The sequence below is a fragment of the Rhipicephalus sanguineus genome, chromosome 9 (genome assembly GCF_013339695.2).
Source record: "Rhipicephalus sanguineus isolate Rsan-2018 chromosome 9, BIME_Rsan_1.4, whole genome shotgun sequence".
Taxonomy (NCBI): Eukaryota; Metazoa; Arthropoda; class Arachnida; order Ixodida; family Ixodidae; genus Rhipicephalus; species Rhipicephalus sanguineus.
This window is the reverse complement of record NC_051184.2, coordinates 5,762,584-6,050,941: the sequence shown is the minus strand read 5'-3', so window position 1 is coordinate 6,050,941 and position 288,358 is coordinate 5,762,584. Positions and strand designations below refer to the sequence as shown.

Below are 288,358 nucleotides of genomic sequence, written 5' to 3'. Positions count from 1 at the left end.
AACAGTACAGAGACCTAGGTAATGCATGGGATGCAAAATTACAGCTAAGAAAGCACTTGTGCTAATAATCAAATTATGATTTCATACATTTTGTTAATAAATGTAACAGGAATTGAAAAATACGATACGCCAAGATATTTTCTGTTAGGTAAACGCTTGCTCTATTAGATCTAGTATCAGTACCAGTGGTTCTAAAGTTGTTAGAATCTTATTTGCATATAATTAAATTCATTGCATGCAGTCAAACTTACATCCACGGGATTCTTCAAATCGCTGATACGTAAAATCCACGAAACGCAAAGCAACCCCATTCTCACACGCGTCACATTTCGTTGCGAATAAAGACGCAAGGGAATCTTCAATAACGACACTGTAGCAACATCAGAATTTGCGCGATAGACGACGCACGCTGTGGAGTACGCGGCGCAGGACAGTGACTGAGAGCAAGTGTCGCGGCATCGGCGCAACCAAAAAGAAAAAAAAATCGAGAAAACAAAAGGTACGTGGGCTCGGCGTACACGTCCGCGCGCTTGTCTTCCTCATATTCTGCCCTGACTGGATGACTCTGGCGTAAAGATAAAATAACGTCACTGCACTTAGACTTATTCAGATGGCTTAGTGGCACCAGTTCCAGCTTGAGAAGCGGAGCTTGGCCAGCGATTATTGTTTCGCACGGTTGTGTTGCAATAGAAGTATCTTGTATCTTAAGATACACGATACATTGTCGAATGTATCGGAAATACAGATACAGATACTCGTTTTTCGAGACGTATCGCGATACAGATACAAGATACCCATAGAGTATCTAAGATAGTATCTAAGATACATGTATCTTCGATACTGCCCAGCACTGACTCAGATGAAAAAGAGAAGAAGATGACTTTCGCCTTCCAGTCGTCTTAGGCAAATGCATAATGGACCATGTGACTTTTGAGTACGGTGATCGGGAATGTACAGAAAACTTGTGGGGCAGCAACATTCATAAGGGGCCAGACTTTGCCAGCAAACATTCGCATTTCTGCTGTAGACGCCTACGGACGGTGACGTTCTTCCACGGCATGGTGTAAGAAATTATTTTTCTTACACCGTGTTCCACGGATTGGTGGCTTTTTCTTATTTTTTTCCTTCTCGACGCATTCTGCGCCTTTGCTGGGTCTCGCTTTCTTTGTTTGTATTCGCGTTGCTGCAGCATGCTGTCGACGCCTTTCCACTTCTTTAAAATGTTTTTTCTGCAGCGTCAACGCGCTGCGCCGTCTCATCGTCTTTGTCCACATTTTTGTTTTGTCAGCATGACCACGCTCCGCCAGCTGCGCTGTCTCCATGTTTTTGCCTGTATATATTTTAGTCCATTTTGTCTGCATTGGGTCGCGATCGGGTTAAGATCCCGCTCCTGGGAAAGCATGGCTAAGGCCTAGAAATACCTAGATAAGCTAAGGCCTAGAACCGACCCATAGAAGCAACCAGATTAGTCTTCAGAATCGTCCAGTTTCGCTGTTTCAAGCCTTGTACGGCTTAGTGCAAGCTTCGCCATTTTTTTCTTTTTTTTTTTCTGAATGAGTACGCTCTGCCATCAACGCACTCTCCATTTTCTGCCTATATTTTTCAACAGCGCGATCGGTGCTAGTCGCATCTGCGAACGAGATTTTACTTTTTGGTCGAACGCGCCTCGCCAACCTAGGATAACTACTTGCTGAGAAGATCGCCCAGCTCCAGATCCCCCAAAACCCCAACGATCATCATCAATCAGCCTTACGTGCCCCACCGGCTTCGTATGTGCACACATAATGTCGCTGGGAATATCCAGGATGACCCAGGAAAACGTCCTTCTGTTTATGTATAGGTAGGTTGGTCATTTGAGGCGTTGACCATTACGGCTGGCGTTAGCCCGGCAATATGAGTCGGCTATTGTTCGACCTGTGTGTCCCTTTCACGGTGAACGAATCTTCTGCGAAATGTGTCCATAATTTCAGGGTCGCGGGTATATTCGAGTGTAAGGCGTGAGACCTGCCTGCTAACTATTCCCGCCTCTCTCGGGGACATTATCTGTTGCCATATGTAGGCAAAAAATGGGGGACTCACTCCTCTCACTCATAAAATATATTTCGCCCTTTGGGCTCACTCGGACTCAGGCTCACTGAATTTTTTTTTCAACCGGAAGCGAAGGAGAAGAGGGCGAAGAGAGCACGTGATGGTTCATGATAACGATAATTTTCTACCTACGACACACGGCAAACCTCGAGCATAACAGCTGTGCTGTAAAAGCAAAAAACAAAAAAGAAAACAGAAACACCCACGTAAACACAGGATTAAAAAAACGCCAGGCCTGCGCGGAAAGCGTAGCACAGTCACAGCGAAAGCTGGAAGAGCGGCCTTTCTAGAGCCCGTTCTAAACTTTCTTGCGGCTACTAATACAAGTACACTAGCAAGGTACCCACTACGCCATAAATCACAATTGGGAAGCACCTACAACGCTATTATTCGTCATTCTGCGCAGAAGTGAGGTACCAGCTACACATCTCTAAGGCATTATGTGCACTTTGTTGACGTCACGACTGATGACGATGAAGAATTGCGGCTCAGCCCTTTGTAATGGGTTGGAAGCTTTAAACGGCTTTCCAGTTACGTAATTCGCATTGTGTGACGTCCGGTCGCTATTTCACTCTCCCACCATGCAATATAACATACGTTGACGTGAGAAAGAGAGAGAGAGGGGGGAAGAACTCTATTGAGACCCTGAGGAAATGGATCATGGGCTTATGGGCTTCCTTGGCAACCAATACAAGTGCACTTGCGAGGAACCCACTACACTATATATCATCATTTCTGTGAAGTAGGGAAGCAGCCACTATGCCATTTTTTGTCATTCGACGGAGAGCCGTGGTACCCGCTAAAAAAAAATCACAGCATATCCACGGAGTGAATGATGATGAGTGGGCGAAGCTGCGGAGGTTCATCGGTAAACCGTGAATCTTCCGTGAATTCTGCCCAGTACATCATCACCGACGTGAGATCGGGCGCGTTTATACTAAAGGTTCGATGAGTTATGACGACTTGCAGCTCACTTTAATTTTACATGTACGCTGTGAATTTTCATTGTTTAGAAAACCATTCCTTTAGAAAACATCTGGCGTCTTTCGTTAAGCAGCTGGCGTCTTTTCGTTTTGCTTTAGAAACATCTGGCGTTCTTTCGTTTTGCTTTTACAAAACATCTGGCGTCTTTCGTTGGTTTATTTCATCAATCAACGTCGTTTTGAACAAAATTTTTATTGTTTAATCACGCAGAGGAGAAATCTCACCAGGCACTACCTTGGAGGTAAACAATGGCTGCTAATGGGAATGAGAGACAGAAGAAGTCGGCTTTTAGCTAACACTTACACTTCTACTAACGTTTCCTACTGGAACATGCCAATGGCTGCTAATGGGGAATGAGAGACAGAAGAATTCGGCTTTTAGTTAACGCGCACGCTGCGAATTTTTTATTGTTCAACAACGCACAGGAAAAATCTCCCACCGGCACCACCTTGGAGGTCAAAGCGTAAGACTGGTTACGCACTACGACTACTACGACTACGACTACGAGGGACGAACGGGTGCCGCCTTAAGGAGCTTCGCCCCTAAAAGCGTTCTGATCACAGTCGTTCAGAAAGGCCTGTCGATCTCAAGAACCGCAGTAGCACTTGCAGGGTTTTTCTTCTGGTACGTTGCGTCCAGTCGATGGCTGATAATTCTTGCTTTCGACCACGGTGTAAGAAAAATAATTTTTCTTACACCGTGCTTTCGACAGAGGTCAGTCGTCCAGCTTGTTGAGCGCGTTGCAAAGGGTTAGTCGCTGTGCACTGTACCGTGGGCAGTCGCAAAATATATGTCCAGTTGTTTCTTCATTGCCGCAGTGGTCAAAGGCAGAAATTCCGTTTGCCTAATACTAAACATATAAGGCCAAGGCGTCGTTTCCCAAAGCACTTTGGAAGTCTTGGATACGAGGGAATTGATATTCGGTGTATACACTGTAGACTTCTCATTCGTTTTTATGGAGACATATATGTATTCCTAACGAAACATGCTACTTTGCGTATGAACATTATGGACGCCAGTTTATGGTATACTTGCCAAACGACTTTTACTACTATGCACCCTGCTATGGAAGAACAGAAAGCAGTGCCCAGACACCTTCATTAGAAAGGTAAACTATTGAGAATACTGCGTACACTATGAAATTTGTAGCGCTTAGCTCGGCTATGCCAGGATATACGTAACGTGAGCTAAGGTTCAGCTGATTATTCTTAGCTCTCCTGGTTGTGTAGGATTAGCTTGATTATCATGCTTACTGCTGCGTCAATGACACACACATGGTGTACGCATTATGGTATATTTATTTTTTGCTCAACGCCATTTCTCTATTGCCACAAAGACGGTTTGATGGTCAGTGGAGTAACACGCTGCCGTCTCTATGGCCCCAACGCATGGCGCAGCGTCGCCGTTGGGGCCATAGAGACGGCAGCGTCTCGTGTCCGGTCCCAACGCCGGCGCCAGTGTGTCTGCCACGGCCATGACGTCACTCCCCTGGAATGCGCAGATCGGCTAGGCGCGCGCGTCGCCTCCGGTGCGCCAGCTGTGCGCCGTGTGACGTGATCACTTCTCCTCGTGCATGCGCAGCACGGCTCTCGGACATGCATGCGAAACTGCTCGAGGTTGGCCAGTCTAGCTAACGCTGCAATAAGGTGGTTACGGGGACTGGTAACACTAGTGATGCGTATAGAACAAACCCTTCCGGAACAGTGAAAGATTGGCAAATCGGACATCACGAATCGCTGCCGTCAATGGAGCCGATAAATCAACGCACCGCAAAGCTATCTTATCCTGAAAAGCCGTCGTGCTTGTTCTGGTTACATCATTAACTTATCCAACATTTCTTTTTACAATGTATAGAAAACCTAAAATAAACTTCTGAAACGAAAACTCTTTAAGGTTGCTTCGTATCCTTTTGGCAAACGTCACTTGTCCTATAACATAACATTTCAAATGTTACCGTGCAGAGGGCTAAAATTTTCAAAGACTGAGCATTAGCGGTAAATGTTAACTTTATTTTAGGACGACAGACTAATACGTCTCGTGAGTCGAGAAGTTTTGGAGATTTTGCGAGACTTGACGATACTTCGCGAGACCTTGTCGGCGGTGGCGGCGTCAACACGGGTGATGCAAGAAAAAATTCGGCAGATCCCACTTGCCGTGGGAATCGATGTCATGCGAAGCATGCGCGGGATAGTGACTGTGGCGTAATTTTCCACATTGAGCGAAACGTTACGAAATGACGCTAGAGAAATGTGGAAGTGGTATACGCACACTCATATGTTGAAGAGTCGCATATGTATTATGTAACCAGTTGTTTACAGTTGCGTAACGATGCCAACAGCAACATGGGTGTTACCAACACCAGACGCGGTAAGCTGGTATGTAGTGCTGATATTCTTCAATACTGGACAGCGTGAATCCGAACAGGTCAAAGAAGGAACACAGATGCACAGGACAGACGTTGCTAGCAACTAAGCTTCATGCAGGAAAGTTTCCCTAGATATATACAGCCGAGTGGCAGGCACACTGCACGTATGCTACAGTCACAGTTGCAGTTGTTATAGTTGTTATGCTTGCACTTGTCTGTTTCGATGGAGAACGCACGCACGTTTCACGAACCCGCGCACATGTGTGGAAGGGGTTCTTGACAGTTCTTGAACAAGGTCATGGTCACCGTTATCTGTGAGCACCAGCAGCTGGACCGGACTTGTTAATCGGATCCGTTCGTGATCGCGGTTACGAGGGGTCTAAGTGTAGTGAAGTGCGAGGTATAGTGCAGCTGGTGGAAATCCTGGATGCCTCTTACGATGAAATTATCTATGATGCCTCCTGTCCTGGACGTTGTAGCGAGGTCTATTGATACCCTGTCCACATCCAAGCCGTCTTTCATGCAGTATAAGGACCAGGCGTTGTTGGGTCTTTATAAGTCAATGTTGAAGTCACCGGTTATGATGAGAGGCCTGGTACTCTCGACAGATTTATTGTAAAAAGCATTGGCCCCGGTTTTTGCGTAATCCACGTAGTCCACTTTGTGGACCACGTGGACGAGTGGATAGTAGTTGAGTGTCTTCTAGGGGTGTTCTGTCTTCAGCTTCCTCACTTTCCTTGCGTCCGCCGCGGTGGTGTAGCGGTTACGGTTCTCGGCTGCTGACTCGAAGGTCGCGGGTTCGATCCCGGCCGCGACGGTCGAATTTCGATGGAGGCAAAATGCTAGATGCCCGTGTAGTGTGCAATCTCGGTACATGTTAAAAATACCAGATGGTCAAAATTTCAGGAGCCATTCGCTACGGCGTCTCTCATAATCATATCGTGGTTTTGGGACATAAAACCCCAGCAAGTATTATTATTATCCCTTTTCTTACGTGTCAATGTGTGTGTTCGCGGTTACTGTGTTGGTTGAGACTCTGTATCACCTGTGGCACATACCCGCATAACATAGCATGCGGGTATGTGCCACACGTGACTGAGAGAAAGGGTTTCAAGATGTACGCGACATGTATTTTTCGCTACTCATGTCATCACCAGTGAATCGTGTTCGTCGTACACCGATCTCCTGCTATGCCAATATTGGTGTATTACAAGTTATGGAGACGACCAGGAGAGCGCCCAGACGTAGGCGGATAGATAGATAGATAGATAGATAGATAGATAGATTGATTGATTCATTGATTGATTCATTGATTGATTCATTGATTGATTCATTGATTGATTCATTGATTGATTCATTGATAGATTGATTGATAGATTGATTGATAGATAGATAGATTCATTGATAGATAGATAGATAGATAGATAGATAGATAGATAGATAGATAGATAGATAGATAGATAGATAGATAGATAGATAGATAGATAGAAACGCCGAAGTGCCTGAGGTTCGCTAAGAAATGCTTCGCATTTAATAACTAATAGAATTCGGTCAAAAGCTTGTGATGCTCAAGCGAAAGTGTGTGTGCAGTCGGCGCACCATTAGTCACATGACATCAATGTAACATGACGTCACAGATTGGCAGAATTAGCGACGTCATTGGGAAGTCACTATGACGTGATCGCACGACATTGTCGCTTGGTCAAGGGCGGGCCGATCACGGAGGCTGTGGAAAAGCATGTGACGTGCGGATAGACTGGAATGCCTCAGATCCCGGAGACTGTGGATAACCACGCTAGGTGCAGCAAGCTTTGAAGCGGGGCGAGGGGTGGGGACTGAAATACGATGATCAATACAATAGGCGCAGATGAAAAAGGAGATGGAGAAGACGAGGGCTTTCGCCTTCCTTAGGCAAATGCATAAATGACCGTGTGACTATTTCAGTACGGTGATCAGGAACGTACAGAAAGTTTGTGGTTCCGCAACATTCATAAGGGGACAGATTGTCAGCGAAGATTCGCGTTTCTGCTGTAGATGCCTGTCCAGTCGTTTCTCCGGCGGGAGCGACTGCAGACGGTGACCTTCTTCCTCAGACTCGTGGTCTGTCGACGCATTCTCCGCTTTTGCTCGGTCTCGCTTTCGCTGTCTGTATTCGCGTTGGTGCTGTCCAGGGGCGTAGCCAAGGGGGGGGGGGGGGTCTTTGTATGTTAAAGGAGTACTGACACGAATTTTAAATGTTTTCTGATTGTCGGTTCAAGTAGAAGTACTGGTGTCGAGAACCCTAAAAAGAGTATATTGTGGTGTCTAAGAATGCATGGAATATATTTCTGAATACCGCTGCCTTAAAAAAGCACTTTCGGTTTCGGTATCGACAGGGTGGCTTCTCTGTGACGTGTCATCGCAGTGTGACGTCACGGGGAGACAACAACTCGCAACCTACGACCGACAGATCCGTCACGTGCTCATGGTACACATAAGCAACGATTAGTGAATTGTTGTCCAATGGCCCCGACAGGGATTTTTGCGATTTAAGTTGCGTGCAGGGTGCAGAGTTCGCAAACTCAGCGGTACTGTGTTGACTCGTCGGGATAATGGGGAGTTTTCGAATAGGGGTCCCAATCACTTTGGGGCCCCAAAGAAATAACGTCGAGGTCACTGCGCATACGCGAGACCCAAACAGCGTTTGGGTTTTGCATTGGGGACGCTATTTCTCGAATTTAGCGGGAGCCCCAAAGCCTGCCCCAAAAGCTTTGCGTCCAACAAACATGACGGCACCCACTGAAGCGAAGGCTCTTGGCCAAGACTAGACTCACCTAGAACAGGGGGAGTGTCCAACGCGCCGCAGACCCTATTCGAAAACTCTTAGCTCCTGCTTGACCCAAAGGGAGCGCACACAAAGAGCTTTGGGGCCACAAAAACGCCCGCATCTTCTCACGGGGGGAACTCGAGTAAATGCGTCGCAGAGTGGTGGGGGTATCGCGTGAATGTTGCGTAATTGGATATGGTTTGGGAATGCTTAATTGTTACACGATGCGCACACCAAGTACGACTTGAACGGCTCCAGCGTGCACGAAGTTCCGGGTCCGCAGCTCGCTTCAAACGCTTGCGTTCAGCGTCGTGTGCTCGTCTCTTCGCAGCCTTGTCTTCTGCGTTGCTTGCTGTTGTTGACACCGACGACGGTGAGGGTGGGGTAACGTTGCCTTCAACGAGTGGTGGGACGCTGATTGAAGGTACTGTTGCTTCCATCGCATATACTCGAGTCAAGCAAAGCGTCAAGTCAAGCGAAAGCCAAGTAAAGACGCCCTTGACTGAATTGGAGGAAGAATAAGGCACTTATTTCTGTCTCCCAGTTGGGGACACGGCTCAGTGCCCTTGACTGAATTCCGAACGCGCGCTCCGCTGCTTATATACACACCGCGCGTGTTCGAGAGAGAGGAGGGAGGGAGAGGAGCCCGCGTTCGAGGGAGAGGAGGAGGGGGAGGGAGAGGAGAGGCTTGCTGCCGGGACGAGACGAGCCGAGCATGCGCAGTGTGGGTGTGGACGGCGCCGCCGGCGCCGCAGGCGCGACTGAGAAATGCTCCGCATTTAAAAAGTTTGGGGCCGCAAAGCTCTATGCGGGCGCTCGCTTTGGGTCAAGCAGGAGCTGAGAGTTTTCGAACGGGGTCTGCGGCGCGTTGGACACTGCAGGGTCTCCGTGCTACGACCTCAAACAACCTGCTGTTCCCTTCTTCACCTCCGAACCTCCGGGCTCTCTGCAGCCTGTTTGGAGTTTGTGGAGGCGACCGGGATCAGCGCCTGCCGCCCGCATCTTGCTGGACACTCCCTTCACCATCGGCCTCCACCATGAATGGACGAGATGCCGGCTGTTTCTCATTCTCTTCTACTGCTATCCCCTTTGATTTCCCCTTCGCCTGACGCTCCGACGTGCTTTCTGTTTATGCTTTCTGTTGATATGCAGAATTAAACATCATTTCAATACTAAACCACTATCACTGCTTCTACAATTACAACTAAAGCTGGAAACGCACGCCGCGTTTTTCGCGAGCGAAAGAACGCAAAGTGCGGGGAACGCCGGCCTTGCTGCCGATCCCGACGGTTGCTATAGCAACGGTATGTAAAAAACCTCCTCAACGTTGCGTCGTTGTCACCGGACCAACGGACGCGAACCGTTGTTAATTTATCTGGTCTAACGCGCCTCGTCAAGCCTGGATAACTGGTTGCTGATGATAATGTCGCCTTGACACCGCTAGTGACAAGCCGAGTCGCGTTTTTTTTGATACCGGAGCTGTTTGAAGCTCGAGGTTAGCTACGAGGTGTTCACAAAAGCCGTCATCATCGTGAACGGCCTTTACCTTATCTGTAAGGGCTCCGTGTTTTCGGAGTTTATTTTCTGGCTGAAATTCGCCGTTTACGAGAGTTTTTTTTTTTCGTAAACCCTCAATTGTCCAAAATTCGGAGTTATATTCCTAATTATTCTTAATACTTCAATATCTTAGATGAAATTATATCTGAGCACGAAAACATCAGGACACACGAAGCGTATTTTAGTTGTTTGGAATGTATGAACGCAGAAACACACATACACGCAAGCACAAATACTAGACTACAATACAGCTACGTTTAGGCGTATTACAGCTTTAAAGCCTTTACGCAGAATTTACGGAGGTCCGTAAGCAGACTGTATGAGGTCCTTATATTCGATGTTGTCTGGCGCGCCGCGCCAGAGGGCCACCAGGGGACCGCATATCACACGGCGTAGCCGCGGGGCACGGGGTTCAAGCCCCCCCCCTCCCACCCCCCCCCCCCCCGCCACACACACACCGCCGAAAATTTTCAATTTTGCATGTGCACGCACACATAAAAACACATTCACCAACATACATAAGGTATGGTTGAACACTCATCCCGAAAAAAGTTTCTGGCTACGCTACTGGTATATCAAGATGTCTCGCGCTCCCTGGGGTCCTACATACGATGGCCTCCCTCGCTCTGTGCGCGACAGGCTCTTTGTGAAATGTGCGATATGGGTGCGGTGTACGAGATACTGTTGACGTGAGGTAAACTTAATATCGGCCCAACCGGGCGATCTATCAGTGAGGGCTTAGAGCATGCCCTTTCGATAAATAACGGAACAGTGTCATAATGACCGTTAAAATCGGAGTTGATGGGATAAATTCTAATTGTGAAAAATTTTACCTGCGTGTGCTTATCGGATTTTTTCGAATTTATCCGAAAACATGCAACCCTATACCTATAGTGCTGGGCAACCTGGCCTACGGTGTACGACAGATGGACACTATGTGAGTGAGTGAGTGCAAGTGTGGGTGAGAGTGAGTGAGTGATTGAGTGAGTGAGTGAGTGCAAGTGTGGGTGAGAGTGAGTGAGTGATTGAGTGAGTGAGTGCAAGTGTGGGTGAGAGAGAGTGAGTGAGTGAGTGAGTGTCACAGCAAGTAAGCGACCGAGCTGTAGTGAGTGAGAGAGGAAGCGAGTGAGTGAGTGAGTGAGTGAGAGTGAGTGAGTGAGTGACAGCGACCGCACGTGTGCGCATAGCGGGGTGACGTACTCCTCTTGGTGCCGCCCTCCCCCCCCCCCCCAAACATGGCGCGCCCCTAAATGTGCAGTTTGCCGACGCACTAATTCCCAATTCGCCCATTCCTAAGTTCTCCAGTTTGCCCACCCTCAAATTAAGCCATCTTCGAAAGTTCCCGTTGCGCCACGCCCATAATTGGTACCGATCGAAACTTTCTTTTCGGCATTACCCTCCTCCTTAAAATTTGGCGCACCTCAAGGTTTACAGTTGGGCTCTATACCGCAAATATTGCTATCCACAATTTTTTTTTAATTCGCACACTACCAAGTTTTCGAGTTGGTCCACTTCGGAGAATTCGGATTGGCCTACTGCGAAATTTAGAAGGGCCCCACTTGTCCAAACACCCCCAGTTTTATTGCCCTCCCGAAAGAGAGAAATATGAAGAGGCCGGCCGGGAGGTTAACCAGGTATTAGCATCCGGTTTGCTACCCTGCGCTGAGCGGGTAAATAAAGGTCAGGAAGAGGGTGCAGAGAGAGAGAGAGGAAAAAAAGCGCAGCTTGCATTAAGTCGCGCAAAGCTGGGTCAGAGGAGAGCTTGTGGGCACCTAAATGGTCTCGGCTTGGCTATGATTTTACCCTCTTACCTGTCTCTTTCCCATACCTTGCTGTTCTGGACAGTACATGACTATGCTTGCTCTCTTTTTCTTTTCTGTTTTATGAGTCTGTTTCTTTCTATCTCTTTGTCTCTATATATATCTATCCTTTTCTCTCTTTCTTCCCTTTCTCCTCATCCTCGCTTCCATTTCCCACCCCCTTCCTATACTATACTATACTATACTATACTATACTATACTATACTATACTATACTATACTATACTATACTATACTATACTATACTATACTATACTATACTATACTATACTATACAATTGTGCTTGCATAGCCGAGTTGGTAAGACGTTCGTCTTGTGTTCGTGGGTACGCTGCTTTTAATCTCGCCTCACCGAGAAAATTTTTTTCACAAAAACTTTCTCTTTCTACCCCTTTCTTTCTATCTCTGTGTACTCGTTCTCTCGCCCGCGCCGGTCAAATCGTTTTCTTGGAGCGATGCAGAAGAGGAAGAAGAGAGCACGTGAAGGGTCATGATGATGATAATTTTCTACCTACGACACACGGCAAACCTCGAGCATAACAGCGTTGATGTAAAAAAAAAAGAAAAAGAAACGCATGTACACACAGGATAAAAAAAAACAACACACACGGGAAGAACGTTCTGATCACAATCGTTCAGAAAGGCGTGTCGATCGCAAGAACCGCAGTAGCACTTGCGGGGCTTCTCTTCTGGGACGTTGCGTCCTGTCGATGGCCTAGAATTCTTCCTTTCGACAAAAGTTGGTCGACCAGCTCGTTGAGCGCATTGCAAAAGGGGTAGTCGCTGTGCACGGTACTGTGTGTGGCAGTCGCAAAATATATGTCCAGTTGTTTCTTCATTACCGCAGTGGTAACAGGCGAAAATTCCGTTTGCCCGATACTCAACATTCTGCGCAGTAGTACGAAGTGGTTTCTTAACAGTCTAAAGAATTCTCATGTCATGAGCCTGATGCTTGAGATCGTTGTGATTAGTGATGTATATATATTTTTGCGTGTTCCAAAATAAACGTGGTTTGAAGTTAGCGCTTGTGCTGTCTACGTCTCTACCTTTTGTATGCGTGTTTTATGCGCTACCCAGTCGAAGTTATGCCGATACTCAACATAGAGGGCCAAGGCGTGGTTTCCCAACATACTTTGGAAGTCTTGGATACGATCGACTTGATATTCCGTGTATACACTGTACACTTCTCATTCGTTCTTGTGGAGACATATATGTATTCCTAAAGGAAACATGCTGCTTTGCTTATGGACATGATGGACGTCATTTTGTGGTATGCTCGCCAAACGACTTCTATTAATATGAACCCTGCTATGGAAAACAGAAAACAGTCCCCAGATGCATTCATTAGAAAGGTAAACGATTGAGAATACTGCGTACTATAGGCACCGTGCAGTCGAGTTTTCCCGTGTGACTGCAGCGCCAGAACGCACAGCCTAGCGGATAAAAAAAGCAACTTTGAGACGATGCCAGTCAAAATGGAACGCAATGCGCGCGTCTCCCTTCCTGCATTAGTGGGCGGACTGTGGCCGTGCTACACGGGGGACGCATTCGCGCGTCTGTTTTCTGCGTGCCCCTAACGGCCAATGTCAGCGAACTCGGGACATGCCAGTGGGAGCAACGCAGCTCCCTCTGGACAGTGGACGGTGCCTATACTATAATAAGGCGGTTACGGGAATAGTGATGCGGTTAGAACGAATATTGTACGGTTTACAGTATGATGTATACAACACTAATATGGGAGAACAGCAAGTTCTCCCTGGAACACGCAGCAGCCTGCGAAGCATAATCAATGGAGCCGAAACATTAACGCACCGCAAAGCTTTCTTATCTTGAATAACCACCGTGCGTGTTCTCGTTATGCCATTCACTTATCCAGCATTTCTAGTTGTAAGGTGTAGAAAACTTAAAATAAACTTCTGAAACGAAAACTCTTTGATATTGCTTCGTATCCTTTTGGCAAACGTCGCTTGTCTTGAGATAACATTTCAAATGTTAGCGTGCAGACGGCTAAAATTTGTCGAGACCTGACGATACTTCGCGAGACCTTGGCTTGGCGGCGGCGGCGGCGTCGACACGAGTGACGTAAGAAATAAAAAAGTGAACGTCAGTGTGCAGTCGGCGTACTAAAACTCGCATGACCTCAATGTAAGATGATAACACAGAACGGCAGAATTTCTGGCGTCATCGTGACGTCATGATGTCGTCATCGCACGACGTTGTCGCTTTCTCAAAGGCGGGCCGGTTACGGAGGCTGTGCAAAGCCATGCAGTGCAAAACCCCGTGAGGGGCAGCAAGCTTTCAGTGGGAAGGAGGGGAGGGGGTGCAATCAATACAATGAACTTAGATGAAAAAAGCCGGCAGATCCCACGCATTGTGGGAATCGATGTAATGCGAAGCAGCCAGCAAAGAGCTGCATACATCGTCTTGTATGTCACAAAGGAAAATGCGTGACATGGTTTTCATGTTAACACCTATTATTTATGTTCGTCACACAGTAACGTCGCGCAATACCAACTTCGGGATAGATCAAGCTAACGAAACGGCCGCCAGCGCGCCATGAGCGTGGTACGTAAGTCATGCTGTACATGACATGCGTGTCCTGATTCTCATGTTAATTCGTGTTATTTATGTTCGTCACACAGTCACGTCGCGCAATACCAATTTCGGGATAGCTCAAGCTAGCGAAACGGCCGCCAGTGCCCCATGAGCGTGGCACGTAAGTCATGCTGTACATCACATGCATGTCATGATTTTTATGTTAACTCGTGTTTTTATGTTCGTCACACAGTCACGTCGCGCAATACCAATTCCGGGGTAGATCAAGCTAGCGAAACGGCCGCCAGCGCCCCATGAGCGTGGCACGTAAGTCATGCTGTACATCACATGCGTGTCATGATTTTCATGTTAACTCGTGTTATTTATGTTCGTCACACAGTCACGTCGCAAGATACTAATTTTGGTTTATATCAAGCTAGCGAAACGGCCGCCAGCGCACCATGAGCGTGGCACGTAAGTCATGCTGTACATGACATGCGTGTCATTATTTTCATGTTAACTCATGTTATTTATATTCGCCACACAGTCACGTCGGAAGACACCAATCTTGGTGTATATCAAGCTAGCGAAACGGCCGCCAGCGCCCCATGAGCTTGGCACGAAAGTCATGCTGTACATGACATGCGTGTCATGACTTTCAGGTTAACTCGTGTTTTTATGTTCGTCATACAGTCACGTCGCGCAATACCAATTCCGGGGTAGATCAAGCTAGCGAGACGGTCGCCAGCGCCCTATGAGCGTGGCACGTAAGTCATGCTGTACATGACATGCATGTCATGATTTTCATGTTAACTCGTGTTATTTATGTTCGTTACACAGTCACGTCGCAAGATACCAATTTTTGTGTATATAAAGCTAGCGAAACGGCCACGAGTGCACCATAAGCGTGGCACGCAAGTCATGCTATACATGACATGCGTGTCATGATTTTCATGTTAACTCGTGTTTTTATGTTCCTCACACAGTCACGTCGCACAATACCAATTTCGGGATAGATCAAGCTAGCGAAAGGGGCACCAGCGCACCATGAGCGTGGCATGTAAATCATGCTGTATAGGACATGCGTGTCATGATTTTGATGTTATGACTTGTCATTTATGTTCTTCATATAGTCATGTTACGCCATACCAATTTTGGTGTACATTCGATTAACCAAGCCACCAGGAGAGCACAAAGTCGTAGGCGGCTAGATAGATAGATAGATAGATAGATAGATAGATAGATAGATAGATAGATAGATAGATAGATAGATAGATAGATAGATAGATAGATAGATAGATAGATAGATAGATAGATAGATAGATAGATAGATAGATAGATAGATAGATAGATAGATAGATAGATACGCTCAAAGTCGCAGAAGTTCGCTAAGAAATGCTTCGCATTTAAAAGAGGAAAGAGAACGAACAGAAGTTGGCTTTGGTATTCCAGTCGTTTTAGGCAAATACATAAAGGACCGTGTGACTTTTTCAGTACGGTGATCAGGACAGTATGGAAAATTTTTTCGGCGCAACATTCGTAAGGGGACGGATTGCTAGCGAACTTATTCGCGTTTCTGCCGTAGACGCCTGTCCAGTACTTTCTCCTACGTGAGTGATGGTGATGATGATAACTTTATTTTCCGCCAGATAAGGAGGCCCCCTACTGCAGACGGTGATGTTTATAGTGTACTAGAATATTCTCCTAGTGGCGCGTCCACGAGGGAGGGACAATGGGCCGGTTGAAGCAAACGCCAGTAGACACTACTGGTGGCGTTGCTGCGCCTTTTTCTAGTCGCCGAGCCGGTTCGGGCTGGTTTGGGCCGGTTCGGACGCGCTTTGCGACTGCTTACTTCGTTCGTCTGTAGTGCGACGCTATACTTTAAACGTGGTAGCACTTGTGAAAAAAAAAAACGGAGGAGTACTTGTTTTTGTTTTCTTTTTTTTCTAGGATGCTTCTATGTATACGATGCTAAAAAGAAAAAGAGAGTCTCGTTGTACGCCGTGAAATGGTGTAAGGAAACGCCGGAATAATTTTGTTTAGATGCGGTTCTGTAACCGATAACAAAGTACAAAAATTTTATCACAATCAATGAGCGTCTGTCGAGGCCTTTATTTATTTGTACGCCTTCTGGCATAGGAACGCAGCGCAGACGTTGCTGTGCACTTTTATGTAGTTTGTGACCAGCACGCGATTTAAATGTGATAGATATTGCGCCATAGAAGAAAAACAGGTCTATACATGCTGGGTTTGTGCAATGTATGATAAAAGTTGCGAATACATACTGCTGAGGCGATGTCCCGAACTGCAATGAATCCGCCGGTCTGCAGCCTTTACGCTAGCAGACGACGTTGTCGATACTAGTGTGTTGACGTGGTTTTCAGAAACTTTCTTTACACTATACTACAGTAAATACAATCTTTTTGTGCTGTAGTAAAAGAATCCGTTGCATAAGGAACGCCTACAAACTCGGACAACGTCAAACGCACAGGGAGACAGCGGCCGGTCTACTAGAAAAAGGCGCAGCGGCGGCACCTGGTGGCGTCTACACAAACGGGCACGCGCGCTCCTTCCCGGACGCGTCACTAGGAAAATATTCTAGTACACTATAGTGATGTTCTTCCACGGACTCGTGGTCTTTCGGCGCATTCTCCGCTTTTGCTCGGTCTCGCTTTCGCCGTCTGTATTCGCGTTGCTGCTGCCGACGCCTTTCCAAAATTACAGCGAAACTGTGTACCTCTACTCCGGAACGGTTTCGTCTCCGTCGACTAAAAACGGAACGCCAGGCCCCTAAACTATCAACAGACCACGGCGTCTACATAAAAAAAAAATGTGTAGTGGCCGTGAACAGACGTTCGCGCTCGCGCGCTCCTCTGCTAGTAGATGCGCGCGTTCCTTACGTTTTCGCCTCAGACGCTGAGGAAGGGCATTCGGAGAGGTGGACAGACGAGCCGACGAATGCGTTCGCTGTAACTTGTGCGCGAATGCAACGCCACTACTGAATTTCGCCTTTTGGGTGGTTTAGGAGCCCTTTAAAAATTGCAAGCAAACGGCAGATCTTTCTTTTCATTCAGGCCACGGTGTAAGAAAAATAATTTAGGTGTGGACACTCCGCCCGATGGCGCGTCCACATAATGTTCGCCTCTTTCCTCCTCTCGGCCCCCATGTCGCAGCGCCTCCCACGCAACCGCGGCCGGCGCATGTACTATAGAAGACGAGCTGCGTGCGTAGCGTCCGTAACGGCGTTGCGCACGTGAGAAGTCAGCGAGCAGAAAGACTGCTCACGCGCTCTCACCAAGACGCCGCGCTTTTACGTACGCAACGCTGTTAGGGACGCTATGTGCGTCGGGTGCGCCGTTTACACCGTGGCCGTATGAAAACTCGCCGTTCAGTTGCTCTATCCTCCTCCGCGTGCTCGGTTAAAAAAAATGCAATGAGGTGAAAAAAAATGAAGAAAAACGCGCGTTCGCCTCGTCGCAATAGGTATCTTAAGCCCCCATGTCGCAGCGCCCCCCACGAAACTGCGGCCGGCGCATGTATTAAAGGCGAACATTATCTGGACGTGCTCTCCTTCGCGGCGGGCGGAGAGTGTCCACACCTAAATTATTTTTCTTACACCGTGATTCAGGCATACAGCATAGACGCGGACGCTACATATGTAGCGGCCGCGGCATAGAGCTCAGCATTCGCTTCAACAATGAAAACCACAAAACAATCAAAACCGCATGATGGATAATAATGCGCCTCTGAACAATGGGAACATCCTCCCACACGTTTCCGCTAAAGACTAGGTTGCAGCTGCTTTGCACTTCACACGAGGGCTTCGAACGACGTCAAACGGCCCTTCCTTCTCCCCGCGTGTGTTTCCCGCTTTCATATGTAAAAGGAAGACCCGTCTAGCAACTCATTCAGTTCATTCTAAGACTGCCATGGGTAGACCACGGAAATTAGACAACAGAACAACAATGTGAATACAATGCTCGACGAAAGGAATAAATTCATCTTGCTGAAAATGGTCCCGGAACCAATCGCAGTCTACCATAGTGACCACAAAGCGATTATTACTACCATTAGTCTAAAGTAATAATAAAACATACCTCCCCCCCCCCCCTCCTTCATCAGCATGTGTGGTGTTTTATACAGTTTCACTGGACATTCACGTTCGCAGGGCCTGATGTATATAAGTTTTATTTTGTCTGAGTGAGCGCGCTCCGCCAGCTGAGCAGTCTCCATTTTCTGCCTATATTTCTTTAAGAGTGGACCTGTTTAGGCTTGGCAAAACTCTGTTGTCGTCCCTCATTAACTGGTTGAGCGAGGAGGAGCCAGGTGAAGAGAAAGAGAGCCCAGCCTAGCTATGCCAAGGCATGCAAGGATGAGAACGGAGGAGAGAATCCTAAAATAGCCACGTTAGAAGATCGCAGTAGCGAGCGCTAAAGCGGGAAACGTTTTTCGCGAGCGAGAAGCGCAATGTGCTGCGAACGGCGGCGTTACCTCCGATCAGGTCAGTTGCTATATCAACAGTATGTGAAACATCTCTACTAGCAGGGCTGGGCAAAGATACATTGAAATTTGAAAGTATTTGAGATACAGATACAAGATACTGTCGCAATAATTGTATCCCATACGATGCTTCGCAGTAGTATCTTAAGATACTTCGATGCATTCGCAAATTTGTTATTATAGATCCATATGATGTAGCAGCAAACGCCTATGCATGAAAATGTCTGCTTGAAAATTTCTTAACTGTGATGAACTTAGTTTCATTTAGTGAAATATCTGTTAGTATCTCAAATTTTGACCTTCATTCTCAAAATACATTAGTTTCCTTCCGAAACAACTTATTGGGGTTTGTTTTACCTTCTTAACAGGACAGCTCTATATACACTTCGCTGACAGCGGTTCTTCTTTGTCATTTTTGCAATTGATGGGGAGTCGCTGCTCCTCAACGAGAGAACATGTACAACCCAGAAAAGTCTCAGGCGTATTGTATAGTTGCACAAAGCGTCGCAGGATACAGCCGCTATTGGCGCTCTTGCCACGTATAGCTCCGATTACGCGGCGATTAGTAATAGTAAAAAGAATTAGGAAGGCCTAAAACAGGAAAACAAATATAAGTAAAATAGAGAGGAGGTTTCGTATCAAACATTCACATTAAATAAGTTTAGAAACCTGATACAGAGGGCGCCCTTAATAGCTATGTCAATTAAGCATGAAGTATCTTAAACTCACTTGCTAAGGTGAGACAATAGAAAATTCAATGCCTATGGAAAATTGCCTGAAACGGCTCGTTGGGACGCTCATGAGATAAACGGAGCATTCGGCATAACGTTTCTCGAATCCCCTTCCTAAAGTCTTTATCATGGCTCCTTATAAATTCTATTAATTTAACGCAAACTCAATTTCGCTATTTTACTAAGCGGTAAGCAGAATGTTTTGTACTGTATACTGAAGGCACGCCCACATAATTATATATTTGCTTTCACAATCGTCTTGGCAAAGTGCAAATGTGTAAACAGTAGTAGAAATAATGCAGACAGTTAAAAGAATAAAGCAGAGATCTTATTTTGGTAGCCCGTTAGAAAAGACATACTGCAGTGACCAGACCGGTAAAAACCTATGTACAGAGACCTATATAATGTATGGGATGCAAAAGGACAGCTAAGAAAACACTTGTGCTAACAATCAACTTAGGATTTCATCTTTGAATGAAAATAGCAGGAATAGATAGGACAGACAGCAGGACGGTAAGCCAAGATATGTTGTTAGGTAATGGCTTGCTCTATTAGATCTAGCATCAGCACCAGTGGTGCTAAAGTTAGAATATTATTTGCATTAAGTGAATTCATGTAAGTCAAACTTAAATCCACAAGATCCTTCAAATTGCTGATATGTAACAGCCACGAGACACAAAGCAACCTCATTCTTGCGCGCATCAGGTTTCGTTATGAAGCAAACGCAAGAGAATCTTCAACAACGACACTATATATAGCAGCATCAGAACTTGCGCGATAGACGCCGCACGCATTAGAGCAGGATAGTGGCTAAGAGCAAGTGTCATGGCATTCGCGCAACGAAAAAGAAAAAAAAAATTGGGGGACCCTTAAGCTTCGCCTTTAAGAGTTCAACGCGACAGCGAAATCCGGCCCCTAGTGCGCACTTCAACCACTAAGTGCATACTTATTAATGTGTATTGTTACACACACACACGCACACACGCGCGCGAATTTTAGAGGCTTTCGATCTAAAGCAAGAGTCGCATGGCCTCCAAGATATGCGCCGCGCGCCGGCCCTCTCGGATGCCATGAAAAGTCGAGACATATTTCTCACAATGCCTCACAGATGGCAGCACATTATCTAGCGTTTGCTGCGTTTGCTTGATATGTTTTCCTCTAGATGGACATAGTTGTCCATTTTTAGAGCTGTTTGAAAGTTCGTGTGTGTATTTAGCGGCGATGGCTGCACTATCCCGGCGTTTTTCGGCGTAGTTTGATGGCCTCGCGAATGCGCCTACCGTATGGGCTCGTTTTCGTCGTGACACCTGCCGAACAAAATGCGTCGAGACTCCTTTCACTACATGACATTTATGTAGTGTTTTTGTCCGAAGCAGCTGCAAGCAACATCGTGGCTTTGTGGTAAGACACCTGCTTGCCACGCGAACGGCCCGGGTTCGATCCTCATTGGGACCGAAGTTTTTATCGTTTATTTTATTTGCTACTTTCTCGATTTTTCGCTCACGGATGATTTTTCGCTCACAACCAACGGTGCCGACGCCGACAGCGGAATTTCTGCGACACGAGCTCTCTAACGCTACCGCGTTAAAAATCGAGAAAACAAAACGTGCGTGGGCTGGGCGTAGAAGTCCGCGCGCTTGTTACTGTCGAGACTGCGCGAGAGCTGGCGCGTGACTGCTCATCTTCAGCCCTCACTGAAGGGCTCTGGTGGAAAGATTTAAATTACGTCACAGCCCTTAGTTTTATTCAGATGGCTTAGTGGCGTCAGTTTGAGTGGAGTTTGGCCAGCGATTATTGTTGCGCACGGTTGTTGCGATAGCAGTATCTTGTATTTTAAGATACACGATGCATTATCGAATGTATCGGAAATACAGATACAGATACTCGTATTTCGAGAAGTATCGCGATACAGATACAAGATACCCATAGAGTATCTAAGATGGTATCTAAGATACATGTATCTTCGATACTGCCCAGCACTTTTCTCTAGTGAGGTTGCGTCGTCACTCCGATATATACTATCCACTGCCGTCACTGACCCAAACCCCCGAGCGTACGCGCGCCGAGGCTCATCCCACACCTGCGACTGGCACTGGTCGCACGACCATTTGCGACCGAGGACCAAAAAGCGACTCAAGGCGATCGATGTTCACATCAGCGCGCGACTTGTATATCCGTCGCCTCACAGAATTCACGTCTGCTCGCTTTTTGCAATTGCCCCGCAAAATAAGCGGACGTCCTGTTCCTGCGCATGTGATTGGGTCAGAGGTTTGCGACTGCAGTCGCGTAACTGAAAAATCGAGCAGCCAGCGACTGCGCTAAAGCAGCCGCTTCGCGACCAAAGTGACCGGTTGTGACCAGTCGCTTTGCGACTAACTTGGTCGCTGCGACCGGTGCTAGTCGCAGCTGTGAACGAGCTTTCATTTTTCTTATCGAACGCGCCTCGTCAAGCTGAATAAATACACTTGCTGAAAAGATCTCTCCGCTGTTTCTTCAGCCCAGGCACCTCTAATGGCTAGCTGGCCGCGTTTTCTTTTTTTTTATCTGTTGTCCATTTTGCTACACATGTTCGCGAGCCGGTTCAGATCCCCCTCGTGAGAAATCATAGGACAGAAGTAAACAGCTCCTCTTAAAAATCCACGTAGCATCTCCTTTGGGAGTTGTCAAAGTGATGCGTAAGCGTACAGCTTTATTCTGTGTTGTATCCTTCCCTAGAACTTAGCTTGCGGGCGACATCGGCATGGTGTCTGTCGTAATCATTTTAGCTTTCGTCAGCGTTTGGAACGACCCCACACTACAGGCACATTTTATGCCAGACGCGAGGGGTGCTCGAACTTTCTCACGCGTTTGTCTTATTCCTCGTGTTCAATTTAACCAGCGAGGTTGTGTAGCTCCCTCTACGTGAATCGGTTCTTGCCTGTGCTGTATAGACTGACCTATAAGCCCATCTGAACTACACGACATGAGTTGGAGAAAGAAGGATGGTTGCTTAAATGGCCAGAACTGAGCGATTACACGCGTTGCACGTCGTTGTGTGTGCGTTTTCTGTCTGCGTTAAGCCAGAGATGTTTGGGTCTTGTCGAGCAAACTGCGTCTGAGAAAGGCGAGTTGGTTATAGTGCAGAACAGCCTGGCCTACGATGTTGGCCACCCTCAAAGGCCACCACCATAATTATTACGGCTCGAACCTTGCTTTGGGCACTCTCCCCCCCCCCCCCTCCCCTCATTTGGCACACTGCCAGATTTACAGTTCGTCTCTATACCGCAGATATTGCCATCCTGAAATTTTCATACTGGCCCATTACCAAGTTTTCGAGTTGGTACACTTTGCAAATGCCGAATTGGCCCACTGCGAAATTTAGAACGGCCCCCCTTGCCCAAACATCCGCAGTTTTTTTCCGCGAAAAAGAAAGAATAGACTGTTGGGCGAGTTGGTAATTCATGATCAATAAAAATAGCGCGAAAAAACGTAGGACAAGACCAAGGAAAAGCACAGGATGCGCTTGCCCTGTAGCACTCTTCGTCTTTCCTACGTTTTTTCGCGCTATTTTTATTCATCACGAAAAATATAGAGAGATGAAGAGGAAGGCCGGAAGGTTAACCGGATATTACGGTTCCGGTTTGCTACCCTGCTCTGGGGTGGGAAAATAGGGTTCGGAAAGAGTGTAGAGAGAGAAAAAAAATTTAAAAAACGAACACACGCGCAGGATAAAAAAAGAAGAAAGAACAACACACACAGGAAGGGCGTTCATCAGTGATTGCAGTCGTTCAGAAAGGCCGCTCGATCGGAAGAATCGCAGTGGTGCTTCCAGGGCCTTCTTCTGTGACGTTGGGTCCCGTGTGGATGGCGTACAACTCTTTCTTCCAAGAGCGGTCGGTCGTCCAACTTGTGGAGCGCGTTGCAAAGGGGTAGTCGCTGTGCAATTTACTGTGTGTGGCAGTCGCAAAATATATGTCCAGTTTCTTCAGTGCTGCAGAGGTCACAGACAAAAATTCCGTTTGGGCGATACTGTGACCTCATGAAGTGAACAATATCGCCTCAAAGACAAGACCACTTCCATAAGAAACGAACGTCATGCCATTTTGTACTCTCGAATCAACGGGGTTTCTTATGCATGCAGGGTTTCATATTGAGACCGCCGTTGGCCGCCATTGATGCGTCATGCGCAAGAGAAACGCCGGGATCTTTGAATGTATGTCTCTCTTCGCTCAGTATATATGGTCAATAATGATAATATAATAAGTTCACTACAGCGATATTTACTGTATACAAAGACCCACCGTAGTCGTAGCTTCGCTCGCTTCCATATTCACGGCAGGGCTCTGCTTTTTTTTTTCTTTTCCTCTTCTTTCACACCGCATGTGCACATCTTCGTACCATTTGTAATGTTGTCGATGTGTACATGCTCGCCCAGAAATAAGTCTTGCCAGCACACGTGTTTCAAAGTCTCGAACTATCGAAATATCATCTGTCCGCTGCGGGGGATTAGTGGTTACGGCGCTCGGCTGCTGACCCGAAGGTCGCGCGTTCGATCCCGGCTGCGGCGGTCGTATTTCGGCGGAGGCTATATGGTAAAGGCCTGCGTTCCGTGCGATATAAGTGCACGTTGAAGAGCACTGGATGCTGGACGTTTCTGGATCCCTCCTCTACGGCGTGCCTCACAATCGTATCGTGGCTTTGGCGCGTGAAACCCCAGATATTCATCATAATCATCATCAGCCTCTCTACGCCCACTGCAGGGCAAAGGCCTCTCCCATGTTCCGCCAATCAACCCGGTCCTGTACTTTCTGCTGCCACGTTATACCTACAAACTTTTTAATCTCATCTACCCACCTAATTTTCTGTCTCCCCCTCACGCGCTTGCCATCTCTTGGAATCCAGTCGGTTACCCTTAATGACCACCGGTTATCCTGCCGACGTGCTACGTGCCCGGCCCATATCCATTTCTTCTTCTTGATTTCAACTATGATATCCTTAACCCCCGTTTGTTCCCTGACCCGCTCTGCTCTCTTCCTGTCTGTTAAGGTTACACCTATCATTTTCCTTTCCGTCCCAAATATTATTATTATCTGGGGTTTTTAGGGGCGAAGCTCCTTAAGGCGGCACCCGTTCGTCCCTCGTAGTCGTCGTGATCGTAGTAGTGAGTAACAAGTCTTACGCTTTGACCTCCAAGGTGGTGCCGGTGGGAGATTTCTCCTGTGCGTTGTTGAACAATAAAAAATTCGCAGCGTGCGCGTTAACTAAAAGCCGAATTCTTCTGTCTCTCATTCCCCATTAGCAGCCATTGGCATGTTCCAGTAGGAAACGTTAGTAGAAGTAGAAGTGTAAGTGTTAGCTAAAAGCCGACTTCTTCTGTCTCTCATTGCCATTAGCAGCCATTGTTTACCTCCAAGGTAGTGCCTGGTGAGATTTCTCCTGTGCGTGATTAAACAATAAAAATTTTGTTCAAAACGCCGTTGATTGATGAAATAAACCAACGAAAGACGCCAGATGTTTTGTAAAAGCAGAACGAAAGAGCGCCAGATGTTTTTCTTAAAGTGTAGTAGTAGTAGTTGTAGTTAGCCACCTCGCCCGATCGTCAACGGGCGAGGTGGACCGGCAACGGCGCGAGGACCCTGCCGTACGAGAGTTAAATCACACTAAAAGACATACTTTGCGGGCGATACACTCTAGTGAGCTTTCAACTTTTCGTCTTAATGTACATGATAAAGAAATTATTTCTACGAGAGCAACAACTCTGGGCCGTCCAGCGAGCCGAGGAAGCCGCCAAGGGCCAGCAACCCTTGGCCGAAGCCTAGGCGGGATCCAGGCCCATCCCACCAATTCGCAGGGCAATCAATAAAGTTAATTCATCATCATCATCATCAAAAACGCAAGGCACACCTTGAGCAATATGTTTGGTTTTGGGACGCTAAATGGAACCATGAGGCGATGCGAAGCCGGAGCACTTGCACGATAGCGTTCCGTTGGCTTTCGTTGGGCATGCTACCGACCTCGCGTCGTGGAACGCGCGTCCTGTCTTCCCTCTAGCCTTGCCTTTAATTCGCACAGGGCGAGCGGGGAATGCGGTCGCTCTTGGCGCTCTTTCGCTCGGGAGCGGACTTCTTCCTTGCATTTCACCGATCACAAGTGATAATGAAGGGACCACGTAAACCAACAGTACAATAAAAGTTTGATGTTTAATATACACACGATGTTTCACACTCTTTATATTATGTACTGGGCGCATTTCACGGAAGAGTTTCACGGTTTACAGATGATTCCCTCCGTAGCTTCGCCCCACTCATCATCATTCACCCCGTGGATATGCTGTGATTTTTTAGTAATAATAAACCCCAGATATTATTATTATCGAAACATCAATTTAGCGTCTCACATTTTTAAAGCACGACCACCCTTACTTGCGGTTTATTTCAGTCAGATAACGAACTTTCGACAATCCAACGTGGTGCACAGCTTTACACTCTCCGCCGCTTTCCTGCCCACCTTTTTAACGCCCGTCAGTTTTGTCTCATTTTATCTTTTACGCGGCCGAGCCACACCTGAAAAAACGTCTCGGCTGTGCTCACCTACGATTGGATAGCTCATAAATCTCGGCGTGCAGCTCTTTTTCCGGCGCCCATTTCTTCTTCCTTACCAAGTCCTTCGGATGCACGTGACGCTACCCGTGTAACGATGATTACGTCTCGATCTATCTTGCACGCCAGGTCGACAGCTGCGGAAGTCCGTCGGAAGCCGAACTACCCACGTCACGATCTGCCTGTGGCGACCCCTGTGGGATATAAACGCCGTCACCTCACCACAATGAAACCGACAGGCAACAAAGCAGAGGAAGGTTTAGGGGACGTTATTTGTAGTCCCTTTTAACGTTATTGCAGCCATTACGACGTAAATGGGACGAAATTAAAGTGAACGAAAAGACAACTTGCCACCGGTAGGGACCGAACCTGCGACCTTCGGATAACGCGTCCGATGCTGTATACCAATCGAGCTACGGCGGCGGTAGTCCTCCCGTCCACTTCATCGGGTATTTATGCGCATGTAAACGTGGGCGTGTTTGTCAGCGCCACTCATAGCCATGACGGCGAGTCCCTTGGCTTCGTTGTCTGTTTTATTAGGTTGTACATAACAAAAAAAAAAGAGCCCTTAATCAACTTCCCTTCCTTCGTTCACATAGACGTGCGCATGGGGGGGGGGGGGGGGGGGCACCAATTCTGCCCCACAGCTGTACTCAGATCTTTAAACCCATTTTTTGTTGCGCAGGTTTATCGCTACGCATGTATTTTGGCGATAATTGCGCCCAAGGACCGTTGATGTTGCATTCAAAGCACTGTTTAGCTCTTACCTTTAACCCTTGAAGTTTGGTGAACGAGCGCACACTCTTCGCAAAAAGAAGCACGCGCAACAATTTGTTGGAGGCCGAGGGAACGTTGCTTATAAGAGTTCCCTCACTTGCGGACGGTGTATCAAACCGGCCGATGTATCGATGAAAGATTGAGAACATGCGTCCCCGCTAAAAGGACCCGTGAGCAGTCATCTTGTAGATCACTGTAAGAAATGTGATTGCGAGCCAGTTTTTAAATATTGTGAAATGCAAGGTACTTATGCAAAGCAACGCCAACGTCAGACTTGGTTCGATGTCAGACAACGCTGTCAGACTTGGCTCCCCTTAACAGAGAACCCTGCGCGTGCCTATGTTCGCTTATCACCATACCATGGAACATCACCGATGGGCTGAAAAACAAAACGTGCCTGTAGCTTCATGCGCCGAATTTTCCACGTTGTACGCGTGCGCGTGTAATCTTGACTCTCTTCAGGAAGCTAACCTAGGCACGCAATTAATCACGAAGAAAGGCGGGAGGGGCGCGGGGGAGCATAAAACAAGGTTTATTTGTCTTGAGGGCACATGCAACGACGCAGCTATCCATTAATCAGCGGAGCCTTGCTCGTTATAGCGGGGAATTCGTTGTTCGGAAGTAGTATACTCCACCTGACAGGTGCGCGGGGTGACACTGGAAATAGCGTTGCCGGTTTCGGAAGCTGCAGCTGCAACGAGCGAGCCGGTGAGTAATGGTTAAGCTCGAGTGATGACGTATGCGTTTGTTAAGTGGCTTCCGTCAAGAGGAATTCGCGCTGCCTGTTGCGGCTACGTGCCGACGTTCTGCTCCATTTACCGGGAACGCCGCTGTACTCTTAACGAAAGGCTTTAATCAATCTTCCTGATCTACGGCTGTCACGCTCTGCATCCTTCGAGGAAGAACGCGAGTCATTTTAATTGTTTTTTTTTTTCTGGCGGTGACGGAGGAAGGACGGGGCGAGACACTGACATAACTTCGCCAGGCTTTGGAAGGTGGTACTGAGGTCGCAGTTGCGCACCACCCCATCCCCCAATCTTTTCTTTGTATGTTTAAGAAGGCATATTTAATTCAGGTGTAGGCAAGACATTTGGCCCAACTGAAAGTCCATACATCAAAAATTCAAAGCGCTAACACGACAGAGACATCCGCCGTGGTGTTAGCTTAGCACGTAGGGTATAGCGCTGCTTATAAGCTCGAGGACGCGGGTTCGATTCCCGGACACGGAGGCCGCATTTCGATGGATGCGAAATGCAAAGAACACCCGCGTACTCAGATGTAGGTGCACGGTAAAGAACCCCACGTGGTCGAAATTTCCGGAGCCCCCACTACGGCGTCCCTCATAATCGTCACAATATCGTGGTTTTGGGACGAAAGACCCCAGAAATTATTATTAACACGAGAGAGACAAGGAAGGGCACAACACGAGCAAAATTTTTTAATGCATCAGCTATTACAACTAGCTCGCCTTTGCGTTCTGCTTCACTTGAAAAAGTTCAGCTTGGTGGCTCACAGGTCACCGTCCCGTTATAAAGACAACGCTCATAGCTTCCATCAATCTATCCGGCTCCCGGAAGCGCCGGCGCGAATTTAAGGTGGTGAGAAATGAGATGTGACGTATTGGGAGGGCCGAAGATGTGTACGTGATAGTTGGGCGCGTTCGTAAGCGAAGGCCGACAAAAGCTCATAGTGAGTGCGCAGTGGTAATCATAAAATGTGTGATATTCATTCATCATTCATCATCAGCCTGGCTGCGCCCACTGCAGGGCAAAGGCCTCTCCCATGTTCCGCCAATCAACCCGGTCCTGCACTTGCTGCGGCCACGTTATACCCGCAAACTTCTTAATCTCATCTGCCCACCTAACTTCCTGCCTTACCTGTCGCGCGATTGCCTTCGCTTGGAATCTGGTCTGGTACTCTTAATGACCAGCGGTTATCCTGCGTACGCGCTACATGCCCTGAACATGCCCGTTTCTCCCTTCTTGATTTCGACTAAGATGTCCTTAACACCCGTTCTTTTCTTGACGCACTCTGGTCTCTTCTTGTCCCTTAAGGTTACACCTATCATTTTTCTTTCCATTGCTCGCTGCTTCGATGAGAGCCAAAGAATAGCACCGTGTTAATCCACCCGCTCACGACGTAACCAGTCGCGTTCCCGTACTCGCGCGTCATCGGTGGTCGCCTTCTCACCCGGGGAGTGATGCCTGAGTGGTCGTTGTCAGTTGGAGGCGTGGTAGCCAGTCTTCTTCAGCGTCGCGCATACCGCGTGCTTCCTTGGTCAAGGTTTCTCACCTTGAACGTGGTTGGAAGAAGGTGAAGGGGGGATTCTGGGAAGCCGAATCGCACGCGCAACGCCGTGGAGGTCATAGGCAAGGTCAAGGAAAGCGACATCGTGTCCGAAGTCCACGCCCACACCGAGCGTCCAGCTGGTTGCAACGTTCGCGCCGTGTAAGGCACGACGGTTTCTTTTTCCGGCTACGGAACTAATGACGAGCGTCATGTATACAGCTACGCCCACGTGCAATAACTTATCCGCTGCAGTTGCGGACCGAAGGCCTTGAAGTTCTACAGCCGAGAAACAAGGTCTCGGAGTTGACTCACGGCAGTATCGAGCAGACTGCAATGTAGACATAACTCTACCATATAGGCGTGCGCAGTGTTGACCATTAAGGGTAAGGGGCAGGGGGCATGTTTCACCCTCTGATAGTCGAGTCTGAATGTAAACAAGCTTCGCAATGGACGTAAAAATGAAAAAGAAACGATGAATTGCTTCTCACAACGGCCTGCCGTTGGTGCCCGGCTTTCCGAGAGTAAAAGTGGAAGTAAACAGTTCTTGGAACGCAACATCAGAGGCCCTCGGATGCCATTGTAGTAGAAAAAAAAAACCTGTGTCGCCCTGACTCTCTACATTAAACAATGACATAACAGGTCCAACTGAGTCAAGGTACTGCGCAGACTTGGCGCCCCCTTTAATATGACGGGGGGGGGGGGGGGAGGAGTACGCCTCACCCCACCACCTTTTGTGCGCACGTCTACGTAGACTACCTCTGGCACTCATGTACCGATATGTCAGCCACCGATTATTGCCAGTGTCAGTGAAGCAATGAAGTAAATCGGCTACACGTTCGAATCCGATGTCCCCTATACTCCGGTGTCCATCATGGACTGAAGTACAGCTTTCGTTTATGCTAAGCTTCCGCCCCGAAAGTAATGTTACTTCGCAATGCTTTCCAAATACGTGTGCACGCAGACCAGCCTTGCTAAAAAATGCTCTAGAGTTCAACGTCATCTATGACTATCGAGAGTAAAGGAAGATAAATTCCGTCTCACCATTCCGCATCATCTTCTAGTAACCGAGGTTATGTTTCCTGCCAGTGAATTTTAATTTTCGTTGAGTATTGCGTGCCAACTACTACTACCACCACAGATGGTAGAGTAGTAGTAGTAGGCGCCACGCAGGTCACGTGACCAGAGGGGTGCTTCAATAAATAAATAAATAAATAAATAAATAAAACAAAATGATTAGGATGATCATGATAACGATGGTTGTGACTTTCGGTACAAAATAACGGGAAAGCAATCCGCACTTTTAAATATTACATTAGTTAGAGACTTGCATGAATAGTAATAAACCACGGCAAGGCACTCGGGCGCGCACGAGGGTCATGTAGATAACAGAGGGCACACATTTTGTAGGATTCCGGCTGCCCAGCGGCAAATCACGTGACGTGAGCCGTTCGCTGAAACGCCGTTGCCTTAGCCGGCAGTTCACGTGATCTCGGTTTTCCGAATTAAGTGTAAGCGCGCGTATTTCAAATCTAGCTGCGGATTTACGACACCACGTGTCCTCGCTAGCCAATCACATACACTCGCGCGCTTACAGCTTCCTGGCCGACGGCCAGGAAGCCTCAGCAGGAAGCTTTAACAGGAAGCTCTTACAGGAAGCTGTTACAGCCAGCTTTAACAGCGAAGCCGTTAAAGCTGGCTTTAAGACGTCCTTTAACAAGCAACCCCTGCAGCGTCGTTGCCATAGCAACCACCACAGCTGCGCGCCATTTGTGCTAAAGATAGCCAAGCCGCGCCGGCGAGCCGTCGCCATAGCAACCGCCACAGTTTCTTACACCGTGACTCAGGGACAGCGATTTCAACGCATTCAGAGTTACAAGCTTTGCGCGTATTCCGGATCCACTCGTCGCCTTCTCTTGGCTGCCGCTTCTTCGGCCAAGCACGCTGGATCCAATCGCCGCCGGCGTTGTGATTCCCGTGCTGCAGCACGACGAGCTTAGCGTCAACCAGGTTCGCTGTGCCAAGCTTCGCGCAACTTAATGCAAACTTCTCGCATTTTTAAGAATAAATGGTATTTGGAAGACAGGAGAAGAGGTTGTCTCTTGTGTTCGAGACATGAGCCATCCTGGTCGGCAACACTAGTGCAGGATATACAGGTAATGAGACAAACGTATTATCGAAACGTGGAATACGGTAGCTGCCGCCACCGGAAACGGCGCACGCATTAGCTACGTCCATTAGAAACGTACGCTCAGCAGCGTCAAGGAAATGCTTGCTGTGGCTCTCCCGCGTATACGTAATTGTGAACTCACAAGGAAGGTGCTGGCGGGAGGCCTGGGCGGTGTAATAGCTCTGTCACGCTGCTGTGTTCTAGCAGGCTGCATTTAACGCAGATCAGATTCAGATCCGATTGAGCGTCGTTATTCTGCCTGCCCCATCAAGTATACTTTCCACGTATATGACTCTCTTTATAGACACACGGGAACTCTCTTTTGAGATCATTGTATACTCTCTTCGGAGAGCCGTACGTCCAAAAAGAGAGCGTGTCTCTTCAAAGAGAGTGATCTACATGTCAAGTCAGGACTCACCGAAGTGAATGACACATACGCACTGACACATACTATAGGCTGCGATCGGCGCTAACACTGCCAGGTTTAAATGCAGATATAGCCACTGAAGTGGGCGGGGTGATGACCGCCGCCGTAACTCAATTGGTAGAGCATCGGACGCGTAATTAGAAGGTTGCAGGTTCGGTCCCTGCCGACGGCAAGTTATCCTTTCGTCCACTTGACTTTCTTCAAATTTATATTATAATTACTACAAATAGCAACATCCCCTATACTTTCCTTGGCATTATCGCTTATTAGTTCTCATTAACATACGTATATTGTTTTTCTTAGAGTGTCGTGATGTAACTTCCATAACGAAGACTCGAGAGTTTTTTCGAGACTCCCTTAACCACTGCGTATCGGCATCACCCTTTGGTCAGTGTTCAGAAACTGCTATTCACTCGCTAAAGAAAAATACTCTTTGTAACTAAAGCCGGGGACGGGTTGCTCCAATTTTTAACGGGCACCCCGAAATACACGCTTCTCAACACTTCTCTTCGGTCGCGTGTGTTGCCTCTTCTTTCGCCCTGAACAAAAGAAGATGAGTCATTAATATGCTTATCAGGAGCCTGTTCGTTTCACTCCGCCGGGGTCCCGATTGTTATCTCGCGCTCGAAACGAACACCGTTAACGTCTTTTCCCCACGTATACACTTTCCTGTATAGCGTTCACACTGTCTAAGACATCTGTCCTATTGTACTGCGCGGCGGGGATGCCAGGGAACCAATCAGCGTGGGAGACGATCGAGTAACGGGAAAGTCCGCCTTCTATTCTCGCGTCACCCGCCCTGATTGCAGAATACTATCAGAAACAACTCACGCATGCGCTGTTAAGAAGCCATGCAATCTTCGTAGCACCTAAATCGAGAGGTCGAAGATGGACCGCGTGTCGTTTCCCTGTTATTGTGCGCCTCTGTATATCGATATCGAGTTCTGTGATGAGTTGTTGAAGCGTCGAATACTCGCTAATTGACTTCTGAAGAGTCGAAAGCAGCGAGGAACAAGTGCTGAATCGTAAGCCGCGTCGTTAACATGCGTCAAGGCATATCAAGATGCACTGCCGAGAGTTTGACGGAGGGCTTTGTCTGGTCAGGTTAGGTGCAGGTCTCACGAATGAAGCAGGATATTGATCGTAATCTATAAAAACTCAAACGTCATTTTCTTCTGACTGCGGTCAGTGACCTGTACAATTTATAACAATCGAAATAAACAGAAGGACTTCACTGTATTCACATTAGGGTCATTCTTCCAAAGCAACACCCGCCGCGCTGATCTAGTGGTTATGGTGCTCGTCTGCTGACCCGAATGTCGCGGGATCGAATCCAAGCCACGGCAGCCGCATTTCGATGGAGGCGAAATGCTAGAAGCCCGTGTACTATAGGTTTAGGCGCTCGTTAAAGAACTCCAGGTAGTCGAAATTTCCAGAGCCCGCCACTACGGTGTCCCTCATAATCGTATCTTGGTTTTCGGACGTCAAACCCCAACAATTACTATATTATTCCAGAGCAAAAACGGCGTCTACGAAGTTTAGTTACATATGTTTTTTGTTGTTACATGTTGTTATCGCGTATAAAGGGGCATGCCAACAAGAGTAGGCGATTTATGCGACTTCTGATTTATAGACAAACTGAAATGTTAAAAAACGCGGTATTTTAAAAACAGCTTTAATGCTGCAAGAGGTGACTGATACTTTTACAAGCTAACGAAGGAATTAAACTAAAACTGTTCTAGAAAGAAATCGGCCGTTTACTCCGCTGTCGCAGTTTCGCATTGAGAAGTAACATTTTCATTTGTCGCGGCCGGTAATCGCACCCACGACCTCGTCCTCAGCTCCGCTTGCATCAAAGCCACTAATAGATTACAGGCTCGCCTATACTGAGGCCTGTGCTCTGCGCTAGGTGTGCGCTCTTTGGGACTGCTCCTTGGAAATTTCCTGACCATGCAGTCTTATCTACGCCTGAAGGTGCTGAGCACTCAGTAGTACTTGTTGTTGGACTAGTCGGTGCATGCTATCAGGGACGTAGCCAGAAATTTTTCTGGGGGGGGGGGGGGGGGGGAGAGGGGGCACCTGCTTGATCTGAAGTAGGGGTCGGGAAGGCAGATGTGATTGAGTGTCATTTTGTGCTGTGTATGCCTTGGCAAAAAAAGTTTCGCGGGGGGGGGGACACGGGCCCGGTGTGCCACCCCCCCTGGCTACGCCTCTGTATGCTATCTTACGGACCATAAAACTGTGTCCACTTAGCTCAAAACGACAAAGGGGCGAAGGGCCAAGGTGAGCGCTGCAGGATCCAAGTCAACACGGTACCTGTACATATACTTGTCCTATAGTCTCGATAGGCGCACGCAGGTTACTCATGTGGGGGAGGGGGGGCAGAATTACCCCCCCCCCCTCGCCTCGTATTAGACGAGTCGGAAGGATAACGAGCTTCACAGCGGACGTAAAAATCAAAATGAAGCAGTGATCTACTGCTCACAAACACCTGTCTTTAGTCCTCGGCAGTGGCGTAGCCTGTTTTTTTTTTTTTTTTTTTTTTTTTGGGGGGGGGGGGTGTTCAACCACCATATATGCGTATTCGTGCGTGTGTTGGTATGTCCGCGCGTATTATACACACGCAAAATTGAAACTTTTGGGGGGAGGTTCGGGACTGGTGTGCCCTGGCTACGCCACTGGCACAGGGTCATTCAGCGTGGGAGATTCGAGACCAGTAGCGGGAAAAAGACTGCCCGTTATTCGAGCCATCGGCATTAATTAAACGCGTACTAACAGAAGCAACGCGGTCACGCCCTATCCGAAGCTCAACGCATACTGCGTGTTTTGCAAGTGTAACGAGAGACGGTCGGTGAGACTGGTTCCCTGTACGTGCTACTGCTACGCTCTTGTTTCGCTGACAGTGTAACGACGTGTTAATGGGTCAAAGAAACGTTGAACGGATAAGTGACTCCTAATTGACTCTTAATGTGCGGACTTAACGACCGAGTATCGAGATAGAGATTGCGAATAATTAAAAGAAAGTTGCTCTACTTCGAAACGTTTCGAAGCCACGCTGTCATTCTCGAAGATTTTGTTGCTTCACCATTCGTCATAGCGCTCGTAGATCGAACTGGGAGTGTGTATAGGAATGAAGGTGCACGAACTGGGTCCCACGCAGCCGATGTGTGTTTTTAACCAGTGAGAAGTGCGTAGCTCTCCATACGTGAATGTCTTCCCTATCTGTCCCGCGTAGGTTGACCGATAAGCCGATCTGAACTACGCGACGACATCGGTTGGAGAAAGAAGGAAGGTTGCCTAACTTGGCCACATCTGAGTGAGTGTATGCGTTTTGCGTCTGTGTTGAGGCAGAGATGTTAGGGCCTTGACTAGGAAACTGGGCGTGAGAATGGCGAGTAGGTTATAATGCAGGACAACCCTCCTACGGTATGCGACAGGGGGACAGTGTGTGTGAGTGAGAGAGCGAGTTATTGAGTGAGTGACTTCGTGAGTGAGTGCAAGAGTGAATTAGCGGAAGACAGAGTGAGTGAGCGAGTTATTGACTGAGTGACTCCGCGAGTGAGTGCAAGAGTGAATGAGCGGAAGACAGTGAGTGAGCGAGTGCTACAGTGAGTGAGAGAGCGAGTTATTGACTGAGTGACTCCGCGAGTGAGTGCAAGAGTGAATGAGCGGATGACAGAGTGAGTGAGCGAGTGCTAGAGTGAGTGAGAGAGCGAGTTATTGAGTGAGTGACTTCGTGAGTGAGTGCAAGAGTGAATTACCGGAAGACAGTGAGTGAGCGAGTGCTACAGTGAGTGAGAGGGCGTTATTGAGTGAGTGACTTCGAGAGTGAGTGCAAGAGTGAATTAGCGGATGACAGAGTGAGTGAGCGAGTGCTACAGTGAGTGAGAGAGCGAGTTATTGACTGAGTGACTCCGCGAGTGAGTGCAAGAGTGAATGAGCGGATGACAGAGTGAGTGAGCGAGTGCTAGAGTGAGTGAGAGAGCGAGTTATTGAGTGAGTGACTTCGTGAGTGAGTGCAAGAGTGAATGAGCGGATGACAGAGTGAGTGAGCGAGTGCTAGAGTGAGCGAGAGAGCGAGTTATTGAGTGAGTGACTTCGTGAGTGAGTGCAAGAGTGAATTAGCGGAAGACAGTGAGTGAGCGAGTGCTACAGTGAGTGAGAGGGCGTTATTGAGTGAGTGACTTCGAGAGTGAGTGCAAGAGTGAATTAGCGGATGACAGAGTGAGTGAGCGAGTGCTACAGTGAGTGAGAGAGCGAGTTATTGACTGAGTGACTCCGCGAGTGAGTGCAAGAGTGAATGAGCGGATGACAGAGTGAGTGAGCGAGTGCTAGAGTGAGTGAGAGAGCGAGTTATTGAGTGAGTGACTTCGTGAGTGAGTGCAAGAGTGAATTAGCGGAAGACAGTGAGTGAGCGAGTGCTACAGTGAGTGAGAGGGCGTTATTGAGTGAGTGACTTCGAGAGTGAGTGCAAGAGTGAATGAGCGGATGACAGAGTGAGTGAGCGAGTGCTAGAGTAAGTGAGAGAGCGAGTTATTGACTGAGTGACTCCGCGAGTGAGTGCAAGAGTGAATGAGCGGATGACAGAGTGAGTGAGCGAGTGCTAGAGTGAGTGAGAGAGCGAGTTATTGAGTGAGTGACTTCGTGAGTGAGTGCAAGAGCGAATGAGCGGATGACAGAGTGAGTGAGCGAGTGCTAGAGTGAGTGAGAGAGCGAGTTATTGAGTGAGTGACTTCGTGAGTGAGTGCAAGAGTGAATTAGCGGAAGACAGTGAGTGAGCGAGTGCTACAGTGAGTGAGAGGGCGTTATTGAGTGAGTGACTTCGAGAGTGAGTGCAAGAGTGAATTAGCGGATGACAGAGTGAGTGAGCGAGTGCTACAGTGAGTGAGAGAGCGAGTTATTGACTGAGTGACTCCGCGAGTGAGTGCAAGAGTGAATGAGCGGAAGACAGTGAGTGAGCGAGTGCTACAGTGAGTGAGAGAGCGAGTTATTGACTGAGTGACTCCGCGAGTGAGTGCAAGAGTGAATGAGCGGATGACAGAGTGAGTGAGCGAGTGCTAGAGTGAGTGAGAGAGCGAGTTATTGAGTGAGTGACTTCGTGAGTGAGTGCAAGAGTGAATTACCGGAAGACAGTGAGTGAGCGAGTGCTACAGTGAGTGAGAGGGCGTTATTGAGTGAGTGACTTCGAGAGTGAGTGCAAGAGTGAATTAGCGGATGACAGAGTGAGTGAGCGAGTGCTACAGTGAGTGAGAGAGCGAGTTATTGACTGAGTGACTCCGCGAGTGAGTGCAAGAGTGAATGAGCGGATGACAGAGTGAGTGAGCGAGTGCTAGAGTGAGTGAGAGAGCGAGTTATTGAGTGAGTGACTTCGTGAGTGAGTGCAAGAGTGAATGAGCGGATGACAGAGTGAGTGAGCGAGTGCTAGAGTGAGCGAGAGAGCGAGTTATTGAGTGAGTGACTTCGTGAGTGAGTGCAAGAGTGAATTAGCGGAAGACAGTGAGTGAGCGAGTGCTACAGTGAGTGAGAGGGCGTTATTGAGTGAGTGACTTCGAGAGTGAGTGCAAGAGTGAATTAGCGGATGACAGAGTGAGTGAGCGAGTGCTACAGTGAGTGAGAGAGCGAGTTATTGACTGAGTGACTCCGCGAGTGAGTGCAAGAGTGAATGAGCGGATGACAGAGTGAGTGAGCGAGTGCTAGAGTGAGTGAGAGAGCGAGTTATTGAGTGAGTGACTTCGTGAGTGAGTGCAAGAGTGAATTAGCGGAAGACAGTGAGTGAGCGAGTGCTACAGTGAGTGAGAGGGCGTTATTGAGTGAGTGACTTCGAGAGTGAGTGCAAGAGTGAATGAGCGGATGACAGAGTGAGTGAGCGAGTGCTAGAGTAAGTGAGAGAGCGAGTTATTGACTGAGTGACTCCGCGAGTGAGTGCAAGAGTGAATGAGCGGATGACAGAGTGAGTGAGCGAGTGCTAGAGTGAGTGAGAGAGCGAGTTATTGAGTGAGTGACTTCGTGAGTGAGTGCAAGAGCGAATGAGCGGATGACAGAGTGAGTGAGCGAGTGCTAGAGTGAGTGAGAGAGCGAGTTATTGAGTGAGTGACTTCGTGAGTGAGTGCAAGAGTGAATTAGCGGAAGACAGTGAGTGAGCGAGTGCTACAGTGAGTGAGAGGGCGTTATTGAGTGAGTGACTTCGAGAGTGAGTGCAAGAGTGAATTAGCGGATGACAGAGTGAGTGAGCGAGTGCTACAGTGAGTGAGAGAGCGAGTTATTGACTGAGTGACTCCGCGAGTGAGTGCAAGAGTGAATGAGCGGATGACAGAGTGAGTGAGCGAGTGCTAGAGTGAGTGAGAGAGCGAGTTATTGAGTGAGTGACTTCGTGAGTGAGTGCAAGAGTGAATGAGCGGATGACAGAGTGAGTGAGCGAGTGCTAGAGTGAGTGAGAGAGCGAGTTATTGAGTGAGTGACTTCGTGAGTGAGTGCAAGAGTGAATGAGCGGATGACAGAGTGAGTGAGCGAGTGCTAGAGTGAGTGAGAGAGCGAGTTATTGAGTGAGTGACTCCGCGAGTGAGTGCAAGAGTGAATGAGCGGATGACAGAGTGAGTGAGCGAGTGCTAGAGTGAGTGAGAGAGCGAGTTATTGAGTGAGTGACTTCGTGAGTGAGTGCAAGAGTGAATTAGCGGAAGACAGTGAGTGAGCGAGTGCTACAGTGAGTGAGAGGGCGTTATTGAGTGAGTGACTTCGAGAGTGAGTGCAAGAGTGAATTAGCGGATGACAGAGTGAGTGAGCGAGTGCTACAGTGAGTGAGAGAGCGAGTTATTGACTGAGTGACTCCGCGAGTGAGTGCAAGAGTGAATGAGCGGATGACAGAGTGAGTGAGCGAGTGCTAGAGTGAGTGAGAGAGCGAGTTATTGAGTGAGTGACTCCGCGGGTGAGTGCAAGAGTGAATCAGCGGATGACAGAGTGAGTGAGCGAGTGCTAGAGTGAGTGAGAGAGCGAGTTATTGAGTGAGTGACTTCGTGAGTGAGTGCAAGAGTGAATTAGCGGAAGACAGTGAGTGAGCGAGTGCTACAGTGAGTGAGAGGGCGTTATTGAGTGAGTGACTTCGAGAGTGAGTGCAAGAGTGAATTAGCGGATGACAGAGTGAGTGAGCGAGTGCTACAGTGAGTGAGAGAGCGAGTTATTGACTGAGTGACTCCGCGAGTGAGTGCAAGAGTGAATGAGCGGATGACAGAGTGAGTGAGCGAGTGCTAGAGTGAGTGAGAGAGCGAGTTATTGAGTGAGTGACTTCGTGAGTGAGTGCAAGAGTGAATGAGCGGATGACAGAGTGAGTAGCGAGTGCTAGAGTGAGTGAGAGAGCGAGTTATTGAGTGAGTGACTCCGCGAGTGAGTGCAAGAGTGAATGAGCGGATGACAGAGTGAGTGAGCGAGTGCTACAGTGAGTGAGAGAGCGAGTTATTGACTGAGTGACTCCGCGAGTGAGTGCAAGAGTGAATGAGCGGATGACAGAGTGAGTGAGCGAGTGCTAGAGTGAGTGAGAGAGCGAGTTATTGAGTGAGTGACTTCGTGAGTGAGTGCAAGAGTGAATGAGCGGATGACAGAGTGAGTAGCGAGTGCTAGAGTGAGTGAGAGAGCGAGTTATTGAGTGAGTGACTTCGTGAGTGAGTGCAAGAGTGAATGAGCGGATGACAGAGTGAGTGAGCGAGTGCTAGAGTGAGTGAGAGAGCGAGTTATTGAGTGAGTGACTTCGTGAGTGAGTGCAAGAGTGAATTAGCGGAAGACAGTGAGTGAGCGAGTGCTACAGTGAGTGAGAGGGCGTTATTGAGTGAGTGACTTCGAGAGTGAGTGCAAGAGTGAATTAGCGGATGACAGAGTGAGTGAGCGAGTGCTACAGTGAGTGAGAGAGCGAGTTATTGACTGAGTGACTCCGCGAGTGAGTGCAAGAGTGAATGAGCGGATGACAGAGTGAGTGAGCGAGTGCTAGAGTGAGTGAGAGAGCGAGTTATTGAGTGAGTGACTTCGTGAGTGAGTGCAAGAGTGAATTAGCGGAAGACAGTGAGTGAGCGAGTGCTACAGTGAGTGAGAGGGCGTTATTGAGTGAGTGACTTCGAGAGTGAGTGCAAGAGTGAATGAGCGGATGACAGAGTGAGTGAGCGAGTGCTAGAGTGAGTGAGAGAGCGAGTTATTGAGTGAGTGACTTCGTGAGTGAGTGCAAGAGTGAATTAGCGGAAGACAGTGAGTGAGCGAGTGCTACAGTGAGTGAGAGGGCGTTATTGAGTGAGTGACTTCGAGAGTGAGTGCAAGAGTGAATGAGCGGATGACAGAGTGAGTGAGCGAGTGCTAGAGTAAGTGAGAGAGCGAGTTAGTAAGTTAGTGAAGGAAAGAGTAAGTAACTTAGTGAGCGAGTTAGTGGCAGTGAATGAGAACTACAGTAAGTGAGAGAGTGAGCAAGTTAGTGAGTTAGAGACCGGATTAATGAATGAGAGAGGGATTGTGTAATCGTGAGTGAGTGAGCGACCGAGTTATTGAGTGAGGATGCGAGAGAGTGAGCATGTGAGTGAATTCTAGAGTGAGTGGAAGAGCGGGTCAGTGAGTGAGCGAGTTAGAGAAAAAGTCAGTGACAGTGAGTGAGTGAGCGTTCGCGCGTGCGTTTGTATGCTTGCGCTCGTGTGTTCAGAGAGTGAGAGAGAGAACGTGAAGAATCTCAAGAAGGGTCGTGCGGTTGGTTCGAAACTAGGCATTCGCGTTTTTACCGCCCACCAATCGGGGACACCTAAGAGCAAACAGATTTTACCAGCGCGCAAAGCAGCTCACCTGTCTGTGCACACTTTTGCCCCGGTCACTATACATATGCGGTCGCCATGGCACGGCTAGCGTCGTGTTATTTTTACATACGAGGACGCGTACAGCTTACGCGAGGACCTCTTGCTCCTCTTCTTCTTCTACAGTATCTCCTTCGTCCCATTGCTATTCTGGCCAGTGGCGGCGATCTCTCTCGATGAACTCGGCTTTCTCCTTAGCGCGGACGCAAGCATAACTCACAAACGAGTTGCCGAAAGCGGTGCTTTTATTCTTTTTTTCTTTTTTTCTGATCTACGCAGCCGCACCTTTTGACACGGCGTCTTCGCTCAAACACGAAAAGTGGGTTCTGTCAATGCATGCCGGCACATCGGCGCTGTCCGCACGTACCGCATTTTCGCGCGTGCAGCAGGCGTCCGAGATGGAAAACCCGAAACGTTCCGTGTAGGTCAGGGTGTTACGCGGACTTTGGCGCAGTAATACACCTTGAGGGGTGTCTTCACTTTGTCGATGATGGCTTGCACCCTGGCACCGTACCTGAGAATAGCTTGTTAGCAGAATTTTGTTACGCGGAATGCTAGTGCGGCGAATGAAGGCGTAAGCTCCGCAGCAAGTTTGGCTTACGATTGTGCTTCTGATATAGAGAATGGCGAGAAAATCGGAGGTGATTAATAGCACGTTAACTATTTACTGAAGACGCCAGTATTTCTTCCATCTTTTTAAAGATGTTGAGATGTTTATTAGCAGTAATCTGTGTAAGTTCCATGCAATACATTTGTAGTGTATTAGCGCAAACGACGGGACAGTGAAAAGCGAGAGAGCAAAAAAAAAAAAAAGCGCCGTTTTTGGCTTTTACCTTGTATGTCCCGTCTGATGGCTGCGATTCCTGGATGTCATTCAATCAGAAGGTGTTATAAGCGTGAAAGTCCGGCATACCCTGCTGACTTTTCAGCTGAGCTTCGCCCTGTTCAGGGTAGTTCACTGGGGATTGGGGTTACGATCGACGTTCGCTCAGGCGCATGGCATGGCTGGGTGGGGTGTGTGTATATCGGCTTTTCAAGCAAGGCGACCGCTCGGCCGGCGAGCGCTGATTTCTCGCCGCCCACAGCTGTGGAACGTTAACTCTCAATATAGACGTGACCTGTTGACCTCTCCGTGCAACGGGCGATGGTGAAAGCTGCATCGATGACCGAGATGCCAAAGTATTTCGATGACTCGTTCCTTTTTTTGTTCCTTTCTACGTGATATCGGTGCAAACCTGACCCCCGCCGGCCGGCCGATCTCCAGACGCACCTGTCTGTTTACGCTTGCGCATGCATTTCGCTTCGTTTAATTTGCTATATTCGAGTGCGACGACGAAGGCTTCCTCGTTTAATCCGTGACACTGAGTGCAGATGACGTTAAAAAAAAAAGACTAACCCAACTCGTGGGAAGCGAACGCAGAACGAGGTGAAGATGAACGCTTTTTTTTCTTTTTTGGTGTGTGTGTGTGTGTGTGTGTGTGTGTGTGTGTGTGTGTGTGTGTGTGTGTGTGTGTGTGTGTGTGTGTGTGTGTGTGTGTGTGTGTGTGTGTGTGTGTGTGTGTGTGTGTGTGTGTGTGTGTGTGTGTGTGTGTGTGTGTTTTGCTGACACAGTTCCCCGATTGAACGTTGCTTGTTCGCAGGAAGAATACAAAATTTTCCTGCGGGGGGCAAAGACTAAAGGCTAGAAATCCTGACGAGGTATTGAACCCCTGTTGACTAATACAGCCTCCATCAGTTGACATATAAATTTTATCAGGCACAAAATATTGCTTGGTTTTACATGTTATCACATGCATATTTTTTTCATACGTATACATTCAGAATTATCTGGACAGTTAAATCACGTGCTTATTTCTGAATACAATGTACAGTAAAAAAGAAACAAGACATATTGATGGAATCACACAATTTTGTTTCGTTTCGTGATTCAGCAGAACGATAAAGGGAGAGAAAAAAAAAAGCAAAACTCAACGACGTATACAACCAGTGTTAAGCACAGACATCTATGGTCTGCTATGAGGTTAGTGCACAGAAGGAATGATTGATGTTGGCGTTTAAATGGTTTAGTTTTCTAAAAAATCAATATTCGTTTCCTGTACTTTAACAATTGCACAATTTCGTATTCAATAGCCTGCGTACCATTCAATCGCTAAGCTGGGGGTAAGCATCGCAAGGCAAAATACTAACATGAAATAAGCTACTTTGTATGAGCCGACCCGTCGATGGATGCTCGCGAAGGGATGCGATCACTCCGTGGATGGCTGGAAAGTACACTGGCCTGTGTAACTATTCGACATGGCTGCGCGTGCAGTTCCATGCCTGTCCTTTCTAAGCAGAGGAGCTGTTTATACCAGGCGTTGGTTGTAATCCGTCAAAATTATCATTGTCATGAACCGGCACGCGCTATATTCGTGCACTTTTTTTTTTTTTCTGCTTCGCTCGCCTGCAGAACACGTGCGCTGGTTTGTCCGGCGAACGATTCTGATAACCCTAATGGGGGAGAGAAGGAGTACGGAGAGAGAGAAAGATGGAGAGAGCGAGAGACAGAAAGAAAGAGGAAGAGAGAAATTCTTCGTGAAAAAAAAAAAAATGTCTTGACGAGGCGGGATTCCAACCCGCGTACCCGCGATCCGAAGGCGAGCGTCCTAACCACTCGGCTATCCAGGCACGCTAGCAGAGCATCGCATAGCCTTGTATAGTCTAGTATAGCAACGTGTCGGGAAAGGGGAAGTGTTGGTTAGGAGGAGGGAAAGGAGGATGGGAGGGGGTAAAGCGTAGCGTGGGAAGAGAGAAATAGAGAGAAAGAAGGGAAAGAAATACAGAAAGCGAAAGAAAGAGGAAGCGAGAGATAGAGAGAGACAGAAAGAAATGGAATAAAGACCAAAAACATATAAAGAGCAAGAAAGGAACAGAAAGAAGGGAGAATTTTAACGGCTGGTTTCTTTGTTTTGACACAACCTTAATGAAAACCAGCAGATAATGAAACCCCCTATACCTTCCTCGGCTTCATTATCTGCTGGCTTTCATTAAAGATAGAGAAATAAAGAGATAAAGAAAGAAATATAAAGGAAGAGAGACAAAAAGGAGATAGAGAAACAAAGAGAAAGAGAAAGAACGAGAATGATAAACAGAAACGAGGAAGGCAGCCTAGTTATGCTGTTCCTTCAGGCTTGGCACCGCTAGTGCTAAGCTGTCTTATCAATTTTTTTTTCGTACTTAGCTTACATACACTGTTGATCTCGCTGTTGTCGTTAAGCTTCGGACCTGTGTCTTTCCGTCAAGGTCCCGAAAAATTTACTCGAAATATTTGTGATTTTGTTTGGACATACCGCACACATATTGACGCAGTAGATTTGGTAGGCTTTGCGACTATAGGAGCGCACGTAATCAAACAGCCCTATACACCCATTGCTACGGTTTAAATACCTTCAAGTAAGAAAAACCAGCGCGTATTTGCCTCTAGCCTTTCTAGCAAAGATGGCAGGACAAAGGCGAGGCAGGACAAGACGGAGCGGTGCATGTCAATCATATGTTTACCTTTCTGATTCCACAATATACACGAGCTGTAATCAGAGAAGGACGGAGCGGAATTTCAACGGAAATAACACATTCACCAACGAACCACAAAAAAACAATGTTGTGCTTTTTTTCCTTGTTTCATTTATATATTTACTTTTATTTTTGTGGTGGGAAAGGGGAGGGGGGGCGTAAGGTTCGGGCGTGCTCGTATGTGCACTATACGGTTGAGGCGTTTGGTAGAATTCAGAAACGTTTCCTTCTTTATCTTATTTTTTCTTAAACATTCTTTCCTTTTCTTACGACCTACACACGCTTCGAGACGCACTTGACGCTCCTCGGCTTTGAAACACGCACTTGGGAGCCTGTCAACCACTTGCACGTCCGGGAACATCTGCGGTGACTGACATGTGCCTCAGAGAGATGCGTTATTCACGGTCTGACGCTCATCTCAGATCTCCATATTCATTCACCTCCCTAGCCCACTAAAGCTTCGTACGGGTTCCTGCACACACGCACGCACAGACACACGCACACGTGATGCGTGCGGATGCTTATACGCACTGAGTATCCGTCAACCAAGCGGCGTCCGCAATTTCTGATATATGCTGCATCCGCGATATGCTCTAGAAATGGGTTCAAGCGCGGCGCCAACAGATGGCGTGGGCTGTCAGGGCATTCGTCCAGTAAGGCCTGTGGAGGGCGTGCATTTTTTAATGGATGTGGGTTTCAAGTCAGTTGGAAGTGCCAACTGGCCAGAGGTTAAACGAAAGAAGGTTTGAGTGTTGGCGACGCGAAGAAATCAAGGGAGAGATTGATGAAACGGTGGTCTTTACAGGCGTAAGTTACGGCACATCATAGAACTAGAATAAATAGAGGCTTGTACGAAGAAAAACGAAAAATAATAAAAAGATCCAGGCAGCTTCGCACTATAGTGGTGCCAAGCCTGAAAGTTGTGCGGAACTGGGCGGCCTTCTTTGTTTCTCTTTAGTTTTCTAATCACACCAACGTTTTCCACAACTTTGGTGCGATGAATGAGTATACCAAGTACCAGAGTTCGTCAACCATACCGTTCCGAAACCCGCACATTCTTACGGCCGATTTTGCGGGAGCCTGCACATTGTTGTACAAAATACTAGATCGCTGAGGAGCCACCCCCACTGGTAGGTACGCGTAATTCAAACGTTCTGCGACGCTTGCGCCGAGAGCGCCAAGAAAGCCGTTGAGTTACGGCCCTGGCGAGTGGAAGCGCTGTAATGGCGGCGATGACGCAGCTTTTACGTAACGATTGCGTTTTTACGTCGTCAGGGCAACAGTAACAACAGTCGCTCGCTTCTTCTCGCCCCCCCCCCCCCTTCCCCCTCTTTCTCCCTCGCACTGCTTGCGCCGTTTTCTTCTTTTTTTTTCTTTTTTTCGGGCGCGCTTGCTTTTTCTTCTCTCTCATGTCGGGTGCCGTTTTTTTATTGCCTTCTTTCTTGGCGGCTCCTTTTTCTTCTTTCATGCCGCGCGCCGTTTTTTTTTTTTTTTTCGTGTGCGTGGCGCGTTTTTTCTTTTTTTTCGCGTGCGCGCGTGCTGTGCTTGGTCGCGCATTTATGTTTTTCTGTCCGCTCGTGGTGCGCAGTGCGTTTGAATGCACGCAGCCTGCATGATCCAGATCATAAGGGATGACTTCCACTCACAACATATCTGTGGCTTCGTTTTATTGCTCCGTTTCCAAAACTCAAGATTTGCACATAATGGGGCACGATACAAGTTCCGGAGAAGAAGAGAATTAAAGAATGCACAGTGTGTCCATGATTAAACAGCACAAAAGTTCATTGTAAAGTTCAGAAATTGGAAATTAAAAATCGAACACACTGAAAATGCAGGCCCTTTGACGTATACACATATAAGTAACACGATGTTTGTTTAGTACAATACTGACCAAAGTGCACAAGAGCTGCTGATGTGACAGAGTCATGAAATTTAAAGAAATGTAGGTGAAATGTCAGTGCATGGCAAAAACAATAAAGATGCGCAAAATACCTAAATATAGAATAATAATGCAATGAACTACTTATTAACCACTGTACTAATACGAAACACAAAACGACTAGATATATATAAGTAGTACATCGCACTAAAAAGGGAAATACACATTATTTGGCACTTGACCACTACTTGACAGTTAGATGGCGGCAACGGCATGAAGGCGATGGTCCGTTTATGCAGCAGCACATATAACATTCGAAGAAACGCGTATTACCCAATGGCCAGGTGAAATAAGTCTACTACACAGCTTTTCTTTCACCGCGAATACAATGCATAGCTGTAAGATAACGTCACTGAAGTGAGAATGTCATGCCGTGTACACTGAGCACTTCATTGAGATAAACGCAAACAATAAAATTCTGCATATTGGACACTTGCAATACTCAAGGCTCACCAGAAAAAAACAACTCTCATGTCTACACATGAAGGTTCTTCGAACGGTTTTTCTATAGGTAAGTACAGAGGTAATACATAAACACAAAGAGTACTTTTTCAGCTGTAAGTACATATAATGAACATTCACGCACCGAAAGAAAGCACTGGGGGCAGAGTAGAAAGCTGGTGCACTTGAGGTTGCGGATCGAGACTTCGCAGAGAGCAGATTCTATAGTTATTAACCCTTCCTTGGGCAAACGCGTCACTTGTGGCCTTCTCCATAATTCAGAAAACGTTTACTTCCTGAAGAAAAGCAGTTGCAAACCGAATTCAAACGACAAAAATTACGCAGTCACATCACGCAAACGTAGTTTCGTCGTTTCGGTATAGTGCAAGTTGAGATACACAGACTCAGAAACGCGAATTTAAACGAAGGCGAGTGATAAACAGGCCAAAAAATGCAAAAAGCACTTCCAAGGAAGCAGTCATGTCAGAGACGCAGAAGTTAAACTATGACTCTAAAGTGCTTTATTTTCGTTACTTCTTGGTACAACGATGCAAAATCGTGCTCTTCACGATTCAGTCACGTTTAAAAACAACTGTTGTCCAACTGCAATGAAGCTATATATGTGTGGCTGCGAACGCAAACCGCATACTCACCTATAGTTTTTTCGATCAGGGAAGAATCTTGCGGAACTCGGTCTTGAAGTATCCGTGCACCGCTGCATGATGTACGAATGGTGTGTGCCGTTAACCATCACGGCGGCAAGAGAGCAACCCACGGAAACACCGCAAAAACTGCACACACCGGCCAACGGTCGCTTCATGTAACGAAACATCACGAAACTTCACATCAAGGCCGGCGACTACGACGGGCTCCGATGTGGCGGCGGCGGAGCACGGCTGACCATAACGACCGCTCCAATAAGTCTCAAAAGCGAACAGTGATCCGCCAACCTCAACGAGAGACTTGCAGGTGTCCCCCAAGCATAGCCTGCCTGCACGGACAGCCTGGTGCCCGCGCTCAACGCTCGCTTCATGCCTTCATGCTACAACGGAACTTTCGAGAAAATCAAAACTAGCGTTGCGGCGCGCGCGCGGCCTCGGCGGCCGGCGCGGGGCGCACGGCTTTGCCGGCACGGCGGCGGGCTGCCATTGGCTGCTTTCATTTTGACTCGCCATCGACTGGAGCGCCAATTTCGCCTTCAGTTATCGCACTTCTGGTTGGAGGCTCAGTTAGGCTCAGATTCAAGATGGTGGTGATGACGTAACGATGACGTAATTCTTTGGGACGCTTGAGCGGCAGTTTCCGACCGTTGCCACCCCTGCGTGCGCTCTTCGCAAGCTGCTCAACGCAGCACGCAGCCATGACGTCAACGCGAGCCTTTATAAGATCATTATTTGGTCAACAGATGACGCGACAATCAGCAGACCCCCGCGATTTCGGCCAGTGGCGTGTCCGGATTTTGATACATGGGGTCTATGGCGAGTTTCGCAACTGCTATGATTAAGGAACTCTGGCAAAGTACTAGACTATGCTGCCGCTCCTGATACCCTCATGTTGATAGTTTTCGTGGGACTCTTGTCTTGAGTTTGTGTATCTAGTGCGTATTGCACATTATTATTTCATTGAGCTAGCAATTATACGGAGACTCGAGGCACATTTCTGTCGTCGCCGTCATGTTCTGAATAAAGTCCAAATAAATAACATTGCCCTGCGCGTCGTATGTGCTGTGCGAGCGAACGCTCGCGAAGTCTGCAGACGGGCCCGGCTCAAGCAGAGATGAAACGCGCCGCCGGCTCCGTCGGGCGAAGGAGCATGAAACGGTGCCGGTGATGGGGCTGCGTCGCTCGGGCAGCCACTGCGAACTTTTATCAAAAGGGCGTAGTCGCGCACGATATCTTGACAGTCATCACTGTTCGGCTCTTACCCTTGTACGTCGTGTGCTCTCATCACTTCGCATTGAGGCGACAGACAGCACGAAAACCGCTTCGCTCCCTGGAACGGCTGTATCCCCTTAAGCCAGCGTTTTGTAGAGTCACACGAAACCGGATCCTAAAGGAGTTTAGCTGCTAGATTTACTTCGTATAGCATTCCAGTTTTTCGCTATCTCGTTCATTGCTTCGCCCTTGTGGCGGAATTGATTTTTTTTTTAACATTATGAGATAGGAGAGGCTGGGCATTAAGCTGGCGCAGGTTACTTCTTGTCGCTCAGCCTACCGCAAACGAAGGAAAAATAATGATTAAAAATTAAGAAAAGCATTGACGCGTCACAAGAAATAACACACAATGCAAGACCAGAATAGCACAGTACAGTCAGCACATGAACACGAATCTTTGTACGTGAGTTCAGAGAAGATAAATCAAGTACACAGGTGCATTTACAGACACAAATATTTTCAATGTCCTTTGATTCGTGGAAGACCATGTTCTTGTGGGCAAGAACGCTTGTCTGTTGCCCTATTCTTTTGTAGTTTTTCTTTATTTGTTGTCTAAATCACTGAGGGGCATATTGATGGCTCTACCGTATTTCGAAAAAAATGCCTGTTTGTGTCCGTTCGTGTTTGCGCAGATAATGAAAAACTGCGACGGTGGAACAGGAAAAACGACCGCTTTCGATGAACAGTAGCGCTTGTTCGCCAGAAACATGCAAAACATATCAAGGCGCATACATACATACATACATACATACATACATACATACATACATACATACATACATACATACATACATACATACATACATACATACATACATACATACATACATACATACATACATACAGTTACGCGAATCAGGGCGAAAACGTATCTAGACAAACTCGCTATTTCTCACAGACAGGACTTATCTACAGCTAACTTGTTCACAGGAATTACATTGTCGCGTGGTTGTGGCTGTTAAGAACGCACGACTTGAGCCGGTGAAGGTTGAATCCTTTATTCGGAGAACCCGTGCGCAGCGAAAAATCTAACACTCACAGGGCAACGATAGCGGCGATCACAACCCTTGGTCATCGATAATGTGATCAAGGTGTAAAACGTGTCGGTATTTATACACGTGGGGCCGTACATTCCAGCGTTATTGCTGTTGCTCGCTTTAAGTTCGAGAATAAACTCAACTACTCGCGTCGTGAGCCGCAATCTTATCAGAAAAGAGTCCTGGAAATTCCGATACATTCCGGCGTCGCCTGCGCCGAGCGACAGCGCCTTCAGTTTTAGCCAGTGACGTTCGGTCGTAATAAAAACAAGAACGCATGTTAATGTGACAATGAGCCCGTGGTGGTCACAGACGCCAACGACTTCATGTATATATATATATATATATATATATATATATATATATATATATATATATATATATATATATATATATATATATATCGCAATTATTGCAACACACATAAAACAGTACAATTAATGTCCCAATACTTGTCTTCATTATCTGCTGGTTTTCATTAAGGTTGTGTAAAAAGGCTCCTAATAGTTATACGTAGTCACAGCGGTTACGAACAGACACCGTGGACGTGCGGAAGCCGGCTTCGCTCGTTAGTTGAAACATTCCCTCTCTTCAGTACGGTACGAACTTGGGCATTTATCTTACTTTCTTCCAATTTTCCCTTCCCTGTGGCACTGATCCATGCTACTCCACGGGCTGTAAAGTATAGCGTCACCTGATTCCCCCCTAACAATCACATGTAAAGAAAAGGCCACAAATTATAGTTCAGTTGCAACAGCTTTTTATTATTATTTTTTTGGAAATGTACCCGTAAGTCTCACAAATGCAGGCATCTCTACAATTCTCGATAACGATCATCACTTTCTCCTTGTGGCCACCGAAGCGAAACGTATATACCGGTTAACGCCGAAGCAATGTAAAGCTTGCGATAACACCCGGCTGTATGCAGAATAGCTTGACGTTAAGTCAAGTGCGACGAACTTGCGCTTAGTGGCCTTCGCTGGCGTCGGATTAGGTCTGTACTTCAGCCGTTCCAACGCTTTCTCTCAAACATGTTTCTTCTCCTTCTTTTTTTTTTTTAGCTTCTTAGTGCGTAGTTGCAAGCATTCCACGAAGATACACAAATTTCAAGTGCAGAGAAAAGAGAAGCGAGTAACTACAAACTTCGAAGGGCGAGCGAGCTCGCCAGGCGGAAACAACGAATTTCCGCATACAGCGAAGTAAAAAAAGGAAAATGCAAACAACGTCTACGCGAAAAAGTCGAGGGAAAAAGGGGGTTTCTCCTGCCCTCCGCATTCTGTTGCCTGTCGCGCTTCACAGCTTCTTGAAATCGAATAAACTCACAGGGTACATTATGCGTCCATCTAAGACGACTCGAAGGCGAAAGCCATCTTCTTCTTTTTCTTCTCAGCCGATGCATTGATACTGCCTCGCACCCCTCCGAAAGTTTTCTGCACCTAACGTGGTTTTGTACTGCCTCCAGGATCGGAGGCATTTCAAGCTTACTGCACCTCACTTGGTTTTGCACTGCCACGGCCCACCTTAGACCAAACGATGACGTCATCACGTGACGTCACGTTAGGTGACGGCATGATGACGTCACAAATTTTGGCGACATATGACGTCAGGATGACGTCGTCATGCGATGATGGTTTTTTGTATCACTCGTGTTACGCCGACGTCGCCAGTCACCTTTAGCGTTTGATGAGTCATCTAAGGCTTTCGCCTTTTAAGAGGAACACAAAATGAAGATAAACGAACACCACGTCACGAACGCAGTTAGTCGAGAGGTCGACGGAGCGCCTGCTGGCTAGCTCGAAGAATCGCTACAAAGGAAGACACTACGGCGTCCCTCATCATCATATCGGGGTTTCGGGACGTTAAACCCCAGATATTATTACTTGTATTTTGTAGTTGAGTAGTTGAGTAGTTCGTAGTGTTCACATGATTTGGTTATCTGTGAACTCGGTATTCGTGGCTAGTTAACTGTGTTCTTTATGGATTAAATTAGTATTTGTGCAACTTTATAGGGATAACCACTACAATGACAATGATGGCGACAGCAACAAGAACGAGAACATTGACAACGACGCTAAAGGTAACAACGACATCAACATGGAGAGCAAGAACAAGACGAGAAGAATAATAGCTGTAACGATGAGAATAACAACCACGAAACGAAAGAACATCGAGAACATGAACAACACCTGCAACGAGAACAACCACGAGAGCAAGACCAACGTCGAGAACAAAAGCAAGGACGCGAGCAATAAAAACAACAACTACATCAACATCTAGAACAAGAACAAGGCGACAGCAAGAATATCTATATCAACTAGAGGAAGATGGAGAGAGAAAAATGCGTTAATGAAATGCTGGAGATTTTAGCCCGGCTATTCGCCTGACTTGGTAATCCAGGTGCTGGGCGATGATTATGGTATGTACACTGATAAACACTTGACAGCACATACACCCACACACATGTATAGATTGCGCTATTTACAAAGCTTCGATACGGCTCGTGGCCCGCAAGATCGTCAAGAGCAACAACCGCGAGACCGAAAGAACGACAACAACTACAACCACCACGAGAGAAACGTTCAGAACTAGAGCAAGTACATGAACAACAACAGCAACTACATCAACAACGACAATAAACTACACACGCATAGATTGCACTATTTACAAAGCTTCGTTAAGTCTCGTGACCCGCGAGAGCGTCAAGAACAAAAACCACGAGAACGAAAGAACATCGAGCACATGAACAACTGCAACAACTACCACGAGAGCAACGTCGGAAACAAGAGCAAGGACATCAACAACAACTACAGCAACAATGACAGCAACCCACAGCCAAATCGAGAGCTTGCGGCGCCGTTCACCGCTTACGAGAGGGCACGCTCGCATCGAAGAGGTTTGCCACCGCCTTCCAACCCTCCGTGGCATGCAGCGGCGCAGCCCGGAGGCGTACACATGCACGCATTACGAGGGCGACGCGGACCCCAGGAAAGGCCACCGCCACGACCACCGTCCTTGCCGGCCGGCTCCTGAACCGCGTGTTTTTGTTTGGGATCCGCCTCCTAGCCAAAAGCAAGCGTGGTGCAGAAACTGGTTCTGCTTGCTGCATCCGCCATGTCTCGACTGGGGGCCCCTGGCTTTCGGCGCTGGTGGCTCTCAGGAATGTGTGCCCTCCCCGCACAGAAGTTACTCCCCTCCCTCCCTATATTGCATGTCTCGCTCTGATGTTTTGGAGGAGGGGGATTCCCCGTCCTCCCCTCCTCTTGCTCTCCTTTATAGATTACATTTTTTGGCCTTTCATACGATATTTCTATCGCTTTTTTTGTTGTTGTTGTTCTACGTGTCGAAGTTCGAAGGTGCGGTTGTGTAGCAGTAAGGGCTAGGTTCCCCGTTTAGGTACGGAGCAGCCGTATGTGGTTTCTGCTGCTGCTCCGACTGCAGTGAATCCCTGTTAGATATTATATCATTTTTATCAACACGACATACATGTAGAGTACTTTACACTCGACCACATAAGCGGTACTATACATAGCATGGGTTCTATACTGTATTCTATTTTTCTCATCCTATTTCTGTCACCTTTTGTCTTTTTACTCTTACATGAACTGAAAAGCTTCATTATTGTTTACCGTGTCAGGATTCATGCAAGATTATCGGCCATATATTCATCGTATCGTTTTTATTTTATCTTTTGCACTACTTTTCGGGGTGATCACAAGGTGCACCAATGTGATTTCAATCATTCTATATATATAATTTGTATCAATTGCATTGATGTATTATAGTAGGTTAGTGACCAAATGCTGACCCAAGTCCAAGTTACAGGGGCTGAGAGCATTGTCAAGCTGCCTGAAAGCAGCTTCTTCTCTCGCTCCTCGTCATCTGTATTGCTCATGAAATAAACATCTATTCTATTCTAGCATCGAAATTCTGCCTGGGCACGTCTATGTAGCTGTGAAGTAACAAGCTTTGTACAGAGAGGGCTGGTATATAACAAGCAGGAAATGAGAAGACATTGGGATGGAAAGTGCACGCGTGGCTCTGTCGTGATTGCGCAAAGCACTCCTTCCGGCTTCCTTCAAGGATGTTTGTATCTGAGTGCGACACGCAAGGTAATAATCGGAATGGCATGAAGCGTCGTTAATAGGATAAGGCTTTTTGATAAGGAGGACTGAAGGACTTGTAGTTATGTGGTCGCTTAACTTTGCTACATAGTTCAACGTCTGTCCTGTACACGCGTATTACGTATTGCCACACACCCTAAGTCAGTAGCTATCAAGTGCACTTAAAGTGCAGTATCGTTAATTAAGGCACTAAGTTATGATTGTTACTCTCAGCACTGTGATGCAAGTACAACGCTATAAACTAGACATAATTACAATTTGGGGGATTTTGCGTGCCGTAACCACGATATGACTATTAGGCACTCCGTATAGTGGAGGGCTGCGGGAATTTCGACCATCTGGTGTTCTTTAACGTTAAATGACATCGCGCAGTACGCGGGCGCCTAGAATCTCGCCTCCATTGATATGCGACCGCCGGTGCCGTGATCGAACCCGCGACCTTAGGGTCAGTAGCCGAGCACCGTAGCCACTGTAACACCTAGGCGGACGTAGAAACTGGACATACAACGTGGTCATTCCGATCTATTTCATATGTATCTGTGACGAGAAAAAAAACACGCTCAATTTTGGCGTACGCAGAACGCTAAATTATGGACGCCCAACAAGAAAAAGCAAGACCTCCAGGCACATCAGCGCCAGCCCTGTCTTATGCGCCCGTCTTTGTAGCAATCTGTGTCAGAATGTATAGCGTGCAGTCCTACCACAACACTGAGTTAACGGGGGCTCTTTTTTTTCTTTTGCTTTTCAGGAGAACCGACCGAAAAAAAAGAAAAAAAAAACCCCGCCTCGTTGTCTCCCGTTCGCTGATGTCTTTCGGAATTTCCATTGGTTTAGAAGAGAAAGAAAAATGGTGTTATAGCTATCGCCCTGGCGACGAAAACGTTGTCTAGACAGCAATCACAAAACGAGTCACCCGCACGAAAGCGCGGCCGACAAAACAAAAGTTTGGGGACAAAACGACTGGCCTGCGCTCATTGCGCATTTACTTTTGTTTCCTTTTCGTAACTGGTATGCGTCATAGTGCGGACAAGCATTCTAGAAACTCTTATATGCGGTGGCAGGGCTTACGCTCTGCAAACGCGCGCCCGCGGCGGAGGCAGCAGCCAAAGTTACGACGACCGGATGGCGGAAGTGGTCCAGGTAGGCGCGTGTGTGCCACCCGGCTCGGCCCAAAAGCGGTGGCGGAAGTTACCAGGGAAGGAACGCGCCACAGTGGAGAGGAGGTGCTGTACTCCTCTCTTTTCTTTAGTTTCTTCCCTCTTTTAAACGACGGACACTTCTTCCGGTCTCATTACGAGTGGTCACTTCGCTCCTGCTGTTGCCACTGTTGCACTGATTTTGCACCTCCTTTGAACTTGTCTTGCAGTCCCACAGCTGCTGTATATAGTAGTAGAGAGAGAAATGGACACTCTATTATAATCACACTGCTTTAGTGGCGCTATGCTTTGCAAAGCAACCATGGTCGTGCAAAATAATATAATTTTTGGTGTGTTACGTGATATTTGGCATGCCGTAGTGGAGGGCTCCGCAATGACAAAAAGAAAAGATATAGAAAAATCTAGAAGAAGGTAAGGACCGCTCAGCGTGCAATGGAGCGCGAAAATTCGACAGATCCCACACATTCTGGGAGTCGATATCATGCGAAGCAGTAGGTGATTAGTGACCTATACCGGATTTTTTTATTGCTTTGAGTCAAGCGTTGCGAGTTGGACGGACTTTCCTGTGCATTTTTTTAGTAGTCATTCGTATATCGTGGGCAGGCCCGTAGCGAGGAATTTTTTTCGGTGTAGAGGGGTGCACTTGCTGAAGGCCTTGACTATTTGAGGAAAGCACCTACTTTGAGTAGAGTACCCATTTGAGGAAGCAACAATTCGGCTGTTGGGGGTGAAGGTTGGACATAAGATAGGCTGATGATGTCGATGATATCGGTCACACAGTGAATAAATCTCGTTAATTTGCAGTTAGACCAACTGAGAACTGGCTACAGCTTTCCTGAGCGCTGCACTCATGCGTACAGTGTGTTTTAGCTAACTTGCGCAAAGCATATTTTTTTTTAAATTTCGCACACACTAAAGAAAAGGAGGAAAAAAATTAAACGTGGCAGTTGTCTTAGCATAGATGAAATAATCAGACGTTGCTGAACAAGGTTGCAACTTTTCTGTGGAATATTTTTCGTTATAAATACTATTTTAAGGTTAATTAAGCAATCTTTGTTAATTTCCAAGCTTGGCGGATCGGCAGTTATCCTCGCGTAGATGAAATATCCCAGCGTTTCGGAGCAAGTGCTACAACTTTCTCGCTAAGGTTACTAATTTAAATGCTAATTAAGCAATCTTAATTACCCAGCTTGGCGGATTAGCAGTTATCTTAGCCTACGTGAAATATTCCGACATTTCAAAACATGTGCTACAACTCTTGTATTGAAGATCTCTCGCTAGAGTAATTAAAAAGTTCATTAAGCAACCTTTGTTAATTACCCAGCTTGGCGGAATTGGAAGAAATATCCTGACATGCTACATACGGCTCACAAAAATATTGGGCCAATTCTACAAGCGTAGCGCATATGGTTTTTTTTTCTTTTTCTTTTTTTCTATACTAGGTGCAAGTGAGCTGAAACACCCTGTATACTGGTTGAAGCCCACGCTATTACCGCAACCTTCCAAACGTTACAGGAAAGAGCCACATCAGTCGTGTGGTACATAACAATGGCCCTTGAGCACCTGTCGTGCATCTGGTCGCACTTGCTGCATATCCATCTCGGTCTCATTAAAGTTCTCTTTTCTTTTACCTTTTCTCGGAACGTCCTTGCACACCACGCGAAGCGCGGTCTTTGAGCACACAGACAGCCGCCGTCGGGCTCTCCAACTCACTTATCTCTGATTGGGTCGTTGTCTGGACGATGATCGTTAGCCGTACTTTCGGATGCTTCGTTGTTGCGGGAATTCTCTTCAAGCTTTTCTACGGGATCTGTTTGGCTGCAGATATTGCGTCTCACGTACGCCAATAAAAAGCGTGCTTTGAACGTTAATGTTGAAGGCCTCATCTTCGTTCATTGGAACTGCTCAATCATCGCGAAAGTGCATTCCTGCTGGCAGGTAACCGTGGAGGTAATACGGTAACAATGGGCAGATAGGTTCGTAGAACTGCGAGAGCTTACTTGTCTTTACCGACTTTCAAACGTTGTATACCAATAATACATCTAACAAAATTTTCGCATTCGTTTTAGTTAAATGGGCCATGGCACCCAATTTACGATCATAATCTCTCTTATGTGGGTTAATCCTTGTGGGTTCACAAGCAAACTGGCGAAATTTTAGCGCATTTAGTCGAGCGCTTAATTTATAAATGAATATTTTGTGAACAAGCGAGCGGCCTGAGAGTCGGGCAACACTGGCGCACTCGCGAGCCGTGACGTAACGAGCTGCTCGCTGTGCGAGCTTGGTGCGAGCGTCTGCATTCCGGCGAACGATTTTGTTTCGTGCTCAGCTGCGCGTGCAATCGAGCTGTTTCAGCTTTCTTCAGCTTGGCAGTGAAACTGAACGATTTGCAGTGGCTGAAACTTCGGTAGGAGACGAAGGCTCCGCTCCGTGCAGCACATGACGTCGCACATGCCATGGCAAGATGGCGGTCACCGGCGGTGGGCAAGGTTTATAGCCCGCCACTTCTAGTGTTTGTATTGCACTGAAATGTTATTTTACAGTCCATTTTTCATATGTGCGTAGGTACAATAGACCATCTGCTTCTATTTTTCGCTGAAAACTACCGTGGTAGCTCAGCACGCTGAGATTTTACGTTGCCTACACCCCCCCCCCCCCCCCCCGTATCTCTGTAATTGCATGTACGACGTAAACTGTAGGCTTGTTGATGTGCCAAGTCTTGAATACATTTGTCAAACCCTTCTCCTCCTCTTTCTTCATGTAAGTTCCACTCAGTCCATCGGGACATAGAAGTAAAATAAGATTTAAACTCCAACTTTTTTTAGCCATCGCACATATTCTCTGTGTACCTTGCTTCTGATATTATCTAGCTGCGCTCCTCTTGCTGTACTTTCAGGCTTTCCAGGAATGCTCACGTTTGAAGCACGGCCCCGTGATGTTGTGGAACTTTATAAAAGATACGGATCAAGTTAAGGGGTAAGTGACTTCACTTAATGCTCTTGGTGAGTTTTATTTAACTGCATTCGCTGCGGTGAAGTGACACATGTTTCTCAGAAAGAGTATATATTAGATATATAGATAGAAAATTTTAGACCTTCTCTGTTTATATAAACATTTCTAATTCTGAACATCGTTGAAACATTGACATCGCCGTTTCTGGCTTAATGCCACGTTGAATCTTCGGCTAATCAGTGAACAACGAAATGTACTGCATAGTTGTGGCTTTCATTATTTTTATATGTATTTGATGTTCTGCGTGTAATTTCAATCTCTTGCTGTTTATCAAAACATCGGTATAAAATACGTGCTGTGTAAAATCACGTCCGAGCGTTCCACGAACAGCCGCTTAAATCTTCACTCGTTCGCTGCAGCAGCCTCACATAAATCGCTCGTCGATCAGCAGTCCCAAGGTGTTTCTCAGCTTTCTATTCTGGGAACCTTGCCGATTCCATAAGTGATCTTCTGTACGTCTCGTATAAAGAAACCACCGAGCCAGTAAACAGGTGCTTTAGATAAAAACCTCGTACTCGGAGGTTGAATTTTTCGTTACATTTTTTTTTTCAAAAGTAAAAATGAATAGCTTGCCTTTGAGAAAGTGCAGTCCCTGATACAAGCATACGCCCTTAATGTGAGGTGGGGCTCTGGAAATGTTTTCGAAATTTTGTTGGCCGCGAGAAATACAATTACGTGGGCCCTCCTGTATACAGTCTCAACCGAGATTAAAACGAGTTCTTGCAATTACGCTACTAAATGAATTTAAGAGACAATTAGGCCAGGCGGCGTAATTGTCTCTTGGATTCGTTTCATTGTGTCTAACATAGAAACGAGACCCTGGAAAAAATTCTTTGTCTTTCGTTCCAGTTGCACCATAGTGTCTTCCAAACAGTCGGTTGTGTATAGGATAGGCCTGTGGTCGTTGTCAACGGCTTTCCCCTGCCTCGTGCGGACATACTGTTTCTTTTTATTGATAATAATTAATAAGAGGTTGGCGCCGGCTACTTCCCTTCGCAAGTCAAGCTAAACTATAACAACAAACAAACTGAAAAGCACGATACACGGTCATGTATCAGCAATGGCGCAGCCAGGATTTATTTTTTTTAGGGGGGATGGGGCGGGAGTGGGGTTGTTCTAGTACACAGGCCAAAAAAGTTTCAGCAGCGTCGTTATCACAGCAAGCAGGCTGTAGCCGCGTGATTATGCTGCCTTGACGTCATCAAAGCCGCCATCTTCGAGTACCAAGTACGTTAAGAACCTGCGTCCGCGACGTCACGTGCAAACTATCAATAGAATCATTCGATACGCATCTTCCATCGGCCGCCTCCACTCCGGCTGCTCCCAAATCGCTTTCTTTCTCTCAGTCTCTCTCTCTCTCTTTCAGTCTCGCTCTTTCTCGTTCGTTCTCGCTCGGTCACGAAGTGGCCGTTCCCCGCAGGCGAAGGCCACCGGCACAGTGTCTCGGTGCTGCCGAGAATGACGGAAACAAGCAAAAAGAAAGAGAACATTACGCGCCGTTTGTTTGCTATTGACCGTGCGACTGTTAGGAGAGTGGTCTGGCCGCTCTTTTCTTCTGGATCCATGCGTCATAGCCAAACAACGCCAGTACGTTGTGTCTAAGACCAACCACGCCCGAGGGTTGGTGTCGAGTGAAAGCAACAGAAAGCTGATGAAACTCTTGCGTTGTGCTTGTGGTATTGCAGCAGCAGGGTGGATCCAGGCCTGGCACTCAGACTGGTCATCGGCTTTACCTTCTGCCTCTCTTTCGTGTATACTCCGTTTCATACATCAGGTTCAACGCTGTGGAAGCTATGCAAGGAGCTCGGTAAGCAAAATGTGCAAGTCCGCGCGCCTCGCGCTCGGATTTCGTCGTTGTAAACGTGGCCTCCGCGATTGGCTCCGGCCGCGCGCTACCGGAACCAATCGCGGAGGCAACGACGCGAAAAACAGACACGCTAAGCGATCCAGAACAACCTATTCACAACCGCATAAAAATGGGGTTTGTTCAATTTTAAGGCACAAAACATCTTTATTTAATGCTCAGCCCGAGAACGAAAATAAAAGAATATTATTCTTTGTGGTAAAAACACTGAACTACTTCTTAACGCGAACGCATCTACCGCAAGAAGTCTCGCTATCTTTCACAACTTTGCACCTGATGTATGAAACGCAGTATAGAGATAGCGCATGCTTGTTGGAGGGGATTGAAGCTAAACAAGAGCCCACCGCTTCGGCGTTGTAGAAGATGACTATTACCTAAAGATAAGGCGTGTTCTAACATATAGTGTGTATGAGGTAATACGTAATCGCTTTAAGAACATAATGAATTAGACAGTTGTTGCAAATTTTAAATGGTGCTGGCTCCTAACGACATAAGGAAATAGTTGAGAGATTGACCTCCCGTGACCCCGAAAGTTCGATAAAAAAAAGCCTTTATAAAAAGCTAGTAATGCAAGGTTCTAGTTATGGTTGTTTAGGATACATAGATTAATGAGGAATATGTTGTGTGCAGAAAATGTTTAGTTCACTCCGTTGATAGTTAATTAAAATCTAATTAAAAGGGCTACTTACACCCTAAAAGCACAGAAAAGTGTGTGTATAGGTCCGCCGTAAGAGAACATAGGGAAGTGACGGGGGGAAAAATCAGTCAGTTCCACGTTGTGAAAACCGTCGTACAGCGAAGCTGTAAGAGCGCTAGTGTATGTGATTGGCTAGCGAGATCACGTACATCATCATCATCATCATCATCATTCACCCCTTTATGGTCACGTGACATGCGTGACTACTACTACTATTACTGCAAATGCTACTATTACTGCAACTACTACCACCACCACCACAACAACAACTACTATTACTACTACTACTACTACTACTACGACGACGACGGCGGCGACGATAGTGGCCCATGGTTCGACTAAGGCAACTGCGCTGTAAAACGACGCGATGTTCGGCAACAGGTCCAGCGAGCCAAATGACCGTTTCCGTGGGGGCCGGCGGACAAGCCACGGCAACCTGTGGCATCGCCACCACCACCACCGACGGCCGGCCGGCCGGCTTGGTTGTGTGACGACGGCGAGCATCCAAGCGAAGCGTGAAAATGCACCGGGCGCATCTCCGTGCCACCGTCGCCTCCTCACCTGCCGACGCCGCGCAGACTGCGAGCGAGCGAAGAACGGTGAGCACACCGGCGCGGCGGCGATGCCGGCAAAACAACAGTAAAAAAGTAGCTTGCCGGCACGGGAACGGGAGAGGAGGCGCGATGTAAAAAAGAAAAGGACAAAAATAAATTCTACTATCGCGCGCGCAAGATGAAGTGAGAGAGAGAGAGAAAAGAAACGAGGGCGAGAGAAGGGCAAGGAAATAGAGGGAAAGGAGGAAAGGCCGAAAAGCCTAGCACCAGTTGCGCGGCGGCGAGCTAGCCGCGAGTTGCGTTGCTTCAGTCATCGCGCAAGTTCAGTCGCCGTGCGGCCGCTGTGAAGGCGACGCCGACGTCGCAGATCGCTGCCCGAAAAGGGCGCCGGCGGTGCCAGGTCTACGGCCAAGACCACAAGCCCACTCCTGGTGCCGCGCTTGAAGACCTCTCGTGGATTGTTTCGCGCGCTTGGGACTTCAAAGATCGCGCGCCAGATAACAGCTCTCCAAACCCTCCGAACTGCAAAAGCCTCCTCTTTATTAACTCCAGGATAAACTTGAGTGGTCCAAGCCGTAGGAGCAGTTCATCGCGCTGTCTACAAGTGTACGAAGGCATTCGTTAGGGAAGCATCCTCGGCGGTGGTCGTACACTGTTCCAGCTCTACTGGATTTCGTGGTGTGCTCTTATTTTCTTTCCGGATTGCGTGTTTTGAGTGCTTGAAGTGTTCAAGGGTGACAATTGAGCAGGATTTCTCCGTCCCATTGGATTGCCGGTCTCGCCATCGTCTCGCAGCCGATACCGACTGATCGACGCTTGGAAGTCGGGTGTGTTTTGGTTGTTGTAGCGACCACGTTCCCTGCTGCTTTTGTACCGGGATCCAATCCTACTCCCGATCCGCAAGCATCGGTGCCAACCCAGCAAGGTCAGTGCATTGCACTTGGTGGCGTTTGACACGGCTTCGCGTGAGCGAACGCGGTGGCATTGATGCGAGAAAGTGAACAGCGTTAATTTAGGTAACATTCGTGTGGTCATTGTTGCAGAATACATGACGTAATGGGAGTGACTACTGGTTTAACTGTTGCTAGGAGCTAAGCGGACTTAAAGCGTCACGTTACCTGTAGTTAGTGTTGTTAGCGCAATGGGGTGGGCTGTAGATGCGATATCGGTGGCCTTACCGGGATCCAATCCTACTCCCGATCCGCAAGCATCGGTGCCAACCCAGCAAGGTCAGTGCATTGCACTTGGTGGCGTTTGACACGGCTTCGCGTGAGCGAACGCGGTGGCATTGATGCGAGAAAGTGAACAGCGTTAATTTAGGTAACATTCGTGTGGTCATTGTTGCAGAATACATGACGTAATGGGAGTGACTACTGGTTTAACTGTTGCTAGGAGCTAAGCGGACTTAAAGCGTCACGTTACCTGTAGTTAGTGTTGTTAGCGCAATGGGGTGGGCTGTAGATGCGATATCGGTGGCCTTCCTGCGAAAGGCACGACTGCACGCTCTGCAATACACGTCTTGTCTAAGTAACGTGTGCGAGAACAACGCTTGAAATATTTCTCATTACCCCTTCGGTTATTCCAAAGATCGTGCTTTATAAGACCAAACACACGTGGGGCTGTTTCTCACCAAATAAAATAATAAAGAAAAGAAATACAGCAACAAAGAACAGTACGATGAGAGTGAAAACCTTAAGCGACTGTTCGTTTACCAGATGAAGCTATTCCTCAAGGCTACGTGTCACTTTAGGTTTGCACATGCTGTAATCACACGTGCGTGCATTGGTCTACACAGCTTACCTTCAACTTACTCTGCTCTTTCCTTTAGGGCAGCGAAATCTCGTCAGGTTTCAACAACGTGTGTCATCTCGATGCAACGGGTTCTCGAGCATATAAAGCTTGCACAACTCTTGAAAAAAAATGTGCGTCGGAGTGCGCATCGGTTGTTATACATTGTAGGAGTGACGCACAACCTCACTCATAATCTACCGCAGTGTTTCGTCATACATATCAGCAGCTTTTAGTATTCATTTGCCCCGTTAAAAGACGGGCAGCAAAGGATGTTTTCACTTTGTCAGTACAGCATCTACTTTCTGTATTCTTTATCACGTAGCACGTAGGATATCACGTAGGATAGCACGTGACTATAGCTATACAGAAACCTGTTTCTATATGTTTATCGCAACATGAACTATAACGATTTGCATCTATTCAAAAGAAGCAACGGCATTATCTCTCGGCACAGCAGACAGCCACCTTGTTATTAACCACACACCCTTGAGTGATGCGACATGACGTTCACCATCCAACCTTGAAACCACACTGTGGCAGGTGTAACCGGACTGGTTTAACGTTCTCAGATAAGAGCAGTCGGCTGCATTTGGAGAGGTGCGGTTAAACGCGAACTTTGTAAAAAGGTCCTCTCATCCGCACAGTCTGATAACATGTTTTGAAGAAGTTTCTCGTTTCTATCATCCTGTTCGGGCAAGAAGCAAAAAAAAAAGAAAACGTTTCTGCGACTTGTTAATGTCTAGCCCTGATAGGTCTGATTTCGCATTTCTCAAGCTGCGTTGTAACTACTCCACGCGTGGTTGGGTGTTTCTAGATAAGAGCGGACAGGATGGGACAGAAGCGAAAGAAACTTTATATGGCGAAGCCGTTTTCTTCAGGTATTTGGTGTTAAACGAAAAGGCAAGCTTTCGAGTATTAGTATTAAGTAGTTGTTATTCATCTACGCATATAAGAACATCACCAACAGAACAAAAAAGAAGCGGGGCTAGCTTTTGTCTCCTAGAAGGGACACACGCCCACCTGCTTGAAGAATAAACAAAACACGAAAGGAAAGGAGACACGCAGAAATGAAAGAACAGAAGGCACACCGCAACACATCACACACAGAGTTCGAGCATTGCTCAGTACAGTCTAGTACATTTGGTTCATATGAATTCCAGCACAACCTTGTGAGCCTCATAGCTGAGCCGTTCGGAAACAAGAGGCAATTGAGCTCTGTTCGATGAAGATTGCGTTGCCTTAATTTGCTTAGCAGCGACAACTGCGCACAGTGGGTCATTCTATCAGTAAATAAATGCTCACACGTTTCACTGTGTAGTGCGCACAATACGGGTACGTAGGGCTCGGCTCAGGTCAGTGTCGTCCAAGGTGACGCGCGACGTCAGTGCAAGGAGCGACCGAGAACGTTAGCACAGTTGAAATTTGCAATGGGCTTGTTGGTATACTTCATCATCGTCGGGAGTAGCACAGGGCGAACATTTGCCTCAAGGATAACAAACAACGAAAATTTAGCGCCTTGTGTCTCTGTCTTCTTCTCTATTAATAATTGTTGGGGGTTTTACGTCCCAAAACCACGATATGATTACGAGGGACGCCGTAGTCGAGGGCTCCGGAAATTTCCACCACCTGGTATTCTTTAACGTGCACCTAATCTAAGTATATACGAGCCTCTAGCATTTCGCATCCAGCGAAACGTGGCCACCACGGCCGGGATTCGATCCTGCGACCTTCGGGTCAACAGTGAGCACCATATCCACTAGACCACCGTGGCGGGCATCTTCTCCTCAGGCGTACCCCCCGTCTCGGTGGTATAGTGGTTATGGTGCTTGACTGCTGACCCGAAGGTCGCAGGATCGAATCCCGGCCGCATGTCAATGGAGGCAACATACTAGAGGGCCGTGTGTTTAGATTTGGGTGCACGTTAAAGAACTCCAAGTGATCGAAATTTCCGGAGCCCTCCACTACAGCATCCCTCATAATCATATTGTGGTTTTGGGACGTTAAACCCCGTTGCAACAATTACTATATATCTGGCGTTCATGTTCGCCCTATGCTATAACTCACTACGAAGACGACCAAGAAACACGCACACTGGCCAGGGAGAAGGTGAGGGGGTGGGGACACACTGGAGGTGGAGAGGAAGGCGGAGTGGCGAATTGGCATTTCGATATCTGACAGGATCCGTGGATCGCGGGGCCGGCCGGCCGGCCTTCTAAGGTCGTACGTGTCTGGCATCGTGCCACGGCGTCGAAGTCGACAATCGCGACAGGCGATCTGTTTCGGCAACGACGTCGCCTGTTTAGCGCTCTCCGACGCCTTCATTATTATTATAGTTTTTTTTTTTTTTGCCAAGTTGATCAGGGGCACTGCGGCAAAGACAACGTCTCGAATTTGAGGTTTCATTTCTATGCTTTTGGTCGTGTTTGTTTTCTCGAGATGCGGAACGCATGAGATATGGGACTTGGGAAGTCGGGGGGGGGGGGGGGGGGGGACACTGCGGGGAACACTATCGCTCGCTGTCACCCCACTTGTAATCCCGTTTGTGTCGTATTTAACAAGTCTAATGCGCGGCTTACGCTGCGTTATCGCCGAAGTGTGGAAATGCCATGTCCCGTGCTGAAGAAACTGTGCGCCCCCTGACGTTCGTCCTCATTCGCTTGTGACTTTTTTTGTTATTGTTTTTGGGAGGCAGACCAGACCTTGCTTATACGGAGCGCTAGAAAGAATCGGGCCCCCATACATATTCTATACCAATGTTCCCGTGTGCGATATCGTCTCAATGAAGAGGAAATCGATTTTTTCTATTTGTCTTTGGGACCCCCGTTACACATGTGGCTTCTCGTGTCCTTTTTCTCGCCCTTCGTTTTCAGCGCGTTGCTTGCTTCGAAGCCTGTGAGACTTAGACTACGTTTTTAAAAAAAGAATTGGTAAAGAATTGTTCACGGGAACGTTATCGGCAAATCGTTCCGCTACGTTGTCGCAGAATCCATATTTGCCAAGGCAGGAGCCCGTTTCAAATTTCTAAGGTTGTCCGAACTTACGTAATAACTTATCTTAATCTCGCACTGCTTGGCATTATTTCTTCCTGCTACTAAGCAGGGGAACCATATGGGCTTCTCTTTCGTGCACGGTTTGTTTGCGTTTCGGTAAGCCCGTTACTAACTCCTAATAGGATCTTTTTTAGCGGTACCTGTTTACCGTGCGGTATACACCACGGAAATCCTGTACCGTCGTGTTCGGTACATCGTTGTTTAAATCAGCAAGGCCTGTATTATTGCTACTATAATCATGCTAACATGTTACCGTACGTATCGAGCAACTCACGCGGCTGAAACGTTTTCGAACCGTGGTAAACTCAACGCGGAACGGTAATACAGTAGCGTAAACGGCACGGTATTACGGTCACTGCTAAAACTGAAGTCCGCCGCGATAGGGTAGTGGTCACAGTGCTCGGCCACTGAGCCCGGATGTCACGGGTTCGATCCCGGCCGTGCCGGTCGCATTTCGATGGCGGCGATAGGCTAGAGGCCTGTGTACTGTGCGATGTCAGTGCACGTTAAAGAACACCAGATGGTCGAAATTTCCGGAGCCCTCCGCTCCAGCGTGCTTCATAATCATATCGTCGTTTTGACACATAAAAACCAAGATATTATTATTATTATTCTTGAGGCAAAAGCCTTAGATGCGTCATCAAGCGTGAAAAAGTGAGCGTGGGCGTCGGTGGCGTCAACACGAGTGTTGCAAAAAATCACCATCACGTGATGACGTCGCCCTGTGATGTCACAATGACGTCACAGATCGCCAAAATTTGCGACGTCATATGACGTGACACCGCATGATGACGTCGTCACATGACATCGTCGCTTGGTCAAAGGTGGGCCGATCACTGAGGCTCTGCAGTACTGCGTGAGGTGCAGAAAGATTCCAATTCCTCTAATTCCGGAGGCAATGCAAAACCACGCCGGGTGCGGGAACCTTTCGGGTGGGATCAATACAATCGACTGATAAGAAGAGTGAGATTGTTTTCGACTTCCAGTCATCTTAGGCAAATGCATAGGGGACCATGCGAATTTTTGAAGAGCCGTGAACATGTCCTACCCGGAACTGGAACCGTGACATCCTTTCTATCGAAGCCGAGACGGAGACAACATCCCAGTTTTGTACGTACGAGGTGCGTTAAACGAGGCACGACGAATGCCCCGCGCTGGCGTCTTCACAAGGATGGAGCGAGCGGCTTTCATGAACTGCAGCTGCTGTACAGGGAGGCTGCCAGGCACGCGACGAGTGCTTCAGTGCCGACACGCGTCCAGAGACGCGTCCGAGAGACAGGTGCTCGCGTCCGGAGGCCCAGGGGGGCTGGATCGCCTCTCGTGCACGCACCTGGTCCTCCTCACAGTCGGCCTTGGCAACGGAGCCCAGCCGTGAAGCGCCTGCGAGTCGAGTAATTTATGCCTGGCCGCTTTGGCGAGCCCCGGTCGAGGGTTGCCCTGCTGTATCGCGTGCGCTCTATTTTGGTTTTGCGCTCCTGGACTGCTGGTCACCGCTGGCTTCCTTGCGTCCTCCACTCATACTGCAGTGGACACTTGCTAGGGTATATGCACGTCCATTCACGGAATGCTGGCAACTGTGCTTTTCTGTTAGAGCTTGATAACAGTTACCGTCATGTGCTTCTGTCATGGGTTGCCGTGTATCATGTCATGGGTATGTCATGCCATGGGTATGTCATGGGTTGCCGTGTATCGGAAGCGTAGCCAGAAATTTTTGTCGGGTGGGGGAGGGGCTGAGGTTCAACCACCCTTGTATATTCGCACGTGTGTTCATATGTGTGCGTGTATGTAAAATGCAAAATTTGATACCATGTAAAACCTGAACACTTCGAGGGGAGGGGGGTTTGAAGCCCCTTGGCTACGCCCATGCCGTGTACAGATAGATCACCTGCAGTACTCCTTTTGCTCTGTAGGTGGCTCAGTGAATGGACCACTGTGCTTTTCGCTACGACCTTCGTAACTTGTGTGCAGTAGTCGAAACGTATACACTTCAGAAGGCCAAGACGACTGCGTTTCAGCGCGTTAGCAACTGACGTTATGCCGTCAACATCTTACGCTAGACAAACCTGCTTTCCTGTAGAACGCCAAGCTCTCTCTGAAGTAACTAATACCGGTGTCATACTGTGCACTACTGATCGCGATTAAGCCCCATTGGGATAAAATTCCTCAACAATGATTGGCTGACTTCCGCAGTTTGTGTAAAGGTGTCCATCACGATAAAGAAATTCGATCCTGATCAGGCCCGATCGCGATCATAAATGACTGTGTGACACTGGTATTACATTTCAGCAAATGCTGCCTATAAAGCCTTGTATTCATCGTGCATCAGTATAGTGTCTGACGAATGCGAATGGGATAATGCTAACCTAACCAAGCGTAATTGTTGTAAATCAATTTCGTTTATAACATAAGGGATGCTTTACAACGCACGTAACCAGTGAAGTAGTATTCGAAGAACAGTGGTGTTAGTTACCTTAATTAGCACAACTCAATCTGCGGACTAGATTAACTTGAAGCAGAAAGGTTCCGCTGGCTTGTGTCGAGTACTTCGAGGAAACAACTTTGAGGAGACGTATGCATTCACCTGGTGCTATTCGCCGGATGCCCTGGTGCAGCTGCAGGGCATTTGCATACCCTGCAGTTGAACAAATTTATGCCCAGCCACTTTGCAAGTCTGCACATCTCTCTTCAATTGCGCGTGGTGGGGTGCAGCTCGGGGTTTTGGCTGGAGCCGCTGGGTCGATGACACCTCGCATTCTTCACAGTATGGTCTGATGACAGGCTGCATAAATCAAATGCTTTCTAACTTCCACGCTGCCCTCTATCTCAAGCTAGTGTGAACCAAAATTTATGCATACAGATGACTGGCGCTACGTGCGAGCAAGCTGGAGGCACAACAGTCTCCCTTGACATTTCCTTTTTCACAGCCTTACCGTGCATGGTCGTTTGCGAACGTCAACTATTTTTTTTTTCGCATCTTCTGCGTTGCGATATACTACGGTTAAATAAATACGTGCGGGCATCCTTCGTGACGTAGGCGCACAAGTGACATGTGGAACTTATCATTCATATTAAGTGTTCGCTTCTTGCGTGCTGTTCTGTCGGCATCTCGGCACTCCTAGACACTTTCTCTCTCGTCTTTGCACCTGGACAGATGCAGCCGCTGGAGATGGCGACCCTCTTTAAACTTGGTTGTATGTCTCTGTTATCTTACAGCATGATTATGTCAGTGGCCATGTGGCGTCTTGATAAAAATACGTAGGGTTGTTTCCATGCAATCGTCTGCTCGTAATCCGCATCTTTTTACCTTTTTTTCTTGTATCTCTCATCTTTTGTACTCCAATTACCGTTCTATAGTACAGGCTACACCCCAAAAACACTTGCATTCTTCTGGGCGCTTTTTTTCTGTCCCACAACAATAATCGTCATCTACCTTAGGTGCCTTGTACTTTCCCAGTTCTTTCAGGTAGCGAATGGCGTTCGCGCTGTCAGCGTGACATAGCATTCTTGACATGAAAGTAACAGGGACAGAGTTTTCGAAAAAGGAAACGCAGAAAATTAGACGATGATTAATGTTTTTTTGACAAAAATTACTCCTCAAAAGGTGCAAACTCTTTTTTTTTTTTAGTGTAGCCAACCGGAGGATATCCTCCGCATGACCTTGCTTTCTTTCCTTTGTTTTTATATTTCGTATCAGCTGTTTAAGGTTTGGTATGAAATCTGCTCTTGTTCTTTTGCTAAAATGAGACAGAAATAAAAAACAAGGGGTTGCTTTCGATCGGTACGCAGTGCATAACGGCCGAAATTACCGGTTTATCGGTTTCCACACGCATGTGTCTCCTCCGGTTTCTGGCATTTATCCACGCCATACCATTCGCGCTCCTGTTCGCAACGGTTACAAGGACTCTTACATTGCCGGGCCGCTGAAATGCGCGCACACCTATTTGTCCCGTTTGGCTGCCACGCGGCCGCTTATTATAAAATCGTACCGATGTATCGATCGGCAAATAGACACCTACGTGCTCGCGAGAACGACCGCTTTTTATGGAGCGTGACTGACAGCGCCATAGAAGACACATAGCACTTCGACGGATCACAGCGATATGGGGTGTGCTTTCAGGCCTACCTGGCTTATGTATGCTTCCATTACCACCCGTTATGTATATTCGTGCGTGTATATGCACACATGCGAAGGTGAAAAATTTCGGGGAGGGGTTTCAACACCCCCCTCCTCTCGGTTATTACACCAGTGGCAAAGGCCTCCCCCATACTTTAGGGCAAAGGCCTGCCACTATCGTCCCTGTTTAAATGACGAAATGCCGAACTGCTGTTTCGCTGCAGTTTGGATCGGTGGGGGTCTCCGCGGAACTGTTGCGCAAGGACTGCAAAGATGTGTGCATTTCGTGATGTAGTTAAGCACGGGGATTATGTGTACGCGACCGACAGACGACGTCGTCATCTTCGTGACGAGGACGACAGTCACCAAAACAACAGACACCCCTGTCCAAACGTAGTGCGCAACGGGGCGACCAAAACGAAGCGCACATACCCGGTTGTCCGTCGAGGTACACGTCCTCGTGACGTCACCCGCTGCGTACGCACCTACACGATCCGGAAGTTTGCATAGCGCCTCGTGCTTCTGTGTCCAGCGCACGACTGTATCTTACGACAGCACGCTTGTCACATACGATGTGTACGGTGTTCACCTTGACGCCGGAAAGGCTGATCAGGCAGCAACGAAGAAGCAACGAGGCACGCGTTTGGTAAACACGACCCTATAGGACGACTTCGTGGGACTGACGAGGATGCGTTGGGTCCCGTTTTTAATTCTGTGCACAGCGTCTCAGTCGTTTATGTACGACATTCACTGTGCGTTTGTGTTTGTATCCATTGGGCGTTTGTGTACAGCATCCACAGTGGCTGCCTGCGTACACACGATAGTACTGCATGCTGTCCATGACTCTATAGCGCGTGTGCGATTGGTTAATTGGTTGATTGGATCGGAAATGTAGGGCACAACCGATGATGAAGAAGAACGCCGCGTGATGATGAATATCTATGCGAACGAAGATGTGCCTAATAAACGCCCACAATATGTCTATGCCTTCTCCGATATGTTAAATTGCACGAACAGGATGATAATGCAAAACGAAATGAATTATTACAGCTGTTATTAAGGCAGTTTGCTACCCCAAGCGGCGCATCACATTCACAATAACACACGCACACGCACAAAAAATACATGAAGAGAATAAACCTGGAACTTACCTTCGCAAAGTTTGAAATAGGGGCAAGAGAGAAAGCATATGCAGGTAGGAGATCAGAAAGAGGTTTCACCCAGTTTTGCAGGACTAATCAAGATATGGCGAACACACGATAAAAGCTGGAGACACACAGACAAAAAGTTGCGCTTGTCATGCAGGCTGCTTTTCTCGTCAGATGCGTCTCGCAGCCGGCCACGGTGTCCGTCAACTGACGAGTCCATCACGCTACAGAAAGCTGCGATATTGTGGTAGCATTTTATCTTTTATTGTTTTTATGTATATGCACCTTCCTTTCTTGGTAGCCAGACTCAGTGTATCAGCCGGAAGGACGAGCAATCCTAACTCAACCAGTGATACGATGCGTTTAGTTCCCAGCGCTCAGCTGCTCGAGCAAGTCGCAGCCTTCGCACGTGAAACGAAGGACAAGCGTGTGTTTCAACGACACACGTGGTGCGATGGCGCGCACTGAAGTTGATTAATGAAGTGTGTCCTTGCCCAGAGCTCAACGTCGTGGAAATGAAAAGAACGTATTTGAATACCTTTATAAACGACCCGATCAATCCCAAAATCCTATAAACAGGCAGGAACGGGAAGTTCTGAAGAAGCGAGACAAAAAACTGATAAGTTACATTTCAACACAATTGTATAAGCTTTCAATAAACTCTTGCAAGTCAATGCGTCGGACTGGTCATACTTGCTGCGATATCAGACACGGGCTTAGTTGGTGCACTATTTACAAAAGGCTAACTGACTTGAGTACTTTTGTGAATTATCGCTAACAATAGGACCCAGAGCGAAAGAGAAGTCAGCTAGGGACAAGAACACTGCGGCAGAACAGTGCAAAAAACCGGGCAGTGAACACACAGCGCTGTTTAGGAATGTTCATGAGCCAACTAGCCAACCTAAGGACTCTAGGGATAAGAACTTGGGCTCCTAAGCTCTAAGGTACAATGTGAGCAGTGATCCCAGTGTGCCGAACAATTCTATACAGGTCAGGTTCTGCTGTTCAGGCTTCTATGACAATATCTATACTGCCGTTGAGCGTGATTGATGTACGTGTTCGCTGCGATTTCTTTGCGCTGCACGCAATTGAGATCGTGGGCGCAAGTTAACCGAAAGGCGCTGCGTTCCCCTTCCGTGTGTTGGCTGCAATCGTCCTCCCACTGGTCGTGGGTGCCGTCCTTCTTCGCTTCCCTGATGGCTGTCGCGCTTGTTTCGATTGATCACCCGCCGAGTACGCTCGTCTCGTGACGGACACTGGCGCATCAACTCGACGCATCCAACGCACGCTTAATTCTTCCTGTCTTGCGGAGGTGAGACGTCAATTTGCGTGGCCGCTACAGGGTCGCTTAAGGTTCTTGTCTCTTTCGTACATTCCTTTGACGATGAAGTCCTGCCGCGTGATGACGTACATCGCTGTCGGCTCTTAGCGGCCCCTCGTCATTTTCGTTGGATATGATTGACACTGTGCACAATTGCATAAATTGACTTTCTATTGGTACAGAAGGGATAATTAGCGTTAGAAATTCGTTCAACGTCAGAAGCTGAGAATCGACTCTTACTTCATACTGTGGCTTTCTTTGCTTAAGAACATAGCGCGAATACTAGCCAGGACATTGAGGAATGCCTCTGCCTACACGACTTGAGGAGACCGTGGCTGCAGGTGCGCTCTAAAACATTAACCTTTCCTGCTTCTTAGAAAATAGTGGCTCCAATGACATCCATCCCTCGACGATTGTTCGTCACTATACAAGGTTTTACTTCCCGCAACTTCTGTCTCGTTTGGTTTAGGACATTCGTGTACTTAATTATTTTACACTGGTCAACTTGACCGGCGTTTTGGAAAACAGGCAAAACTTGGTCACACTGTGCTGCAACATACGCGACTGAATGATGAAGACGACTGGTACACTATCACGATCGCTGTGTTATCTCATTTTCAATCGCAGTTTGTGCCTATAGCTGCTGTGAGATGCGATTCCAAGCGCCAGTTTGATTATAGCGCAAGAGATTAAAAACCTCATCTGCTTCTCGGTAGTGCCAGTGCCCCTGGCTCGTTGACTGCATTCACGGATACTTGAACGTGTCACTGTAGCTGGATTTCATGCAACAACAAGAAAACATCGCCTTTAAACTTTCGTAAGGCACTGGTCCCACTGAAATACTATCGTTTGTTTGGTTTTGAGGTGAGTTTTGTGCACGTCCTGTATTTGTCTAATCCTGTGTATATCACTTCAAACAGTTTGTTGATTGGCTTTGATAGCTCAGCGAACTCTGTTTTATCTCTATGGATAGTCACTCCCATCGGCTGTAGTTTCTTTATTAAGTCTGTGGTTTGAGACGGCTTCCTTACTGCTTTCTTGTCTCAATATTTCCCTCCACCTTCAGAAATCAGTCCAGCTGCAAACACACCCATCTTGACTGTACCATGATAGGCGTACTGCGAGCAAACTTCTCCGGTACTCATTAAAGACTCACACTCTCTCTCTTTCTATCTGTCTCTCTTTCTCTCTCTCTCTCTCTCTCTCTCTCTCTCATAGCTCGAAGGCTGTTCGTTGGTAAGGAGTGTATGTGCTCCACTCACGCACTCAGGCTTTAGCCTGTTAGCTGAAGCAGCGCTCCCGCATGCAAAAAAAAAAAAAAGTGTGCTATGCTCTCCCGACAGACGTCAGGGCATATGTACACCAACCACTGTATCTGAACCTCCTCTCTCTGCTACTTTTATTATATTCATTTCTTTACCGTGTTTCGTCTGCTGACAGCTGGCAACACTTGATTATACGTTCCGTAGCACCTCGTCCGTTTCGCTATGCGAACGCGGCGCGCCATCGTCTTAACTTCCGGGTGCCGACCGACTCTTACGTATAACAGCCGGATCCGAATCCGAAGCCACTGTGTCGTTTCCGTCTTCTTCGCTGACATGACCCCGCGGGCGTGTCGTCTGCTGCGCGTCGTCTGCAAGCGACTTCGTATACAGTTGGACTCCGTCAGTGTGTCACGCGTTAATCCCGGAACGGCACTCACCTCATTCAGTTGTCATCTGTGACTCGCTGTCATCCGGGCACCATGGATCTCTGCCGTAGAACATTACGATTCTAGATTCCGCCATCCTTATCCCCCCTCCCCAACGCCACCCCCGTATTCATGGAAAGGTAAAAAGAAATTACGATTCACGAAGAACGGTGATTCTTCCACCTACTAATACCTGTACTTTCAGGATTTCCCCCGTTTATTTTGTGTTTGCGACACCATAGTAGAGTGTCGTTGAGGAAAGGGTGCGGGTGAACAGTATTCACTATGGATGTGACAGAAAGGCGAAAAGTATAGTGGTTGCAACATGGCGTGCAGCTCGCCTATGTGAGCCTGTTGTTGAGAGACGAAATTTAGGGTGCGCGCACGTTTCGGCACGAGACGCGTTTACTGGGGTGAGCTGGGAGGTGCGCTGAGCAAAACGATATGGTAGAGCATCGGACGCGTAATTCTAAGGTTGTGGTTTCGGATCCCACTTACGGAAGGGGTGCTTTTTCGTCCACTTTAATTCCTTTAAATTTAGGTCACTGCAGTTTAAAACTTAGTCATACTACAGTTCAAAACAACAAACGATGTCCCCTATGCTATCATTTGCTTAATTGTCTGTCAGTTTAATTGGCCGCGTCTAACAAAGGAACGAGCCACTCGAACAATTCCCCTTCTTTCGTGCAAAGCGTTGTTTTACGTTAGTTCACTGTCGGTATGAGCAACGCTGGTCGTTACGAAGTCGTTTTACTCGAAATCCCGCTTAATACGACGCGTTTTTTCGTACCACGGAAGGCTTAATTTCCAGCGTTCACAAAAAGCCCCGGTGCTCTTGCTGTTGTCGAAATTTCGGGAACCTTATAGGGGCGCAGGATCTATTCGGCGCTTTGTCGTTGAATAATTATGCTGAAGATGTCGCTATAGTATCTAAATTTTCTTCTAAGCGCTCTGCGGTCAAGCAGACAAAGCAGGCGGCCGGTTCAAATGAGAATACATTGAAAAATTACGGATATGCTAACATAGCGACAACACTAATCGGAAGCATAAGCAACCGAACACGTACACCATGTCAAACGTTTGTTTTTCATATTTTGAAAAACAATTAACAAAATTTTCACTGATGTCATAATTACTAGACAGGATGTACAAGGAGTCAAATACTATATCGGGACATCCTATAGTTTATCATGGGTAATAAGTCGAAGCATCAGTAGCATGACAATAAAGTAATACATACGCACAAAAACAAGCGGCACAAAACACATAGTTATTTGCAAAGAGTAACAATGTTTGGGCATCTCGTGCCAACAAGACAAATCTCATCTTCCTTTTTATTTGTCTCTCAGGAGATTATACAAGGAAACACAAGCGACCCTTTTTTAGTACAGATTGCCAGCACAATCTAATTTCACTGCAACTGCAACCTGTATTAAATATCGCGCAGTGCGTGCGTTGTTCTCTAGAAAAATCAACGCGAGACTTCAGCCTGTTTCTGGAGGCCGTGGAACGAGGGCCTAGTTTTCGTTATATTTTTTTCTCCTCCGACTTTCCTGCTCCGCGTTCCGGCTCTTTTGTGGGATATCTCCCGTTCGTCTTCGAGGAAACTCTGCGTATATAGTAACGACAGAAGATACTCAGCCCTGCATTTGCCTTGATAGGGGTCCGGGCACGCGAAATTGTGTCACTGTTTTCGAGCGCCCCCCTCCCTTCCCCCTTTCGTTTTGCCTCGAACCGGAGCATCACCACCCTTCACGAAGCACTCGCTTGGTGCCGACCAACATTGTCCACAGATAACGATGTACTACGCATGCATGCTGCAATAAACAGTGCGTAAACGGGACGAAGATTGAGGGAACACACGACACAGCTGCGCTGACTTCGAGCAAAGGTTTAATGCTCGAATGCGAAAGATACAGCCAGAGCTGTGAGCGAAAAGAATCTACGGCCCATCCACTCCGTTTCCTCAGTAGGGGCAGCAACCCTTCTGTGCCGCCGTGTTGCCTCGGCTTCGCGAGTTCGCACTTCGGAGTCTTCGGCTCTTCGCTGGCGAATTGCCTCAGCTTCACGAGTTGGCTCTTCGGCTCGTCGCTAATACTCGGCCTCCGCTCGCGAGCTCGCAACGCTGCATCTTCGGCACGACGTCATCTATACGCGCGAGTCTGCATGATTGGCTAGCGAAATCACGTGACGTCGTGAATCCAGCGCTAGGTTTGAAATAACCGCGCTTACACATGATTGGCTAAAGTGAGATCACGTGACGTGCCTGCTCAACCAATGACGTTTTATCGGACGCCTCACGATGCCGTGAATCCGTCGCTGGAATTGAAATACAATACAACCCAATCGACTGAGAAGAAAACGATGGCTTTACCTTCGAGTCACCTTGGGCAAATGCATAGGAGACCATGTGACTTTTTACTTCCTCTTTCTTTTGTACAAGCCTTTGTTTCTATAACGTGTTGTTATCTACACTTGCAAGGACTACGGTTATATCAATCTCATCACTGTTCTTTTTTTTTTACTTCTAACCCGTCTTTGACATTATTTATCATCCAATTTTATGTGAACGCTGCATGATCTGCGGTCACGTATACGCATACAACCGGGAAATGCTTTCTACCGAAAAAAATATAAATAAATAAAGGACGTGGCCTCGCTAACAGTTTTGGAATCTTCCACACAGTGTTGCCTGACTGCTAAACACGTTCTACAGGTGGAAGCCAAGCCCAGCCAAAGCCCGTTATTATTATCTTTTTGCCAGACGTTAGTTGGTATTTCGTTATGTTTAGCTTTTTTGCTTGCTCCCCCCCCCCCCCCCCCCACCATTGTGAAGTATACGGTCTATGAAAAGGACGCGAACATGCAGGCGTCGACTGCTATCGTTTGTTTGCACGTCTGTTCTCTTTTTCTTCTTATTTTACCGGCTCGGGCTGTCAGCTCCGGTGAGCCGGTGCTGCTGTTGTCCAGAAAAAAAAAAAAGAAAATGACAGACCGTTCAGTTGACGACAATGCAAGCGGCAGCGGTTCGCGTTTCCCGTTAGCTCCCGCTAAAAAAAAAAAGGAAGAAAAAAAAGAAAATGAACGGATAGGTTCTTTAGAAAAGTCGGGCAAGCTACGGAGCGCTACAGGTGCGCTCGCCCTCTTTCTTTTTCCATCTGTTTTACGTTTCGCGCCGTTTCGTCGCTGCGGCGGTGTCGTTGAAGGGGCACCGAACACAAAGGCACAAACAACTCGCAGATCATTTAGGGAAAAAAGAAGGGGGTACACGCCCTGGTAACTTCTAGAAAACGCATACGCCTGAACGATGCTCGAATGCAATGCACTGTAGAGCCGTGCCGTTTCTCTCCATTACATCGAAGCCGTACAGCGTTTTGCGAAGCGGTATAGATCTGTGGAACGCCGCAGAGGCAATGCGAACACCGTGAACGTAGTTCGACGCGAACGGGTGAACTCTTCCACGCAACGTGTGTTCTTTAGCGCGCGAGCGCGGTAGGCAGCGGTCTTATTCTCCAGCGTGTGCTGGAGAATACGATCACAACGCTCGAATGTCCAAGAAGGGAGATTATGTTTGCCCCTCAAGAGCTCGCAGTCACGTAAGCCAAGCAGAATTAGCGTCCGTGCGACGTCATTGGTAGAGTGGCACGTCGCCGTCGACGTTGCTCTGGAAGTACCGTATTTACACGATGTAAATCGACTCAAATGTAGGTTAAACCCCGTAAAATCACAAGAAAAAAAAAATGAAAACAGAAACGCGAGCGCATTTCATAAAGTAAATTTATTCACGATGTCACTAAGGTAAAAAAAGGCGGAAGTTTTAAGTAGGCAATACAACCGAAACTATGGTTTCGGTTTCGATTGTAAATCGGCCCCCCAACTTCAGATTTCAGAGTTAGATAAAATGGGTCGACCTACAAAAATCGTGTAAATACGGCATATAGTGATGCTTCCAAAATGGTGATTACCGCGAAGCGGCATGGCTTACGTTAAATGAGATAGAAAAAAAGAGAGAGAAATTCCTGCCGAAAAAAATTCTTGACGAAGTGGTATTCGAACCCGCGCACGTACGTACGAAGGCGAGCATCGTAACCACTCGGCTATCCAGGCACGCTAGCAGAGCATAGCATAGCCTTGTATAGTACAGTATAGCAAGGGGGTCGGAAAAGGAAGTGACGGTGAGAGACATGAGGGTGAGGATGAGTTAAAGAAGGAGGGGGAGAGAGTAAAGCTTAGCACAGAAAGAAAAGGAGAGAACTAGAGCGAAAGAAAGATAGAATGAGCGAGAAATATGAAGACAAATATATATATGGACAGAAATAAACAAATAGAAATAATCAGAGACAAATAAGGGCATAGAAAAAAATAGAAGAGAAAAAGAAAGAAAGAGAAACAGAGGCCGCCCAGCTCGGCACTTCGTTCAAGTTTGGCTCCACTAGTACAAAGCTGACTTCATTTTTTTTTATTTAAAAAGATGTCTCTCTTCTGTCCTATTTTGCTGTCTTTGTTGCTATCACTGTAGTCACACCAGCGCTTGCGTTGTGTTATTCTCAGTCCTTGTGCTTCTCGCTGTTGTCCACCGCAAGATTCCATACCACCGCTAGTCCAGTGTCACACCCCTCTCATATATAGTCGTAAGATTTGTAATCGTTTGGGCGCTTAGCCGCCGCAGCATTGCACTGTATAATCGAGTAAGAATGGTTTTTTTTCCTCACAACAAGCGGCGTTCAGATCCCACCTCCTTCAGACGGAGTACACAGGCGGTATACCGCGGTAGCAAAGAAAAACACAAGTGTTTCCACTGTACGGGACCCCCCAGCGAGTCGGTGCGATGATTTTTCGACAATGGTTCGGCGTTCGCATGCCTGCTGCAGCCAGGCTCTCGAGGCGCAACGCAAGTGCGTACGCACGTACCGACCGCGCTGGCCAGATAGCTCAAAGGGGTGAACTCTATTTCGAATCCTTTTCTTTTCTTCCCTGACAGTTGTCAAGGCCTGCTTTGTGTAGCAGCGATACACTACGCAAACAAAGCGTTGTTGGCCCGCTGAGCGATCCATTGTGCGGGGCGTTCGCGAAAACGCGTTTGCCCAATGCTGCTTGCTGCTGCTGCTCCATTGTCGATATCTGGAACTGCTCGGTCGATGTACTGTACGAGCGTGCTCGATGTGTCTGTGTGTGTAGTCGAAGAGAAAGTTTGGGTCGTCGGTATAGCCCGGCGGTGCATAGCTGGAGGCTGCAAAGTTCTGGACCTTGTTTCGCCCACTCTTCGAGTCGGTGTCTATCTTGTGTGTAGGAGCAGCATGCGGAAGGCTTTCGGTTTCTTCCGTGATGTTTCTATATACATACCTCTCTGGCCGGCGTGCCATTGTGTCGACAAATACACCTACCTTCCTTTGTGACGCTGCTGGCATTTTCGAGAGCGCGGTCCAATTTCTCTGCGTTTACCGCATACAACCCGCGTTTGGTTCTTCTTCTTCGTCTTTTTCTCTCTTTTTTTGCTTGCTTGTTTGAAGTGTGAATTTTTAGGTCATGTATCTTCGATTTGTCTACATGTCGCGTCGCTGTTTGTTTATTGCTTTGTTGTTGCCTTAATAGCTGGCTTATGCCCACGAGGGGCATTGGTCTCACTATCGTTAACAAAGACTGCACACGTCAAATGATTCAATCAAATGATTGAGCACGTCAGTGCTCAATCACTTAATTCATTTTCGTCGCTGCTGGAATCTCATTTAGAAGCATTGCAATAGGTTCACTAATATCGGTGCGCAAGTAAAAGGAAAAGCAATGTATCGCGCATGTACTTGCACATTATTACGCGTGTTCAACAGTTTTCACCTGCGTGTATTTCATGTTATCTTGTTCCTACGGCATAACCTTGTTATTGCTACATTCTTTTTTGTCTTGAACACGTATGCTAGTTTTTTTCTTCTTTTTTGCACCCTTGAAATACATGTATGGTTGCATGGTTCATGTATTGCTTCTTCTTTCTTTGCTGTTGTCGCTATTATGGTTACCTTGTACAGCGGATGTTCCCTTTTAATTTTCCTAATATGAAGCCCACTTTATTTGTATGCCCTCTCCTGTATAGGCCTGAAAAGGCCCACAGTATTGAATAAATAAATAAACATAACAAACTAAAAAATGAAACCTTCTGCAAGTGAAGCATAGGGAATTCATATTTGACTTATTCAGAAAGAAATATACAAAAATAATACTTTTCTTCTTCCAGGCTTCTTAATTACTTGAATTGCTGGTGCAAGTCGTGACATTTCTTGTATCTTTCTTCGTACGGTTGGCTCGGTAAGTGTAATCAAGAGTTATTCATGCAAAAAAAAGTAAAAAAAAAACATCAGTGATTGATGTGACGATTGACATTTGGCGTGATCAGTAAATATCTGCTGTTTGCAGTGTTGTACCGAAACGTCATTTTTTTTACATTGATGAGCGACTTATTTTACTAATGGTTTCGTATTTAGCTCTGGGTATAAGTCGTGTGTGTTCGCTGCATTCATTGCTTCTTGTCGCAACGAATGCCTTGGGATTGCAGAATCAACAGAACGCATTATCATTTGCAACGCATACACACGTCAATTGCGGACGCACTGCACGTTCGTCACCGCGAACATATCACCGCAAACCTTTCCCGCGTGACCCTTCGTGTGACCGACTAGGGCCGACTACGATGGCTCGCACGGGAGCCTTTGACTGACACTTGGATATTAGCCGCGAAAGGCTTTTAGTGACACTCGTAGCCAAGGCATATCTGTCATTGTTGACGACTCCTGCGAACGCGTGTGCGCTGCTGCCCTACACCCGGAGTGCCGCGGTGTATTCGATTCGAGGTTCTCAGTGGCAGGTGTAGGTCAGGGGGTCTCTTGCTTTCCAGGCTCCATACACGCATGTCATGTCGTATGGGCGTCTTACAGGAAGAGGTCCTTGACTCCTCCATGGGCACTTGACTTCCGAAGAGACATGATTCACAGCGCTCGGTCGTTGCCTGCCGCTAACCTGACGCAGAGTCCTCTTGCAACTCACTTTTCTCGGACGGCGTTTGAAAGTCATCGATACCGCCGTCATTGACACCGTTATATTTCGGTTCTATAGCTTTGAAAACTGCTGAACCGAAGGTCGCGGGATCGAATCGCGGCCACGGCGGCCGCATTTCGATGGAGGCGAAATACTAGAGGCCCGTGTGCTTAGATTCAGACGCACGTTAAAGAACCCTAGGTGGTCAAAGTTTCCGGAGCCCTCCACTACGACGTCCGTCATAATCATACCATGGTTTTGGGACGTAAGACCCCACAAAATTATTATATTACGCATTATGTTCATGTTGCACTTTCATTACATTATAGAAAATATGCAATCACGCCATCGAAGGCGTTCGTTTACTTGTACATCCGTCGGCGTGATATGTTGACATGCTTGCATCCAGAAGCTCGGTGGAAGCTGAGAATCGTATACAGCAGAATGGTGCATACGTAGGCATATATATTCCAAACTTTTTCTACTTTCGTCTTCCCGTTTTTATTTCTATTTGTCCTAGTATTTATAAATTTCAGCTAAACGCGGCCAAATTTTCCTGTGCTTATGTCTAGCTTCGTTGTCTATTACTTCGTATATAGTTTTGTCGCATTCGGAGCTGGAAAAAAAAAAAAAGAAAACTTCGTACCAAACGGAAATTCGTATCAACCGGGATTATGTCGTTGAGGTTCGTAGTTCAAGTTAAACATCGGTTCAAAGACTTGTACTAATGCTGCTCGCCTTCACATGGTCCACTGTTACTGCCACCCCCACCCCCACCCCCCTTTCTTTTTTTTTTCCGTCTTTCGCATCCGGGTTCAACGCTTCAGCGAGTATTCATCTGGAGTCTTATGTTTTTTTTTTCTCTCTATTTTTATATAAGTATCATATTTTTAGATTACCCGGTTGGGAACACCGAAGGAAGATGTTTCCTGTCAAGCTTGCCGTGTGTAATTTCCAGAAACAGCATCCTCATCTCAATTGACGTACAGCCCCTATCTGTATTTTCTTTCTGTCTTTTTTTTTTTTTTTGCGAGGTTCTTACGTTGACGTGACTGCTAAGCCCGTGTGTTCGGAGCCGTGCTCTTCTTGCGCGCTCGCTTGATGCGAAAAAAAATGGGAGCGGCCGCCTGTCGTCCTTGACAGTGTGTGCGCGGGTGCTTGCGTCTTTAATGACAGCCACCGCGGCCTTCGCATAGTATGCCGGAGTAATGAATTCCCGCCGCTCGCGTGGCTTCGGCGGCCGCTGACGGCTCAAGGAAGCGAATTCTTGGACACCCTCTCTCTATCCAACGTGCGACGATGCTCGGGGCATCTGTATAAACTTCGATGTGAAGTACATCAATTTTAAAAAAGATAACATTCACGAGCGAGAGTCCCTTCCCTAAGCACAGAGGCTTTTGTTTTTTTTGTTCTTTTTTATTAGCCTTGAGCAAAGGTTATGCGCATGGCGATCGTAAAGCCGCGCACTGTAAGGGCCGTAAATGCATCCATCCTTGCCGATTTGAACAAAGCTTAAATTTCCATGCGAAACCAGCTCGAAAAAAAAAATGGTATCGCGCTGTTGTGAGAGGTACTTGGAAATACGTTGGACATACGCCAAAAAGCAAATAAAGACGCTTAGGGGATGGTTGAACAGTTGGGAAATGCCGGCAATCCTTAAAAAAAAAAGAAAGAAAAAGTTTTGTGGGCCTTGGGAAGCAGCGTATAGCGATTGAAATGGCGGAATGCGAATCGCCGTGGCTTCGAGCTTTAGAATTTTGTTACATTAAGCTCGAGGTGGACGACAGCGCGCGATAATTCATTCCCCTCTGCGTGGCTTGCCAAGATTTCGTATGAATCTGAGCGCGGCTTGCGGTATTTTATGAAATAAATTAGGGCCCCTTGCCCTATCGAGAAAATGGGGGCAATTAAGCGTAGCTTGGCGTGGGCGTGCCTGGCCTACTGTATTTCTTTCTTTCTTTCTTTCTTTCTTTCTTTCTTTCTTTCTTTCTTTCTTTCTTTCTTTCTTTCTTTCTTTCTTTCTTTCTTTCTTTCTTTCTTTCTTTCTTTCTTTCTTTCTTTCTTTCTTTCTCAATTGGACCTTCACCCACGTGCTTAGCAGCGCAGCACTTATGTAGCTGCAGCCAACAACGACGATCACGCGTGAAACAATGAAATGTGGCAGGATGAAACGACAAGTCACCGCGATAAGAGATCAGACTGCCATATCAGAAACGGCTGATCGCCGAGAAGCACACGATCGAGAGAGCATTAACTATTGGAAAACGGCGCATGCAAATACGCGTGTCACCGGCAAACCTTCGAGGGCCTTTTCGGGTACAGCCGCATTTCCGTACAGTCGCCGGCGCCGGGTTTTTCGCGAATTATGCTGCTACCATTGAAATCTGAAACTCGTAGAAGCTTCGCATAAAATTAAAGGGACACTAAAGGCAAATATTAAGTCGACGTTGATTGTTGAAATAGCGGTCCAGGAACCTCGTAGTGCTACTTTTGTGCCAGGGAAGGGCTTATTTTGAAATAAAATCACGTTTTAGTGGTCCGCATCGCGTTAGCGCGCTTCAAATCACCCGCCTGAAAGCGGTCTTTCTCACGTCACTGTTGCCGTGCCCAACGTTGCCCGCCTTTACTGCGCGGTGGCGTGCACTGGCGGCGTGCACCGTTCGGGCATCCGGCAACCTCACATGCATGCGGCATTTTGTCTAACTTTCTGTCAGAGCGACTTTCACGAGCGCGAAAATCACACGCGCGGCAGTACGCGATACCGAAACTACCACTGAGACACGACCGCGTGAGCGAAGCAGGGCGCCGGGCGAAGCGCAGTTCGGCAAAAACGGAACCTTTGAACCACGCGCGCCGTTCCCCATGGCAACGCGAAAGAGGTTCTTTTTTCCATGAATAAACAGAAACGAACAAGCAGCATTTTATTACGTCTCTTGATGCACGGAAGGTTCTTTTTTTATTGCAGCTAGTTTGATTACGAGTGATTAATTGTGGTCGGACTCGTCATCGGGATCACTTCCAAAATGTCCTGCTGGTGCCGCTCATCGCGTGATACATTTAGCTTAATTTCTCAATAAGTAGGGCACTGCTTTTGATAATATTGCCGTTTTAGACGTTGTCACACATTGAGCTTTCACTCTGACATAGAATGTTATTTGCCTTTAGTGTCCCTTTAAGTCTGGGTCGTGAAACTTGGGGCACATCCATGGGCTGCTTCGTTGCCTGGCAGACTTCTCGTACGCATGCAGCATCTGAAATGACCATTTGGTGCGCTATGATCCAAGCCAGGATGCCGTTGCGCCAGGCTTCATAGTCGTGTGCAGGGCCTGATTTAGTGCCGCCGATGACAGTGGTGACCGTCGCGAAAATATATATGTGCCAGGGGTCTCAAATACGCGGCGCGCACATGACTGTCTTCGTTCACTTTTTTTTTTAATAAGTGCGTTCACGAGGTACACAGGCATGTCTGGTCTAAAGCATTTTTTTGTGATGCATCCCCTGCGGTAATTATGTCTTGATACATAACCTTGAAAAAAAGCTCTACATGTTTCCGGTTGGCGTCCATATTTTAGTCATTTTGGAGATAGGTGTCGATTTGTTGATATTGTTCGAATGCTGGCGCCGAATTCTGTCCAGAAATGACCTTTATATATGGCAAAGGTCGTCTTTCAAATGGCAACGTTAGCTGACTATTGTACAACCCCCTCCCCCCAATCCCCACGCTCCTACCTTCGTCACTATTCTGGTCCGTGCGGGAGTAAATGTTCAAGACTGCGGCCCGTCGGGTCGGCTGAGTTTGAGACCACTGTAATATGCGTTCGGTAACCGAGCTTTTCGAAGGGCGACAACGTGGTTGGAATCGGACTCAACTTCGGCACAATTAACGTACATCGAGGCCTCGAATTTGCTTTTGAAACAAAAAAGCGAATGTCTATAATATAAAAGTGACCTCGTGTATGCGTCTTTCTAACCGTAACTTCACATGTGCGATCTTATTTAGGTGCAGTGACCATTTGTTCTTGTTCCTCGCGTCGCGAGGTAATGGTTTCGCGTTGGTGGTCGACTGGTAGTTTGTGTGGCCAGGGTGAACTTGCTTCGCTTCATCAAGCGGTAAACAACTTTGTCTCATCACCGTGAACGTTGTTATTTGCTGAATGTCGTTAGGGACAACCTACTGCTCTCCCGTAGTCACTCTAAGAAAAAAGATAGTATGTGTGGCTCCTTTCGGTGTGTCCTGACTTGCCACGCATATGACTCTGTTTAAAGAGACACGTTGACTCTCTTGCGGGTCACACGACTCTCCTAAGAGAGTGGACCTGTCCCTTTAAGCGAGTCATATACGTGGCAAGCCAGAACTCTCAAAAAAGAGTCAAATGTGTCTTTTTTTTTCTTGCAGTGTAGATTACATAGTAATATAAATCGTCAGACATTAATTTCGAAACGCACCGCTGTCGGTTACATTCTTCTTATTGATATACACGTTATTGTTTGTTACCGGGACAGCTGCAGGCAGCTCTTTCATAGTGGAGTATAAATTACTGCAAATTGTTTTAAATTTTTCGGAGCACATCAACACCTACAGTTACTTACCGCTCTCCCGTGCATAATAGAGTTCACAGGACTCTAAATCAGGACTAAAAATCACAGGGTGTCTTGTGCATTCACCTAAGACGACTCGAGGGCCAAAGCCATCTTTTTCTTCTCAGTCGATGTATTAGGGAGCCTATATGAACAGTCGGTCATGTAGGCTCCCCAGGTGTATTTATCCTGTCCAGCCACCCTCCGAAAGCTTTGTGCACCTAGCGTGGTTTCGCACTGCTTTCAAGATCGGAGGCACCTCACATGGTTTAGCACTGCCTCCGTGATCAACCCACCTTTGACCAAGCTACGATGTCGTGTGATGGCGGTGTAGGCTTATGCCACAGGAACGAAGGAACGAGACGGCTGAACCAGAATCGACTCCAGCAGGGAACTCGAGCCGTGGCTTCACGTGCCACTGCAAAGCACCGTCTCTATTTTCTTCTCTTGAGGGCGCGCGCTCTCCGGTTTTGTTCGCAGCCCAAAGGAGGGCGCTACAACGCCATTGTGTGGCGTTACGTCACATGATGTCACGCCAGAACCTGTGACGTCATTACGGCGTCACAAATTCTTCCGATCTGTGACGTCATGATGTTGTCACATGATGGCGTCATCACGTGATGATGATTTTTTTACCACTCGTCCCCGACGCCGCAGGACGCGAGACGCCGCCGACGACGCGCGACGCCGATGGTCAAATTTCGTGTTAATGAGGCATACAGGGAACCCAAGCTCAAGTTTGCGGCGCGACGACAGCGCCGCGCCAGCCGCGCTGCGGCTCTGTCGGAAAGCTCTGAACCTTAGGCGCGGCCGACTCAGCCCCTTTCACGGTCGCAGTAGCGCACGTGCGCACGCGTTCTTCTCTCGGTGCGGGTAACTGGGGGGCCGTCAGCTGTGTACGTTGAACCGAGAGGCTTGCTGTGCGAAGCTGCGCATTTCCGCGATGGCAGAAGCGACCCCGCGGAAGCGCAAGCGTGGTCCGAAGTATTGCAGTTTAGTGGCCAGCCACAACAGTGCGGACAACACCATAAGGCACACGATTCACGTGTTAAACTGTATCGGTTCCCGGGCGTGTAGCACGAGAAATAAAGGCGGCAAGCGTGGATAGCTGACAGCGCTGTCTCGTCATCTATTTTGGCTGTCAGAGTTCATCGCTTTCGTTCGTTCCGACTACCTGAATCGGTAAGTAATGCGGCGCATGCACGCAGCGACTACAGTAATGATTACTCGCTGTCTTCTCGCTGTCTTCTCGCATTGTTAAAGTCCAGTTACGGTTGTAGGTGAAGCAACTTTGTGTTTTGATTCCCCGTGCTTGTGAGACCTACCCGTCGTTGTTGAACGTTCACATTCGCGTTGTATACCGTTAGCGTTGCGCGGTTGGTTGAATTCAACTGAACTCGGCACATTGTCAGAAGTTCGGCGCCTGCATTTCACGCGTCGGGAAGGCTGCTTTATCACGCCGGAACGGACGTCTGTGCATTTTCAGCAAGCCTTGACATCGTTCTGCAGGTTTGCTTTGTTTTTGTCACTTTATTAGGGTGATATATATTTAAGCCGCTAAATATAACTGGCACTTCATACATGCTTTGCAATTGCAACCTTGAAGTAACCACCTTCTGATTTTGTGCGATTTTCTAGCCGCGTTCACGCGACAGGTTTTATACGCCTGTCAAATCGATATCATAAAAAGAGACTGCAAGCATGACGCGAGAGCCGAAAAAACGAGGCGAGCAGTTGATCTTGCTTCACAGTGGTTAAAGCTCAGCTAGCTACCTCGCGTCTTAATCGGCGGGTGATTCTCCAGCGGCACGGAGAGCTTGACGCTAACCTTCTCAGGAAGCAGTGCTATGGCCGTATAATCTTTTTTTCGCACGCCGCAAACGTTTGTTCACGAAAGTACACGGCTGCTACTGTGAGGATGGCATATCAAAACAACAATTATATGATTCGTAGTCCACGCCACAGAACATCGATGGCGTGTACGGCTTCATTTCGGAGTGCAACTGGACCATTATTCATCTTTAACATGAGAGAATGAGACTTACCTTGAGGTATACGTCCTACACGGTGTAATCGCGACTTGGGAAATGCATTTCGCTTTGAGTCGGGCGTCGTTGTCGTCGATCGTCTGCTCTTCACCGTTAACGTGATTGACGAGCCTTTCTCATTTTATCAAGTTCGCTTTTCGGAAGTGCCAGTCAAGCTTGAAAATCATTTTGAAGCCGCACTGCAAGCGGTACATTTTGAGGCGCTTGTAGGTGTGTGTGTGTGTGTGTGTGTGTGTGTGTGTGTGTGTGTGTGTGTGTGTGTGTGTGTGTGTGTGTGTGTGTGTGTGTGTGTGTGTGTGTGTGTGTGTGTGTGTGTGTGTGTGTGTGTGTGTGTGTGTGTGTGTGTGTGTGCGCGCGCGCGTTAATTATCGCAAATTGAAACTTTACGTATACCTCACTGGAAGTTCTCCATACTGTGTCGTCACGCGGCATCGTTTCTGTTATCCCATAGCTTGTTTCTTCATAACAGTGCGTCGTCTGACTGCGTCTCCTAAATGACGTCAAAGGAAGGGTCTATGATACGTGTAATGATTCGCCGCATTATATTCTTTTCCGAGAAGAAATCGCTGTCTTCTTCTTCTTCTACCTGTATAATATAAAACGCCGGAAATGACGTATCCCAGTTCCGTGTCCGCTAACCGCTTCCCCCTTTCACATTGTAATTCGCTCTCAGCCTATCATTCTCGTCGGAGTGCTCTCGTTTGCTAAGGGACTTAGCGAATTCGAAGAACAACGCTGTCGTCGGAAGTCGAACAACACTCGCGTTCCTTCAAGGAACCAGATTTCTTCAAGTTCTCCCTCGCCCGGAAAATATGTTGCTGGGACCTACCGCATAGGGCCTACCACACAGACAGCGTAGGTAGGCCTTAGAGAGGCATGAGATAACATTTCGAAATTGTCTCCGAGGCTGTACACTTCTTCCGCGCTCGTCTGCTGCCGCTCCGCCCACACTCGAAAAGAAGAGCCCTATCATTTGGCTCCTTTTTATTGCCGTCTAATTACACGTTACGCAAAATAAAACTCTCTAATGAGTCGTGACGTTTGTATACAGAAGGGGCCATCACCATCTCGCCCGACCACCGTGTTTTAAATTGCACTCTTGGGGAAATAAACCGCGCCAAAGCAGTCCATGTGGAAAAGCCGTCCACTTTCATCTGCCAGCGTTTTTCGCTTTATTTAGGCGAAATCTGAGTCGATTTGTTTAGCTTTCTTTTTTTAGTCAACGACGCAAGATAACCTTAACGACCACGTTTTAGCAATTTTTTACACACTTTGAAGACACGTTATGGCTCTCTCCGAAGTTCCTATAGTGAAAGAATGCCGTAATTTTTGTTACGATAACTCCCTCACCGACAGTTACCGAGCTGGTGATATACAACCACGCAGTTCTCGCGATAGGCGTATCAGTCTAAGAAAAAATAAAAAAGGCGTCCTTTGACTTCTCTTTAATACATGTGAGAGTCATGTGTAGCATTCTCTTTAGAGAGTCAGATTGACTCTTTTGGAAAGTCGTGCGTCCCACGAGAGTCACTGTGACTCTAAAGAGAGTTTTGCATACATCCCAAGACTCTCCAAAGAGTCAACGTGCCTCTCTGAAGAGAGTGCTATACACACGTGACTCTCACATGCACTAAAGAGTCAAAGGACACCTTTTTTTCTTCGATCGTAATAAGAAGAAAGAAGGATATGTCGCTTCTTTTGATATACGGGACACGTACCTGCAGTCATGCAGTTTCCATTTTACGAAGAGGAGGCTTTATATTGCTAAGTGACACCAAAATTCGTCCGTCCTATGTACGCAAAAACTTGTAGCGCGTTCGTGCCACAGAAATCGGGCAAGCCCCACTGCTCACCACTGGTCCGCCAAAAATGAAAATGTCGTCCGCTTGCAAAACCGTATGTGCCATTTTTAAGCACATTAAAAGCGCTGTATAGAGAAGACGACACAAAGAAGGAACACACACGTACACATAGCTCTACACAGCGGGTGGCTTCTGGCAAACGCCGCGTTGCAATCAGTTTGCAATATTATTGCGAACCAGTTTCGCGGAATCTGATTTGCAATAATGTGTTCATGCGCTTCTAGTTGTCGGCGAATTCGCCCTCGCTCTGCCAAGCCAATTGTTAGCTTCCTGATTAGCTCCATTGGTAAGGCGACCGTTCCGGAAAGGCGTATAGGTCCCGGGCTCGATCCCTGGACAAGGACGAATTCTTCGGCAACTAGAAGCTTTCATAAATCCGTATGGATTTCTTTGTGACTTCGTGCTACAAACGGCTGGCTGTCAATTTGCCATAGGCTTCTCGAAAAAAAGAACGCCAAAAAGAAAGAAAAAGGTTCCTCTTAATGGCCGGAAAGAAAGCCCTTTCTCCTGAGAAGAAAAAAAAAAAAGCTCACCGGGTTCCTGAAACCGACGAAGAAGCCCTGCAGCTTGCGTATAGTCTGGAACAAGGTGGGTACGCATCGTGACCTTGAAACGAAACCTTGAAGAGTGTCTGTATATACGAGCTTGGCGCCTAGGCGAGACGCCGTAATTTTCGTGAGGAAGCGTAAATCTTTTCAACTGTCACGGCTGGAAGCCGCGCGCGTAACCTCCGGGTTTTTCTTAGGAAACAAAGAAAAAAAAATATAGGAAAGTGAAGACTACCGTGTCTGCTTCGCCGTTGCGTAATCTTTACCTTCCTTCAAGTTTGTACACCTTTCTCCATCTCCGCTTGTACATGCACTGGCGAGCTCCTCAGTTCAGCGCTCCAAGAACGCGTCGCGTACAAACGTGTTTTCAGTCGCAATGCGAATAAGGGAATAGGTGAGTGTACACGCATGAAGCACGGTATTTATAACTATTGTAGTTGTGTGCACATAGCTAAACAGCAGACTACATTTCGAAAGAGGAAACCAGCGAAAATAAAATGATGACCGTGATGAAGAACAACGAGATTAGGACAAGCGCTGTACTTACAACTGAATGTTTATTGAAGAATGCCCACACCACCACACACATGAACCAGCAGCGCATGCGTAAATAAGTCATCTCAGCCGTGTCAAAGTAGTACAACTAAAAGTACACTGCGACAAAACGTGTCAAAGTGGTACGAACTAACAATACATTAACATGAAACGCCCCAAGATGTCAACCCAACGTGCACCACAACCTCCTGGCTAAGCCTTGACCTTTTTTTATTAGTGGACCCGGACTGGGGTTCGTTTATTTTTAATAAAGTTGTTCTCTCTCTCTCTCTCCCTGCAAATTATCCACGCCGGAACGGTTTCCCGACCACGCCAAGACAACACTGGGCAGGTATAACGTAGTAGACACAGAGAGCTGAATCCCTCGCGACTGCAGTTCCTCAGCGCGAACGTGGCGTACGCGTTGCATCACATCTTGAGCGGGCATCTGAGCGACGCGGACAGCTAGATGAGGCCATCCACGTGCTCAGAGGAGTGCGGCTTTCGCTGCACACTCAGGTGCACTGGGCGAGCACACGTGAATCGTTCCCTGGTGGGGGAGGGGAATGGATGAGGAGGGGGTCTGTTACGTTCAAGCCGGCACCATATGGGCCCCTGGAGGCGCTGTGGTGATTGTCTCATCGCCCCCCCCCCCCCGCCTTCTTTCTCGACCGGTGAATATGAGCGGCGAAACGGAGCGTGACGGTGACGACGGCCAGCAGGCCCTGGGGGGAAGCGACGACGTCTTGATGACGAAGTCGTTGGCGCGGTGCGGTAGCGGGCTGAGGGTGTAGTAGCTGGACGTCCTTCTGAACGTCTCTTGGAGCGCGCGCGCTCAAGTGAGCGCGTCTCTTGCGCGGTCGCTCTTGCGTGAGCTCGTTTATGTGCGTGTGTGTGTGTTTCGTATGTGTGCTCGTGTGCTCGGTTTCTAGAAGCAGTTTTCTCCGCCTTCATTACGTCGGCTATACGCCTGCCCGGGCAGTGTACATCCACGACATCTTCGAGCCGTGTACGTTGATGATGACGGCTGGACAAGTCCGCATCCATGTAGCCGCGATGTTTTCCCTTCTTCATTTTACTCGCACGAAGGAAGAAAGAAAGAAAGAAAGAAAGAAAGAAAGAAAGAAAGAAAGAAAGAAAGAAAGAAAGAAAGAAAAAAAGAAAGAAAGAAAGAAAGAAAGAAAGAAAGAAAGAAAGAAAGAAAGAAAGAAAGAAAGAAAGAAAGAAAGAAAGAAAGAAAGAAAGAAAGAAAGAAAGATCCGTGCGCTGCGCGAATGTGTCTCTTTGCATTCGAGTCAGGTACCCTGACAGGAGACATCTAACGCTGGGATAATGAACGCAGTGTAGGCTAACGAGCCCGATTTCGTTGAATAATTACGTAAGTGTTGGCCTCGGGCCGCGTCCTGGTATTCAGTTGTTTTCTTATTTATTTATTATTATTCGTTCATTCGGAGTAACGTGTTCGCTTCGAATTGCGCCAGCATGAATATTACTGTTCGCTCTTTTTTACTTGCTAGTCTATGCGAGACCGACTTGACAAAGCCAGATGAGATGGTAAGATCGGTGAGCTCACTGGGCGCTCGGCGTGAGATGTCCGGTATGCTACTATACATAATTATATTGTTTGTAGTTTGTGCCGATACGAATATGTCGTTGTGCGGCTAGTTGGTATAATGTGCTTCTTTTGGGCTTTCTCCTTCATTGGATTGCACTGCTTTGTTGCTTGGGAACGTGGTACAACAATCGCACGATAAACAATTCCATATTAAGAAGAGGAGGAGAAAATAAGGAAGCGCAGGGTGGTCAACCAGACGCGTGTTCGGTTTGCTACCCTACTCTAAGGGAAAGGATTGAAAATAAATAAATAAAGACTAGGGACGTGCTATCAGGGCTGAACGCGTGCCGCTCTTTTTTACGCCTACAATCTATCACTACAACCGTTGGATTTTGAAAGCAGTAGCCATGTTCGCGTCGCTTTGCAGAACTGCGACGCGTAAAGCGATGGTCCAAGGATCTTCTGCTGCTCCTGAAATTGTCTATGGTTCGTTCAACTCAGTCCGAAGAACATCGCGTTCGACGGCAAAGCGACCACAAAAACGTAAGACGTTCTGACGTACGACATCGTGAGCAATATAAGCTGGAACACCGAATTCGCGTTTATTCAACGATTACTTCTAATTTAGTGATACGAATGTGACGTATTGAATTGCCAGAGATACCTTTTCGCTCAATCATTTGGTGCCATATACAACTTGGCTCTTGCCAGCTGCGTGTATCCGATCATCATATCAGCCTGACTGCGCCCACTGCAGGGCAAGGGCATCTCCCATGTTCCGCCAATCAACCCTGTCATGTGCTTGCTGCGACCACGTCATCCCCGCAAGCCTCTTAATGTCACCTGCCCACCTAACTTTCCGCCTCCCCCTCGCGCACTTGCCTTCTCTTGGAATCCAGTCTGTTACTTTAAATGACCAGTGGTTATCTCGCCTATACACTACATCCCCTGTCCATGCCTATGTCTTCTTCTTGCTTTCGACTAAGATGTCCTTAACAACCGTACGTTCCCTGACCCACTCTGCTCTCTTCCTGCGCCCCAAGGTTACAACTATCATTTTCCTTTCCATTGCTCGGTGCATCGTCCTCTATTTAATTTGAGCTCTCATTGTAAGGCTCCAGGTTTCTGCTCCGTAGGTAAGTACCGGTAAGATGCCTACGGATAAGGAACCTGGAGGTTTACAAAGACGTGTAGCTCATGTGATCTTTAAAAGCTAATTTCCGTGTTCCTGCAGCTCATATTCCTCACGACTGCACATCTAGAGAGAGGCTGCTGCATCACGAAGCAGTCAGAGGTGTCATTGTGTTCTCACGTTTTCACGACACCATCCTCTTTCTCGGGGTCCCCGGTCAGGATACGATAGCCTCAATAGCCAGGGTTGCTTGACTCCTTCAACCTCTTCTCCTTGGCACCAGGAATTTAATCTACCCACTTCTTCGTTCATGTGTGTGCGTATGCTACAACACATCCCGAATCTCGCAATCTACCGCCGGAATCTCGCGGGGGCTCGACCCCCATCGCGACGTGCCTCGCGATGAGGGCAACGCAACCGGAATCCCCAATTCAACTCTGTTTATACACGCAGGTTGCCACGCAGCTCTATACGTACGCTGCGGCGGCGCTCCGGAATGCCGTGCCGCCAGGAGGCTGCCTCGCAAAGCGGCGACGTAGACGAAGTAGCGCTTGTGCACCCGTGAACCCCGTCTCGGTAGTACAGTGCAGCATTACCGTGCAGCATTACTCTGACGAGATAAATAAACGTGTTTCGGCTTCTTGCCACCCACGCAAACGCTCTTGTAACAATCTTTTCCCCCTAACGTAATGCACCAAAATGGCTTTTGAAAAAAAAAAAAAAACCCGTAGCGCAAAAGGAACAAGGTCGACATAAGAACACGGGACCGGCGCTGACGTCCAACTGGGGTTTATTGTGGAAGAAACGAAAAAATTTTGCACATCACAAGACCAGCGTCCTGTATCACCTTCGCGATAATCAAGAGATGGTCCATCTTCTCTTGATTATCGTCAAAGTCATACCCGATGCTGGTCTGGTGACGTGCATAAACTTTTCGTTTCTTCGACAATAAACCACAGCTGGAAGTTCGCGCCAGTGCTGTGTTTTTATGTCACCCTTGTTCGTTTTGAGCTACGGTCTTTTTTTCTTCAAAAAGCCATGAACCAACTGGCGCAAGAAAACGCTTTAACACCAAAATGGATTAGTGGGGATTCACCTGCGAAAAAAACAAACAAAAAACAATAAACGGGGCATAAAAAATGAGACAAGGCGCTTTTACTGTATCGAAAGACCTTCCTCACGTAATGCTTTTTAATAAAGAAACATCCTTGCAACACGGAAGTCTTCAAAATATACACCCTCGTTATGTGGGTGCAAACACGAACCCAACGAAAATGCGCGGTAACAATGTTTGAATGTTGGTAGATTGAAGTTTTTGACGGGTGCATACTGTGTAGTCGCTGCTGATGACATGTGTTGCGTGCGTATATCAGTAACTCATCCCTTTGATGAGTGTTGCACGAACACAGTTTGATTGTGGTGCACACAACGCTAACCTCCCAAAAACGCCTTTTTGGCCCTGAGAAATCAACGTCTACACTCTTAAGAGCATAGGTAGAAAAAATCCCACGTGATAGAGGTCATTTGATTCCAAGTGTCAATTGAAACTTGCATTGATGCATATACACAGAAGAGTGCCTGGGGCAGAGATAACAGCGTGAATCCCGGGTCACTCTGCATTGTGAATTGTGGACTCCGCATTGTGGAACCATACTTTATGTATGTTCGTGCGTGCGTTTATATGTATGGCTGTGTATGTACACATGAAAAATCGAAAAATTTCGGGGGGTATGAACCCAATCCTCAACCCCTCCCCACGCCCTGGCTACGGCGCTGGCGTCCGTCAGCCTTCGGTTTGCTGTGAAGGTGAGGGAGCAATTCCGTCTTGCTGCTTATAAAATTCAATACCTCAAAGCCCAGGATGGCTTCGCGTAACCAGCTTCGGCTTACATTTAGTCCACAGCCTGAGCGACATGCAAATAAGATATCATATTCGCGAAGCCCTGCCCGAGTTGCAGCATGATGCCGTTTCGCGTGACTGCGTTTGTCGAAGTACCACAGGTGGCCTATACCATGCGCGGGTCGCGATTGGTCCTTATCTATGTTGGAATATTTCGGAAACGTCACGGCAACGGCGAATTTTCGACTGGAGTGCCTTGATCATTGCTCTCGCAATAAATTAAATATCCAGATGCAACTTGTACCATCGGCTGGCTCGAGGAATATAGAAGTTAAGCTGCGGTGTGGGCCACATAAACAGCGTTTTGTTACCCATAGTTGGCCTTTCGGCCAGAGTTGCTCAATCATACCAGTTGCGCAACTCCGTTCCGTAGCCCAGACATGTCCATGGGGGAGTTCGCGGAGGTCTACAAACCGATGCGCCACCTAGGTGTGATGACAGAAAACACACCGCATCGCCACGTCAATGCAGTCCTCACTGTTATTGAATGATCTGCCGCCGCAAGAATGAATGAGAATTGCTTTCCATAAAGGTTGACGAGTTCACTACACGCCGTATCATCAACAAAATGTAAGCCGCAAGCGTGAAAACACCGCTTGCTTCATCAACGCAGCACCCCTTGCGGGCTTAGGCACCGGAACAGACAAAAGTGCCATTTATTAGCTTGTTTTTTTTTTCGCCTATAGGTAGAGCCACAGTCAACAGACCTCCGCACTTTCGGCGAATGGCTTGTCCGGATTTTGATACATGAAACTCGTACGATTGAAGAACTCTGCCGTCCGGCTACAAATATTTCCTGCGTGGTAACGGTACCTAGCCTAGCCATGGTGCCGCCTTCCATTAGCTGACTCTGCAGCGGTGGCTTCAACGGCGTTGCACGTTTCTAACGGGGCGTCGTGTATGTAAGCACGGTGCCGGAGGACCGGCTCTCGCGCAGCAGCGGGGCGTCCCGAGAGGTCGCGGCGGAAATCAAACGAGCTGATCGGCTTCTCCTGCAAGAAGGCGAGCTGGGTAAGAGCCTGCCCTCTCTTCCGCATTGGGAACGGGTGGCAACGGCATTTCTCGTTACCTAAAGACGAGCTCTGTGAACAGGAAAGGTGAGGCTGCAAAGAAGGTCGGAGTAGCGTGGTAGGCGGTTACTGTGTAGCGCCACTTTACTACGGGGCTTTAGTCTAGTCCTCATCACCAACTCTATTTTAGGGCGAAGCAGTGCGGCTGATGGGCAGGCCGTTTAATCCAGTGAGCAGATATAACCGGTGTTCTACTCTAGTAGTGGAATGGGTGCCAAAGGAATGACGCACGCAGTAGGGAGGTGATAGGATTAGGTTGCCAGACAAGATTAAGAAATTTGCAGAAACGGGATGGAAGTTATTAATGGAACACACAGATAATCGGAGATCCGCTGGGAAGCGGCCTTTGTCATGCAGAGTACATAGCAAGGACTAACGGATGCTGTCAGGCACACTGCATATGTGTGAAGTAATCGACAGTGGTCAAAGAAGGCATGTCTCAAGTATATAGTTAACGTTTCGGCAAGGGGATTTATCTTCATCAGACGTGCCGAAAACAAGTTAAATTAAGCGGCGGCTCCAGAGACACGCGTTGTGCAGCCACTTTTGATCACTGATAATAATATCTGGGGTTTAAAGTCCCAAAACCACGATATGATTATGGGGACGGCGTAGTGGAGGGATCCGGGAATTTCGACCACCTGGGGTTCTTTAACGTGAACCTAAATCTAAGTACACGGGCCTTAAACATTTTCACCTCCATCAAAAATGTATCCACCGCGGCCGGGATTCGATCCCGCGACCTTCGGGTAAGCATTCGAGCGCCATAACCACTAGACCACCGTGGCGGGGCGCTTTTGATCACTTTAGCTTCTTAACTCCGTCTTATGGGAAGCTGTATGCGAGTTCTTTATATATGCCGCATATGTACTATATATGACATTGTGTGGTATCAGTATTAGAGACAGTGCTACTCAAATTCTCCCTTTGTTTAAAAGGAGAGAGAAAAGGAGGGGGGGGTTGCAGAGGGAGGCCTCTGCCCTCATGGGCTTATTGCAGGTGTGTATGCTGGTTTGTGCGCGGGGGTGTTTATTTATATGCCGATCACCAGGCAGCGGGGTCCTGGGCCCCTTTCATCTTGATGGAGGGGCCCCACCCTCCCCTGAACTTAAGCCCTGATTAGACAACCATGGTAACACTGTATTACTACCAGTGTACCGCATGTACAATGGCCAAATGCTCTCGGTTTCAAGTGCAACGCATAAGTAAGTATACAGCGTCACGTGCACGTTACTAACGCCACTTCGCACGTGCAGCGCGTGGAACGACACGTTCCAAGACAGGGCACGACGTTTAAAAGGCGGCAGTACGTGGCCTTTTAGTACGTGACGCCCTCATCCCTCTACTCCCGTCAACCTTTCCGGTTTGCGCCAGAGCAAAGGTACGCATCGGCGACATGCTTCTTCTGGAGGCTCCTGTTTTGCTGCTGCGGCCTGCCCGGGTCAGGCTGTGCCACCGAAATGATCCCCCGCGGGGTTCTCCAGAACTTTTTTTGCTTATTTTCAATTTTCGAATGAGAGGACCCGGTTCTTCGGGGCCTCTCTTCCTCCGGTACAACCGTTGCACGGTGGCGGCTCTTGGCCGGTTAGACAGGAAGGTCTAACCAAACGAAGAAAACGAAGAACACCAGAGGGTCTCCAGAGCGGGCTAGCCCTTGTCTTCTTCTGCAGTACAACGATACTGATTTGCTTTTGGCTTAGTCGTACGCTCTGGGTCTGTACCTTTTCTTTATTTCTTTTTCGCTGTCGTAGGGGATGCGATAGATACCGCTTGCCACGCCCGCAGGGCTCGTTTTAGTGCCCCGTCGACCCGCTGACGCCGCATGCCGTCCGGAGATAGCAGGTCGTGCGCTGGACTCCGCTTAATAGGCTCGGCCGCTGCGGTTTTTGTCACAGTCGATATTCAACCGTGTAAAAGTCTCGTGGCTTGATCAGAACGTCCACTTGTGCCTGCTTGCTTATTGGCTTGCGCGATGTGTTAGAGACATGGCCGACTGCTTCGGTTTGGATTAGTACCTCGTCGACCCACTGTCTTCACATGCCATTCAGATATAGTAGGTTGTGCGGTGGACTCCGCTTAACGTGCTCGGCTGCTTCGGTTCTTGTCACATTTTTTCCGGGGAACCCGTCGGTATTAAGCGGTTTAACCGTATCGAAGCTTGATTTAGACATCTTCTTGAGGGCGATTTTGCGTCAAGTTCCGGAGGCATGACCAAGGATGCAGATTGCAGCTGTCTCACATGGATCACTTGGCGGCGGCGTTTAATAATTAGAAGGCAACCGTTAGGTGCTGATCATTGGCAGTGGTTACGATGCTACATTCTTGCTACGAGCTACCGCTTAATTTTTTTTCTCTAGATTCAAGAGAAGCACTTCACTATATGAGTAACCAGAACAGCTTAACCAACTTGATGCTTGACCTTCTGCTTGGAACGACGTACGATCGTATTCCACATGGGGCTTCCATCGCAAGGATTGCGAGCACGCAATTGGGTGTTCTCGCGCTTTCGAAATCGTGGACTGCTGTCAAAATTTACATCAGGTTCTTCTTCGTAGGTGGCTTCTTGTTCCTCGGTTCGTGACCTGTTGTACCAGCGCAAGGGCCTTCTCAGTGTTGCAGAAACCAGTCTCTTCATCCTCCACTTAATGTCGTTTTCGATGCGTCTGAATGATTCGGTGGTGCCGATATGACTTTTCGATGTACGGGATTTTAGTAACAGGTCTAACAGATTCCTTGTCCAAATTTATGGTACAGAGCTCAACACGCTTGGCGAGGACGCTGGAGCAGCGCCTTCCGAAATGCATAAATAGAGAGTTTTAGCAAGTTACGGAAATACGGTACGCAAATACGCTACCGTGTGACGGTACCGCTCCTCCTTTCCAGGTCGTCGACCTTTTGGCGGTGAAGGCACCCATACACCACAAAAGCTTTTTCAAAAATTACTGTGGGGTTGTCACGCCTCATTGTTGCCCGTCAGCCTACGCATTGTTAACGAGACACCTGTCGCTTGGGGTACGCATTGTCACTGGAACGGGGAGCGGCAAAAGCACAACCAGTTGTAAAGGAGGAACGCTACTGTACTGCCTTACCGTATTTGCGTACCGTATTTCCGTAACTTGCTAAAACTCTCTAATGGCGCCTACAGAGGACGCGTGGTTTGAGGCAGCCCAAATTTACGCATGTGCTGCCACCAATGATGCGTGATTAGTTGCGGAATATATCAAGCCAAGCGTAGTCGGTATAAGCCGCCAGTGCAGCCAGAAACGCGCCGCCTAAGCGTTCTAGACAAGCGTGTTGAGCTCTGTACGATTGACCAATGAATGAATGAATACCAAGTGGTTTTGCGGTGACGCAATCATCACTATGGCATCTCTACTGGCCTTCGCAACGGCGTTTAACTTTAACTTTACCGCTCATTCCGAGTGGATGCGACGTTGGGACTCGACTACCGCGTGGAGCCGTAGATTGATTACACTTCCTAATTACAGGACAGGAGGGAGGCGTTGTAGGTCTGGAGTCACGTGATCTCGATACCCACGGTTGCAAGCTTCACAGACACCATAACTTCCTCCATCGGTTCCTGCCCTGTAGAAGGAGGCTTCTCCCGTATTTATTAACACTGCGACGCTGGTGTATAGGAACTAGGAACCAGTCCCTTAAGCCGGCCTTGCCGTTGTGTCCTCAGACGCCGTTGCGTCCGTAGACGATCAGCGGTGTCGGAGAAGCCGCCCGGTTTTCCGTCTTGCTTGGGTCGCGCCGCCTGTCACCAACGCCCCGCAGCCTCCTTTCCGGACCAACAAGTGATGTAGAAAAGAACGAAAAGAAGCAGGTTCCTTCAGGAGTCACGTTAAGAGGCTTGGGTGGAGGGGGATTGGAAGCGAGCCGGGTTCCTTCTCTCCGGCTCGCAGGGGTTTGTAAGAGCGTGCTTGCTTGCTGCTTGCCGAGTGCGCGAACTAACAGACATGTACGCACACACACACACACGCATGTCGTTTGATTTGCGGGAGTTATCTTGGCAGCCCGATCGCTTCCGGTATTTGCCGAGGGGGATTTCTTCGACCGCGCCTCGGGGAGACGATCCATCGGTAAATGACGACGGCGATGTCGTAAAGAAAGAAAGAAAGAAAGAAAGAAAGAAAGAAAGAAAGAAAGAAAGAAAGAAAGAAAGAAAGAAAGAAAGAAAGAAAGAAAGAAAGAAAGAAAGAAAGAAAGAAAGAAAGAAAGACGCAGGTAGAGGGAGAAGTGCAGAAGGTGCTCGGACTCAGCTGTCTTCGAAGGGGGAGACCCAGTTTGGCGTCGAAATGGAGAGAAAGAGAACAGACCACTAAGACTATATACACTATACACTGCTGCCCTCTTCATATATGCATACACACGACAGCGAATTCCTATCCGGCTACCTCTATTTCTTCTTTCGGCTTACTCTCTGTCTCTCTCTCTCTTCTTTTACGACTTTGGGGTTTGCTTCCGGGAGCACCCGGAACGGCGCAGATGTCGAAGACTTCCATTTCGCTCGCCCAACCCCCGTCTTTTGTTTCTCTTCATTTCCCCTTTTGTTTCCTCTCTCAGAGTCTCGGTGTGTCCTTTCGACGCGTCGGCATTCCCGGAGAAAAACAAAACGGCTCGGGTATACAGTCGCTTGTCTGGGCTGCCGTTCGCATGCCTATAAGTTTGCGGATATAGCCGAGATAAACGGGAGGCGTGGACCGGCTGACTCTGCTGCCGCGCTTTCCGACAAAGGAACGCGTCGCTTCTCTTGTCTGTTTGTTTGTTTACTTTCTTTCCAGTCCTTCTCTAATCACAGTGCGACGAAAAGCGAACCACGCAGAGGCGTGTCAGACGACAAACGTCCAGGAAGCGAAAACAGGCACGGTGTCCTTTCCTGTCCAGAGTCGAAGTAACGAGAGAAAAACGCGCACTGTTGTGAAGGCTGGTGCTAAGGTTGCTCGCTGGCATAGAGTTTCTTGTAATATTTTACTAGGGAACTGTGGCGCTTAGATAGTTCAGTTACCATGGGAATGATGTGGGGTAGTGCATGGATTTGCCTAGTCTTCGTGCTTGTGGCTTCGAACGCCTTTGTGGCTTTCTTTACCGTTGTGTTTTGGCTTTTTGTTTCGGATAAAAGAACGGCTCGTTGTAAACCTCTTGAGCTGGTTCGAATTGGTGAGCCTAAAAGGGTCAAGTTGGTGAAGTGGGACTGCTGAAGCTTTACTGAACTTCGTCTTGCGACAAAGCGGCTGCAGGCCACACGGAGCCCGAAGAACGAAGTTTAGGTAAATCCATGTACTATAACCCATCATTCCCATGCTGACTGAAGCGTCATGCGTCGCAGCTCCCATAGACACTAGCGCCAGATTTCCCTCTAGCGTAATGTTAAGAAACTCTATGGTCGCTGGCGCAGAAGAAAGTAATGTGGAATTTCGAGAGTGCCGCGCGCGATCCATGTACTGTGGCGTGTACCGTATACTGTGAAAAACAGTCGCTCTTCTGTGGGGTTTCGCACAGAAAGCGTTTGAGGTCACACTGCTTGCAGCTTCGCGTGCTTTTTTTTTTCGCGGGGGGGGGGGGGGGGGGGGGGTGAGAGACAAACAACCTGAATGTCTAGGAAAAGTTCACGCCTACCAAGAGAGTACGCGCGTGTCCTCCCACGAGACCAATGAAAGTGACTAACACATCTGAACGTGAAATGTCGCGGCGTGTCTTTCGGTCTGCTCGCATTTCATTCCGATCGTATATAGCTCGCTATTCGAAGCTTGTCAGCGAACAGCGACAGATTCTGCGAAACTTCGCTTCAGAAGGCCGCCACCTTCACATCTTCTGGAATGACACATTCTCGTGTCCAAAAGAACGGGATGAGCGTACACTGATCGGTTTCTTGCATTTATAGCGGGCATCTCTTTTGCGCTTCTATTCAACAGCGGCGGCGTGGCGCATTATGTATGATCATGCAAGTTTTGTAGTTTTTCCTTCCTTGTGGTTTGGGTGCGGCTCATGCTTCTTCTGATCGGCAGTTTCCCAACATTTAAGACACAGTCGCGCATGCCTCCCAAGGAGGAGGCGACAACCGTACGCGGCATTTCTCTCAACTTATACGCATGCTTCGAGCACGCGGCTTCGGTGAGATACGAAGTTTCGACAAAGATTTAGTTCGGGAAAGTAGTGCCGCTACGTTTTTTTTTTTTTTCTCATCTATATTTAGGTACTGCCCGCTTCGAACTCAAAAGTAATCGCGCTGCCTCCGTATGCCTTTATTGATATCACTCGAGGAAACGCTTTGGTGGCGGCGTTGGCATTTGATCTCAGAGCAAAGAAGGCGGTTGTTTTCAGATGTTGCGTTGAAACGGCATTTTATCGCTGACCAGGAAGCGGAGCATAACGGAAAAGGAAACGATTGTGATGTACAAAAGCGTTTTTTTTTTTCATAGCTTCCTGTCTCTCTTATAGCATAGTTAGGTTTCGTTGCGTCTCGAACCATGTCAGTGCAGCGTTGGACTGCCGTTCATTGTGCTCTGATAATAGTGCCGACAGGTTCCGGCTCCCATATCGGGTCATGCCTGTCTTTAAGCGTTGTCACGCATGCGCATTAGGCTGTTGCACCGACCGATCGACAATGCAAACTGGAGTGAAGACACGACAAAATACTAGAATGCAAGATGTAATGCGTGACACAATTTCCGCTTTGGGGTGACTGCATTTGCACATGCGTGTACGCGGACTTGAACACACCCTTCCTTGCCACGGCAAAAGAATTACGCGAATTCTTTCTTACTTGCGATCGCCAGCGACTTCCTGAACTAAGGGATTCACCCACCTTGGCCAACGAAATAACTCTATAACGCACATTCCCAAAATAAATATTTACACACTCTCTCAGATGTTAGGCCAAAAGCTTAGACGTAAATCGACTCCTACTGAGGCGTGTGTTATACGTAACCATGGTAACTGTGTAACGTGCTTGCTGTACGAGTTGAACGTGTCGTCACTAATAATATGACCTAGTGTAAGTAAGATTACTTTGTGATATACAACGTGAAATGACTTAAAGGTTTCAGTAGATGACCATGTATTACCTGTTGCGTGTATTACGGAACGCACAGTCGTGAACAAATTAAACGTGAACAATAAATTGCAAAGTAGACTACTTTCGCGAGTGGTAAGTAGAAACCACTATCTAAAACTGCTGACTATTTGGCTGCCAACGATAGGCCTTGAATTAAGTGTGTAAGCTGAAATCCTGCCTACATTGCTGGTAACAAGAACGAGATACCGTGTACTAGTTAAAAGCAATTTGTTCGTATATCATTTGCTCATGACACTATACCTTGCTTGTTCGATATTGGAACATACGGACAGACAAATCAAGGACTGGTCATATTTTTCGGACTTCTCGGCAAAAGTGTTTTCGGGTAATCATCGTAGCATAAGTATGCGGTGTCTGTCATACGATTGATTTAAAACACTGCGTTCTACCTCGGCCTTACGAAATTTATACATTAGACTCACTACGACTTTGCGATTCACAGGCTGGCATTACAAAGAATTAGTGCACACATCGACACGTCGAGCCGACTATCTCTGGAAATCTGAGCGAAATATATTAAGGCGAAAGCCTTATAGGTGCCTCAACAAAGGCGAAGAGTGACGCAAAAGGTCGTTATGGGAAGCCGTCACATTATGACGTCATCATGACGCCGGACGTCGTCACAATTTGTTACGTCACATAACTTGACATCACGAGACATCGTCTCTTGGTCAAAGGTGGGCCGATCCCGGAGGTACTGCAAAACCACATGAGCTGCAGAAAGCTCCCAATGCCCCCAATCGCGGAGGCAGAAAGCCTTCGGGGGAGGGGGGTGGGGAGGGGTGGAATCAATACACTCGTTTGAGAAGCAAAAGATGATGATGGCTTTCGCCTTCGAGCCATCGTAGGCAATTTCATAAGAGCCCGTGTTAGTAATATTTTTTTTCTTTTTTTTTTCTATACTGACTCAGCTTCGGAGGTCTCAACACTAAGCTTATGCCAAGAGTATATTCCCTCACTCTTTAGCGCAATGTTTTCAAGTTTAATTTTAGGTCATCTTCGTGTCTCGTGCGTCTATAGGCATTCTTACGAACCGCACCGCAGCTGTCACAGCTGGCGAGTAACCGCCGCGACATTTCTTCGAGCCCCTCGTATGTGACCCGTAGTTCATTGTTTACTTTCACCCCTCGACAATGCATGCGTGCGCGCAGGCGCGCCTTGTCGACTATTCTTGTTTGGTTTGTTGATTCGTTCGCATCTTTCCAGCAATTTCGCGGTAACCCCGTGACACGCTTCTCGCCCCACTAGGCGGCGCTCTTTCATTGTTCTTCTTCGCCGCGTTGATTTGCAGCGTACTTCTCCATTCATTATAATAGGCGTAACAGATTCGAGCGCCCCCGGCGAAGTGTAATGAAGCAGTCGTTTTGAGGTCTTCTTCCGGTTTCAGTTCACTTTCCTTCTAACTACATGCATAAGGCGTCGCATGACGTCACCCAATGTTTGTTTGCTTCTTCTTTTTAACCTGAGTCGAATCTCCCTGACTAGAAGACAGTGGTGCACATAGGACGCTCGGTGCATGTCGCAAAATGTAATTACGAATTCGCGTAGCATCCGTCTGCTTGACATTACGTTGTACATGCGTTCATCCTTCGCAAAGTGCTCTCTATTTCTCTCTCTCTCTCGTAATTTTTTATCTTGGAAACGTCGTTGTTCTGTGAGAAACGAAGATCCGTGAAACAAGCAGCCGAAGGATTTGGCTACTTGAACACCGTAACCAATACTTTCCAGCTCCACGAAAAGGAAAACTTGGCATGCAACTTAATTCAATGGAAGGTACGATTGACAACCACCCGATTGTAGCACGAGGTCACAAGGAAAACCGTACGGATTTCTCAGAAATGAAAGCCTCTTAGTTGAAGAAAAACTCGTCCTGGTCCGGGGGTCGAACATGGGAACGACGCCTTTCCGGGGAGGTCGCTCTACCAATTGTAAAAAATCCATTTCACAACCCTTCCGCCACCTTGCGGGATTCCGCAGAATTCATTTGCAACTTAATTCGATCTCAACTCAATGAGGATTGAACGAAGGCAACGCTGGTGCTATGATAGCGAATGGCCAACAATAGTAATCGTACAGCCAATATTAGCCTAGTAGTAGCTGACATTGGCCATAATTTAGACACTAGCCAGTGCTGACAACTGTTGGCGGTGTCCATGTAGAGGTCACGTGACTCAAGTGAGACTAAATTGCCGGTTAGAAACCGGACGTTGACATACCCCGTTACAAGATGTGGGCTAAAGTGGCCAAGCATGGAATTGTCCTAAAGAAATAAAAATTATGCGCAGCTTCAAGTGACTTAACGTCGCGAAGGCTGTTTAATCGGTGGAGCTGGTGGCATCAGTTTTAGCTTGACCATTGTCGAATATTCCAGAACTAATGCGAGACCCTCAGCTCTTCCAGGATGGCTATCAGCCGGTCCTCCTCTCCACACCTGCTCTCCTCCTCTCTACTCAGCTTCTCCCTTTCCACGTCACTACCCTTTCTCTACCAGGCTCAACTCGCTACACTAAGCTTCCCTCTCACCCACTATAGCTTTACCCATGCTCTTCCTCTCGTCAGCCTTCGCGCTCGCAGCTGGATCGTGCACTCTACACCCAATTTTCATTTTCTTTTCCTTCTTCCTTTTAAGAATCACCCCCCCCCCCTAGAAAGTGCGGACGACGGATCCCCAGGGACTTACCTCGGCCTTAAAATGCTCCTCTGTTAAAATAATAAGTATAGCTGGAGCTGTTGTATAAACGGTTGTGTAATGCGGACGCGCTAACGCAGAGACCGCCGATGAAGCCGACAGTCGCAGCAAGCATTATACGCGCAGCCCTCTACGAAACAAGTGACATGGTCGTTTGTTTCGAAGTTGTAACCGACGGATGCGCGGCCTGCGGCGTTGCGGAAGTCATTACGCGACGAAAGGAAGAGAAAGAAGTGAAAAGAATAGAGATGGAAGCGAAGGAGAAGCGGAAGAAAGACAAAAGAAAAGCGAAGCGAATCGCCTTTCTTTTCGTTGTCGAGTGTGACGTCCTCTTCATGAACCGGCGTCGTCGAGAAGCTAGGTCTTCGTTTTTGGCGCGGCGTGTAAAATTTCCCGCGCCAACGAAGCAATATAAAAGCGCGCGAAAAAGAACACGAGTCTTGCGAGAGTGTGACGCGGTTGAGGTTTCACTGGAGAACGCATGGTAGATTGCGCGCAGACGCACACAAAGAGGGAACAACGACACTACGACTCCGGAAAGAAAATAATTGAAAGCTGGAAGGACAATTTCGCGCACGTTCTCCTCCGAACGTGCGCATGGCGTTCTGAGGTGAACGCGAACTGCATGGCGGATGAGTTTCACGCGCGGCGTCGTCGTCGTCGGCGGCTTATCAGCGGACTGGCTTGGCCACACGCGACTTAGTTCTGTCTGGGCGGCTTTTTGAGAAAAAAAAAAAAAAAGGCGCGAGTATTTCACGCGTGAAGACACAAAGCAATGTAGATACGCGTGCAAAGACGAAACAGCGCTGCACTTTCACTTTGAGCGCGCGGTCATATAGTACGTTTTTGCTTTGCTCTTTTGTCCCAGTCGACGAGTGACCTGATCTCTTTGCGAACTCAAAAGAAGAGTCTCCGAGTTGTGAAAGTTGAGAGCTTGTCGTCTTTTGTTTATTTTTTTCTTAAGGTCTTTGTCTCTCCATACCGCCGTATTCCCACGCTTCCGAAGTCTCGGTGTTACCTCTTCTTTTTTCTTGTTATTCTTTCAATTTCTTAAGTAGCTCTTACGCTTTTGTCTTTAGAACGGATTCAGTAAGCATTTGTTCATTTCCATTATTGTTTCGTTTTGTTGCCTGAGTTTCGCGTATAAGCAACGCTCATGTGTGAATGGCATGCAGCGATACCAGATGCTCATGCATACAGGACTGGAAGCTTACCATGGTCCTTCGAAATACGTCGCGAAGGAATTCCAGCGTTATCACTTCGTTTCTTCCTGTTGAGACGCCGGACTTAGCGGTAGAGTTTGTTTGTAAGCGTCTTTTTCTTGACTTCCTCGATTCCTGAGAAAAACTCGGAACACCAGTTCGCTTTAGTGGCTTATATCCCTTTCAGTCACGGTGTGTACATTTGTACACATCAACTTCGGAGTCGCATCACGCACCGCGTGTTTTTTCAAATGACCTGAAACTTAGTGTGCACATTCGTGCAGGCTCTCTGAGTGGACTACTAGCGGTTATTTAACTTCATTATGCTGTTTATTGCTGCAGATGATCACTTTTCTAGAGACACTACAATGTTCGACGATCGTTCGACGTGCGACGTCCCAGGACTGACGTCAAGAGTATTTTTTTTCTTCGCTCGAAAAGCATACAACCAAAAAACAAACTGTGCATGCATTTCAGGCCTAATAGTTGATTCCTTTATGCAAGAATTGAAGCTGACTGATTGCAGAATAATTAGATATTTAATTACGGGCTAATTAACATTAATTGCTGAAACTCACACAAAACAACACATTCCTTCATTTTATTTCCTGGAATGTAATACTGAGTGCCTTGAAATCATGCCATGCAAATTTGATGCATTTGCAGACAGTGCATCATAATTCGTGACTGAAAGGGATATGCAGTAGAATGTAAATCAGCGAAAAGGAGATAAAGATGTTCCGTTCCACCGACTCCATTCGCATGCGGAGCCTGTATTTGAATTTTTCCCTTCCGTTTGACGTCGGAGCTTTCCCATAGCGCGGAAAGACAAACACGAGAATATGCGTGTGCGCACATCTTCCGCTGACGTCATATGCTTATTTCCTCATCGCGCCAGTACCCAAACATGGCGGTCACAGTGACGTTGGCGCTCTATACTGATATCGCGCGTGTACACAATGTTGCTCCTTGCTGGTCCTTGGTTGGTGACCGTTTTTTCACAGCCAGCAATGATTATAGCTTGCCACGCCTCGTGTTTTGTCCTCCTCGATTGCTTTTGAACACACATGCGCTTCTTCGCCATGTCAACGCTTCGGTGAATCGGGCGTTGTGCCTATAGCCTCCGAAAAGGATAATTAACAACCATTCTTTTGCAGAAAGAAGCCACAAGGAAATCCACAGAAAGAAAAAGCTTCTCGAAAAAAAAAATCGTCCTGGTCCAGGGGGTCGAACCCGCGACCAACGCCTTTTCGGGGCTGTCGCTCTACCTACCCGTTGTTGACTAATTCGCCCTCGCGCTGCCTCTTGCTGACATCCTATAGTCGGATACAACTTTAGAAGTCTGCGGCATTTCCTTCTCAAAGGCGGACGCACACAAGCTCGCAACAGTAGGCGGGCACTCCGGACTGACGTCATGAGCCGGACGGCCGGTAACCCCGCCTTCGCAGGGCATTGCCGCGCGCATGTGTGGGACTATTTCTTTAGTCGCGGAGGCGATCGGCTGCCGGGCTTCGGTCGTATGGGCGGGGCCACTCCGGGCGTCTTAAGTTTTATCCGACTATATAGTTAGCTCAATTGGTAGAGCGACCGCCCCGGAAAGGCGTTGGTCCCGGGTTCGATCCCCGGACCAGGACGAATTTTTCTTCAACTAAAAGCTTTTCTTTCTGAGAAATCCATTGGGGATTTCTTCGTGGTTTCGTGCTACAAACGGGTGGCTGTCAATTTCCCTTTTTTAACACTTCCGCCGCCTTGCGGTATTCCGCAGAAATAGTTTGAAATGCGCTCAGCCTCGTATTAAGTCTTGCGGAGCCCCCGCTAACACAGAAAGTCAAAGAATATTCACGCGAACTTCCCTCCATATTTGTTTTGGTGCCTTTCCCACATCAACATTCCTGCTTATGTGACGTGTCCTCATAAATCGAGGCATTCCTATTGTGGTTGTCCGAACGAGCGTGACAATTTACGAGAGCACGTATAAGAAAGCCCAGTACGCAGAACAATGAACCGGCATAATGAGATTGATGACATGATGGCAATGACGTAATGAGATTGAGCCCCGGGGCGACGACGACGAACGTGTGTATACGTCATCCGAAACGTCAGCATGCAGAATCGAAAGAGTGGAGCGGCCCGGCTCTATGTGGTCGTAAACGCTGTCTATGCCACTGGACAAAAGATCGTAAAGAGAGCGACTGCTCTCGACACCGTCCGGATCGGCCCATCCTTCGTCCGGTTCACCGGTTTACGTTTAGCGAGAGTCAGTTCCGGTCGCCAATCCCATCGCACTGACGAGTATACGAACGCCCTAAGCGAACCATGGCTTCTGGCAGTAAATGCGTGCAGCAGTGCGGAACTTATAGCCACACTAAAAGGACATTATAGTGAAACGATGAATCAGTTTAGACCGTTCAATTATTGTTTGAGAACTGTATCGTAGTCAATGCTGCCATCATAGTTTCGCTATACGAGAAAACGAAGGTCGATATATCGCTTTTAAATTTCGCGCCAAATCTTCAGCACCCGAATGTCAGTGTGACGTCACAAATTTGTGTCGTTTTTCCTGCTTTGTCCACATTGGCTTAATGAAATTTCCTGAACCTTGTTAAGTCACTGGCTCCCTTAAGGTGTTTTTTTTTTCTTGCACTTCCTATGCATTGCAGAGTAATCGTTGCGAATCAGCTGCGGTTCGATGCCCTTAGTGCATTGCCTCCATGGGGTCTGAAATTATAAATGTTTGTTTAGTGTTCACACATTTGTACGCGTATGTTTGTGGAGTTTAATTTGTTGTTGAAATTTACCTATTGAGTTTCATTAATTGATATATTGTTCGTTTTATGTACTTTCTTGCCTGTCGTGTCATGAGCTATCCGGATCGACCTGCACAACCGGCGTGGCATAGTCGCTAAACCTTGCCGACGGCTCAGGAGCATCGCGAAGCTAGTCCGTGCGCCCATTGGTCACTTGCAGGTGTTAGCTCGCACCGCGGTGCACAGTATTACATTGACAGATGGTGACGCGCCTGTCGAAACAAAAGGCAATCGTGTACTTCCGCCAAAGCCGTGGCACGCACACATCAACGGGCAGTAGTACCCTACAATGCACGCGGAAACAAAACGCTACGACGAAAAACAAACAAACAACCGAGGACGAACCTGGGAAATCAACGCGCACGCACACAATGCGCAGAACGGTCTCGGTCTCGCGGCATCAGCGTTCGGTGGCCGTATAGAAAAGAACTTGCGCACCGCGTCTCGGAACAATGCGTTGACTCCCGGCGCGAGGCGAATCGCGAGAACGGCAGTGAGACGACGTACGAGAGAAGTATAAAACAAGCAAGCGAGCACGCATAGACGAGAAAAGAAGAAACGGGTGAAAAAAAGAAAAACAGTAAGTCTTCACCGAGAAGCACTGTTTGGCCAGCAGAGTGTGACGTGAGAATCTCTGTGGCCTGCAGCGGGAAACGAGCGTTCAGGTTGCATTGTGAGATCGAGACAGCGTCTTTGCCGAGTAAATTGTCACGAGTCACGTTAACCCGCCGCGCTGACTGCGGCACAAACCAAAGTGGCGCACAGGCTGAGACAATGCTTCTCGTTGGCTGCGGCTCAGTTCCATCTTCTGGCGGTTGCTTCCTCTCTCAAGAAGCGTGCAAGAGGCTTGCCAGGTGTATACGCTCACCTCGCAAGCTTTGTAGCCTTGCGGAAAGTTATCGCAAAATGTTAAAGAAAAAGAAACGTGATACAGTTCACCTCGTTATAAGGAACACTTATAAAGCGAATTATCGGTTATAGCGAATCAAGTACGAACTTTGGTTGGTCACGCTTCGTTTGAGTGATGTTTCTTTTTATAACGAAACCCGAAACGCGAGAGCAGTCGCGATGTCGGCTACAACGAAGAAATATTGTGACGATTTTCCTATGGCTAACTGCGGTGGTGTGCGAAGTATTTTCTGGAGTCAAGCAAACACACAATAGTTCGTATGCATTGTATTATATTCCATTGTTATAACAGCGAGTATCCGACATAAGCCAAACCTAGCAAACGTTATCAGTGTTGGTACTACGCGAGTAAAAACGGTATATGGGCTTCACACTAACTAAACGCTTGTTTCGGGATCTCAGAGGCGCTGTCCGCGTTTCTTTGCCTCGGCGATCGTTTACCCGTCCATTACGTTACGTCACTTCAAGGGAGCTGGTCAAGAAGAATGAAGGCACGTTATGGCTACACAGACGGGACCTCATGTCGTTTCTCAGTCCTTGTTGCGGCGATAAAAAAACGAAAAACGGGACAAGCAAGTTTTCAATTGACAACTGTATAGGCGGACCATAAGCGACCGCCGAGCAACGCAAGTGAATCCTTATGCATTAAGAACGGAAAAAAATGAATGGGTGGGAATCGAGCGTCGTTTTCAACGCCGAAACCCGGCAAGACTAACTAAACGAAACTAGAAAATATCGTAGTAACTGTACCTATATAACACAGTCGAATTGAAACGAAGCGTCTTATGTTCTGCGAGCACCAAATGATGTCCTTGGCAAGCATATGGGAGTAGACAGGCTCATCGTATTTGGTTCCGTTTGTTCCGTTTCTCCACTTGAGAGTACCCAGCCTGTCTAACGCTGGCTAACCCCCTTGTCTTTTCATCTATTGCTCCGCCTCCCCCCCATAGTGGTTACGAGTGTCGCGGAGAATTGCATCGCCTGAAACGAGGCGCTGTGCAAGCGCTTATAGATTGTTTCACGGTTGCGCTTAAGTGCCGCCATCTTGAGCTGTTAACGTTGTCCTCTTGTATGTGTAGCAACTAAACGAACAGATATTGTCACGTGGTTCTGATGGTGAAGAAGGCTGCAGCAAGACTTGGAAGCACGGAACTCTTTATTTGGGCGAACTCGTGCCCGGAAAACGAAAAGTCAAGGGACAATTTGCACTGTACTGTTGGCGTCAAATTAAACCCGAACAGAGGCAAGCCCTTGCAATGGTATAGTGCGCGTCGTCCAGTTATCACCATGGGCAGGTGCGCATATGCGCAGTGCATCGAAAGCGGATGCGCGCGCCTGTCAGTGGTGATAACAGGACGTCACGCCGCTGTTTGGGTTTCATTTGACGCCGATAGTACACCGATAGCGGTGGGAACAGTCGTCGGCCGTCGAGTAATCTGATCAGCAGTAAAGCACGTCAGCATTTTATGCCTGCGGCATCGAAGGTCCCAGCGTTATTGTTGGTTGCCGAGTTAGTTCCAGAATAAAACTCTTCTGTTCGCGTTGCGTGCTCAAGCTTATCACAACATTCTAAAACAATCTGGGAGGTTACCAGACATTCGGGCGCGCTTTGCGCGAGGCGTTATACGTGTAACGGACCGGTTGCATAAAAATACATAAAGAAGCGCGCATGGCAATATTACAGCATAGACCCGCAGGCATGAAGGGCTCTACGGATGCATTGAAAGCCGTTAATTTGACTTCACGACTTACAAAACCGAGAAGACCACCGTGGGTAAAAAGCCAAGATGGCGGCGCTCACGAATCTAAAGCAAACTCGTCCATACAGTCTTCGAAATGATGCGCGTTTTTCACTTCCTCCATATCGCCTCATCTGCGTCGTGGTCGTCCTTTCTCGGAGCCCGCAAAATGAGTGAGTTTATGAAAGTCTGTAATGGTGAACTTGGATAGCAATGTATCAAGCGTCGAGGCTTATTAAATATCTGCCCCGCTGACGCTTCCTTTCTCTGTCAAATATATCCCGCAAAAGCCGCGTTCTCTCTGTCTCGATCGTTACCTTGTTTACCGAACCGTTTTTTTTTTTTTTTAGCCTACCTGCGCGGTGTGTTGTCGTTCACATAAGCGTAACCAAGCACGCAACCCCCGCAATCTTGCGTGCGCAGTCTAAAAACACCAGTCGACTGTACTATAGCTCTGGTTACAGCAAGCTTTAGGCGGTAATCTCGTGTGGGCTTATAAACACTTAACAATTCACGCCTGAATGAATGGCGTGCCGTGCCGCGGCTGCTCCTCTAATATCCCGGGTATAAGCTGCTCGCTTAATAACGGTAATCTCTCCTCGCGCAAAGCCCCGTTGCGAGTTCAACCCACTGCGCCGATTCTGAGAGACGCACACAACAGCGGGCAGTCAGGTAGGCAGGCAGCGCCGCGTTGCGTCACTCTCGCGAACTTCAAAGCTATCTGAATCGCGCATCCGTTATGGCGCGGTCTGCATACTTGGAGCCGCGTATATAAACCATTTCAACGCTGGGATATATCTGCACATAAGCAGAGGCTTTGTAATACGCACGCAAGGCGCCATTTCACCGCGCGCTCCTTTTCCAGATGGCCAACTGCAACAAGGCGACCCCACACATTGCCGCTGCTCACAGTCCGGAGCGCGCGTTTGACCAGAGGGTGGTGTTTTGAACGTTACTGACCACGCACTGTGACTGCGAAAAAGAAAAATAAGAAGAGGAAGTAAGAAGAAAATGAAGAGTCCTTCCTCAAAAGGAAGTTCCGCCCACCCACCCGCTCGTACGCCATCACAGATCCGCGGAAGTAGCTCGCGTGTGTAACGCATTCAGAGCGCATACACAATACGGAAACACACCCCTACCTGCCTCAAAATGAAGAGGGGAAGAAGAAACAGAAATTGCCCTCTGTTCTTCCTCTGCCGCTCTGCAGTCGAGGAGGAAGACCCAAATTCGGTTGAAGAGCGCGCATTGTTCCCGCCGAAGGCCGACCCATTCGAGGTCGTCATTTGCGCGCCTAGCGCGCTTCATGTGGGTGGGTTGGAAAGGGGGGTGGGTGAGGTCCAATGATGCGTGCGTCTCGGCTTCCTTTGCCTTGCCATCGGGCCAAACATGAAAGCGACTCCTTTGTTGCGCGCCCAGAAACGACCTGCAGCGGCAACCGAGACACTGCTGCTTCTTCGCTTATGCACGCGGGATCGCCTCCTGCGGCATCTTCTTCTTCTTCCTGAGGCACCCCTATTAAGGAACCGGTTGTTCTTCGCCACCACGAAAATGGCGCATGTGCCTTCTCTCTTGTTTCGCGTGCGCACACACCTAGTTCCTCTTGTTTGTTTGTTCGATCGTGTTGCGGCAACGGTCTCCTCTTTCTCTTCTTCTTCTTCATCATCGGCGTGGTTGCCGTTAAGAAACAACGTGCCTATACATTCGCTGCCGTCCGCTACCCTTGTCGTCTCGGTTTGTTTTATGTCCTTACCCACCGGCTTAGCCTAGTGGCTGAGGGGTCGCACTTCTAAGCTCGAGGACCCGGGTTCGATTCCCAGGCAAGGTGGCCGCATTTCAGTAAGGGCGAAGTGCTCCGTGTAATTCTGTTGTGTACGTTAATGAACCCCGGTGGTCAGATTAGCCCGGTGTCCATACGCTACTATTAGTGGCACTGTTCGTGATAGAAACATCAGCAACGCGTTGGAGTCCAGTCGACTGTAACTTCGAAGCATACCTTTAAATATAGGGCAACTTTCGGGCAATTTTTCATTGCATTTAGTTGCAAGTGAGAACGCGGAATGGTCAGTGCGTCGCGTTTTTTTTTTGGGCATGCAGACTTTCCTAATTTTGATCCGCGAGTGCGGCATGCAATTTGCGCTCACTCGCCTATAGACGAACGCGTGTCCCTGCCACCTTGATCGCAAATGAGGGGGTAAAAGCCCTCCAAATCGATCACAATTCAATAGCGACCACTTTATATGCAGCGTATAAGGAACGCCGTATTTCGGCACAATAAATAGCCTTCTTAGCACGCAATCCGTAGTGACCACCACGATCCTCGAGAGGCTTTCACATCGCGGTGCGGATTTTACGTGACTCGGGGCTCGGATTGCGTTCGGACTGCTCGAGCACGGAAGGAAAAGCGGCTACAGCTTTGGCTTGGCTCAGCCGCGTGCTGGAATCCTCTCTCTGCAGGTATGTATATGTGCCGTCCTTTTCCAGAACGCGTCCGCAATGGATGATAATGACCGCTCGAGCCGAGTCGGCAGGGTGGTTCCAGTGTGGGTTGGTCGATTGTGGTTGCTCCAGATAAAGCGGACTGCAGAACGTGAGAAGAGCCAGCTCCGCGGGCTACGCGCATCACGTGCTCATCCGCGTGCGTAGAAATGCATGACCGCCGTCTCACCTCTCGCGTTGTTTCATTCCATTCGCTGTACACTCATCCTATCCTGTATACTCGCATGCATGCCGAATATACGGGGATAAACCGTGCGCACTTTTGCCACTTTGATTCTTATTTCCTTTTTTTTTTTCTTCCACGGGCAAAATTGGTTCCGAGCGGTGGCGTGATGTTTTAGCCGCTCCATTAGTATAATTCCGCGGGTCCCAGCTATTATTAGGCCCTTCTATTCGGCCTGTGTAGGCCCTATATACAGCGCTTCGACTCTGTGTTTGTGTGTGCGCGCGTGCGTGCGTGCTCAGAACTACGGTGATCGGCGTCCGTTCTGAGGGCTCCCGTTTGCATTGCGCTAGGGGCTATTTGGCGAAGTGAGCATGCCGCGGGTATAGATCTATTACGCACGACTTGCGTTCACTCCCGAAAGTTTAAGAAAGAAGCGCGGGAGTCGCGACTGCGGAGTACTCTCGCTGGGAGGTGCATCCCCTCTTGAAACAGTGGCCTCCGAAATCGCCCTCCGGCACCCTGAGCCGGTTGACAATCTTGGAGGCCACGTTTACACCGCCGTGGGATTTTTGCCGGGGCATGATTTGGCTGAACACGCTTCGGTGAAAGCTGTACACGTTCCTTTCTTTCGTATGTCTAGAACTCGTATTCGTTTCGATGAGGTGTGCTAACGAGTTCAAAAATGAAAGAGCCTTGAATGGGCCTTTCAATTATTGCTCTCATTTTTCTTCTTTAATGAGCGGGATAAGGACTTCCACGATGCCTAATGAGTGTTTCGGCTTTTTTCCTTTGCCGTCTGGCCTTGCAATACAAATCGTGAATCGAGAAAGGGAAGAGGAGATGATGAATAGATAGCGAGGTAATACGAGCGCTCTCTTTTTGCTCGTTGAGGAAGCGGAAAAGACACTTCGTTTTTAACGGCGAACAAGTCTTGATTGACGATACGCAACCGCTCTTAAGTAAAGCGCCCACTGCCTGTCATATATCCGTGTCCGTATACACTGTTCTTATCTTTGTAGATCATAGTTCTGTCTACACAGCGGAGCACGGTTACACGAGGAGCGGTAAACAGTATCACCGTGCGAGATAATGCTTATTGAGATCTCAAAGAGAACTTCCGCTTGTAAGACATACACGGCAACATATCCAGCTAATCAGGGTCGGTGTTTTTAGCGATAAATTAGGCTCGATTCTACGCTACTCTTCCCATCAACCGTTCATAGTCGGCTGATCTGCGTTGATAACGTGGTTTGATATAATCGATCTGACCACTGGACAAGCGCGAGAAGCACGAAAAGGCATTTGCATAGAAAAAGGAGTCGCTACAGAATACCAGCACAGTAGCGTGTTCGTTTGCCTCGGGTGGAGTTCTACACCATGCTGAAGCGAGAACTAAGATTGGACTATTGTTAAGGTTGAAAATTTTTCCTCCTTGTAAATTATGTTTTTGACATTCACTGTTAATCGCGCCTTTCTGTTGCAGATTTTGCAGCCATGATTTTCTATATATAAATCACACTGTTAAGCCTGTTTCACATGCGAGCGACCGAGCGGCGGGGCCCGCAGCGATCGAGCGGCAGCAGGACGCTCGGACGCGGCTTCGTTTCACATGCACCGCTCTTGCGCGGCGCGCGCCTCTGCGATGCGCAGTGATGGTTGTGGGAAGCGCCCGTTATCCGCGGGTTTCCTTTCTCCGGGCTCGCTTGTTTTGGTGCGCTTGGGTTGCAAGTTTCACGAGCCTTCTACTTCGGTGATCAAATTTCACGCGCCTAAACCTTGAATGATGAAAATGTGCAGTGTATCAGAGTGCAATTAAACAACTTCAGTAGTCACGTTTATTTCTGTTCCAGCTTTCTTTTTTTACCACGCAAGTCATGTTGCACGCCCATACACTTGGCCATGGAAAAGCGAAAGAAAGAATTTGTTTTGGGGGTTTTAAGCTTTCACAGGGCTTTCGGTGGCTTTTGCTCTCGAATGCCGCAAGGCGCTGGTGCGCCGTATGGGCCGGCAACCGGATGCAAGCGGCCCAGTCGACGACATTGTGGGTTTGTGAAGGAGCTCGTCTCTTTTTTTTTTTTTGCCTATGGGCATTCTGCAGTAAAGTGGCGGCGGCATTTGTCGTCTTCGGGGTACGTGACCACTAAAAAAAAAAAGGAAAAGAAAACAGTAAACTGTTCGAACGTGCTGCACCAGAGTAGTAAAAAAAAAAAAAACTGAAACGTCTACTGCGAACAAGTGCGGAGTGTCGTAGGTTCCCCCTGTGCGGACCTATGTTGGTGTCACGATTCGATAAAAATACAAAAGAACAAAATGACACGTGCAAACGATTTGTCTGCTTTGATGGAAGCGCAGTAAAGAACAACAAAAGGAAAAGAACGGCGTTTTCTACACTGCCAGCTCGTTGCAGCGAATGTCGTCTGCTAGCAAACCGAGTCGGAGCGAGTTCCTCCCGGCGCGCGCGGCTGCTCTCGACTCCATCCCTACGGTCACGTGCTCCCCGCGTCACTGCTCCCCCATTGGTTGACCTTGGGCAGCCGCTCTGCCGCTCGCGAATTTTTCCAACTCCGGTGATCTCCATCGCGCGTCCACTGGTCGCTCGAAAAAACCTGTTTTTGGGCTTCCGCGACGGCAGCCGCTCCGCTCTTGGAGCAAAATCGCTGCATGTGAAACAGGCTTTAGTCAGCCTTAAGCGTTATGCGTATAACTTTCGGAGCAACATTGTCCTTGTCAATGATGAACACCAGCTCGCCCGATTTTCTCTATATATTCTAGAGGAAGGAGTTTAAAGGGCCACTAAACAGCCTCTCAAAATACAAAGAACGATTGCTTTATTCGCTCCTGGCGTTTCCCGTCTTTTCGACACAATTCGTGACGCCAAGTCTGTTCACGTGACGTCGTGAGGAAATAAGCTCTCGATTGGTATATACACGAGGGACATCAGTTGTGAATTGTGTTCTATAGGGAACCCAAGCTCAAGTTTGCGGCGCGACGACAGCGCCGCGCCAGCCGCGCTGCGGCTCTGTCGGAAAACACTGAACCGTCGCGCGGCCGACTCAGCCCCTTTCACGGTAGCGGCAGAGAATATCTACCACTTTAGAGAACGGAAACTGTACCTTTGACTGTAGTACGGAAATAAGGGTAGCGGCGGCGTACTGAACTGCAATAGAGCGAGGCGAGATGGCGCTGCAAGTACTATCATCATCATTAAACAAACGCGTTTTTGCGGTTGGTTCGCCCTGGTCGCGCTACTGCGCTTTTTGCTCTTTATGGTATTTTGTTCTTTGTCGTTGCTAAATCGCTGCTCGCCTGTGTAATATTTATCGCCAGGTGACCAAACTGGCCTCGACTGGCAAAAACAACGTCAATCAAGTAAGGTTTGCATCGTTTATTGTGAGTGCCCAAGCTGGTACAAGCAATGTATACAGTCAGGTCCAAGCGAAACAAGTCACTCATACACGTCGAAAGCTTTCAACCCGTACGTGTGTAATCAGTCTGAAAGCTAACAAATATGTGCATATAACTGAACACCGAGATCGCTGAAAGAACGTTGCTCTCGTTGTGTAGCAGCGTCCGAGTTTTAACAGCATAGCTTTAGGACAAGGGTCTTATCCTTCCTTTAGTTATGCGGCGCTTGCCAGGTTGTGTTGATCTTGCATGGTGTGGAGTCGGAAACGAAACGTGCGCTACGCCGACAGATAGTTGGCGCAGTGAGAGCAATGTAGTTTTGATTAATCTTTTACGTAAACAATCGCGGATGCGTACAGTTCTGCATCTTTCTCGCTCTGCGATGTCACCTTGAATGCGTTACAAATAAAGAATATCGCGTCGTGTCTACAGGGCAGGCACGAATTTCTCGGCCGTGAAGCCATACCATAGGTAGTACGTATTCAGGTAATAGGTGGAAGAAAATAATTCAGGCTCGTTTTGTTCCTCGATATAGTTCAGTTACACAGTTTCTACAGCTAGAATTCCTTGGCGCTAGTAGTAATCGGACTGCTGAGTATGCAGCGTAGATGAATGCTAAAGAAACAGAGATATAAGGCGAGTGCTTACAGATTCTAGAAGCACAATTCTAAGAAAATAAGCTTTAGGCATGCAGTGTACATCTTCGTTGGTGTTCGCACAGAACACTAAACAACTGCTCAGCCGCAAGCACAATCTCTGTATCACATAGACATGTCGATAGAACTTGAGCACTCTGTTGCAAGCAAACACTCACGAAATCAAACTGTGGGGCACGATGTGAACCTGTGCCAATGCTGGATAAATAAAGGTCATATATATATTGCATACTTGTTATTGTGTTATTTACTTTTTCAATATATTTGGGCTTGGGAGCACAAGTATGTATTCTCCCTGCTACTTTTAGAAGCTCCGGCTTGAAATACTGTCACATGCGCTCCTTTCTTTGTATGTTTTATGTTATTGGCCAATTGCACGTGTAGTTACTGCATTGCACAAACCGTGCCAGAATGTCTGGGAACATTCCAGATTATTTTAGGATCTTCTGTTAGGCTGGAACGTGCAATTGCAAACAGCTCAGTTTATTGTCGAACTAACGCAGCGACCAGTGATAATGCTGGAATGTTCGATGCCGCAGGTATAAATGCCGACGCGCCTTGCCACAGATCAGTTTATCGACGGCCGACGCCTGTTCGCCGCTATCAGTGTGCAGTGTGTATTGTTGTAGTTTGACTTTTCGTTTCCCGGCCACAAGTTCGGCCGAACAAAAAGTTTCATCTTGGACACACCGACTGCTGCTTTTGTCGACGTCACGACCCCGTGACAATACGTAAAATCTTGTAGTGTGGCTGTGGATAAGTCCAAGTTCATGTATGTTTTAAATTACCTCTTCGATTTCCTAGGTTTTTTTTCGTGACAGTAGTTTACAGACTTTCACTTCATAGTGGTAGGTGTTACAACTGTGACATGTTAACTTAATCAAACAGCAGAAGTAGGTGTGTTCAAACAAATTTGGCACGTTTCTCTGCTATGTAAAAAAGAAAACACTACCATACTCACTGAACACAATCTTACTCATCACGACAACGTAAACGTGCTTGGTGAAGCTGTGCTGGAAGAAGTGCTCGTCACACTTATAATTTGTTTATTAGCTGTAAATAATTTGAAGGAGCCCATTGAACATATGTGCAAAGGCTAATGTAATTGAGCACAGCCTTGTAAAGCTTTGTCGTATCTTTTTGTAAACTTCTATGATCTAAACACAGTTAATTAAGGCAAAACAGTTTTCAGCATAGTGTGTAAACTGTCTCATAAGGCACAACTAAATGTTGCATTTACGTTGCGCGGCAGCTGTATTTTCGATGGAGGCGAAAATGTTTGAGGCCTGTGTACTTAGGTTTAGGTGCACGTCAAAGAACCCCAGGTGGTCGAAATTTGCGGAGCCCTCCACTACGGCGTATCGTGATTTTGGGACGTTAAACCCTACATATTATTAGATGTTGGAAAGACTGTTAATTCCCCTCACTGCCGTGATGTTCGTTTTGTAATGCGATTTATAATTAAAAAAAACTGACCCTACGTTTCGAGACCCGTTTGGTCTCTTAGTTTTTTTTAAATTAAGAAGACTAATGATTAAATGCGGCTGGAGTGTGTTTTTATTCTTATAATCTTGCCCAGCCAGACAGACTTCTATATATTTACCCTTAAATTTATAATTTACACACCATAATATTATTATGAGTCATACAGTAGTGGGCAACTCTAGATTGATTCTAACTGACTGGAGTTAAACAAACGCAGTTGTAGCCTTGCAGAAGACAAGACTGCTTGTCGAAACATTTGCTCCAGCGACACCTCTTGTTAACAAATTCTTCGTCTCTTCAAGCTTCCGTCTTTCCCTGAACTTCAGACGCAGATCTAAGCACACGAGCGTCTTTGCATTTCGCCCCCAATGAAATGTGACCACCGTGGCTGGGTATAAAACCTGCGTCGTTGAGCTCAGCAGTGCCAGGTAACGTAACTAATGCACGGAGCTAGTGCTCAATTTCAACGCTATTGCGGTGTAGATTGCATGACACAGTAGACAGCTAATACTTGTGGACGATTGTAGGCACACCTCCATGAGATGCCTGGTAAACCATTCACAAGTACAGCATTGCAAGCGTGAGGTTCAAGATGACCTGTTGTAGCAGACGTTGACATGTTTCGCCGCACTTGCAGGGTGGACATTCGGGGGTAGTCATCCTGTCGTTGCCCGGCAATCCTGGAAAAACAATGACATCACCAGATATTGATAAGCATTATCAGTGAATATTAAACTTTGGAAAAATAAACGTATAAACACAGTGAACAAAAACAGCGGTTTGTTATACATATATGTAAACGTACCTTATAATGCATGTTGTTTCACTCGGGCTAGCTTCTTTACAGGCGTGTCATGTAACAGGTGCCTTGCTCATTGCACACAGCTGTTTCCTTGTCAGACCAGGAGACTATGGCAGAAAAAAAAAACAAAAATATTTCTATTTATAGTGCCGGTTTCTTCATCACAATAAAGTGAATGTGCACTCACAATTATGTGAAGCTTTCGTTGCACTAAATGTGCAGTAAAAATTACCTAAACTGACAACAGGAGAAATGAGACCTCTAAACCTGGCTTCTCAAACGCGACTGCGGCAAAATATAATTCGTATCTTTTTTGCACTGATATGCGGGCTAGTTACGAATATACATGCGAGACGTTGGTGACGCAGTTGCCTTTCTTTATTGCAGCGGCCTGGTCAATGTGAACCGAACGATAAACTCAGCAACTTGCTCCCACTTGAAGCCACGCCTCAAGTATCGCACGTTTTCTCATCGACAGAGTTTGACACGTTGAAAATTTTAATATTGCAGTGCGTCGCCTCCGTGTGACACCCACACGGTCATTGGTAAAAAGCTGAAGCAGTGGGTTTTTATACTCACCGGTTCGTATATTCTCGAGCTTGAAACGAGTGTTCATCCGGTGAACGCTTCAACGGTCCCTTCGTTCTCCCGAAGTCTGCTGAATGCGTTTCGCGAAAGCATTTCAACGAGTCAAAACAAATAGAACGAAAGCGAGTGTCTCGGCCGGCAGTGACTGGAAACTTTTACAGCGAAACGAAAGAGCGCGAGACCCATCCGAATGCACCGTGAACCGTTACGTTGCCTCTGCCGCCGTATATTTTGAAATGAACATAATGATGCCGATAGGCTGCTGACAACTACGAGTCTGTTGGAGCAAAAACTATTACAAAAGATTGATGACGTGGTAACTGGCAAGGCAAGGCCACTTCGTATAAACAGCAATTTGTTTATTGAAGTGTAACAGTAAGCAAACAACTAAACTTCCTTATTTCAAGAATATTTTAATTTGAAGTTTAGGCCCGACGAGGGCGCCCCTACATAAAAAGTCAAATAGCGCGAATGGCGGCCACCACAACGTCGCCATGTTATCCTAACGCAGAGGTTAGTAGATCCACTCCCTGTGTTTGAAGCTGGAACTCGCCGCGGTCGATTTTTTCGCCCTCTGTGGCGATCGCTGGAACTTGCGACTTTCCGGGGCCTGGTAGCGGTAGCGCACGTGCGCTCGCGTTCTTCTCTCGGTGCGGGTAACTGTGGGGCCGTCAGCCCGAGAGGCTTGCTGTGCGAAGCTGCGCATTTCCACGATGGCAGAAGCGACCCCGCGGAAGCGCAAGCGTGGTCCGAAGTATTGCGGTTTAGTGGCCAGCCACAACAGTGCAGACAAGGCACACGATTCACGTGTTAAACTGTGTCGGTTCCCGGGCGTGTCGCACGAGAAATAAAGGCGGCAAGCGTGGATAGCTGACAGCGCTGTCTCGCCTTCTATTTTGGCTGTCTGAGTTCATCGCTTTCGCTCGTTCCGACTACCTGAATCGGTAAGTAACGGGGCGCATGCACGCAGCGACTACAGTAATGATTACTCGCTGTCTTCTCGCATTGTTAAAGTCCAGTTACGGTTGTAGGCGAAGCAACTTTGTGTTTTGATTCCCCGTGCTCGTGAGACCCACCCGTCGTTGTTGAACGTTCACATTCGCGTTATACTGTTAGCGTTGCGCGGTTGGTTGAATTCAACTGAACTCCGCACATTGTCAGAAGTTCGGCGCCTGCATTTCACGCGTCGGGAAGGCTGCTATATCACGCCGGAACGGACGTCTGTGCATTTTCAGCAAGCTTTGACATCGTTCTGCAGGTTTGCTTTGTTTTTGTCACTTTATTGGGGTGATATATATTTAAGCCGCTAAATATAACTGGCACTTCATACATGCTTTGCAATTGCAACCTTGAATTAACCACCTTCTGACTTTGTGCGATTTTCTAGCCGCGTTCACGCAACAGGTTTTATACGCCTGTCAAGTCGGTATCATAAAAAGAGACTGCAAGCATGACGCGAGAGCCGAAAAAACGAGGCGAGCAGTTCATCTTGCTTCACAGTGGTTGAAGCTCAGCTAGCTGCCTCGCGTCTTAATCGGCGGGTGATTCTCCAGCGGCACGGAGGACTTGACTCTAACCTTCTCAGGAAGCAGTGCCATGGCCGTATCTTTTTTTCGCACGCCGCAAACGTTTGTTCACGAAAGTACTCGGCTGCTACTGTAAGCATGCCATATCAAAACAACAATCATATGATTCGTAGTCCACGCCGCAGAACACCGATAGCGTGTACGGCTTCATTTCGGAGTGCATGTGGACCATTATTCATCTTTAACGTGACAGAATGAGACTTACCTCGAGGTATACGTCCTACACGGTGTAATCGCGACTTGGGAAATGCATTTCGCTTTGAGTCGGGCGTGGTTGTCGTCAATCGTCTGCTCTTCACCGTTAACGTGATTGACGAGCTTTCCTCATTTTATCAAGTTCGCTTTGCGGAAGTGCCAGTCAAGCTTCAAGATCCTTTTGAAGCCGCACTGCACGCGGTACATTGTGAGACGCCGCAAGTGCACCGCGAGAGCTCTGCACGTGCACGGAAGCGAGCGGCAACGCGGTGGCGAGAAGGGAAAGCGCTCGCTGATCACGCCCCAGTTTCTCTTTTTCTGCCAGAGATGGCGCTGCCTGTCAAGAGCAGCAGCGCCGCTAAGCGTTGCTTGGGAAGCCTATACCCTGCTTTGCTGGCTTTGCCATGCAGTCGCACGCCCTGCCACGCAGCCGCTGCCTTGTCTCGCGTGACTATCGCGCCCGATCAACTGATTTCACTTCGTTTCGTGCGTTTTTAATGTGCAAACGGAGATAACAGCGTGCAGCCGAAAAGCGCGTAATCCCGATGGGCTCAACGCTCAGCGCTGACATTGTCCCCGTGTTTTATGAAGGAATAAGTGGCGAGGAGGAGATAGCGACTGTAGGAAGGTTAGTGAAGGCAAGAAGCCTTTCTCCCGTCTTTGAACTCGGAGTGGTGTAGGGGCCCTTTAAGTCATGTCCAACGCACCCGCGACGACGCGTTTGTCAGGTCCGCAATTGCACTGCTCCGCGGCTGTGCGCAAACAGGGAGCTGCCTAGTCCGCCACGCCCCGCCTGTCACCATCAACGCTTTCCTCTCAGGGCTGGACCGTCTTCGGAGGCTTAACGTCGCCATAAAGGAGGCAACGACACGACTCAGCGCTGCAGCGCCGGCCATCAGCGACGCGCTGGCCAAACACTTTTGTCGCCCTCGGGCGAAGTCGCGTTCTGCTTCGGCGTCGGCGCATGACGCCCAGTGCAAAGAGAGACGACGCGCCAGCGATTCCGAACCCATTGTCTTTGCGAGAGCGCCGCGAGACGACGACGGCATCTTTTCAGGCGCCGTTCCTTGAATAGTGTTCCTTAAACGACGCACTCATCACATGCACGCCTTGTGCACATAAGAGAAAAGTAAAAAAACGAAAGCTAAGAAAAGAGTTGCTTATACATATACGGGGGCCCGTGGGAGAAATGTAGTTCGTCTGGCATGCACTGGTTTGAACGCAGGACTTCTCAAGAAACCATACTTCAAATTTCTGTTTGAGCAGTATGCTAGCTTTGTGCTAGTTGATGTCGGTTACAGTGGCGCGGCTTTTCAATTACCACAGGAGGAAGGGGTTGTACAAGAGAGTATGCACAGTACTAACATGAGCCTTATGCGTTCGCCTAAGACGACTCGAAGGCGAAAGCCATTTTCTTGTTCTTTTTCTTCTTACTCGATTTATTGATTGCAAGGATACATGTGCAAAGATACTCGCATACTTCGATTTAGGTGCGGGTTAAGGAAACAAAGGTTCTTTATCCGGAGGTCTCCACTATCCGAGGTTCCACTCTACGGCGTCTAACATACTCCACTAAGCAGATGCAAGGCGTGAAACACCGCACTTTATTTTGTAAGTCATTTATCCGGCTAATGTGGCAATACTTTACTATACCGTGCGACAGCCGTCGGAATAGGTGGCTGTGTGGCTTCGCTAGTGTACACATTATCGGGCACTTATTGCTACAGTAGACGTACAGCTTAGGTCCACACAAGGTGGCGATGGGGTACCCTAAAGACGGGATGTCGCTTCGCGTGTGCTACAGTATCGGGCGCTGATTGCCACAGTATATAGGTGTACAACCAGAGTCTGCACAATTCGGCGGCGGGCCTCAGTGAGACGTTGGAAGAACGTGGTGTCGCTTCGCGTGTAGCACCCGCGAATTGACACCACGTCCTCACCACGTCCTCACTACGTCCTCAGCTTGTTCCTCACCACGTCCTCACGACGTCCTTACGACGTCATCACCACGTTTTTTGCCTACTGTGACCATGGTCGCTTTCTGTGGCCACTTCATCGCCTACCGTGATTATCGTCGCCTACTGTGACCAACATAACACACGTTTTCGCATGTGCGATGGTGGCCACAGTAGGAGAAGTGTACACAAGGCGGCGTCTGGCTTCCAGGACACGAAGACAACGAAGAGCCACGGTGGTGGCGACACGAAGTCGCGTCGTTTCGTTGTGTGGCCCGGCGTTCTTTTTGCCACGGAACAAAGGGACGGCGGGAAGGCGATGAATGATGACCGGACCTCTCATTGTTTTGCGCATTATTGCCTTATTGCTGTTTATTGTTATCGAGCCTCATGTAGTTCTCCCTTGACAAAAAAATAAAAAGAGGTGAACTAGCACTCACATGAAGCGGAGCACATAGGAAAGAAAACAAAGAGAAAAAAGATGTTTGTGCGTGCGCGGGTGGGACATGAAACAAAGAAAGGGGGCGCCAGCGGTAAAACAGCCAACGACGTGGCCTACCTAGTCGTGTCGTATGCCTGCCAACCAGAACGCTATGACCTGGCTTTTCTGTTCGGCCATTGTCTTGCCACGGGCATACGCGCGGTTCTTACACAGCTGTGCGATAGTCGTGAGGGGTTTTTTCGGGAGGAATGACAGTTTTTTGCGTATACGTCGACAAGTCTTGAAGACAGAGGGGGAAAAAAAAGAGAGACGCTACACGCGAACGTTTGCTAGAAAAACTGGAGGCCCTAGTTTTTCGTATCGGTCACGACGCGTGCATGGGAAGCCAGACAAAGAGGAACGAAGAAGATTGATGCGTTCACGGACCTCTTATATTGTGACTTCGCGAAGACGGTATACGAAACAGGACATTCAAGAATAAGAACGAAAAGGATGAAACGAACCTTGGTTACGTACGACTCTAAACGCGATGCTAAAACCTACCGTTGTGCTTTATTTAACTTGTACGGCAGCAAGCTGGACAATTGTTGGAAAAGTACGTGATATTTACGTCCAGAAATACCAAGGCCCGTATTCACTCATATCGTTTTCGCTAGAGTTGTGCTCTAGTGCGAATCCCAGCCAATCCTGGGGCGGGACATATCATTAGCGAAGACGGCCAGCCAATGGGCGCGGTGCAAGTACGAACGCTAAGTTTTGCGAACTCGACCACGTATGTTGAATGAATCGTCAAGTGGGCTTAAAAGGTAAGTGAAACACTAAATCAGTTTAAAATTTCTTTGATAAATCTGTTATTGTTAATGTCGCTGTTGGGGGTCAATGGGAGTTGGTGGTCAGTGACATAACAACCGCAAGGACATCAGAAGCAAACAATTTAAAGTAATATTTGCAGTAATCGGAATGAGAGCGCTTTAGGACAACACAATGTAGACTAAGACAAGCAAACCTCTTAGATCGACAGGCTTTCTTTAGTTTTCTGTCTCATAGGCAATATGAGGCCATACTCAGCTTTGACTGACTAGTTGCACTTGAACGCCTTACAGTATATATCTTCTCAACGAACGCATAGAACTATATACATTGTAGCAGAGCTCGAGTAGTTACCTAAAAACAACACAAGAGAAAAACCCACAAGCTCGTTCGTGTGATCTTTTTCTTACAAGTTGGGCTTTAAGGTTTTGCAGGCGTCCAGGTCACCGCTGCGTGCACTGAACGGCCTTTGCCCCACAAACTACGCTCCAACGCTGCCGCTAAATATCGGCTAACTGCAGCGCTGTACAACGTGCCGGGACCGAGCTTGTTACTAAACCGAGCGCATTGTAAACCATCGTTGCTGTTTTTGTTGCTTTCAAAGCACCTTTGCCAAACAATGCGCTCCGCTTTCAGGTCTGCAGGGGGGAGGGGGGGGGGGGTCCGATCCCACCACGTACGATATCGGGGCGTGCTTTCGCTTTTAATTCTTGGCCATCGCGACTTGCTGCTCGTGCATGTATAACGTACCTGAACCAGCGTGGGAACTTTCTCGGAGGGTGCATTCCTGGCTGATTTAATGGCACGTCATAGAAAAGAGAGAAAGAAAGGATGCAAAGGGTCACGAACCCGGCGACCTACCACGCTCTAGACTGGACACTGTCCGGTCGCTGCCCATGCCCAGATGGACAGTACGGACGCGCCGACCCAGAGGTCTTAAGGAAGACGATGAAAGTGATGCTCTTGTCTTCGAAGGTTAAGGTCAGCGCGCAGCAACGTTACTTCTTTTTCGGCGCTACGTCGCGGGGGGAGGCTGAGCAGTCCGCCGTCCGTTATAGATGCAAAACGCCCCGCCTATATATGTGGTCCGGCGCGCACTTGCCACGCTAGAGGCGGCCTTTCTTGAGCGCGCGCGGTTGTTTCAAGGCCCTCATTGTCTTTGGGTCATTATTCATGGCGGGGCTTCACAGCACGCCGGATCGAGGGTCGCGCCGAGGAGGTGAAACTCAGACGGCGAGATGGTAAAACGATCGAGACACGGCTTCAGGCCAACGCAGTACAACCCAACCCTCTCCCCCAGCCTTTCCATTCCAATCGACGCGGCCGGTTGGTCGGATGCCGAGAATGAAGTCGAGGAGCGCGAAGCGGTATTGACCGCCGCGCGTAGAAACGCTCGCTCGCTCGGTCCATGCGCTGGCGCTTTTCTGTTCCCATGGGCTACTCGGCGGTTCGCCCTGAGGTCACATGGAAATGGGCCGCGCCGCCGCTATAGGTGGACCTGGTGATGTTTGTCGATGATTTGTTTGTTCTTCGGAATTCGTGCGCGACTCGCCTGGGAAAGGAAAGCTCGCAGTGCTGCAGAGTTGGCGCGCCGTGAGCCGAAACGTCTATAATCGCGGTAGCTATGCTAGGCTATAATAGTCGGTGGTGACGCGTTATGGTCGCGCCGTGGTCCCGAATGAGGTTAGGTGAGGTTGTTTATGGGCTTTGATCGGTACAGCGACTGTAAGGGTAGAACGACCACGTCATCGTACAGAGGCCTTTTAATTTCTTCCGTGGAGGGACTCGCGAAAGGGAACATAGTATTCCGTAGAAGCCCACTTCGAGGTCTCTTCACCGATCTTGCGCTTGATACAGACGTCGTGTAGTCCTTTAACCAAGTATAGACGTTTTATAAACGTAGTGCAGACCTTCTTTGTTGTATAGACGTTGTGTAGCCGTTGTGTAGATTTTCGTAGTTGTACAGACACTGTATAGACTCAGTGTTGACCTTCGTCGTCGTATAGATGTTTTTTGAACAACTTGCAGACCATTAATGTCGTACAGACTTTGTATAGATATCGTGTACCACTTTGTTGTCATATAGACGTTGTTTAGACTTAGTGTAGACCTTCGTCATCGTGTAGACATCGTATAGACCCCCATCGTCGTGGAGACGTCTGCGCGTGGTGGTGGCGGGAAGTAACGTGGCCGGCGACATGCGTCGCGTATTTCTCGGCCCACCGTTTTTTTATTCCTTTTTTTCTTTTTTTGCGGTGGAGGGAACGCAGCAGCGCCTGACCCCGTTCGTCGCTGGCCGGCCGCGCGTTCCCCTCATCATCACTGCTGGATCCGCACCGCCGCGGCCGCATCTTTCGGCCGTCTTCCCACGTCTGTTGCAGTGAGCGTGCCGCTCTCTTTTGCGGGCCACGCACAGTTAGCACGTGTAGCGGCGGGCACTTCGAATGACACCCAAATTTCCCTACCCCGATGCCTGACTGGTTCTCCTTCACACCGCTGTGATATATATATATATATATATATATATATATATATATATATATATATATATATATATATATATATATATATATATATATATATGGTCTGCTTTGTGGATCTAATTACCTGTGTGGAGACCACAAAAGTACGAGAGGAGACCTAATAATAATAGTAATTACTGGATCTTAACGTTCCGAAACCAGGTTATGATTATATGAGGGACGCCGTAGTGGAGGACTCCGGAAATCTTGACCACCTGAAGTTCTTTTAACGTGCACCTAAATCCAAGTAAACGGGCCTCAAGCATTTTTGCCTCGATCGAAAATGCCGCCGCCGCGGCCGGGATTCGATCCCGCGACCTTCGGGTCAGCATTCGAGCACCATAACCACTACAACGCCGTGGCGGGCAGAAGAGGAGACCTGAAATTGCCCTGTTCCTGGGAATGAAACTGGCGAGCGGGGCATGCCCCCCAAAATATATCAGTTTCGACGGGGAGACATAACCCTCGCCCGCCACTTCGTTTGATATACAAAAAACACGTGTATACGCACATACTGACACATATGCAAAATTTGGAACCCGCACTTTCCCTCCGCCTTCTAAATGAAACGCTGGCTACGCCTCAGGCGGCGGGGTATATTAAACTATGACAGTAATACACTGATGAGTAAGGGAATGCTAGACGATGCAAGAATTCCGGAGCCCTTCCCTATCAAGAAAATGAGGGCAAGCGAAGCTCTGCGTGCGCGTGCCTGACCTATACTATACCAGAGTTGCCAGATGCTACCGAGCTAACACGCAAATAATTATCACACAAAAAGCCCCCCAAAAAGCGGCGCGAATTTCGCGAAGGAGCACAAAAGAAGCGGAAATGTAAGGAATTTTCTCGTTCTTGAAAATATTTTTAACTGTAATAAAAAAATGTGACTCAAATACGAATGGACGTTTAAAAAAACCATTTTATATTGTACAGCGAAAATATGCGCAACTATGAACAAAAACACATATTTACTTTTTAACATTGCCTCCACCGTAGTCTCCATTCGGTTGAATTCACGTTTGTCAGGGCATGATTAGCATTACTTTTTGATTCCCCCCAACGTATGTCTGACTTCAACACTCAACTACTCAAATTCATCGAGAAACGCGCTATTGGTGACCGTGATGATCGCTAAAGTAACTATATTTGCCGGAAAATTCAAATAAGCTAAAAAAAACGCGACAAGCCGACAAGCGACTGCAAAATTCTACGAGCTAATCGGCGAAAAAAGTAGCCCAAATCCGCTTATTATAAGCGTAACTGGCGACTCTGCCCGCTATTTTCCTGTCTTTCTATCGCATTGCGTAGTGACCCCTCCAAACATTTTTTTCCTCCAGCATGTCGGGAATTGGACGTTCGTCCACGCGCTTAGCAGCACAACACTTCAGTTGCTACAAGCAACAACGACGGTCATGCGTTCGTATCCAGCCAACAATGAAATGTGGCAACGCGAAATGACGAGCCACCTCGACAAACGATCAGATTGCCATACCGGGAACGGCTGATCGCCGACTAGCCCACGACCGAGAGAATATCAGTTACTGGAAAACGCCGCGTACAAATACGCGTATAAACGGCGCACCTTCGAGTACCGCGTTTCTGTACGCTCGCCAGTGCCAGGTTTTTGGCGTGCGACGCCGCCACCGCCGCCACCGAAATCTGTAACTCATAACAAACTTCACTTGAAAAATGAGTTTGGAACGTTCTGCACTGCACTGAACTGTGTACAACGTCGTAACAGATGGCATTGTTGTGGTCGATGCACGAAGCCGCTCTATATGCTCAACTCGACGGACTCGCATACGGGAATACGAGTATTCGTGCCCGCATGCCGTACACGCCTATGCGTATTAAAAGGTTCGCGTGTAGTGTCCGCACAGCGGGGGAATGCCGATGAGTGGACGGCGGCGTAGTGCCAGTGCAAGCGCTTTTAAACGTGCGCGGGCGAACGTTCGACCGCTCATCAAGGACAAAACAAGAGTGGTTTGCTTCTAGTGGCATAGCTCGCTAGATGCAGAGCGGAGCACTTCTCGCCTCATCCTTCGATTTTCAATCGCACGCGTGATTGCAGTGTGTATTGCCGGTTCTTTTAAAAGGCAGTGCGCATACCCTTTTCCTTGATTCGCTGCCATGGCTACACGCTGTCAGTTGCGTGCTCTTGTTGAGTGCAACGATTAGAAGGAACACAGCACAGCGTTTCCTTCCAATGTTTCACCAACACGCCCAAGGTTCTCCACTGAGCGCAACGAATTCGTGAGTGCGCGGAGCTATCAAGAATAATCAGTGGGCCTCCTGCTTGATGATATCTATAGATAGCTCGCTGTCTAGGTAGCTATCTAGATTGATTGATTTAATGTTTCTACCTCCGCCACGGCCCATCTGGTTATATATACAGAGTACACCGACATGAAGGTTGCGACACTGTCAGCCCGCTCACCCCCCCCCCCCCTTATTTCCCTCTCTTTCTATTTCGACAGCTAGCCATAGATGGATTAAGCCGGTATGATATTCTTTGCACATGAAATGTGTTGCGATGGAGGTCTGCGAACTAATTTTGACAATGTGTTTGTTTGTTGTGGGCCCAAAGTGAAGTGTTCCGTAAGTAGGACTTCGAATGCAAGGGGGAAGTAGGACTTCTTTCACGAGTTGATAATACGTTCCAGGTTCTTAAACGTGCGCCTAGCTGTAAGCGCGTCCATGCAAAAGAACGTTCTTCCATTCAGCCCATAAATGGGCATGCTGCTGCCTCACGCGAGAATCGAACCGGCGACCTCTTCTCTGGTAACGGAACGCAGCATCGTGCGTGCCATCGTTTTTCTTTTTTTCGTAGGTAAAAAAACTATGTTCATGGGAGAGATGAAGTGAAAAGAAAGCACGTTTAATTGTTAAATGTACGGTAGACTGTCATAACGTAAGGCCACATGCGGCAGAGAGAATTCCGAGTCTTTAAATATCAAACTTTAGCATTTGGTACCGATACATAACAAAAGAAGACTGCAAGCGCGAACAGTCTAGCTTTGTCCTTTTTTTTTCACGAAAGATGCGTTTAACACAGAACAACATGAACACGAAGGCAATACAATGCCCAATCGTCAGCCCTCAGGCGGCCGTTTGCATGTAGCACAGCCGCCGCGGTAGCCTAGTGGTTATGGTGCTTGACTGTAGACCCGAAGCTCACGGGATCGAATCCCGGCCGCGGCGGCCACATTTCGATGGAGGCAAAATGCCAGAGCCCCGTGTGCTTAGATTTAAGTGCCCGTTAAAGAAACCCAGGTGGTCGTAATTTCCGGTGTCCTCCACAACGGCGACTCTCATAATCGTATCGTGGTTTCAGGGCCTAAAAGCCCCCACATTTATTAGTCTAAGGTTTATCGCAGATTCGTTTGCTGAGGGAAAAGGTTGGTCAGGTTCTCCGCATCTGCAGCGTATCGGCACCTTGTGTGTACCAACATACCACTTTTAGGCTAAATAAAAATTATTGTCATGTTGAACTGCGTTGTGATGACGATCGTGCTGTCGAACTATACGCCGCCACTGAGTAAAATGAAATTGAGCGAGCAGTTCACGCTCGAGCGGCTGATGTGACGTCTGGACGGGTGCAACAAGTGACCTTGTCAAGGCAACCGGTTCCTTCTCCTCGGAGGGCTTTTCTTTTATCATCGAGGTCTGCCGCGCGTAACGGAAAATAGGCCGGACTATATTCAGAGTGTTTCTCGGTTACCTCGAAAAAAAGTCGAAGCACAGACGCCGAGCTGGGTCGTGTGGTCGGCTTAACCGTTTTGAGTCGCAGCCTAGTTGATATAAGTTATTCAAAGAAGCTCTGTATCTATGGTGTTTAGCGTTGACTGATATGATGGGGCGTGTGTTTGAGTGTGCGCGTGTATATGAGTGTTTGTGAGTGAGTGAGTGAGTGAGTGAGTGAGTGAGTGAGTGAGTGAGTGAGTGAGTGAGTGAGTGAGTGAGTGAGTGAGTGAGTGAGTGAGTGAGTGAGTGAGTGAGTGAGTGAGTGAGTGAGTGAGTGATATTGTGTGTGTGTGTTGTACGTGATGTTATTATGTGAATTGTGAGCGTGTGTTTCTGCAATATGTGTTTATTTTAAGACCAAAATCCGCCCGGAGTGCGTCGCGAGATTTCGATGGACACGAAATTCGCCGCGTTTCAGGAGGGAAACACATACATATCGAAGGCTCCAAGTTACCAAAATTGTATCGACTGAGGTTACCCGCCGTGTAGCTCGGAAGCTAAGCACGCAGCTAAGCTCGTGGTCGCGCGTTCGAGTCCCTGTCACGGCGGCCACAATTCAACGGGGACGAAACGCGTGGACACGGTCAAAATTAAATATGGCTTCCTCAACTACGGACTGATTGATAATTATGTCGTGGCACGTAAAACCCCAACAATTACTATATATGTCTACAGACATCGAAATACGTGCGCGGCTTGAGTCAGCGCGTGTGCACACGTCCATGCTTTCTCTTCGCATGCCTTCCCGCATGCACTCATGCCATAGTAGCATACCACACACGGGGGCTCTGGCACCCAAAAACAGAAACACCGCAGGTACGCCAAGAAAGAAGGCATAGTATACAAGTCAGAAAGAAGGTCTAAGCCATCTGCAGAGGAGTCTGTTCAGCTTTCCCACCGTGCGAGAAGAGCACGGCCCTTCGAAGTGGGGCGGCGATGTGAAATTATCTCGCGTGCGGCCCCGTCTTTGGGGCCACTCCGGTCCGGCGCTTAATTTCTCGTCTCTTTTTTTTTTATCCTTGATGCTTCTTTCTTTGTCTTTCCTTCTTCTTGTTTTGATGCTCGTAATGTTCGCTTCGTTCTCCGGCGCGTGTTGCTCCTGCGGCCGCGCGCGGGTTGCCTCTTCTGTTTAGCTTTATTACGTCTCAACGAGGAGCTAGTTGTTTGTTCGTTTTGGATGCCATCTTCGTCGTCTGCTAGCTTTGGAAGCCATCTTCGTCGTCTGCTGGCTCCTCGTTTCTTGGGTCGTTATCGTCAGTTGCCTATTCGCGCGCCATCTCCTCTATTTATCCGCGGCGACGTTGTTTGTGTTGTGCTCGCTTGTACGGCGTGTTGTGTGTTGGGTGAAGAGGGAGAAGAGGCGGTGCGTGCAAGCCCTCGAATCTGGCGACGAGGAAGGAACGGGCGCATTTCTTCGAGTTGCGTTCGGGGGAATGGAGGCGAGCGGGGGGCACGCGTTGGGTGATAGCGTGAATAACGCATAAAGGCGGTTTTCCTCGCCCCCTGAGCGTTAAACCCGCAGGTGGTCTTTCTTTTCCTCTTATTTATTCATCACCTAGTTATACACAGCTGTCGTAATAACAGCAAAACAACTTGCGATGTATGCCCCTTTCGCTCATTTAAAGGGACACTAAAGAGAAACAATGAATTGGTTTAGATTGATAAAGTGTGCTCGAAGAACTCTTGTGTAGTTTATTTCACCAACATAGGTTTATTATTAGAGGAGAAAACCAAGTTCAAAGTCTCATTTTTAAAATTCGCGCCGAACTTTGTAATTCGTGACGTAAAAGATTTCAAAGAGCATTTAACGTATTTTGGCGCCACTGGCTCGACGAAATTTTCACAAATTCGTGATGTCAAGTCTCTGGCCCTCTCAGAGGACAATTTACTTCGATTTAACCGATTAGGAACTACGTAGGCCCAAGCAGGCGCCGTAAAAAATATGTTACGTCACGGCAAATGGTGCCGGAATTCCAAGGTGGCGTCGCCACCTGTATTTTCTTTTTGCGCGTTTTCTCGCTTATTAGGCGTCTTCTCGCAGCAAGCGTGGTGTTTTTGGTATCGTGGAAGACTACTTTACTAATGCGAGAAAAATCGTTCTGCCATTTAGTGTCCCTTTAAGATACATGATCGATGCCTTTGCCTATACGTGGTTAGCTCTCCGAGACTTTGCAGCACATCTTCTGCGACTGTCGTCGCTACTCTGGGCAGAGACGATCATTCGTAATAGCTCTAGCTAGCCTTGACCACAAACTGATGTCGCTGGCAACCGTCTTGAAATATCGTCTTGAAAAGTCATCGAGGATGAAAGCGACAGAGGGATTACTGAATTTTTTAAAGACAGCAGACTTGCACGAGTGGCTGTAGACTGATAGTGATGCCGTATACCGCACAAGACTGCCGGACTGTGACGTTGTGTGTGTGCTCCCGCTCTCTTTCTCTCTTTCTTTACTCTTCTTTCAATCTCCTCCATCCCTTTCTCCTGTGCAGGGTAGCAAACCGGTTATTCTAAACCGGTTAACATCCCTGCCTTTCCTTTCTCTCCTTTTGTCCTTCACCAAGAAGCACGCATGACTGTTTATGGTGGCGACACTGTACAGACAGACGAACTGGATCGTCGATAGTCTACTGGTCTAACCAGTCATGCAAGCTCTCGCTTTTGTGGGCTTTCTCTATGCTTGTTAGCGTGCTTAGTGGAGCTATTAATAAACAGCAGTAAATCTCTTGTATGCTCACCACTAACGGTACTCTATGGTACTGACGTCAGTTAATAGCGACGCCGCTGTGCACAGTGACGTATCACGCTACGCAGTGCGCTTAAATCCAAATCAAACTGGTCGAAGTCTGTATATTTGCTCTCTGTAGGAGGGCTTAGAGAAGAAAGAAGTTACTTTATTTACAGGTTGTAATTTTTCGCTCGGCGGGTGGGCGCAGTCGCCATTTTCCCAAAGTGCCGTTGCGAACTTCTACACGGGCTCCTATAGTGAACGATTGGTTCGATGCGTGTGTTTCAAAGGATCGAGAAGTCGCTTAGCCCACTTCGGCCCGCATAAACACATCGATGCCCTGGCCTCGTCTCGCATGTTCTATATGTGGTGGCGAGAGTAAAAACAGGGATTGTGCAAACAGTGAGGCTTCCACTCCGCTGCGGCTATAATCTCTCCGTCACTGCTTCGCGCATACGTGCGCCCATAAAGGGGTGAGTTATGGGCCCTATACAGGGCGTGGGAGCGCATCCTCCCTATTAAGAAGTAGGGCGCACCGCAGTGAATATCGGGTTATAAAGACTGCCCGCCGCGGTCATCCGCGTTCATCGCAGCTTTATCTTTTTTTTTCTTCTCCGAATGGCTGGCTGCCTTACTGCGTTACGGTCTCGCACTAGCCGAATGGCTTGACTCTTAACAATCGCGCTCTCAGTTGAATCCTACCACATACGATGCGTCGCACCTCTGGTAGCTGTATACGCCTCGCTGCGGCGCGTATATCTTCAAAGCGCGCCGCAATTCGCGCTCGGCTTTGTTTATACATTGAGCCAGGGTGAGTTTGGATGCGGTATAGAACGATTCTCGTCGTGTCGAATCGAATTAGAGACCTGCTTCTTTTTTTGTTTCGCATTTCAGCGTGACAGTGTTGGTCGTAAAGAGAAGCCGCCGTATATCCGTAGTGATGGCTAGGCGGGTTTGCGCACGCGCGTCATCAAATGCATGTAGCACTTCCTTGGCTACCTGCCCCGCCTCCAGGACCGATCGTCTGGATGTATAACTCGTGCAGGACTCGATGAGATTTTAAAGTGCATGTGACATTATCGTAACGTGTATCTTCATAGGACAAACATAGGTATGTTCAGGCGGTTGGATTTTAACTCTGGGCCTAAAGCACTGAAACCCGATGCTCCATGCACTAGGCCACAGACACGTGCCTCAGCAGGAATAGTACACCATTAATACTAGGCATAGTACACCAGAATACCAAGTATAGTACATCAGGCATAGCACATATTTAATAGCAAGCATATTACATCATGCATATAGTACACCAAATACTGTATTCCGGGCACAGTACACCAGGGACAGTACACCAGGCACGGTACACAAGGCACGGTATAACAGGCACGGTACACCATGCACAGCACACCAGACAAACTTCACCAGACACAGTAATACCAGGCAGAGAAAAAGAAACAAAGGTACCTTATCTTGCATGGAGCCTACTAAAGTGCATCGCAACATTGCTTTTCACTGGAGTTCTTTCACTCTAAGTGTACAGGGCTTGCTGAATTGTCGGCTACATTTCGCATGTTACGATACGTGCCGTGAAGCGATTAGGTAATACAAATGTAATTATTGAAACTTTTTTCTTAGTTAGGCGACCGTGTGTTTCGATTTTTCCTTTCTTCCTTCCTTCTTGCAAGCAATGTCCAGCTCTTCGAGCAACGCAACTTAGTGACTAGATCCTTGCTTTCACCCGCAGGCATGCTTTCGAGATTCCGTATGTAGTCTGAAACGCGTGTACAGCAGGTACACGGGCACACGGATATAGATATATACGGAACGAACCTGTCTCCAAACGCCAGATATTTCCGGGCGACCGTGTTATTCAACTCATTCTTTTCCTCGCGAGGAATCACACGGCTGTACCGGTCGGAATAGCACACGTGTAAGTCTGTAAGACTACGCTTTAGGGGCCGGCATACCTGGTACGTCGGTGTTACATGTCTTTTTTTTTTCCTCTTCCGAAAATGATCCTGACCTAGATACAGAGGAAAGAAATAAGGACGCTCAAGTGGTGCGCTGTGTATTTTCACTCCATGTGATCGTTGACTCCCTCAGCGCTCGGCTTCTTTTGTTGAAGCCATCTACAGAAAACCAAGATTCCTTTATTCTCAAACTTTAAAGCACAGAAGAAAGAAAAAAAAGAAACATGATCCTGTACACTTCCCCCTGATACGAGCACACCCGCCATATATAGCACATACTAGATGTGTACAATGGTTGCGCGTGCTTGACTGTATGCGACGTAGTATTAAGTGCACGGAAACTCGCACTTTCTGACGGCTTCGACCATGGTGTTTTGCCTGTCAACTGCTTGGTCGTTTCCTGCGTCTTGTCTCTTTAGTACGGTGCAGTGCCGTACGGGCTATGAGTTACAAGTCGTATGAGAACACTACTATGTCGAGCCGTCACTATAGCCTTCGTTTAGCAACGCTTATTTAGCACCGTGATTAGCCATAATTTATCAAACACTAGCCAGCGTTATCCCGTACTAACGACTGCTTGTAGTTCGCGAGTAAACGCGGTATTTGGCGGTGCATCCACTTCAATTCAAGCGACTGCAAGGTAGTCACGTCACTTTAAGTGACTGCACTGCCCCGGAGCAGGGTAGTCAGTTCACTTCCAGTGATTGCACTATCTGCGGGCAATGTATTCACTTCACTTCAAGTGACTGCACTACCTGTGGGCAGTGTAGTCACTTTCAAGTGACTGCACTGCCTGCGGGCGGGGTAGTGATTTCACGCCAAGTGACTACACTGCCGGCGGGCATTGTAATCACTTCTTTTTAAATTACTGCACTACCCGCGGGCACGACACCCTAAGAAAAAATTTAGTGTTTGGGGAGTATTTCTGCTACACAACAATAATGGTCATCCACCTCGCGTACTTTCCTCGCGTTATCACCGCGGTCCCGGCGCTTCCCTGTCACGAACGGCGCGCGCGTTATCAGCGTGACATAGCATTCTTGATAGGAAAGTGACGAGAGCCAGGTTTTCAAGAAAGGAAACGCGAGCAAGCCAGATTACGCTTATTGTTGTGTGGCAGAAATACTCCCCAAATACCCGATTTTTTCTTAGAGTGGATATGTCACGTCACTTCAAGTGACTGCACTGCCTGCGGGCGGTGTAATCACATCACCACTTCGTCACTAATTAAACATCGCCATACTACATTACAGAATGTGTGTGGAAGTGACCTAGGTGTACAGTGCCTTAAAAAACAAAAAAAAAAAAAACGTGTCAAGTCCGCTGAACGAGTACTTTAGGCATTATTTTTTCGTTTACTCCACGAAGCCGGAAGTAGTCTACCTGCGCGTTCGGCCGTCTGCTTCCGTTTCGGGGCAACAGAAGACGTGGATGAATGCTTCTGAGTTGACCTAACATATACAGTATCCTACGCTTGCTCTCTGATTGGCTGTTCTGTTCTTAGACAGCATTGCACGGCGTTAGCTGCAACAGACTATGCAGTATATCTCATACCACCTGTATTCTTACGCCCTATAGTCGAGCATTGTAGCAAAACCGGCCGGCCCCTCTGCCGACGACTGTAATACACTCCGAATAGCGCGAGCACGGGATCCGGAACGCGTGGCTGTCACAAAAGCGTACTATATAGCATTGTGTGCTGCCTCCACGTTTCAAATACCATTGCAGCGCTCCAAGTGGTACTTTATTTTCTTCCTCGGGGGCGGCAACGGTGAATTCTACGTATCGCTTGTAAGCAGCACTCCAATCTCGATTCGCGTATGCGATAACCCCCGGGCAGGACGGTTTGCCAATAGTGTTCACTGGGGCGTTTCGCTGTATGCCGCGGGTCTGACCTTTCTTTTCATTACCCTTTTTTTTTTTCTTTTAAGGATCGAAGCGGTGGCTGTCGGCTGCGCGATCGGTAATCGTCCTTCGATTCCTAGCGTGGGCGTGAAACGAAAGAAGAGCGTTCGGATTGACTGGTCTCGTCCGGGTTACGCCAGCGCCTCTCTTCTATAGTTCACTTGCATTTCATTTTTTTTTTATTTTTCTTCTACCTATCTCTTTTAGGGGCGAAGCTCCTTAAGGCGGCACCCGTTCGTCCCTCGTAGTCGTCGTGGTCGTAGTAGTGAGTAACAAGTCTTACGCTTTGACCTCCAAGGTGGTGCCGGTGGGAGATTTCTCCTGTGCGTTGTTGAACAATAAAAAGTTCGCAGCGTGCGCGTTAACTAAAAGCCGAATTCTTCTGTCTCTCATTCCCCATTAGCAGCCATTGGCATGTTCCAGTAGGAAACGTTAGTAGAAGTAGAAGTGTAAGTGTTAGCTAAAAGCCGACTTCTTCTGTCTTTCATTGCCATTAGCAACCATTGTTTACCTCCAAGGTAGTGCCTGGTGAGATTTCTCCTGTGCGTGATTAAACAATAAAAATTTTGTTCAAAACGCCGTTGATTGATGAAATAAACCAACGAAAGACGCCAGATGTTTTGTAAAAGCAGAACGAAAGAACGCCAGATGTTTTTCTTAAAGTGTAGTAGTAGTAGTTGTATTTAGCCACCTCGCCCGATCGTCAATGGGCGAGGTGGACCGGCAACGGCGCGAGGACCCTGCCGTACGAGAGTTAAATCACACTAAAAGACATACTTTGCGGGCGATACACTCTAGTGAGCTTTCAACTTTTCGTCTTAATGTGCATGATAAAGAAATCATTTCTACGAAAAACGCAAGGCACACCTTGAGCAATATGTTTGGTTTTGGGACGCTATATGGAATCATGAGGCTATGCGAAGCCGGAGCACTTGCACGATCGCGTTCCGTTGGCTTTCGTTGGGCATGCTACCGACCTCGCGTCCTGGAACGCGCGTCCTGTCTTCCCTCTAGCCTTGCCTTCAATTCGCACAGGGCGAGCGGGGAATGCGGTCGCTCTTGGCGCTCTTTCGCTCGGGAGCGGACTTCTTCCTTGCATTTCACCGATCACAAGTGATAATGAAGGGACCACGTAAACCAACAGCACCAACAGTACAATAAAAGTTTGATGTTTAATATATACACGATGTTTGACACTCTTTATATTATGTACTGGGCGCATTTCACGGAAGAGTTTCACGGTTTACAGATGATTCCCTCCGTAGCTTCGCCCCACTCATCATCATTCACCCCGTGGATATGCTGTGATTTTTTTTTCGTACGGGCACGCACCGCTCAAAGGACGCGTGGTTAGTGAGTTTAAATGCGTACTTTTGTGCCAGACAAGTGGTATATACTGTAACCGAAAGGAACGCGACCGGGTGAAGTGAACGTAGATATGGTTCGCGCAGATTTTTGTTGTTTGCTATTTTTATTTGTGCGTGCGCGTCGGTGATGATGGTGCTTTGGCGCACGGAGAGGCAGCAGTGTAAAGTTCCAGATTACATCTGACCGCTATAAAGGTAACTTCACTGAGAGCGCGGTGCTTCAACATTTATGCATCCCACGGCTTCCAAAAAGCTGGGAATCGAACCCGCGGCTCGGGCCACTGCGGAACACCACTTATGTATACCTATTGAGTCGTCGCGGCGCGCGTGGTGTACTTTCAATAGTCGGTTACGTGTGTATATGTACGGGCGTCCTTGGTGAGAGGCTGCGTAGCCGTAGCTTACTGGCCCCGCCAGTGATTCGGACTAACCACTGACGCTGGCAAAATAGCGATACTTCATTTCATTTCATTTATTTACCACTTCACAGAGCAGATGGCATGGGAACAAAAAGCTCATCAGGGCTTGACTAGGCTTCCCAGCCTGTTACAGTTCAGCGTCACGCATTCGAAGTACACACACTTTGTGCAAACAAAAACAAAAACAACAAAATGAAAACATTCATTATATGTGCATAGTCTTCAACATAACAAACAAAATAGGGACTCATGTTACTTTATCAAGGCCACTCCACGTTTGCAGATATGAGCCTCATGAGAAAAATGCTCGAACCTCAGGCCTACAACTCAGACCTACAACATACTTATGCAGCGCCAGGCAGAACCCTTTCCCTTTCATTCAAATTGCGCGGTGATTTTACCACGTCGTACGTGATGTTTGTGCTCAGGTCATGTGACACCGAGCTGTTGGTGTGCAAATTGACACCCATTACGACCGCTGCTACGAACAAACTCCTGTTTACAAAATCGTCCCCTATCCGTCTCTTGATAAATGGCGAACGCAAAGCCTGCGTTTTTAGGATCATCGAACCTGAAGCTCTGGCGACAACAAAGAAATCAAAGTCGGCGGACAATCAAATGACACGTTTCCCACGGTGACGCTGTATTCGCGGAACGCCTACGTACATCCCTCGATCTAGGTCGTCGATGCGCGCGTAATATTAAGACGGAGGAGACCGACCGCGCCTCGACGTTTAACATAGTTCGGCGTCTCACGTAAATGTCGGCTGGTACGTCATCGTAAACACCGTAATTATCCTCCGCCTCGTAATCTCCCTTGTTGAGTGCTATACTTTGCCTCGGCAAATACAAAACATGAAGCGTTGTGCAATCTATAGCGAGCGTCTGCGTATCGTAAAAGCGGGGACACCTGACAGCTGGAACTCGTACGCGACTGTGCCGTCTGCTTTGTACTAAGGGTATGCATAATACAGTAAAGGTACGCCAAATGATTAAAAGTGATAATTAGTGCATAAGGTGAATCAAATTTTTATTAAAGGTTAATGAAATGTGAACTAAAGGCGAAGTCAAGAACTAAGGGTATGTTTAATGAAATACATGTATGCCAAGTGATTAGAAGTGATAATACTGCATTAAATTAATTAGGTTTGAATTAAAGGTGAGCTATATATATTATGGGTTAGGGAAACGTGAATTAAAGTGAAATAAAGTAGTAAGGGCATGCTAGTGAATTTAATGTTAAAGTGAAATGAAGTTAATTAAATGTTAATGGGAATCAGAGGGAATCGAGTGTGAATTAACAGAGAATAGAACGTTAATTATCAGTCAATGAAATGTTAAAGCGAATTACAGAGAGTTAAAGGTGAAGAGGATGCGAATTATAAGCGCGATAGCACAGGGGAAAGCCTGTGCTCCCCTTAGCGTTGGCTGCAAAGGGACTGTTCATTTTATTCCGTAACGCTTCGCGTGCATATGGCAGGCTGGGTAAATTGGCTCTCGTATCTTGGGAGAGCCCGAAGGCTATCAGTCGCCTCCAATGCATTTCCCTCTAAGCAATGCTTTCGGAGTTTTCTTCGCTTACCTGTTTTCCTAAGATCGGCGCCGATTGGTGCTTATTTGGGTCGCGAAGGGGTATCGAACGTTCATTATCCGAAGCCCAAGCGCGCCGCGCCGCCGCTTTGATGAGTAAGTACAGTGTAAACAGTGCCGGTGGGCATGAAACCCAATGAGTTTGCGTACGCGTGCCTCCCACCTTTCTTTGTATATACAGCGATGACAAAAAGAAATGTGTGCTGTGTTGTGAGATGTATAGAAGGCTGTCGAAAGCCTGACTGCATGTTCGCGCACAACTAAATACAATGCCGATTTCGTACACCACTTACTATTCAAATCCTATTTCTTCCTTGATACTTTGGACATACGTGGTTTCATCGTTACACAACAAAAAATTTTACTTCGAAGGGTGTCAAAAGGGGTGCATGTAAGTTTTCCCACCCTTTATTATACTATTTTAAATATATGGTATTGTAAAGGTGTTTATTAGACGGCACTCGGCGACAATGCGCAATGACGACAACAGGCGGAGCACGGACTCCCAGCACGAGCGGCGTTCTTTCAGAAAGGAGCCAAAGAGGACCACCCATTACAGAGTTCCAAGGCTTCGCTACAGATATTTTTTTAGTAAGGCACTTACATCGTTAGCACCCTCTGATTGCCGCCATGTTGGAGCCCTGATTGCCAACAGGCATGTTTTTTTTTTTCTCTTTCTCTCTCTCTTTGGAGCTACTGATACCCTTCCGATACCTCAGCGTGTTTCTTCGGTGTGTCATCAAGCGCAGGCATTCGCAGACAGCTGTGTAAGTAAGGAAGGCCCTAGGGGTACTCGCGTTGTCGGCCGAAGTGCCTGCAGGACGGCGGTGTGAAGAACAAGGCCCCTTCAGGGCGATCGAAAGGGCTGCATGCCCCGCCGTTCTGGGTCATTCTCGCGTATTGTGTGTCGTTTTCTTTACGCCGCTATATCGCCCCCGGCATCGTCCCTCCTCCTATACTGCTGCGATACTCGATTCGACGCGAGACGTCCTTCGAGAGTTCTGCACCTGGTCTTGCTGAAGGACGATTGAGGCCGATTAATATGAACGATAAAAGAGCCCAGCCAGCCTTGTCTGTTATGTAGGAGGAAAAAGAAAATGGGCGTTCGAGAAATTTGGCGAAGCCGGTGATTAAACGATTGAGCAGCGCGTTCTGTGGAGGCGAGGAGAGAGTGAGGTCGAGGAGATACGAGAAGCGACGACGATCGGGAGCCCCGAGGTTATAAAAGGGCTGTGGGCACGGAAGCGCTGCGCTTGGCATTCTGTTTTTTCTCACGTTCCTCGAACTACGCTGCCAGTTGTTTATACGCTTGTGTATGTGATTGTGTATGTGTTTGTGCGTGTTCTTGTGTATGTGCGCGTATGTAGCTGTCGCATGTTTGTGTGTTTGTGTATGCGATTGTGAAGGCGTGCGTGTTCTTGTGTTTGTGTGTTCGATGCTTGTGTATGTGTGTTTGTGTGCATGTTCGTGTGTTTGCAAGTGTATGTGCTCTTGTGTGTTTGTGCAGCTGTGCGTGTTTGTGTATTTCTGGGTTCGATGCTTGTGTATTTATGTTCGTGTGCATGTTCGTGTGTTTGTGTATCTTCGTACCCTACACATGTGTGTTTCTGTATGTGTTTGTGTGTGCGCGACTCAGTGTTTGTCCTCTTTGTATGTGTCCCTTGTTTAGTCTTTCACGCCGTCATTATGCATAAATATTCGAATGACCAACTAGCCTATACTTACCCTAATTGTCGCTCTCTGTGTTTGTGTGTGTGTGTGTGTGTGTGTGTGTGTGTGTGTGTGTGTGTGTGTGTGTGTGTGTGTGTGTGTGTGTGTGTGTGTGTGTGCGTGCGTGCGTGCGTGCGTGTGGTTTCTTAGGTTGTATGCGTGCGTGCGTGCATGCGTGCACGCATGGTTTCTGTACCTTTCGCTCGATTCCTGTTTAGGTAGTGAACGATGAGATCAATTAAATTATGGCGTCGGCAAAACCCTCGAAATCTATGCAGAGCTGTCGAAGCAAAAAACAAACAAACAAAGAGCCCGGGAAATGATAACGATCGTGGCAACTGGTGTGTATTTATTTTCGCCTACTGTTTTCGCTTACGTCGGGAACGTCTACCAGTGCACTGCGTTCAGTTTTTGTAAAGCGAATTCAAGGAAACAATGCATTCTTGGCTGTTTTCGTAAAATGGAGCGAGGACGTATATCGACTTGGCTGCTTAGCTTCCGCGTGCGTAAAGATACAACACAGCAAAACTTTCCAAGGGATTATGTGCGCGACGTGTGCTCTCAGTCTCGCGTGTCGCCTTCTCAGCGTCGTTTCTTCTGCGTGATGGAAATTCAAATTCAAATTCGGAAAATGAAAAATGAAAGAAAACAAAACGGATGTGGCACTGCGAGAAGGTTTCAGGTTGCGTTTATAGACATCCTTGGGAAGTAGAATTCGCCCCGGGATACGCTGTAAAAAAAAATCGCAGGGTATCTTATGCATTCGCCTAAGATGACTCGCCGAAGACGAAAGCCGCCTTCTTTTTATTCTCAGTCGCTGCATTGATTCTCCCCAGACCCTCTCCGAAAGCTCTCTGCATCTTACGTGGTTGTGCAGGGCCTCCAGAGTCGGAGGCATTGCTAGCTTTCTGCACCTCGCTTAATTTTGCACTACGTCCGTGATCGGCTCATCTTTGACCAAGCGACGATGTCGTGTGACCTCATTGATTTTGGCAACTGTGACGTCATCAGGTGATTAATGTTTTTTGTTTCGCATCACTCGTGTTGACGCCGGCGATCAGTTTCCGCGTTTGATGAGGCATCTAAGGCGCTAGGCGTATGTCCTAGGTTTGGTCCAGGGATCGTGCATCCGGAAAAAACATAATTGCAACATGTTCTAATGCGTCCTGTTGGAATCTTAATACAGTGAAGTTCCGTCGCATCTTCTTCTTTTGCGAACGCTCAGATGCTCTCTACGCCATCCCAATCTGTAGCATAGATAATAATAATATCTGGGGTTTTACGTGCCGAAACCACTTCAAAGGGCTGCTGTGTTGGGGACGGTGATAAGATTCCAAGATCGCGCACCCAGGTGGAACTGCGGCGCAAGACAGCAGAAAAAGCCACAGTCGGGAAAAACCCAGAGGCGTTCACGCAGATAGTTTCGGTTTGAAATCTCACCCGATGTAATATTATGTGAGCGCGTAATGCGAACTGGACACTGCTTCTCCGACCATACACTCCGTGTGGGGCATGGGTTCTCAAGGTCGTTCACGGTGTACGCATGCGCGGAGCGTGTACTATAGTGCGTACAATACGCGATGCCAGCGGGGTGGCCCATCTACATTTCCGCGCATAAATATGCATGCGACCGCGGACCTCTCTCTTCTTTTATTTCTTTTTGCGTGCGCCATTTCGTATTTTCCGATGTGAACGCTGCTTTTTTGTACCGCTGGGACAAAGAATGCGAACCGCCTGCAGGCACACAGAATAGCGCTGCCTTAGCTGTCAGAGGTCGACGGAACCGTAACAACGTTTCGGCTTGTCTGACCTTTCTTCCTGATAGCAAGTCCGTACGGCACGCGCTAATTGCTTGCGCATGTGGGTCGCCCCTGATTGCGGCTACAGCATATTGCGAATGAATGTGAAGAAAAAAAGAAAAAGACGAGAAACAAGATAACCACACTTCCCGCTGTCGCGGCGGACACTGTAGCTTTCACCGCATACGGCGCAACCTTCACAGGGATCGTATATAATACCGATGGCGCACGTGATAGCGCCGGACGTGCTGACCACTTGGGCTCGGCACTCGCCGGGAGCACTTCGGCTCGCCGTCCGAGCGGCCAAGCCCATGTGGCCTTCTCCTTTATTTATGTTATCGATATGATGTAAAGGAGATGTAGGTGCAAAAATAAGCTGCCGGCTACTCCTTAAAGCTCTTTTAAGGGATCGAGCATACAACATACGGAACTTAAAATCACACATAAAACAACGTTCTCTCAGTAACACCAGGAGGCTGAATTAAAGGCAGGGAGCTAAACCAGGCGGGCGTCCTGTTTGCTACCCTACACGGGGGAAGAGAATGGAGGATAAAAGAAAGAAGAGGGAAGAAGGTGTTGTCGCGATACACGTGCGCCTGTCCGTTACACGCCTACAAGCGATCGCTTAGCCAGAACATAATGTGGCGCATAGAGTGTACAAACTCAATAATCCCTTGATACTGTAATGCAAGGTCTCATAAATACAAATAATGGTGCTACCTAATCAGAAGTTTTGTGGTAAGGAGGGGGCACGTACACCATGTTGAATTGTCACATATATAGGGGCATCACGTAAAAATCATCCCAGAATAAGCAACAGTCACATGCATGTACACTGCGGCGCTAAAAAAAAGAAGAAAAATGGCGAAGCTTGCGCTAAGCCGCGCAAGGCTTGAGACAGCGAAACTGGACGATTATAAAGACTAATCTGGTTGATTCTAGGTTGTTTCTAGGCCTTAGCTAGCTGATGCAGGTTTTAGGTTGCTTCTGGGTTGCTAGGCTTTAGCTAGGTGATGCTACGTTGTTTCTACGTTGATTCTCAGCGCAGAGAAGTTCGACTTAAACCAGACATACACAGACACGACACAGATGTCCAAACTCCAGAGACAAACTCGCGCTGAAACCGAGCGTTCGCACCTCTCATAGATCTACGGGCACGGCGTCGTTGGCGCAGACCTTCCATAGCGCCGTGGTCTTCTCACAGCCGCCGTTGCCTTTTCCGTTCCCTAGTATCCTCTCGTTGTACGTACTCGGGGTCTTCAGCTCGCCGCCGTCGTTTCGCAGCCATTAATTGGCCTGACTATTGGCTTCTTCATTTTTAGTGGACCAGTGGTGAGTAGTGAGAGTTACATACCCGTTTATGATGATAGCTTTCTGGTTCGACTAACAAGGAACGATTTGCTACGCAGTTTCGCTGTTCATAAAACATTCTACATTATACGCGTTAATAACATTGCTATACATAATCAACGAGAGAGAGAGAGAGAGGATAGAGAGGGAGAGAGAGAAATAGATGAAAATGAAAAGGCAGGGAGGTTAACCCGGTAAGTTGTCGAGTGCAAAACAAGGTAGATCGGTAGATAGTTATCGACATAGATAAATGGAGAGGTGGCTACGGATAGATCTAGACATGGATAGGTCACTTCTTACTATACCTTCGAACATCCATACGCGACCGAATCCTTCGAGAATCAAGCGGGCGGGCGGCGAGCATTTCGCGGCGGCACGATGCTTGCCTCAGGAAGGAACCGTTTTCCCGAGGCGGAAGGACGAGGCCCACATTCGGCTTGGAAGGGCGCTGCAGGGCGAGCAACCATGGAACGAGACTTCCTCAGTTCGTGCCGCGCCGCACGCCGAAATTATTACGGGCCAGCGAAAAAGCACCGGCTTTGTGGGAATTCACGCGAAGGAAAAAAAAAAAAAAAAGAAAATAGCACTTGGGCCAGCGCCTATTCTGGTCTGCCTTCCTCTTTTTTTACCTGCTCACTCGATGTTCGGGGTAGCGGGTGTATACAGACTGACCGAGGAAGCAACAAACAACACTCGAGCAAAGGGCAGTAAACAGAGCATTGTGCGTACGCTCTTCGAGCGAACGTAATAGTAGGACCGACGCTGAGAGGTCTGCTTCTTTTCGGCGAGTTGAATTCCATAGTGGTATGGATGCGATATCGAAGACAGGGACAATTTGAAGTATAACGGAAAGGCGCTCGTCCGCCTCGATGATACATTGCACGGTTACGGTGCTCAGCTGATGACCTGAAAGTCGCGGTTTCGATGCTGGACGCGGCGGTCGCATTTCGATGGAGCCGAAACGGTAGAGGCCCGCGTACTGCGCGATGTCGGTGCACGTTAAAGAGCACCAAATGGTCTAAATTGCCGAAGACCTCCACTACGGTGTGCTTGATAATCATATCGTGGTTTTGGCACGCAAAAACCCAGATATTATTATTACTCATGAATAAGTTTCGTATATAGAACATGGCACTTGCACTTGAGCACTTAGGAGAGATGTGACTCTCCCGATATTCTATCGTGAGACTGGGTCATATGTGCGGTTTGACGGGATTTGAATAACGCGCAGCATCTAGCGACTATATGTGATGAATTTGAATGCGTGTCGCGCTTGATATATGCGGCGTTCTGGCCGTACAAGTGCTAGCAATCTTTTGCAAGGATATAGATCCGCCTGCAGCGAACATTCCTCCTCCTCTTCCTTTGCCTCCTCGTCCTCATTATGATCATCAGCATCATGCTATGTATGGAGACAGCGTGACTGAAAGGAATATGCAGTAAGTGCTCCGTAATCGGGGGCGCGGCGGTGAACGATCTATCCCACAACTTTGAATGAATCTCCGGAAAGAAACACTTATATATGTATAGGGCGGAGCACACGCATGATCATACATGTATCTGTAGTCTGAAGTCTGCTCGCGCATCAGATGCACACACCACGATCCCGACGCTGCACTCGAGCCCAGGCGCATTCATTACGCAGGGCCAGCCGGCTATGCTCTGCTACCTGCATCCGCGCACGGATGCGTAAGCATGTTCCAGGCTATGTGTAGCGTACGCGGTGCGCGGGGAACGCGCGCTTCTTCTTCTATATATAGGTGAGAATCTTCTCCTTGGCGCGCGCAGTATTTGTGCACCTTGTGGGCGGAGTAGGCCACGACGTTGCTGCGGCGTATAGGAAAGGAATATCAATTGAAGCGTGAACCCATTGTACCGCGGAAGACCGTGACCGCGTCACGCCAGAAGTCACTCGACGTCTGAGGTGCGCGAGGGAATGCACGATCTGATGCGCGTTTCTCAGGGAGCCCAGCCGTTGCCATGAACCGCGTGCGCTTCTCTATATCTTTTCTTTTTCCCCTTTGCGGCCGCCGGCGTTTCACGGGTGTCCAATAATTGAGGTCGGCGCCATGCGCAGTAGCCCGCCGCGGTGCTATCACAATTTCTCGCGAGTTTCTTATACGTGCGTGTGCGTATATATGCAAAGTGTAAGCCGATGTGGTTATGCGTGTGCGTGAAGAAAAAGTGTTTTCTCTTCGTATATTATCTGCGGTCATCTCCCAGTTCCTTTCGCTTCGTCTGTGAAGAAAATGTCACATGGTCCCTTACGCATTTGCCTAAGATGACCGGGAGGCGAAAGCCATCTTCATTTTCTTTTCAGTTGAATGTACTGATTATCCCAACCCTCGCTCCCCGCTGAAGGCTTTCCGCGCCCAACGTGGTTTTGCAAGGCCTCCTGGATCGGGGGCATTGGCAGCTTTCTGCGCCTCACGTGGTTTTGCATTACCTCCGGGATCGGCCCACCTTTGACCAAGCGAGGATGCCATGTGATGGCGTCACAAATTTTGCAACCTGTGACGTCATTACATGCTGATTTTTTTTACATCACTCGTGTCGACGACGCCACCGACGCCGGCGGTCACTTTTCGCGCTTGATCAGGCACCTAAGGCTTTCGCCTTAATAATATGTCGAATCGTTTTAAGTCTAGCCGGAAGCCTTCTTGTTGATCAGAAACCAGACGCTTAGCATAGTAACTTGTCTGTTTGTTTGGCTTTGAACAGTCTCGGGATTGTGGCGCACGTTCGCCTGCAACTTTTCTGTCCTCGTGTCTTATGTCGCCCTGTGTCGTTTCGTTGCGCTTAACTTCAAGATATGTAAAACCTGACCCACCAGTCGGTTTTTTGCATTTTCTATTGCTTTGATAACGTCGATTTAATCATGTGTGGACCGGATGGCACGATACGCAAGCAGGATACGGGTTCGCTACATATCTGCTTTAAAGATTGCTTTCCTTCTAGACATGACTGCAAACTCGAACGAAAACTTCCAGATTAAGGTGATCCACAGATTTACGTGGGCATATGAGAAATCTTGCTAGTTTGAAGGATATGTGGCGTTCCGTATATACAGCTATATTTTATGTACATCATGTTTATTTTCCCGGGATAACGTCGAAATTCAGCGGATTTCGATACATTTGCGTCATTCCTCTCAGCCGCTTCTTGTTTTGCTACGCGATCACCTTGCTACTCTGGAGAACTCTAGCAACCTTTTAATGTATAAAAATGAACGATATTTTAGCTAAGAAAGCCAGAATTAGTTAGCGCAAGTGAGCGTTTACCACAATTTAGTCAACACTAGACAACATTAACTATTGTTATAGAGTGCTGGTAGTACGTGAGTAATGACGGTAGTTGAGGTCACGTGACGTGTTCCATTTAAATGAAATCGAATCAGATCAAATTTAATTCACCAGAAAAGAACTGGAAAGATATTGGACTGTACTGCCTTTATGGGCCCATAATTTCCGCCAAGCAACGTCCTCCGTACGCAAGGAATTACGGTAGTTGAGGTCATGTGATGCGTTATATTCAAATCAAAACAAATCATATTTTATTTACCAGTAAATAACTTGATGGCTATTGGACAGTACTGCCTTGATCGGCCCATATTCTTCGTCAGAGATCCTACTCCGTTGCAAAATGGAGGATGGAAGCTGCCAAGGAAGACGCGCCTTCGAAACGAAAGCGTGAAATGAGGTGTGAAGTCCATGCCTTAAAAAACGAACTAAGAAAAAAAAACGTTGCTTTCGCCGTTTCCCATATGAGCGCACCTGTGAAAGAAGCACGCTTTCTCGCTCGACAAACTGCACATGTCCCTGCGCCGCCGAAGACTCACAAGTCTCCTTCCTTCACGCAGGTCTCGCTCCGCAGCCTCTCTTCGACAAACCGTGACCGCGGCGGGGCACTACAACACGATGCGACCTCGGTCGCCGGCGGAAGCGACGTTTCTCCTCTGAAGACCTCCAACAAGGTGAGCCGTCTCCCACCCCCCTGTCTGCGACCACCGCAGCGCCTCTCCTGGGTCTGTTTATACACCGTTTTCACGGAGAGGAGGAGCGTAGCCTCGAACCGGTGTATTTTCACCGCTTTCTCTCTCTCCACCTCGGCCGACCGCTGCCGCTGGTGTGTGCGGATTCCCGAGTTTTGCACTGCGTGGTGCGTGAGAGGTCAGCGTGTTTCCATTTTTCGACGCGCTGAAACGATTGTGCTGCCGCAAATCGAAATGTCGGACGAGAACAGGTCGACAAGCTACCACTGCGCTGTGTTTGGCTGCGGCAACAGCTACGGAAGCGTAAAAGACTGGCAGCCGAAACATGCGAAGTGCACAATCCTTTTAAATGACTTCGCTTCTCTTAGGTCGCACGCCTTCTTCTCCCGTAAATAGTATATTATATGTGGTGTCTTCACTTATGGCAATTTTCTCAGGTCATCACACCAGCTTGTGATTGTGCTTGGGTGCTGCTACACTTTATCATCAGCACCAGAGAGAACCAATGTCAAAGCTGACGATTAATATACAAAATGTTTGGCCGAGAGTTGTTCTCTCATAACATCAACCTCTCTGGTTTCTATGCAATAGCACGTGATTTACAATGCCTGCGGCTAGAAAATGTTCCATATTTTTGTGCGTGCAATTTCGAGATTCTCGAATTAGCACTTTCCAATCTACATGACAGAAAGGCCCGCATGACATGTGTGCTTTGGCGCAGGTACGCGTCTAACGTTTCGTCGCGAGCACGTTCTTTCTCGACTTGTCAATTTTGTGACGATATCTGGGGTAGCGTTATGACAACCGCATCTTTTTTTTTTTTTTTTTTTTTTTGTCGCGTGGCAACCTGGGTGTCGTGAATAATCGGCCCACGTTCGTTAAAGCCAGGTCGTTACCTGGACACGTGCGCTCGTCGTAATGCTTCTCAAATATTCGCCAAAAAAACTGACAATAATACTACCAAAAACGGGCGCCCTTTCGGCGTATCGCTAGTGGCGGCGTATCGCCGAAGCGAACTTACGCCATGACATGCTTCCAGATGTGCAACAGGCTTATTTTCATTTTATCATCGTGTTGTTTCTACGCCGAATTTTGAGCTCACCCGTCGTACATCTGTTTTTTATCCTGTGCAACGATCAGAGGCCACAAGCTTTTAACTACGACGGCGACACGAATGAACACAGGCATCGGTGTTTGTGCTCCTGTCGTTCCATGAACATTGTACTGCGACGTGCTAAGCGGAACCAAATGGTCTGTTAGGGATTAGAGTTATGTTTAACTTGAATAATCACGGCACGGAAACCCGAGAGTCATCTTGAACACTAATGCGCGCACCTATCGCGCAGCCGGACAATGACCTATGTACGGGTTCGCTCGTCTCCATTTACGTTTCTCCGATTACTTCAAGGATTGCCCTAAATCTTAACGCTCTCTTATAGTGCATATTCCAAGAACCACACAAGGCCATCTATAACAAAACATACAAAGCAATTGCCAATTTACAGATGCTGCTTAAGAACTGCATTGGCATTCTACTCATCGTCGGCACTGCTGCGGGAACGTCTCGTGGGCCGCCGCTGCTTGCTGTTTCAGCAATTTTGAAGCTGACAGCTAAGCGATTATTTACCAGCGCCTTTACACTCGCGAAGCGTTGCTCTGTTTTGCCCGTGTGCCGCGAAGAACAGCAATTCCTTGTGAACTGAGCGTATACGCTGCATACACCGTCGCGGAACCCCACACACCGGAAGGGCGGCGAAACATGGCAGACGCTAGACGGCGCTGCGGCGGCGGAGAGCTTTCAAAATGGCAGCCTCCTTGTGAAATTGGTGTATACGGTGTTCCTTTTCTTTCGGGTCACCGCGAAGTCTTCCTGAAGTTCTCCGCCTATGAAGCGATTCGTTTTGAGAGTGAAGCGTCGTTCGCTTATACCCTCTGAAGTCCCACAGACTGAGTACTTCGCTTTCAGTTCCTTTCCAAAATGAACTCGGAAGCCATTATTTTATATAATCGTCCTGGATGTAAATCTCGACGCATGCAGAGGCGAGTTAAAGGTTTAAATGCATTATTGTTGTCAGTTTTCGCAAATATTGGCATTAACTTGCTCTGTAGCATTGTATTCTCACAGATGACGGCAAAGGGCGCGTTAAGTTTCTTTTCTCTTTCGAATACCTCAAGTTGTCACAAAAATTAATGACGTAGCTTCGACACCCGAGCCTATGACGTCATTTCACTACGTCACCCTCTTTCGGCAATATAGAAACGGTTTCGGCATTAAAAAGGAAGCCAAGTCCTGCCTTTAGCATCTGCAGTATTTGAACAAAAAAAAAAAAAGAGGCGGGGGTGGGGGGGGGGGCGGGGTCATACTCGAAGCGTCCCATTTGCTATTGATAACAGACTTAAAGGGCAGTTACGTCCGTGGACGGTTTCCGGGTCTGAGGAAGATAAGCAAGCTCCTACAAATATGACGTCACGAAGAAGCGCGTTGGCATCATCGCACGTGACTCGCAAAACCGTCCGATGCGTGCCATATACGAACAGCCGAACACGCATTTCCAATACGCATCGAACAGGTTGCGCCGACGCTTTGTTCGTTGGATCGAAACCTCCCGACGTACTTTAATTAAGGGCACACCTGCGGCGTTAACTAAGCTCAGTAACGATTAAGCGACCTTGCGTATTCGTGACTAAATTAACGTTGCTTGGGAAAGAATACAAACTACGGGCCTTATCTATGTTTCGTCACATCATTCTTGAATTTCATGAGTATAGAAAGGCGGCCCTATAAGATACGGAACACCATGAAGACACGAGAGGAACACCACAAACTCTATCAACTAAAAGAACGTTCAGTGGTGTTCTTAAAAACAAGGGTGTAAGCATCTGCAGCATGCTCATTGGCATGCCGCGCGAACTTGTCACTCTCGCTGCTGTTCAAGTGTCCACGCATATCCGCAGCTGCCTTTAGTTCCTTATACCGTTAGTCTATATATGCTAACTCGTTCGACTTTTTCTTGTGCTGAACTTCAACGGCGTCGTCCTATCAAAATCACGCGTGACCGACATTGTATACGCCGCAAGAGCACGCCGTCGTCTCACATATGCACCAAATTACCGCGCGCACTTTGCTGCGTGCGCATTCGCAAATGCCTCGTTATGTTTGTTTGAGCGCTAAATAATGAGCTCTTAACGTGCCATTTTGCCCGTTAAGATGATGAGCCATAACCGTCATGCAAAGTGAATTTGCACGACAGACATCCTCAAATTGTCCAGCTCATTTTCCTCAACTCCGACGGCGTTTTTTTTAATACGGCGTCGCTATATAGTTCCGCGCACAGTCCTGTCCTGTATATACCGTGGACGAGTGCTCAAATTGCGCTGGCTGAAGCTTTTGTTTGCTACGTGGGACCCATTATACGAAGCCATTTAGTGCACCGTTTTTAGAACGCAGCTGCCGGAACTCGCCGCAGTGCGTCACGCTACGCGCCTCTCCGCAACTAGTTCTCTTCCGAGATCCGCGCGATGTTCTTTGTTCGCCGCGCATCATCAAGTTATTTGTACCGCTCGAAGTTTAACAACAATAATAATAATAACAGCGGGATGCAGGAATTCCTTCTGTGGGTTATGCCCTGTTGAAACACGAACGTTTCAAGAGATCGCCTTTATTACTCGGTACTTCAGCGCTCGTCTTTGTTTTTGTTTTTTTAGCCTTTGTTGTTCACAGAGGCGCTTGTGGGGTTCAAGGGGTGAGAAAGATGACCGTGGGAACGAGCGCGTTCCGCGAAGGCATCCGATGATGATTACTCGCGCTGAGTGGTCGAGCTATCTTGAGATCGCTATTTTTATTTCAGGAGTGCTCCGTTGCCACGTTTTGTGAACGATATACAGTGCGTCAGATATCTGTGAAACAGCTTAGGTTATTGCTAGCGGACCGTCTTGGAGACTGCACGCTTATTACGGCCTAAGTGTGTTTATGAATTGGTTGATTTATGGGGTTTAACGTCTCGGGACATGAGAAATACCGTAGTGGAAAGATAATTTTCGACCACTTCGCGTTCTTTGATGTGCTTGCACTGACATCGCACAGTACGCGGGCTTCTCAGTTGAAATGCGACCGCCGCGGCCGGGATCGATCCCGCGTCTTTCGGGTCGGCAGCCGAGCACCGTAACCGCCAAGGAACGGAAACTTTATTGTCAAATCAATGAGATTCGAGTCCGGCGTCTTTTTAGTGGGCCTGGGCACCCACCGCTGACGCGGTTCCGAGACCTTGTCTCGAAGTGGCTTCCTCGGCACGCTGGACGGCCCAGAGTTGTGCTCTCAGGTTCGAGCTGAGCAGTGCGGTCTTCCAGCGCGAGCGGAGGCTGGCGGTGGAAGAGACAGATGAATCGGCACTGTTCGATTTGTCTATTAAGCCCAAGCCACCACGAATTAACTTTATGGCCTTTTAGGTGAAAACGTATGTGCCATGGCCTTTTAAAGACGGCGCTTTTTTTTTTTTTTGTTCAGTGAGTGCCACAACAGCGAAGTGAGCGAGCAGCTCGCACGTCTTCAGGCACGCTTGATGGGAACGCAGGTTAATTTTCTTTTCTTTTTTTTTCTCTTTTTTTTTTGTCACGCGGAGATGAAGTAAGCGCACCGCTCGCGCCCCTTTGCCACGGTATCATTTGGTTTGTGGTATCGTTTTTTTTTTTATGTACGGTTTCATGTTCACCCCGGATTTTTCGTCTGATGAAGCATATAAGGCTTCCGCCTTAAAAAGAAAAAAGGCGAGGAGCGGGAGAAATATATTCTGTATAATAGACCACTGCCACGTAAAGAAAATTCAATTATGTCTTGACCGACTTCCGTAGAAGGCTGACTGATGTGGTTAGGGCTTACGGTCTACACGCAGTACAGCGCTATACTTCGCGTGGCGGGCAGCTATCTAGTCGTTCCAGCGATTGCCTCGTTACGCCCAGGAGACCAGGATAACGGAATAACCGAACGCAGCGCAGCGTGGCGAAACAAGTGACGCCACCAACGCGTAACGGTTGTACACGGCTTATGTTATTAAACACGTTTACGGCGGAGCGTCTCGCGTTCTTTGCAGTGTGGTCACGTTATGTGTCGTCTCGCGCGGCTTAAGGAGATAAAGAAGGGGAAGCGACGTAACGCCATCTCTCGGCCGTAGTTTCACGGCGTTCAGGCGTCAGTCCCACTCCCACACCACTCACAAACCGTGGCGGTGGGGGCGGCATGCAGAGAAGCTGGGGAGATGTGGGAAGCGTAACGCTAGCCCCGCTTTCGAGGCATCGGGCCCTGACGAAATCCTCCCCTGAAGAGCCCGTGTTTGCGTGTGGGAGGCTGTCTTTTCCGTGTGTGCCGCAAATGAGTGTGTGCGATGTTCTTATGAGGCCTTGTTCTAGGGTGAATAAGCGTTGCGCTAGTGCCCTGTGTGTTTGTTGACTGTTGTTGCCGATTGTCGTGTTTGTTGTTGTCGTTGTTGTTGTCGTCGTCGTTATTGTTGTTCGGCGGAGTTCTTGCAGAATGGAACGCCTCTCATAGGTCGGTGGCGTTAGCAGCCTGTCAACAATGCCGACAAGTCACTTCGAAGATCAGATTACCATATCAGCAACGGCTAATCGTCCAAAACCCCATGATCGAGAGAGCATCCGTGACCGGGGCACCTTATAAAGGGCCGCATTTCTGTACGCTCGCCGGTGCCGGTTTTTTCGTTTAAGATGCGTCGATTGAAATCTATGACTTCCAACAAGCTTCGCTTGAAAAAGGCGAACAGTGAGCAGATTACAGTGGTGGCCAGCCTTCGTGAGCACCTGCTCAGTTCTGTAACCATTGCCGGTTTGGGAATCTGGTTTTTACAGCGAAAGCTGTTATGAGATCATTTCACCGGCCGTTTTTGGCGCCGTAGTTGTCCGCCGCCGCCGCCGCCGCCGCCGCCGGTGTCCGTAACCAGTATCGCTCGAAATAAGAAAAAAAACTAAATAAGAAAAAAATTCCAGGATGGAACGAGGTTCGAACCTGGGCCCTCTGCGTGGGAGCCCAGTATTCAACCTCTGAGCCATGCCGGTGCTTGAAACTGCTTTGCAAAAAGGTCCTATACAGGCTTCATGTCGGGAAGGAAGCACATTAGCATATGCAATGTAGCGTGGTAGAAGAGTAAAATAAGCACCAAGTGTCGCACAATGCGAATTCTGTAAGCAGGCGTCACACAATGCGAATTGCGCAACGAGTAGGTTGTTGAATGCTTCCAACCCATTACAAATGACTCTGCCATAATTCTTCATCGTCATCAGGCACAGCATCAACAAAGTGCGCATTATGTCTTACATGGGTTTAGCCGGTACCAACGCTCTCCGTAGAATGACGAAAAATGGCACAGTGCCTGCTGCCCTACTTCTCAAAAATTACAATGATTTATAGCGTAGTGGGTTCCTCGCAAGTGCACTTGTATTGGTTGCCAAGGAAGCCCATAAGCGCATGATCCACTTCCTCGGGGTCACAGTAAAATTACAATGATTTATAGCATAGTGGGTTCCTCGCAAGTGCACTTGTATTGGTTGTCAAGGAAGCCCATAAGCGCATGATCAATTTCCTCGGGGTCTCAGTAGAGTTCTTCGCGCCCCCCCCCCCCCCCCCGTCTACAGCATGACGGGAGATGGAAATAGCGACCGGGCGTCACTCAATGCAAATTACATAACTGGTAGGCCGTTTAAAGATTCCAACCCATTACAAAGGGCTGAGCCATAATTCTTCATCGTCATCAGTCGTCGCGTCAACAAAGTGCACATAATGCCTTACAGACGTGTAGCTGGTGCCTCGCTTCTCCGCAGAATGACGAATAATGGCTTAGTAGGTGCTTCCCAACTTCACAAAAATTGTGATTTATGACGTAGTGGGTACCTTTCTAGTGTACTTGTGTTGTAGCCCCAAGAGAGCTTAACGGGCTCTAGAAACGCCGCTCTTCCAGCTTTCGCTGTGACTGTGCTGCGGTTTCAGCGCAGGCCTGGCGTTTTTTTGGTGTAATGAATGAATGAATGAATGAATGAATGAATGAATGAATGAATGAATGAATGAATGAATGAATGAATGAATGAATGAATTACACTACCCTGACTGTACCGATGGTGGGTTAAATACGCAATACTACGCGCAATTTCTACTATAATGCGGCGACAAGGCTTGGGCGAGGAACCAAAGTCCGCAATGGAGGTGGGGGGGGGGGTTTCTGTGGTTCTTGTGTGGGAAAGGTTGACGCATGCACGCATGCATGGTCAGCCGTAATGCACGAAACCCAAATTATCCGCTTTTTTTTTTCGCGTTTCGTTTTCTCCACCGTTATCGGCGGCGAACGTTTAACGCTTCTCGCGCGGAACTTCGATCTGGTACATTAGCATAGGCTTCACAACCTCCTTGAGGCTTCATTATTGTCCCGGCCGGCACTGTAGCTCACGAACTCTGGCGTTTGGCCAGCGTTCTTTTCTCTGTCGGCGCATGCAGCGTGATCGAACGCGTCTCGCGCGAAATCTGAGCCGGGAAACCCTGAATCTTTTCTTTCTTTCTCATTCCTTGACTGAAGGCTTTCGAAAGGCGCGCGAGAGAAGAGAGGAAGCATTCTTCCTGCATCTCGTAAAGAGATTCGCATACGTTGCCAGCTAGTGAGGAGGCAATCTACCAGAGAACCACACCAGTGCTTCAGCGCTTAAGTAGAGACTCCTAAAGAATGATATCGAGCTAGATAAACTCACGCTCCGCGCGGCTGCCAAGCAAGGACGCACTTATCCGATGCGGATATATGCATAGATATGGCGTTCGTTTTGTGTTTTGTCGTATATACACTTGTAGCGCAGCACCTTCCGACCGCACGTGCTGGCTTTCGCTTTCTTTCTTTCTTCTTTTTTTTTTCCTGCGCCTTCCAGACGTAGACAAACAAATCAGATCAGTTGTGGCAGATCATTTCGGTAGAAGCCCGCAAGCTGCATGAGGGTTTCACGAAATGGAAAAAGTTTAATTTACTCTGTACTCTATAGCGCGAGGCTACGAAGACAAACCGAACGGATTTATCCCCAGATAGAGAGCTATTTCCTTAGCCATATTGTAGTGTAGCAAACCAGAAGTTTCTCTTCAGGTTAACCTTCCGGCCTTTCCCGCATTCTCTCTCTCTATCTCTTTATATGTAGTTGTAAGGTAGATTTATGTGTAGTTGAAGAAAACTCGACCTGGTGCATACAGGCATCGAACGCGGTACCAACGCTATACGGCGTTGTTGCTTCACCATATCCGAGCAGGTCGCAGAGCGAGGCGGACTTATGTGAAAGCTCGAGATTGATTGATTGATTGATTGAGTTATTGATTGATTGATTGATTGATTGATTGATTGATTGATTGATTGATTGATTGATTGATTGATTGATTGATTGATTGATTGATTGATTGATTGATTGATTGATGCACATCGGCATTGAAATTAATCACAGAGTTCTGTAGAACTGGGTTCCTGAACTCGGAGCAGGCACAAACTGCATCTGACAAAATAAGTTCTCCGGAAGTCTGCAATGATGAGGAGAATGTTCATTAAAGATATCCACCGGACTGTAACTCGGAGAAAACTCGTACGGGTTTTCCTTCGTGGCCCACGCTACAGCCTCGCAGACGACAGTTCTGCCTTCCGTCAATCCTGTAAGACGCAGTGTCATCCCTCATCAGCCTAATGAAGGCGGGCATTTCGTCCTGTAGTCCACGTCTATCTAGCCTCGCCACCAGCACGCGTAATAGCTTCGACGCCTCTGCGGACGGCGAGGGCTGCAAGCGTGCCAGGTCAACGTCACGGAAAAGCAGAGGGAATGCACCGGACTCTTCACGGCATTTTCGTGTTTTTTTTTCTTACACCGCCCTTGGTTGCTGGACTCTACGCATATATGGTTGAGAAAACAAACAGCTTCGCGAGATGGGGCTTCTGAGAGGGCCCTCCTGTACATAACACCCCGAGGGCTTCCTGAATTCCACGGCTCTCTTCTATTTTTTTTTTTCTATTTTCCTTCATATCGGGTGGATCCGCGCGTTTCACCTTTACACTGGGAGCAATCAGAATCTCGTCAGCCTTCACGCTACGTTGGAAACGCCTCCGGGCTACTGTACAGAAACGAAAAAAAAAAAGAAGAAAGTAAGATCTAAAGAAACACAGGAGTCCGTGTCCCTCGCGAAGACGCCGGCTCGTCGTCGTTTGCGCACCTTCCTTCCGTCTGCGAAGGCGACGACTGCCGTCGCAGACGACGCCGCAACGACCGCAGAGGTGTGTACGACCTTGCTGGAGCACGCTTGTTTAGTTCGGTTAGTGCGCGTGGTTTCCGGGCGGGTCACTGCATGGCACGTCGCCGCGTCTGGGGCTGCGTTCAAAGTAATAACGAAGGCTCCCGACACTCATCAACAGTTTTTTTTTTTCCTGTTGCTGTTTATTAATGATATGCATATGGGATGGTAGGCTAAATTACAGCCGGCTATACCGATACACACATAGCTGACAAAAAACAAAACAAAAAAAAAACGACCACCCATTCGTAGCATGTATGTATGAAGTTTTGCCTCCTTCTATTCCGGCAATTGGACCTTCATCCACGTGTTTAGGAGAGCAACACTGCAGTTGCTAATGGCAACAACGGGCATGCGTTCATATCCAGCAACAGTTAAATGTGGAAACGTGAAGCTGACAAGTGACCTCTATGAAAGATCAGATTGCCATATTATAAACAGCTGATCGCCGACAAGCCCACGATCGTCAGAGCATCTATTATTGGAAAACGGCGCTTACAAATATACGCATTTCTTGATGGTTGCTGGCGCCAGGTTCTTTACTTACGACGCCGAAATCAGGGAGTTGTAAAAGCTTCGCTAAAAAAAAAAAGGATACGTTTTTTCATTCCACTGGCCTTTAGATTGTCACTCGTCCGAAGCGTCCCATAATTGCGCCCGCGGCATTGCACATTATCAATTTCTGAACCTACCAAAGGATCAGCTCCGTAGTATAGCTAAGTATAGGAGTCAACTCCGAGTACTACATGGGCTTACAAATAAACAAAGTAGTGTGCCGCGCGTATACACATCGTTGTCGGAGGACGTGATGTTATCGAGCCCTCCACGTGTTCGACCAGTTACCGGCGGCCGCGGATACTGTGTACTACCGGCCGACCGACTGACCGACCTGTTGATGTTGCTTCTGCTGCTTCTGACCGGAAGAGTTGGCGACTGGGCCCATCCGAGGTCGCTCCACATACTCAGCTGGACACGAAGCATGAGGCCATTCGGCGGCCGCTTCGTGACTCTTCGTGCACCGCATATATCCTCCCTCGACCGCAAGGACGCCGTTTTCTTGCTTCCTTTCCGCGAGCAATCTCCTGTTCAAAGCGTACACTGCCGTGAGCCGTACACTGTTATACAGCTGTCAGAGGACGCAACTCTTTAAAGGGGTGGTGCCATCAAATTTCGAGGCTATAACAAGCCTGTTGTGGGTTTCCTCTGTATGCAAGGACATTCCACACGAAGGGTCGGACACAGCACACGTTTAGAATATATTTTAATTCACCTCCAAAGTGTACCTAAATGCCCATTCTCCCGATCGAAACCCATCGCTAGCGCGCCAACGCTGACGTAGATCTGTAGGAAGGGCAACGAAAGTTCTAGTGACGTCACACCGAATCTGCTGTAGTAACGTGAGTGACCTCCGGACCTCCGCCACTTCCGCAACCTACGTACCGGCTGTAGTGAACTAGAATATATTCTAATTCACTATAGTACCGGCAAAGCATCGGTTGCTACATCACTCGCCGAGTTTCGATCGCTTCCTGGCTAAGTGCGTCACAGCCTTATGTGGTCACGTGACCACGCCCCCTACACTTCTACGTCACTGCCCAACCTCGGCGCCCAGAAACCGAAACCGAAAGTTGTCCACATCAAAACGCGATATTAAATTATTTAGGGAGAATACATGAATCTTGGTGCGTGCATCATGCTTCCTGGAGCTATAGGAAACGCTTACAGCAAAGAACGCGCAAGCCACAAATTTGGTGGCACCACCCCTTTAACTGTAAGCGAAGCTACGGGGTCGAACGTTGGTGGTGCTTCTGTTGGCCTGTCTGCTGTGTGTCAAACACACATTTACAAGACTAGCCTTTGCCGCATTGGTCTTTCTATGGCACTCGGTTCCAGGTGCTGCATTTAGACAGAATCTGAATGTACATTAAGATACCTTTGGCCTGAAACACCGGCGCAGCTGCTGGCCACATGCCAGGGAACACTTAGCCACAGCTCGAGTTGCAGCTTGAGTTGCATTCTGTGCTGCTTTGTATGGATTTTTGTGGACAAGAAAGCAAGACAGAAACTCACGGGGTCCCTTATGCATTCGCCTAGGACGGCTCAAATGCGAAAGCTATCTTCTTTTTCTTCTCAGTCGATGTACTACTCTAGTTAGCACAGGTTGATGTTGCTAGCGTTGGCTAACTGGTGGATAGGGTCGGCAAGTGTTGGCTAAGGATGATTGTATGATTGTTAACGTCGTGTATCACCGTTATGATGCCAACCATTCCCTCAGCGATTATCTCCGGCAGAAACTGCGCGCGCTGCTGGAGCTGATCGCGGAGGCCATGCACCAACATTGTATTCATTCGTGTGTGTGTGAGAGAGAGAGAGAAAGACAAGCTGCGCGCAGCAGCAAAGTACCGCCCTTCCTCTCTTCTACCTCATCCAGGGGTGCTATTCTGGACAGTGTCGAATTCCGCCATATTGTCATATTTTAAACCAATCAGAGAGGCCGAGCCCTTGTGGGCCAATCAGAGTCGACCAATGGCGGAATTAGACAACATGGCGGAACTTGACAATGTCAGGAATAGCACACCAGAGCTTGGTCAAGGTGCATGCTTACGCACGATGTATCTGCTCCACATACTGTAGGCCACGCGTTGTAGTGTGCCGGTCCGCTCGCGCCTCGAGGTTGTGCCACTCTGTTCTTTCTTCCTCCTCTTCTTCTTCCGTTTATCTTATCTGTGTTTTCTTGCCGACAAGATCGAGTCGTCGCGCGCACCACGGGAGAGGGGTTTGCAGGTTGCGGCCATTACTGCTTCTTTTTCCCGGTCCGACTGTTGTTCATTAGGATGCCTGTCCCGAGGCCGGCGGCACCATCGGCTGCAGGTCGGCCGCGTCGGAGCAAAAAAATAACACGAACAAAAAGAAAAAAGGGTCACAGGAACCAACGCGTACCCCCATACAAACGACTACGGCGTGTGCGAGCCATATCTTGTGTGTCTGTATTCGTTATTCTCTTTTCCTTTTTTTTTCTTTCTCAGACACAGAGCCGCGCTGCATTGCAACTTGGAAAATAAAGAACACACACAAAAGAAAAACACGTCCAGCGGAAGCGTGGTAGGGAAGCAGAACGAGGTAATACGGGAATCAGACAAGAAGTAAAAGCGTAGCTGAAGTAGTCTTACCAGGGTCTTCTTCCTTCTTGTTGTTCTTCTATTCATAAGACGAGAAATAAGATCGTAACGGAAGTGGTCTTGCCAGAGGCTATACTTCTTCAAATAAATTACTGCTAGAGGCTACTTCTTCAGAAAGGTAAGCAAACGAAACGTAAGAAAAAAAAAAATAAAACGTGTGATCCCGCCCATTCTCCAAGTATAATACTCGTGAACAGTACTTGCGCCGATCTTTTTTGTTGTTGTTTTTTCCGGCGTCTCTGCCCCAGCCGTCATAGAGTTTCATGATATAGTACACTAGAGAGAAATTCGGTGCTAGTGTCTATGGGAGCTGCAACGCACGACGCTTCAGCTAGCATGGGAATGACGGGTAGTGCATAGATTTGCCTAAGCTTCGTTCTTTCGGATCCGTGTGGCCTGCAGCTGCTATGTCGCAAGACGGAGTTCGGCAAAAGTTCAACAGGCCTACTTCATCACCTCGACACTTTTGAGCTCACCAATTCAAATCAGCTCACGAGGTTCACAACGAGCCGTTCTTTTAACCGAAACAAAAGCCAAAACACAACAATGAACAAAGCCACAAGTGCGTTCGAAGCCGCTAGCACGAAGGCTGGGCAAATCCACGCACTACCCAGCATTCCCATGCATGGTGGCTGAAAGACCGCAGCGCCACAAGTCCCTCTAGTAAATGTTGCAGGAAACTTTATGCCCGCCGCCACCTGCCTCTTCTTCTTCTTCACTCCTTTTTATTTATTGCGTTGCCGTGCTCGTATGCCAGTATGCACCCGTGCCTCCCTTATTTCCGACCCTGATGGCGACGTGTATGGCGCGATTCTGCGAACTGCACGGCTTCCTGAAGTGAGACATGTATTCGCTCGGCCCGTCTTCCTGCGTAGCCGTCGTGCATATATCCACAGCACTCGAGTATTTCATTCCGGGGTCCTCTGAGCATTCAAGGCAGGTGTTTCTGCTGTACCCTCTTCGCGTACCGCATTTCCCGTGATATATACGGCACCACTTGTACTGTTTGGACTCTCGACCAAAGCTCCCCCTATAAGAAGGACTTACATTTCATTAAAGCTTTTCTGTTCGACATCAAATGGTAAAGGTGAATTCTGTTCCGAAGACTACCTCGCGTGTAGTTGGTACACCTCCGGCTGCAACGTGATGCCTCTATATAGCTCAGTCTTAGGAGAAATGTTTTGTACTGTCTTAGTACATTCAGTACATCATTCTTCCTGCGTGGTGTTGCAAGGTCGTCATATAAGGCCATCGCAACTTCCGCGACTTTCAATGCTACCGTGGCGTTGACTTACGCAGGGGCAGTGTCCTTTCTTTTCACCGGCGTCGCTCCCTTCGGGAGCAAGCCATAAACATTTCCTTCGCAGCTGCAGGTGAGGGCTTATACGAAAGACATTGCGGTATACTTTCCTCCTTTTCGCTCCAGATGTATACGACCTCCAGCTCGGGTGCGTTGCCTGCGCTACTCGTCCTCTCCCTCTTACTACTCAACTACCAGGCTTTATTGTGTGTGCTTGTGTGTGTGTGTTTTTGTTTGCTTGTTTGTTTGTTCTTCTTATTTAACCCTTTCTGTCCCGTCAAGCAGGCAGACCTGTGCGCCCTGAACCGTAACTTGCGCCCAGACGAGCACTCGGTGCTTCCTGTTGTACGAGTCTCATCTGACTCTTCTTCTTCTTGCGCATCCGTCTTAGGTCTTCCTCTTATTCCTTCTTCTTCATCGTCCTGTGCCTTCTATAGCGAGTCCAGAATGACAGTGCTCATGTTGGATCTCGGGGGTGTCCAAATATTCGCTTAACTGAGTAGAACCTTATCGCGCGACATAGACTTCTCTTTCCTGAACACATATTCTACGACAGGCAGACGGAGACGCCAGTTTGGACGTACGATACGATCCTTGGATGTATGCAGGGGAGGACGGCTTGTCACGCGTGAATGCGCCCACGGCCGATCTCCCGGCTCGAGTGCTTAGTATACTGAGCACTCGAGCCAAGATGTGACACTTTCTCTCAAGCGTTGATGTGAAATAAGGGGAGGGGATGCTGCTCAGAACAAGGTTCAGTAATAAAATCAAATTTTAAATGTTGTCACCTACCCAGCTTAAGCAGCCCCATCTTGAGGTAACGCAGAACCTCGCAAAAAGGAATGTTGCCTGCGTAGACTGTGTGTGTACCAAGATGGCGGAAACACATCTTCTGCGCTAAATAAAAGTTTCTTTCCGCAACCTTTTGATCGTCCTTTTGTTCCAAGAAATATGCATGCGTTGGTTTGCTGTGCCTGCCGTAGGTGCTTCGTGAAGCGCTTTTTCTGCCTGTGCTTGTCGTCGTTCGCATTTTGTTTGCGTCGACTGTTGGACTACTGCGATGAGTGCGTGAACTTCCACCGGCTGGCCGATCCGCCACATTGCTGCATGGATCACTTTAGGAGCTGGTCAGAGATAAAACGTGCGATGTCAGAACAACATACCACACTCACAAATTAAGGCGCGCAGAGACTGTTCCCGGCAGGCATTAGACCTCTTCTATCCGGAACTTGTGAACATTCGAGTCGCCCTTGTAGTTGCTTTTCCGTGATAGTCGTCGTGTGGTGTCATTGTTGCACTCGTCCTGTCATCGTTCAGGTCGCTGTCGTTCTTATCGTTGCCGTTGATACCAATAGCGTCGTTGCCGTCTGACGTTGTTCTTTCCGTCGTTGCTGTCGTTGTTACAGTGGCCATGCCGTTAAAGTCATACGTTCTATCAGGGAGCTGCTGCTCACCATAAGGCTTGTGATATACATATGCCCACAATGTGGGATTGACCATGATGGCGTGTTTAGTGCTGGAGTTCGAGAGAGTGAGTGAGTGAGTGAGTGAGTGAGTGAGTGAGTGAGTGAGTGAGTGAGTGAGTGAGTGAGTGAGTGAGTGAGTGAGTGAGTGAGTGAGTGAGTGAGTGAGTGAGTGAGTGAGTGAGTGAGTGAGTGAGTGAGTGAGTGAGTGAGTGAGTGAGTGAGTGAGTGAGTGAGTGAGTGAGTGAGTGAGTGAGTGAGTGAGTGAGTGAGTGAGATGTAGGGTGGTGGTTTAGCGCAGGTTCCATAAGTGATAAGGCAAACCTTAATCAGATGTTCGTTCATACTTTTCGCCGGACTACCTAGTATGCGCTGTATACCTCAGTTCGTGAAAGAAACAAGCGCAGTGGGTTATGAGGGCGGCCGTAGTGGAAATGTCCGAATTAATTATAGCAATCTGGGCTTAGTTAACGTGCATCTATATCTAAGTTAATGAACGTTTTCGCGTTTCATCTTCGCCTGACTTTGGCTGCCGCGGCAGCACGGAGTCGAACCTGCGCAGTCTACCCAGCTCGACGCCAATAGCCACGGCTACGGGTCACTTCGATATAGGGCGAGTAAATTAACTCTTCGGACTTGTCAAATTACACGTCAAAGGCGTTTAGAGCGTGGGAAAGGCATAGGGAAGTAAATCGTTCTTTATACAGGCTTATCTTCTTGATCTTTTTGTTTTTTTGCGTAGCAAATGAAATACACATATAAGGGCGTTACCGACATCGCCCATGATTTCGAGGCCTCTCACGGATACACATATTCAGTTACAATAAAAATTATGCGATTTTCCGTGTTGCAAGTGGGCGTGCACCGGGCTGGCGGCGGCATAACGAGTTTTCTGCTGAAGGTTCTCATTGCACTTGTGGAAAAAAAAAAAAGAAAAGAAGTATCGCAGGGCCGCATATTTTGTCTGGAACGTGTTGGAATGAACGGCTTCCCCGCTGCGGTTCTGAAAGAACCATTTCTTTTTAACTCGGTGGGCCGGACGAGATAAATGGCAGAGTAAATGAGGACTCTGATAGCGCGTAACTCAGTGTTCTCTTTGAACACATTGAGGCGACAATGTACTTCACGTTGCCGCGAACCAGGAAGATAATTGCATTGCGCTGATTAACATTACACGTACACTGGGTCAATTCTGGCAGATTTCTGAAGTATTCACTACCTAAAAGAAGCCTTCGATGGCCACGTTTAGCGCTGATTTTCACAAAATATGTGCTACGTGTGCTACTATACACGTAGACAGCGCACGAAGAGCACGTACGTTGTGATGGAAGCGGGGGGCTCAATCACCCTGTACGCATGTTCATGCGTGCGTCTGTGTGTGCGCGTGTATATACACATGCAAAATCGCAAAAGTTCGTGGGGGGGGGGGGGGTGGAGGTTACTCTCCACCGACCCCCCCCCCCCCCCCCCCCGCGCTACGCAAATGGAAGCGACCACCAAGAACCAATTCGCACATAGAACTTGTACACGTTGCACAACACCTGGGGGTGTAAACTGGCCATTAAATTGGGCGCTAGATGCCAACATCGCTTTCGCCCGAGTTAATTCATTTATAATTACTTCGATACCAAGGGCAACAAATAACCTCGGGAAGCACTATTAATGAAAGAATCAAAAGCACTATGCAAACACATGATCGTAGGCGTATAAAGAATGCCTCTAAGTATCTTTGATGTATTCTTAACGACAAGAGTGTCATGACATCAGACCGTTAACGAAGAAGCGCAATACAATGTAAACAAATAATAACGTCCATTAGGCTTGCGTTGCGCATTGCTTCGATGGCATGCAGAAAGATACGCGCATAACATGCCTCAAACGCGAAGCGTTCAAAATTGAGGCATCTTACGAAGCAGCTGCGAGGAGCTGTGGTTTCGTTAGTCTTTTTTTCTTATACAGCCCCCTGGGAACGCACTTAGCATGCTTGCCTTCAACATGCCTACGCGTACGGTGCACCAGGAACTGGCGGGGTCTAAACTTGGCATCCCCGAAGAGACGACGTGAAGAGTTCAGAAAAAACACAAGGCTGTTCATTAGGGGAAGGGTTGGAGCACGAGGAAGAAGAATGCCTCGGCGCATGTTGTGCGTGGGGTTCTCGACGTGCTGTTCAATGAGCCGGCGCATCGCTGCAATCAGCAGCGCCCCCCTCCCTTGCCAAACACGTCGTGTCAAGCGGCAACGTGATCGCAGCCACGCTGCCGCACGACCGCAGCCTGTATACAGAACAGCTTGTAACGAACACGCTCTTGTCGAAGAGTTCCGTGCAGTAACGTGAAGCCTGCTTCGCTGCGCAGCACCAGCGCACTCCTGTCAGTTCACTATCTTGAAGACCGCGCGTTGGCGTCAGTGCATGCGGTATAGGGCATAGTTTTATAATAGTACGCTAGAGGGAAATCTGGCGCCAGTGTCTATGAAAGATGCAAAGCATGACGCTTCAGGCATCATGGGAATGATGGGTTGTACATGGATTTGCCTAAGCTTCCTTCTTTCGGCTCCGTGTGGCCTGCAGCCGCTTTGCCGCAAGACGAAATTCAGCAAAGGTTCAGCATTCTCACTTCACCACCTTGGCCCTTTTAGGCTCAGCAATTTAAAACAGCTCACAAGGTTCACGACGAATCGTTCTTTCATGCGAAACAAAGGGCCAAAGCACGGCAATAAACAAAGCCACAAGTGCGTTCGAAGCCGCAAGCGCGAATTCTAGGCAAATCCATGTACTACCCGTCATTCCCATGGTGACTGAACAATGGCAGCGCCACAGTTCCCTTCAGCAAATATTTTAGGCAGGCCCGCAGCCAGGAATGTGTTACGGGGGGGTGCTCTTGCTGAGGTAACTCTATGGTATATGGAACGTCAGGCGTCGGGCAAGTTTTGATACCTTATTACCTAGGTAACGTGAACGAGCAGTTGAGCCCACCTGTCAGATGCGTGACCTTGTAAACCTTGTCAGTGAACCGATAGGGCCCTGCCACGGTGGTCTAGTGGTTACGGCACTCAACTGCTGACCCGATGGTCGCGGGATCAAATCCCGGCCGTGGCGGCTGCGTTTTCGGTGAAGGCGAAAATGTTTGAGGCCCGTGTACTTAGATTTAGGTGCACGTTAAAAAACCCCGGGTGGTCGAAATTTCCGGAGTCCTCCACTACGGCGTCTCTCATAATCATGTCGTGGTTTTGGGACGTTAAACCCCAGATATTATTATTAGTTAACCGATAGGCTTGGCACTTTTCTGTCACTCCAGAAGGGATTTTTTTTATTTATTTATTTACAAATACTGCGATCTTTCATTTGAAAGATCGTGGCAGGGTGGGAAAATGTTCGGAAATATGTACATACATTCAAAGGAACAATCAACGTACAATAAATAAGTACGATGTGAATATACAGGGCTAAGGTTCGAAGGAGAAAACTTCTGCGGTTTTTGCGTGCCAAAACCACGACATAATTAAGAGGCACGCCGTAGCAGGCGACTCCCGATGAATGCTGACCGCCTCAGGTTCTTTAACGCGTTGCTAAATTTAAGTACACAGGTGTTCTTGTGTTTCGCCCCCATCAAGATGCGGCCGCCATGAGCGTGCGTACCGAACCCGCGTCTTCGACCTTAGCAGCGCTACACCTCTGCTTAGTTATACCACGGAGAGTCACATACTGCTGCACATTGGGATCATGCAGAATCGGGAACAAGGGTCGTCGCGCATTTTTGTGTATCTGCCTTATCTCCTTGCCAGTGAGAATCATCGGCAACATACTAGCTCTTAGGTAACGGTAACGACCGCGCCAGTCGACCTTTTACCTGCAAACCTTCGCAAAGCTTGCCGCTGGACCAATATGTTTTTGCACTATACTCTTCAGGGGCGTAGCCAAAGGGGGGGGAGGGGGTTCAACCCCCCCCCCCCCCCGAAATTGTTCAACTTGGCTTGCGTATATAGGCACGCACACATACAAACGCACGCACGAACATACATAAAGTATGGTTGAACACCCCCCGAAAAAAAACGCCAGGCCTGCGCTGAAACCGCAGCACAGTCACAGCGAAAGCTGGAAGAGCGGCGTTTCTAGAGCCCGTTGTAAGCTCTCTTGGGGCTACAATACAAGTAAACCAGAAAGGTACCCACTACGCCATAAATCACAATTTTTGTGAAGTTGGGAAGCACCTACTAAGCCATTATTCGTCATTCTGCGGAGAAACGAGGCACCAGCTACACGTCTGTAAGGCATTATGTGCACTTTGTTGAGGCGACGACTGATGACGATGAAGAATTGTGGCTCAGCCCTTTGTAATGGGTTGGAAGCTTTAAACGGCCAACCAGTTATGTAATTTGCATTGGGTGACGCCCTGTCGCTATTTCCCTCTCCCGTCATGCTGTATAACATACGTTGACGAAGGAGATAGACGGGGGTGGGGGGTCGAAGAACTTTGCTGAGACCCTGAGGAAATGGATCATGCGCTTATGGGCTTCCTTGTCAACCAATACAAGTGCACTTGCGAGGAACCCACTACGCTATAAATCATTGCAATTTTACTGAGACCCCGAGGAAGTGGATCATACCCTTATGGGCTTCCTTGGCAACCAATACAAGTGCACTTGCGAGGAACCCACTACAGTATAAATCATTGTAATTTTTGAGAAGTAGGGCAGCAGGCACTGTGCCATTTTTCGTCATTCTACGGAGAGCGTTGGTACCTGCTAAACCCATGTAAGGCATTATGCGCACTTTGTTGATGCCGTGCCTGATGACGATGAAGAATTATGACAGAGTCCTTTGTAATGGGTTGTAAGCATTCAACAACCTACTCGTTGCGCAATTCGCATTGTGTGACGCCTGGTTACACAATTCGCGTTGTGCGACACTTGGTGCTTATTTTACTCTTCTACCACGCTATATAGCATATGCTAATGTGGTTCCTTCCCGACATGAAGCCTGTATAGGACCTTTTTGCAAAGCAGTTTCAAGCACCGGCATGGCTCAGAGGTTGAATACTGGGCTCACACGCAGAGGGCCCAGGTTCTAACCTCGTTCCATCCTGGAATTTTTCTTATTTCGTTTTTTTCTTATTTCGAGCGATACTGGTTACGGACACCGCCGGCGGCGGCGGCGGCGGCCGACAACTACGGCGCCAAAAACGGCCGGTGAAATGATCTCATAACAGCTTTCGCTGTAAAATTTCCGGCTACGCCCCTGATACTCTTGTTTGAAAGCGGAGTGTGAGCGTCGTCTTTAAACTTACGTTTGCCGCAGTCACTTCAAGCAGCAATAAAAGTGAACCTGAATGGCTGTCAGAATGATGGAACTCTGCGAGCCTTCGCAAAGCGCCCTCAAACAACCAGTTGTCTTAACAGAACCATGTTGTTGTCTTCTCGAGGCGTATATCTTGCTCCATTGTACAGCTCTTACATCTATCAAAAGAAACAAAAAAACGGCTGTATAATATCACGTCAGCCATGGTGTCAGCATGACGATTCAAAAGGGCATATGTGCGAACAGGCGTCCGAACAATAAAACCGCTCTGTGTTATCGCGCATGCGGCATTTCTAGAAGCGACAATCTCGCGCAGCTTCGTACTACGCTGCACCGCACCAGGCTGCGAGCATAACCGTTGCCCCGAACGCGTGCGCTCAAGCATGCGTGTCGATGCTATCGCGCTCGCACGCAAGTGTTACCTGCCTTTGCCGGCGCGCTTTTGGAGCTCTCCACAGATGATGGCTGCGCTTCGAGAAAGGAGTTCGTGATCCTGCCCTCTTCTTGTATACCCTTCATGCCCCGCCTTTTTCGTTACTCTGCGTTTCTTTCTTTCTTTCTTTCTTTCTTTCTTTCTTTCTTTCTTTCTTTCTTTCTTTCTTTCTTTCTTTCTTTCTTTCTTTCTTTCTTTCTTTCTTTCTTTCTTTCTTTCTTTCTTTCTTTCCCGCAAGTCAGCTGTGGCAAGCTTACGCGCGCGCTGCCATCGATAACGTAGACGTGCACGCATGTATGTGCGTTTCGTTCGTTCTTCGTACAAAGCGGCGCGCGCGCGCGCTTTATGTGAGCGAGAGAGAAAGAGAGGAATAAAGAGAGAAAGAACTTTATTGAGCCGAGAAAGCCCAGGTCCAGGCTGGCTTGGTCACAGAGTATAAAGCGTGATAGCCTTAGGCGAAGAGCTATAAATATGTCCATACCACATGTGGCGCGCATGCGTCCCCGACTGAGGACTTGCTCTTTTTGAAGCGCGCTGCTTCTTGTGCGAGTCGTAACTACGCACAAGAGGGGCTGCGATCTTGAATACGGGGTAGACAGTATAAGGCACACTGAATAACAAACACTGAAGCGCTCCCTCTCCGGTCTTCGGTTTCAGGCTCCCTGTCCTAGCTCCTTGTCCTTGATATCTGTCCTTGCTCTCTGACCTGGCTCTCTGTTCTTGCCCCCTGTTTTGCAACGCGATGTCGTTTGTTGTGTGGCGCATCCGATTGCGAGTCTGCTGTCACGGCCATTAAACAAAAAGAGGAAGAAAGCTTAACTTCAATGAACACACCGTTTGAAAAACATTCCTGGCTGATATCAGGTAAACGTAAACGACAAGGAAAATGGAAAGGCCGCTGTAACCAGGAACGCTGAATAACTGTATACGAACGTCAATATTTCAGGTGCCGCCTTCAGTTTGTGGCTTGTTTTGAAATGCGAAGCACATGCGAGCAGTACGGTGCGGAGTTTTGCAGCCATTTAGCTTATCGATCTCTCGTCAGAAATTGCAAATAAATAATACCTATTCTCTGTTTATTTCTCTCGTGCAGCGACTTCATAGAAAGCTAAGCGGTTTAAAAAAAAAAAGAGCGGTTTAGCAGCCCACTTGTGCTTTATTACGCTCTCAAATTTGGGAATGTCCACAACAGGCAGGGGCCCTTTCTACGAGCAACGTGCCAGCACATACAGTGCAGCAACCGTTTAGGAAAGATTAGGGCGTGGCCACGGTGTTAGAATTCTACCACCGTGGGGCGCGGCGTTTATTCTCCTTCATCACACTAAAAGCACAACGGCCAGATGCCTTGTCCGCTTATAACTACTGAACCAACGTGCCGTACAGTCGTGCATGAATTGTTATTAAGACGATGGCCAATTAAATACGCGTATCTATACTTCAGCCATGCAACGCGCAATCCCTCTTGGCCCCTGTTCATTTTTCGCATACGGTTTTCCTTAACGATTCCGGGCTATCTATCCTGGCTCGTCTTTATCGGATCTACAAATGACGCTTAATAGGAGCTCCGAGGGCGACGCTATCCGTGCGGTCCGACGAGCCATGCCCGATTCCGGCCTCGGGCTATGGTTCGATTTCTATGTATATGCGGCGGCCTCTATAGCAGAGTTCGCATAGCTTTTTTTTTTTTTTTTTAAGGAAGAAAGACATCCTCCTATCACGTGGGTGATCGCCTTATCTGATTCACTTGCACCGAAAGGGTTTACGAGGTTGGCCTCGTTGGGGGTTGAGGAGTGTGTATCGGCAACATAACGACAGAGCGATAAGGGCGAGTCTGAGACAGGGACAGAGGAAAAGGAAAGACAACGCAAGTGCTTATACTATCTGCAAGTGGACCAGATACCGACCTGAGGGAAGGCTACGCGATAAGCTTGTAGTGTGTGGTCTCTGTACGGTTTCGATGCGGTTATGAAGCTTTATATAGACGGTGAAGTAGGTTCTGGGTATCGAGTGACTTAATTATTTAAGCAGTTCGCTCGACAATGATCGGCATTGCGTATATGCGCTTTAAAGGGCTCCCAATAGCCCCTGAATATATAAGGAACGAGCGCGTTATTCTCTTCTGGCGTTTCCAGACTTTTCGGCACTTCATTCGTGACGCCAGCAGATTGTTCACGTGACGTAATGAGGAAACAAGCTCTCGATTGGTCCGTGTACGATTTACATCAGTTTTGAATTCTCTCCTACCCTGCTTTCCCATGCAGTCGCACGTCCGTTCTGCCTCGTCTCGCATGACTATCGTGCGCGATCAACTGATTTCACTTCGTCTTGCGCGTTTTCGACTGCGCAAGCGGATATAGCAGCGTGTAGCCACAAAAACGCGAAATCCTGATAAGCTTCACGCTGAGTGCGGACATTGTCCACGTGTTTTATGAGGAATCAAGTGGCGAGGAGGAGATCGCGCCTGCAGGAAGGGTAGTGAAGGCGAGACAACGGCTGGAAGTCCGTCTGGTCGTACAATGGCAAGATTTTCGCGAGGAAGTCTGACGACGCACCGATTGCAAGAATGATGATGATTAGTGGGGTTTTGTGGCGCAAGGGCCATGGGTGGCCAAAGAGCGCCATGTCTATTATGTGGTGTTAGCGATGACCAATGATTACGATGACCGGGTGTATTGTGGCTGTATAGAGGCCTAAAATCACGTGCTTTAAAGAAGCGTAAAAGATGTGTATATAGTATAAAATTATGGCAGTGATAAGTGGTGTGATCTATGGGTGTGGGATAAATGACGATTGAGCATGGTATTTACAAGTGAGAGGCGGGATGACAGCACGAATGCCTCCTCAAGGCCTTTGCGCTCAAAGGCCGGGAGGCAGGTGCTTCCTTTGATAGTTACCGCAGCAGCAGCCTCAATCATGAGGCCGCGCTACGGAGCGCCTGGAAAAATAACGTTGAAGTTATGGACATCTTTTAAAAATTCGAAAAGGGACTGATATTTAAAAAGTGGTTCTCTGCCAATGAACATATCGGGATGAAGTGGGAACTGCAGGTATATTGATGAAAAATGCTTTTTTCTGAGAGCGTCTAGTTCCGTGCATTGCAGTAGGATGTGGAGTACAGTTAGTGGATCGCCACAGTGCTCACACAGAGGTGGATCGCCTCCGGACAAAAGATATGAATGTGTACTGTGTGTGTGGCCTATCCTCAGTCTGCAAAGTGTAACTTCTGTGTAGCGTGATTTCGATACCGGCGGCCAAGTACCTAGTTGCGGCTTGATAAGATGCAGTTTATTTTGTGTGTTCCTATCCGATGTGCTCTGCCAAAAGGCCCTGATCTTTCTTTTGAGGAATGGTTTTAAGTCTAATGCAGGGATAGCTACAGACGTATTGGGACTGTTTTCGTGGGCGGATGCTGCTAGCTGATCCGCCAACACGTTGCCTTGTATCTCGCGGTGCCCTGGCACCCAGCACACTACGACATGTTGTTTAAGAGAGTAGATCGTGCATAAAATAGAGTAGAGCGAGACAAGGACCGGATTTGTGTGTTTTGTCATAGTTTTTAAAGCTTTCACTACGCTTAATGAATCCGTGTATATCACTGCCTTTTGTAGTTTTAATTGTTTTATGTGTTTAACTGCCACAAGTATCGCGTAAGCTTCTGCCGTGAAGATACTGGAATCAGGGTGCAGAATACCGGAATCGGAAAAGGATGGACCAACGGCTGCGTACGACACGGAAGTGTTAGACTTTGAGGCATCTGTAAAGAATTCAGGGTGTGGGTACTTGTATTGTAATTCGAGAAAGTGTGTACGGATATGTGCAAGTGGCGCATGCTTGGTAACCTCGACGAAAGAAACATCGCATTCTATAAGCTGCCACTGCCACGGCGGGAGATAGGCAGCGGGAGCCATTAGACAGTGTTCGAGAAGTGGCACACCTATTTCTTCAGCTAGGCTCCTCACACGAAGTGAGTACGGCTGTCTCATCGAAGGACGGTTGTGAAAAAGTTCAGAAGCAGACAACTCATTGATTGTAGTATGAGAGGGGTGTTCGTTGTTTGCGTTCACTTTGAGGAAATATACAAAAGATAGGTAAGTTCTCTGTAGGTGTAGCGACCACTCATTCGCTTCAACGTATAGGCTTTCCACGGGGCTAGTACGGAAAGCGCCCGTAGAAACACGAATGCCCAAATGGTGGACTGCGTCAAGCATCTTCAAGGCACTTGGCGTCGCAGAGTGATAGATTATCGCCCCGTAATCTAGGCGTGTGCGTACAAGGCTTTTATAAAGGTTTATCAGACACTTCCTGTCACTACCCCACTTAGTGCGTGACAACACATTTAGAATGTTCATAGTTTTTATGCACTTGTTTTTTATGTATTTAATGTGTGGTATAAACGTAAGTTTTGTGTCTAGAATTAGCCCTAGGAACTTGTGCTCTGTTTTTACCGACAGACGCTGACCATGTAGGTCAATGTCTGGATCGGGATGGAGGCCTCTTTTTTTCTGGAGAATAGGACGCAAGTGCTTTTTTGTGCATTCAGTGTAAACCCATTCTCGTCAGCCCATTTAGAGACCTTGTTCAAGCCCAGCTGGACCTGCCGCTCACACATTGAAAGGTTGCACGATTTATAACCGATCTGCACGTCGTCCACATATGTGCAATAAAACATGTTCCGTGGAATGCACAGACGTAGCGAATTCATTTTTATAATAAAAAGTGTGCAACTCAGGACACCACCTTGCGGCACTCCAGTTTCCTGGACAAATATTCTGGACAAGACATTACCCACTCGAACACGGAACGTGCGATTGGACAAATAGCTTTCGATTATGGTCAGCATCTTTCCTCGGACACCTAAGTGTGAGAGGTCTCGCAGTATGCCAAACCGCCATGTGGTGTCGTAAGCCTTTTCCATATCGAGGAACACCGAAAGAAAGAATTGCTTGTGGACAAAAGCGTCGCGAATTTGTGCCTCGATACGGATAAGGTGGTCAGAGTTAGATCTACCCTCTCGAAAACCGCACTGGTATGGGTCGAGTGACTTGTTTGCTTCGAGGATATGTATAAGTCGGCGGTTTATCATCTTTTCAAAAAGTTTACACAGGCAGCTTGTTAGTGCAATGGGCCTGTAGCTCGTAACGGAGGATGGGTCTTTGCCCTGTTTTAAAATCGGAATAATAATGGCTTCCTTCCAGGCCGAGGGGATCTCGCCGGAAGACCAAACAGCATTATACAGTGAGAGGAGGGTTTTTTGAGTTTCAGATGGCAGGTGTTTCAACATTTCATATACAACACGGTCGGAGCCTGGGGCGGTATTATTGCAGCAGTTAAGCGATGCTTGTAGCTCAGCAATGCAGAAAAGTTCATTGTATGCTTCGTGTTTTGTGGATTTGCGCTCTAATTTCTGTTTTTCGATTCTTGTTTTGTATCTTTGGAAAGCTTCACTATAGTGCGACGAGCTCGACACCTGTTCGAAGTGTGCACCTAGGAAGTTCGCCTGGTCTTCCAAGCTGTCGCCTTGTGTGTTTACTAGAGGAAGTGAATGTGCTTGTCGGCCTGCTACCCTGCTAACCATGTTCCAGACTTTGGCCTCCTGTGTATATGAATTAATGCCCGATAAAAACTTCTGCCAACTTTCCCTTCTGGCCTGTCGGCGCGTTCTCCTGCCTTGGGACTTTATGTTCTTAAAACTGTCCAGATTCTCAGCTGTCGGGGAGTCCCGAAGCAGCCTCCATGCCTTGTTTTGTTTTTTGCGCGCGTTTCGGCACTTAGTGTTCCACCACGGCACACGTCTTTTGCCGGGCAGTCCACTTGTTTGTGGTATACACTTAGTTGCAGCATCAATCAAAAAAGCAGTAAAATATTCTACAACTTCATCCATGCTTAAAGCACACATGTCGTTCCAACTTAGGAGAGCCACTTTACGAAAATGTTCCCAATCTGCTTTGTCAATTTGCCATTTAGGAACCTGTGGAGGACATTCATTTACTATTGGTGTGCTGAGAACTACAGGAAAGTGATCACTTCCGTAAGGGTTATTAATGACTTTCCATTTGAGTAGGGGTAGAAGTGATGGAGATGTGATGCTGAGGTCTATGGCCGAGTAGGTATTGTTGGCGAGGCTATAATATGTTGGCTCTTTTTGATTCAAAAGACATGCGTCGGAAGAGAAAAGGAAATGTTCAATAAGACGACCTCGCGCATCGCAGCGAGAATCACCCCATAGACAGCTATGTGCATTAAAGTCCCCAAGTACCAGATACGGTTCTGGAAGTTCGTCTATTAATGACTGGAATTCATGTTTCTGAAGGTGGTACACTGCAAACCGTTTCACACCCTTATAGGTGTATTTGCGATAAAACACCTATCGTACGCCCTTTTTTTCTGTCAATATTATCCGAAAGGGTGTAATGTCTTCTTTGCACACCCTTCGCACACCCTTTTTTCATTTTTGGGTGTACAATGGGTGTATGTTCTGTTAAACACCCATGGGTGTTCTTTGGATTTTACACCTATGGGTCAATTCACGCAGTGAATTGACCCATAGGTGTAAACAGGTATCGTTGTACTGCTGAATGCAATTAACTGAGACATTGAACACCACGGGCAACGCCTCCTGAAACCACGGGTCACCACCCTGTTCGACAGAGCGTCTTGGCACAGGATACTGTTTCACGAGGCACCTGAGTGTGAAGCTACCTGCTCGTGAATCAGTAATGGTTCACCTTGGTCTGCTAAGCTTGCCACTCAATTTTCATTCTCTTAGTTGTGCATGACAAGTCTACTGTAATTGCAAAGACGCATGTATTTTGCCTACTTTATTAGGCAAGTGGTAGTGAAAATAAAATATAGTATTGTCGTGCCTGAAGTTCTGAATGCAGTGAGTCAACTGATGTTACTTATTTTGAGCTCACATATATTTAAGCCTTTACATCCAGATTTATTTTTGAGAAATCATTTCCAAAATAATTTCATTTATTGCTTGATTGGATTGACACGTTGAATGAATGCCCGAAGTACATTCGGAATAATATATGTATTTGTTTAGCATTCATAAGCATTTGTTCAATTTAGAGACAGTTGGCTTCACTGCTCTGTGATCATCGCAAACACCTCTCCTAACGCTTAATCTATAGCATACATATACAGTGAAATCTCGTTGAAACGATTCTGCATAATACGTTTTTTGCCTAATACGTTTTCGTTTTTATTTCCTGCCAACATCCCTTGAAAATAATGCATTTTCATGAGTTTAATACCATCACATTTTTGCCAAAACTGGATAATACGACCGCGAAAGTGGATCTTGACCGATATATCGAGAAATCCTGCGTTTATTCTTCGCTATGACAGCTCGCACCGCGTTCCAACAAGCCACGATCTGCGCGTAGCAGAGCCGCTGAGACCACAGCAGCACCAGTTTAGCGGCGAAAAGATCTCTGCTAGGCGATCTTTTCTTTGAGATTATATATATACATATATATTGCCGCTTTGTGAGGGCCTCCCCTCCAGTGAAGGGAGACTTTAAGCCCTGCTTGTAGTCAAGCAGCCCTTACTGTGTCATCGCAATGCTTACTGCGATTCGAATACACTGTGTAAAGCATAACAAAACATAACACTGCCGCAGAAAGAAAGCTGCGCTCACGCGACCCAACAACGGCCGGGGCGCCACCTCCTCTGCCGGCGCAGCCGCCGCGCGTGCGCAGCGCGCGGAACAGCTCTATCACCACGTGACTTAAGCAACGCGCTCAGACACGCCACCGGACGACCGGACTCCATCGTTTTCTGCGTGTTGTGCATCGCCTCCCGATCGGTCGAGTTTTGCAATCGGTGTGTTTCGGTTGTTTGAAGTGTGCGTGCGCTGTGTGCTCGTCCTTTACCTTCTGCCAGTGCTGCTTATTACGAAGATGCACTATACTCAAAGGGAGACCTGCAGCTTCATATCGTGGAGCACTCGAACTGAAACGGTATGTACCACTATCACGTTGCTACGGCCAGCGCTTTGTTAACTCCGAGAGCGCGATCTAATGCCGTTAACTAAGCTTTTCTTAACTGGTTGACGATCGGTGAGCATGTGTTAACGTAGCGAGCATATGTGAGTGTATTGTTTCATCGGGATGAAGGCAAAGTTGTGTGACATTAGGCGCGGGCAAGCTTTGCTTTGTTTGGTGTTGAAAGCAGTGTGCGCATGCGCGGCTGTGATGCGGAGGGGGATTTGAACGCAGTTGTGGCGGTGCCCTCCTGTCGGCGGTGGTGTTGGAAGGGGGCCCCGCTCTCGATGAACCACTATTTTGATTTAAGAATAGTTGGGTTGTGACGGCGCCTGTTACCTCTAAGCGTCAAGCGTGTTTAAGGCGCGTATGCTTCGGCCTGTTGGTAATTCAAGTGCATTTTTCTCGCACAAGAAAAAAAAAAAAACAGGACAGAAAACAACGACGTGGTGTCCGCGTTGTTCTTTTCCGTCCGTGTTCGTTTTGTGCGCTAAAACTACCGTGATGCTCGGGTTGTTGCGTGTGGGTCATTTTAACGCAACATGTTGCTTCGTTTTAGGTACGCCGCGCGAAGCTCGCCTAAGTGCTAATACATTCCGTTTCGTTAAATTCGTACCGACGTTTTAATTCATCCGTAACATAGGTTTCCTGATAATGCCGGCACCCGTGCACGGGGAGCCGTTCGTTCAACTTGACTTGTGTTCGAATGAATTTTTCCTGTCTGTGTGTGGCCGAATCGCCTTAACTACCTGAACTGTGCAAGCGCTAGTTCGAGCATCAGTGTGCACTTAGACGTGCGCAGGGTTCCCCATCAGGGGGGAGGGAAGTAGGAAGGTTAATCGCTGCCCCCCTCCCCCCGCCTTACTAAAAAGTCAAAGTATGGGGGCAGACTTCGCCCCCCCCCCCCCCCCCCTGTCTGATTTGACTAGGGGGGTGCACCCCCCCCCCTTCGTGCGTACGCCTGAGTGCCCGCGTTCGAGCACAATTTATTTTATTCTATTTCTTTCCATTATGTCTAGCTTTCATTATTTTGTTGTGGTTATTAAGAGTTATATGCGCCTCGCCTCGCTTTGGCGTTTTAACTTCGCTAAATACTTTTACGTGTACAAACATTAAAAAACACAGTTTGTACGACCACCTCCAATGATATTATTTGGTAAAAGACAAGCGTAATGATTTATAAGACATTTCATTATAAAATTTATAAGACATTCAAGGCTGCAACTTGCAGCCTTGAAGAGAAGTCCTTGTGCAGAGTTTTGTTTGATATGCTTTTTATCGCTGTGCAGGAATCCTTCATGCCACTAAAGAATGCTCCTTTTTCTTTAAAAATGCGGATGATATTTGTCAAATAGTACTTTCTCTTTCCCAAACAAGCTAATTGCACGTAGAAAAGCTGTTAATTCTCTCCAGTTCCATATGGGCCATGTTATGAGCTTCATTTTTGGATGGTACTATCGTGAACAATATGAGCTCGAACACGCGAGCGCGTGGCGAACAGCCTTGAACCTTACGTCGGCTGATTCGCAGCGGCGGCTGTCGGAAACAAAGCGGAAAGGGCGCCGCGCTTCCACTAGCTGTTGACCCTCCCGCTTCGATATTGTTGATGCGAAACAGATTCTTAGAGAGTGTCAGTGGCCGCTAGCGGTGATATGAATTCCCATCAACGCGAACAGCCACATCAGACTAGGTAGCTGCTGAGATATCGGCTGTGACGTAGCCTGCCACGATGCGCAGGCCATGCTTGCGCATCGGTATCTCGGTGGTGTCGGCTGAGGATTTTGCTGCGCCTCATTTATTTATTTTGTTATCATTGCTAGCGGTCATTGGCACGCAATCAGCCGACATCTGGCAGCAACGCTAGCGAAGCGGGAGTACCAACAGTCAGCGGAACACGCCCCCCCTCTCCCCTCCAGTTTCGGCAGCGCCATCCACGTATCACCCTATCTCAGTTTTAAGGCTATTTTCCACGTGCTCGCATGTTCGAGCTCATATTACTCACGATAGTACACGGTACAGAAACTGTTATTTACTGAAACAAATAATTGAAGTCTGCGTAGCCCTTTCCAGACAATGATCTTTTTATTTTTTATCATGCAGGGAGAGAGCGTTCCAATAACACCTTGCATTGTGCACGATGGCCCCGATCTTCCCTATGCAAGCAAGCTTTTCCTCCATGTGGACAAAGATCTCCTCTTCAGTGTGTCCAATGCCGAAGAATGAGTAGCTGCACTCATGGCAGCACATTGGCTGTTAAATATCAACTGCCATCACAAGGCGTTCAACGTTCTCGTCGCTTTTGAATGGCTCCTTCTTGGCCACTGGGTAATGACTCCGAGGACACAAGTAGTAAAGCTCCTGAACATTTTCAAGAAAGCCTAGAAAATAGGCCTTAGCTTCTGCTTCAAGTATGTCGCCACCTGTGATTAACTCGAGCTTAAGCCATAAAATTATATTTTCATATGGTAACGAGTAGTTATTTGTTTTACATTATACAGAAACGATTACTATGGCGGTACTAGTATTTCATTTCAATTTCTTGCTCATTTTCTTGTGACATTTTAATACAAGCCATATTGTCTCTGCCGATTTCAACATGTTCTCACAGGTCATTCCACTTTGTGGTTATTGGCTTAGTTTTTATATTCAAAGGAGTTTGTGACTTTTTTGCAGTAGTTTTAATAATTGAGATCTTTTGCTATTGAAACTTTTGCTTAACAAAACTGCCAGTACTTGGTCAGTGAAATCATTGCATCGAATATTGTTTTAAAATTTATTTTTGAGCTATATGACAAGCTTTAAGTTTTCTCAATATTTTTAAAGGAAATAAATACTCGTTTTATTCAATTACCAATGATTCTGTTGTCTTTGCTTGGAAAGGGATAATCTTTAAATTTCTCTGAACATGCCCGTGTAAAATTTTATTGAACTGTTGTTATGTAGGTAATGCTTCTGCAGTGCTATCGTGGTCATAACGTCTCTATTCCCATGCATTTCCTGCATATTACCGCATTCAGCATGCGCTGCAACGTGCGCGTTATGGCCCTATTGCTCACTTTTTTGTGTTGGAGCCACAATCCATTGCTTTTGAGAAAGTGGGAAATATTTCATAATTCCAGCAATGTGCACAGTTTTCTACTTCACTCATGTACTTTCCCAGAAAAGAGAATATGGAGGCCTGCGGTGGAAAATGACATTCTGAGTCCTTAAAATGTTGCATGAGTTGTCAGGGAGCATTGATACCCTGCTCGTGTATCAGCTACAGCTGTGTGATGACAGTGTTTACCCTACTAAGAAAGTCGACAACAGGCACAATGGTGTGGGCACTGCTGGAATTTTGAAACTTTATCAATCCACTTTCTCATTAAGGAATTGCACATTTCTGAACTATCTCTTTAACAGGAGAACGACCAGACCGTACCTTGTGTGTTCCAGTTGATTTCAAACACATACACTGATGTTACGCAGCCCATTTAACACGATGGCACCTTATTTTATCAACTGCATAAGTGCAGGTATAAGAAGTGGCACCAATATTTCCCTTCTTGGGAAGGGCAACTACAGCGGGAAAATTCATTCTGGGGTGCGCCCAAAGGGACCAGGTGTCTGTAGTGCCCCAAGGGGGCTGACAGGGAAGAAGGTTAATTTGTGCTTCTCCCTGTAACTGCTACCTTTTCGAGGGCGGTTTCATCTATTACACGCCACTCGCACGGGTGTAGCTTGTTCTAAGACCCATACTGCACTATACACCTGTGTTACAATGAAGCATGTTAAACTGAATTCCTCATTATGAAGTGGAAATAACGCCCTTGCTTCATATTTTGACACAAACGCCTTGGTCATTTGTGCTCCATGTCATTTGTGCTCCTTGTTTGGCGGCATACGCGATGCCGCTCCGCACACTCGAGAAAGGTCATTGAATACCGTAGAATTTGTCTCGGATGTACGAGCTTTGTGTTTATAAAAGCTTGACTTTATTTTGTACTATTGGATAACTGTGTGAACATCTTGCAATGTGTGTCAACACATTTTAGGTAATGACTTTGTATTCAGTCACGATTGCACTGTATATGTAAGGGCCATATATGCCGTGATTCACATGCACCATAAAATCAGTGCTGCTGCCAGCATTCTCCTTCTGTGGCAGGAGCCACTATAATAGGTCATGCGCCCTTGAAAGGACTGGCTAAAGGGTAAGCTTTCTAGCGTTTCAATGGAAGCCAGCTGGGAGGGGGGAACCACTCGAATTATGGAAATTTTTGCCTGGGTGTTTGGGTGTAATTGTGCATAAACACCCTAACGCCCTTTTTCTCGTTTGGGTGTAATGTGCTTTTACACCCTACACCCTTTTTTTCATTTGGGTGTAATATGCTTTTACACCCAACCACACCCATTGGGTGAAAGTTTGAAATTACACCCATTGTATAGGTGTAATCCTGCTTGGTACACCTATTTTTTGGGGTGTAGGGGTGTGAGTTATAGACACCAAGTTACACCCATACGGGTGTAAAGTGGTTTACAGTGTAGTGTGGAGGTATGTAGATAGAGCATATGGTGACGAGTTTGTTCAAAAGAACCGCTCGAACAGCCACTGCCTCGAGGGACGTTTGTAGTGGTAAACGTGTGCATGCTACTCCTTCATTAACTATAATGGCTACGCCACCAGATGACGCTACAGCATCATCCCGGTCATTTCGAAATATAAGATGGTGGCGTAGGAAATTGGTGTTCTTAGCTTTTAGGTGTGTTTCTTGTACACACAGCACTTTTGGCGAGTGTTCGTGTAGCAACTCTTGGATATCGTCAAGGTTTCTTAGAAGACCTCTAACGTTCCATTGTATAATTTGTGTGTCCATTTTGAGTGTAAGTTAGTGCTGTGTGTACTGGAAGAACTATTGCCTTAAGTCACAGAGCCCTTTCCAGGCCCTGTGATGCGGGCTTTTTCTTTTTTGGCGCGCTCCAAGGAGCTACGCCGTTCCTTCGGCGCTTGAGACGCCGTTGGGCTTGCCGTTGTTTCCATCGCCTCGGCAGCGGCGCTGGATGCCCGCTCGCGGCTTACGCGCACGGGTGTCAGAGGTTTGAGGCTTTCTGCCTGAGCAGAAGGCCCTGGGCCTGCAGATCCAGAGGCCTGCGTGCCCTTTGGTTGCGGAGCAGCATGGGCTGCTTCCGCTGAGGGGGCGGATGGCGCTACCGCCCGTCCACTGTGCGTGGTACGCGCGGCCGCCGCGAACCTTTGTGGCACTGCCCCCTTGCGTGCCACGTCCGCGAATGTAGGACCCTGTGCAAAAGAAAGGCGTTTGCGCGCCTCCCTAAAAGATATGTTTTCTGTGACCTTGAGTGTGATTATTTCCTTTTCCTTTTTCCACGAAGGACATGTGCGAGAGTAGGCGGGGTGCCCACCGTCGCAGTTTGCGCAGTGTGGGGTTTCGACACAGTTGTCAGCAGGGTGTTCGTGTGAACTGCACTTGGCACAGGTTTGACGGCCACGGCAACTCTGAGAGCCGTGACCGAAACGCTGGCACTTAAAGCAACGGCGCGGGTTGGGGATGTAGGGTCTGACCTTAAGTTTCAAGTATCCTGTTGCGACATGTTCTGGTAGGGTGCTTGTGCCAAATGTGAGGATTAGGTGCTTTGTCAAGATTTCTTTGTCGTCGCGCCTGATTTTGATCCGCTGGACATTTATCACATGTTGTTCACTCCAGCCCTCGAGGAGCTCCGCTTCTGTCAGGTCGAGAAGGTCTTGATCTGATACCACACCTCGCGAGCTGTTGAGAAAACGATGCTGGGTGATTGAGACAGGTGTGTTTCCCAAAGAAACAAGTTTAGACAGTTTTTCGTATTGGGTTTTGCTTTGGACTTCAAGGAGAAGGTCTCCGCTAGCCATTCTAGTTGCTTGGTAACCATGGCCCAAAGTTTCAGTAAGGCATTTTGACACAACGAAGGGAGAGATTGATCTGGCATTCTTATCGAGTGTTTCACAGTGGATGACGTGGAATCGCGGGAAAATTTCATTTGGCTTTAAGAATAGGTTGACTGTATCTTCGGTGCGTCCCCTCTTTGTGCGAGGACGATCATTGGGTCTGGGAAAGGAAGTGGAGGCCATAAGATAAGTGTATTTTCGGCAGCCATGCCAGCCGCCCACCATGGAGCCCAACATGGGGACGCGACAGCACTTATGTTTATATAAGGCATGCCAACGCCAGCTGTACACAGCCACTATAACCAAATATAATGTGCCCAAGAGAGGGCACACACACAAGGTTAACCCTCGCCGCCAGGAAAAGTGGAAGTAAATGGAAGAGAGGAGAGGACAGAAAAGATGCAAAGTGAGAGAGAAAGACGAAGATGTGAGGGGAGAGAGAGAGACAGGAAAAGGCGACTGCCGATTTCCCCTGGGTGGGTCAGCCCAGGGGTGCCGTCTACGTGAAGCCGGGGCCAAAGGGGTGTGTTGCCTCTGCCGGGGGGCCTTAAAGGTCCAATCACCCGGCTTCGGCTCAACCCCCAGGATCCCCTTTTCCCCGGACACGGCAAAGCCACGCACGGCTAGGCGTGGGAGGGGTCGTAACCCCCCTTTAGCTCGGGTCCGTGGTGTCGCTACACACCAAACGCCTACTTGCGCAGACGCCCCTGCGGGGGATTGCAAGAATAGAGCATGACAAAGACCTTTCAAACATCGTTAGATTTGGCCCTTTTTATTCAAAATGGAATATTTTGATTTTGCTCTACCACGAAGCGTTCATCTGCGAGATACCAAGCTTACCTCTATTCTGCATTTTAATGTTTACAAAAGTGACAGTATCTCGTCTTCTCAACCTCTTCTCTTTCCTGTTCGAGGTCATCGTGATATCTGAAACTTGGTTTCAACATAGCTGCGATGTAGTCGGACTGGATGGTTATACGTCATTTTACATAAACCATGAGAATAGGCGAGGGCGCGATGTCACTCTTTATACCAAAAATAATTGCCATTACGAATTGATGCCGGAACTTACATTCATATGTCTTGACTGCGTGATGTTAACTGTCAAGGGCAAGAAAGGGGTCTTATCAGTAATATAACGCCCTCCGAGCGGAAGTATCGAGACTTTTTTTTTAATTGTTTTGGTAAGCTTCTAGAATACTGCTCATTCAATAATATTCATTTAGTGTGTGGAGGCGATTTCAACATAAATATTTTAGACGACAACAAGCATGTGCGTGATTTAAACAGTCTCCTACTATCGCCTGGCTTTACCAACCTGATCACTACAGCAACGAGGGTTACTCAGTCGACCTCATCTGCCCTCGACCTTCTCATTACAAATATAGAAACGTCTGTGTATACTGGGGTAAGATTTCTAGGGATATTAGTGATCACTGTCCAGTCTTTATAGTGTACTCACTGGAAAGCAGTATCAAACAAAACATTGAATTAATTGCTTACCAACACATTTCTAATAATTCGAAAAAGACATGGCGTGCAAAAGCGGATACAAGAACGAAGTCAGGACACCACAAACGCCGACTAACAACTGAAGAGACGCACAACGGCGGAAAAGAAAGAAGACACGAAAACTTATTTGCGCATGCCCATGCAATAGACGAACCTATCAATCCGGCACGCATGCGTGAGCCAAACCGTCGATTAACTTGCATAAAGATGAAATCAAATGCCTTAACAGTTATCTTCTGTTCCGCGTAGACCCCCACGCGTGCCGGATTGATAGGTTCGTCTATTGCATGGGCATGCGCAGATAAGTTTTCGTGCCTTCTTTCTTTTCCGCCGTTGTGCTTCTCTCTCTCTTTCTATATATATATATATATATATATATATATATATATATATATATATATATATATATATATATATATATATATATAGAGAGAGAGAGAGAGAGACGGACACATACAAACGTACGCACGAACATACGAACATACATAAAGGGTAAGTTGAGCCTCCGACCCCCCCCCCCCCCCCCCCCGGCTCCTCGAAAAAGATTTGTGACTACGCCCCTGATGGCCATCGTTCTGGGCTGGCATGGCTGTTCGAATCCCTTGATTTATCGAGACGTGCTTCGATATCGGGAGTCGGTAAGCCTCATCTATAATCTACGCAATCATAATTAAGGTTAATATATATGAAGTCGGGCGGCGAGTGACCCGCTAAGGGTTTACGCGTAATACCCGACAACGCATGCGCACTCTTCGCGAGTCGCCAGCCGCGTGCGTACATACCGTGAGCGACGGAATGCGGGCTCATTCGAAACGCGCGTTGTTTCACGCGCAGCAGCATCCGTACTCGGCCCAGTTGACAGGGCGTCCCTGACCCCATTGCGCTCGCCGCTGGCCCGCCTGACTGCTCCTCTGGATCGCGTTGTGACGTCACCGTGTGCGCAGAGCGGCACAGGCCGAAGATTATGCGCACGCGAGCGCGCAATTATTGTCTCTGCGAGCCCCTCTAAGGCAATGACGACGAGCGAACGTGATAGCGCAATCAAACGCGCGCATGCATGGCGAAAGAAAATCGTGCCGGGGATCGCGCGCCCGCGGTTGTTTGTATTTAAATGCCGCGGTAGTGCGCGGGATCGTACACATTGTGCGGACCGATTTATTTGATTTCCCCGACTCATTCAGGTTTCTGTGTGTACAGCTGTTCCCCGCCGAGATGAGAATAACTAACCCCTTAAGTAATACTAAGACGACTTAAGGGCGAAAGCTGTTAGGCATCCATTACGGTGTATTCGTTGAAATTGTTTTGAAAGTCTTGTGTTGACATCAGCATTTGCTCTGCATGCTACGATGGCACGCTAGAAGGAATGTGACGACCTCGGAACCATATGTCATCTAAGAGGGCACCAAGTCTATTCGATCATTTAATGTTTATTTATTCGATGCTTTATTTTAGTCTTAGCAAACCTTGTCATATCGCCTCGCCAATTACTGGCTCGTTCCCATTGATAAAATCTAGGTGCATGGTTGTCAGCGATATTGGGACGTGAGCAACGTAGGCGGTACCCTGCAATTGATTTATTTAGGACGAACGCTATCTCGTTACCGCAGCTTTCGGGAGGGTCACGAAATTTCATTCGTGAGCCCACGCTGTTTCATTTGTTTATGGCTTAGGAGGGGTGGCGCGTGTTATTTTGCTCCGCCTGACGTGTGTGTACGCGGTGTAGCTGTCTGTTCGAGGAAAGTCTTGCTCATCGTCTGAAATCTGGCACCTGCAGTGCTAAAAGAGAGCGAAGACGGAAAGTTATAGCCGTGTACGTTTGATTGACAGATGAAGAGCGAGGAATAAACGTCTGCGGACAGTTCGTCTCAGTGTACACGTTGTATCAAAAGCGGCCGCTGCACCTGCCGAGTTTTGTCTATTTCAGCGGGCCGACTCCTCCGTATATCGGTCCATTTCCTTGTCCTCAACGGCATCCTTGCTCTTGGCTTCTTCTTCATCTTCTTCCGTGTCGTCTATTTCCTTCACCGAAAGGCGTACGTCGTCGTCTGGAGACTTTCTCCTAGACGATCGTTGACCCCCGCCAACGGGTCCGAAAGGTCGCGCGGTTTGACATTTCGAATCATTTTTATATGTGGGAGCACATCTTAGTGTATCCTCCCCCCCCCTTCCTCCCTCCCTCCCCAGCCCTCCATCAGTGCGATTTGTGAACGGAGAACGGCGAGCGGTGGTGTTTGGTACACCGTATTTACTCGCACGCTACCAGCACTGGCTAGCGATCGCTTATGTTGGACTATCATCATCAACGTAATAATAATCATCATCAGCCTGTCTTGTGTCCACTGAGAACGAAGGCCTCTGCAGGACGAAAGCTTATTATGGCTAATGTCGGCTAACCATGGTGTGTCTTGCATTGGCTAATGAAGGCTGAAATAACAGCAACATTCTCTTTCATTCAGTATGAATCCGATTATGCTCTCTCGTAAACGTAAACAACAGCCCGAGTTGGTTGTCCCTGAGTTTTTTTTTTTTTCGTTTCGTTCGTTTGTTTCACCCTTCACACTTCCTTGTTCGCCTTCGGCCGTTTCCGGACGTCATATTTGTCGATTTCCTTTTCGCACTGTCAGGAGGAAATCTCGGGAGCGACTGACAGTTGCCGTCGTGTTCGCTAAAAAGGTCACTCTCGTTGCTTGACCGTGGAGCGGCAGGCACGTCTGAAGTTTCAATTTTTTTTTTTCTGCTGCCATTGACGAGGTCATGTTCTCCTGAGTTCCGCAGTCAAGGAAACGTCAAGTCAAGGTCCGTACGCGTGTGATACACGTTCCGAACAGAACTTTGAGCGTTTCTGCGTTTTCGTTGTATGTTTAGAAAAAAAATTATATAAATGATTTAGAGTACTCTAAAAAACGGCAGGAAGTGGAAGATGGAAGCTGCGATGAAAAAATCCGTAAAACAGGGGGTGGATGCTCGAGCCAACGTTTCGACAAGTGGACTTGTCTTCTTCAAGGCTGGAACTGATTTCCTTAGCTATCGTGTGTATATGCTTCGTGCCCTCTCCAAAAGAGGGGAGAAGGGGTGGGGGGGGGAGAGGCCACCGCGACGATTGGGTGAGTCAGAGGGACGAAAAAAAAAAAAAAAAAAAAAAAAAAAAAAAAAAAGGGGGGGGGGAGGACGGGAGGGTGTACGTTTCACTGAATGGTTGTCAATGGAAGCACGTGGCATTTTAACAATAGTAGGTTCGAAAGCTTAGAAGAAGGGATTAACTCTCATTCGTTTTCGTTGTGTATGTACCATATCGAATCGATTCGAGAGCCCCCTTAGACACGTTAATGCCTGCTGGCTGGAGTGTATTGAACTTGTGAATAAGGTATGACTCTGTATATTTTCTGTCTCTTGGGGACCGGAAGTTTGACTGAAGTATGTAAAGTTTGAGATCTTCGAAGTTGTGACCTGCTACATTAAAATGCTGTGCCACTGCTTTGGGTAACTTTTTCGCTGTGTCCGCGCGATGCCCGTTTAATCTAACATTAACAGGTTGTCCCGTTTCGCCAATGTACCGTTTTTGACAATATGAACATTCGATCATGTAGATAACGTTTGAACTAGTGCAGGTGAAACTAGATTTTATATGATGGACGTAATCACTTCCGGTGCTTTTAACTATAACGTCATCTTGAAGGTGCTTACAAGTCTTGCATCTTGGACGAGAACACGGTGTTATGTGGGCAGTAGAATGAGGGTTTACTTTTGCGTGCACTAACATGTCCTTAAAATTTTTATTGCGGCGATACACGACCTTTGGTACTCCGGGAAACGCTTTTCTAAGGCGCTCGTTGCTTGCCAGTATTGGGTAATACTTACGGAGGATATTATTTATGTTTGGTAGCGCATTTGAGTATTTGGTTATAAATGCTGGCGGCTGGTTAGGCTGTGCTACGGGGGCCCTTTGAGCTAGTGATGATTTTCTATCTAGTTGACAGGCTTCGTTGAAGACCTTGTTTAGAGCATCATGCGGGTAATTTCTTTTAACTAATGTTTCCTTTAGGTTGCTTAAGTGGTGAACGTAGTCGTTGTCATCGCTACAGATCCTTCTTATACGCCGCGCCTGTCCTACAAATATCCCTTGTTTGCAGTGTCGCGGGTGATGACTAGTGTAATCTAGGTATTGCTGGCTGTCTGTTGGTTTTCTGTAAAGCGTCGTCTTTAATTTTCCTGCTTCAATAGATACCGTCGTGTCTAGGAAGTTAATTTCACTGGGGGAATGGTGCATGGTGAATTTAATACTAGAGTGAAACTTGTTACAGTGGTCAATGAATGCGTTTAGTGTACTTACGCCATGTTCCCATATGATAAATATGTCGTCTATGTAACGGAGATAGGTGGAAGGCTTCACTGGACATGACTCCAACAGCTCCGATTCTAAGTGTCCCATAAAAATGTTGGCGTATGTTGGCGCAAAAGGGGTTCCCATGCTAGTGCCGAAAGTTTGCAGGTAGTAGGACGAATCAAATTCAAAATAATTTAGCGTCAGGACTAGTTTAAGTAACGATAGGTAAACTTCAGCATTATGTGCTTGCTTGCTTTCTATGAGTGATTTTGAGACCGCTTCAATCCCTTCATCGATAGGTATATTCGTATACAAGGAGCAGACATCTAAAGTTACCAGAATGGCCTGATCCGAGAGTGTTTGTGTTTCGTTAATAGAATCTATTATTCGAAGGAAATGAGGTGTATCTTGAACAAAAGACGGTAGGTTAGATGGTATTTTAGATAAATGATGATTTAGAAATGTTGATAGCGACTCAGTAGGTGTATTGTTGTTAGATACTATAGGCCTGCCCGGGATTTGTGCGATAAGCAGTTCATCTATGGACACCTTATGGATCTTCGGAAGAAGGTAGAAGCGGCCTGCTTGCTTGTTTTTAGGCATCAGGAAGCGGTGCTCAGAGTGTGTGATTAATTCCCTAGCTAGAAAATCCGTGATCGTATGTTGTATGCTATTACTATATTCTTGAGTCGGGTCCGTGGCTAATTTTCGATAGTGCGTATTGTTGCTGAGTTGTCTGATAGCTTCGTTTTTATATTTTTCTATAGGCCAGATTACTATACTACCTCCTTTATCCGCTGGTTTTATCACAATGTCTTTTCTGTTTGAAAGTTGTTTCAAGACCTCCTGTTCTGCGTAAGTTAAGTTAAGCCGAAGAACTTAACTTACGCAGAAGCCGAAGAGTTAAGCCGAAGAACTTAACTTACGCAGAACAGGAGGTCTTGAAACAACTTTCAAACAGAAAAGACATTGTGATAAAACCAGCGGATAAAGGAGGTAGTATAGTAATCTGGCCTATAGAAAAATATAAAAACGAAGCTATCAGACAACTCAGCAACAATACGCACTATCGAAAATTAGCCACGGACCCGACTCAAGAATATAGTAATAGCATACAACATACGATCACGGATTTTCTAGCTAGGGAATTAATCACACACTCTGAGCACCGCTTCCTGATGCCTAAAAACAAGCAAGCAGGCCGCTTCTACCTTCTTCCGAAGATCCATAAGGTGTCCATAGATGAACTGCTTATCGCACAAATCCCGGGCAGGCCTATAGTATCTAACAACAATACACCTACTGAGTCGCTATCAACATTTCTAAATCATCATTTATCTAAAATACCATCTAACCTACCGTCTTTTGTTCAAGATACACCTCATTTCCTTCGAATAATAGATTCTATTAACGAAACACAAACACTCTCGGATCAGGCCATTCTGGTAACTTTAGATGTCTGCTCCTTGTATACGAATATACCTATCGATGAAGGGATTGAAGCGGTCTCAAAATCACTCATAGAAAGCAAGCAAGCACATAATGCTGAAGTTTACCTATCGTTACTTAAACTAGTCCTGACGCTAAATTATTTTGAATTTGATTCGTCCTACTACCTGCAAACTTTCGGCACTAGCATGGGAACCCCTTTTGCGCCAACATACGCCAACATTTTTATGGGACACTTAGAATCGGAGCTGTTGGAGTCATGTCCAGTGAAGCCTTCCACCTATCTCCGTTACATAGACGACATATTTATCATATGGGAACATGGCGTAAGTACACTAAACGCATTCATTGACCACTGTAACAAGTTTCACTCTAGTATTAAATTCACCATGCACCATTCCCCCAGTGAAATTAACTTCCTAGACACGACGGTATCTATTGAAGCAGGAAAATTAAAGACGACGCTTTACAGAAAACCAACAGACAGCCAGCAATACCTAGATTACACTAGTCATCACCCGCGACACTGCAAACAAGGGATATTTGTAGGACAGGCGCGGCGTATAAGAAGGATCTGTAGCGATGACAACGACTACGTTCACCACTTAAGCAACCTAAAGGAAACATTAGTTAAAAGAAATTACCCGCATGATGCTCTAAACAAGGTCTTCAACGAAGCCTGTCAACTAGATAGAAAATCATCACTAGCTCAAAGGGCCCCCGTAGCACAGCCTAACCAGCCGCCAGCATTTATAACCAAATACTCAAATGCGCTACCAAACATAAATAATATCCTCCGTAAGTATTACCCAATACTGGCAAGCAACGAGCGCCTTAGAAAAGCGTTTCCCGGAGTACCAAAGGTCGTGTATCGCCGCAATAAAAATTTTAAGGACATGTTAGTGCACGCAAAAGTAAACCCTCATTCTACTGCCCACATAACACCGTGTTCTCGTCCAAGATGTAAGACTTGTAAGCACCTTCAAGATGACGTTATAGTTAAAAGCACCGGAAGTGATTACGTCCATCATATAAAATCTAGTTTCACCTGCACTAGTTCAAACGTTATCTACATGATCGAATGTTCATATTGTCAAAAACGGTACATTGGCGAAACGGGACAACCTGTTAATGTTAGATTAAACGGGCATCGCGCGGACACAGCGAAAAAGTTACCCAAAGCAGTGGCACAGCATTTTAATGTAGCAGGTCACAACTTCGAAGATCTCAAACTTTACATACTTCAGTCAAACTTCCGGTCCCCAAGAGACAGAAAATATACAGAGTCATACCTTATTCACAAGTTCAATACACTCCAGCCAGCAGGCATTAACGTGTCTAAGGGGGCTCTCGAATCGATTCGATATGGTACATACACAACGAAAACGAATGAGAGTTAATCCCTTCTTCTAAGCTTTCGAACCTACTATTGTTAAAATGCCACGTGCTTCCATTGACAACCATTCAGTGAAACGTACACCCTCCCGTCCTCCCCCCCCCCCCCCTTTTTTTTTTTTTTTTTTTTTTTTTTTTTTTTTTTTTTTTTTTTTTTTTTTCGTCCCTCTGACTCACCCAATCGTCGCGGTGGCCTCTCCCCCCCCCACCCCTTCTCCCCTCTTTTGGAGAGGGCACGAAGCATATACACACGATAGCTAAGGAAATCAGTTCCAGCCTTGAAGAAGACAAGTCCACTTGTCGAAACGTTGGCTCGAGCATCCACCCCCTGTTTTACGGATTTTTTCATTAGAGTACTCTAGTATGAAAGAGCGGTAAGCTGTTCCCTGACACACGGTGTTCGTACTGCCAAGGGAACACTACTGTAGTTCGGGTTCACAAAAAACGAAGGCATTTAGAGTATTCGGTGTACTGTACTAATATGCTCGGGTGATCAGCTTCGACTGGCGGACCGGGGCTGCCTGCAGTTGTCGGCCTGGAGGCTCCTGGATGTCCAGGGGCTCCACCACTACTATAATTTAATACCGTCTGATCAATTCATCCATCCATCCACTATGACGTACCTCAGTTTCTGAGTAATTTGGCCGGGAAATCGCACCAATGAATAAAAAATGCCTACATGATTCACGCCGGAAATAAAGCGAAGCACAAACCAAGCGCGTATATTTATGTTGCCCAGTTTTTGAAGGCAATGTGTTCCCGGGGTATGTTGACGATTACTAACATATTTGAACTTTTCTCGAGTAGAGGGCCTTCCATGGCCGGCTACCGTACTTACCCGCATACTGACAGCGCTGCCTAATGTCGGCTATCTGCTGTTACAACAGCAAGATTGTCTTCATTCAGCAACAGTCCAATGATTGAGTTGTGTACCAATTGTTTTTCGATCGTTCCTGCTCCGTGCGTGCCCTTATACTATGTGCATAGATTAGCGCTTCCGCAACTTTCACATCGATTAGCGCAGTTCAGTCGTACATGCACTGTTGACTCTCAAGCGCTGTGCTATAGCCGCGCACACGTCTTGGGTCGTTGGGAAGGCCTCCCACTGGCTTTCGCAATGCGCGTGCACCTGCTTTAGCGAGAACAGTCGGCCGAACCTGCGACGCCACCAAACCGGCCGATCATCATCGCGAGGCCAGCGAAGCAAGAACAGGAAAGAAAAAATTAAGGAGCGAGAAAGCAAGAACAAAGCGAGACAAACGAACGCCCAACAAGAAGAAAAGAAAAGCGGTGAAACAAGACTGTCCTAAAGAGTCGTGCACTACGAGGAAGCTCTCCTTCTTGCGTCCCGTTACGACCGGAGCGTTCGGCGTGGAGCGCAGTGGGGTGCCGCTTCCGACAGGTCCACCTCAAGAACCAAGCACCCCCGTTCTCTCCTTCTCCCCGGAATTCTTTTACCCCTCCCTCACACCCCTTCCCGTCCTCCACCGGAGCGCGGCAGTTCATCGTACCTGGCTTGGTGCGCTCTTCGACTTCCCCGCTAGCAGCGCCCGGCTGTAGCTTTCGAATGCCTCGTTAAACGCTGGAGAACACGTACTTCAGCGGCGCAACGGCCGAAGCGACGTAGTCGTGATCGTTCGCCGCCGTTTCGCAGTGCGCCCCGCATGGGCTCTCAGTACTAGCAGGGACCTTCGATGCTTTTCTTCAGAAAAGTATTGAAGGTCCCTGGTACCTGGTCACCCTGGTGAAGGAGCCTGGTGAAAGACACTGGTACTAGAGCCTTCTTCAGAAAAGTATTAAAGGACCCTGGTACCCGGTTACCCTGGTGAAGGAGCCTGGTGAAAGACCCTGGTGCTAAAGCTTTTTTTCAGAAAAGTATTAAAGGACCGTGGTACCTGGTTACCCTGAAGGACCCTGAAAAAAGACCCTGGTCCTAATACCTTTCTTCGGCAATGTATTAAAGGGCCCTGGTACCTGGCTACCGTGATGAAGGGCTCTGGCGAAAGACCCTGGTCCTAATACCTTTTTTCAGTAAAGCAAATAAGTACCCTTGTGCCTGGTTACCCTGGTGAAGGATCCTGGTGAAAGACCCTGGTCCTAATACCTTTCTTCAGAAAAGTGTTGAAGAACCCTGGAAAAAGACCATGGTCCTAGTACCTTTCTTCAGCAATGTGTTAAAGGACCCTGGTACCTGGTGACCGTGATGAAGGGCTCTGGTGAAGGATCCTGGTCCTAATACCTTTCTTCACAGAAGTAATTAAGGACCCTGGTACCTGGTTACCCTGGTGAAGGATCCTGGTGAAGGACCCTGGTCTTAATACCTGTCTTCAGAAAAGTGTTGACGGACCCTGGTACAACTCACCTGTCCACGAACGTTTTTCGCGTGTGGCAACTCTTGTTCCTCGAAATTGTCGAGTCCACACTACCTCGACGATCGCATGAAGAACATTCAAAAGTAAATACACTTTCAACTTGTCTATGCACAGTTCAAAAGTGCTAACGTTCCTAAAGAAGATATGGGCATGCTACTACGTAGCATAAGCAAGTATACGTATAGTATGCTATGTGTTGTTTAAAGCGATAGTGAAAATACGTACGTTTATCCTGGAAGAAATTACTCAACTAATTTTTTTGCCGCGAAGTCCGTTGAGCTGGATTATGCGAAGTCACTGGCACGAAATAGTAGAACATGGTGATGCGAGAAGGGTAAAATTTTTCCTGTCTCTAGTGCTTATATGTTCAACTGATATTTTGCAAAGAATGCACTGCGACTGTTGCTTAGCGAACGTCGTTGTTGCCTCTTGTTATCTTCTTCCTCTTGTTCTTCTACGAGCACGCAACTATACGATCCTTAGCAAAGCCGCATCGACATCACGCAGGTCCCGGGCAAAGCCTCTAACACGACACACACACATATAACATAACGCGTTGCGTGCCGCGTTCGAGTCCTGCGGTATAGAAGGCCGTAAAAAATGAGGGTTGGTGTTAGGAGAGAGAGAGAGAAGGGGGGGGGGGGGCATTTGCTCACTGATGTGCTCGACCCGAGCCCATCACCAACGGATTCACCGGTTCATCGCGCGGCTTTGCGGGCCCCCAGTGCCAACAACCTCATCACCCGCTCCGAGGAGGGAGATGCGCTCGGTCATGGCGGCCATCACCAATCAGGCGGCATCCTTTCAAGCACGCACACTAGTCCTCCCGAGCAATCTTGTTGGACCTTGTACATCCCTCAAAGGGCAACCCGCCGTTCGCTTGCTCTCAGCGAGACCATTATTTACACTACCGAGCCCCTCACTGCGTTATGTGTCCTGACTTTCGCCTTTCATCTTTTCCTTTTGTTCATTTCTATTCGACCGGCTCCTCCCTCCGTCGTCAACTCGTTTGCTCTCTGAAGGCGGAAATTGCGACGTAAGAGCTTGCAACATGTGGTTGTTGCAGCGCGTGCGCGTTGAGAATTGCCGTACCAATAACTATACGGTATTTTTAGAGGAGCTTTTGCCCCTGTATTACGGCTTACGGACGCTGACGGAACTGAAACTGCGGCTACTGGCGTGTTCACTGGGTGCCTGCACGACCCGCACGTTTTTGATCCAGCTGCCGATTATGGCCGACAGCCTTTGATAGGCGAACGTCGATAACTGTTACGAACAGAGCATTTGTTATTTGATGTAATTTCGCTCGGCGCAAAATTTAGATACAGGGGACGAGATTTTTTTGTTTGTTTGTTTAAAAAATAAAAAAAAAATTACAAGGAGCACTATCTGTTGTGACCTCAGCAGACATGGCGCAACACCTTTGCTTGCACAGTAACAAGGGTTTATTAACAGAAACAGGTCAACAGAAAGAGTGACGGAGAACATGAGTTGGCTGCCTTTTATAAGGGCAGTAATCGCGATAGTGATGACGTCTGTCCAGTCACACGTGCGCGCACTTTCACCCGCACTGCGCTGCGCTCACACGCACGCACTGACGCACGCGCACTGACACAACAATCTAGTATGGAAGATCGGTAACTTGTCTCTAAAGCTGCATTGACTGAAAGCGCGACAAAGGGAACGCTTTCATGAGATAACGCAAACCGTGCTTTGGAATCATAATAATACATGGCGTTGGCGTTTTACGTACCAAAACCACGGTATGATTATGAGGCGCACCGTAGTGGAGGGCTCCGGAATTTTTGACCATCTGGTGTTCTTTAACGTGCACCTAAATCTAAGTACCCGGTCCTTTAGCATTTCGCCTCCGTCGAAATGCGACCGCCGCGGCTGGGGTCGAACCCGCGACCTGCAGGTCAGCTGTCGAGCACCATGATTACTGTACCACCATGGCGGCATGTAATATGGAACAGCGATAACTTGTTCCTAAGACTGCACTTACTGAACATACTATGATGTAAACGCTTTTATGAGATGACAGAAACTGTGTTTTGCATTTAGAAGAAGAGCAAATGATTTTGAGTTTTGCGTACTCTATACCATGGGGCGCTGTATGCATCCGTGTGCTGATAAAAAAAAATAAAAATAAAAAACGGCGATTTAGAGTAATAGGGGCTCTACTATGGGTAAGCTTTCCCGTAGTTTTGAATACGCGATGCTTCCTCGCTCTCCTTCAACTCGTCTGCAGCGCGTCTTCTGTGCAGCATTCACGCGCCACTGAAGCTAGCCGCATCGACTGCCTGACGTCACCTGTAGCGTCTGTAGTACTGCACGCTTTTTTTTTTTTTTTTGAGACGGTGTTTGCAGAAGCTTTGCCGATGTAATGGCCTGTCTGTGCCGCGCCGGAGCGTTTTGTCTTTTTTTTTTTACCGGACAAACAGGACTCTCCACTACAGCTTCTTTTTCTGTTTTCTTTTTTTTTTCTTTTAGGGGTATACGCGCACTCGACGCATCATTTGCGATGACAATGGGGATGAGAGCATGAGCCAAAATCCGCCCTGCATGCCTGTCGACGTGTACTGTATTCTCAACCGGCTCATTTACTATACTGTACAGCGAACGATGCTTATTGTACGCGGATGTCTGCTGTAAGCGGAGTCACTATAAATGTTCGGAGAGATGGGCGTCTTCGAAATGGAAGGATATATAGTGTGCGTGTATTTCTCGAGTATGCACGGTCTGTTAATGAGGGCACACAAAGAACGCTATGTAGAATGACATTCGGCAACTGAAATTCACTTGCTACAGCACTAATTGTCATATCATCCGAGGAGAAGTACTCGCAACGCACTCGGAACGTGTTTTCTTTTTAAGTTCTATGAGAAGTAAGCTTTGGATTCCGAGGCACTTTTTGGTTTCACCTGAACACCACCATAATCAAGAGTTTTGTGGAGCGCCAACCCCACATGCAGTGTCATCATGGGTGCGAGCCGATGTAATGTCTAGTTTCTTTTTTTCTTTTCTTTTTTCTGGAGATTTACCCATCTGTACAAGCACTTAGATGTGCAATATATAATAAGAACGGTTGCTGCAGTGTACAGCAGCAGAGCTCGATGGTTGGGTCCTTCGAGCTGAGAGTCGCAGCCCAATGGCCTGGTATTGGATGAAGGCTCACTGTTCGCGCGGGGTACATTGTGTCTGGCTTTGACCAGGGCAGGCCAACAAAAAGTGTTAACGGGTGTGGCTCCAGCATTCCCAACTCTACAAAGTCTTGTTTACTTGGTACAGTCTGTTCTAAAAGCGGAGTCTCTATGAATAAGTTCTGGTTTTCTGGCGTAAAAAGAAAAAAAGAAGAGAATCTTGACGGTCAACTCCATGGTGTTTCCGTTTTCCTGACATGACGGCTCTTCAAAGACTACCGACGCGGGTAAGCCCTATATAGGAGCACGCTTCCGCTGAGAGCATTCAACCTTCGCTGGGGGTTCGCTGGTCGAAGAAAGAAGCTAGCAATAAAAACGAAGACAACCAAGAAACCAGGCAGGGCAAGCGTTGGTATAGGACGAGAGCTTCTCTGATAGACGTTGCGCGGTGCAGAGTGCGTAGAAACTGGCTTGCGGCACCAGCGCGTTTGAGATAACGCGGGATCTGGTGCGTGCGACGCTTCAGTCGAACAGTGCGTGATTTTGTGGAGGCTATGGCGTATTCTTGAGCCATTATAAGCTATATGATGATCGGGAAGCACGCGATGGGGTTTTAAACGTGAAGGGCTCCTCGGATTAGGTCAGTGCATGCGGTTGGTCTTGTTGGGAGTTCATTCACGGCTCTCCGAACTTCAGATGTTGATCTGCTGCCCGGTTTAGCTGGGGACAACGTAATGCGACAGCCTGTCGTAAGGACCGGTTGCTGCATTACGCTTACCGGTCATTTGGCGCCGCTTGAGGTTTTCCTTTCTGCTGAAGCAAAATTAAACCACGCGAAAATAGACCAGAAGCGCGAGAGACAAGACCCCATGATTTCTGGCACAATCTCATAATCTCATATGATTTCTCATGATCATATCGTGGTTTTGAGACGTAGAACCCCACCAACTATTAATTATTATTCTGACAGCCGTCCAGCGTACGCGGCGCTTCACATTTTGCAGTATTTGCCTCATAGCTTGTCGTGCAATTCCCCCCACAGTATGCGAAGTAACACTCACGTTGCTCTGAAGGGGCCACAGGGGTTGAACATGCATGATCTGCATTGAAATACAGTGGACCTTGGATATATCGAATCTGGAATATAGTTAATTCGGTATGTAAAATATTATCGAAAATATATTCAGGAGGATATTACAACTATTCGATATACACGATAATTCGTTATATGCGGGTTCGACTGTAGTACAGCGTTTTCAACGGGAAGGCTGCTTGTTAGAGATTTATATTCAGGCATAAGGTTCGGACAGTCATATCACGAGTAATCATTGCGAACACCGAGTTCCGTGTTGCCCCTCGTATCGGTCGATAATTTAGTGTTGTTTAACTCCCTGGAGTGTTTTTTACTCATTTGTGCATTTATTTTACCCACGCATGCGAGCCGTACATACACATACGCACGCACGGAGATGTAACTTCCCCCTTCCTCTCAAAATTAGATTACGGCTACACTCCTTCATAAGGTTCAAGATAGTACAGTATCGTTACTTAGATCCACTGAACGGCCAGCCGTCCTCTTTTTCTCTTCTTCGTTACCTGGACTTCTGCAGCAGACTTGTTGCTCGCGCCATCTCCTTGGGAATATATGTGCTCATCCAAACGCCAACCTCGGTCAGCAATGCTTGACCTTTCGTATAATCCTGGCGAGTCTTCTTATTTCGAGGTCAGCTCTCCCCCAATTCCAAATTGACTTGGAGAACACACGCGTGAGATGAAAACGGACTCTTTATGCGCGTAGCTTCAGCGTTGTTTGCAAGGGCACTGGAGTGAAGCCTTATGCCACGGAGCAAGACAGCCGCGATGACAACTTAACAAGTGACCTCGAGAAACTGCCTCATCTCGTCGGCTTCGCTCGCTTCCAGCGGAGGCTCACCCCCTAGGCATGATCAGGCCAACCGTCACTTAGTTCTAGTGACGGCACGAGATTGCACCAAACAGAGGAACGACGCTCCTGCGTCATGTTCTCATATGCATATATGCGAAAGGCCCGTATGTGAACAGCACAATATATATATATATATATATATATATATATATATATATATCTGTTATCCATCGCTTACGCCAGCCTTGTTTAGACGCGAGATCTTCAAGTCTAGCCAATATATAGCTTAAGCTGAACCGCAGGGATGCGCAGGAGGCATTGATATCGAGTAGCATTTTAATTCTAAAGCATTCTAGGGCTTCCTTCCTCGGAATATGACGTGTCCCTTCTTCCCTCCGTCCGTAACGGAGCAACAAATGGGACTATCATGGAGGTATAGTGCAATACTGAACTAATAAGAGTAATAACTGTCGGTGTTTTACGTTCCAAAACCACGATAAGATTCAAAGAGACGCCGTAGTGCAGGGCTCCGGAAATTCTTAACGTGCACGTAAATCTAAGCACACGGGCCTCTATAGAATTTCGCCTCCATCGAATTGCAGCTGTCACGGCCGGGATTCCATCCCGCGACCTGCGGGCAATACTGGACTGGTAACAGGAGGGCTACGGAGGTGACTCAGAGGTCCCTGAAGTGGTTTCATTCGCTACTTCCCGCAACAAGTAACTACATAATAAATTTGGTGTGATGCGTTGGTTAAGTGATGCAATTACTAGTAACGCGTGCTCACTACCTGACAATTCCCCAGTTGAGACTTCTTGCCAGATTTTTTTTTACGATTTAATAAGCGTTAAGATTAGGCGTTAAATCCCACCCTCTTTCAGCTGTTCATCAGTAGACTAGCAAATGGTAACCGTGAATTATGGAGACGCAACAGTGGCCTTCAGTTCTTGTGGAACAATGTCGGCTGATTTGACACCTGGCTGCATAGATAGAACACCTGGCTGCATAGTCTATCTCTATCGCTTGCGTATTCCCCCGAACAGTTCACGCCTCTGTAGACCTCTTCGAGAAATACGCGCAATCAATAACATTTGTGCTTAACGCTACAGGCGGCGGTGGTCTAGTCGTTATGGTGCTGGACTGCTGACCCGAAGATCCGAATCCCGGCCGCGGCGGCCGGATTTCGATGGAGGCAAAATGCTGGAGGCCCGTTCGCTTAGATTTAGGTGCACGTTAAAGGACCCGCAGGTGGTCGAAATCTCAGGAGCCCTCCACTGCGGCGTACCTCACAATCATAACGTGGTTTTGGAACGTAAAACCCCAACAATTATTATCCATCGAGCACTGAGGAAAGGACGACATCATATAAATCGCCGCTTACCTGGATTTTGCAAGACCAATGGAAATCTGCGAAGTATAACAGGCTACGGACACGGCAACCAACGCAGGCGAATGATTATTGGCTCAAAGTTCACGCACACCTTTTTTGCAGTTATGTCTTGTAATTCAGTTCGACAACGCAGAAAACGACAGGCGTGAAAACCACTGCGAAAGCCCCAGTTATTTTTTATTCTCGTCTTTTTTTTTTTTGCGGGGGGAAGGGGGGGGGATCTGCAGTGCAGCGTGACAACAGTGCACTACATGTCTGTCGCAGAAGGCCCTTAGAAGTAACTACAAAGAAAAATACACGTCTTACGCACGAGCGCGCCGAAATGAAAGGCACGCATTGTCTAAACCAAGATGGCTGCCGAGACTTGGCCTATTAAATTCTAGACCCGGAATCACGCGCTTCGATCGCGAGTCGCTCCGTGGATCGAACATTTCACACCTCCACCAATGTATACGCCTCAACCGCCAACGCTTCACGCACGAACTTCGCATCGTGGTAGCGCCGTGCAATGCGAATTAAGCCGGCGACTATCGGTGTAAATTTTCTCTTCCTACTCGTACGTCGACGTGGCCTAGCAAGACATGTGTTTGGCCAAGTTGGCTCATATTTGATGCGGAACAAATGAGCGCAAAAGAAACGGGAACGCAAACAAGAGACGCACATAACAGGCGCTCGACTTTCAACTGAGGTTTATTGAAGCGAAATGAAAATTTATAACAACAGCCAGCAAGGGTGATCACACCCGTGATACCACACCCATGGGCATCAGCGGAATTTCGTCTTGGGGGTTGCAAACGCGTGGTGCATCGTAGTGACGGGGGACGAGGGGAGGGGGGGGGGCAAATGCCCCTTTTGCACCCCCTTGCCGACGCCCATGCGGCCACGCGATAACTAAAGTGTCGAGGCCTCACTATAAACACCCCATCATGGCCACGCACCAATAGAGAGAGAGAGAGAGATACGAAGAGGAAAGGCAGGGAGGTTAACCAAGCTTTGGCTCGGTTGGCTACCCTGCACTTGGGGTGGGGGAAGGGGAAATAATAGAAAAGAAAGGGTAAAGAAGAAGGAAGAAGAGCAAGAAAGGGATGGATGAACTACACAACACGAACTCGCGCTGTTAGTTCACAGGCGCTCGTGAAGTCCGGTGGTCCTCAAGAAGCACAAGAGGGCTTTCGTGGCCTTGCGCGTATGCGAGACCGTAGGCCAAGGTCCCAAGATCTTCTTTTCTGTCAGCGGTCTTGAGTCCAGGTGACGGAGCTTGACTTCCATACTACGTCGTTGAGCTTGGTATGATGGGCAGTGGCATAGAATGTGTTCAAGCGTCTCCTCGCAGGCGCAAATGTTGCACGCACCAATGCAGACTCAGCCGCCTAGCACCCAAAGGCGATAGAAAAAGTCCGCGATTATCACACCACCTGACTTTCGCATTATGGCACATGCGCGAACTCACTAAAGACGCAACATCGACAACCCAAAATGAAGCAAGCGCCACCGAGGCCAAACAAACAATCCTACTGACGTTCTAACAAACAATAAGGCCCACCACTGAACCGCTGTCGCGATCGACTTCTGCAAATTAGCGAATCGGGCTGTTTCGTAAGACTTTCCTTGGCTATACTTCTTGCTTGTTTGCTTTCTTTTTATGCGTAAAACGCCGTACGACGAAGATTCAGGTTCTTCGGTATACTGCAGTTACGGCCCGTACCAACCCAGAGAGCTAGCTCTTCTCCTTGCCTGGCCGTAATAACTCGCGAGATTTCGGCTGTGCAGACCGGTCTGGAGTGTTTTTTTAAATGCCCGGGGACGATTCTTATCGCGATGCACGTACTACGTAGCAGCACACCGTCACCATTTTTTCGAGCAACACGTAACAGCCGCGCCGCCCAGCTTGTCTAGATCAATTGGACCGGAGTTTCTTCTACGTGCGCGATCAACCGTTCCTGCATTCAGATGCATACGTATGCACGTGGTCGCGTGCGTGTGTCTGTATGCGCGAATCGCAAGAGCAAATCAAAGAGACGCTAAGGAAAGGAGTCGCTGTCGCCCCGCGTCGTTTCTAAGTGACCAGGTCGATCTCTGCGTTCTTCTTTTGTTTTGTTTCGTACGCGACTCGCGTCCCCCCGGTTATTCCTTTGCATGCCGCTAGGCGTCGCCGCTGTGCGTTATCTTTCGCGCAGCGCCCCCAGGCGTCGCGGCCTATAAGCTTGCTTTGTCCCGTTTTCTTTTTTTTTTTCAAGTTCGTCGCTTATCGGGCCTCCGATCGGGAGCGCGGTGAGGAGAGACGGAAGTCTACATTTCTTTGCCCATGTTTTTTATACGTCGCCCTCCGCTGCAAGCCGGGCCGCCTATATCTTCACGTGATGGACCGGATTACATAAGTGTCCAAGCCATCGCGAATTGCCGACCGGGGAGGTCTTGGCATATATAAATACCGAAGCCGCTGCCCTAGATTTGTTTGCCACGTGGATTCTGCGCCGTTGCTGGTGTTCTTTGCAATGTAGCAGGACTTACAGGAGGAGAAATGCGGCGTAAAAATGTGGAAAGGTTTATATAGTGTAAGAAAATCACCTGAACAGATTTGGGTGGAACATTCTGGAAGTACTCTCGCGAAATAAGAGAGGTGCTATATGAGAATGGATGAGGAGCTGCAAGAAAAAAGCTCCGTGTCAGGTAACATCTTCTGCGAACGCACACATATCGCGTTGCATGATCCTGACACACAGCCATGGTGCCAGTGCCGTGACCCTGTGCGGTCTAGACACATACGCGTAATGGGAGGGCCGTGCGGTGGCCCAGGACCTTCAAAGGTCCAAGCTTGCCAAATAAAGTTTTTCTTTTCTTCCTTCTCAATGGCCGTGCTTCCGAACACGGAGCCTTTATACTCAACGATAACTGAGCCTTGAAGAAGCAATGCTAAATAACACAGAATATGAAGGGGGACGGAAGGAAGGAAGGATGGAAAAACATTTATTAACAGAAAGGGGTTTGTGATTCTTGGTCCGCAAGTACCATCTAGCAGTGCTGGCTGCCATCAGTCGAGGACGCCACAGGCAGTTGCCGCCCTGCGTGCCCTGTCGACCAAACTGATCTGATCATCAAGGTTATCGCTGGCCAGCAACTCTTCCCACCGCTCCACACACACGCAGAAACAGCGTAACCTGAGTTTCTGAGCTCATCTGGAAAAGACTCGGGCACAGCGAGTTAAACGCGCCGACTACAGTTGAAGCGCTTGCAAAACTTTGTATAATTTTTAGGCAGCGGCAAACGAATAATAATATCTGTGGTTTTACATCCCAAAACCACGATATGATTATGAGGGACGCCGTAGTGGAGGACTCCGGAAATTTTGACCATGTGGTGTTCTTTAACGTGCACTGACATCGCACTACACGGGCCTCTACCATTTCGCCTCCATCGAAATGCGACCGCCGCGGCCGGTATCGAACCTGCGACCTTCGGGTCAGCAGCCGAGCACCGTAACTACTACACCACCGCGGCGGAAGACGCAGTGGCCAAGGAGAACCCTAGTTTTGTCGAAAGGTGGGATAGTTGTTTGACGGAGCTTCTCCGCCTTTGATGTGTAAGGTGCTATGACTTGAATACATCTGCGAATAACTTTTCGCATACATTGTAACTAAGGGGTAAAATGTAAACAGCACGAAAGGTTTCGTGGAGCGTACCTGATTACCTGCATGTCACCAACACTGTCGGGTAATGTTGGCTCACTGAGGCAAGTGTTCGCGAATGTTGGCTATCAGTGGCTTTAGCATTCGTTAAGCGTTGGCAGCTGGGCTAGTTGGTTCTGGTGAATATTGCGAAACATCGTACTGGCGAACAAAGACACGGACAGAATATCAAAGGGGCCCTGCAACACTTTTTTAGCATGGTCAGAAAACGCTGCCGATCTGCAGTGGAGGCTCCTGAGAACACGCGAGCCAAACATTATAGCGCAGCACGCGGCCTGGAATTTACAACTAATTCTCAGTCAGCTAGAAATCGTTCCCTCTTCTTTCTACAAGTGATATCACATACCCAAATGACTGCGCCATATACCCAAATTCACGGCCATTGGCTGATTTGAGCATCGTGAGCTGCATACTTACCGAGGCCGCCGCGGGAGGACGCCACTTGCCTGCGATCACACTTAAGATAAGTCGTGCGTTCGAAGAAAACAAAAGTGCTCAAGATCATGACGTGCGCGTGACGTAACTTCTTTCGCCCGTGTCAATGCTTGCTTCGAGCGCGCTTGTCGAGGCGAGAGAAGAGAGAAAGCAATTACAGCGTGCGACAAATCTCTGTAACTCCGCTCGTACTGGACGGATTATAATTTTTTTTTTTTGCGGCCGTCGATTCATGAGGCAATAAACTCCTTTCATGAAGCCATTCGATGGTTACTTGGAAAAATGTTGCAGGGCCCTTTTAAACAGTATTATATATCAATTTTTAATGGTATCCCCGGAAATGTTAGCCTAGTTTATCGCCTGGCATGCTACACCAGATGTTGGGTACTGTATATGTGATGGCATATGCACATAAGTATTACGTACAGTCACAAACATACACACATACACATAAGAGTAATTCATAAAGCTTCGTTAAAGCGAGTTGTCCTCAAAAAACAACAGCGCTAGCATTAGCATTAATCTCGCATTTACCGCTAAATCGCCACTGTATATATATTCGTCTTCATTTAAGCTTGTTCTCGACATTCACACGCTCGTCTTTCCGTGCAGGCTCCGATGGCTTGAGGAAGCGCCTTCGGGAAGGCCATGGGCAACTCGCACTCGCAGGCCTCCGACGAGCGGCCGCGCGACTCCTCCGTGCTGTCCTCATCACGGGGCAGCAGCAGCACCAACGGCGGTGTGCTCAACGCCAACGGCGGCCTGCGCGGCCACAAGCGGCTGGCCGGCAAGTTCGCGAGCCCCGGGAACCGGGTGCTGCCCCAGCCGGCGGTCGAAGGCGTGCGTCTGCTCAAGACCACGCAGAACGGGCACATCCTGCACAGCGGAGGCACCATCAGTGGCCGACGCCTCATCAGCCAGAATTCGGATGTACAGGTGACGATGGTGATGATTACGTGAGGCTGAGTCCTTTGTATCGGGTGGGCAGATCTAATGCGCCTTAGCCAAATAATAGGTAAAACAAGAAAAGAAGATACACTCCAGAAACGCACACACGCGCATCCGACAGTGCTCGCAGTTAGTGTGCACGACCCCATTGTTCTACCACGTGAACATTTACCGCTGCGTCGCGCGCGCCACCATTGCACCAGCCATGCTTTGGTGGTGCGGACCATGGGCTTCGGCAGTATTTTGCATTGGGGGTGCAAATTCGTGTTGCATTGGGGGGAGGGAGGGAAGCGCTGGTGTGGCTTCGGTGGGGGCAAGTGCCTCTTTTGCACCCCCCTGCCGACGCCCATGGTGCGGACTGCCACATAGGTCGCCTCATCAGCTGCTACATCGCCTGCATGTAAGCGCGGGGTATGAAGCACAGGGCGCCTTCTTTCGGCGACTACACTTAGGGATGTTTACAATGAGTGATAGTTTGGACCGATAGAAATAACATTATTGAGCCTAGAGAGCCCAGGTGCGGGCTGGCGTGGCGTGATGAGATCAGGCACTTTGCAAGTACGGACTAGATTTTTCATCGCTAGTAAGGAGTAGCCATATTTGGCCACGGTTTAACGAGTGACAACGATAGTGTCCGGCCTGTCCTTATGGCACGCTTGCCACCACCATGCTGGATCGCCATGAGCTGTGACGTAACCAAACCCGCATTCTTTGTGCTGTCCGCGCCGACAGCTGATAACTGGGGTCAGTATTACGTATATGCTTGTTCTGTAAACGTGGTTGCGACAGTATAACATTGTGGCCTATAGGGAACTTAAGCTCAAGCTTTGGCGCGACGCTCGCGCGGCCGAGCTATGCGTTACTGGGGATAGACGCTGCGGGAGAAGGCGGTTTGTCGCCGGATTTGGCAGCGGCGGCGGCAAGGACACGTGCGCGCATGCGCTACTCGTTCGGCCCGGAGCACTGCCAGTCAGTAAAAGTTACATTGTGACGCATCACACGTGAAATCCGAGAGTCTGCGCGTGCGCGGAAGCGGCGGCGCAGTGTTGTGGCGAAAGGATACGCGCCGTGGATATTCGCACTTACGATAAGAGCAGTGGCGCCGCTCGACGTTGGTTTGGAAGCCTGTAGGATCAAAACGGCTTACTCGACGTTTTTCGCAGGCTTCTAAGCACTTTATAATGGGGCCCCTTTTTATGTGCAAGCAGTGCTTCGATCTCGGTTATGCCACCAACCAAAATAAATGAGCTGTCGAAATTTTCTTGTGAAACTTCCTTGTGAACGATTATGATTATGTCTTCAGTTTACGTTCCCATTACCTGTCCATACAGGAGATGTTTCTTACCATTATATGCCCAGGTCTATTGTTCTTACAGTCTATCGCATTACCATCACTCGCAGGACAACCCTGATCTGCTGCGCATACTGCAACAACGGCGCTCGCTGTCGGACGTTGAGCAGCAGCAGGCCGACCCGCCAGGGCAGCTGCAACCGGGACGAAGGGCACACAGCGACCCGGACATTGCGCGCAGTGTCGTGGACGACGAAGACGACGACGATGAAGAGGACGAAGGTACGGATATAGATGGATTGCGTCAGGGGCGTAGCCAGAAATTTTTTTCGGAGGGGAGGGGGGGAGCGCTTTAAACAAACTTTATGTATGTTTGTTAGAGCGTTTGTATGTGTGGGTGTATATATAGATATACAAAATTGAAAATTGTCGGGGAGGGAAGGGGGGGTTGAACAGTTCCACTCAAAACTTTTCAAGAAAAGTTTCGTCGAAACTAGTTCTATCTGCGTACATAACAAAAAACAAAAAACAAAAACAAGAAAACTGCACTCAAGAGGTACAGCTGCCGTCGCTGTGACGTGGAGCTTTTTTTGTTGTTGTTGGACAATGGAAAACTGCTGGCCTTCAAAGCTTCAGTGCAGGTAAAGGCCCCGTTGTTGTGAAAGTGATGCCTAATGATTATTTATGAACGTGCTTCTAATGGGAACGACGTTCCTTTCATTGGGCATGGCATATTTCGTGTAGGCTGCTCGCTGCATGGTAATGCGGGAAAATTGTGACGCATACGTACACAGCACACTTATGTGGCATTAGCCCAGTACCTCTAGAGCGCCTTATATCCAAGCGCTAGTTTCGGCTCTTTCAAAACTGAAATGACACATGATACATTAAAAAGATGAAAAATCCATGAACAGTGGGCGTCTGGAGTCAACATTTCGAAAAGTGGTCTTGTCGTCAAGGCAACAACTTCTCTTGCTGCGTCGAAGAAGGCAAGGTCACTTGTTGAAACGTTGCCTATAGCAACACCCCCTATATTCAAGGCTAGTTCATCTTTTCAGGCCTTCATCTCCTCCTGGACTGCTGCCTTATACGATACACTAGTGTCACTAATGTATTCAGTCTCGTTCCACATAAATGTTGCTAAGTCAAACATTCTTGCTTATACGCTCTAGTTGTTCAATAAAGCCTAATAAAACCGAATTTTTGTTTCAGGTATCACGGGGCGCAGCCTGATCGCCATCAGTCCGAGCAAGGCCAAGATCAAATCCAGGAAGAAGGCCAAGGCGCCTGACCCGCCCCAGCAGCTGTCCAGCAGCCTCCCTAAGGACTCCGACAGGCCCCCGAGCGGTCGAACCTCGGAGGAGCCCGGAAAAACAGTCTTTTCCAAGTTTAAGGGACGCCGGGTCGACGGCAAGTCGCCGGCTCCGACGCCTCCCCCGCCTCCGCCGCCCCCGGACTACAACTCAGATGACAACGTCGTCTTTCGCCCCGGCAGCAGCTACGAGAAGAACCGGCGAAACGTTGAAAAGTGGAGACTCTCGAAGACGGACCCGGCGAAGACAGAGGGCGCTGGGCAGAAGAAGACGTCTTCGAACGACGGTCCTGCGGCCAAGACAGAGCCCTCCGTACTCGCCAAGGACTTCAAGGAGGAGCTCCTGGCCGTCGCGAGGCGCAGAGCTTCCAATGGCTTTGCCCGCAGAGTGGCCGAGGAGAACGGGCGTGGATCGAAAACGCCGCCAGCCTGTAATGGTGACCTGAAAAGCCCGAAGTCTACGCCCAAGAAGCAGTATTACTTTTCAAACTTCGACGCGCTCAAGCTCAAGGACGGCTCCGTACCCAACGGAAACGTTAAGAAGACAAAAGCCGACAAGGGTACGCCGAAACGCGAGAACGCGTCCCTGAATCCGCGTAGTCTGGCCGCGATCGACGACCATTCTCAGGGAGAATCTAAAGTCATCGAGTACATCTTGAACGATTCGAGCCGGTTGCAAGACCAGTGCTTCGACGTGAGTCAGGATCCCGAGCATTACAATCATGGTAACCGAAAAGCTGAGAACAGACAGCGTAACAGCCATAGTCCCGTTCCGGCTTGGCCAAAACATCAGTGGCCTCTGGATAACCTCAGTGGTGGTGGAACGTCTTCGGCCAAGTCATCTCTGTCCAGCAGCTCGGACCAGGACCTCAATGTCAACATCCAGCTCAGGCCCACGCTCCCCAGGAAGCAGATGGACATACCACGCTTTTCACCTACTGATGCGTGGAGGTCATTGTGGGCTACGGACAGTCCACAGGCGCGAAGAAGCGAGAGGTTGCGTTCAGAAGCCAGCACCGACGACGGTGACGTCCTGGAAGACCAAATCAGGCGGGTCAGCCGCGTGATGGCTCCAAGGAGAGTGATGGCCGACCGCTGCGGCGACTCAGGTATCTCTCCCGACGCAGGTAGTCCCCTGTTCATCCACGACGCCATCGATGGCGCGCCTTTCGGTCCGGGTCCCGGGAGGCGATCGGAGGGAGTAGGGAGGGCGTCGCCTCCTGACGGTGTCCGAGACGACCACTGGGTGCCGAAAGAAGACCTTATGGACGACTCCGACTCCGGCAGCGTGGGCCCCACTACGTCGGGACTGCAGGAGAAGCAACCGCATGGTATGCTTGGCCTCCAGGCCAAGTTCACCATGCCGGCCCACATGTTCCTCCCCTGGTCTACACCGTCGGCGACAATGAGGACGGAGGATTCTTCTGACCAGAGCAGCAGACCACGGGGACGGCTACGAAAGAATCCACGCATGTTGACTCCGACCGCCGAGAACTTCAACAGCCTGCGCAACCTGCGCAAGGCGTTAGGTCTGCGAGGGCGCGACTACATAGGAGACCGGCAGAATGGTGGCATCGACTCTAACTGGTCCCTGAGCCGTAGCGCTCCCAATTCCCTCAATATCGTCGGGGACATCGACCTTCGCCGGTCTTCCGAAGAGTCCGCGACACCCGAGGCTGACGAGAAGCCCAAGGAGAGTCCCGTGTGGCGCGACAACTCAAGGAGCGAGTCGGCCCGCAGGACGTCTTCGTTCAGTTTCTCGAGGGAAGGCCACGTCATGTACCTGCCGGAGTACGAGGTGCGCACGGGTACGGGCTACAAACCGGTGACCAACAACAAAGGCAATAGCAGCAACCGCCCGTCTAGGTTCGACAATAAGAAAGTCAAGAAGTTTACCTACATGAGCACTGTCAGGAAGGAAGAGCGGAAGAGACTGGAGGAACAGCTGGCGCAAGAAGTTGCGGAGAAGGAGAGGCTCCGTGAGAAGGAGATTCGCTGGATGAATCGCGTCGAAGAGGAATTCCGCAAGCAGAGGGACAAGGAGAAACTGGACATTCGGCACCAGCTGCGAATTCTCAACCTCGAGTCAAAGAAGGGCGACGGTCAGCAGAACGGCGACTTAGTCAACGGGGACGAAGCGGTGTGGAACAGTTCCGACCACAACAAGGATGTTTCAACCAATGGCGCGGGTAAATGGGTGCGGCGCCGTGATTCGGACCACCACCAGATGAACGGAAACGGAGGAGACTCCCGGAATTTCAGTCCACCTCGACCAGAACCAGAGGGAGGCCGGTCGTCGGGAGACGAATGCCGCAACTCGCTCGAGAACTACAACCCGACCGCCGTGGTTCCAGAACCGGGCAGGCATTCGGCGCCGGCCAAGAAGCGAATATACGACCAGATATCGCGCGTCATGCGCGGAGGCGACAACGCCGACAAGTGCAACGGTCACTCGGCCGACGACAGGCGGTCCCTCTCGCCGGCGTCGCAGGTGGGCGGTCGCCCTACGAGGAACCGCAGTTCGAGCCCGACCAGACGAAGAAGCTCTTCGTACGACGACCGCAAGGTGGACCACGCCATAAGCGTGTTCAAGAAGGAGGCGCTTCAGAGGACGAATAGCGGCAGGACGTACGAGTCGCATTCCAACTACATCTACAGCGTTTCCCAGAAGAAGGTGTCAGACGTGCCAAAGGAGGGTCGGTACAGGCCTCTCGAAGATTCAGACAGCATGAGCGACGAGCTGCAGCGGTCGAGGGCCGACTCGAGGCAGAGGCTGCCTTCCGGTGTTGACGTGGCGGTGAAGCGTGGTGGTGGTACGAAGCCACTGTTGACTGTTCAGCCTTTTGGTGCCAACAAGGGGTACCGGCCCGTGCCTTTTGGACTGAGGCAGCAGCACGAGGCGCGGCCTAACAGATAGGCGTAGGTGAGCATGAGTGTCCTGGCCTTTGTGTGTGCTGTTGGATGTCAGTGGCTATTGATCAGTGGTTATTGAGCTCAGATTTGTAGTGTCATCGCCAAATGAAGGAAAACGTGGGACCTCGATTTTGATGAACCGTGCACGAGACAAAGTAGAACCTTAGTTGGTTGTGCATAGCTGTTGATCGCAGCGCGCTACTGAGACACAAGAAGCGCAAGGAAAACTTTGGTACGAGCAGGGCAAGCGCGCTTGCGTTTTTTCTTGAGTGTCAGTATAGCGCGCTGCACTCAAAAGCTATCTTCATGAGCGTTGGGCAGGCTTATATTACTCGGGAATTTTTGCTTCAGAACGAAGTACTGATTTACGCGAACAAAGCGACAATACCATTCTTGACTGTGGTACGAAATGTGCCAGTAGTTTCCACAGGTGATTCCTGTGGATTTCTGAATACAGCAGTGCCGCTGGGAAGCATCTGCAGGTAGGCGGGGAGTGGCGCCAAGTCTTGCGAGAGTCCCTTGGTAATACGTAGCCCGGCTGTCCCATGTCTCCTTAGACACAAACTAGCAGTCGTAGTGATTTTGTGTTAGAAGATAAACAGTAAACAACTGGCAGCTCCTCCTATTTTTCTGTCACATTGGACACCTAAACTACATCACCTATAGTTGTAATTCGCTGGTTATTGAAGTTGGTTGATGTACGTTTGGCGGGAGATCGAGCAGTAACCACTACAGGTTGCGAAAGTTAATTCTGCGCCACTGGTCGACGATAAGTTAAGCTACACCGTTAACTTAGGTGTTCGTGTAGTTAATGTGAAAGTCTTCAGGTTGTTTGATATAGCTAACATGAGCTTTCAGGCGTTGCTATGTCGTTACTTGCTGCTGACCATGTCAGGCCGAGCATGGAGGTTCTCAAAGCTAAGCAGCATGGTGCCTTATCATAGGCGTGCGCGCAGGAAGGGGGAGGCGGCAGAGGTACGCCCCCCCCTCCTAATCATCAAAGGGGGTCAGTCTTCCCCAGACATTTACACTGTAGGACCTGTCCTCCAGTAATACCCCTCCCCCTCCGCCCTAATGGAGAACCCTGTGCGCGCCATTGTGCCTGATTATTCTTTCAGATAGGCAATCTGCAAATACCTAGGGATGCCGGTTCTCTTGTTTGAAACTGAAGCTAACACATCACGCAGTGATGCAGTGATGTGCTTATCTCATGCTTTTGTGCACGTATTCGCTAAACTCTTTTCATTACATTCTACAATGATGGACACTTCTTTGCTTACCTCTGTAAGCTAGTTTTCCTGTACCAAAACAAGGGAAGAAGGAAATATATTTATTGAATCGAAACCACCTTTTTCTGGTTAACTTCCTTGCTGTCCTTTACTCACCCTCACCCTCTCTTTCTCTCTCTCTGGTTCCGTTAAGCTGTTTATGTTGAACAGGACTGAGAGATCGGAGATCGAGTAAACTTCTCTTCTGTCTTTTTCCAGCAGTTGCCAGCTGCCCTAGTGTGTAAATGTTGAACTGATGCCCGTGCGTTGACGACTTCTGTCCTAGGTAAGCATTACATCTCTGATCACGTCAGTTACACGACAGTGTATGACTATATTTGGAATGCATTGCCAGTCTGAGTAGTCTCAAGGGTAATAAGTTGGTTCGAAGTCCATCATTCACAGTGCACTCTAATCCCGGTTTTCCTCGCAAGCAAGTTGGTTAAGAAGTTGCGGTCACTGAGCAAGTCGAGGTGAAAACTCAGTGACGTTTCGGGACCCGTACGGGTACCTTGATTCATCAAGCAATCTGTACGGACCACGAAAGATCTCTCTTGTCACTGGCGTAGCCAAGGGGGGAGGGAGTTATGGAGGGGCTCCAACCCCCCTCCCCGCCACGAAATTTCTTTAGTTTTGCATGTGTATATATACACGCACACAAACGAACACACGCCCGAACATACATAAAGAGCAGTTGACCCTGCTCCCACCCACCCCTACCCCGAAAGGAATTTCTGGCCACGCCCGTCTCTTGCGTTTTCACCTAGACTTGGTCAGCGACACCAAGTTCTTCATCGTCACGGTACCTGACAAGACGAACTTTCGTCGATCTCTTGACTATAATATGCAAGTTGGTTGTTTAACTCTCATGAATGTTGTTTCATTTTCTTTCTTCCAGATGGAACCTTCTAACACTCACATCTGAATTCGTGCTGCTGCATTTCAAGAACCGACATGCAGCGCACCTCTAATCACTAAACAAAAAAACAAGAGGCAATGAGATTTTAAACAGCATTTCATTCTTGTTCGTCACCGACTGTGCAGAGCGAGCAGGACGGTTGTGCACTAACCTCTCTAATGGTGCTGTAACTTTTTCGAATTGCATGTACATATTTCCCAAGACTCGGCGACGCATCTCAGGGTGCAATTATGAAAACGACACAAGTGCCTTACGAGGGGGAGTCTGAGAGACATTAAAAAAAAAAAAGAGAGAAACAAAATACATTCACGTGAGCATACTCAGAGACGGTATTCTTTGTACACTTTGTTAATAAAATCTGTTCACGTCGTAAAATGTACGTCTTCCACTGCCCTTGCTTGAAAGGGAGCCAGACGGCATCTGTCCAATTGCAGCGCTCGGTTTTTCGAGTCCAAGTTGAGCGAAGTTCCCGGGAACCAGCATGTGCTGCAATGACGTCACAGTGAGTATCAACTTGAGAGCTCGCGTTCCATATTGCATTTCCAAGAGCGTCCGGGCCTCAAACAACGGGAGTGCAAGGGCTGAAAAATAGGCATCTTCGGCAGCAGTGGCGTAGCCAGAAGTCTTTATCGGAGGTGCAGTTCAACCACTCTTTATGTGTTTACGTGCGTGTGTTTAGACTTATATGCACACGTATGTGTGCGTGTATACAGGGCGTCCCAACTATCACGCAGCATGATTTTTAAAAAGAGGAAAGGCGTTCCGCGAAGCAAACCTAGATATAGTTCCCCGTAGACTGGAGTAGCCACCACTAATTTTTTTCTTAATGAGACTTAATTCATTGGTAATTTTAATTATTGGTAATTTTAAAATATGAAAAATAACGCGTGACTGCGCTCCCATCCGAAAAAAAAAAGAAAAAAAAAGCAGTGCCCTCAAATAAGCGTACTTTAAGCAACTGCTCTGCCTTTCGACCGTTGGCAGAGACAGCGTTCCGCACTTTGACAAGGGGTACAGGTCCAGCCCCATCAGCATGCGTCGCAATCTTGCAGGGAGTCTTTCCACTCGATTGTACGCCACTATATCATTATCCAGATCTCAGGGCCGACTATTCTAATTGATAACGCTCCAGGAGCGCTGCTCCGATTACGGCCTGACTCTGTAAGACCAAATCGGCGCGTTTCTTCGGCCGGGAAATGACAGATAGGGCGATCCATATTTATTTCCTTCATACTGGCTACCTCACAGTGAGCCTGTTTGAGGGCGCAGCTTTCTGACGCGCTCAGCAGTCTAGTCACGTGTCACTTTCCAGATTTCGCGGGCTTTCTTTATCAACCGGAAGAAACGAGCGCGCAATTAGTACGTTGCTGGAAATATCGCAGTTAAATGTCATTTGAACATGCCAACAGTACCTCATTGACATTTTCATAATTCGGTGAGTGCTTGTCGAGTTACAAATGTAATTATGTGTAATTAATTACACTTCATTAACGGAAAAGATCGAAGTGGCTGCTCCAGTGTACTGTGAACAATATAGGTTTGCTTTGCATAACGCAGTTCCGCTTTGTTTGAATCGTTCTGCGAGATAGTTGGGGGCGCCCTATATACGCATGCAATTGAAAATTTTTGGGAGGGGGGAGGAGGTTGAACCTCTCCTCTCCTTTGGCTAGCCAGTGCTCGGCAGCCATTATCGCCAAAAACCTGCGATAATCGTGAAGCATGGCCTCCGAGAGTTTCTGCCGGCGCGCAATCTCTGAGGCCATGCGCCAAGCTACATAGTTACCGTGACCGCCGTGGACGCCGTCACGTGCCCGCGATCACGCTGAAAGTAAGCCCCGCGCGTTAGAAGAAGTAAAATAACGCAAGGTCGTGACGACGTAACTTCTTTTCATCATGCCATCCCTCCCTGCGTAGCCAGGCCTCGGACACTCCGACTAGTTTCGGTATTGGAAATAAGGCGTCGCCATGTGAGCGAAAATTCAGCAACTTTTGCATATGTGGCTTTATAATTCCAACCTGCGCATCAATAAAGTAAAGTTATGCAATTATATGCAGAACTAAATCTTGTTCTTGGCTATTTACTTTTTTTAACGCCCTATATATTTATTCAAACGCTTCATTCGTTAAGGGCGGCGCTTTCGCTCTTATCTCTTCAGCTGTCATTCCGCTCGTCTGCTCCTGCCTCTTTCACTCTGTGCACGTGTAGAATTTTTCTAGTATGCCTTGAAGGTGAAAATACTGATATCTGTGAGTGCGAACGAGCTCAAAATGCCAGAAAAACTGCGAAAAAGACACAAGGCGTGCTGCGCTGCTTTGTGGTGCGACAACTCGGGAAGGAACAGCAGAGCGAAATTTTCCCCCGTCCCAGCGGACGACAGGTAGGCACACATTTTCTCGGTCGTTAGGAAGAAGCAAGCGCTATCCTTAACAAAAAAAGCTACAGGGCGAACCAAAAAGAAAAAAAAAAAACCCACTTGGCTGATCTCTCCGTCATAGGAATCGGAATAACGCGAAAGTGAAACGCAACGTTGAAACGCACGTGCCTTCGCAAAAGTATACATTGTTTTCACGTGACGTTACAGACAGGTTCTTTGCGCTGGGTACCTCAGCATTGCGGCCACCGTGACTTTTTTACCTCATTAGAGAGTGTCAGTTCCGGGGAGGACTGCGCACAGAGTCGTTCGGTCCCCGCTTTCTTCTGTTCGGCAGCCGCGCCTAAAGCCCCTCCATCGCGTCTACGGAAAACGCATGGAGGGGCTTTAGCCGCGCCAAGGGGGAACACAAAGGAACGCGAGGCGGCACCGGCACTAATCTTATGTCATCGTTTTTTTCTCTGCGCGTTCGAGTAAGAGTTCACGCAGCATCTCAACCAGCTAGTACTCCAAGATGGCGACCATGGTGTCGTCAATTAAAACTATGTGTAGTGCTTATTGTGTAGTCTATTGGTGTTTTACATGCACCCACGTTGACGCCTAGTGGCACGTCTCCATCGCGCCCACGATTATGATTTAACCGTTGTGATAGCTGAAGTTGTTAACATATGCATTGACATAGCGTACGAATCCCGCGCAAGGATGTCATGGTACTGGATATGCACTCCATCATGAATTAAGGAGAGAAACGGCACGGTGTGCGCTCCTTACGCCTATGCTCATGTATAGACTACCACACCGCGCTTCAGCAACACGCGAGGCAGAGGTTCGTATAGCTTGAACCGCGAACGGTAGCGTTCACGGGCGTTCCACGTCCCGCTGGCCTCTGTCTCGCTCCACCAAGACAGGACAATCGCCCGTCGACATTGCAGCCTTTCTGCAGCGCTTATTGCACAGGAAGCAGTTGGCGGCGGAGAAACACCGTTGGTGCTTGTGGAAGCTCCACTAGTCCTACAACGAGCCGTCACACGCTAACGCGAAGCGAAAGGCAAAGAACGTAGCTGCGTGTAGGGTTACTACCCCATGCTAGCGCTGCCAGCGTTTTTCGCTGGTATCGAGACGCTTTAACCATGGCCTCCGAGGGTTTGCGCCGACAGGCTTCTCGGAAGCCACGCTTTAACTGCGTGGTCGCCGAATTGTTCTCTATCGGCCCTAGTAAGTGTCATGCCGCAATACTGCTCTTTACCGCTCACCGACGGCGGCACCGGCCCGCCAAACAGAGAGCCCCGTGCGAGAGAGATGTGTGAGAGATCTAAAGCGCGTTTGTGGCGAACTGCGCATCTGCCTCGCTGGCTTAGTCGGCAGCGCGCCGGGCGCTTATCGTCGTGGACCGAGAGGCCGTAGGTTCGATTCCCGGCGGCGGAACCTTTTCTTTCTCATCCGTTAGCGTCCATTTTTATCAACGTCATATCCGTGACGGAAATACGTCACTGAAGTCTTGGTGGACCTTGGCATAAAACACTTTCGTGTTAAAATTTTTCGCTGTTCCTTTACAGTGAATTTCGTTTTTGTTGGTGCAGCACATTTTTCAGTGTTGTAAGCATGTAAATAGGGGTGTGCGAATATCAAATTTTTCGAATACGAATCGAATACGAATATCCACCTTCGAATATCGAATCGAACATCGAATATCAAAGGAAAAATGCCTCCACAGTGACAATATTTTATTTAGCATGTAGCTATTTGAAAAAAAAAAAAAACATTAACAGCCTGACTGGCAACACAACATACACTGCTATCTCCAGAACACAATGTCCAGGCTAGCACAATGCACATCACAACACAAGCAAATATCACGGCAGAATGAAAGTAATGACTAGGTGTTATCATGAAAAAATGTGATTTGCTCCACATGATCAGGCAGCAGGCGCTCCCTTCTAACAGAGACGATTCCCCACCCCACCCCCCCTGCCACTGAAAAGGCACGCTCGCTTAGAACAGAAGTGGCCGGTATAGGGAGGTACATGGGGCAAAGCTTTGCCAGACTAGGGTATCTGAAGGTGCCTACAGTCCGCCACCAGTCACACGGGTCTCTGTCTTTCTTCAGAAGTGGTCCCGCATAGTGAACGAGTTGTAGTGCGGCACGTTACGGCCGCATAATATTGAAAATGTACGGTTACATGATCGCCAACAGCGCCGCACGTCGGAGATGCACCAGCAATAAATCATACGTATTGGGGCGCTCGTCGCAGGCAGATATCGTGCCTCCGTGTACTTACGATGTTTATCGCTCCTCTCGGCAACGTTTGTAGCGATACGAACGCGGCAGAAATGTGGAAGACGAGTTATTTTATGCATGATGATCGAGTCCCATATTCAAATTTTTCGAATATTCGAAGTTGTCGAATATTCGAAACTTTTCGAATACACGATTTTCGATTCGAATACGAATATTTCGAATGTAATATTCGACGAATATTCGAAACTTTCGAATATTCGCACACCCCTACATGTAAAGCTACTTGTCGACAGTTTCTCGTGAGCCGATTGATGCCAGCTGACGCACATACTGAAATTTCGCTTCAGTATCATTGTGCTAGCGGTTGCTCTTGTTCTTTTGCCATGAGAAGAAAGCTGGCAAATTGTGTTTGCCGAATGTGCTTAAACGCTTCTTCGATGAACTGGTTTGGCTTTAGAACATTCCGACGACCAGCTTCTTGTAGTGGCATTACCACCTTTGAATTTTCATTAACACGAAAAAAGCCCCAAAATCATTTACATAGCAGTGACCGCTTGCATTTCGTGTTATGAGAACTTTGAGTTACCTGCGCGACGGCGGAGCTGCGTTTCGCTTTTCAACCTGTGCTAGCACAGCCAGTCTTTGGAGATATCAAAGTGCTTGGGGGGGACTACTACCTTAGTCGCAGAGGCAGTCGGCTGAAGCGCTTCAGCTGCCTAGGCGGGGCCTATCCGGACTTCCTAAGTTGTATCCAACTATAATAGTACGAAAAATTCAAATCTAGCCCTCAGTGCATGCCGTGTTCCATTGGTTACAATGGAACGCTGCGTCACGTCAAGGGCGGTCGACAATTGTAGGTGGTGTCTTCAAAGCAACAGCACCTTCTTTCACACTTTTGTTGTTCCACTGAGTGCAGAAGTGCACCCATGCAAGAAAAGTGTCCGAAGGTTTTAGTAATGATATCTTTTAGAGATACGGGCTGTTTAAATTTATTTTTAAGTGTTTACTGCGAGCACTAAATATTATTTAGAATATTTAGTACCGTAGCCTTCGAGATTACCTCCAGCCGAACGCGTTTCAACAGCGCGTGGCCGGACTTAATCGCCGAGACGAGGCCACACGTTATTATCATGATCGGCCTCTACCTTCTAGCACAATGCTCGTCCGTTGCGCGCTCTCTTTGTCCTCTTCATCTTCTGCTCGCTCCCCGAACACGTGCGCCCGGCTGACTAGCTAGATGCTAGACCTAGCTAAATAAACCAAGACACGCTATGACCAAGCCAAGTCATGCTAAGAGTGAGCTTATTAAGCCATGTCTTGCTAAAAACATGCCAATTATTAGCATGCTCACCTTATAATATGTCCTAATATTCATATTAGGACATATTGTTCTGAAAGCACTTGAATATAGAGATGAAAATGCGAGTTTGACAGAAAACGGTTTATTTTGGAAAACTAGCTCACACTAGCACAGAACTCCATTTCAGGAAGCAACATTTCAAAATTTAAATAGAAGTGAGACAGTTACACAATGCACCAAGTTCACACCGCTTTGTTTTGTAAAGTAACAAAAAAGTGTAAAAGAAATGCAGTGTAGTTTCAAGTAGAAAAAAATGTGACGCACGAAAAAATATTTGAAGATAAACACACGCCATTGCACTCCAGTATTACCACAGAACATGCGACAGGATGACGTGCAAACATTCTAGTGCTATGAAACACCTTTATGAGAAAGCTACAGCTCTTACCCCACCTTTTCGAAAAACATGCAACATGCAGAAATGGTCTCGCAAGGAAACAGCCAAAAAGCAGACGAATGTAACCTTTAATTGAAAAGAAAAAGAATACTATTCGTCAACTCTTCTGAGCAAATTGTCTATTAAGGTCTTTACACAAAAACTGCTAAAAACATTGACAAAAACCACGTTCACAACAACAAAACATATTTTTTACAGTTTCTGCTAACTACACGAGAACAAAACTGGCATGTGCACATGTCCACTTTGGGTATAAGTCAGGCAAAACTCTGGTGAAACAGTACACATTTCTGCGCCAAGTAGGGTTAATGCAACTTTGCTGGTTCAAAAGGTTTTTACATTTCTATTTACACAATGCCCGCTTCCACTTTCATTGCAGAGCTAGAGTTGCCAAATCCATGGAAATCAAAAAAAAGTTTAGAGCATTAAAAAAACCTCACAATAGCTACAAGAATTCGGCTTGCTAAAATGGTTGTTCGTATTGGTTAAGCAAATGCTTGCAAACATTCAACTAAGTGTAAGAGCTGAAGTTTCCCTTCGAAAGCACAGCAGAACCTCGATATAACGAACATCAATACAAATGAATTACCAGATATATAACAAAGTAAAGATTGTTACATAGCTGTGACAGTGTAACAGATATGCATTTGTAATGAATATGGAACATAATGGAACTACTTTTGTGTCATGTGCGACTTCGTTATAAAGAGTTTCGACTGTACACACATATACCTTTGGCACACGGCTAGACAAGCAAATATGTGCAGTGAGGACGACACACTAACCACTAATGCACAACCTACTTCAAGCGATGTAAAAAAGTTCCACTGATGGAATATTTTTAGCAGGATAAAAAAAAATCACAGTTATATATAAAGGTTGTTGACAAAAAAGTTGTCACTTGCATTCGCCATTAAACGCTGCTCTTCCAAAAGCCGGGAACTCGCTTTTAATTCCAGAAGCACGCCCTGTCACAACATTTCACTGGCCCCAAAATTTACATGACAAAAGCACACATGGGGGAAAAGCATAAGGAACCCTGTTTGCGCAAAAATGCACTGTAAGTAGGAATTGATCAACTAACTCATTTATAGCAGGTTCATTGATGGAACGTGTAATGTGCTATCAGTGGTCCAAGCAAAGGAATACCAGTGCATGTAGACTGCACCACTTTAAACATATTGCTGCAAAACAAAAGTTGACATCAAACAGCTGCCAAAGTTCGATGCGTGAAATGAACAGATCAAGAAAGGACAAGGACGGCCTCCTCAACCACTGCAATTATGCATTTACAAAACAGCACCATAAAAGACAGACTTTGCAGGGCACCAGGAACAATATGCGTGAGGAAATGCCCACTTTGAACAACAACAAAAATATGGCAACGGGGGTAACACAGTTGGACTTAGAAAAATGAAAAAGAAAGGAAAAGACCTTTCCACATGATGACACAAAAAGGAAGTCTTGAAACGGTCATGACAAATGAAGACAACGTTGTGTAGAAGGCAGGAAAAAAATGCAATAATCTAAAATGGCTCAAATACAAAATAAGCATGACACATAGGCAAGCATGAACATTACATAGTGAAGAGTCTCTAAGGCCTAGCTGTAAAGAAGCCATCCAGCCAAAAAGTGTTGAAACTAGCACACACAGACATGAGAAAGGACAGAAAGGGCTAAGAAAAACTATTGCGACCAAGTTAAGAGTTAAATGCCCGCTGGACTGTCAATGGACTATTGAACGCTTGGTCACACCGGTCTTACTTCCCGAACAGTTGGTCACAACTCCGCGGAATGGCTTTGCCACGGCTGGCTGAGTGGTCAACAAAGCAACCAGGGGAACTTTTCTATGGCCAGTAATTGTAAGGATGAGCTTACACTAACGCTGCTTTTTGGTTTTGCGGAAAATTTCGAATGAGGAGTATGTGGTGTCTTGATTTCTCTCTTGTGCCTGTGTTTGCACACCCTGTCTCTTCAACATGAATACCTACCAACTGGCTCAGCTCTCTGTTATTTGAAGAGTACGTGTTTTACAAACAGGAAAGCTTTCTAAGTCACTCTTTCCTAACACTAAACACCGCACAGCATTTGTTCATACTCCATGTCTCTGCGTTGCCAACTAGAAAAAGCAGATGGTGCACTCAAACAGTCAAAATTGGAAGTGACAGCAGCTGAAATTCAGTCCTGCTGTGACAAATTGCCCTTCGACAAACTAATTCAGTCAAGCCACAAGCGACTTCCTTTCTGCAGGCCAATGTTATACCGTGGTTAGCTCAGCGGATTACCTGTGGCTAAACTAACGCTGGAGAAAAGTTTCCTGCATAATTTTCTCTCTCATTTTTGGTATTGTCAATTATGAGTCTTAGGGCTGCGTGGCTGGCATTCAGTATTTTCGGTCGGTCAGGGGGCCACCTGGCAGCAAATATTTGGGAAGCACTGGTTTGAAGCAATACTGCGAGAATACACCTGTTCACGTGACCGGTCTTGCAAGCGTTGGGGCAGTAAACATGAAACCTTGATTGTCCTAAAAGCCATGAAGGAGAAACAAACAGACAAATGAAACAGTTGGAGGGCTCGGATGAGTTGAATAGGTGAGAAACTAATCCAATGCTGCCTTCTTGGCAAACTCTGTCAGTGATGATGACTCTGTAGGCTCTGTGGGCACAGGCTCTGTAGTGGTAAGTCGGCTGAACTCGATTTCTTCCTGGCTTGTGGAGTGATCTGGATCAAAATAGGAAAGTAAGGCATGCACTTTTTCTACAAACTTAAAAAAAAAATTATGAGGAAAACGCAACTTGTGAACCAGAACACATGACAAACAAAATTACAGTGTTCAGCAGTATTTTTGCTTTAGTAACAGCAGCAAATAATAATACTGCTGTTAAACGGTTTTATATGCAAGTACATTCAGCTGAAAGTGCGAGAGTAGATGATGTCCTTTTACTTCCATATCGTCACTTGTCATCTCTGTGCACGTGGGTGTTCTTTTGATCAGTCTTTCATTTAAATATGCAGTGTGAGATTGCTAAATGGTATCATTTACAGAAAATAGAAAACTTTCAGTTTGGTTATGACCATTTGAGACATTTTTGCCTGATATTCGTGTTCTAAGCAATCTGACGACTTCGCTGTTTGGATGCCTCATAAATTTCTTCAGCTTTGCCAGACATTTGTTGTGTGCCCAGTATGAATATGAATAATCAGAAACGCAAAGACGAGCACATTGAAGGACCACACCATGGACAGCACTCTGTCATGCTCCTGCCTAAGACGGCCATGTTTGTGAGCATACCTGTTATAGCTATATAGTACTAAAATCCCTTTCTATCTGTGTAAAAGTGTCAGTCGCTGCTTCCCATGACTGAAAGAGAGGATTTCCTCTTTTAACAAAACTTGTGAATGTGTCCCGCATACAAGTCGATGGCACTGTGCAATGCGTCACCGCATGGCAAGGTAAGCTTGCTTTACAGTGCTAAACTGCTTCTTGAACCAGTTCCGTGTTGTCAATTGTCAACTGGTTTGTGAACCATTACAAATTCTTATTTCCCAAACTGCAGCTGAACTGCAAAGATGTCTGAACATGTTGAACCCGAGCCCGAACTAAACCAGCATTTCTTTCGGTTCGTCACCCTGCATTTGATACAAGAATTTCTTCCTCATATCAAATATGCATCACAAGCAAATATTTTACTACTGATGTTGGACTTAAAACTTTCATATTCATTTCGGTATATGTTCAACAAGTCATTAGACCTGTGTTCACTATATTGAAGTCTGACTGTGAGCTATAGTGAAGTATGACATTGCTCCAGTAAATGTCTAGTAAAAGAAGGCAACTCATCCGCGATCTCAGGTGCAAGAAAACGAGGAAGGAACAAGCAACACGCAGAACAGTAAAAGAAGCTCTTCGTAAAACTGATATTTGTAAGGAAACGGGACACAGCTGACAAGGGAAATGTGCTCACCAGCGGGGGTCGGGTAATACTTGTGAGATGGTGCGTACAGGACAAGCAGCATGAAGACGTAGAGGTTCCACATGCCATAAACGCCCGTGAAGAAAGCAGACGTGAACTCCAGGTCGATGTCGTCATCCCACTTCCAGCGACCCTCACTCACCTGCAATAGCAGTGGGTGTATAAGCAGTCGCCCCCTAAATACAGGAACAAGTCTAGCAACATAGACTGCTGTTGTCTTGGAAATGCGTAAACAAACATCCCTGTACTCGTTTATTCAAAATTCAGGGCACCATTGGACAGAGAATGAATTCATGTTCCCGGTATTCTAGATAAAAAGATTTGTGCAGCTTGCACAAAGTCGCGCAAGGCTGGGTCACAGCAGAGCTGGTGGACTGGTGGTGGACAAATTGGCACACACACGTGTTCTGGGAGCGAAGCAGAAGAGGAAGAAGAGGATGAAGATGATACTTTTTCTATGCCACATGGGAAACTATACATGCTGTACTGTACTATACACGGCTATGCTTTCTATATTTTTTTATATAATCTTTCTTGTCTATGTTGCCTTCTATCTCTTTCTCTCTCCGTCTATTTCATTCTCTGTCTTTTTTCTCTCTTTCTCTTTCTTTCTATGTCTTTGTTTCTCTATCTCTCTCTGTGCACTCGGTCTCTTGCCTTCTATCTTTTTCTGTTTCTTCCCTTTCATATTTCTATCTCTCTCTCTTTACTCGTTTTGCCATCCTCCTTTCCCTCCTCCTCACCCCCACTTCCCTTTCCCACCACTTTGCTGTACTGTACTATACAAGGCTATGCACTGCTCTGTCAGCGTGCCTGTATAGCCGAGTGGTTAGGATGCTGCCTTCGGATCGTGGGTACGCGAGTGCGAATCTCGCCTCGGCAAAAAGTTTTTTTTCATTAAGAAATTCTCTCTTTCTCCTTCTTTCCATTTTTTTTCTCCCTCTCTTTATTCTCTCTCTCTGTACTCGTTCTCTGGCCCATCAAGGTACTGCATCCTTTGCCGGGCAAATTGCACATGTGTTCTGGTAGCAAAGCAAAAGAGGAAGGAGAGGTAGGCGATGAAGAAGAGGACAAAGATGGCGCGTGCCATTTCATGATGAGGATAATTTTCTATCTACGACACAAGGCCAACCTCGACCTTACCAGCTCTGCTATAAAAAAGTTCAGGAGCCCTAGCCCTATCGGGAAAATGGGGGCAAGCAAAGCGAAGCTTGGCGTGTGCATACCTGACGTGCTACTTTTCCTTCCTTCTTTCTTTCTATCACATTGCGCAATGCTCCCTCTTAACTGTTTCCTTCCTCCATGCCGGGAATTTGAACTTCATCTATATGCTTAGCAGTGCAACACTGCAGTTGCTACAGGCAACAAATATAGTCATGCATTCATATCAAGGCAACAATGAAATGTGCCAACGTGAAATGACAAGTCATCTCGATAACCTAGATAAAAGATTAGATTGCCGTATCAGAAATGGCTGACTGCAAACAAGCCCACAAACAAGAGAGTATGAATTAGTATAGAAAAACAGTGTATACAAATGTGCATGTTACCGGCACACCTTTGATAATAATAATAATAATAATAATAATAATAATAATAATAATAATAATAATAATAATAATAATAGTTGGGGTTTAATGTCCCAAAACCATGATATGGTTATGAGGAACGCCATAGTGGAGGGCTCCGGAAATTCAGACCACCTGAGGTTCCTTACCATGCACCTAAATCTAAGTACATGGCCCTCAAGCATTTCCGCCTCCATAGAAAATGCAGCCGCCACGGCCGGGATTCGATCCTGCGACCTTCAGGTCAGCAGTCGAGCACTGTAACGACTAGACCACCATGGCAGGTGGCGCACCTTTGAGGGCCGCATTCCTTTGCGGTCACACCAACAACACCGACACTTGTGAAGCAATACAAGTCTCGCTTGAGAAAAAAAAAAAGGTGATGTAACTTGGGCAGCAAATATTCGCAGGGGGAAGTAAGCAATGTAATAGAAGAGGAAGAAAAATGAACTGGAGGGAGAACATCACCCTGAGGTTTTAATATAGGACTGCCTGGAACGAAAGATTAAAAACCAGTTGGTTGTAGGTTTAAGAATGAACATGACTGGTGTGGGATAAGAGCAATTTGACACACTTTGATGTTGAGGACATTGGCCTCTTGAACTCTGCCATGTTGTCATGAAAGTAGTGTGCGTAAAATGAAAACATGCCACACAACTAGCCATGTATAAACTATCTAGATTTATAAAAATTATTACTAACCACTAGTACACAAGTCAGTCCAGGGCACATAGGGTATTAGGAATATAAAGTTGAAGCTTAAGATGATAAATATTATACAAGTCTTTTTCTAACCGATAGTGTGAACTGAACTCTTTGCTTATAACAGGTATCAGGTATAACAGGGCCATTTTTGTGTCTGGTGTTAACTTAGAGGGAGAGAGAATTTATTTATAGAAAGGCAGAGAGGTCGGCCTGAGCTATAGTTTGCTCTGGCCTGCTACTCTACACTGTGGAGGGGGGACGAGGGAGCGAAAGAGTGATGAATGACGATGGTAAGGTAGGGAGATGAGAATATAGTTCCGTGACGCTGGGGCAAATCTAAAGACGTGCATCCAGTCCAGTGGCTTATAAGAAAGATACGCCTGCTTCTATAACCACACTTGAGCTGCTGACGTCAGGCCAAGGACCTAACACAACCTCATCATATAATAATATCTGGGGTTTAACGTCCCAAAACCACGATATGATTATGAGAGACGCCGTAGTGGAGGGCTCCGGAAATTTCGACCACCTGGGGTTCTTTAACGTGCACCTAAATCTATGTACACGGGCCTCAGACATTTTCGCCTCCATCGAAAATGCAGCCACCGCGGCCGGGATTCGATCCCGCGACCTTCGGGTCAGCAGTCGAGCGCCATAACCACTACACCACCGTGGCGGTGTAACACAACCTCATCAGTAAATGGTCTACTATGATACTGCCCAATCGAGGAGCTCAGTTTCTGACGTTCTCGTGCGTAAGCTGGACAGGCGCAAAATATATGTTACAGTGTTTCTGGTAACTGACAATGACCACAATCGGGACCTGTGTCACTGCAGCTGATCAAGTGGGCATACCGTCTGGTGAATGCCACACCTAGACGAATGCGGTGATCATGCATGTCGTCTTTCGCTTCAGCTTGTGAGGCATACGAAACTTCATTTCTGGGTTCCATTTATGAAGCCACTTGTGCCGGCATTCTGGATTGTTCCAATGCTCTAAGGTGGAGTTGCGCATTACTCGCCGAAGTAAGGTGTTAGTGTCTGTTCGCGAAAACGCAATGCACACTTCCGGGACATTATGTAAAGCTGTTTTAGCTTTGGCGTCAGCCTCTTCTTGTTTTGAGCTTCAGCTTCCTGTAACCAAGTAGTTTTTTTCTCGCATCAAATGAAAGGCCAAGCCCTCATGAGCCTAGAAAATGTACTGGTGAGCGTGAGTGTACCTTGAAAAAGTAATTACAGATTGTTTTTAAAAGCTAGTTTCAGTTCCTACTGTACCCTGATGTCACAACACAGTATGAGCTTCTCGCCACGTGCTCATTCAAGATATTGTGACGTTTCCGCAGCCGCTCCGCACCGTTGCTCTGTTGGTGATGCACAAGCGGCCATTTTGAATGCTCTGGTACCTGACGTCATCGCAACTAGCCATACTGGTGGGTTAAAGTTGCCATAACTGACACTGGAGCCTGACGTCACAATTTGTGTCAATGTTGGAAGGTGTGCCATACGATGATCAACTTTAATGTCGAAATAAAGATTTTATCAGCATTCCCTGAGCTCTCAGTTTGCTCAGAGCAGTCTCTGTATACAGGAGAGTTCTATGGGAGAGTAAACTCGCTTTTGAAAATTGCTGTCAGTACCCCTTTAAAGGGGCCCTGCGACACAAATTAAGCATGTCGTTTTCAACGCTTGTTCAGGTACTGTGGAATGCGCCGGCATCGTTGAGCAAGTGGCAGCGCCCAAAACAAAGCCGTTATAATTTTATTTTACCTGATAAACTACCTTGATTTCCGACTACAGCGACACACATCAGCTATTCTTGTTATAGGAAGTGACGTTTCATCATGTGACAGTGACAACAAAGGCCATGCGTTTTGATTGGCTTCATGCGACAAACACCATGTAATATTCATAAGGTGGTAGCTAGGCCATATTACGTAGCCCTAAAAGGAACAAAACCCCTTTTTATGCTTCCTCAGAAACAAATCATTCCTATTTCTAACTGACGTATTTTCAAAACAACGAACATGACGCTAGGTGCGCTGTGGAACTGGTGGGAATGGTAACCAAACGATACTCTTCCGCGTTTTGCCTTTTGCATCATCGAGTGACACCGGCCACACCGGCACCTGCGAAACACGCAACGCTCAGTTCGGTACAATGCTGTCAACGAAAAAAATATAAACGCTTACCGGCTGACGCCTTCCATGTCATCGGGCGTTAGCGTTTTGTTTGGGCCCTCGGAGCCATCCTCGCGTTGCGCGGGGCTCAGCGACACACTTTCAATTTGCAATCGCGTGCACGACATGCAAGCCATCGCTGCGTCGCAAGAGCTCGCGCTCGAGGTCTGTTAGGTCTTCCAGGCTCATTGTGCGCACTACACGACAAACCTTGAGAGCGTCCGCTAGCTGACGCACGTGGTTTGTCGTAACCATGGTAACAACGCCGTCAAAAAGAGCGTTAGCAACGTACTGCATGAAGGCCACCATGAGGTGACATTTCCGGTGTGTCTTTATAAGACGCGCGCGGTGATTGGAATCGGCCTTTGACGTCAGCGGGAGAGTGAAATGCGAAAAAAACGTTTCTCGTCGTCATCTGCTTGAGTTTTGAACTTTGAGGACTAATAACTTCACTTTTCGTGCACCAATTTGCACAATTCTTTTTGCGTTCGTCTCGGCATTCATAACTACACGCATTTTCGGTGCTAAATAAGGCAGTCGCAAAAGTGTCGCAGGGCCCCTTTAATTGATTTGTTATGTTTTATGCGCTAAAGATACCATATAGTACTTATAAGGCATGCCATAATGAAGAGTTCCATATCAATTTTGACCACCTAGGGTTCCTTTAACGTGCACATAAACTAACTACATTAGTTTGTTTTGCCTCCATCAAAATGTGGGCGCTGTCACTGAACATAAAGCAATGACATCAACAATGCTGGCACAGACCTGTCCTATGATGTAGGCGATCACTGTGAGGGCTGCACAGATCTGCGTGGCAAGGAGCAGGAACTTGAACCTGTATATGATGCCCTGCAAAGAAGTTGTGCACAAGCTCACACATGGGAACCACAATACTGCAAACTTGCACCATGTCTTGTGAAAACCAACCTCATAGTACATCCGGCGTGCCTGACTCATGCTTGGTAGGGCACTCCTCTTGAAGCTAATGTTGCGAAGCACACGATAAAGCAGGTACGAAAGGAAGATGAAGTATATTCCAGCTGAAACCCCGCCAGCAATGATGAATGCCAGCTGTGAGGACACCAAGAGTCAAGGTCCCACACCAGTCTCACCAAACAAAATAGATACAGCGAAATGTCGTTACAACGGACACTGTTACAAGAGGCACTTGTAAAATGATTTGGTCGGTTTTCCAACGTTCACCACGTCAACAACACTGCTTTCCATGGTTTTTAATACTAACGTGTTAACTTTCAACAATTGTTATTTGTTAACAACATTGAAAATTGAAATTCTGAATTTCTTAATTCAGAATTGAATTAAGTTCTTAATTTTTGTACTGCACTGTTGGCCAACTACATTGAAATTGCGTGCAGAATAAACAAGTAATCAAGGGATGCTCTGTGCTACGCTGCTGAATAATACTGAACTGATGTTTCACTACACAAGAGCGAAAGTACCACTGATAGGATTAACAGAGAATTCCTTTCAAACACGTGGTGCCAGTGGCGCATATTGTTAGCACTTATTCCGAGCACTGCATGTCGCACTAGTGCGATGTAACCTATAGGAGGAAAACAGGCACCTCGCTAATCATTCTCTGTATAGTACAAACACAGAAATGATATGATGGTCCTGATGCTCATCAAATGCCCTAAAGAGATACACTAAATCAGTTTAGGCTCATAAGTATCTTTTTTGAAAACTCTATTGTTGTTAATTCACGTTAGCAGCTCACAGACAAAATAGATACAGTAAAATGTCATTGCAAGGGACGTGGTTACAAGAGGCACTTGTAAAATTATTTGGTTGGTTTTCCTATGTTCACCACGTCAGCAACATTGCTTTCAATTGTTATTAATATTAATTTGTTAATTTTTAACAATTGTTAATTGTTGTTAACAACATTGGTGTTAACGACAAATGAAGATAGAAATTCCATTTTCCAAATTTCACATTGAAACCATAAACGGGCCCTGCAACACTTTTCAAAGTAACCATCGAATGGCTTCATTAAAAGAGTTTATTGCCTCACGAATCAATCACCGCAAAAATTTTCAGAATCGATTCTGCAGGCATATTCAATAAAGTTGTTCTCTCTCTCTCTCCGTCAAGTACGTGCGGAGTTAGAGATATTCATCGCACGCTGTAATTGCTTGCTCTCTCTTTTTGCCCCAAAGAGCGCGCTGGAAGCTAAGCAGGGAGGGATGGCACGGGGGAAAGAAGTTGCGTCACGTGCGCGTCATCACCTTGAGCACTTTTTCTTTTTTCCTTCAAACGCACAGCTTACTTTCAGTGCGATTGAGAGCACGCGCACAGGCACGTGGCGGCCTCAGTAGCTATGCAGCTAACGACACTCAAATCAGCCAATGACCATGAATTTGGGTGTATAGCATCATTTGTAGAAAAGAGGGGGAACGATTTCTAGCCGACTTTGAAAATTAATTGTAAATTCTAGGCCATGTGCTGCACTATAATGCTCAAAGACCGTGTGCTGCAGGGCCCCTTCAACTCTGGTACGTACATGCGACATCACAAGATTCGAGGTATTTCTTTCACGTGGCAACCATGTTGGCTCAGTTAAGGTTTCCTTAAAACCAAACATAGTCCATCTTTACCAATACAGAATTGCATAGGCCACTGTCACTGTCAGAATCTACGACGTCACGGCCAGTCGGTGCAGGAATTTACAGGTGGTGGCGCCACCTGTAGCTTCTTTTTACACTCTTTCTGCCTTACCAAGTGCCTGCTAGGAGCAAGAACAGTGTTACTTGTGTTACGGGTGCAACTTATCAGTACAGGAGAACTAACTTTAGTGTGCCTTTAAAGGGTCACTAAAGTGAAACAAAGGATCTGTTTACGTGGATAAATTGTGCTCTGAAAACTCTAATGACGTTAGTTTCACAATCATAGGTTTATTAATCAAGGGGAAAAGCAAGGTCAAAGTTTCATTTTTAAATTTCGTACTGAAATATCCACGCGTGACGTCATGGACTTCAATGTGTCTTTTTCGTATTTCGGTGACACGATTCAAAGCAGTTTTCTGAAACTTGGTATCTTAAGTCTCTGGCCCACTCAGAGGACAATGTACTTCATTTTTGCCAATTAGGAATTACGTAGGCCCTGGTAGATGCATTCAAAATTAATGATGCCACGGTGATTGGTGTTGGAATTTTAAGGTGGCTTCGCCAACCACATTTTCTTTTCTTGCTTACCAAGCCTCTACTAGTGGCAAGCGTGGTGATTTTGGTATTGTGTCCCTTTAAGACTGGGAACTGAAATATCCCTGGCAAATCGAAACATTCGCAAAGGATACAGCAAGGTTGCTCCCAACATGAGTTGCCCAGATGCTGTAGAACGGGTTCTTCAGCTGAATCCCTCTGGAAGGAACACCAGGAAGGTTAGCAGTGCACAGCCAGTATTAGGTGCACTACAGTCTTGTCACCTACCTTTCGCACAGGTCGAATATAAAGAGGCAGACGCAGCCTGTTATCACAGCACTAAGGTGCTTCCAGTATGACCGCAACCTGTTACGTTCAACATCATCCTGCAATAAAGCGTTACAATCAGTACTACTGCGAAGAATGAGCACTCCACTCAGTCTCTGTTTAATGGTGCCACAGAAAATGAGCATGTTGCAGGCAGAGATACACAGTCCTGCATTTTTTTTTAAGGTGAAATACACACGAAATGAATCCCTACAAACTAGGCCACAATCCATAGTTCTCAACACTGAGCATCTAACACTAGTTTATGCAGAATGGTTGCTTACAAATTTTCCTTTCATTGTTTCAAAGTCGATCTCAGACTAATCTGCCACATGATGTTGCACGCTTACCAGTAGTAGGTTTTGTAGCAGCTGTATCAGCATGGAATCAATGCATGGCGCTCGATTATGCTGTTGTAGATTTCGCTAATTGTGCATCATTTATATCGGAGTTAGCCTGGCATATTTATACTCCTCTTGCCATGACTGGTTTCTGCATCCTTACGTTCTTTTTCTATTGCGTTCGACTGCTTGTGTTTGCTTTGCTTGGGTGCACTATGTTTAGTATGCTTGATGCATAAGACCCTGTGTATTCACATGTGCTGTCACTTGTTTTTCTTTCATTTCATCTTGTGACAAGTTCTACTGTGACCTACTTCTGCTATGGCTACTGAGAGGTGGCTGGTGGCAGTATTATGCAAATAAGAAGCAGATAAACAAAACTAAAAACATGCCTCACTTCTACTTTATAATATATTCAAGTGTTAGTAAGCACTATGGCAGTTCTAACAGTGTTGTAGACGACAGTAAGTGCAGCAAATGGCTTTAAATTGCACGAGGTGTTGATCACCGGTAAAGGATGTAGACAAAAAAAGAAAACATGGATGACACAGATGGTAACTTGAAGCTAATTTAATCTGGTCAAACCAGATATGATGATTTAATCTGGGCAAAACCTTGCAAGGACGACCGCTATCTCCATCGGACTTCCAGCGGTGCCATAAATTCACAGGATCCCCTGCAACCTAATGTAGGTGGCAATTGTGTACAGTGTGCCCCTGCCCTCTTGCTTGCAGGAAACCTCAATACTGTAGACGAGGCTGTGGCAAGAAGCATGCCAAGTCATACGCTGAATTCTCTGTAAGAGTTGTGTGCAAAATCGTCCCCGACATGTGGCAAGTCCTACATAGGGCAGAGGGGCAGTACTTGAATGGTCGAGCTGGGGAACATGGGCAAAATTTAAAGAAAGACTGAAGCTGTGAACTGCATTTTCAGGAGATAAAGATTCTAGGCAGAAGACAGGACTGGAGTGCACGTGCACTGGTGGAGGCTCATCGAATAAAACAGACAAACCAAGACAGTATTGGTGATAGCTCCAGTAGCCTGCTTGAAACAGATAAGTTTTATTGACGAAAGGTTGTCCCAGTAGGCTGACAAATGAGCTCATTGTCGCGTTCTGTGCATCTGTCATAGTATTTCTGTACTGCTATACTTTGTCCAGATTAAATCATTCGAAAGTTACACCCCGTGCCATCATTCGTGTTTTCTTTGTCTACGTCCTTTATTAGCAGGCAACGTGTCGTGCAGTAAATACCTACATGGCCAAATTGAAGTACTTCTCAGGCCTTAGCGGAGTCAGGCTTCGATATTACCAATTTAGGTCACTTACACTGGCAGTTTAGTCCTAGTTATTTTACATGGCTTCAAAGCACCATGTTGGAATACTCTGAAGACTGAACAAATGAGTAAAACATGCTGCCAAATTCCTAGGCTTGTGTGAATAGTAAACTGTGGTTCAAAGCGAATTCAAAGCGAATAGTGATTTGGTCGAATAATTTCGAATCGCATTCGAATAGTGTATATCACATGTTAAAAAGAAAAATGAGCATGTTCGTCATGACCCAACTAACCTGCACAATATATATATTTTTTTAATTGAAACAAGGCGTGCGCAAATGTCATTCTTTTTGGCTCAAAGGGAGTGGAAGCAGCTTTGAATATAGTAGCAGGATTTGACTTTCAGTAGAATGCAAGTGATAACCCGTAAATTATGTTACGTTTTAAAATTTACCATACTTAGAGCACATAAGCCGGTATAACAAGCTTTTAAACTTAAAAAATGATGAATCGATGTGAGGGTAATATGTTCCTTTAACCTTGAAGTGGGGCTTCGCGGCAGTGCTGATTTTTCCTGAAAAGGTGTATTCACGGTATAGCAACGTTTCACTGCAGTGAAACCACCTTTACAGTGGGGTTACATGTGGACTAATGTACACCTATTCGTTCATTTCGAACACTTCGAAATTTCCAAGAACTTAAATTCGAAGCGAATTCGAATACTGTACTATTCGTTCGAATATTCGCACAAGCCTAGAAAATACTATTATTAAAGTTGTCAAGTACAAAAAAAAAAAAGTAGCCTTTGTGGCCAAACAACTCGTTAGTCTTGAAGTTATGTGTGTGGAGATACAGCCTACAATTCAAATGCATAACCTACCCTGCGGCCCTCCTTCAAGGCGAGCATGAAAAGCAAACAGGGAGAGCATTGAAAAACATGTGTATGCAAGAAAAGCAGGACATGGATCAGGCACAGACATGTAGACATTCTTTCATGTTGCAACAAAATTCTGCGGCAATGTAACAAACAAAGACAACATACAATTGCATCAAGCAGAGATGGGTGACTAATTTACTGCTGTATCCTCAAGTCGTTGTCAACACCACGGCTGTCAGCAATTAAGAACAGTGTAGCAGGCAATATCTCATCATTTCCAACAGCAAGGATAAGATTCAATTCCTATCCTTTCTCCTGACCAAAAGCTTGCTATCAACCTCAATGAGTATCTGTCTACACAAGCAGGGGAAGCAGCGCAAAATTAGACGGAACACAAGACGAAGAAGGGAATACAAGAGCACTGTTGTCATACTCTCTCTGCCTTGTGCGCAATTCAATTTTGCACTGTTTGCCCTCCTTTTGCAACCATGAACCAACTAGCCTCAGTGTCAACCCTAGTGAGTATCTGCCACCCCTAGCAACTATAATAACACCAGAGTTCTTCAATCATACCAGCTGCAAAACTCTGTTGAGTAAACTTGACATGCCCGTGGACAAAATCGGTTGAGGTTAGCAAACCGACACCTTACATGGGAGCCATAATAGAAAGCACGCCATATCGCTGCACTCTTTGCTGTCATCGTGTGAAACCAACATTGGACAAAGACGTTACAGCAGCGAGGTATGAGGCGGGCTGTGATAACCATGCGATTACACGGTGAAAAAAGCGAGAAGAGGCATTGTATGGTAATGAACGATCAATGACACAAGCATTCTCGCTTGTAAATGACACTCCTGATCACTGCGCAAGTGTCCTCATATGCGTTGACAGACTGATACTTTGTTTATGTATACCTCGTGAACTGCATTGCATTCGTATCGGCCTTGGCAGCTGAATGGATGACGTGCAGTTTTCTTACTCTTGCGCATGCACGGAGCAGAAGAAAAACTGCCGGGTGAATTTTTTTTATCTACCAAAAGTGCCCGAGCCATGGCAACGACTGATCAAGGGAATACATCCAGCCAAAAACGGATGAACACAGGAAACGGTGAAGGAGACAGGAAAGCGGCTACTATTTGCTTTCCTGTCTCCTCCACCGTTTCCTGTGTTTGTCCGTTTTTGGCTGGATATATTCCCTTGGTGCATTGCACCAACTAGCCCAACAATGAGTTCTACTAGAGCAACAACTGAGAGAACTGATATCGGGAAAGGCAGAAGTTTGCTGTGGCCGCAAAATTTTCTGTAAAGAGTGAGCTGCAAATGTAAACGCACCGCTCGCTTCAGCGGTGCTGCTGCACTTGCAGTCCTGTGCAATGCAATGCACAAAAGAAAGAGCCACTTATTACTTTGTTTCTCTGAAGCTAGTATCGTCAGACCTCCGTGATTTCGGCCAATGCCGCGTCCGGATTCTGATGCAAGGGGCCTGTGGGGAGTCCCGCAGCTCACATGACTGAAGAACTCTGGACTGAAACGACATGCTAAACCATTTTCCTTAGCACCTTACTATGCCAGGATCAATGTTTAAAAACTCTTCCTTTCATAGAAAAATGACAGATTGGGACGGACTAAAAGATACGCCAAGCAGATACTCACACTAGCTAACCTGTCAGAGATATTATGTATGCTTTACTTGTTTTCCCTGCCCTGCTACAACTTTGTGCATTTTCTTTCTTTTCCTTTTTGCATGCTCTACTGGGCCCATCTAGGGCTTGTAGTGTGTAATAAATAAGACAAATAGGAACACATCTCTGCTTGTGCTGTAGAGAAACATTATGAACGCACAAAAAATACACATATGCGACACAGCAGGCATTACATCAATCAAAGGTTGTGTTAGACACGAACAAGAGCACCAGGGAAACTACTTGAAGCAACGTTTACAGGTTAAGGAAAGAATAAAAGGTTTAGTTGCTCAAAAAGAACTACCACATTAAGGAGTACACCAAGCAGCAGTTTTACCTGAGCAATTAATTCCGTAGCTTTCACCGTGCTGCCACAGAAAGCTTGATACACTAATTGCTGGGGTTTAACATCCCAAAACCACGGTATGATTATGAGAGACGCCGCAGTGGAGGGATCCGGAAATTTCGACCACCTGGGGTTCTTTAACGTGCACCTAAATCTAAGCACGTGGGCCTCTAGCATTTTCGCAAAGCTTGCTTGATACACTAACAAAATGAATCCAACACATGATAAGGCCAACGAAAGATTAGGGGACATTAATTGCTGTCTAACTGTAGTGTAGTAATTATGACAAATTCTAAGGAATTAAAGTGAACGAAAAACCACTCTTTCTGTTGGTGGGATGCGCAGCCATTGTACCTCAATTGGGGGAGCATCGGACGTGTAATTCGAAGGTTGTAGTGGGTTTGGATTCCACCGAGGGAAAGAGTGATTTTTCGTCCACTTTAACTCACTTCAATTTAAGTCATAATTACTACACTACAGTTAAAGACAACAATTAATGTCCCCTACACTTTGAGTGGCCGAACTGTCTGTTAAATTTATTTGGTAGTGTCTAACAAAATAAAAAAGAGCCCCTCGGTAAAATTCCTCTTCTTTTGAAACACTAACAGAGTCGAAATGCTATCAACTTCGTCTATGGCGGCATGCTTGACAACACTGACGTGCAATTGAAAAGCGAAATGTAAGAAGCAGGTGGCTGCAGTGACCTGTCGTACAGAGAGTAAATGGATGGCTCACTCACCATCAGGTGCTCTCCACAAAAAATGAGCCAGAAGCTGAGCAGCGTTGCGTAGAATATTCCCTGTCTGATGTCACTCAAGAGCAACATGAAAGGCAGGTTGAACCAAAGAGTGAGAAACTCCAGGGGCACTGTAATGAGAGTGACGATTTGTAGAGAAATTTCGTGTGTGAAACTAGCAACACGGCCCGTGACCACACTCATTGTTTTAGTCGAATACGTGCACAATGTGAATACTTGAGCACCATATGTGAAGCATATGCGACATATGTGACAAAGTAAATTACAATTGTCACATCTGCTGCTTGTCACATGTGACGAGATGTGTTATGAGCAGCTATCACATGTATCACATATGTCACATGGTCAGGTGGCAACATGTGACATCATCACGTGACAGCATGGTCACTAGTGACAGCTGGTCTCTGGACAAGACAGCGAAACACCCTAATCCCCATGGAGCGCCAAACTGATTTTAGAAAGTGTTAGCAACAAATACTCTTGTCTAGTGGGAATTTGCAGTGGCACCTTCACTTCAATCTTCCAATCAAAAAGCCACCTTTTCCTGGGCTAAGGAACTTCTAACTGCAAGCTCTTGTATGAGCTCTTGCTGAAGACCTTCTTCTGAATAAGTACCGTATCTGCATGATTCTAATGTGCACATTTTTTTTTTAACTGAATGTAGCCCTCAAATTTGTGTGCATGTTACAATTGGGCTCAAAGGTGATACCAGCATCAAGTAATTGTTTTCAAATTTTCTAACGTCAAAGTGACTGACAATTGAGAGTGCACTACAATCATGCAAATACAGTGTACTACTATGTCTGTATACATTCACAGTAAAATAAAAATTGTTTGATTGATTAATTCATTCATTCATTCATTCACTAGTGTATTCACTAATGACTGAAGGCACTCACAGTTGAGTAGTGTCAAAGCAATCCCCAGGGAAAGGAGCATGCTGAAAAAGACAGGACACAAATCAAAATCTGCATGTGGGTGCTTTCTCACCCAGAGGGCATACATAACACAATGTTTTTAAAAGCCTGTGACTTACGGGGAGATGCTACTCGAAAAATGGCCTTTTTTGTGAAAATTGCCACTTTTGACATTTCACTTGTAAAATTATGTTTGGTCATTAAACTTCTATTTCCCCGAGTATCAAGGCTGAATTCAGATTAGACATCGGTGAAAAATCTATTTTAATCAGGCAATGTCACTCTGGCCTCAGCCACAGCAGGTGCTGAGGCCACAGTGTATGGTAAGTTGATGTGGAAAAGGTGAAAGCATGAACCATGTGACCAAGCATCAAGGCACGGCACTCCGTTAACTGCCATTACCACCTTTACATGGAGATAAGTTGAAAGATGATACAACACAAGAGCTGCAAAATTGCTACGAAATTGCAATAACCACGCTCATTAAATGTCCAGGAAATGTATTTTGCCATGCAAGCATCCTACTCTAATTCTAACAGCATAGCAGGAAATCACAAATTCTGTTCAAAAGGAGCGACTTCCTGATGTAAGCATGGGCAAGCCAGAGCTCTTTGGGAGTCCGTACCAGATTAAACTCTAATCCTGAGCAACAGGCATTGCCTGTACATCCATTATATAAGCACCTCACAGATGAAAAGCTCTTGGTTCACTGTCTACAAGGTACGATGCAAGGTGTTGTGGACTTGCTCAACAGCAAGGTCTGGCTTCTGTGTCCAAAGACAAAGCTCCCATCCTGTACAGCTGTGGAAGCTGCAACAATGGCTACCTCATTGTTCAATAATGGATATTCAAACTTTGAACACATCCTTCAAGAGCTTGATATACTGCCAACTGAAGAACTTGTCACCCTGGGCCACTCACATGACCAGAGGCGAATCAAAAGACTGTCTATCTGCATGCAAAACAGTCGAGGCATGGGCTCATCATTGCCACATGGTGAAGAGAGTGCACCTTTATGGCTAACTGAAGGGCTGCGAAGGATTAACATATGGAGCTGGACGTCTTTAAGTGCGCTCGCTGTTTAAAGTGTGGATTGTTCTATGCTCTCACAAAGTTTCATGCTAATCGCACTGTATATTGAAGAATACACACGTTTATAACTTTCAAATGCATTTTTCTCAACTTCCATTCTGAGGCAATTCTGACATGTTGTGCACAAACTTTCATGCACTTAAAATAGTTCTACCTTAATGAAATTTCACACAGAGCTTCTTCAGCCACTCTAAAATACTGATATCTATATAAAGTTGCAGTATACATTGCATATTTTTGATTTCATAACTTGATATGCTGATAGGGGAGATGTAAAATATACATTTGGTACCCTCGATTTTTCTTTAAAAAGGCAGCAAGTTAAACCCACATTTGAGGTACATTTCAGTACTGTACTGCTTATGTGCAGCAAAATGAGCCATATTGGGATTCTGTGGGAAAACTTTTAATAAGCTAAAAAAAGTGTGCACAGAAAACCCAATATTTTGTTGTCAAAGTTGTAGTAACTCTGGAACTATTATAGTTATCAGAAAACTAATTACAGTTTTGAAATCAGCATCACAAACTCTACTACATATTGCCTAAAATTTCAGAGTTCCAAGTCAAGAAATTTAAAAATATCTTTTTCGAGTAGCATCTCCCCTTACCCTTCGATGAGGTGCGGTGGGCGTGCCAGCATCCTGATGCGCCGCCAAAACCAGATCAGCGTAGCCAGCACGATGGGAAAGAAGAATGTCTTGAGTGAAACCCACACCTTGGTGAAGCCGCCATTTTGGTGGATAAGCTGCACAACACCAACAGAGTTTGAAAAGAGTCCGAAGAGCTTAAGCCTTTTAAACTTCCTGTGACATCATAACACTGTGATAGCAGCAGCACTTTTATGTCTTTTAACGTCCGAAACCAACATGCACTTTCATCTAGAAGCTCCAATTCAATTAAATTTTATTTCAATAGTATCAGAAAATCGAGAACTGCGGATAAACACTTGTATGACTTTGTATATACTTGAAGGCCCTCTCAGAATGGTGGTTAGCAGGGGTTGATGGCACAAACGCACACTTCCGTAAACAGTGCATGAGCCAGACACAGATCAAAGGACACGTCGCAGGTGCTGCGCTGTGTGAAAATGTACAGAACATTAGTGACTTTTCTCGCTAGGTAACCTTAGAATTCGTGTAAATAATGGCTTTGTTTTCCTGAAATGGCTCACAGAACTGTAGCGCAAGTGGTAGAGTGTGCAACCTGCATGATAAAGAAATTTGGATTTAAAGGGCCCCATACCAGCCAGAGGTCGATATTCAGTAGTGGTGTTGCAGTTGTGCACGAGTCCTCAACGAACACGTAGCCATGAGAATTTTTCGAAATGGTGCCGCAATAGCGGAACTACACATGTTTGATGATCGAAATGCGGCCCTTGCTCATTTTGCTCTTTCCTTCACCACACTTCGTTCGTTGGCTCGTCTCTCCTCCTGGCCAACTGTTCCTCCTTGCCATGCGAGGAGGATAAGCAGGGAGAGTATGTAGCTGTAGGCAGACAAACAGGTTCTTTTTGCTGGTGACATGACCAGATTCAAACTGGTGACGTCACAACCAACTCTGGGGATACCGAAAGACCTGGGGAGGAGTACAGGATTGATTTTTTATTTAGTGGCCCGTCCGCAGCGCATAGTGCTGTCATGTTTGGCGCTGCCGATTATGACAGCCCTCTGAACTCAATGCACGTGTTTACTTGAAATGTTAAAGAAGATATCTGAAGTGGTTAAGGGGCCCTTCAAATCCTTTGATATACAGATGTCTGACTAGTGATTCTGGCTCGCACAGTTTTAACGACTTTCCTTTTATTTGCCTGTGTGTACAGAGCCAAGTACACTGTGAAAAAAATTCGTGAAAGATGGCGACAGCCACTCACCACAAGCCACACATCCCTGACTTCCTTGAGCTCTTTGTTGCCCGGACTGTCTTCGTGTATTGGCAGTCGCAGATTCAAGAGATAATAGTCATGGTGGAGGCTCCCCAGCTCAAAGAGGCTCAGGATGTCACAGTTGTACGCATGGCCATCAGAAATCTGAAGTACAGAGGCACAGAATGTGAGAAGAATTTAGGAAATTTTGTGAAGCAAAGCTGGCTACACACAAACCCAGTGCTCCCTGGAAGTTACAAAAAGGAAGAAAGAAAAAAGAAAAACAAATTTTTAATCGCCCAGCGTCCATTTCAGACTTCAAGAATAACTCTTATAGGCCGCTTCACACGACACAACACACAGTGATTTTCAGGCTGCGACTGTATTCGCAGCAAAAAAAAAAAAAAAAAAAAAAGCCAGCCGATCACTTTCGCCGCAATGGTCAGTGGCAAGCAACCAACACGTTGAAAATTTGCTACTCTGTTCGCGGCAGCCGAGCGATTTCTTGGTCGGGACCCGTCGAAATTGCACAGATCAGTCAATATTGCGCCGACAAGTTTGTTTCGGTTATGGCCGTTGTTGCGCACTTCGAAATGGACGTAAATTAGAAAGTGTTTTTAAATGACAAAAAACGCATGCTCTTCGCTACCGTTCATGAAAACTGAACAATATCTTCATGCACAGATTGTTACATTGCATTTGAAAAATTGTTCAGTGTCTGCCACAAAGAACAGCAGCAAGCAATCTTGCACACTGCGGCAGTCACAGAGCAAAAATTGCAGCCCACGTAATACGAAACAGTCTTTAGTGACGGTGTGAACAGAGCGAATGAAACGAGTCTTTTCGCTGCAACAGCAGCATGTGAAATGGCCTTAAAGCACTCCAATGAACTTCTTTGCATCTACTCGTCTCACATGTAAAAGACAACATAATATCATTAGCAAGCATGGAGAGGCACTAAACCAAAGAAAGATTATCCTAAAAGCCCTCTCAAGCTGGCCGACTCCCTTGATCTCTGTTACCTCCCATGAAATTCTGATATTCACACATCCCATGCTCTAATGCCGTAATCACAGAGCAAATGTTACATATTGATGTTTGTGCTCTCTTTCAAGCACACCAAGCTGCTTATTAAAGCTTACACTTGCACTATACCAATAGGCATGTGTTTTGGTGATACCGCAAAGCGTATGCCACATGAGCTTGAAAGATAAGTGGTTCTAGAGGCAACGAAAACGTCACTTAATGAACTCATGTAGTGTAATGCATACAAGAACAGGCAGAGATGGTCAAGCACCTGATATAGGCACTTGTCTTACCTCACAATATAAATAGTAAGTAAAAACAAACTAAAAATGCAATAATAACAGAAAGCGCTAGAAGGAAGGGGACACAGCAAGAACACAACACAAGCGCTAATTTTCAATGGTTGAAAATTTTTGCTCGTGTTGTATTCTTGCTGTGTCCCCGTCCTTCAAGCACTTTGCTGTTACTATGTCGCACCAACGAGGCCGAACTTAAGATCTGGTTTAAAAACGCAAATCCAGCAATTACAGTAATGTCCTCGGGCACTTCTGTTTTTCACACATTAGATAACTTCATTAATAAGTTTGAAGATGCAACTCTTTGGGGATGGTAAGCATACGAGAACTAAGAGTTTTTACAGTTCTCCAGTGCCTGCACCACCTTTATTCAGAAAAAAAAAAAAAACGTTTACACATTAGAGGTGTATCTTGTTCCCATTGTAATCTATCTAGCTCTCGTTTCTTTTCTTGGGAGCTCTTCGCTTGTAGCTTTTTTGTCAAGATCCCAATCTTTGTGATCTGGAAGCTGTACTGGGTGTGCAACATTAAATAAAAGAAAGGCACAGTTAATAAATTGTTACTTAGGGACAAGAAACGGGGCAATCTTTACTTACGATGTTGTAATAAAGAGCATTCAAGTTCAGTGTAAGGAGCCACGACTACGCAGACTGCACTGTAAATAGGTATATTTCGGACAATTTTTATCCACAATCCATAGGAACACTGCAACACTTTTTAACATAGTTAGGAAACGCAGCCAATTAATACCGCAGCAGCCCGCGGGGTACCTCCACATGCCAGCAGCATGCACATCTGAACTAGAACTAGGGGCCAAAATGGTTACCAAAAAACAAAATAAGATAAGAAGTGCATGGCCCTGACACAGCAACATAACTTTTGTGTAATAGATAACCCCCTTGCCATCCTTCCCTTTGGAGCTTCCAGCACTGCTGTAGAGACGATAGAAGAAACAGAGCGTGCATTTGGTGTAATAAATGAATGGTCTAAAAGCAATATTTGACAGATCCAAAGAAATTTTTAGGCAAGAGATGTGTAAGGCCACAGCATCCAATACTGCTGCAAAGGACCTTTATGTCTAATAAAGACGTGGCCATAGGTAAGATGACTACCTTCCTATTTCATAATCTTACGAACAACACAAGGTGAACATCAAAACATGAAGAAAAATGGTAACTATAAATGGCAGCGCACACCGAGTTGGGACACGTACACGAAACACGAAAAATAAGGACGACACGAGTGCTTGTGTGTTTCATGTACGTGTCCCAACTCGGTGTGCGCTGCCATTTATCGTAAATATGATCAACCAAGTAGCCCACAAGTACATTTTAAGAAAAATGGGATCAACATACTAGTACATCTCTTCACCCACCAAGACCAGGAAACGTACCTTAGTGCTATTAACGTCGCAATGCAAATAACGTTCCTCAACAGACTTTGCCGCAAGCGTCCATTTGTCCGGAGGGTCGTGCTTATTCCTGTAGCCAAGCTTGACCTCAAGGCTAAGTAGTGGGCTTGCAACTTTGTTGTGGGAGAGAGCAGAAAGTAAGAAAAGGCATAGAAAAAGCAGTGTTAGAATCGGGATAAGTCAAGTCTACAAACTATGGTATTTTCATGCTCAGAGTGCAAATGTGCCAGCAAAGATCATTAACATGAGCAGAATGATTTCAAGAACGTGATGACAAACTTTGTAAATTGCTACAGCTACGCAGCGAAAACTACAAGTTCTTGTTTGTTTGAATGAAGGAAATTGTCTCAGCACCGAGAAAGTGTGGAGAAAGCAAACTAAAATTGCTTACTTCATGCGAGAAAAAATACAAATTACTAAAAAGAAAAAGGTATTGCAGGCACATCAACACCAAGTCATCGAACTCATGCTGGAAACACTCAAAAGGATATTTTTAACAATTTACTTTTCGCAAAGATTGTATTTTGACTCAGTGCCTACACAAGTGCATGCAAACTTTTAAAAATGTAGATTTTATTGTTATTATGAAGTGCTCTCTTTTGCGTGTTTCCTGCACAAGTGTGATGACCTGGAATTAATCATACACAATTGTCTTTCATGCCTCGTTTTGACTGTCGAAATGCCCGTATACAGAATCCTGAGGTTACAAGATGTCAAATATGTGTTCACTGATCACATCATTTGTTGGTGCATGCACGCAGGGCTAATAAGGCACTTCTAAACTTTCATTGCAGCCATTACAAACTGGTTAAACGTGGCATCACTAAGATGTGCTTTAATAATGCTATTAACAAGTCCTGTTGCCATTTAGTACTAACTAGTTTCAATGAGCAAGTGTTGCACCTTTTAAAATCTAGTTACCTTTTCAGTTGCAAAAGGGGTACTCCGATGCATAAAAGCAAGCCATAGCATTTGTACCACTAATGCTAATTGCATTTCTATCACTAATACTAATTCTCTCTTTGAGAAATGTAGTGTAACGGTTATTTCCTACTTTCATCAAGTCTCTCACAATTTAATGAAAACAGCTGCTCGTGACAATGTTCAAATCATTTGTTTTTTTTTTTCAACATCTAGCAAACTAGGCAGGCTTTGTAAAAAAATATTGATCAAACTAAAATGGTAAAGAATGAATGTCAAAAGCAGCACAGCAAAAAATTTGTTGGATGTAAATCACATGTAAGCTATTGCATCCTGTTGTCCTGCAACCTATGTTACATCGTGCGGACAGGATGATGTATAAATGAATGGCTAAGAGAGCATTTTAACAAAGCTAGAAATAGACTACCAGATGCTTTTCTTGTGCTACATTGACAAGACGGTTAGTGTGAGACCCTTTCCAATAAGACTGCTATTGTTGGCAACAACAAATGTGAAGTCGCATGTCTAATCATTGAAGGTGAACAGACTGACTATTTTAGAGCTGCCTGTATTAGTAAAACTTCCTTAACCTCGTCTGACAAAGAATTGCATTTTCTGCACTTACAGTAACGAAGTTTTGTCATCTGAATTCTTTAGGGGGCTCTGTACCATTCATCCAACCCAAATAACTAAACCAAACCTAGACCAAACCAAATTTACAACCCAAGTGAATCTACCATTCATTTGGGTTGCAAGGTGTTTCACGTAATCGATGATGTTTTTCCCAAAGGTACTGTTATTTGGCTTGGTTAAACGTCCATGTTGTTTGCAGTGTACTTGATGACAGTGCAGGCTCAAGACAGGGACAAAAGAAAAGGCACACTCGACATTACACAGCACTAACTTTCAACAACTGACTTATTTTTCTCTGATCCTCGAGTGTCCAGTGAGGCTTCCCTGTGCCTTCATCTTTACCAGCGCTAATCACCATCAATCAAGACGCATCAACATGCCTAAATAGTCATCCTCATTGCAGGAATATTTCAGGTCACAGTAAACATGCACTAACAGATTATGTGCACAAATAGCATGAAATATGTTCAACACTTTCTTCTGTAATTTGTTCATATACTGTACTATGAAACTGTCCTGCTCCTTTCCCTGTTCGAGGGATTGTATCGCCAAAATATCTGCAAACATACTTGGAATAATTGGCCTCCAAGAAACCTTAAAGGGACCCTGAAACGGTTTTGACGATTTTGTACGAATACATTGGCCCGGTAGAGCAAGTCGTAAGGATCATTTACAGACCGATTTAGGTGATCACAGTGGCTCAGCTGTGATCCCCGCCCACTTCCAGTGCGTGTTGCACTGGAAGCGCGATGTCACGCAGGCAGCTGATCTGATTGGATATGTCCAGTCCACGTCACTGAACCTCTTTTGGGCAATGAGCGTCGTCTGCCTGTGTTACGTGCTCTGTGTTGACGTGAGCTAAGCGACAGTGTTTATCTCGAGGTTTCTTTTCTTGGACAAAATGAATTGCCCTAGCCGTGTTGTGTACCACATATCTAGCTATTGGTGACTTGTAGCTGCCACATCGTGCAATGTTTGTGAGGCATCTGACGAGCGGAATCCCTTCAGCTCGTCACTGCAATGAGCGTCGCGCTCTCGCTATCCGTTCAATGCCACGATCCACATGTCTGCGGCTGTAACTTCACCCCTGAAAACACAACCACATTGCCCAAGTTTACACTTATCGGTGATCGTTCTCGAATTCTTTTTGTTTGTCCGCATGCTTTTACAGGTTGTCGTCGTACAGAGAATAAAATAAGATCGGCTGGTAGTGTGGCGGCACCTGTGGGAGGAGATATCAACCACTCCGCGAGCTTCATCTTTGTTGCCAGATGGCATGCTGCCAGGCACACTGGGCCTCCGAGATAGTGTGCGACCTGTGGGTGCGCAATATCGGAGGCCATGATTGGGCGAAGCTCAAACCGTCCAGTGCGCTTACGACAGCGCTGCGATCGCCGGCGATGCCAGCGTATCTGTGAGTTGAGGGTGCAAGGCAGGGTGAGGAGGAGGGTATATATATAATTGTCCGTAGTGGCCTTGGTACATGGTGCGTCACTTAATTTCTGGTGCGAATGATTTAGGGATGCTCTTGCCTAAACGTGGACATAACTTCAAAAAACCATTTCAGGGTCCCTTTAAAGGGATCTGAACAAAATTTTTGCCATTGAGATTTTCATCCAAATGAAAAGATTCGGTGCTTAAATCAGACACCATCTTCATTTCAGGCAGAGACTAGTGGAAAATAATGAATTTTTCACAAACTGCCGCTAGACAAGGAAGCTCGTGAAAGTTGGCCGCGACGTGAACTAGAGGGGGTGACGTTAAATGTCCCCAAAAACAGGCGTGCCAACCTTGCCAGTCGTCGCCAGTGTCTCTCAACCCTCTCTTCTACCACTGCGGTTCCTAGAACCAGCACGAATGGCACTGGCAGCAAGGAATGCTCCCAGGTGGGGTAAAGCATCTAAAGGGTGGGGCACATCTCGGATCCTTTGTGGAAGGGGGAGAGTGGGATGTAAAGGAGAGGTGGAGAAAGGGAACTAGTAATCCTCCAAAAATACAGCCAGCTGTTCAAAGATATGTGAAATAAACCCTGGTTATAGAAACAGTTGTGTCTATTGAGTGGAAATTTGACATTTTTGTCATTTTTTCCTATTTTTGTTCAGTATCCCTTCAGTAGTGCTTCATCTGATTAAAAAAGAATTTTCAATTTCATGCAAGGCTGAATATTTTTTCGGTGACACATCAACATCAACATGTCGTCAACACTGACATGTTGCAACATCTCCGGTGATTTTCTTGAAACTTGGAAACTGTTAAAAAAAAGCGAGCTCACCCATTGGGTGGGAGTCGCTGTGAATAATGTCCAGTTGAAGGATGCCTATGAGGTTCTGCATCCACCGTGAATAGTCAAGATCCATGTCCGATCGTGGACTTGGAGCTTGGAACGCAAAGACGATGTGGTTGGCTGTCAGGTTGGGATCCAGCCTGGATGTGTCCGAGAGTTCGTGGATGACGTTGCAGTTCGTAGGCTGGCCACCGGACCCACGTGGTATGTGCCAGGTGTCGTCGAATGTGCCCACGGGAAGCAATGTGTCCCTCTTGCATATTGTTGCAAGAATCTGGTCGGCATTGGACGGTGCCGGAGCTGCAGGAAATGTTGTGGAAGCATGAAAATGTTAAAACGCTCTTCGAAAAAAAAAAAATGTACTTCTCTATAATACAATACAATACTTCTTTCGTTCAGTCATAGCAAGGGCCTTGCCCCAGTAGACTTAATGCCATGGGTTAGCATGCGAGGGTTTATTGGTCAGTTGCCGTCTCGTGCAAACAAATTTTGAACAAAAGGCAGCTAACGATGCCATTTGAAAGAAGGCCTTTTCTATATCTCATATCTGGGATTCGAGAAATATGTCAATTGATAGGGGTAGGGGTAAAAATGATAGGGGTAACCTTAAAGGGGCCCTGCAATACTTTTCCAAGTAACCATCGAATGCCTTCATTAAAGGACTTTATTGCCGCTAGAATCGACCATAGCAAACATTTTTTGAATCCTTCAAGTACGAGCAGAGTTACAGAGATTTACCACACGCTGTAATTGCTTTCGCTCTTCTCTTGTCCTGACCAGCACACAGGAAGCTAAGCAGGGAGGAATGACACAGAGGAAACAAGTTACGTCATGCGCGTGTCATGACTTTGAGCACTTTTTTTTTTTCTTCGAACGCGCGGCTTACTTTCAGCGTGATCGTGAGTGCGTGTGCGGGCACGCGGCGGCCTCCCTGCGGCCGCCTCTCTAACTATGCAGCTCACAAAGCTCAAATCGGCCAATGGCCATGAATTTGGGTATATGGCACAGTCATTTGGGTATATGGCATCATTTGTAGAAAGAAGAGGGAACGATTTCTAGCTGGCTTTGAAAATTGGTTGTAAATTCCAGGCTGCATGCTGCGCTATAATGTTTGGCTCACGTGTTCTCAGGAGCCTCGACTACTGATGGGCAGCGTATTCTGACCAAGCTCAAAAAGTGTTGCAGGGCCCCTTTAAGGGACAAGAAGATGTAAGAAGTGTGCCTGTCCGTGTCTTTCTCGTTCTTCGTCAAAAAATGTTTTGCGAATGGAGTGGTATAGCATGAAGTACCAACTAGCTCAAACTCGCACCTTGTTAAGAAGAAAGCAGAGTGGGTCAGGGAACAAACGGCTGTTAAGGACATCTTAGTCCAAATCTAGAAGAAGAAATGGGCATGAGCAGAGCATGTAGTGCATAGGTGAGATAACCGCTAGAGTAACAGACTGGATTTCGAGAGAAGGCAAGCGCGAGAGGGGGAGGCAGAAAGTTAGGTGGGCAGGTGAGATGAAGAAGTTTGCGGGAATAACATGGCTGCAGCGAGCACAGCACCGGATTGATCATCAAAACATGGGAGAGGCCTTTGCACTGCAGTGGGTACAGTCAGGCTGATGATGACCGGGTGTTCTCTTCTCACCACCTTCTCTCTTTTCTTTCTCCCGAAGTAGGAGGGAGGACAATGTGGTATTGTGAAGGAAGAGGCCTTGGACCACTACAAAATCACCTCTTGAGTCAAAAATATTCCAAGAGAAACCCATCCGTCAGCTTTGCCTACCAAGTTCCTTTCTGGTGAAGGCTCATGAACATACTTATTAAGAAAATAAAAAAATATATGGGATGAAGAAAGTCACGTGTGGGTCAGGCCGCTAGCGATAGGTCTGTGGACCACATGTTTGAGACTCCCACTGTAGTGGGAGACTCCAAATTAATTTTGACAATGGGAGTTCTTTAACGTGCACCTCATTCTCCACAGTCATTCGCTTCCAATGAGAATGAATATCAGACAACATTTTGTTAAGCAAGGTTTTGGAAGTGGGCTAGTTGCTATTCGATCAGTAGGGCTGAAGCATATCTGCGCTTGTTCTTGTCGCTTCCCTGTCCCCTTAGAGCAATTTTGCGCTTTCAATCCAACTTTTTGTTCTAGAACAGAAGACGGCACGTCAGCACAGAAAAAATAAACTGTAGATGTTGGAATCTGCAACATTGACAGGGCACACAGGAGTTGTGCGTGTTTCTCTCCCGAGCATTCCACCACAGCTGCACCATCCAACATCTAGTCCTTTTGTTTCATAATGAACTGAGCCGGTCTGCTAGAACAAATTCCGTATCATTCTGCACAGTGTATACAGACAGACTCTTCATCATATACTTGAGCTTATGGCCAGTACAAAAGTGAATAGGCAGTGTCCAAAGCTCTACTACATATTTCTGACTTTTATTGCTCCTGCCGCATGCAACGAACGCAACAATAGCCTCAAGGTTTGTGTAATTTTTTTTTCAGAGGTCGCTGTTGCCAAGGTGTAGGAAGTTCCTTGGAGGCAAGTTCGAAGCCAGATCAGGGTTTCTGAGAAGTGCAGCTATAGACAAATTTTCTAAGACAATTCATGCTCAGTGATCAGGAAGGGTGCAAGAGCGATTCAGCATATTTTAGGTGAATGTCAAACCAATTCTGAACCAATCAGGAAAGGATTAAACATATATTTTTAGAAGCCTGCTTGGGGCACATAAATGGGTCTGTGGTTGAAGCTAGCAAGAAAAGGCTGAAAAATTACTGGCTGAAGATGAATTGTAGAGAATTGCAGGCTGAAGCAACCCACACATTGAAACGATTTCCCAGTAACACACTCTGGTATAACACCCTTCCACCAATCCAGGTTTGAACGCCACTTGTCCATTTCTGCTGATCCCTAAAAGGCAGACACTCCTTTCTCCCAAATATGGCTTGAACTACCTAGGGATTTATACACACCTTAACAGATAATTTGGCTGGGCTAGTTGGCAATGATCCATCATTTGGTTTATACACATGGTTATACACGTTTCCTGCATATATTTGAATTTTTCAAATAAAATCTTTCAGTTGTTAGATCAGCACTTGTACTGTCTTTTCCATTCGTGTTTTGTCCGTTTTTGCGCTACCCAACAAAGAATAGGTTCCAACTCGCCGGCCTTTCAGTCCTACACATGGTGGTGGTGGTGGTGGTAGTGGTTTGAAGAGGAAAAGGCGCCTAATTTCTGCAGCCCGGTCGGGAGCACGGCGCAGCGCCTACACATGGTTTATACACACCCTGCAACAGCCCCCTAACCCTCCTCCCCCCCTCCTCCGACGGTATTCTGCCGAAATTATTTCACACCAACCATCCCCTCCTGCCCTCTTACAGAGAGGCACTCATCTCCCCCGCCCCCGCATCCCTCCAAAGCCGAAATTCTGGATAAACACCTGCAACTGCTCAGAGGCCTGCGCCGTCATTTCAGCGCCAAGTGAAACGCGCATCAGCCAAACGTTCGAAGGGAAGATGGGGGAGGGGGGTGCGGGGCCGAGGCGCCAGAAAGAGGCGTCAACTGCCGAGCCCACATGCACCGATAGTCTTTCCTCCCCCTCCAAACCACACACGACGAAAGGATCGGGTACAGGTACGGCGGCGGCTCTCTTTGAGGATTCATTGACGACGCCAAGAGTGGAGAGGGTCAATAGACAGAGACGAAGGGAGAGCGGAGATTGCCCTTTCCTTCACGCTACTCGCGCGCATGTGTGCATGCGAATGCACTGAAACACATTCTGCAGCTTGAATTCGGTGGTATAATTATTGTTCCCGCGGCCCAGTTCAGATCGAGTTAACCTTCGTCAACTTCTCAACACGAAGGAAAAATCCGCAGTGCCACAGCAAAAAAAAAAAAAAAACACACACACACACAAAAAAACAAGGGCTTCAGCTCACGTCATAGCGGAGCTTTCATTCTACACGAGTTGGGTTCTTCGCAGACAAGAACCAATCACTACGTCCGCGCAAACAAGACAAGAGTTCACATTTCCGCCCAGTTATTATGCTGGGCCGATCAGTGAGCTTGCAAATCAGCACACGAAAAATGACAGTTCATTTGGAGAACTGGTGGTTGTTTTCAGCTGTTCATGGAGCGATGACCGAGTTCCTGAAATTATCGGACTATCCACCTCCAAACTGTTAGTCGATGGTCTTAACCAGGTACGCAGGTACGGTTTGCACTTTAGTGCGTGCAGGACACTGCAAGAGGTTGCCGGAGGAACAGAGAAAGATTAAATTATCGCAGTGTATGGTCATCATTCCATCACGTTCAATCGGTGAGGATCGAGGCAACGTACGCTAAGTGCGAGCGAGCATCGAAAGTCCTTACCGATCAGGCCGCCGATGAGGAAGCACACCACTTGAAGTGTAAGCACCACCGCCACTATGCAGGCAAGCTTGCGACCGCTTAGGTTCTCAAGAATGCTCCCAGCCATTTTGACGTACTAAAGGACCACTGAGCGAGCACGGACGCCGGAGACAAGGCCGCGCGGTTGGCGCGGTCACACACAGACGCACACACACACGCAAACCTACTTGACACACCCGCTAAGAAGACAAGTATCGCCATACATTGAGAGGTATTCGAACTATAGTTAAGAATACATGGCCTCTGAGACAGACGTTTTTTATTCTTAGCCAAGAAGACAAGTATCGCCACACCTTGATAGGTACTCGAACTATAGTCAAGAATACATGGCCTCTGAAATAGACATTTTTTTTTTTATTCTTAGCGTTCAGAGTTGGAACGTACCATAGAGGAACACAAACAAGCATGTACAAAATTGTGTGATGTTTTTGAAATATTTTTAGGAAGGATTAATTGGCTATTTGTGCAAGTTACTGTGCACAAAGAAGCGTTTGCAGGTAGATTTATCAACGTACCTTTTCAAGACAAGCCCAAGCCGAGCTTTTGTCTTCGCGCCGGCCATTTAATAGCTGTCCGGCGGGCTGCATCCGTTGGTGTCAACCGGTCGTGTTTATTTCCGGACGTTTTCTTTTGGCGGTTTTTCGGCATCTCGCTTCGATGCGTTGACCCTCGGCGGACGAGATCCGCAAAGCGCCTCAGGATGCCTCGGGAGCGCAAGGGGGCGAACAAATTTAAGGACGCTGACCTCGACGGCTCAGGCGGTGCGCCGGGCGACATGAAGCTGCAACCGGAGAGTCCCTCCACCAAGAAGCGTCGTACGCCGGCAACTCAAGCGAGCCCGTCCATACCCGACTTGGTTCCGCCGCCCCCGATGACGGGCTACGGTGAGACGATCGTCGCGTCCAATCCTTTCGACGACTCCGTCACGTCGCAGCAACAAAGCCACCTGCACCGGCGACCGCCGCCTCAACACGCTATGTTGCACCAGCACCCCAGCGTCTCGCAGGCCCAGATTCCGCCCTCCGGTGGACCAGGGATGCCGCAGTCGGCAGCGATGCACCCCAAGCCGATGCCCATGTCTTCGGGTAAGGTCTACCCTCCCGATCAGCCGATGGTGTTCAATCCACAGAACCCGAACGCGCCGCCCATTTATCCGTGCGGCGTGTGTCACAAGGAAGTGCACGACAACGACCAGGCGATCCTGTGCGAGAGCGGGTGCAACTTTTGGTTCCACCGCATCTGCACCGGTCTCACGGACGCCGCGTTCCATCTGCTCACGCAGGAAGTCTACGCCGAATGGGTGTGCGACCGATGCCTCTCGTCCAAAAGCATACCACTCGTCAAATTCAAGCCGTGAAGTGTCGCGCGCCTACTTGTCACACGTGATGCGAGAGTGAAAGCCGGTTACTCAGCATGTTTTATAGGACGAAAAATGATTTGTATGACATATTTTAGTTTGTACGTAGACTTCTTTGTGTTACCGTCGCCGTAAATGCGAGAGGCCGGATAGGTGGGGCCATCGCGGCGCTAAGATGAAGCAGGCAAGCACAGCATTGTTATTGCAGAAACCTAGTGTATTCTACTTCTCTGCTGGTCTAACTTTTCGGCGGTGCCGTAATTCACGTGGCTATAATTATGGTTGTTCCAAGCGTCGCAAGATATTTATGCCATCGTACGGTAATCCGGTATTCCACAGATATCTCTGCGTATACCGGAACACCATTCATGTTAGAATTCTCCATTAGACCATTTTAGAATAGGGCACGCAAAGCTTTGTGTATGCCTCTTGGGTATGCATTTCATATTTCGAAAATAGCATATATGCCCAAGCAACGCGAACCTTACGAACCCAATTCTAAGACTCTATTAAATATCCTGCATATCCAAAAAACACTAAGCTTGCATTCATTATTATAACATTATTATAACTGCCTTATGTATGAGCCAGCGTGAACTTTACTGCAACGTCCCGACCATGGTAAAATATTTAGACATGTTTGTCTTGGCAGCTTTCAAACAGGCCGCGTTCGGCAGAGGTCTGCTTTTCCCAATCGAGGCAAGGATACGACCAGGATAATTCCCTGCTAGGGCCTTCTTCAAGAGCGTTCGGAGGAGACAAAAGTGCTTGTTTTCAAAGTGGGAAGACGCATTTTATTTTGAACCCCATCACCCTTGCTCATATGGCGTGGATGTCAAAACAGCATTGCTAACGGTATGCTTGATTGACAACTTTCAGGTGTGTCTTTTTTTGTGGGATCCGGTGACAAATCCTGTGGGGTCCGGTGTTGTACAGTAAGCGGTGCGCGTCACCTTTGCATAATAAGATTTCTGTTGCTGATCTCGTGAATCCAATTCTTATGATGACGCATCCGTGGACTGAAAGTATTGAAGAGTGTGCTTGTCATCAAAAACAGTCTTCTAAATTTGTAATTTTAAAAACTTGCTCAGGTTTGGAATTGTACCACTGGTGTTTATGGTGTCTACACTATTCTGAGCCCAATAGTCAACGTGTATCTCTTTTGCTTCAATTTTTGGGTAACCAGCATTTTTTACTTTACACAATGGTAAGAGACACATAGGATTGAATATTTTCATTACATATGCCAGGTCTGGAGTTCAAAATGTAAAACTGCCTGGATGATATGCATTCGACTCATGTTAAAGAACTCCATGCGTTCCAGGTAGCTCGAGAGCCACCGAAGTCAGCTGTATTCAGACATTGGGATGTAAAAGTCTCCTTAATTATTTAATAATGGCTGTGTGATATTGCAAACTGTTCATCATAACACAAGGTATAGCATGAAAACATGGACACAAGAGAAGAGAAAAGAGAACACAAACACCCCCTTATTTTATGATGAATCCTTACCAAGTAGCTGAACGTTGTGTTGTTGTTCGTTAACCTTTGGCAAAGTAAGCGCCCTATACTCAATGTTGAAGATCTGGGAAAACTCTCCTTTCTCGTTCAGTGTGACTGTTAAAATTACATTCAACCATCCCGATGAAAATGACGAGATTGTAGCAACTTCCATTAAGTCAACGAGTTCCGGAAACAAAGTAAACTTAAGATGTCTATCGGTGACATCAACATGCGGGGCGCACATGCTTAAACTGAAAATAGTTTCTCGTTCAGTGTGACTTCGTTGAAGTAACATTCAAGTATCCCGATGAAAATTAAGAGATTGTAGCAAGAACTGTTGAGTCAACAAGTTCCGGCAAAAAGTAAACCTAAAATGTCTATCGGTGATATCAACATGCAGGGGTCATATGCTTAAAGCGAAAATAGTTTCTCGCTCAGTGTGACTTCATTGAAGTAACATTCAAGTATCCCGATGAAAATGAAGAGATTGTAGTAACAACTGTTAAGTCAACGAGTTCCGGCAACAAAGTGAACCTAAAATGTCTGTCGGTGATGTTAACATGCGGGGGGGCCATATGCCTAGACTAAAAATAGTTTCTCGTTCAGTGTGACTTCATTGAAGTAACAGTCAAGTATCCCGATGAAAATGAAGAGATTGAAGCAACTACCATTTTAGTCAACTAGTTCCGGCTGCCTTTCTGTACTGTGCATAGTTGATCTATGCTTCATATTTCTTGTGTATCATATGCATGTACTTGTTGTTCTCGCCCACTCATTTACACTGCACTCTTAGTGTCATAGTACACTTCCATGTTGAAATTGTGAGCACTGCGTTTGAACTTGCATCACATTTGTGATCATGTCATCTCTTGATCCATGGGCACATATTTATAACTTCTACATCCTTTTCATTTTTTTCCCTTTTACTCAAACATAACTTCCACAAAATCAATTTTGTAAGATACTGTTGTATTATGATTGTTTCAAATTCATGAGGAAAACTAGAACCTCATCGTGCAACATTTGTGCCATAAATGTTTTCTCATCCCTGTAATGTAGACCTTTTAGCTGCTGTTGATGGCATTAAGTGCAATGAGTATTGCATTGAAGTGCAGTTGGCCCGGTTATCTAGAAGCGTTGTTTCTTATTTCATTTGTCACTCAGCCTGATATAGTCATTAAAGTGTGTGAGAACAAAGACAAAGAAATATGGATAAACCAGACGGATCCAAGCTACTAACCCATCCTGTCAATGTGCGTTTCTTCTCTCAGTGTTTGCCATTTGTAACTAAAGCAGTATATCTGACCAATTAGCTCTGGCAAAAGTACTGCTGATCTATTTTTTCTGTCAGACTATGAAATTCGATAATAAGTGTGACAGCATCACATGCTGTTTTACAAGAGTTGCATTGGAACTGATTAAACTTCTCACCACTAGCTGTTGCACTTCTGTGTTCTGAGGCCTTATTCTGAGGTGATCACTTTGGGAACTATCACCATAGTATCGCCTTCAGTGCGCACTTATTCGCTCATTAATTAAAGTCATGCCAGTCATTGGACACACAATGATCTACATCATGCAAAGCAGCATCGTCCTCAAAAGTCATAGCTTCAGAATGCGATACCTGGTGGGTGATGTTCAGATTCTTTCCTCAACAGCAGTTAACGATATGCGAACAAAAGCTATTGTGTGCACACAAACTTGTCTGCACTATGTAAAGAGATTGCCAGAGACCCTTGTATCGTGACTGCATTGATGAAGGGCATCTTCACGTTGCATTGAAGTAGTTTCTGTTGCAGTTTGTTTGGGCATGTTTGTATGTTTCAGGCATGATCTCAGGCTCCTATGTACAGTTTATGCCTTTGGCTTGTATAAAATTATTTCAATGACCATTTTCATGTGCCTGTTTTTGTGCATGCTTGTACTGCTAGTTCTAGCCTTCTGGCTGGCGTCTGTGGTAGCCTTGTACACATTGTGTAATATAATACTTATGAAGTTGTGCTTTAGGGGCTTGTTAGTCTCACAACTAATTTTTTGCAGTTGAGTTGTACTACTCAGCAATAAGCACTGAACTGTAGAAATTGTGTTAGTCATCCATTTCCACAGGTCGGCAAACTCTCTCATGAGTCGACTCACTCAGATTCACTCAGACTCAGGTCGGGCCGTGAGTCTGAGTCTGAGTGATTCCAGGTGAGTAAATTTTGGCGAGTTTGAGTCCAAATGAGTCCGGCTGCGAAAAATTTTGGTGAGTATGAGTCTGAGTGAGTCCGGTTGAGGAAAATATTGGTGAGCCTGAGTCCGAGTGAGCCTTAAGCGCAAAATATATTCTTGAGTGAGTCTGAGTGAGCTCCACTTTTTGTTGCCGACCTATGATCGTATCTACTCATCTTCAGCATTACTGTCAGTGTTATATCGGCTTGCGTTTATAGTCCAGTCTATTCACACATATATCAACGCACTGGTATTCATGCACTACCTTAATATTTATTGACCAGAGACGTGAGTTGGGAGGGGGGCGGGGTCCATAACCTGCCCCCGCAAACTCTTTTACGGGAAGTTCTTAATAAAAATATCCCATGTGGGTTGCGTATTCCATAAAAATGTTCGTGCTGGAGTGAAACCACTGATAACTCTTATTTCATGGTGCAAGGTCAAAAGGCGTATCATGGAGCACGGATTATGTGAGATATTGGTGTTAAAGAGCATTGACACTATGATCTAAAAAGCTAACTTTACGCGAGTGGACTCATGAGTGGACTCATGAGTCGACACACTCGGGCTCACTCAGACTCAGTTCAAGCCGTGAGTTAACATGCTGGTTAACAGTCTGAGTAACATGCTGAGTAACAAACTTGAGCTGGAAAGCTGAGCACATCCGCGATTGAAATAAGTAAGAGAAGGTTAGAGTACTGGTGGCAGAAAATTAGAGAGAAATGACAAAAATAAATAATGGAAAGAAATGACATTCTGCTGTAAAGGGCAGAGAACTGGGCTCAGAATTTACGTTTTTTTTTTCATGTAGTAAGATAGATTTAACTGATGTAGAGACTTTAGGCCAGCATTAAGAAAAAAGAGAAAAGGGAACAATGTATTCTTTTTGTCGAGCCTGGTGGCACACTTGTAACAGCCCCGTTATAAAGGGGACGCTCATAGCATCCATCCATCCATCCAAACTTCAGCTTACGAGGAGTGGTAATGCTGAATTTAGCACAAGTTGTGGCCGCTTTAGAATACAGTATGCACTCTACTATAGGACAGCTTCGCTGAACAAGTGGACGTATACATCCCTAACGGTGAGTGCCGTCAATGGAGCCGAAACATCCACGCACTGCAAAACTATATTATCGTGAAAAGCCCCATGCTTTTTCTGGTTATGCCGCTGACTTATCCAGCATTTCTAGTTATATGTAGAAAAGTCTAGGTAAATTTCTCAAACGAAAATTCTTTAAGGTTGCTTCATATCCTTTTGGCAAACGTCTCTTATCTTAAGAAAACATTTCAAATGTTTGCGTGGAGACGGCTAAACTTCTCAAAGAAGGTCCACTAGCGGTAAATATTAATTTTTTAAATGCGAAGCATTTCTTAGCGAACTTCTGCCACTTTGAGCGTATCTATCTATCTATCTATATCTGCCTACAACCTTGCGCATTCGTGGCCGTTTCGTTAACTAGATACTAGATATAAACCAAAATGGCTGTGGTGTGACACGAGTTTACGACAGGTCGTAACATGAAAATCATGACATGCATGTCGTGAAGGGCATAATTGAAATGCCATGCTCGTGGTGCGCTCTCGGCCGTTTCGCTAGCTTGATATACGCCAAAATTGGTACTATGTGACATGCCTGTGTGAAGAACATAAATGACGTCATAGCACTGGATATATATGAAAGTGTGGCATGACATGAGTGCGTGAAGAACATAAACGACAGGTCATGCAGGTATATAGCAGAATATACGCTTCATTGTCATGATATATACCATAGTGTACATGCATGCATGCGTGACAAACATGCGATAGTGAACGATGTCACGACCTGAATGCCTTGATTTGCCTCTATGACAAACAATGCGGTGTATGCAGCTCCTCGCCGACTGCTTCGCGTTACATTGATTCCCACAGTGTGGGATCTGCGGGACTTTTTAAAAGTGACAGCCTCATATGTCTCGCGAGTCAAGAACTTTTCGAGATTTGGCGAGATGCGGCGATCAGTACAATAGACTCATATGGAAGAAAGGAAGTAGAAAGAGAAGGTGGCTTTCGCATTCCAGTTGTCTTAGGCGAATGCATAAGGAATCATGTGACTTTGTATCATCAATATCGAGGCGGTAGTGCCAATGTTTAGCGGTATCGTGGCGCCCTTTCCACACTGTTTCCGTCAGCCGCCGCCGCGAATCGCCCAACGTCAGAGGCGCTCACCTGTTGTCTTTCATAGTGCTTACCAGAAGCGTGCCAGAAATTTATTTCTGGGAGGGGGGGGAGGGTCACCCATCCTTGTTGTATGTTTGTGCGTGCGTTTGTCTGTGTGCAAGTATATATGCACATGCAAAATCGAACATTTTCGCGGGGGGGGGGGGGGATTCAACCCCTCCGCGTCCTGGCTACGGCCCTGGTGCTCACGGAGTACACAACATCGGATGCATACCATGTTCGCAGACAGCATTGCTAAAGTTTTGTGGTCCGAAAGCTACAATGGCCATAGAGCACCAAGACGAACCTATATGTGTTACACAACCACTGGACGTATGTTTTCCTCTGAGAAAAAGAGTGGTTCCAATTTGAATTAGTCACGGGCACGAACGATATATAGTTGCAGATTTTTTAATCGTTGTCACAAAACGTCACGCAGGAATCGTTGCGTCTGTCAGGTAGTCGAATAAAGTTTATCGTCGGTACTATAGCCGATTTCTTATAACATTCGCATAAAATCGAGTCTTCGTTACGCGCAAAGTCCGCCAAGTCGCAGGCTGTCCATTCCGCACCACGCATCACAGTTTGAATAAGGCGAGCGGTCTGTTCATGGACGAAGCGCACCGGCTGCATACCCACTCGGTGTCCACCTCGTGCGTGAGCAAATCGAACGCGTCGTCCGTGAGGCCGCTGCAGACGCGGTGGAACCAGAACTTGCACCCCATCTCGCACAGGATCGCCCGGTCGTTGTGTTCCACCGCCTTGTGGCACAAGCCGCACGGATATATGGGCGGTGTGTTCGGGTTCAGCTGGTCGTACACAATCCGTCGACCGGGAGGGTAGGTCTTCGGCATATAAGGTTGCGCCGCTGCCGACGGCGCCGTTGTGGTGCCCGTCGAGGGCGGCATCTGGGTCTGTGTAGATTGCGGAGACTGGTGCAGCATGGCCGGACGGGGTGACGTCTGTTGTGGAAGCCAGGAGTCGGCGTCCTCGTTCGAAGGACTCGATGAGGAGATATTCTCGCTGTAGGCCGTTATTTGGAGCGGCTGCACAGAGACCATAATCGACGGGCTCATCGCAGTCGCGGAACACTACGAAAAAAAAAAAAGGATTATAAAGGAGATGTGGGTGCACAAATGAGCATACAAACAGCAGTGCATGGGGAAAAACACAAACACACGTATGTCAGACAACAACATCATAACGTGCAATTAAAAATGTGATTAATCACGGAGATGACTTCGCACATATGGCCAACATAAGTCAACAAATCGTAATAACTGGGACATACATATAGTAAGTGAGTTAATGTAATAGGAATATAAATGCCTTAATAATTGCCAGCATGGGTGCCGTCTTGAAGAAAGCGTTCGCTATGTCTGTGAAAGTGCACTTGATTTCGCAATCCCAGGCTGGTTATCAGTCCCTAGCCAGGGGCGACCACGTATAACTCTTAGCTACGTAGGAAAAGATAAGCGCATGCCACTTACAAAAAAGAAAAATCTCTATTGCAATAAAATATTAGAAGATCTCAAGTAGAAATGTGTGGCATATGATAGAAAAAACATGGCTGATCCCTCTGTCATAGGAATCGGTATAACACGAAAGTGACACGTGTCTTCACAGAAGTACTGCTTATTGTGTAGTGATATATGAGAGCTTGTACAATGTCTATTCGTGTTTGGCAGCTATAGCACCGTTTGACGTGGATGCACCCATGTTGACAGCATGTCTATATCGCGAGGACTAACGCCCATGATCATGATTAAACCGTTGCGCACGGTAGCTGAAGGTGTGAACATATATTTGGACACAGCGAATTGTGAATCCCGCGTAAGGATGATATCAACAAGCTCATAATCAACATTGGTACCCGGTATGCACTTCTTCAAAGCGTCGTCAATTGAGGAGAGAAACGGCACGGTGTGCGCTTTCTAGTAAAGGGTAGCCGACGCCTGTGCTCATGCATACATAACACACACTGCGCTTCAGCAACACGGGAGGTACAGGTTCGTAGCCTGATCCGCAAACGCGTGCGTCCCGCTGGCCTCTGTCTCGCAGGCGCTGCTCTCGCTCCACCAAGGCACGACATTCGCCCGTCGAACTCGCGTCCTTTCTGCAACGCATATTGCAGCAGTTTTGTTAGTCGGTGCTCTCGCAATTGAAGCAGTCGGCGGCGGAGAAATCCCGTTGGTGCACGTGGGAGCTGCACTACTCCGATGAGCCGACGCACGCTAACACGAAGCCAAAGGCAAAGAACGTAACTACGTCAAGGGTGCCTCGGCGACGCCAGCGCGGCCAGTCTACCGCTCTGGTATCGAGACGCTTTAACCATGACCTTCGATATCGCGTGCAATCTCGGAGTAAGCGCTAGTAAGTGTCGAGCGTGAAGCATTACTTCTTTTCACATCTCACAGACGGCGGCACCGCCCCGCTCCGCCCGCCGCGAAAGAGAATGTGTGAAAGATATGAGGCGCGTTCGCGCCGTGTCTCGCATCTCCCGAGTTAGCTTAGTCGGTAGTGCGTCGGGCGCTTGCCGTCGCGGCCGCAACGTCGTGGGTTCGATTCCTAGCGGGGTATCTTTTTCTTGGTTTTTTTTCTTTCTCACCCGTTGGGGTCATTTTATCAACGTCATATCCGTGACGGATGTACTTGGTGGACCCCGGCATAAAACACTTTCGTGTTAATAAAAACAAAGAAAAATCACGAAGACCACAAGCGTCACAAAATCGCTGCATTGCACAAGAATCGAGCAAGGAATAATAAGACCGAAAATTTAGGCATTGAAAAACATGATCCCGCCGCGAAGCACTCGATCAGGCAAAGCGAACAAGCGTGCCTGTATTGTAGATAGCTTGGGAAGTCCCGGTCACAAGTTGTGCGAGTGCGCGCGGAAGCGTTGACATATGGTTGTGCTTTCCATTACCGTTTCAGGCAGGGAATTCCTTCGATGCATTCGTAAATGTTGGGTGCGTAGTGCTCGGCAGAAGGAAATATACGTGCCAGTGAATAACGAGAACAAATTTCCCGCCTAGCACTCCAACCGACGGAAAGTGGCGCATCGCCAGGTATGAGGTTAACTGTCATTTTTATGTCTTGGCAAGAGTCATTGCGAAAAGACGTACCACACAATTGTTGTAGTTTTACTTCCCAAAAGCACGATACGATTATTGGAGACGCTGTAGTGGAGGGCTGCGGAAATTTCTAGCACCTGGAGTTCTTTAACGTGCTCCTAAATCTAAGCGCACTTGCCTCTACCATTCTGCCTCCATCGAATTGCGGGCGCCGGCCGCGGCCGGGATTCGATCCCACGACCTTCGGCTGAGCAGATGATCACCATAACCACTAGACCACTGCGGCGGGTAGGACACCACATAGTCTTCGTTCCCGGACGCTGACAAAAAGCACATGTATCGTACAGCACATACTAAAAGACAAACAGTAATCGCTTTCCACTGTCTACGCACAAAGGAGCTCTCTGCTTCAAAGTTTGCGCAACAGTGCATGCCAGAATGTTCCCTCCTTTCTTTTTTTACGGAGTACTTTCAGCTGAAGATAAATAAAGGCATTGACATTACGTCGCCAGCGGTCATTCCCTATAACTAAGGCCTCGTAAAGGACAGAGCGGACTTCCAGTTTTTGCGGTGAAACATTACCTTGCACTCGTCGCATGTGCACGACTGGACCGCGGTGTAGCGTGCGTCCATGGTGGCGTGCAGCGGATCCATTGCTCTGCTATGGCTGTACGCGGGCGCTGTGCCCTTGTGGAAAATTCGCTGAGATGCAGGTGAAATAGCTTCTTTGTCTGGCCCCGCCTCTTCCTTCTGCGTTCAGTTTTGTACGTTTTTGAGTCTGTTATCACATCTTATCCTCTGACGTGACAAGGTGAAGAAAATGTTCCATCACAGGATGAATTCTCATGGTGAACAATTTTTCATGATAAACTTATTTGCAAGTCATCGTGTGTCGTATACACTGTCTGTTTCTAGCACCGCTTCGACGCCCCCCTTTGCAATACACTATATGTCGAATGGACTTGCTCCCTAATTTAATATTTTCGATCGTCAGACAGTAAATTCACGAAACAGAAAAAGAATGAAAATCCACCCACAGCGCTGCGCGAGGGCGCTGCAGCGCCAGTCGCGGACGCCACAGACGCCACGTCGGAGTGCACTAGCCACGTCCAATAAAAAATAATTGTTGACTGGGCGCGCACGTGGTCTCCGTGATTTCACGTAGGCGGTAGTGAGGAGCGCGCGGTCGTTCTTCATATCGTATGCTGTCTGCAAGCACGATTTCCAGTGTGCGGTAAACTAATATATATTTTTTTAATAGTCCGAAACGTCGCGCTGTGCTTGACCACGAAGCACAATGTCACACATAGCAGCAGCATTCAATGTGCTGAAGTGAGGAAGCGTGGCGCATTTTCTATCAACCGGAACTTTTCTTTAAAAGGGCCCTGTAACAATTTTTGTTCTTACGTTACTGCGTACCGCTTAGAAGACGAAGACTGAACCACACGAACACAAGCGCGTACCCAAGCAAGTACCCTTATACAGGCACGTAGGCAAGGGGGGGGGGGGGCGCCCCCCCCCCCCCGAAATTCGTCCGGCCTTCTATTTTCCCGGGCAACTTCTGTTTTATATTTGCCATGGAAATACTTTCTTTCGAACAATTAGGCCTTGCCCCCCCCCCCCCCCGAAAAAAAAATCCTGGCTACGTGCCTGCCCTTATAAAAAACAATTTTTGAGCCTGGTCAGAAAACTCTGCCGATCGCCGGTAGTCGAGGCTCCTGAGAACATATGCGTCCAAGATTATAGCGCAGCATGCGGTCTGGAATTTACAATTAATGCTCCAAGTCAGCTAGAAAGCGCTCGCTCTTCTCTCGACAAATGATGCCATAAACCCAAATGACCGCATCATAAACCGAAAGTCCACGGCCATTGGCTGATTTGAGCATGGTGGACTGCAGGCACGTAGCCAGGATTTTATTTCGGGGGGAGGAGGGGGGGGGGGCTAAGGCCTAATTGCTCTAAAGAAAATCTTTCCATGGCAAAAAGAAAAAAGGTTGCCCGGAAATATAGAATGCTGGACAAATTTCGCCCCCCCCCCCCCCCCTTCCCCCTTGCCTACGTGCCTGGTGTACTGCATAGTTGCCGCGACCGTCGCGGGATGGAAACCACGTGCCCGCGCGCTCGCTCGCGATCACGCTGAAAGCAAGCCGCGCGTTCCTAGAAAAAAAAAATAGAAGAAAAGAAAGTTCTCAAGATCATCACGTGAGCTGACGAACAGACGTAGCTTGATTCCCCCTTGTCAACCTCCCCTCCCCCCCCCCCCTCTTGTAGCTTTCAGCGCGCTCTCTGTCACTCCACTCGTACTTGCCTGACTAAATATTTTTGCAGCAGGCACTTCGTCTGGCAACAAACTCCTTAAATGAAGCCATTCGATGATTACTTAGAAAAGTATTGCAGCGCCCCTTTAAGGTGCTCTACACTCACTGCTGTCTTCTGTCTTAAGCCTATATTATGCAGAGCTTGTCTGCCTTCATCGGAAGGGGGGGGGGAGCACTCATACCTCGGTGACACACACACACACACACACACACACACACACACACACACACACACACACACACACACACACACACACACACACACACACACACACACACACACACACACACACACACACACACACACACACACACACACCACACACACACACACACACACACACACACACACACACACACACACACACACACACACACACACACACACACACACACAGGGTGTTTTTTTAGACAGTTTGTTATAAAAGTGCTATGAGTGTCACACCTCTGTCGTCTTCGAAAACGAACTCTACGCCGTGGCGGAAAAACTTTGCCGCACCTAAAGTTACACAGGAGTGAGCAATTAACAAAACTCATTAACTTATTAATTATTAACTTGAGGGCAGTTCTTTATATTGAAAAGTTGTAGGACGTCACAATTTATGGCATATCCATTTTTTAAATCTCGAAAAGCACGCGTAGTTTGAGATATAAATAATCGAAATTGAGGGCCCTAATCCAGGCGATACCGAAACTGAGCGCTCCGGGCGCGCGGGAAAGGCGCCATCAGGGCTACGTCAGATAGGAACGTGACGAACTTCGAAGAAAGGCGCGTCGCAGCAGGAAAAACGGCAAGTCATCCAAAATACCCAACTGTGCCCCTTATTCGTTGTGTTTAATGTGTAGCGCTTATATGTTTTTTTTTCTTTGTTTTTTCGCGATATACCCAAGAAAACTACTATTTCCGCCTCATCTTCCACAGTACAGCGTAAAACTAGGCGGCAGCCACTGCGGCGCTACTTCTCATAGACAGACGGAACAGTTATTTGCACTTCATTAGAGTTTAACAAAGAAACGGATGAGCACTACACACTAAACCCAAAGAATAAGCGGTCAAGGTATGACGAATTGGCGTTTTTTTTCTGACTAAATTCTGTTGCGACGCGCCTTTCTTCAAAGTTCATCACGTGAGCTTTGTCAGCAGCGTAGTGGCCCTTGGTGTGCAACGTCTCGGGGAATTGCAGTCAGTTGTATTACGATACCTGATTTTTTAATTTTTTTTTTGCAGTAGAGTTGTCAAGGACGCCGTTTGTCCGTTTCGCGATGTAGACAAGAAAAAAATCATCATCATGCCGACGCGCGCTCTCTTCGTCATCTTCTTCATGTCATCTTCTTCGCTCCCTGAACACGTGCGCCCGGTAGGAATCAAGGTATTGATCAAGATGGAGTTATTGCATCCCACGCCGATTTGTCGGGCGTGGTACGCAATAAATCTGGGGGGCAAGAGAACGAGTACAGAGAGAGAAAGGAAGAGGCGATAAATAGAGAGAGAGAGAGAAATGGAAGAAAGGGAAAGAAAGATGCACAGACTAGAGGAAGAAATACATGGATAGAGAAACACAGAAAGAACTAGACACAAAAAAGACAAAGAAAAAACAGAGATCAAGAGAGAAAGAGATTGAAAGGCAGACAGAGAGAAACGAGGAAAGAAATGGAGACGGAGAGAAAGAGTGAGAGAGGAAGCGAGAATTAGAGACAGCGAGAGAGAGAGAGAGAAAGGATAGAAATAGAAGTAAAGTTAGAAAGAGCGTAAATATTGTAAATAAACCCAGTGTACCCTAATCGAATTGTGCCTTCCTACATCCACAACCGAAGAAATTATCTACAGCCGCCGTTGCCTTTCTCGTTCCCTAATATTCTCTCACTGTACGTACCGCTGAACTCCGTACATATATGTACGGGGTTCAGCATATATGCTTCAACGAAGCTGAAACGTGCGGCCGCTGTGCTTACCACTGGTTTAATCCCGACGGATTAAACCTGCCTACGTGCCTGCCTGCTACCGCATTTGGTGAGTGCGTCAAGGGCGAGACAGACGGTACGATTTTCCATGCGATGCGACGTCCGACACGGCGGTGGGGAAGAGGGAATGATGGCTGTCCGATGCTATGAAAAGTCACCATTCCGGTTTCCGCACCGCCGTGTCGGACGTCGCATCGCATGGAAAATCGTACCGTCTGTCTCGGCCTTCAAGGCACTTACTGCTCTTTTCCGTTATTCCTCCCCCCCCCCTCTCTCTATCGTCTTTATACTTCCCTTTCCCGTTCCCCCAGAGTAGGGTAGCCAACCGGGCATGTGCCTGATTAACCTCTCTTGCTTTCTTCTTTCCTTCAACATTTAAAGATGGGCGTTTACTCTCTTTTGGAGAGTCGTGCATACCACAGCTCTCCGATATGTTCTCCTTTTTCTTCTTCTACTGTTTGAATAAAACATTCAGTTGTTAGCGCTCGTGTTGTGTGTCCTTCAAAATTGGATAGCGCGAAATCGAACAGGACTACGAACGAACACAGATGCACAGGACAGGCGCTACTCGCTAGTAACTCTATTCAGAAAAATCTCTCTAGATATATACACAGCCGAGTGACGCGCGCAGGCGCATTGCACATGAGAGTCAACAGCGCTAATGAGGACCGGAAGAGCAAGACATATTCACATCACAACCAAGTTTTAAGAACACTTTTTCTTTACTGCGCAGCACAACAGAAGTGTCGCTGATACAATCACTGTCTTTCTTTTTAACGTGATAAGCCTCCATTAGTTCTCTCGCCAGCGCGTTCCCACTTCTGCCCAGAATTCGAATGCTAGTCAGCACTGGCTCACAGGCACAGGTCCTACGATGCATAGGTAACTGAAAAGTCAAATTATTTTTAACATATCGCTCGTGTTCCCGTGCTCGATCGTTGATGCAACGACCAGTCTGTCCGATGTAAACCTTGCCACAATTGTGAGTGGGATTTCGTAGACGACGCCTATGGCGCCTGTAACGTAGAGCCGAACGTGCTTTTTGAGTGGTCCCGAAATGCGTGGGCGTAGCCCAGCCAGTTTATGCGACGCTGAAAAAACTGTAGGTGCATTGTACCTATTTGCCACATTTTTTTTTTAAATTGTGTGACACTTTGTGCACAGACGGCACCACTTCCGGGCTTTTTTCTGCACGAGCAGAGTCAGGCCTCTTCTTGCCCTTCAGTTTCTACAAGCGTTGTTTCATATCACAGTTGTCACTCAGCCTGATATAGTCATTAGGGCGTGCGAGAACAAAGACGAAGAAATACGCATAAACCGGACGGATCCAAGCTAGTAACCCATCATCTCAATGTGTGGTTCTTCTCTCAGTGTTGACCACTTGTAACTAAAGCAGTATATCCGACCAATGAGCTCCGGCTAAAGTACTGCTGATCCATTTTCCCTGTCAGACTATGAGATTCGATGGTAAGTGTGACAGCGTCACACGCTTTTTTTTCAAGAGTTGCATTGGAACTGCATTGTAACTGATTAAACTCCTCACCACTAGCCGTCGTACTTCTATGTTCTGAGGCCGTATTCTGAGGTGATCACTTTTGGAGATATCACCATAGTATCGCTTTCAGTGCGCACTGATTCACTCATTGATTAAAGTCATGCCAGTCATTGGACACGCAAAGCACCGTCGTCGTCGTAAGAGCTTCAGAATGCGACACCTGGTGGGTGATGTTCGGATTCTTTCCTCAACAGCAGTTAACAATATACGAACAAAATATATATTGTGTGCACACAAACTTGTGTGCACTATGTAAAGAGACTGCCAGAGACCCTTGCATCGTGATTGCATTGATGAAGGGCATCTTCACGTTGCATTAATAATAATATTATCTGGGCTCTAACGTCCCAAAACCACGATATGATTATGAGAGACGCCGTAGTGGAAGGCTCCGGAAATTTCGACCACCTGGGTAATTCTTTAACGTGCACCTGAATCTAAGTACACGGGCCTCAAACATTTTCGCCTCCATCGAAAATGCAGCCGCCGCGGCCGGGATTCGATCCCGCGACCTTCGGGTCAGCAGTCGAGCGCCATACTAGGCCACCGTGGCGGGGGAAATAGAAGCGTTGTCCATGAGCGAAAATTTTAGGTAGACGCAAGTCAAGATATGAGCCGGAGGACGTCCGCACTTTGGCTTTCCTTGCGGCTCGGTTTAGGTCTCCACCGAGAAGCGGAGGCAGGCTACCGATTGGGAATGCGATGCGAACACGGCCCGATTACACTATCGCGTTCTACTCCTGTTGCCGCCGCCTCCGAGAGAGTCGGGCGCGTGGTGTGGCCACACCACCTCTTGGAGGCGTTGCGATGGTGCGCCGGGGTTTTCCCGCCTTTTCCGAGAGATGGCGCGACCACGCCGCACGAATTAAAGTCCCTATCCGTGTTCCTTACAAACACGTATTGAGTGCATCGCTAGTTACCCATAACAAAGGGCACACACATTTGTGCGCGCATTCTCTTACACACACGTAGAGGGTACATCGATACTTCGAAAGAAATTTCACGAGTGTAGACGTTCCCTCACGCCAGTTAACACGCTTGCAGTGGCGTAGCCAGGGAGTGCCCTCCCCTCCCCCGAATTCTTTAGATGCGAAGCACCTCTTGCTCGGGGGTATGTCCCGCGGCATGGTAGTCCGCACTCACGCTTGCCTACCCGAACCCCATGTCAGAACAAGGGGGCGACCCCCCTCCCTCCCCCCCCCCTCAAATTAATTTCTGCCTGGCGTGCCACGTACTGCACGCTTGTGATGGATTCTGTGCATTCGCAACGACTGACTGCAGTGACTGAAAGTGTCAGCGCAGTGAGTGAACTCAACGCGTACGAACGCAGAGAGGAGAGGCGCAGGACATTGTCTATAGGAGGGCTCTCAAGCACACCTCAGCTAGCGGGCAGCCGCCACAAAATTTTGGGTGAAGACGTTTTAAGCTGGCGGGGGGTGGGGGTGGGGGGCGGCGGAGGGAGGAGAGGTGTTCAGCAAAATGTCGCCTAACTTTGCCATTTGAAACCACGCATTTCCCATGTCTCATATATGGATCATTTCTGAAGGAGATTTGTCGTCAGGATTCGAAAAACATATCGGTACTGCTCTCCAGAATTACTCAAATCTTGACGACGATTCTGAAACATAGAGATTTTGTTCCGCGGTTATGTTTCAGCACAGGGTGACCGCATGGGGTGCTTCACGAAAAAGATGCTTGAGACCAGTCCCGTCTCTGTAGCTTACCCGAACAAAGCGTTATTAATCGCAATAACAAACGTTTAACAGTCACAAACATTTGATTCCTTGTGAAGCCGCGGGCCGCATATTTGAGACCCCTAGTGTAAAATTTGCCCCAACAGTGCACCAGCGCACAATATTCGCTCGTACTTTGCACACACAAAACACTGTTTTCATCAAAGTGTTGTTGAAGAGGGCCAAAACCTTTACATTTACCATACGTATGTCGTGTGTGTGTGTGTGTACTTGCGGATATCGCTATCGCGTCCATCTCTTTATAAGCTTGAGGGTCCCCCAATTTTTTTATGGAGACATATGCGTATTCCCAAGGGAAACATGCCACTTTTCTGCACATACGCCAGTTTGCGGTATACTCGCGAAACGACTTTTAACTATGCAACCTGCTATGGAAGAACAGAAAGCAGTCCTCAGATGCGTTAATTAGAAGGGTAAACTATTCAGAATACTACCGACACTACGTGCTGAATCAAGGGAGAACAGTAAGGTATCCCTATACGAAGGCGGTTACGGGGAGTAGTAAAGAATACAATATATGCACTGTACTATGACGCTACGCTGAACAAGTGTAAGGCGTACCAGGTCGCACTTGAAGGAGTTGCCTATGGAGCCGGAGCATCAACGCACTGCAAAGCTATCTTATTGTGAAAAGCCCCCATGCTTGTTCTGGTTATGCCGCCGACTTATCCAGAATTTCTAGTTATCATATGTAGAAATGTCGAAATAAATTTCTCGAACGAAAAGTCTTTAAGGTTGCTTCATATCCTTTTGGCAAACGTCTCTTATCTTAAGAAACCATTTCAAATGTTTGCGTGGAGACGGCTATACTTTTCAAAGAAGGTCCACTAGCGGTAAATATTAATTTTTTAAATGCGAAGCATGTCTTAGCGAACTCTGCGACTTTGAGCATATCTATCTATCTATCTATCTATCTATCTATCTATCTATCTATCTATCTATCTATCTATCTATCTATCTATCTATCTATCTATCTATCTGTCTGTCTGTCTGTCTGTCTGTCTGTCTGTCTATCTATCTGTCTATCTGTCTATCTGTCTATCTGTCTGTCTGTCTGTCTGTCTGTCTGTCTATCTATCTATCTATCTATCTATCTATCTATCTATCTATCTATCTATCTATCTATCTATCTATCTATCTATCTATCTATCTATCTATCTATCTGTCTGTCTGTCTGTCTGTCTGTCTGTCTGTCTGTCTGTCTGTCTGTCTGTCTGTCTGTCTGTCTGTCTGTCTGTCTGTCTGTCTGTCTGTCTGTCTATCTATCTATCTATCTATCTATCTATCTATCTATCTATCTATCTATCTATCTATCTATCTATCTATCTATCTATCTATCTATCTATCTATCTATCTATCTATCTATCTATCTATCTATCTATCTATCTATCTATCTATCTATCTATCTATCTATCCCGTCGAAATCGCGTGCAGAAAGCACGCGATTTCGACGGGCGAATGTCGTGCCTTGGTGGAACGAGAGCAGCGCCTGCGAGACAGAGGCCAGCGGGACTCACGCGTTTGCGGCTCAGGCTACGAACCTCTACCTCCCGTGTTGCTGAAGCGCAGTGTGTGTTATGTATGCATGAGCACAGGCGTCGGCTACACATTACTAGAAAGCGCACCCCGTGCCGTAGTGCATACCGGGTACCAGTGTTGATTATGAGTTTGTTGATATCATCCTTACGCGGGATTCACGATTCGCTGTGCCCAAATATATGTTCACACCGTCAGCTACCACAACGGTTTAATCATGATCATGGGCGTTAGTCGTCGCGATAGAGACATGCTGTCAACATGGGTGCATCCACGTCAAACGGTGCTATAGCTGCCAAACACGAATAGACATTGTACAAGCTCTCATATATCACTACACAATAAGCACTACTTCTGTGAAGACACGTTTCACTTTCGTGTTATACCGATTCCTATGACGGAGGGATCAGCCATGGTTTTTTATAGATACGATGTAAAGGAGATGTTGGCGCACAAATAAGGCGCCGGCTACTCCTTAGGTCTTGGATGGATAAAGTATACAACACAACAAATAAACACACAAACAGCAGGACATGGGAAAAAAACACAAATACACCTATGTCAGACAACATCATAACGCAAAAGAATGTGTGTGAAATGCAATTAAAAATGTTCGGATTCATCACGGGGATGACTCCGCACATATGGGCAACATAAGTCAACAAATCATAATAACTAGGACATACATATAATAAGTGAGTTAATGTAATAGGAATACAAATGCCTTAATAATTGCCAGCAACGGTACTGTCTTCAAGAAAGCGTTCGACAGTGGTGATCCAGCTACTGCAACTTTTGGAGCAATTTTTGGAGCAGCGAAAATGCTACTCTGGAGCAACTTTGTATCAGAACTCGATTTTGGAGCAGCAATTGGAGCAGCAACTAATAGCTCTCTCACGACCACTAAACCTAAGGCATTGATGACTGCCACAGTTCTACTATGCCATATTTGTCATAGTTGTCTATCATCAAGTTAAGTGCTATGTATTTTCAATTTTACAAGCCCCTAAGAAATGAACCTGTCCATCGAATTTAATGCACACCAGCAAATGAAGCAAGTAGTATGAGTGTAGCACTAGCTTATTAAAGTACATTAAGAGTTATGACAAAAATTCTCAAAACCAAACAGCGAGGGGTGTCTTGAATTTTCTTTTATTTACAGAAAAACATGCCCATGTTGCAGCATTTACTGCCTCTTGCTTCCCTTCTTGTTCAGTTCTTCCAACTGTGAGAGGGTTTGGCTCAATGAGGAGTTGCCTTCAGCTAATAAAGTTTGCCCAGCTTCAACTTGTTCCAGGCTCTTAGCATTTAAACCAGAAGAAATGACGTCTTCAGCTCACTTCAGCAATGCCCTACAAGAGGTAACCTTTTCTTCTAAGTTCTTTCGGAGCCACTTTTCATCGACATCATCAGCATCAGTTTCCTTGCCTCCAGGCCTTTTCCTGCTTTCCGACTGTTGTGCACTTGCAGTTCTCTCTGCATAGCGGGCTCTGGATCTCCTTACAGTATGCAGCAGCTCTGTAGACAAGGGCATTTTAGTGGCATCTCCATCATACCGGCGAAGGTATGTTTTTGTCTGGCGCAGTCCATTAATGCTTGCGATGCATAATGAGTAGTGGTTTTCGTACAAACGTTTGTTCTCACTAAACCCTCGCTCGCAGTCTGCATTGCCATGTGGCAGACACAGCAGACACTTCATGAGCTTCGATAACAATGGATACTTCGGTTGACCTCCAGCAGCCTTCTGTTGAAATATTTTGGCCCAACGAGCATCAATCCGCTCATTTTCAAGTGCCAGAAGGGCACTGTTGGAGTCACATTTCAACATATGCCACTCACCAATTACAGACAAAACCTCTTCACTCTTGATCACTTGAGGAAGCTGTGACACAAGGTATTTTAGTGATCGCACTTCTGACTCGACATTTGTTGAGTGTAAACTGATGAGGCTAGCACACTGAAGAACTCGATTGTCAAGTGGAAGCTTATGAAGAAGGTCCTTGGCACATGCCAAGTAGAAAGCCCGTGCTCCAAGATAAAACTGCTTCTCCGCACTTGAATCCCACTGAAGCATTGATTTTTCGGTATCTGTACCAACTTCAGGTTTTGTCTTCCAAAGGGATGAATCCGCCACATCTAGCCTTTTCAGTTCCTCGGCGCTCTTGTCTGCAAAGGCCTGATGACGCAGAAACCGACTTAGTACACGCTGCACCAGACCAATAAGTTCTGTGTGAAGTATATGTAAGAGCGGCTCTCGCCTTTGAAAGAGCAGCTGAAATCCACTAAAGAGCTGTGCACAGTTCTTCAGGAACAGTACCTTAGCCAAAAGTTGTTTCTCAGAAAATGCTGACACAAGCGTGTTGTGGAGGCTTCGAGTGTCAGATCGTTGTTTCGACATACTTCCCTTTAGAAAGTAGGTACTAAGTGCCTCAAATTGTTCCTCGATTCGGCACAATGAATCTTGCAGTGTCAGCCAGCGATTAGATACATGACGTAGAAATAGGTGACAAGGAATTCCCAAGGTCTCCTGGCATTCTTTGAATGCTTCAGCGCGCACAGCACCTTTGAAGTAGTAGTAGATGTTTCTTACTAATTCTTCCACGTCCGCACCAAAAGCATCCAAGCCTTTTCCAAATGCATTGTGAATCTTATGGAGATTGCAGTTCCCGATGTCGACAAGGCTTGGTGCGACATGCTTCTGAAGCTTCGTCCTTACACTTTTCATAACATTAGGCCCATCGCTGAAAAAACAGACAAGACCTTGTTTCGGCAGATCTGCCACTGCTTCTTCTATGCAGCCGACAATTATCTCGGCAGTTGCGCGTCCAAGGTCAAATGATTGAACGTGCTCAACAACAACCTCCTGCTGGCTGCTGGAGAAGTAACGGACCAGGACATCTAGTTGCTGCACCCTCAGCTCTGGCTTTGGTGTTTCGTCAATCATAATGGTATAATAAACATTTGGCTGGCATAGCTCAGTCACTACTTGTCCTTTGAAGTAGGGACCCAGTCCGTCAGATATTATACGTGCCAACTTCATCCTGCCGAAGCTAAACTTTTTGGCTATGTCACTGTCGGGGAACATGCAGCGATACATTGAAGTTACCGTGTCTCCCCATGAATAAGGAATTCCCTTGGCGACAACAGACAAAGCAAAAGTAGTTTCTGCCTTGATCACTTGGTGCTCAAGTGACGCATTACCAGACCCATTAGAGAAGTCCAGTGTGCCTTGCACCAATTTGGGTGGAAGAAGATTCCCGTCCTTGTCTCGATGTCTAGCAGCTGCATCAATGTGTTTCTTCATCCCTGCGTGACGCTTCACTGCTGCAGCTCCGTGCTGCGTGCAAGAAATGGTGCAGTTGCAGAGAATACAAAATGCATCTGTAATTCTGGTTCCACTCTTGCACCACCGATTGATCGGATCATTATTGGAGTCCACCTCACTGAGTACAGAGGCATTGAACTTGGTGTTGCGACCTGAAAACAAAAAAGAAAATTATTAGATATGGCAGGAAATTCTCACATGATGAAAGCACACTTGTAGAAAGACAATGCTTGTAGGCAAAAACTTCATTTTTTTTAGAGTGTAGCACGTGACGTTGTGCCAACCTTACTTCGTTGGCAGATCTAATTACTAACTGTAAGATGTTAACACCAAAAATTTAGTATACTGAGCAAGCATTTTGCATACAGCTTTGACACATGGTGCGAATTTGGATGTCAGTTCGACGCACGACCATTCTCACCTAATACGCGTGAACTTTGCACGCGTGACCAACTTTCTGGATGTTGCCACGCGGCTGCCACGTGGGAGTGACGGCCGCAGACAACAGCACTCCCCTGGCGACACCAGGCGCTATAGTTGTAGGTTTGATTCACTCAGCCGCGGCATACACTGTAAGAGCACTGCGAAAATTGACTGCAATTTGTTCCTCAAGTGAAACAATGGGGAAAAGTGACTTCGAAACTACGTATCATTATACCCGGCGTCACGACGATCGGCGGCAGACACGCCTATGCGGCGAGATTACGGCGCTTACTTTGCCTGCTTTTATTGACATGTCGACGCTCAATAAGTAAACCTTCCGAAAAAACGTTTATTTCCTCTTTTCTGACTATGCTACAAGCAGCTCCGCACGGTGGGGCACCCAATCCGCGACGCGCCGGCAGATAAGTACGGTACATCCAATGATCCGCTAACATCAACAAGATCGCAATGCCTGCTGAAATTCACGGAGCATATTCGGCGCCACTCACTCGATCGTTTCGCACCATGTGTGCCGAACGGTAGCATGCGGCAGGTCGGATTGCTGCGCGCCGTACGAGCGATCACGCGCAAATTCGCACCATGCGTCGCACGCTTTAGATGCTGATGTTCTGGACCACGAAACAAAGCACGGACTACCTCACTGCGCCTACGTACAGCATTCGTACACTCCCGATGCGAAAACCATCAATAGACGAGAGCTCGGAAGAACTAGGCAAGTTACAAATTCTGTACCGATTCAATAGCAAAGTGCAGCCAGTAATAAATGCTAGTTGCTCTACTCGATCGCCTAAGCCAAAGTATTTCACTGGCACTACATTAGGAAAGGCCACGAAATTAAAAAAATAAACTACTTACTTTTGTCCATCTTGAGAGCGAGTCGATGATGAGCATCCGCTGAGTGGTTTTTCACAAACACATGGCACACATGACACGTCTTGTCCGCGCGGGAATCTACAGAAAACGAACCCACGAACCCACCAAACGAACCAAGCAAGCGCATGGTACATGGTTGCCAACCTGGAAAATAATTTTAGTTGTTGCCAACTAAAAATGAATGCTCTCTAGCCCTTTCGGCCCTGGCGTCGTCAGTTCACGACCACGACCACGTCTCTGCGCTCTGTCTCTGTTTTCTGCCGCTCTGCTGTTTTCCGTTTTTCGACGTTTTGTGGCTTCTTTTGTAGTCAGTTCACGACACCACATAAAAATTATCCTAGCACCTCAGAAACTAAACCAAAACTGCTATATCTTGGGGGAGTATTTCTTTAACCATCCTCACTGCGATCGACACCACCATTGTGGCATTTTTGCGATGTTGGGAGCCGCAAAGCAGCAGCTTGACAGCAGCCACGGGTGACGCCGAGGCGGGCAAGCTGTGGCTGGTAGGCGCCGTTTTCGGGACGAAGCCCTGAAGTTTTTTCAAGGACTTCCACGCTCCCAAATACAACGCTGGTTCAGATTTTGTGTACTCTAGTGAGTAGCAGGAATAAAGAAGCCATTTTTTTCATTACATGTCCACTGAGCCCTGATGACCTAATTTCACGCCATGTCTGTAAATCTATAAATACTGACACCACTGGCTCAATTTTTTGTTTGTTGTCTTCTGAGACCGTAACTATTAGGAAAATACATACTAAAAAGGTATCGGACAAAAATAAAAATTCCAGGGCCGAGAGGGCTAGAATCGCGTTCGTTCATGTAGTTTGGCGCATCTGGCGCAAATAAAACAACACTGGCGCCGCAGGGCGCAGAATAGTATGATTGTAGCAAATTGGCGCAAATGGCGCAGCTGGATCACTACTCGACATATCATATGTCGACATATCATATGTCTTGAACGGGTTCGCTCTAGGTACGGCTGGTGCAGAAGCCTAGCTCCGGTTCCAGCCGCACACACTGGTACCGTGCACGTGTCAACGTCTCAGTGGCGTAGCCGGGGGAGGGGGGGGGGGCTGACCGGGCTACAGACCCCCCCCCCTAAATTTTTCGTACTGTCATGTACCGCAGACCAAAACAGCCACCTGCGCCGGAAATTATCTGGATTTTTTCTGGAATTCCTTTCCACAGTCGGAAAAGACACTTCGGTGCGAACAGTTCTGGTTTGGGCTGGCTGTCCTCGCTGAGCCCATGGCGTCCCTGTAACTGGCTGCCATGCTGGCTGCGCAGCGCATGACCGTCAGAAATACCCTGCAAACAGAGGCGTAGTGCCATGGATTGCCATTTTGCGACGCAGCGACACGCTGATTAACGGGCCCCGCTCTCCCAAGCTGACGCCGTGCTTCCGCGAATGAGTAACTATTGTTGACTAGCCGGACGCTCGGGCTTAAGCTATAGAGAAGGTATTGTGAATACACTGTTGCGGTGGGGACGTCTTGAACTAAAAGGATTATATTGTGCTAGCGTAGGGCCGGAAAAGGGGGTGGTCATCTTTGAGAGCTCTCCAGGGACGTTTCGTTCTCTTGCCCCTGTACGGAGAGCGGGGAGTCGTTTTCGACAGTCTTCTTCGTCTGTCGGGCGAAAAGTACAGTACATCCCATTTCGTTGCTCTGAAGGACCCTTTGCAGAAAAGTTGTATTTCTCTCACGGATTGCCATTTTTGCGACCCGGCGCAACGCCGATTAACGGACGCCGCGCTGCACGCTGACCGGCGGGACCGCTTGACCACGACAGGGATGTCTTTAGAGCCGAGGGGGTATTCTTCATCGAACGTCCGCCACTGACGTTTGATCCTTTGTACCTGTCCCGGCGGCGTAGGCAGGGTCGTTGAAGGTCGCGATGTACCCCGAACCAGGGGTACCCCGACGCACTGGCTGAGAGCCAAGGAAAGGGACCATTCTCACGGTGAAAACTGCAGGTGGGCGAGCCGTATGCGATCGCCTTAATGGGCCAGTAAACAACCCCGAGGTCCAAAAATTGTAATGAAGAGAAATATGCGCACTTTTGCTATGTGAACGTGCTGCCGCAAGGATTTTGCGAGTACGTGCTATAATAAGGAAGTAACAGCGGTTAGAACATCCGTTTCAGCTGGTTTCAAATTTTCGCGCGGCCTCGCCACCCTTCTTCGCCACAAAGAGGGGAAGGCGTAGCTCGTCGTCGTGACTCCGCCCACTTCGGCAACGTGACATGACGTCAGCAATTGACGTCATCGGCGAGCTCGATCGGTCTCAGCGCCTTCCGCTTGCTGCGGCTTCTGGTTGTTTATTATTTGCATTGTCGCGCGTGCTCCGTAACTTGACGGGTAGTTTTAGGCTTTTCGGTATTTTTGAACCTTTGTGACAGTTCACAATGCAGCAGAATTGCCGCTTGTGACGAGCAAGCTTAATACGTCCCTCTAAATCTACATGTGCATGCTATATGGAGTATCCAGGTCTAAATCCTATCTGACATGGGCTCAATAACGAGTTATCTGCAATAAATTTAATGATTCTAATGTATAACACTCTTTCAATTAATTTAATGACATGCGAAGTTAATGGTATAGGTCTTATTATCAATATGCATACCTGCTCCTTGTTTCTTAAGCAAGGGAATTATTTTTGCAAGTCTCCAGTCTGGAGGGATCCAACCATTTCCGAGTGAGTGGTTTACAAGATTAAGAAGGTTCTGAGGAGACACATCAAATAATATTTTTAACGTGCCTGACGTAATACCGTCAGGACCGGGGGTTGAATTCGAGAGTAACTGAACAGCATGCGCCAGTTCTTCTATGGTTACGTCAACGAAATCATTCACATATAAAGGTTTTTGGAATTTTGTTTGTAATTGAGAGGCAAATAGCTGTTTTAGTCCCAATGCAATTTCATCTAATAAATAAGCCAGTTCTTATGAAGTTGGAACAACTGATTCTACGTTAATGGGCGAAGGAATAGCCTTACGAGATCTAAGAAATCTAAAAAGAGCTTTTTTATTCTTGCTTTTAGATAGAGAAGTATAACGATTATCGTCATGTTTAGCTTTAGCTTCGGAAACAATTCTCTTAAATTTAGCGTTGGCATATTTATAATTACTCCAATTAGTAGGATTCTGGTTAATTAAAAAGTTTTTTCCGTGCAGTCTTTCTGCGCCTATACTCTCGATCACAATCAGAATTCCACCATGCACTTACAGACTTCCCAGTTGTGGAAGGTATCGTAAAGTGTGATTTTTTTCATAGTGCTTTTTTAAAACAGAACACAAATTCATGGCTTTAATTTCATTTTCAGTGCTAGTCAGAGAGGATAACGTTGACTGTAAACTTTTTTTAAATTGTGAGTAATTTACAAAAGTGTGCGTTTGACATTCCGTTGGGAGCAAGGGGATATTAATGTCAATAACTACGGGACGGTGATCGCTATTTGTTGCAGCATCAACCAAAGCCCAAGAAGAGATAAAAAGGCTTGAGCTGGCGAATGATAAGTCTAAAACAGATCTCGTATTACATCGAATAAATGTAGCTACTTCAGAATTTAAACAAGTATAATTGTTTTTACTTATCCAGTTCCACAATAAGTTACCGGGAGTCTGTGCGGTAACCCCAAGAGACATGATGCGAGTTAGTCTCCTGCAAAAATTGCGACGGCTGCACACCCAACTTCGTCTTCCTCTTTCATCACAATGTTCTTTGGGATTCGAAGGCGGTGAAACCGAACCTGATTCATCACAGTAACAATGAAACGCTCATGATTGGACCCATGTGGAGGTCCCTTTTCCCCCAGATAAGAGAAGCGGCGGACACCAAGGGACATCGCCCTGCTAATCAGTCTAGTTGCTTGTCTAACATGGTGTAGAAGCAAATCGGCAAATATCCCTTCTGGAAGTTTTAGTGTGGCTCTGTATCGGCTGGCCACCTAAACTTAGCCGTTCGTCTAATTGATACGCGTAATTAATATCTGCAACGTAGGCATCGGAACTTCAATCTTAAGTTAGCTCAGCTTGCTTCAGGTCGCCTTCAAGCATTAGCCCCCGGAAAGATCAAACTCCACCGACATCGCAGTCGTGCCAGACCTCTCTGTGACTTCTCATCCGATCGTCGGGGACTCGACGCCTCCGGTCATCGCACGTATGCCTTCATCTGTTTATACCTCCGAACTTTCACATCTTTAGCTATTAACTCGATTAACGTCCGCTGTTGACCTAGATATACAGCCTGCGTTAACTTGCATCTTGTAAGCTGATTGATCGATTTTATGCGCGTATGTTAGTTAGTTATGTTGGTTTTTATGGCTCAAAAATACGCATGTTCGTTTGCTTTAAGTGTTGTACTGCTGAAATTCCTTGAGCTGCGATACCGCTAGACTAAAGTTGTTGTTTTGCTTTCCAAACACGTCTCTGATGTCTTCGCTGTGTTTGCTTGCGTGCGGAACGACCTAACCTGCTCTCATTCCCGTCGCCGACTTCGCGCAGGCGACGCTAGAGTGGCGACTTGTAATAGTGTCACAGCACACTAACACCTTTCCGGAAGATGTCCCCTCACGTAGAGTTCCCTTGTATCAGGGCTATAAAACGATGAAATGGCCGTGTGCCGCGTGGGCTGGGAACTAAGCGCTCCGTTTCCATGAGAAAATGTAATCGTAGGTGCAGGATGTACACATCTCTTTGGATGCAAAAATGTTTTAAAATGCGGGTGAATGGATGATTGTAAAAGGTTTGCTCCAATTTAACAAAACAATTATTAACAAAATGACATAGACGTTTCGCCGCGCATGCACCCATGCACACCTCTGCACAAGACATAGCTTCGACGTTGGCTTGGTAACCAAAGTGGGGCAAAGGAGAACTACTGGAATCGTGGTTCATTCGTCTTAAACCATCGGCTTGCAACAACAGGCGCGGCCCCCTACTGGACGTTTACAAGGACGTATGCGACATTGGTCGATCTTCGCTCATTTATTGCCGGTGTGTATATACTGAGAATGCCACCTGCACAAGTGTCGAAACTAGACTCCTGCCAGCACTCTTGCAGACTGCTCGACTCCTTGGCTCGTCGCACGCTAGCTTTTTGTTTACTTTTGAACTTGTGTTATAGTTAGCCACTGTTAAGCATATGCTTTTGAAATGTCAGCGAATTGCGACTCGAGCGCTTACACACACGCACGCACGCGCGCGCACGAACACACACACACACACACACACACACACACACACACACACACACACACACACACACACACACACACACACACACACACACACACACACACACACACACACACACACACACACACACACACACACACACACACACACACACACACACACACACACACACACACACACACACACACACACACACACACACTGTATCTTCTTCGTTTCTTCTTCGTTGCTGGGTCTCCAAAGCATTTCTTAATCTCCTCTACAAAGTGGTCCCAGGTTGTCAAAGTGTCTTCGTGGTTCTCAAACCAGACCAGCGCCGTGAAATCTAGGAAGAGCCCCACGTGAGACAGCTGGCTAGCCGCATTCCAACCATTCGATCGGCTCACCCGCTGATAGTGGCTTAGCCATTCGTCCACGTCATCGCCGGGTTTCCCTGTGAAGGTCCGCGGCTCCCTGTAGTGGTAGGGCGACGTCCTTGCGGATGGTTGCTGGTTGTCTCCGTCAGAGCTCATTTCTTGAGGTAGTGGTGCCAAGCCCGCTAGTCGACGGCTGCGGCGAAGCTCGTATTGTTGCGGTTCCGTCGTTAGGGGACGGTGTCTCTCCGGTATCACTTGGTAGTAGCTGGCTTACCCCGCACCTCCACCACAATTGTGACGATGGAAAGCGTTTATTTACAAGATGGGAAAATGCAGAGGTGTAGCTCGGCCAAGAGTCAACGGCGTCGCTCGCGAGCCAGTCCAGCCTCGTTCTCCTCTTCGTCGAATCTTCCCTCGCGCGTTTCAATATGTTGGCATGCCAGACATCCCCCCCCCCCCCCGCCCGAAAAAATTTCTGGCTACGTCCCCTTCCCGTAGCTACGACGGATCCAGGCGAATAAGGCAACAGGCTAGATCAACAAAGAACACTTCATCGCTACACTAGCAATAACCCATAAACGTCGCGTAGAGGGATATTCCACTCTAGTAGAAAACAAAGGGTAATGCTTACTCCTTCGGTCGATGCTCGGGCTCGCGGGTCCTGGGGGTGCTCTGGTAACGTGGGTCGCTGGTACAAGTGACCGGCGCAAGAGATGTCGTCTAGGTCGTCTCCCTGCCCGGTCGGCTGTTTCCGTCTCCCTCCTCCCCCGGAAGGGCTCATTCACTCTCGCGGGGGAAGGGCGCCCTCTCCCGCGAGAGGGGAAACGAGGAGTAGTGCGAGCTGGCTGCATGCGGGGTGGAACGGGTTCTAACAAAATGCTTGCGGCCTGAATGTCCAACGAGACGTTGGACATTCTGTCTCGTTCGACATTCTTTCTCGTTTGTAGATTTCGTCTCGCTGGACATTCCATCTCGATTGGACATTCCGTCTCGGTGGACATTCCGTCTCGGTGGACATTCGGTTTCGGTCGGAAAATTAATATGAGTCGCCAGTCGGAGGAAGCGAAATTGTACGTAATAGATTACATGTAAGCCGGCAAAGTAGCCACAATATTGTGGGCAACGAGTTTGCATACTTTACTACACCAGCCTTCTGTTGAGCGCTCTATTCAAGCATTTATTTAGTGCCACCCTTTCCGTCGGTGTTATCCAAACCCACAACTTTCGAATTACGCGTCTGATGCTCTAAAAATTGACCCACGACGGAGGGCGCTCCCTCGTCCACACCGTTGGGTATTTATGTGCGTTTGATCCCTCGGAGTGTCAGCCAGTGCAACTCGTAGCCGTATTTGTAAGGTTGCGAGTTTGGATCCCACTGACGGAAAGGGTGCTCTTTCGTCCATTTTATTGCTTTCAATTTGGGTTATAGTATCATTACATTAGAGTTACAAACAACAAATAATGTTCCTCTGCTTTCTTTGGCTTCATCGGCTGTTTTAACAAAGAAAGAAGCCACTAGAACGATTCTCCTTATTTCGCACTTTCATAGCGAGGGCTTCGTTCCGGCAGACGTGATGCAGCATGTGAGGGTTTATTTGTCAGCTGCCGCCTCGTGCAAAGATCACTTGCCTCGTGAGGCTCTCTGGCAAAAAGTGTTCCCCACTCGCCGCCTTGGCTACGAGTAGCGTTGGCTGACACAGGGACTAAACGCACATAAATACCCCACAAAGTGGACGAGGGAGCGCCCTCTTTCGTAATTCAATAAGGGCGTACGATGTCGGATTTTTGAGATTCCACAAACTATGTTATCAAACAGAATAAAATAACATATGAAATATACATATGAAAACTGAATAAATATAGAAAAGAAAAACAAAACAAGCAAAAGTTGAAATTACGATAAATGCAGTAAAGCAAATTAACAAGGGAACACGAATACGATGCCCGACGCCACAGCGAACATTTACAAAACACAAAGAAAATGCGATATTCCGTTGGGCTATCTTAACGCAATGAATCAGTTTTCTGAAAAATTTCGAACTAGGACAAGTTCTTCTCTTCTAAATTGAACATTCCGTCTCGTTGGATATTTCGTCTCGGTTGGACATTCAGACTCGTTGGACATTCCGTCTCGGTTGGACATTTCGTCTCGTTGGAGATTCAGTCTCGCCGGTCACGTGACCCATTGGACATTCCGTCTCGTTGGACATTCAGGCTCTGAATCCTCATAAAAGGGGCTACGATTGAAAATTTATCCACCATGTGGGATGGTGGATTCCACCATCCACCATTATGGTGGATTATGGTGCTGGAAGATGGTGGCACATGGTGTATGCTGGATGCTGGCGTATGATGGATGCTGGGAATAACGGAGCGTAAAACGGCTCTACAGCGTCGGGACCATCGTGATTAGCTGTTACACATAAATAATTGTATAGAAGGCGATGTAGAAAGCATTAGTACAAAAAAGAAAAGAAAAAAAAAGCCGTATGCAAAAAAAAAAAAAAACCGCCGCCACCGGGAGTCGAACGTGCGACCTTCGGCTCTCGAGCCGAGTACTTTACCACTACGCCACGCTGACAGTTTTTTTTTTTTTTTTTTTTTTTCAGTTGCTTTGAGTTCTGCAAAATGACTAGTCTTTTTTTTTTGCTTTATTGCCTGCTTCCAGACATAAACCACATCACAAACACATAGAATAAATAACATCAAATGTTGTCCGTCCTACTGGACCAGGAGATTGTACCTGAGTGGTTATCGAGAGTGGAACCCTTGACAGTGCTCAAGGAACTTTAAAATTGCAAAATGACTAGTCAACATAGGAATACACCGTTTGACTTCAGCTTTGTATGTCTCATACTGGACACAGACGCGATCTTCACATCGTACTTAAATTTGCATACTTATTAAACGCGAAGAAACTGCTGCCGGTAACGAATGGCACGT

At 47.2% G+C, this 288,358-nt stretch overlaps 4 protein-coding genes and 1 pseudogene across 8 annotated transcripts; 2 read left to right on the top strand and 3 right to left on the bottom strand.

Annotated features, from left to right (window-relative positions):
- The first annotated feature begins 61,009 nt into the window (after positions 1 to 61,009).
- LOC119404495 (uncharacterized) lies at positions 61,010 to 217,715 on the top strand. Of its 4 annotated transcripts, none has more exons than XM_037671016.2 (7): positions 61,010 to 61,666; positions 152,080 to 152,193; positions 209,302 to 209,625; positions 211,039 to 211,210; positions 212,141 to 215,163; positions 216,644 to 216,707; positions 217,320 to 217,715. In XM_037671016.2, exons 3-5 carry the CDS (start codon positions 209,338 to 209,340, stop codon positions 215,155 to 215,157), a joined length of 3,477 nt encoding a protein of 1,158 aa, XP_037526944.1. In that variant the 5' UTR covers positions 61,010 to 61,666; positions 152,080 to 152,193; positions 209,302 to 209,337; the 3' UTR covers positions 215,158 to 215,163; positions 216,644 to 216,707; positions 217,320 to 217,715. The 4 variants fall into 4 exon arrangements, with proteins under 4 accessions (XP_037526944.1, XP_037526939.1, XP_049274857.1 ...); XM_037671011.2 differs by having other exon boundaries at positions 61,011 to 61,666; positions 216,641 to 216,707; XM_037671012.2 differs by lacking the exon at positions 61,010 to 61,666 and adding an exon at positions 61,925 to 61,970 and having other exon boundaries at positions 216,641 to 216,707.
- A 7,959-nt stretch (positions 217,716 to 225,674) lies between these two features.
- LOC119404491 (protein wntless) lies at positions 225,675 to 255,885 on the bottom strand. 2 transcript variants are annotated; one of them, XM_037671007.2, is made up of 13 exons: positions 255,711 to 255,885; positions 251,332 to 251,643; positions 247,488 to 247,618; positions 244,782 to 244,937; positions 243,520 to 243,656; positions 241,802 to 241,842; positions 240,885 to 241,012; positions 235,585 to 235,682; positions 235,452 to 235,515; positions 233,063 to 233,206; positions 232,901 to 232,984; positions 227,674 to 227,824; positions 225,675 to 226,429 (listed from the first exon to the last, which is right to left on the bottom strand). In XM_037671007.2, the coding sequence occupies exons 1-13, from the start codon at positions 255,814 to 255,816 to the stop codon at positions 226,308 to 226,310; spliced, it is 1,674 nt and encodes a 557-aa protein (XP_037526935.1). In that variant the 5' UTR covers positions 255,817 to 255,885; the 3' UTR covers positions 225,675 to 226,307. The 2 variants fall into 2 exon arrangements, with proteins under 2 accessions (XP_037526935.1, XP_037526933.1); XM_037671005.2 differs by having other exon boundaries at positions 232,901 to 233,206.
- Positions 255,886 to 256,311: 426 nt separating this feature from the next.
- LOC119404493 (protein pygopus) lies at positions 256,312 to 260,500 on the top strand. The gene has a single exon (XM_037671009.2). The coding sequence runs from the start codon at positions 256,450 to 256,452 to the stop codon at positions 257,104 to 257,106; it is 657 nt and encodes a 218-aa protein (XP_037526937.1). The 5' UTR covers positions 256,312 to 256,449; the 3' UTR covers positions 257,107 to 260,500.
- Positions 260,501 to 263,237: 2,737 nt separating this feature from the next.
- Positions 263,238 to 265,390, bottom strand: LOC119404494 (protein pygopus-like). Its single transcript, XM_049418897.1, has 2 exons — positions 264,893 to 265,390; positions 263,238 to 264,110 (listed from the first exon to the last, which is right to left on the bottom strand). The coding sequence occupies exon 2, from the start codon at positions 264,093 to 264,095 to the stop codon at positions 263,598 to 263,600; it is 498 nt and encodes a 165-aa protein (XP_049274854.1). The 5' UTR covers positions 264,096 to 264,110; positions 264,893 to 265,390; the 3' UTR covers positions 263,238 to 263,597.
- Positions 265,391 to 276,382: 10,992 nt separating this feature from the next.
- LOC119404316 (uncharacterized) lies at positions 276,383 to 278,708 on the bottom strand (annotated as a pseudogene).
- Between the last annotated feature and the right edge of the window lie 9,650 nt (positions 278,709 to 288,358).

Excerpts from the sequence above, each read along its gene's own strand:
- LOC119404493 (XM_037671009.2), top strand. The coding sequence starts at position 256,450 with ATGCCTCGGGAGCGCAAGGGGGCGAACAAATTTAAGGACGCTGACCTC.
- LOC119404495 (XM_037671016.2), top strand. The coding sequence starts at position 209,338 with ATGGGCAACTCGCACTCGCAGGCCTCCGACGAGCGGCCGCGCGACTCC. Across the intron at positions 209,626-211,038 it reads GCCAGAATTCGGATGTACAG|GACAACCCTGATCTGCTGCG; the intron begins GTGACGATGGTG and ends CATCACTCGCAG. Across the intron at positions 211,211-212,140 it reads CGACGATGAAGAGGACGAAG|GTATCACGGGGCGCAGCCTG; the intron begins GTACGGATATAG and ends TTTTTGTTTCAG.
- LOC119404494 (XM_049418897.1), bottom strand. The coding sequence starts at position 264,095 with ATGAGCCCGTCGATTATGGTCTCTGTGCAGCCGCTCCAAATAACGGCC.
- LOC119404491 (XM_037671005.2), bottom strand. The coding sequence starts at position 255,816 with ATGGCTGGGAGCATTCTTGAGAACCTAAGCGGTCGCAAGCTTGCCTGC. Across the intron at positions 244,938-247,487 it reads GCGACGTTAATAGCACTAAG|ATTTCTGATGGCCATGCGTA; the intron begins GTACGTTTCCTG and ends TCTGTACTTCAG. Across the intron at positions 243,657-244,781 it reads TCAGGGATGTGTGGCTTGTG|CTTATCCACCAAAATGGCGG; the intron begins GTGAGTGGCTGT and ends GGTGTTGTGCAG.